Source organism: Strongylocentrotus purpuratus, unplaced genomic scaffold, assembly GCF_000002235.5.
Source record: "Strongylocentrotus purpuratus isolate Spur 01 unplaced genomic scaffold, Spur_5.0 spur5_scaffold_7, whole genome shotgun sequence".
NCBI classification, from domain to species: Eukaryota; Metazoa; Echinodermata; class Echinoidea; order Camarodonta; family Strongylocentrotidae; genus Strongylocentrotus; species Strongylocentrotus purpuratus.
In genome coordinates this window covers 14,443,747-14,732,104 of record NW_022145613.1, presented here as the reverse complement: position 1 = coordinate 14,732,104, position 288,358 = coordinate 14,443,747, and the positions used below count along the sequence as shown (strand labels likewise).

At 37.2% G+C, this 288,358-nt stretch overlaps 12 protein-coding genes and 2 long non-coding RNA genes across 16 annotated transcripts in view; 8 read left to right on the top strand and 6 right to left on the bottom strand.

Annotated features, from left to right (window-relative positions):
- The window catches only part of LOC100890303, a 3,824-nt gene extending 3,123 nt beyond the window's left edge, over positions 1–701 (top strand). Inside the window, exon 4 of the long non-coding RNA XR_970798.2 lies at positions 369–701. This is a non-coding gene — a long non-coding RNA (caveolin-1). The remainder of the gene's footprint in view (positions 1–368) is intronic.
- Positions 702–5,859: 5,158 nt separating this feature from the next.
- On the top strand, positions 5,860–11,291 carry LOC105440414 (caveolin-2-like). The gene is made up of 4 exons (XM_011670510.2): positions 5,860–6,081; positions 6,949–7,187; positions 8,273–8,365; positions 10,949–11,291. Exons 2-4 carry the CDS (start codon positions 6,987–6,989, stop codon positions 11,231–11,233), a joined length of 579 nt encoding a protein of 192 aa, XP_011668812.2. The 5' UTR covers positions 5,860–6,081; positions 6,949–6,986; the 3' UTR covers positions 11,234–11,291.
- A 9,309-nt stretch (positions 11,292–20,600) lies between these two features.
- Positions 20,601–51,404, top strand: ago1 (argonaute 1). 2 transcript variants are annotated; one of them, XM_030973675.1, is made up of 22 exons: positions 20,601–20,775; positions 23,176–23,590; positions 24,434–24,554; positions 25,160–25,344; positions 26,763–26,899; positions 27,847–27,981; positions 28,849–28,936; positions 29,779–29,862; positions 30,233–30,296; positions 31,022–31,093; positions 32,444–32,491; positions 33,167–33,289; positions 33,713–33,852; positions 34,364–34,548; positions 35,312–35,471; positions 36,002–36,092; positions 38,131–38,325; positions 38,965–39,099; positions 39,912–40,013; positions 40,855–41,069; positions 43,605–43,628; positions 47,522–51,404. In XM_030973675.1, the coding sequence occupies exons 1-22, from the start codon at positions 20,739–20,741 to the stop codon at positions 47,631–47,633; spliced, it is 2,868 nt and encodes a 955-aa protein (XP_030829535.1). In that variant the 5' UTR covers positions 20,601–20,738; the 3' UTR covers positions 47,634–51,404.
- A 6,153-nt stretch (positions 51,405–57,557) lies between these two features.
- On the bottom strand, positions 57,558–62,403 carry LOC593861 (60S ribosomal protein L19). The gene is made up of 5 exons (XM_793320.5): positions 62,297–62,403; positions 60,119–60,348; positions 59,703–59,823; positions 58,671–58,781; positions 57,558–58,073 (listed from the first exon to the last, which is right to left on the bottom strand). The coding sequence occupies exons 1-5, from the start codon at positions 62,299–62,301 to the stop codon at positions 57,944–57,946; spliced, it is 597 nt and encodes a 198-aa protein (XP_798413.1). The 5' UTR covers positions 62,302–62,403; the 3' UTR covers positions 57,558–57,943.
- Positions 62,404–62,632: 229 nt separating this feature from the next.
- Positions 62,633–67,614, top strand: LOC593867 (coiled-coil domain-containing protein 43). The gene is made up of 5 exons (XM_795695.5): positions 62,633–62,855; positions 63,542–63,632; positions 63,968–64,121; positions 64,797–64,879; positions 65,491–67,614. Exons 1-5 carry the CDS (start codon positions 62,682–62,684, stop codon positions 65,676–65,678), a joined length of 690 nt encoding a protein of 229 aa, XP_800788.3. The 5' UTR covers positions 62,633–62,681; the 3' UTR covers positions 65,679–67,614.
- Positions 67,615–71,127: 3,513 nt separating this feature from the next.
- LOC115919796 lies at positions 71,128–80,866 on the bottom strand. Its single transcript, XR_004062016.1, has 2 exons — positions 78,746–80,866; positions 71,128–75,964 (listed from the first exon to the last, which is right to left on the bottom strand). It is a non-coding gene; the product is annotated as an uncharacterized LOC115919796 (long non-coding RNA).
- Positions 80,867–87,396: 6,530 nt separating this feature from the next.
- Positions 87,397–99,025, bottom strand: LOC105438037 (centromere protein O-like). The gene is made up of 6 exons (XM_030974775.1): positions 98,915–99,025; positions 92,799–92,968; positions 91,818–91,983; positions 90,484–90,752; positions 89,482–89,644; positions 87,397–88,844 (listed from the first exon to the last, which is right to left on the bottom strand). The coding sequence occupies exons 1-6, from the start codon at positions 98,943–98,945 to the stop codon at positions 88,753–88,755; spliced, it is 891 nt and encodes a 296-aa protein (XP_030830635.1). The 5' UTR covers positions 98,946–99,025; the 3' UTR covers positions 87,397–88,752.
- Positions 99,026–99,210: 185 nt separating this feature from the next.
- Positions 99,211–102,308, top strand: LOC764855 (putative peptidyl-tRNA hydrolase PTRHD1). Its single transcript, XM_001201407.4, has 3 exons — positions 99,211–99,324; positions 100,237–100,338; positions 100,795–102,308. Exons 1-3 carry the CDS (start codon positions 99,238–99,240, stop codon positions 100,963–100,965), a joined length of 360 nt encoding a protein of 119 aa, XP_001201407.3. The 5' UTR covers positions 99,211–99,237; the 3' UTR covers positions 100,966–102,308.
- A 1,510-nt stretch (positions 102,309–103,818) lies between these two features.
- Positions 103,819–112,786, bottom strand: LOC581413 (ER membrane protein complex subunit 2). Its single transcript, XM_011674330.2, has 10 exons — positions 112,680–112,786; positions 111,121–111,234; positions 110,597–110,747; positions 110,027–110,084; positions 109,348–109,433; positions 108,911–108,970; positions 108,323–108,404; positions 107,509–107,619; positions 106,388–106,492; positions 103,819–105,140 (listed from the first exon to the last, which is right to left on the bottom strand). Exons 1-10 carry the CDS (start codon positions 112,702–112,704, stop codon positions 105,057–105,059), a joined length of 876 nt encoding a protein of 291 aa, XP_011672632.1. The 5' UTR covers positions 112,705–112,786; the 3' UTR covers positions 103,819–105,056.
- On the top strand, positions 112,682–129,491 carry LOC373273 (axonemal dynein light chain p33). The gene is given in 6 exon segments (NM_214515.2): positions 112,682–112,955; positions 125,364–125,512; positions 126,052–126,221; positions 126,749–126,927; positions 128,376–128,540; positions 129,007–129,491. Coding segments are annotated over 6 exon segments (783 nt in total). The 5' UTR covers positions 112,682–112,874; the 3' UTR covers positions 129,046–129,491.
- Positions 129,492–131,549: 2,058 nt separating this feature from the next.
- pabp (polyA-binding protein) lies at positions 131,550–142,366 on the bottom strand. Of its 2 annotated transcripts, none has more exons than XM_030973663.1 (12): positions 141,843–142,366; positions 140,843–141,036; positions 140,265–140,383; positions 139,728–139,959; positions 139,080–139,196; positions 137,822–137,938; positions 136,998–137,207; positions 136,226–136,378; positions 135,332–135,485; positions 134,635–134,753; positions 134,033–134,263; positions 131,550–133,162 (listed from the first exon to the last, which is right to left on the bottom strand). In XM_030973663.1, the coding sequence occupies exons 1-12, from the start codon at positions 142,033–142,035 to the stop codon at positions 133,079–133,081; spliced, it is 1,923 nt and encodes a 640-aa protein (XP_030829523.1). In that variant the 5' UTR covers positions 142,036–142,366; the 3' UTR covers positions 131,550–133,078.
- Positions 142,367–147,086: 4,720 nt separating this feature from the next.
- LOC100891456 lies at positions 147,087–217,804 on the top strand. Its single transcript, XM_003723836.3, has 5 exons — positions 147,087–147,211; positions 152,521–152,606; positions 211,374–213,886; positions 214,411–214,583; positions 215,131–217,804. The coding sequence occupies exons 1-5, from the start codon at positions 147,087–147,089 to the stop codon at positions 215,339–215,341; spliced, it is 3,108 nt and encodes a 1,035-aa protein (XP_003723884.3). The 3' UTR covers positions 215,342–217,804.
- Positions 217,805–220,581: 2,777 nt separating this feature from the next.
- On the top strand, positions 220,582–273,013 carry LOC593059 (DNA mismatch repair protein Msh6). Its single transcript, XM_030974086.1, has 30 exons — positions 220,582–221,212; positions 221,950–222,133; positions 222,450–222,661; positions 223,716–223,856; positions 224,629–224,741; positions 225,454–225,792; positions 226,137–226,228; positions 228,018–228,105; positions 228,668–228,727; positions 229,347–229,421; positions 231,486–231,621; positions 252,453–252,518; positions 253,119–253,270; positions 254,928–254,999; positions 255,692–255,935; positions 256,425–256,494; positions 256,946–257,075; positions 258,357–258,529; positions 259,017–259,115; positions 259,871–259,951; positions 263,650–263,745; positions 264,315–264,405; positions 265,698–265,853; positions 267,859–268,091; positions 268,663–268,795; positions 269,400–269,498; positions 270,243–270,459; positions 270,996–271,240; positions 271,993–272,127; positions 272,743–273,013. Exons 1-30 carry the CDS (start codon positions 221,044–221,046, stop codon positions 272,884–272,886), a joined length of 4,245 nt encoding a protein of 1,414 aa, XP_030829946.1. The 5' UTR covers positions 220,582–221,043; the 3' UTR covers positions 272,887–273,013.
- A 7,122-nt stretch (positions 273,014–280,135) lies between these two features.
- LOC105442336 lies at positions 280,136–286,857 on the bottom strand. The gene is made up of 4 exons (XM_030973698.1): positions 286,777–286,857; positions 282,063–284,569; positions 281,510–281,612; positions 280,136–280,440 (listed from the first exon to the last, which is right to left on the bottom strand). Exons 2-4 carry the CDS (start codon positions 284,514–284,516, stop codon positions 280,235–280,237), a joined length of 2,763 nt encoding a protein of 920 aa, XP_030829558.1. The 5' UTR covers positions 284,517–284,569; positions 286,777–286,857; the 3' UTR covers positions 280,136–280,234.
- Positions 286,858–288,358: the final 1,501 nt, after the last annotated feature.

Here is a 288,358-nt window from a genome sequence, read left to right as displayed (position 1 = left end):
AACAAAAATTATGTCAATGGCTCAATAGATAATCCCCATTCCTCCCTCAGAAAATGTAATATTTTGAACAAGTCATACAATAATTATGGTGCAATTTACGCTTCCTTGATATAAGCACCATTTTAAAACAATTTAGAGAAAAGTAAAGTTTGTTATTGATGTAAACCATCTTGCTTTATTTTTTCAAATATAATGCTTTGAACAATTGACACCGATTTCTGTGTGTCTTCGGGTTTCTTTGATATATTTTTGTTTGTAGACCTACTCTTTTTTTCTTTTTCTTATTTGCAATCAATTTTTTTTCTTCAGAATTACATTTTAATCCAATTTCGCTCCCCCCCCCCCACCCATTCCCTTAATTCACACAGTTTTTCGTGTACGCCAGCCTGTCGCTGATAATAGCCCCGCTCATGACCTTCATGTGGAGTATCGTCTTCGCTCTCAGCCACCTCCTCCTCATCTGGTTCATCCAGCCTGCGATCAAGAACACCTTCATCTGGTTCAGGGTGTTTAGCATGCTGGTATCGGCCTCAGTCCGCCTCTTCTTTGACCCCTGCTTCCAGTCGGCCGCCCTGATCCTCTCGGGCATCAAGGGCCGGTTTCAGCTGAACGACTCGCAGATCACTCTCAACTTGAAGACAAGCCAGGTCCAGCACGTCTGATTGCTTAAAGCCACACTGTCCTACGTGTAGCTACTTGCTCACTCTATATATAGAAAACAATGTCTAATCGGTGACAATTGGTCCCCCATGATCCCCTTTTTCTTATGTTATTTGAGAGCTGATTTGATGTGATAACAACATGTCAGTGTCCTTGCGGGAGGTCTAATCACCTCTGAACAAACTAGTGCAAACGGACTTTAAACACCATACACGCGATCCATGGGAGGGGCGGGGTGTGATAATAGAGCCTATCCACATTGGAAAAATGATGTGACAACAAATTATTTCATGGGGTAAAAACCAAGCCTACTCGGCACTCCTGTATAATTTATGGAGGGCCGGCAATATTTCCCTGACAAAATAATTACCTGCAAAATGTCTCTTTTTTAGGGGGAGGGGGCTCCTACTACTCATCCCCTCTCTCCCGTCTATCCTATTCTATTCTATTCTATCTTAGTTATCGTTGTTGAATGTATTCGCATGCACAGTATACGTATTCAAAGGATTTCGTTGATAATTTTATATTGCAGTCATGGGGTATACACATCGAGTTATAATCAAACAACATTGAACAAGATTGTCTTATAACTTGTTTAAAGTTTGAGGTTTTGATGAATATCTGTTCCACATTAATAATTTTACATATTATAAACAATTTAGATCAATACAAACTGAAGATAAACAAAACAATATGGGTAGATAACTTATTCATGAATTATGTAAGGTAAATGAGCAAAATGTTTATAAAGGGAAGTGAAGATATGATAGGCAATACAAAAACAATGTAAAAATGTGAATAGCATAAATACAAAGCAGAGCTTGCATGTTCGCCATTGTGCGCCATTTGACAATCGGTTTAGACTTATGTACTTAAGAATAATAGATATGTTTATAACAATATATAGTGTATATACCAACGTTTGATAAGGATATATTTATGCATAATTTATCAAAATTCCGATGAAAAAATTCAAATTCCATTGGGATTTTCAATACAAATTCTTGAAAGAAGGTATTGTGTTCTATTAAAATCGATTGTTTGCTGGTTTTCTGTGTTAATATTTATCAGCCTGGTTAACATCAAGCATGCTGTTTATTTGCATTGCTTGTATTCGTTAAGGTACTTATTTTGATACCATGTCACTGTTATTAAAACCAGTTGTTTACCAGATTTTTGTAATCGACGTCTGCATCCGTCTGAAAATGCATTTAGGTATATTATACAAGCTTTTTCGTATTTAACAAAAAATTGTAGTGGCGATTAGGAATTGACGGATAGATAAGCACAATGGGAAAGGAAAACAAAGATGTATTGATATTCTGCATTACATAATTAGTATTATTATGTAATACATTATATCCTTATACACCACTATGATCATGTCTAAAGTATTCGTAGTTTGTCTTCTTATTATCAGTTGGTATAAAGAACAGCATTTCGTCTTTTTTTCATTTTAATCTTAAAACGAACTTGTGATGAACTTCTGTTCTTCTGTTTTGTTTGAATCCCATTATTGTATCTATCAGAGAGAACTGCTGAAAGCCAGAAATAAAGGTTGTTATTCATCATCATTTATCACGGAGTTTACACCTTTCTGGCTTAAACAAACGGAAGAATTCTTTTAAAGCTTTGATTCAATCTTTTTTATTTCGTTTTACTATCGATTTATATACAGATTACCGTTTCTTTTTATTGAATTGTTGTTAAATAAAGTGCATGAAACAAATAAACTTAAGATTACATTGTAATTTGAATGTGTAACATCCTGTTCATTTCCAGGCTGAGGTCTAGCAACAACTTTATTCTATGAAATAAATTTAGGAAAAAAAATTGTTTTCGTTGGGGTCAATCTCGTAATCTGTGAAATAAATTTCAGTTGATTCCTCTATTTCACATATTTGCATACTACAATGTAGTAGCCTGTTCAGCATTATATGAAGTGATTACAAAGCAAATACCAGCAGAATTCATCAAAAAAAACCATGAAGCTTGTTTTTTGCAGGACTAGTTGAAAGACACATTAGAAAGAAAGAAAGAACACACTTTAAAGTCATACTGTACTGGAAGCACTAGCAATACATTTCTATTTGATTTGAAGTGGTTTTATTGATTAAAAAACAATGGTTGATTACAAGGATAAAGTAAATGAGTTCGATCAATCGTCGGTCAATGATTTAGGTGATTTTTATGCACGATTTGATGTTCATGATTTCAATGCAATCAAAGAAGTTTTACAAAGTAGGATGACTGTTGACCTATGTTTGTATCCGATACTATAGACTGAATGTAAATGAACAAGATGTTCGTAATATTTTTGCTAAGGTCAAAGTAAGCAAAGCAACTGGCCCAGGGGCGAATCTACGGGGGGGGGGGGGTAGGGGTTTTACCCCCCCCCCCCCCCCCCCCCCCCCCCCCCCCCCTTGGGCTGCCAAGTGAAAATGTGATGTGCATAGAAAAAACGCCATCATGTGTCCAGACCCACAGTATTAGTAGATGTTAGTAGATGCCAGGAAAACATCACTTATGGGGGTTCTAAATAGCAACAACAAAAAAAAAATCGCCTAGCGGCTGGTGGACGATGATCCGCCTCGTCATTGGGTCAACTACTCCCCTTGGCAAAAAGCTAGATTCGCCCCTGTGGCCCAGATGGAATTTCCAATAAAGCTCTAAAATTGTGCAATCAACAACTTGCCTACATTTTTACTTGTAATTTCAGTTTGATTATTGAGAATGGTGTCATTCCACAACTTTGGAAGTCTTCAGTTGCCTAGAAAGAATCTTGCTAAAATTACTTAGATGTCAAGTAAATATTTTTGATCAATCAATTTGCATATCAAAATATCAGAAGTGTTGAGGATGCAGTATATCTTCATAGCCTGTACAAACATCTTGAAAACCCAAAGTCCAATGTCAGGTCTTTGTTTAATAATTGTTCAAGTGTTTTCAATACAATTTTACAATATTTACTGATTAATAGAATTCTGAATTTAAATGTTCGACACAAACTTGCCATGATCATCCATTACTTTCTTGTTGATAGACAACAATGCCGGGTAAAGTGCAATACTATTTACATCCGGTGCTATTGTTCAATGACTAGGTGTACCACAAGGGTGCGTACTTTCTCCCATCATGTTTTCAATATACACAATACAAGAGAATGTAAGATTTCAGAATCCAACTGTGCAATAATCACAAACGCCGACGATACTGTCATTAGTGGATTTCTACTGAATGATGCTAGGTTTATTTTGAGCACGTCAAACAGCTTGTTGACTGATGTGATAGTCATCGTTTGGTCCTGAATGGAAACGAAACTAAGGAAATTATGTTTGACTTCCGGCATTTACCCTATAACTTCAATTACATGAATCTTTGATTATCCATGATCATTGTATTGAAACGGTTTCAGAATATGAATAGTTGGGAACAGTTGTTAACGAGAAGCTAAATTGGAATAGAAACTCAGAGATTGTAGCTATTAAAGCAATTAAGCCAAAGATTGTACTTTTAATAGTTCAGAATTGATAACAGCATTCTAGTTCTCTTCTACCAGTCGCTCATTCAAAGCACTCTATGTGTGTGTTTGGGAATCTTCGAAAGCAGAACACCAGCAAGCTAGAAAAACCAAGAAAAATTACCCAACGAGTGATCCAAGAAGACCTCCCCCTAATCAGTACGTTATATGAGAAACGCATGTTTCTATAGTTAACAATATCATGCGTGACCCCACTCATCCACTTCACTCCAAGCGCGTAGCCAGGATTTCATTTTAGGCGAGGGAGCGGTAGTGAGCACGCGAAGCGTGCGAATCACTTACAGAGCGAGAGTAGCGCGCTCCCTAGGGGGATGGGTGCAGGGAGGGGGGATATTCCCATTCTTTGACGTTTCATCAAATTATTAGAGAAAGAAGACGATTCGTTGGACCGTTCTCAACTCTTAATCGTTATCGAAATTCAGTTTCTTTTGACGTTTCATTAGAGAAAGAAGACGATTCGTTGTACCGTCCTCGATCGACTCTTATTCTTGTCTGAATTCAGGTCCCCCCCCCCCCTTTGAAGCTTTGACGTTTCATAAACTTATTAGAGAAAGAAGACGCTTCGTTTTACAGTTCTCGACTCAAAATCCTTGTCTGAATTCAATTTCCCCGCTCCCGCGCGAAGTGGAAGCTTTGACGTTTCATAAATTATTAAAGAAGACGATTCGTTGTACCGTTCTCGACTCTTAATCCTCATTTGAATTCAGTTCCCCCCCCCCTCCCACGCGAAGCGCGGGAGCTTTGACGTTTCATTAAATTATTAGAGAAAGAAGACGACTCGTTGTACCGTTCTCGACTCTTAATCCTTTTTCTTCCTACGTCCTCTTCCTTTCTTCTTTTTTTCTCTCTCTTTTTTTTTTTTGGCCGGCGTTTTTTTTTTGGGGGGGGGGGGCGACCGCCCCCACCGCCCCCCTGGCTACGCGCCTGCTTCACTCATGGTTAAATTGAAATCATGATGGCATTCGTCGGGCGTTCCAAAAATTTCTCGCTCTCCACATGTTCAACAATAACATAAAACGGTAATTGCAAACGGTAATATATGTTTGGAGGCATAATATGCAAGTGGTTTTTATTCTCTCTTCCCTTCATCTACATTCTTATTCTTTTTTGCTCTTCCTTCATTCCGTTTCGGTCTATCATCTTACTCTGCGATCTCCTCTTCCTTAGCATAGGCCTTTACTTTTGTCATAATGTATTCAAATTTGTTTGTAAATCGAATTGATGGTTTTTTTTTTTTAGCACATTCATGTATCTTTATGTTATTTATTATTATCTTCTGCCAGTGGAGGCCAAATATCTGTGTTTTTCAACGTGGACCAAAAATATGAATCTGATATGCATTAATATACTAATATAGAAATTAGGTATACCATTGCTCAAATAAAAATCATCAAGGAAATGAAAAAAATACAGGTAAATAAAAAGGACACGCGAGGAAAAGCTTGAAATGGAAGAAGAGGGAGAACAGACAACCCTGGATAAACATTGACGTTTACAGTCATATTTAATTTTAGACAATGATGAGATATATCATTTAAAACACGACACAAAAATATGGAAAAATAGAAGGAAATCAAACGTTGAATACAAAACATAAAATCCCCTCGGGCTCAAAGTCCAAACGCCATTCCCGTCGGCAGTGATGCCACATGATCGAAACAAGAGTGTATATATTCCAGTGCCACGCGATGGTATTGTTGATAATTATCATCAAGAGTTATGCCCTCATTTAATATATTACCGGAGACTTGAGATTCCAGATTTAATCACCGCGAGGATTTGAGTATATCTACCGACCTTGATCTGAAACATCATTTTTCGCAGACAATCTCACAAATAAATCGTATCGATATCGACCGAAGGAAGAGACGTCGTGTAGGGTAAGTTGAGACTTGATATTTGTGAAAAGACCGGTTTACTAACATATATTCAAATTTATGAATGTTTCTTTCCTGGGGTCCTTGTGAAGAGGTATCCCATTAACCTGTTATTAATTAATGAACTACTGTACTTGGAATCCAGTCTGCATACATTATTATGTTGCTATATTAGGCAAGCCTCGGACAAGCCTTCAGCCTTCAACCTTTGTTTCAAAAGTATGAATACAATTTGAATATGTTAGTAAACATTATTAGAGAACAGCCGCGAACGGTGTGTACCAACATGGTATTTCTTAACTACACCGAATTAATATACCCCCTCAAAATTGTTGGATCTCAAAGAAACTTTCCCAAAGAAGATTTCCCGTGCATGTGTAAAAATAGAGAAATGTATATTGACCTTCAATTTAAGAGCAGAAAGTGCTAATTTGAATGCTACAAATAAATTAGAGTGCTATTCTGCTATAAGTACACCACCGCGATGTCAGAATTCGTGTTGCGCCAAATCGAATGACCAAATAGCGAAAGAAGCACATTTTTCTTTAATTTGAATGAAACATACACACACTCTTAAATAACAAAAACTTCATAGATTTGAAAACTAGAAAAAGAAATATAAACCCGAGATATACCTGATAGCACTGAAACCGTCGAATTTGAACGCAAGACAAATTAATTTTAATGACAACTCGCGAATTTGGCCGGGAAATCCTATATTATCACCCGTAGTAGTAGTAGTAGTAATAGTAGCAGTAGTTTCATTATCATTATTATTATCATTATTATAGCGTCATTATTTTGCAATTGTATTATTATTATTATTATCATTATTATTAATATTAATATTATCATTATTTCTCCTTCCAGAAATCACAGAAGCAGAGAGGGAGGTAAGATAAGAGGAGATGGACAGGCCCAACAAATCATATCCTGGGGGCGGTTACCAAGGCCCCAACCCCGCACCTCATCATTATGGCTCAATGGAAGGGACGGGGCAGGTTAACAACCCTGATTGTACAGCAAGCACCAGTCCTGCTCAAATCATTCCAATCGAGGTTGAAGATGAACTCGGTGAGAACATCTACAAAATGTCTCCTCATGTTCCGGTAAACAAGTTTTCTTTTTTGCTCTCCTTCTTCTTCGTCTTCTTATTCTCTTTATTATTCTTATTCTCCTTCTTCTTTTTCTCCTTCTTCTTCTTCTCTTCTTATACTTCTTCTTGTTCTTTTTTCCTCATGCTCCCCCTCGTTATGTTTATTTTGTCCTTCTATATGATTTAAATATTCCCTAACTTCTTTTCCCCCCTTTTTTCCCTTTATTTTCTTATTCTTCTACTTCTTCTTCTCCCCTTTCTTCTTCTCCTTCTCCTCGTTTTCTTCCTGTGCTTGTTCTCCAACTTGTTCTCTTCCTTTCTCCCCTCCTTCTTCTCCTCATCCATCTCCTCTTTCTTTGCCTACTTGTCCTCTTCTTTAAGTTTGTATTCCTCTACTCCTTCTTCTTCTACTTCCTTCTTCTCCTCCTCCTCCTTCTCGCTTTAATCACTACTTGCATTTTCAAAATGTTTATCAAAATGAATTTTTTAGAGTTACATGTTCATAATGACAATAATTTGTCTATTTGGAGCTAGAGCTATATTGCCGTTGCTTTTCAGTATACTGAAATCAGCTGGGGCGTGAAATAACGATTATCGCTTGTTTCATTTATTACACAATGACGGAATTGGCAGAATTCCAAACACTGTTAAATCACGAGTTTGGGTTGTACCGGAAATGTTTTCTCTTAGAATGAGAAAACGAAAGTTAGGCTGCTTGTTCAAAGCTACAAATGAATTATACTTGATATTTTTTTGTTACAGAAAATGTTCAATAACCCCCAACATAATTGCAATGCTATTATTTCTCAAATTATAATGAGTTTAGTGTACATGTATATAAATGTGATGGCATTTTACACCATTTAAAAGGGATATGAAACCGATTCTGATGATTAAGTTCTTTTGTTTGTAAATACAAAGGGTTAATTACTCAAGTTGGGTTTTAAAATTTGCCCAAAGCTGATTGGACACATAATTAGGCCAGAGGAAAACAAATCACGCAATATTTCATTTGTGGCATTCCCCATGTTTTTTTAATTTTTCTCTCTCTCTCTCTGTCGGTGTATAACTGTGAACCATTTTATTTCCCTTCTGTAGATCTCGCATGATGATACCTTTAAGGAATCGAGTGCCATTCAGGGATTCGCCTTCATGAAAACAGTTAGCCGATTAATCTATGAATACACCCACGTGAGTAAACTTTCATCATGGCAAAGTCTCAGATTTTATCCCTTCTATAACATCAGATTCACTCTAAAATTATACGTTAAAGCGGCCACACTGTAGAAGCAATCCCGCAAAGTCCCAACTAGCACCATAGTTGTAGTAGGATGGTCCCGTAACTCGCTGCTTCCCTATAGCTGCGCTGTTGGTTCTCCCATCGAGTCCTCTGTCTATAAAGTTGATTTGATAATTCTTTTAATGTGGATGAGAATATATTTAATCAAATTTTTAAAGATCTATTAAGTCAAAAGAGTTTTAATTTTATTTATTTTATTTTCCATAATGTTTTTGGTTTACTTTTAATGCATTTTTGTTCAAGATTGGGAGAAAGGAGTCTGCTAATTGTTATTTTTGTTCAGATTTTCCAGAAACCTGAGATCACTTGATTTGTGACTGTAGAAAAGTTGTACCACTGTGGGAAAAATTGGTGGATAAGATTAACACTGGCAGTGATCACTGTTATAATCTGACTCTGTCAAAATTTAATTATTTGTTTGGGAAACAGTCAGGGGACAAACACGCCTCTTGTACAAATTTTCTCTGTTTAAATGTTTAAAATATTATATTTACCCCTGTAGGTTTCAGGGAAAAGAACTTATTTTCGAAGCTTTTGTTTCAATGGTAAAGTTCAAACAAAAAATAGAATATAAAATTGCCCAAAAGAAAAATATGTTGCATGTCCATTTTAAGAAATGGTCTATCAAGTCATGGACCTATTACGGATGGACATTCGACGTGATTCTTTCTTTGATCCAATGAGGACCACCGCCTTCTGATTATTTGCATCTTAATGAGAACATTTAACTGTTTTAACAATAACGACTGCGTAAGCATTTTTGGTCATAGACAAAGGAGCAGTTTCACTCTCTTGGGTTTTATTTGGATGGTGTGCTCTGTTAGAGTGTGTCTTAAATAAAAGGAATTACCAATGGGGAGCAGCAAAGTTGAAAAGCAGACGATTTCGGTGATATGAAATTTATTATTACTGGTTCGCACACTTTCGCACGCACCAATGACCTTATTAAAAGGCCATGATCTTTATCAGCCATGTGCGTTGAAATTCTGGAATATTATGAGGAAATTGGGGAAAACGGAAATTAAATCACAAACAATCCAAATATATCCTATCTATAAATATATCAACATGTTATTCAAAAATAACCCACAGTACACGGAACAACAATTTCCGATTATTAAAGCTAAACTTTAGTACTGGTAATGCGATTGCATTGTGAAAGAAAAGGTGTGAAAGGATCAGAAACAGTTGATCATGTAGCATGTAAGTATTGGTGTGCACTGCAAGGTTCTGGAGTCATCAAAATCATAATAAATTTGACCGAGTCTTGGTAAAGTAACAAACACTCACATAGAAAGCTATATATGGGACAACACACATCGTGTCGGGGATGGTACTACCTTGGTTTCCTTGTCTTTCTATGCTCATTACTCAGCCAGTATACATTTTCTTCCAAAATTGTTTGGCACATGTCATTTATTTGTAATCTTGAACATTCAGTGTAAGTTTCGTTTGATTCTGTGAGAATTAATTTTTTTTTTTTACCAGTACTGGAGTTTATCTTTAACCACAACTGCACATCGATTTCCCATATAGCGATTTATTATCTTCTGCGCATGTATATTAACATGTTTAAAATCACTTTCTTGATTCTGTCCCGGCTTATTGGCGGTGGACCTCATGAGATCAAAGTGAAGAAACATGTACGGAATGTTATTGAGATGACATTGACGGAGACAATCACAATGAATTCGTTAACAAAACGACGAATGTCCATTCGTAATCATCAGTTCAGTATCGCTCTAAATCGTGTCAAATCATCATGTATAGGCGTTGAGGAGAGGAAATATTTAAAAAAATGGTAGATTTGCACTGCTAAGTATCGGGGTTACAATTCGTAGACTTTCGTAGTCTACCACTTTGAAAATGTCGCCTTTTTAAATGTTTGGACATTTTCAGCACAGGAGTCATTTCGATTGAGTTTTTATACATACGATTATCGAAACAGGTTGTGTATATAACTAATTCGACATAACGTTTGTGCTGTTTATTATGCAATCACGCATGTACGATATCGATCTCCCATGATTCATCAAAGACCACGCCAATCGTTGACGCAGTCCTGCATTAGGGAAATAACGCATCATTTGAAATAGACACAATGGCGCCCTGTGTAAAAAGAATATTTTATCGACGGCTAAAACTGTCTTCTGGTGACGGTTTTTTAAAAGTACTTTCGTGCAACCTGACCAATTTCTGTTTATCTCTTTCCATCTTTCTTTCTCCTTCCCCTCCCCCTCTCTCTCTCCCTCTCTCTCTCTTTCTCTTTCTCGGACATTAATTAACTCTTCCCATTCTTAAAGGGCCACTCTAACCAAAACGGGCTAAAAAAAAGAGACATGTAGAATAATTTTTGACGGAGATTCCGAACATGACAATGATTTTTCTTAGAAATCATCAATAATTCTGGAATCTAGCTTTAAAAATGATGACTCATTCAAGTCTCTTCAAGTCTCTCTCTTGTTTTCTTACAGTTCGCCATTTATGCCACTCTGACCCTCATCATCGCTCCCATCATGTCTTTCGTCTGGGCCATCTTCTTCGCCATCGCACACATCTGTGTCATCTGGTTTAGTCAACCCGCGATCAAGATGCTGTACATCTTCCTAAGGGTCTGCCAACTTGTCTATGTTCCCTTCGTTCGATTTTTCCTGGATCCACTCTACAAGTCGCTCTCTTTGGTTTTCTCGAGTATTCGAGGACAGTTTAGACTGCATAGTTCGGATGTCACGTTGAATATGAAAACAATCCAGGTTTAACAGGGCTTCCACCTGTGGACGTGGGGTAAGAGTGGATGCTGCGGACCCCCCCCCCCCCTCCCCCTTCATTTGTTTTAAGGGACGCAGCACCCCCAGAAAGAGCGGCTGGTGCAACTGAGCTGATGGTGATGTAAGCGAGTTATTTAGTTAAAGGGTGGCTTAGAATCAATGTGATTGGTTTTTCTTTTAGAGATTTGTCAGTGAAAATCCGCAGGATGTGAAATGAAAAGTCAAAATAGAGGTTCTTTTTATAGAATGTATAACAATACATGTGTAACGTTAGATTCTTTTCGTAGAGTGAACATAATTAGGGTTATTTACGCAATCAACTAAAATCAAGTTTAAACACGATTAAAGGTATTACAAAGTTTTAGGAAATTTTGAAAAATGGGTGGATAGTGATTCTTTACAATTTTGATATATTTGGATGCCCCTGTGGATGTATTACAAATACCAGAAAGTTTAGCCCCTAAAACACTTCTGCTTTCGAGAAAAATTGAATATAAAGATTTACCGGTGCTCCCGGTAAATTTTGATAAATTTCAAATAGTTCCTACGGCCGTACAATGTTAGCTGCGACCATGGAAATCTCAGAGTATATAGTTGTGGTGTATAATTTCCGAACGGGAATAGCTAATCGGTCGATTTTAGTCAATAAACATCGTTTTATAGCTTAATTAATATCTTGACCTTGAGAGGGAGCTATTCAACATAAAGTGTTTATTATTTACAATTTCATAACTTAAGAGTCGATTTCGACCGCGACAACGATCACTGAATATTGTAGGATCATATATGCTTCCAATATGTTCATTTGAACCAAATTAATGACCCCATACTAAAACTTTGTATTACCTTTAAGAAAATTTAATACGGAGGCTGATTATCCAGTTTGATGACGGCTTAATTTACTAGCTAGAAAATAGACCGGTTTACTTACATATTCAAACTTATGGATGTTTCTTTCCTGGGGACCAAATGACGAGGTATTCTATTAAACCTGTTATTCATGAACGAACTACAATGTACTTGAAATCCAGTCCGCATATAATACTTGTTGCTATATCGGACAAGATTCGGACCAGCTTTCATGCAGGTTGTCAGGAAAAACCTTTGTTTAGAAAGTATGCATACATTTTGAAAATGTTAGTAAACTGGGAGATTGGGTCGACCTTCATAGCACTTAGTTTTAACGTAGCGAAGTCAAATCACAGATTTCTTGTTCCACGGACTTTTACGCATTGTTCCTTGTACTATATCATTATCATGGAAACGCTTTTGAATCACGCTCATGTTTCTCTGCATATAATCATTTGAATTATATAATAATAATAATAATAATAATAATAATAATAATAATAATAATAATAATAATAATAATAATAACAATCGAATGTGTATATTCAGTGGCGGATCCAGGTGGGAGGGGCCGGGGGGCCCGCCCCCCCCCCTGGGAAAAAATCATGTAAAAACACGTGATTTTTTAGCTTTTTGGGGGGGATAGGCCCTCCCCCCCCCCCCTGCTCAAGGGGGGGGGGCGCGATTTTCAAATTTTCGGGAGCAAAAAAAAAAAAAAAAAATTGGGCCCCCTCCTTTGAGAAATCCTGGATCCGCGCCTGTGTATATTCATGTATATCTATAGCACAAGGCCTTCGAGGCAAACTTGATTTGTTGGAAATATAGATAAAACTGGGATTATAAGAGCGGTGCAAAGTGAGTTGAGTTTGAGTTGAGGTTTTATTATCCAAACGTTCAAGTACAGTAATATAACATTAATAACAACAATAAATGTATGTTTAACAAATATCTCGAATGACTGATAGGGACCAGAAAATAGCATAAAATGCTAATCAACAATTTGTGTATATATGAATTATTGAATACAGGTACATCTTAAGCTACATACTATTCTATGTATCTAACATAATACATGTTTGTGTGAGTACAAAGCCTAAACTTGTATAAATAGACATTCCGTATAAGATAATACAGTAAAGTATCATAACTGTCTACTTATATAGAGTAAATGTTTATTGTATAATAAAAGGCAAGAAGCTTGAGCAAAAGGTGACCATGATTATTTGAATAATGCGAAGTATATGAGCGTTCAATAAGTCCATATAATATACGACGGAGCAGGTATTTGGTTACGTCGTCTCAATATTTCATCTTTCCAATTACAGGTGACATAATTTAAGTTTAGCTGCACCCACCATAGGTATAAGAGCACCCGTTAGAACTGGAGTACCTGAGACAGTCACTTTAAAAAAGGAGGTATATACGGAAATGTCAGGCTGGTATAAAATGCATGAAAATTGAATAAAATGATTTATTTTGCTCATGACATTATATAGTCATGCAGGTGTATTTTCAACAAGCCACAACTGCAATAAACACAAGAATTACTTACTGTTTGTCTATTTTTAAAAGTATCTTTACTTTACTACACATTCAAACACATTCAAATATGATTAGATCCAGTATTTTCAGTTTCATTGTTATTTCTTTAACGTAGAAAAATCAATTAAATCATGAAAATCAACTTCTAAACTGTCTCGATCGCAAAAAAACCTGTAAATATACTATTTGAATAACCCAAGATGGATGTCACTCACAAAATAGGCATCAGGAAAGTGGCACAACTGTTTCATTTAAAAAAGATTTGAACTCAGTTAAAAGTCAACCAGGAAAAAACATGTATACGTAACAAAACCATACGAAACATTCGTTAGCAAAATTAGAAATCACTGTAAAAAAAGAAACAGTTCGAAATTGGTTTTATCCTGTTAACGAGGTTACAGCTCAGTTGACCGAAGGCCCGTGAGACCGAGAACTATATTGTTTAATAGGAAGACAAATGATACGTCGCAGAAGCGGAAAATTCATTTTCATATTTCATTTAAATTTGAAATAGTAAAGAAATAATTACACAACATAATAATAATAATAATAATAATAAAAAAAAAAATTATTCCCATGGCTGACCTAAAAAGGTGACCTTACTCCCCCCCCCCCCCCCCAACGGAGCAAAATGTCAAATTTTCAACAACAAAAAAAGTGTCCTCTTACCCCCCCCCCCCTACTTATTCAGCGGCTGGCTGAGTCGATGCGAAATTTTCGGCCCGATTTAAAAATGTTAACCCCCCCCCCCCCCCCCCTTGAAAAAATCCTGCGTACGCGCCTGGGCAATGCCATACTTCGTATTAGAAACTCTTTATTGATATCAACTTCTTTATTTTAAACCAAAAAATCGTTGTACAACCGCAACACGCATATTTATTTGTTTCTATACTTCATCTTAATCACAACTACCTAATTATGCTTATTGTACGTGTAGTGCAATTGACTTGATAAAGTAACATCAAGTTTGTAACAAAATATGTAACAAAATATAATAGAGTATAATCATAACGGTACAATGAATGTAGAATAAAGAAAGACGAGGAGACCTTGGTAGAAGCACAGCTTGTTAAGTTAAGGCCCCCTCAGATGATATGAAAAGGATAACTGATTCATGAATACAACAACAAGGAATATATGGAATATATAAAGCTATTTACAAAATACACTCAGAAAACAGCTACCCAACGATGGTAAGCGCTTTAACCTATGGAAATATGATGAAAAGCCCCGTGAAGAAAAAATTCTCCTTTGCCAAATCAGCTACTAAGAAAATGGAATGCAATCATATTGAAACAAATATAATAGATATATATTTGACAGATCAGTCATATCCATTTTCAAATTACCTTGGATTAATTACATGTGTAGAATTAAATATTATTATCAAGAATGGTATCTCACAGCTTTGAAAATGTAGCTTGAAAAAGGAAAAGAGCTTGGAAAATAACACATTTTATTTTAGTTTAGGGCCTAGTATTATTTATATCAGTGCCCTCCCTTACGAAATACAGACCTGGAACACAATGACTGTCTTTAATACTGTATACATTCACTGAATTTAATAAATTGTCTAAATATCACTTAAATAATAATTGTTGATAGTCGAGTAACGGAAGGAAATCGTATTCACATTATTTGAATATAGTTCGCAACAGGTCTCAAATAAGAGATTACTAGGTCTGTAGCACGACCAGATACATGATCAGATGCACAATGAATAAAAACATGTAAAAACCTATCCCGGACTTGCTTTTAAACCGCTACCTTTTATGAACTATTATCTTAAAGCCCCACCGTCCAATACTTGTAGCTACTTGCTCCCTCTATAGAAAACAATGCATAATCGGTGACCAATGATCCCCCATGATCCTATTTTTGAAACGTTAATTGAGAGCTGAGTTGATGAGATAGCCACCTGTCATTGAGCCCCATTGAGCACGCTGTGTGGTCTAATCCCTCCTATAAACTAGTACAGATGGCCTTTAAAATAAACTGGGGTATCAAACTTGGCTTAGTTTCACTTTCACGTTGAGGTCCGAACTGTTCATCCTGAACTGTCCCTTGATGCCGGACAATATCAAGCCGATTGATCGGTAGATGGGATCGCAGAAGAGACGAATGGCGAGGGAAGTTCGGGATTGAGTTTTTATTTGCTTATTATGATTACTGAATTGAACTTTGAACATGAGATTTGTAGAATCATACACCTTTCAATTTCAATTTCAATTTCAATTTCAATTTCAATTTATTTCTGTTTCCAACAAAACATTACACATTTACAACAACTAAGGAACACATATTGGAAACAGAGGGGTCCACTAAAATACAATGCTGGTATATTGTGGACTCCTCAAAATGATAGTTAGGACTAATGAGTAATTAAATTAACAAATTCGTACCTACAGAAGTAACTAGAAATAGGAAGAAAAAAGGGAATGCCAACAGAGATGAGAACGGGACAAGATAGTCCTCTACATGACAAATATAAGACAAAAGGATGAGCTGCATGTGGGGTTGAGAAGAAGATGAGGAAGGAGAAATACGCATTAGACAGGAGATACACGAAGAGGGTACAATATATGATAAGAAATTATTTGTGATAAGAAACAATAATTAAGATACCATGAAATCAATAATTCACTTTATAATTGGTTTAGTTTTGTTTATTCATTAATTTTTATCAGTAAAACTCCTTTGATTTATGGATCGTCAAGTGTCAAATACTCCATCTCATAAAAAAGACCATAACTCCGTTTATAATAAGAAACAATAATTAAGATACCACGAAATCAATAACATTCACTTCATAATTGGATTAGTTTTGTTTATTTATTTAATCAAGGAATTACGGGAATTTCTATACAGAAATAAAGATTAAATTTTTTAACGTGCACAGTTTTGCTTTACAGGAGGTTGCGTACGTCGCTTGCCAGAATATCAAAAATCGTATAATTTGCGAGAGAGTGGAGCGAAAGAGTTGCCCGAATATGGATCATTTACAAATTCTTGGGGCTATATCCCCCCTTCGATTACTTTAACATGAAGAAAATACTTACGTGAGTGTATTTATAGATTACCCCGTTGACCTTTTTCATAAATGAGAACCCCGTGATGTCATTGGTCAAAGCTTTAATTGTTGCCCATATACATTTTGCATAATGTGTATACTGAAATCAAAATAGCCATTAGTTTCTATATGACGGCATATTAAGCAGCCCGAGACACTTTACCCCTTATACCTCTGTTCGACGAATCACAGGTTGCATCGCATAAGATTGGAATTTTATATGCAAATTATTCAAACTACTCAAGGCTGTATACCCTCTAGTGCAAGAAAACCTGAAATTGCTCTGTGACCACATGAAATTATAAATCAACAAATCAACAAGAAACAAAACATTTCAAACGAAAGAACTTTTTTAGGTTCGCTATTTGTTGTAAAGGAGCGACACATGAACGATTATGTTGTTGTCTATAAATTATATACCGTAACAATCATGTGGAGAGAGCCTGTAGATATCTTCAGTATCATGTTGGTCGACACCTTTTATTGGTACTTGCACCACAGTGCTTGTTTCCAATCCCGGTGGACCACTTTCTGGTTGTTTCTGCTCCGCCATAATCTTCTGCGATTGCTCTGCTTCTTCAGATTGCCTGTGGTCACCAAAATAAGAAAGAAGAGTCATATTCTAATCAATATTCATCATGATACATGTACATTCGTAATAAGCGCATAATTATTTTTAATTCTATAACATAATCTAGTCGGAAATGGAGTTTCCCTTCTGAAATTAAGATTTTCGTCTCTGCCTGAATAGTTTAGATTACAATGCCTATATGTTACCATTGTGAAATCGAGTGCCATTTCCAACTAGACTAATAAGTGAATTCAGTTGATTCAAAGTAATAGTTATTTTCTGGCAATTTTGTATTTAATGTCAACAAAACACTCACGTAATGAGTGTGTACACACCAGGCGCGTACGCAGGGGGGAGGGGGGGGGGGGGGGGTTGAACAACAAAAAAAATCGTACAAGACCAGCAGTCTATTACATGTCAGTTAAACATACTAATAATAGAAACATGCAAAAGGTCATGCATTGGTTTAAAACAGACAATCCAGAATGTGTATATATTATATAAGAACACTGATGAAAATAAAAAAGAAATTTAACAAACATATACTGTCAGTGTAATTATCCTTAAAAAATGTAACAGTTTTGAAATCGCCGGGAAGAATTCGTATGATTTAGGAGACAACAAGAAACCCAATCGTAAAAACAAATGCTCTGGTATTCTGCTAAAATGTGTGTTTAACCTACGGTACAAAATCGGGTTTAACAAAGGAAGTTTTTTTCTTCCTTTTTCCAGATTCCCTTTTGTTAAACGGGATTTTAGAAAAAGGGCCGGTTTTAACTGTAAATACGGATCAAAGATAGCTCATTAAGCCTTTGCAATTATGTATCTATACACGAAAAGGCATACTACAAAACACAAACACGCACTACACTACACTACACCTTACTGCACTACACAACACATACAAACATACGAAATCCATGAAACTAAAATTTAATGAATGAAACGATAAATTGAATTCCCAAAAATGAAAACGAAAGCCAAAACAGGCTCCTCGGCTATATTGTGTTAATTTGAATGCACGGTCCTCGAAATTCAAGACAGGAAATTCGAAATCGAAATGTTACGACTTCATTATACGACAGCGATTTTGTTTTTGGGGGCCCTTTAAATTAAATTGATTGGGCGGGTAACAAAAATCGAAATGCCCTGAACAGAAATGATTTTGCCGACGAATATTATTTGGATGCTCATAAATTAATTCGCGTGTCTCCCAAATAAATTCCATCGCCAGGATTGTACATTTTTAAAGACTATAGTACAATACAGACCAAAGAGTCGGCCTACTTAAGTGAAAATAATGTTGATACACTGTGAAAAAATTGGGCAATATTATTTCAACAATTTGCCCAACGTTGTGCCATAGTCAACCCAACCATCTATGGGGCAATATTTGCATAATTTTGTCGTATTTTGCCCAACAGCCAGGGGCGTACGCAGGGGGGGGGGGGGGGGGTTTGGGGTTCAACCCCCCCTTTGGTTTTTATTTTTTTATTTTATTTTTTTTATTATTTAAAAAAAAAAAAAAATTATACCCACATTTTTCACAGTGTACGATAATGCCATAAAGGTGCGCTGATAACATGACCAAGTCTTCTAGACCGTGTAAGATCTCTCACTGAGAGAGAGAGAGAGAGAGAGAGAGAGAGAGAGAGAGAGAGAGAGAGAGAGAGAGAGAGAGAGAATGAGAGAGAATGAGAGAGAAGGGAGATTGCTCGACTCAGGAAAATTTATAATACCAACATTTTCTACATTCGGATTTTCTCTATAGTTCAAAATATGGGTGCAATTTATTTTCTGACTGATCAGGCCCTGCCTTTTTACTAAGTTCCCTCATAATACCTCAAATGTTGTCTTTAATTTGTCATGTTTTACTTTAAGTATTCTGCGATGTTTTAAAATTATTTTTCTTGTAGTTGTCGAACATTATAATAATTATACACAATCATGTGCAATCATGTTTCTTCAATCGTTTTATGGTGTATACTTTATTCACATAATGATGTTTCTTCTTTTTCTATTTTTCCCGAAGGTTTTATGATTTGTGTTTATCTGACTATTTAGAAAGCATGCTTGTAAGTAAGCAGCCAGGGGACCGGCGGTTTTAAGTCCTCTCCGAGGAACTTGTTAATGAGGATAAACGGCAGTAGTACATCGACTTGGTATCGAAACCTTGACCACCCGGTTACGAAAATGCTTCTCTACCACTGAGCCTTATCGCGCCTTTTTATGATATGTCATAAAAATCAGATGTGGAAATTTGAAATAAACTAAACTGAAATTAAGAATCTCGACTTATCTGGGATTAAGCCCTTTCCCTTAGTAAAGCTGATTTTCAGATTACTGCAAAATGATTTACCTTTTTCCAGAATTAAATTCGACTTGTGATCATGGTTTAGTGAAGATGGTTTAATACCGTTGACTCTCTTGATACGAATTATCAGGCTTCAACTGTGCCAAAACGAAAGCGCGCGAGTGTATTCTCGTTGCCATATGGGGGGGGGGGGGGGGGGGGGGGTTTCCTCCAAAATACACACATAAAAAATACCAAATGTTGGTGGAAAGGAGCAATGTAGATAAAAATGACTTGCTCGAGGACATAACTGAACCCTACAAGGCCACAACCTTTGTATTTAATTCCAATGTATCTATTTTTTTTATCCCTGATATTTATACAGGGTACTTTATTCACATAATAATTATGTTTATTTATTATATTCGTCGATGTTTGGTAACAAAGCGAAATTCAATAAAAATATTGTGTATGAACTCATTTGAGTTATAAAACAAAATACAGAATATAAAAAGATTTACATATATGTATACAAATTATTTGGTATCCTACAAAAATGTTGACCTTTTTCGACAAAATATCGCTGCATATTCATAATTATATCAAATAAAATCTGTATGGTTTCGGAAGCTCATAAAGAAACAAACACAAAGAAAAGTAGAAACGATCTTGTCGAGCACTTATTTTGAACTTTCGAACATGAAGCAAGCTCCCCCCCCCCCCCCCCCATCTATCCTATTCTCTCTCTCTCTCTCTCTCTCTCTCTCTCTGTCTGTCTGTCTCTCTCTGTCTCTCTCTCTCCTCTCTCATTTCCCTTTATATCTTTCTCTCTCCCTCTGTCTCCTTCTCTTCATCATAAGTTCTGTCTTCTGGTTTGGAGTCATTAAAGAAAAAAGAAGGAAAAAAGACGCAGCAATCAATATTTCAGCGGCTGAAAGGCCACGGTGAATGCAACAAAAGCCAAAGTAGACATCACAGAAAACAAAGAAAATAGAGTTAGAATACGAGATACTACGACCTTTCAAGTTTTAACTTCCGGGTCGTGTAGCCGATAAACGGGACGTGCAAAAATGAAGCAGGAAGACCATCTGACATGCTGAAATAAACGTTCAACTACGGCCTATTTTGCCATTATTGAAATTTATATTGTATAATTTTTGAAAGAGGAAAGATGTATCAACCACCCTTTCCGCCAAATTTCCCATATGGTAAGACAGTACGAATATTTGACATTTGTTTAGACATCGTTATAGCCGGTTTGCGATGATACCGCTAACACAGAAATACCGTACGCGGTACTGTATAGGCCTAGTGTATGTGAATGCCATCAACATTGCATTGATTGGCGTTTCAACCGAACTACTGAGTGCAATGTAGACCTAAATGCAAAGGCGGCTAGCAGCAGAACATGCAAGCGAGGCAGGGAAAATGTTTTTTTTTATTAAAAAAGAATGGTGAACAAAAAAAAAGACAATAAGCAGAGCAGAGGAGGTAATGGAAAAATTTAGAGAGAAATTCAGATAGATTAAATTAGGCTTATTATTAATCAAGATCTAGATCTAGAAATAAGAAATTCCTGACTAAAAAAAAGTGAAATTGAAAAGAATGACACATGAAATTGAAGCTGATACTGAAAGAGATTTGTTCATGACTATTTTATATCAAGACATCATCATACATACTTGCTTTACTTTAATACCTGATGTTGTAGGTCTAAGTATATCCATTGATCCAGGATTCTTCCATGGTTATTACTATTTCAGTATTTGTGGAGGGAGGAGATTGTGTGCTAACAAAGTAACAAGTAACATGAGACAACAGACAATTGTGTGCTAACGTGTTTCATGTTGCATGATTGTGTGCTAACATATTTCATAAAGTTGCTGGATTGGACTGGGGGTTAAGGTCATCACCATGTTAGGGATAATTTTTAAATCCCCAATTAGGTCTAGTTGTATTTCATATATTATAAGAAATATTAATTAGTCTATCTTGGATCTAACTGTATATTGTATGACCAGTCACCAATGCAATACTAAAATACAGAGGCATTGATATAGGGCTTACTTTAATTAAACTTTTAAGTAATGAAAGAGATATCATTTTCAAAATATTTGTTTAAATGTGAAATGAACAAAAAGCTGATCTGTTCATTTAAATTAGTGGTGTAAGTGGGGTTACTCCAGGGAGCTCCCTGGAGTAAGTGTAACGTTAGATATCCAAACAGAAAATCAACTGTATGACTGTATGAGTATGATGAGTATGAAGGGGAGCCTAATGTCTGCACAAAAAACTTCACTTAAAAATGGCAAGAATTATTATTGTATTCCCCTTCAATTTAATTATGCTTTTTACATCTTATTTCTTAGAGTAAGTACCAAGTAGGCCTAATGTCACTTTCAAAAGGAAAGACACTGGTGCCATTTTGCCTTTGCAAAAGTAAAGATTTCCATGTCTGCTCACTCATCCATTTTATATTTGGTTTAGGATTTTAGTTGTGAAAGATAGTATTGTGACGCTTGTGGATAAAAAGGATTTTCACTAGATTCTTCTCTTTTTTTTAAAATGAATACAGATGTTTTATGTTGTTACATTTTTTTTATTAATCAGAAACATGCAGTTTATACACTTATGTAAAGACATGGGCTTAGGAGGAAAGCCCATTCATTTTGTAAAAGGCATATTTTGGGCTTTTTGGCATGTCAAATCTTTTTATCATCATCAGATCAGGTTGTGTCAAGGTGATACGTTTTGTAACAAATATAGAAACAAAGAAAATGGTTGTTTGAATATACTTAATGGTAGAATTTACAAAATAGGGAACCAAAAAAAACTTGATGAAAGGTTCTGACAATAGAGATGGTCTCCAGATGGGAGATGGCCCCAAAATAAAAATGGGCTGTACAATTCAACTAATTCAACTACCGCTATTTATTCACCCAATTGGTGATCTCTCTTCACTATAATGATGATGATGATATTCTTCATCATCATTTTCAACATATATTTTATTTTATTTTTGTCAAATTACTGCCCTCTTACATTTGATTATGTACGTCTCTCTTAAGTAAACATTTTCTGTCCCTGTCATTTTTCCACGTCTCCAAGGAACCTATTCTTTTAACATGATAAATTGATAATAGTTGTCAAACACATTTGATGATATGTAACTTTGTAGTCTGATTAATTTGTCAAACACTATAATCGTTTTTAAAAATTATGAAAGAATATGTCTTTTTAAGTATATTTTGTAATCTGTAATTGTTTCTGCATTTGAAATGTGAAAACCAATAAACTCGGACATCATAACCGTCATTCTTAGTTTACATGTATGAACAGAGATTATATTTTACCAAACGCATGCCAGTCCCTCTCCAACTGACAGCTCTGTGTTGATGAGACCTAAAAAGGGGAGGGAAAAAAAGATCATAATTCTCGTTTTAGGATACAGAGAATAATGCATCAGAAAAAGGATGCCAAATCTGTATTAAGGAAACACTTTGTAGATGTGACTTTTTGGCCAGAGGTTTTTCATACTTCTCTTAGAGTTAATCTAAGCTTGTTACCTTGTTCTCATTCTGTGCTTTTCCTTCTCCTTTGTTTTGTAGGGATGCCCAACTATCCGCCAAATCAACCTGGAATCCCAGGGCAGTTCCCACCCGGTGGTCCCCCCGGGGGTCCGCCCGGAGGTCCTCCACCTGGTGGCCCTCCCGGCGGCGGCCCACCAGGTGGTCCCCCTGGTGGCCCTCCAAGTGGCCCTCCAGGTGGCCCACCTGGTGGTCCCCCCTTCACCCCTCCTCCAAGCCAACAGCCCCCACCCCCTGGGGGGCCTCCGCAACCACCAGGTACCCCTCCCGTTGCTCCCACAGAGCTGGTAGCCATGCCCAGGAGGCCTGGCTTTGGTATAGACGGTCGTCCTATCGCCCTTCGTGCAAACCACTTCCAGGTGAAGATCCCGCCCCTGGATCTGTTCCATTATGAAGTTAACATCACTCCAGAGAAGTGTCCCAGGAGAATCAACAGGTTTGTAATATGATTTGTCTTTTACTGGTTTCATCATATCGAAAAGGTGAGGCAGAAGTCCATTTGAATACGAAGCTTCCAATAACTTCCATGTATCACGTTACATGAGCTTGACATTTAATTCTTTAACGGTACATATTTTATGTGCAAAAATAGGGTATGTGTAAAGATCTTTTATTGGAGGTAATTAGAAGAATTCATGTACGCCTTTATAAATTGAGGCTTTTGTAGTACCAGGTTTGGCGCTGTAAAATTCATCAGCATTAATAGACTCTCTGGAAAATCTTCTGAGAGTTCAAAGATTGGATAGACTTTTAAATGAATTTTAACTATGGCTTGACACTCTGGGTAGGGCCTCTTGAGATGCTATATCACAGAAGTGTAGGTACATGTAAGGAAATTATGAATTAGTTTCTTCCCTCGATATAAAAAGAAAATGGGATAATTTCAGTTGACATTTCAATGTATTTGTCAGCAGAGCCTACATTTTGCCCCACCTGTGTGTGACTTTTTAACATTTTCTTTTTGTACATATTAATCTGCATATCTGTCACTACCATCTTTGAATAATTTAATGTCCTATCAGAAGCCAAAATCAAGACACAAACATGTAATTTGTAGACATGTTAAATAAAACTGTAATTGCATTGTAGTTACATGTAATTTCAATTCATATCAATGGTCAAAAGTGCAGTACATTTTACCGGCAGTTGCTGTCCATATTGAATCTTCACATTTAGTTATTCTCTTAATATCTTTTCTTGATGAAACAAATATTTTTAACTCATTGGACCAAGAGAGATCAATGTTTATGTTTTAATCATCAACTCCATGTCTTTTCAGGGATGTGATAGACACACTAGTGACTGCCTACAAGGGGAGATATTTTCAGAACAATCTGCCCGTGTTTGACGGGAGGAAAAACATGTACTGTAAAGATGAGATTCCACTAGATCGGGAAAAGGTGAGATGAAAGACACATTTTTCTACAAGTATAATGAGAGAGAGAGAGAGAGAGAGAGAGAGAGAGAGAGAGAGAGGGGAAAGAAGAATTGTTGTGTTATGTGTGATTTCATCGGAAGACAAAATAAATGAGGAAATAAATATGCTACATTATAAGAGGAATCATGAATAAATTGAAATAGTTTCCTGCATTATTAAGAGCTTGAAGAATATTATCTTATAGACTATAGTCGTAGAACAGTTTTAATTTTGTAACATTTCTTAAATGACATTGAAATTAAAAAAGAAATACTTGTAAGCAGAGCTTATTGAAAGAAAGAATGATCAGTTTACCTACAAACGATAGATTTCTTTTATTGGACATAAAGCATCATGTAATATTATATTCATCATTATCTTTCATGTTATATTGATTTTATTTTGGTTGATTTTTTAATAACTTGATTGAATCAACTCATGTATTTGGCTTTTCATGCTCAAAATAATCATTTCATTTTTTACAATTCACTAAAGATTCTGGTTCTGCAGTAATACAAGCATTCTTTACACCCTTGTTAATCTGGTAAAATAATCCAATTATTTTTCCCTCTCTATTCAACCTCATAGCAAGTGGAACTCGAAGTGACCTTACCCGGTGAAGGGAAAGACAGGATATTTAAAGCTTCCATCAAGTTTGAAGGCAAGGTCAGTCTGTCCCTGCTAGAGGCTGCCTTGAAGGGGGAAGTGATGAACATCCCACATGAGGCTGTGCAAGCCCTGGACGTTATCATGAGACATCTACCTTCACTGAGGTATGTCGCAACAAAGATTTCTGTCAAGTCTATAAGAAATTGTTCAGTTCAGTTCAGTTCAGTTTATTTCAATTCCATGATGTTTTCGATAAGTTACAGCCAGCCTTACTTTATTCTACATAATTATATTCTTTTTTCATATTTAAAATCTGCAATGTTTTGTTTGTTATATATTTGTAAAAGTGCAAAAGAAAAAGAAAATCAAACAGAAATAAATAAATAAAATAAAATAAAATAAAATAAAAATCTTTTAAGACATTTTTAATGTTCCATGTAAAATATAATACATAAATTGGGATAACATATACATGTACAATGAATTAATACAAAACAGAATAAGGCACAGCTGTAAAAAAACAAAAAAACAAGAGAAGGTTTTGTCTGGACAGCTTCCTATCAAATTAGATTTGATAAATATAGTAAGAAACAAGTAGTAAGTAAAGCGAAATAAGGGAATAAGTGATTTGTTTAGAATATTGAATTATTAAATGAAATATGCATATTAAATGATATTAATATGTGGAAAACCTTGCCAACATTACTTGTTACTACATGTATATATAAGTGAATAAAGCACTTGATGCTAACAATTCACAATGACTCCCAAAATGAAGGAAATAAAAATTGAAATAAGAGCAGGACCCCTAAAAATCATTATAAAGCCTTTGAATAAATAAATAATTTTCTCATGGATTTATGTCCCAAATGGACAGTTACTGCAGAAAATGTTCTGAACCATCTGTAACCTTGGTTGTATAGTCAAAGCTGATTTATTGATCACTTGTATAGACATATCATCTGTGCATAAACACCACATTCATTGTTTTACTTTATTAATATATTCTCATAGAAATATGTGGGTCATTCCACGGGGTAGGGGCAATTTTTGTGACTTACCAGAAGTGAGAAAGTTGAGAAACTATGTCTCCTATCAACTGTAACAATGTTTACTCAAATTGAGTTTTGCATAAAAAAGCATAGCCTACTATCTTCAGAAGTGCTCAAGCTTCATAGAGTATCAATATTATAGACCCAAAGTTTATGTTATGTTATATGAAAATGATATCGATGTAATGCTGGTAAAAGAGAAATGAAGATTTTCACAAAGATTTTGAAGGAAAGCAACTAAGACAGGAATGATTCATTACATAAAAAACTTCACCAGATGATTTCACCTTCCATCAAACTGTAGTAGAAGATGTCATACCAACATTACATGTACATTGTCATATTTTTGCCCCAACCTCATGGAATGACCCATGTATGAAATGAGTCTCTACATAAAGGCCACTTTTACAAATCTCCCTTTAGTGGTCTTATATATATATATATATATATACAAGTTTCACTGTAATTCTTGAATGTTTTCACTGAATATCCTAGACTGAAATGTTTAGCCTCTGATTTTTCTCATCCAGGTACACCCCGGTTGGTCGATCCTTCTTCTCCCCTCCCGAGGAGTACTCACATCCCTTGGGTGGTGGTCGAGAGGTATGGTTTGGTTTCCATCAGAGCATCCGCCCATCCATGTGGAAAATGATGCTCAATATAGACGGTAAGTGCACCGAAAAAAAAGGCAGAAGTGATATATGTTAAGTTGGAAGGGGCTTTGCAGTGCATTGGTTCCCTCGCCTTGGGCAAGATATTATATTTGCTTGCAGAACGGCCAGATAGAATTCTATTTCCCCGTAATTCCCAAGCAAAACACAGATGACTTTTACTATGATGGCTTACAAAAAAAAACAGAAGTGCTCTGTAAAGTCAGAAGGGGCTTTGTTGCACATACAATGTGTCCCGCCGGGGACTTTCCTGATAAGAATCTGGTAATCTTATTTACCTCTAGATTATTAGGAAATTAGAACAATGGCAGCTTCCACTTGATAAAATAACTTGTTTCACAAGACAATAGTGATGTTCACATGACAGTCCATGAACTTTGAGTTTAGGTTGTGGTTTTAAATCTTGACGTTATCTTGTAGTTAGGGATCGTGTGGATGCACTCGTCTCAAAATGTTCAGTTAACTCAAGTTACAAACTACGACAGATCATAAGGTTAGCATGATCACTCCGAGCAGTGGGTGTACTCAATCAAAGTTAAGTGCCATGTGGATGTAAGTAACCTGGAGGTTACACTAGCTTGGAGTTTACTTTGAATACTTGTTGTTTCAGTCCCTTGTGAACCCTAGTCGTCATCAGTGGATCATTATAATTTCGCAAACTTAAAGCCCCACTGCACTACTTATAGTTACTTGCTCCCTCTATATAGCAAGCAATACCTAATAGGTGCCTGTTGGTCCCCCACGATCCTCTTTTTCTTATGTTAATTGAGAGCTAAATTTGATGAGATAACCACCTGTCAGTGACCTTGCAGGGAGGTCTAATCCCCCCTGGCCAAACTATTGCAGACAGGCTTTAAAGTATAAAACTGCCATTGTAGTTTAAAATGTCACCTTGCACACGTCTATTAAAAGATAACCACTATGAACTCTTTGTTTTGTGTAGTGTCTGCAACGGCCTTCTACAGCTGTCAATCGGTGATAGACTTCCTATGTGAGGTCCTGGACATCCAGGATCTATCGGATCAACGGCGCCCTCTATCAGACTCACATAGAGTGAAGTTCACCAAAGAGATCAAAGGTCAGTGCTCTGTTACATCTCGAAGGCCCGAATTCACAAAGGAGGTTTACACATAACCCATGGTTTAAAATTACCGCAAAATAAGCTTAGCTCAGTCAAGAGGTCCGATATTAGACGCGTGCAAGGCAACGTACGCTTATTTTGTGCTTATTTTAAACCATGGATTATGTAAATGAAGGTTTAAACCATGGGTTAAATCTAAACCTTCTTTGTGAATTCGGGCCTATAAGTTTATCCTTTTTACTATTTTTATTTGAGTTAAAAAGTAGGGAAATGTGATGATCCTTACAGTTTGAACAAGTTAGTTTAAAATTTCTGTAAAAGTATCACCTTGGTTTACGTTACAAAATTAATGACCACAGGGAGTCAGAAGAGGGATCAATTTCATGTTTTCTATACTTTCTTTAAGCGGGAATGCACTACTTGTAGCTCCTTGCGCCTTCTATATAGCAAATAATGCCTAAGCGATACCCGTTGGTCCCCATGATCCCCTTTTTCTTATGTAATTGAAAGATGATTTGATGACATAACCACCTGTCAGTGACCATGCAGGGAGGTCTAATCCCTCCTGGCCAAACTAGTGCAGATAGACTTTAACAGTTGTAGATTTTCACAAAAATATTGAAGAATGAGAGATACACAAATATCCTTTTGCTGTACACATGTTCACTTCAGAGATTTAACTAGCTGTAGGATTTTTTAAAAATATTTTAAAAATTTAAGTTTCATGATACAGAGCTTTGAGTGTCATGGCAAGTTTCAGTGATGTTCCTGCGAATGTCTGCCACATATTAATGTTGTTGATGAAAGAAAGATGAATGTAGAAATAAAAAATATTTCATTTTTGTCATTTATGTTGTCCTCTAGGACTGAAGATTGAGATCACTCACTGTGGAAACATGAAGAGAAAATACAGAGTGTGCAATGTGACCAAGAGATCTGCACAAACACAAACGTAAGTCAAGTCCTGCGAGTAATGTTGATGTAGCTATGGAAAGAAATCATGTGGTGTTCTCCGCAAAGAGATGCCATGTAATCAGAAAATGGAAATTGCATATTTAATGGAATTAACCTGTCATCCTTTCAATCTTATGGATTTTTTCTTGATTGGGAATTGTGAGTAATGTATTTAAATTGAATTTTAGAAACGTCTTACAAACTTAAGTAATCCTTGATTTTTTCAATTGGAAATTGGATGATTGTAAATGTAGATCTCCTGTTTAATCAAACCCAGGTAAAAGAAGAGACTTGTATAACAAATTTAAAAAAGACCCCACTATAGGAAAGGAAATGATTTTTTTTTAAATTAGGGTAAAACTGTAAATTGTAAGGTGTTTATTTTTGTGTGTATTGTTTTGCTTCATGTAATATTGCTCTCAATTGTGTAATTATGTTATGCATTTTTTAATGTGTTTTTTAACTGCAATTAATGGTTCAGTACAAATTGCTTTTGTGTTTGCAAGAGACCGATAGATGCATGTTAACTTACCTTACTTTATGAGTGAGATGGTAGCCATTTGTATCTCCTCATTCATTGAGTGGTATCTACCTTGAATAACTGAACTTTGAACCTGCCTACTGTCAAACCAGACACTCTCATGAGACTTGGTGAAGTTTATGAGAGGTCAACATTCACAGAGTTTCATGCACCAAATAATTGATCACTTTATCACAACATAGCACAAAACTGTCACAAAAATGGCTGTCATCAACTATTCGTGACAGTTCCTGATTTTAACGTCTAAAACCCAATGAAATACATGTATTAATTTTTGTCTGTAATTGTTTCTTGTCCAGGTTCCCATGGCAACTTGAGAATGGTCAAACAGTGGAATGCACAGTGGCCAAATACTTCAGAGAAAGACATAATCTCATCTTGCAGTAAGTAAACTCATATTATGAAGAATTAACAGTAACATTTTCTTGTTAATCACACAGGCCCATGTAACTTCCTTGTAAATGCCTCAGAAATTGAATAAAAGAGATATTTCATATCCAATGGCATTTCTAAAAAATTCATGATATCCTTACCTGTCAACTCTGTTTACCGGTAGTTCTTTCTTAATGCTTGTTCTTAAAATTTAGCAGCATACATTCTAGTGAAGTTTGAATTAAAGTCTGGAGATCAATTAAACCAATTTTACATCTTACACATTTTTGGGAATGGACTTGGAACGGATTTGGGCATGCAATCAACCTTTGTTTATGTAGAAATACCGTTAATTTCTGCTTTCTGATTGTTTGTTTGCAGATACCCTCATCTCCCCTGTCTGCAGGTTGGACAGGAGCAGCGCCACACCTACCTACCTCTGGAGGTATGTAACACCCCTCTTAAACAATGCATCATTCCAGTATCAATGTAGTTAACGGATTGTATAGATTATACCATTAAGTGAGTGTAGGGGTTTGGAGTTTTTTAGGGGTCCTTTTAAAAAAAAAAAACCTGCCAGAAGCAGCATCACACCTTTCTACATCTGGAGGTATGTAACACCCTCTTAAACAATGCTTCAGTCCAGTAACTCTGTGTTGAATGATTCATGTAGACTATTCCATTATTGTATTTTTGCAGGGGGGGGGGGGTTGGGGGGTTGAAGGGGCTTTAGTGATCTTGAATCAAGACATTGGTTAGATATTGGGGGTAAAGTGTACTTAACCCTTTACAATTTTCCTCCTACCTTTACACTATTTCATAAGGATTAATGTATTTCTTTACACTTTTAGATCCTTCAGCACAATAAGTATGATAATTTTGTGAAAGAAAATCATGTCTTTGGTAAAAAATAAAAAGTTGCCTTTACTGTTCTGGTGTTCTTAAAATGGTCTCAATGCAACTCTACATTTGTCCTCTGAAAGCTATTCTTATTGATCAAATGGAATCTCAAATGAGATTGATCAAGATAGGCACAGTGTCTGCTTATTATTAAAAAGTGGGAAGCTGTTGTCATCAAACCACTTTTCCTGTGTGCAGATTTGGTGCTTTAATCATTTCCTTATACTAATCTAAGTAATTTCTTTGAATTGTTTTTCTTTCTCTCTTCAGGTTTGCAATATCGTAGCTGGGCAGCGCTGCATTAAGAAACTCACTGACCTGCAGACGTCTACCATGATAAAGGTAAATACTTCATGTCTTTACAGAGACTTCTCTTTCATAGCGCTAGATAGAAGTCTGACAACAAATAATGCTGTTTAACTGATATTATGGCCCAATTGTGTATGCAATGTACCTGTAGCCAAAATCTAGTTATGTACATGTATGCCACCATGGCTGAGTGAGGAATATACTGCAGGTATTAGAACCTTCTGGCTTCTGACCGTCTTTCTTCAAATTCCAATCACAAATATCTTGATAATTAGACGGGCGATCGGTTTGTAAACGTCATGGGATTTCTGACTGACCTAAAGGTTTATAATCATGATTGCAGCATGAGCTAAATCCAGGATATTGTTCAGAATCTGAGGCAATGTTACCGAGTCACTTTAATGAAAAATCCTTCATGGTGCTGCAGAGATGCCAACTAGTACGGATTTCCCGTAATTTCTACGGGAAATCGGCCGATTACGGGCGGTACGATTTTCATACCATAAATTCCGGATTTTGCCGATTTTCAAAATTAGCACTTTAAGGTTTAGCACGTTTAAGGTTTAGCACGTACTTTTGACTATTGCAGCGCAGCCATCCTTGAATCCATGTATAGAAATCCCACAGGGCTTCCGATTGGACAATTTGTTATCTAGCACACCCCTTTCAGTGCATACATGTGCATACAACATGTGCTTCGCGAGCGGGGGCCGGGTGAAATACCTCTCCTGGCCGCGCCGCTACCGCCCGCCCATGCCCAGCGCCAGGCCTCGCTACGCTAGCACCGTGTACACTGTCGGATTTCTCACAGGCTGTCACATCGTTCGTCGATTTTCGTCGACAATCTGAACTCATGTTTGTTGGATTTAGATATCAATCATCATGTCTTCCACAACTAAGAAGCGTGGCAAGAAGTTACAGACTTTTAAAGAAGAATACAGTAAGAAATGGAAATGCATCGTGTAACACCAACTAATGAACAGGTAGACTATGTTACTTTTATTTAACTTGTTGTGCTATCGCGCTTGCCTGCGGGAGCTGCGCTTGCCAGCGTGCAGAAAAATTTGCGTCGCGCAGAAAATTACGGATTTTGTCTCCAAATTACGGATTTTTAGCCTTATGATTACGGATTTGTGCTCTGAAAGGTTGGCATCCCTGGTGCTGAAGATTATGTTATTATAATACACCTCCTTATTCCTCTGTTATTACCCTTGTTGTCTATACATTTGAAACAGAGTTTGTAGTAACTCATGGTGTCTTGTAGTGTTGTAGTTTTGAAGTGTGTAATGGATTTATCTCATACTCTGAGTTGTTATGAATATATTACCATGACAATATTATTCTGTAACATAATATTATTTCTTTTTCTTGTTGTTCTAACAGGCCACAGCCAGATCAGCCCCAGACAGAGAGAAAGAAATCAAAAGTCTGGTAAGACTTTCACAGTTCTACTACTATTTCTTTTTTTCCTGAATTTGATGGATATTGTTTTACAATGAACCTACAACTTCACGGTCGTATCAGGCTGACCTGAACTTGATAACTTGTGTTGTTTCTATTTGTGGAGGGTTCTCCTGGAGCTTGGGCCCTCAGTTTGTGAACTCACTAGTTTCTATGCAAGATTCAGCTGGAACACATACATGTACCTCAAGACGTTATTATTATGTGTTCTAAATGCAAACTAGATTCATTACCATATTAAATGATAATAATATTAATATCATGTTTGTTATAAGCCCAACTACTAGCAAATATACTCTACTGTTCTTAATACAATGTATTATATTATTTCTCTGGCTATCGCTGAGCCGCCATGATATTCCTAGTAAGAAATGTAAGACCAAAAAGCTAGTAACTTTGGAGTACAAGATTTAATCAATCCTTGTGTTTTTGCAAATTATTTGATATTTCCTGTTTTAGAGTTTCATACATACATATGTATTTCTTTCACTTTTTTCTTAACATTATTTTTGTTTTTTATGTCTTTTTTATTTTACACCAAAATACTTCAGGTTTCAGATCTTATGCCTAGACTTAAAGGGAACAAAATAGACCCAAATCCCTTTAAATTCTGAAATTGTACTTCATTTATTTTGTTTTGTGCAGGTACATAAAGCTGACTTCAACAATGACCAGTATGTAAGGCAGTTTGGCTTGAGTATTAGTAATGAGATGGTCACCATTGAAGGAAGAGTTCTACCTGCTCCGAAGATCCAATATGGAGGAAAGGTAAGGAAAACATGAACAACATAAACCAGGGATGCCAGTTTTCAGGCCATAATTTGGGTTTTTTGTAGCTCATCTAGATTATTTTCAGGCCCTCTGATCAATTCTATCTGAACTTGAGTCATCTAAAGTCATGAAGGCTTTTACATGGTTTTTACCTGAGCATAATCTGAAAAGTCAGAGAAATAGACAAGGGACTAAATAGTGGAAAATTTGAGTGTGCTTTAGGCTCTTTCTCCCATTTTGTATTCCTCACAATTCCAATAATCAAGTGCCTCACTTCTGAAGAGGCTTGCAGCAAGCAAAAGCTTAACACGTTATTTAGCTGGAAACCTTACTGATATTTTGAAAAGAAATTTATTGAAAGAAACCTGTTTAGTAAAATTATATATTCACTCATACTCACTGAAATTTATGTCTTTGCAGCTAAACAAGCCCCAGCAAGCCATCCCTAACCAGGGTGTGTGGGATATGAGAGGCAAACAGTTCCACTTTGGTGTTGAGATTGAAGTGTGGGCCATTGCCTGCTTTGCACCCCAGCATCAATGCAGGGAAGAAGCTCTCAGGTAAGTGCCTACCCATTCCCATTTTGATTTTGGTTTATTCAGGGCATGAATGTTGAATTTGGGCTCAACGTACTATAAGGCTATTTGCTTTTTTTTGTTGACCCCTCATTTTCATAATTTGTTTTGTCTAATTGCTCTGTATTGTTTTCTATTGATGATGCTTGGTTGTTTATATATAATACGTATGCTGTTTTTATGAAGAATGAAAATTAAGACAAAACTGAACTGAACTGAAATGTATTGCTTCCGAAAGGCCATGATACCGCTGTTATGGTGGTAATGTGTGAAGCAGTGTGCAAGTAAATAGGTCACAAATTGTTTCGGTGAAAAAGGGGATCCCCACACAGAGAATTGCAATTCATCTGAACTAATCGCAAGTCCTCCAACCTCCAAGCAATCTATTATCTCTTTGTTAAATACTTGTGAGTGATATCAATGATCAATCGCAAAGTTTATACGACAGGGCCCTGTTCATAACTTGATGCTTCTTTTGTCTGTGGTGTGTTTTTAGGAATTTCACACTCCAGCTTCAGAAGATCTCCAATGACGCCGGCATGCCTATCAAGTGGCAACCGTGCTTCTGCAAGTACGCCGTGGGCGCCGATCAGGTGGAACCCATGTTCAGGCACCTCAAGAAGATGTGGCCCAAACTCCAGCTCATCATCGTCGTTCTGCCGGGCAAGACACCCGTCTATGGTGAGTAGTGTGTGAAGCAAGTCAGAAGGGAATTGCCTTTTACAGCGAAACCTGTATATAAAGATGGCTCAAGGAAAACATGAAAATGTTGTCATTATATCCAGGTCGCTAAAGCATGTTTGACTGTACTTGTAAATGCGATAGTAATGCATTTTTAAAACCTTTTTAATGTACATTATCTTGTATAGTTTTTTACACTCCATTTTACATGCATTATATTGCTGATGCAATTTGTATCAATGTTGTGTTTTAATTTGCTGTCAAGCATGCACAAGTCAGTCTATGTACTGCCAGTCATGTTTCAATAAACCTTTTTGAATTAAATTGTCACCTGACCTTCGATCTCATGACCTTTGGATCACATGACCCTTGATTATTCATTTCTGGTTCAAATCACAGATACAATGCAAAAAATTATAATTTTGTTTTTAAGTTTACAACAAACAGTACTGATGATACTGGGAAGTTTGTTTCCTTTGGCTACTTATTCAGCAACTTTTACCAAGCTTTACCCTGAAAAGAAATGAGGGCCTGGGGAGCCATCGCAAATACATCAGGAGGGCAGATACTGCTCATGTTAGGTGCATCAAATTCCTATTATCTTGCTATTTACTATCTAAAATCCACTCAAATCAAAGAAATTTTACCTAAAAGTGTAAGGGTCGTACCAAAACTGCACATTGGATTTAACCCACCATCAAAACCTCCAAAAAATTGAATCATGGCATCCTTCCTGATAATATTCTTTCGGTCTTTTCCACAGCTGAAGTGAAGCGAGTTGGTGACACTCTGCTGGGTATAGCCACACAGTGTGTACAGGTCAAGAATGTGAACAGAACCACGGCACAAACCCTCTCCAATCTCTGCCTCAAGATCAACGTCAAGCTGGGAGGAGTCAACAACATCCTGGCCCCTAACATCAGGTAAGCGACAGAAGGAGCAACTCACAAATCTTCTCCAAAAGAGAGCAATATTTCAGATTGATTCCAAATAGCATTGGTATGATTTGGATTTTGATTAACAAGCATGTTTGTTTCATTTCCTTATATTGTTTCTAAGGTTTTGAGGGCTTATGAGATGCAAACCTGTTTTGAAAGCAAACTGACATTTAACTGGAAGTATGATCATTTCAAATATTGTTTAATTAATCTATTTGTTCATTCTAGCACTTTTTAATATATTTAATATCTTGGTAAATGAAAACTATTTCATATGCATGTAGATACTCCTGTTGAAAGTAGAGGTCTTAAAGTTTCACATGTCAGGTATTCAATTCTCAGAATCGTTATTAAGTTTAGCTAGTACATCTATAACTATATAGTTACTATTTCTTTTAAATTGTGTATACTTAATGAAATGAAAGTGTAGATGAGAATGGTTTGCATATTCAGCTCACTACTGGCAAACTCTTTGCTCTGCTTTCCCGATATTTCTCGTGAAAATGTCTGTCCAGGCCGCGCATCTTTGGAGCACCAGTCGTATTTATGGGAGCCGACATTACGCACCCGCCGGCAGGAGACAATTCAAAACCGTCTATCGCCGCTGTAAGTTATTGGTATATGGTATATTTTGTATGCATCATGCCCATTTTTGTTTGTTCCAATCCCATCCACGAACCTCCCATTTTATCTCAAAACTCAGACCCCGCATATTTAGCGAGCCTGTCATCTTTTGCGGAGCTGACGTTACGCATCCCCCAGCCGGTGATGATAAGAAACCTTCTATCGCGGCTGTAAGTCATCTGTGTGCGTTTATTTGAGTCTAACCTACTCCTTACACAGCTGCACATTGGGGACATATTCTTATTAACATCTCATCAATCTTTTATTTTGCTTGTTCTCTCTGTGTGTGGAGGGTGGGTGAATGTGTGGATGTGTTTATGAGAATGTCTTTGTTTTCTCTTTGTCTCATTGTGTGTTCATAAATATATCTCTCTCTCTCTCTCTCTCTCTCTCTCTCTCTTTCTCTTGTATACATATGCAGGTGTGTGCTCGTTTAAGTGTATGTCTCTCTTTTTGTCACTCTCTCGCTCTGTCCATCTGTCCCTGTTTCTTCTTACTCCCTGTGATGTGTGGGTATGTTTCTGTGCATGTTGTTTCTCTGTCTTTCTCTCTATCCTGCTGTTTTTAAGTGAATGTCTCTATCTCTATTTAATATCTGTGTTTGTGATTGTCTCTCTTTCACACACTTTCTCCCTCTGTCCATCTTTCTCTCTTTCCCTCCCTTTCTGATTTCTGCTGAGGCAGGGTTGTGTGTATGAGTGTTTGGGTGACTGTATTTCTCCATCTCTCATCGTGTTGATGTCTCTGTCTGTCTCTATCTTTTTCTTTCTGTATATACATATCTGTGTATGTACTTTTTCTCTAGGATTGTCTCTTATGTTGCTGTGTTTCTCTTTAAAACAATTTGGTTTAAAATATTTAAAATATTTTGTGTGTTGTCTATTTTTGTGTTTGTTGCTCTCTCATCGTGTATTCTCTTTCTCATGATCTAATATTCTCCTCTCTATCTCTCTATTTCTATTTTACTCTCTCTCTCTCTCTCTCTCTCTCTCTTACTCTCACTGACAGTCTCTTAATCCCCCCTTATGAGTTTGAATATGGATTTAAGTCTATTTTAACCCTTATCCACCCTCCCTTTCTCAGGGACCCAAACATACAACGCAGAAACACACTTACTTCAAAACTGCATTTTTTGGTTGTTGCTTATTTCATACTTTATTTTACTTTAAATCACAAAATTAGCCAATCATGCATTAATACAAAAGTAGATTTAGCAAAGTAATGACCACTACCATTGGCAGCAAGTGGAAGACCAAATCAGTGAATTCGCTAACGGCACAAAATTATTAGACGAGCATGGCTTTGTTAAGTGTTAAGATTTATCCTCTCTGTTTTATTTTATCTTTTTATTATTGTTTTGGGTCGGTGAGAAAATGAGCATGAATCAGTCCTGTTAACCTTTTGGAGCTCTGTAGATTTTATCTCAGAAAGTTCTTTTACTAAAATTCAGTTTGGATATGACAGGCAATACATAAACAGTATTGCAAGGATATAGATTGTTATACCCCTATAGTAATGATGTGTCTTACCCCGTTAGGATAAGAAGGAAAAAGCACAGCAGCAGCATAGATTTAGGATTACTGTCGATGCTCGTCATCCAATCAGAGCTGATCAATTTGACAAATTTTAGACAAATTGCTTTTTAGGTTTACCAATATTTTACATAGTCCAGGGGGTGTTTCACAAAGATCCTAAGTTGTACTTATCTCTAAGTTGAATTTAAAATCATGGAAAGCTGTGAAAATATTTTGTAAAAGTTATTTTAAAAGGCATAAAATGTTGATTTGAATCATTTATATTTTCTATTATTATAGGAGATTTCATGTTCTTGATGTGGAATTTATGAAAAGTCTAAAATACTTCAAATTTTGCTTTTTAATATATTTCATTTTAAGGCCACAAATGGCTCTCCATCATTTTTAAGTCCAACTTAGAGTTAAGTTCGACTTAGAATCTTTGTGAAACACCCCCCTGGCCATATAGCCACAAAGTTAAGCATTTTCCTCTCTGGACACAACAGGTTGTGGGAAGTATGGACGGCCATCCTAGCCGTTACTGCGCAAGTGTCCGCATTCAGACTCACCGTGTCGAGATCATCCAGGACCTGCAGGCCATGGTCAAGGAGCTGCTCGTTGAGTTCTACAAGTCGACCAGGTACAAGCCAGCCAGGATCATCATGTACAGGGATGGGGTCAGCGAAGGTCAATTCTTACAGGTGAGTATCGGACTAGACTGCCGCACTGCGCCATGCATAGGTCTGACTTTGCAACCAAAAAGCGAATTAAAACTTGACGTGATAAACCACCGTTAAAAAAATACAGCAGCATTACATTGCTTGTAAATGAAATGACAGGCAATAAGAGTTATTTCATTTCGCTACGGTTATCTAATAAATGAATGTCCATTTGTGTACATGCCGAATATTATTGTAATGGAAACCAAAAAAATTGCCTTTTCAGGCAGGTGGTCTTTGTTTGCAGGTTTATTTTACTAGAGTTTTCAGTGAGAAATGAAGTTCAAGAGATACAAATTTTTTTTTTTTTTTTTTTTTTTTGGGGGGGGGGGGGGGGGGGGGGTTAGTTAAAAATTGTCTTGTTATCTTTCCTTCTACACATGGGGGGGGGGGGGTTCTTTGATATATGCTCATTGAACAAATTACTCTAAGTCTGTGGAGGGCAATATCATTATTTAGAACTTCAAAGTGGGAGATAATGATGAAATGCTGTTAAGTTCATGTCAAAAACTTTCTATGAAATGTTACACATGTGACTATTAAAGAATGACTCAGTTGGGGTTTCTTTAGTAGGTTTGACTGTACTTGTCATTTTAAAATATAACGTCACTTTTATTTTAGGTTCTAGCCAATGAGATGAACGCTATCAGAGATGCCTGCAGGTCACTGGAGGAAGGTTACGAGCCTGGTATCACGTTCATTGTGGTGCAGAAGAGACATCATACCAGGCTCTTCTGTGCTGAGAGAAGAGAACAGGTAAGTGGAAAGATAAGGGATGGATGGATGGATTGAGGGAGGGATGGAAGAAAGGATAGGAATGATACAATGTTTAGTGACGTATACATCTAAATTGCAAATAGAAGAGAATAAGAAAGTGGAAAGGTTGAGGGATAGATAGATAGGTGGAATAATAGCATTAAGGGTTGATGATATAAGTCTTGAGTGAGTCAATATGATAATAATAGTAGGTTTTTGTATAGCGCTAATGTCTGTCAGACTTGCTCTGCGATTATTACCCCGGCTTTAGCAAGGCTGCCATTACGGTGCTCTAGCATTTCAAGGAATGAATCCCTGCCAGGTACCCGCCCATTTACTTCACCTGGGTCGAGTCTGGCAAATGTAGATTAATGACTTGCTAAAGGACATTAGTGCCTAGCTTTAGCTTCAGCACCCGTTAACAGTGCACAGTGCCTTTCAAGGAATAATCCTACCAGGTACCCATTTACCTCACCTGGGTTGAGTGTGGCAAATGTAGATTAATGTCTTACCAAAGGAAATCAGTGCCACGTTGGGACTCAAACCGTGGACCTGAGTGATGGTATTGCATTGTTCTTTACATAGAAATAAATCAAGGTATTATATCATGGATGAAAGATGGAAGATGGAAGGTAGATAAAAGAAAAGATCTCACTTCTCTATAATTCCTCCCCTTTCACTCTCTTTCTATATGTCTCTCCCCCAAACTCTTCCTCTTCCCCTCTCTCTCTCTCTCTCACTCTCTCTCTGTTTCTCTCTCTCTCTCTCTGTTTTTGTATGTCTCATTGTTGTTGTCTTTAATCTCTCTATAGATTGGAAGGAGTGGTAACATCCCAGCAGGTACTACAGTAGACAGCGGCATCACCCATCCTCTAGAATATGACTTCTACCTGTGCAGTCACGCTGGTATTCAGGTACGGCAGTCCCAGGGCCATGATAGTTTCGTCTACAATTCTAAACTATTTCTGGTTACAATAACAATATGGTGGAATTTTCAAGTGCAATTCTTTTCCTGTATTGTTCTGCATAGGAATATGTATAAAGTATGTGAAAGCTCATAAATTGTTTTCACCCTTTCAAGAACTAAACCTTCTCTTGAAGGGATCTTTTGAATATTTGATGTACCAAGTACTCATGATAATAGAGCTGCATGTAGTAAACTATTGTTCTTTAAAGGTAGCAGTTCGGCACATCGTGCACCAGAGAATATTTTGCACAATATACATAACATGGATTCAGAATTTTGTGTTGTTACAAGGAAAACTGCTTCTTTAAAGATAGAAATGACTTGAGGAATTTGAAACAGTATCTGATCCATCCCTGGATTGTTAAAGGTAAAGACCAGTATTGGAAACGCCCCAATTTCAAAAAATGAAATGGAAGCTCTTATTACCAATCATGTGAAAGAACATGTTTTGAATAATACATGATGATACAAATTTTGCCGGGAAACCGCCTACTAATTGATAAATTTGGTAAATTACTTTATCTATTGGTGTGTGAGAGATAAAAATGCATGTGTGCGTAGTCCCATGTACATCTTTCTGTGTACAGTGCTTGTAACTTTATGAAGACTGGGCCAAATTTTTTATTATTTTGATGATTCCAGAACCTTGCAGTACATCTATGCTAGATGATCAACCTTTTCTGATCGATTTCACAACGTTTCTTTCACAATGCAATCGCATGACCATAACTGGTCTGTATCTTTAAGAGATCTTGCAGAGTCCAACATTCTTTCTTTCTTCTCTCCAGGGCACCAGTCGTCCCTCTCACTACCACGTCCTCTGGGACGACAACGGTTTCAAGGCTGACGAACTCCAGTGTCTAACCTACCAGCTGTGCCACACCTACGTACGCTGCACCCGTAGCGTGTCCATCCCCGCCCCCGCCTACTACGCCCACCTGGTGGCCTTCCGTGCCAGATACCATCTGGTAGAGAAGGACCACGATAGATATGACCATGACAGGTAGGGTGCATAGTGCTGCTTCCATGCCGCATGTCAAACTCATGCATGCGATTTGGCTGCGTTGAGTTGATCACCTTCTGAATATCAATCTAGGCTTGTTGCTTTAATATCGTCAAACCCCAGCGAAATCAAATCAGTGTATCGAAGTGAAATCCATGGTAGTTTAATGATTTCAAACAAATATACAGGAAAAATGCAAAAGAAGAATCCAGAGCGTATCTTCATGAAAGCTATTGATTCATTTTATATGTAATTTTAGGCTAAGGCTATGGTTCATTGCTATATAGATAACCAAACCAAAAATTATTGAGTATAGCTCGATATCTGAAGTATAATTTGCTTTGGGATTACAAATGTACTTGTATGTTTAGCAAGTAGTTTTGATTTCAGAACAAGCAACCACCAAATTTCCAAGTCATATATTCAGATTTTCTTGTTGTTGTTTTGTATGGTTGTAATTAAATATAAGATTGATGAAATTTTACAATATATTGGAATTAAAGTCATCTTTAGAAGTTCATTTGGATTTCAGATACAAATTTTTCCCATTTAAAATCATAGCTTAGGTCCATACCTAAAGATCACAGTTATAGATGTTCAGAAGATGATCAATTTGCATGATATAATATGTCATGTTTAATTCAATTTTTGTTGATTTTGATTTGAATCATACCATTGTGCATGTGATTTCTATGAAAAATGTACTTTTAAAAAACAGAAAGCAAATTAAAGCTTGTGTAAGTGAGTAAAATGCTCCCATCAAAAGTAATAATTTTGAAAGAAACCACTGTCTATTATTGAGCAGCTAGCTATGAATCTCCATTACTCCCAAAACACCCTGCTCCTTGCTTCAGCATCAAGAAACAAGCATTAAGAGGAACGTAGGGGAGGAGGAGGGGGGGGGGGGTAGAGGGAGGGGCCCCTTGTCATTACCTATGTATTGTCAACATTTTCTGATTGGGCTAATCAAGAGTGCAGGTATGAAATCTGTGAAACTTTATGTGTGATTAAGATGTTATGGTATTTTTTAATTAATTTTAAAATCCTTAATGACTTTCTTGCATTTTCCCCTGTTTTGAATACTTACAAAAGTTCCCTTTTGCCATGATTGATGCTATACATCTTATTTCAGAATATCAGTGCCAAATAATATTCCCAGTTGAACATGAAAAAATAAATACCTATTAAAATCCTTCATAACTCTAAAGGAGTTATTCGATGGATGAAACAAAATCTATGTGACTAGTCAGTGGGGTACAATGTAGGCTGTTTGATATGTGGCTAAAATTTGAGAATATTTGCCAAAGGGGATTCCATGGTTGTCATTAGTAATTTGCATACTGAGCCACCCTTTTCACTGAAAGTACTCTTTATATTATCTGCATGATTTTCGGCTAACCGTTTTCCAAACTCCCAATCTGTTCATCATCTCCCATGTAAAAGGTATGTGTAAAAAAAAAAGCAGACCAATTAAGCAAACAACCCTGAAGCCACAAACTGCCCCCCCCCCCCCAAGCCTCTCTCTGATAAAGCCTCTATTTAGTTATAAATGCCAATTCCACTCCAAGAAATACTTGTCAGGTTGATCAAAGACAAGTGTGAGAAACTCTAGAAGTGGTAGAAAGCTCAAATGATGGATTCATAGAAAATTATGGATATTGCCTTGCATTGAGCAAGATACAAAGAGGAGGGTTTTAGGAACAGTCGTTGACTTACGATCTTTGCTCTGATTAAATAGTGGATAAGTATTTGATTGAAGCAAATAACTAAGCAGACGAGTTTTAGGTTTCAAATCTAATTGAAATGCATGTAGAATGACGGTGAAGTAATCTTTAAAGGGCAATCCAACCTCTCTCAAAAGTTGACTTGGGTGAATGCCCAAAAATCAGAGAAACAGATTGGTGAAATTTTGAATGAAATTGGACAAACAGTAAGAGAGTTATGAGGGGTTTTTAAAAGTTGTATAGTAATCACTATACATGTGGGAAATTTCAATTTGGTAAATTATCCATTTGACTGTGACATGTTTTGGGATAACTTTGGTATTAGAGTACATTTAAAAAAAAGGTCCTGCATAGTTGTAAATTTTGGATTAAAAATTAATTCATTTTTATGTTGAAACAAATGAAAAAGTTGTCTACATTTACGTCACATCAACATTACTAATTTACCAATTAAAAAAATACCCTTTTCCATTACAACTTTCAAAAATTTGTACCACTTATATTACTTTGTCCAATTTAATCCGGTTTCACCATTCTACTTCACTGATTTTTGTGCTCTCCTTCAGAGCAACTTGCTATTAAAGATGTTCATGTGTGGGTATATACCGGTAGTCGTTCATGAAGTAGGCAACTTGGCGACCGCTTCATAACACTGAGCCAACAGGTAGTATGCTGCCCTCTATATACCCACGCATGAGCAACTTTAAGGTTGGATTTCCTTTTAATGGGTTGATTTCCGAAATGACATAAAACTATTTCCCCCTCTCCCTTGATTTCATTTTGACTGAATTTTATGTTTTACTTCCTGCAGTGTCATATCCAGTGCAAACAGCAAGTGAGTGCATAAAATATTGCTTGTTTCCTCACGTTTGATCAATGGTGCTCCACCCTCTCATTTCAAACTAACCTTTCATTTTTTAAAGCTAATATTCATCTCATACATGTATATTCCGTACAGTTGGATTAATGCTTGTTTTTTCCATACCATTGCACTGTTATTTATGTTGATGTGTTTTCATATCATTTGCATCTTGGCTTGTTCTCATTTTATAACAACTCTAACCTTTCTCACAAGTATGATTTTTTTTGGACAATCTTTTGAAGCGTTGTGATTTTCAAAGGAGTGGGGGGATATAGAGCAGAGAGCAATATACATGTACATATAGCTCAGGACAATTTGTAGAGAGCTCTTTTAAAACACAGAAACATGCTCTGAAAAATATATAAATATATACCGGGTATACAGTTAACAACTCAATTATTCATACCCCTTGTAAATTTAATGTTTTTTGTGTTTTTCGTATCTAAAATCAAAGGTATACTGGCTGATTTAGGGCCTTTGTTGAATACTTTTAGATGTAAGCTTTAAAATGTCATATTCTCCAGACATTGAATCAGGAAAAATCATATCTTTACATACATAAACAATTGAAAAATTTGGTAGAGGTATGAATAATTTAGTTGTCAACTGTATATATGTAACGTGTTATAAGGATATTCTTGTATGGTTTTTAAGATCTGTTCAGGCGCTATCATCCTCTAATAATAGAAATTATGTCCCCTGGTACATGGGATAAAGAAATGTGTTTTACAACCATATATGTCGTGGACCAAAAGCATTTAGAATGTCCGATACAGAATGTTTTAAAATTGCCAGGTGGTGGAACATCAGGTTGTTGGACAAAAGAGCTTGGAATATAGATAAATCAAATAAAGAGATGAACCAAATAAGTATTTGTGTCATGAATATACTTTGAATTGTTTGGAAGGATAAAGAGACACAGGGTCTGCACAAATTTGGAGGAATATAGGGATGATCAAATTAAATAGAAGATACATGGGTCTGAAAAGGATTGACATGAAGAAGTCTTACACTACATGAAGAACTATTTAAACATAATTATCTCGATTAGATTTTAAACATGTCTTTTTTTACAAAGTTAATTGTGTTATTATTAATACATTCCCATTAGGTTACTTAGTAGTACTTCCAGTATTGGTAGCATTTTGTTACTTTTTGTTGGCTTTCTCATGCTTTGTAACCCCTTTCTCTTTCATAAACTTTATGAACAATTTTAAACAGTTTTCAAAAATGGTCCATTGATTCATTGTTGAATTAGGCAGTAATATTTCACATGTGTAACAATGCATTTGTAACAAAACAGTTGTACCAATGCATCACTAATTTATGAAAAAACTCATTATTATTCTTGACGCAATATATCAATTCCATTGTTGCATTGGCTACCTTTGGAAAGGGTTAAAGGAAAAAGAAAAGAAAAATGCAAGTTTATTTTGAAAAAGTTGTATTTTCTTCTTGAAACAGAGAGACATGTAGACTCGTCTTTCACCTATGCTTATGATGAGCCAGAAAGCCCAAATAGTTTGCATTTATTTCCTGAGCAGCCGAAAAAAAATTGATGAACTTAACATGTCCATTTACTAGAGCCCTTATTTACATGTACCTATGTGTTTGGAATAATATGTGTGGAATATTCATTACTACTTGATAACAGGTCAAGTTGTTGTCCTTTTCTCTTCTAAAACTTCCAAGGATTTCCTGTTGGCTTTTCCTATCTGATATTTACAGCCTTATTTCACTTACTTCATGTTGCTGTGTCTTATCATGTACTCATTGTTAGAGAAGTAGATGAGTAGAAATAGAGCTAGAACCATAGTACACTAATTGTAGAACATTTACAGTTACATTTGCATTTAATATATATTTTCTTTCTCTTGGTAGTATAGTTTATGGTGTTTGATGTGTAGACAGAAATATATATATATATATATATATATATAGGACGGGTTCTTTGAAATTTATTTATTTCTGGCAACGTACCATTACATGCAATGTGATGTTTGAAAACAGGAATTTGAATCTGTAAGTTCGTATTCTATATGAAGTTAAACCCATGCTGAGTTTAAGCTTTCTAACAAGGGTTTTCTCTTTATAAAAAAAGATTTCCCCTTTATTCACATCGAGTTTGGTGCTCTAGTTTAGGTTTAATTAATCCAGACCAAAGTATGTGTGTAGTATAGGGGGGGGGGGGGGGCATGATATTGTAGGGAGTGCAATTTTAGGATCGGTGGTGAGGTTAAAATCAGAAAGTGGCAATGTACAAGAAAGTAACCAATCTTGACTTCAATAGGCTTGTATGTTATTGAAGACCAACTCTTTTTTTATGGGATGAAAGTTAAATTTAAATGGGAATGACTGAATCGATGATCTTTATTGGAGAAATATGTGGTACTTTAATATTTACTATCATGTCTTATCATGGCTAGCTAACCATAGTAGTATGGTTAATGATCAGCATTCCCTGTAATGCGTATACTGGTACATGAAGGTGTGGGGTCAGGATGCTTGTGTATGAAATGGGACAATCTGTTAGGTTTTTCTGAACACATTTTCCAGCAACATAGACCAATCTGGCACATTCTCAGCAACATTTACCAATCTTATATATTCTCCAGCAACATTCATCGTTTGCTATATATTGCCAGAGATAGAGGGTCATGTTTAGTGTTACCATTGGAAATTTTAGTTTAGGTTAGCGTTAGCCTAAAGTATAGTGTTCGGTCCATTGTTGAAAGTAGGACTATGGTGACCAGGCCTTAAATTTCAATATTTTTAGGACAAGGCCACTTTTCTGTAGGGCACATTCCTATATTACAGCACAAATAGGAAGAATTGGAAAGGACACAACAAATCTCTAAGGCCAATGAGAGGGGCATCTAAGACCATGGCCTTGGTGGCCTTGGATTAATTAAAGCCCTGGGTGACGTTTGCTCACAGCATTATTTTGTTAAGAGGAACAGCGTTAAGGTTAGTAGTAAAATCAGGTTTTATTTAAAGTTTAGGTTTTATTCAGGGTTAGTTTTAGTCCCAGTTTGAAGTTAGGAATGTGGACAGTGTAGGCACTAGGCAATTTACTGCCAATTTTTTTTTCGCCAGAGTATGTATCATAGAATCTTTATTACAGGCTCTTTGATACATCTTCTTCTTTAATACTGTTTGCTACATGTTTATAATTCTTTGTTTTGAATCCATTGTGAAGTTGCTAGCTTAGTTCCTGTAGTTATACCATTGCTATTAGTCATTTTCAAGTAGAGTTGCAAAACCAGCATTTGGACATAAGATTTAGACATAATTTTTGTTTGAATGATTGTCATCCTATTTCCCCTTTTTGCTATTCAAAATAAACATGATCTATAGTATCTTTGTTTATCTCTCTGTCACAATGGAAATGGGATTTTGTTGCAAGTTCTGAGGACTTTCTAATGTTATAATTCTGGGGTCGTATTTTGGAAACTAAGGTACCGTCTATGTTAGTGAAAAGTATGTTTATTGTCATATTAACACATTGAAATGGCTCAGAATAACATTCATTATTTGTGCTTGCACAAACAACACTCTGAACTACATATACGCAATTGCAGTCAGCCATGCGCAAAAATTAACCAGTAACTTGCCTATAAGGCCTAAAAAAAAAGAAGATGTTGTATTGCTATTTAGGCGCCAAAACATGGGTCGGTCGTTTGAACTCTTGTTGTTTTTTTTTAACTTTTTTTTTCTCCTTCCCTCTTTGGGCTGATATTTCTCAGCTTTGAATGCCTTAATATTTTCTTTCTCTAAAAAATATAGTTTTCAGAGTACCACCCCTGTTTTCCATGCCACACCCAGTGATTACAACGATTGTTATTCCTCTTCTTTTGCTCAAACAGTGGGGGAGACGGAAGCCACCACGGACGTGACGGCTACGGACGCACCCCCAAGGAGATGTCTGCTGCCATCAAGGTTCATGACGATACACTCAAGGTCATGTACTTCGCTTAGGTGTCAAAGGTCAGAGGTCAGATGTCAGAGAGAGAATCCATGGTCAAGTTAAGAAATCAGAGAATAATAACCTAAGGAAAAGAGCAACATCTAGAAAGTTGGCCCGGAAATATCTGCACCGAAGAATTAGTGTGACATCAAGGTTGCCAGCAGTCATTCATTGCAACAAATCTAATGGGAAATCACAGAAAAGATCATGTAACGAAAAACGTACTGGCTCAGTTTTCTATCCGCTGTCTCCTTGAGCTTACATCTTAACCATTGGTAGCTTTGAAATTAATTTCAAGGAAACCAAACTTTCGGAAAGACATTTTTAGAGGATATGGCCATGTAGTAAAATGATTTCAGGCATTGAAAGTTCTTGTTGCTAGATCATTGAATTATCTTTTTTATATATTAGTCGGGGGAAAAAACATCATCTCAACAAACAGTTTCCATTGGTTTGCATTTTAACTTCCAATCATTGTGGGATTGTGTTTATTTTGAGAATGAGTTGAAATCATTGAGCTTATCAAGATACTAATTTCATTGTCACATAACAACTTTGTTAAAATGCGTGTTGATAATGGTTATAGTAATGATTATGTATTTAATGTAGATACTATTTCTCTCCTCGATCTATTTTTCATCACTCTCTCTTACCTTTAATAGAGTAGTTGTCCACATAAATGTGTGAACATCATACAATTAATGTCTTGTGGAATATCTATGAAGTGCTGAATTTGTGTTCAATGCAGTATATCAACCACTGACCAAAATGGACCAGAAATTTGCCAGATTGATGATTACTGTTACTCAAGAAATAACTATGAATCGGATTTGACAGTTTGGAATCTAAGGCGTTGTATAGTGTGTGATGGTTATATTAAACCCAAATCATTGAATGCTTTCATTATCCTAATAAGCACAAACTATTGTAATAAGACATTGAATAACAAACTTTTGATCTTCCAATGAAATTCTACGAGTAGAAGAAACATCAAATATGAGTTTAGAAAAAAAATGTTGATTAGCTTTCATCCAGTCAGTGGCCTTAGCAGCTGAACATCTGGGACCTGTTTCACAAAGCCTTTTTTCAATGACAAACTACATAAATCAGTGACAAATCTGCTGATGACCAATCAGAAGCAAGGATTTCACTAGCTTATAACAAAAAACTGTCATTTGTCACTGATGACAAGTTTTGTGAAACGCCCCCCAGATATAAAGTTGAGAATTTAAGAAGTTTAATTTCTTTTTGATTCTCATCTGACTACCGGTAAGGCTCAATACCCTTTTGTATATATAAACATGTTTGCCCCAAAGTGTCATAAATGGTATTTTTATTGTTTTTTCTTCAGCGTGGGACATTATTTGTGTAATTTTAATCGTGGAAATGTGTTTTTTATGTGAGAATGGTACTAGTACAGAACCTCTGTCAGATTAAGCAACATATATCTCCCGGTTGTAATCGTTGGTCAGAATAGCGAATTAAAAATGGTATCATGGATTGTAGTGTCAGGTTTTAAAAAAAAGAAATGTTTGAGATATGATACTTATATTCTGATCAATATTCATTAGAAATGCAGAAATGTATTGAATAATTAAGATCACATAGATTATTGTTTCCTGGCAGTCCGAAGTTTTATGTATAGAAGCAGATGGGATGAAGGTAACACTTTCTGTTTGCTGTATTGTCTTTTTGCAATATAGCAAATCCTCAATTTATGTCAATAATGGATGAATTTCATACCATGAAATTTATTCATGCTATGATGATTTATATTTTGATACAATACATGAAATGGCACAAACATTGAATAACATTAAAATGGAACTTGCCGAGCACAAATTACTGTAACTTTCTTTCAGTCGCATGTTTTAGAGAAGAAAAAAAGAGAAAAGTGTTTCCAACATGCATGACTTTTTCCAATTCAAGTACCTTTTTTTTCTTTACACATTGTTCGCCTCATTCTGTTAGCCTTCACAAGTATATTGAATATGGTTATTTTCACATTTTATGTCATGAGCTTGAATTATTCCATTTATACTCTTAAAGCATGAAAACGTGAGAACAAAAACAAGCTATGTGGACAGCTATCTTGAATCGGGTGTTTTCCAGGTATTTTTCTTTTAATAGATAATATAAATGTAAGACTTGTATCTAAATGTCTTCAATTGTATAATGTTCAATCTCCTCTTCAAATTTATACTTCTTTCCCACCCACTCATCTCCCTTTACTAGTGTAAGATGATAATGGATGGACTAGTTTGGAATGTAGTTTATTTAGTGCAAAATACAGTAATGTGTGTGACCATCTTGTTTGTTTTTTCTTCTTTTCCACAATTTGTGTGTTTTGAGCATTCATTCTGGTTGTAATCGGTAAAATGATACTGCCATGTGCTAAAATGTCGAAGTGATGATATCCAAAACAAAGTGATTCATATTATCCATCTATAAATTTCTCAGATATCCTATAGCTTTGAAAATAACTGCAGGATTAATATTGGTTAGAGTTTGCGTTTTCCACTAGATGATTTAGCTTGGTAATTAATGATGTAGGTGCTAGGTATTGGTAAAGATCTTGTTAGCTCAGACTCCAAATTTTACTATTTGCCTGTTTTCATAAATGCAGACCGAGTTAGACCTGGTTTAACATAGTCCCCTGTTTAGAGTGCGAAGTGTTGTCCTCTTTATTCTGGTAAAATTTCTGTAATTTTGTAACAAAATGATTATACAACATAATCAAGGTATGAAATGAAAATGAATATTTGATTTCATAATCACAAGTTTTTTGCTTGTTCATTTGGTTACAGAATTATGAATTAATTAAGAGGTTGACAATTGGCTTTCCAAGTCGGTGGACTAATTCCACCCACCTAGGCGGTTTGTCCAAGTTTATGGATATTGAACGTTGACTTTGTACCATGTGATTCTTCATGTACATTTTGTACTGACACAGTTCACCAAATCAATGCATTTACCAAAATGTATATAACATGCCGATCCTATTTGCACATCTGCTGTAACGAGAAGCATTATCAGATTTTGTATCGCTTCTACCAATCCACTTTTCCATTCATGTCACGACTACCAATGCACTTGTACATTTATTTAGGCAAGAACCGTACTGCTTTAGATCTAGCTGGCCGCTCTGTCCATTTCACAATTACAAAGAGCACAAATTTTTAATTTGCCATTGAAGGGTGAAGTTATGCATCGTTTTGTTTTGAAAAAGCAATATTTTATACCTTGATTTTAAGCTATTATATACTTAAGAACATTTCAAGCGTAGATATTCATGTTTTTTTTTTTTAGAACGCGCATTCACTGCTGTATAAAGTAGCAAGTATGTTACCATTTTAGGTTGCTCAAATCACTAAGAGATTCCTGGTTTGATTGGATAGCTTTGATCTTATTCTTCCTTATTCTCTCTGTTTAGTATAGTGTACATGTTAATTCAGAATCTGTAATTATGAGCAGTACATAACACAGAGTATTTTATACCATCTTTGTGTGTTTGAAATTGTGAGGTATACTGAAATATATGCAGTACATCACACAAGCGACGTAACTAACAAGAGAAATAATATTCTACTTCTGTTTTTCAGAGATTAGTAAGTATTGTAAGATCACAGGTAGCTACATGAAACTGCACAAAAAAAAAAGAATTGTACAATTGTAATCTACGCTGTTTTTTGATATGTAAATGGTAACTCACTTTCATGCTGTTGTAAATAGTCTTATTTTCTAATGGAATAAACACGGGATGTAATCATGTTGAAGTGGAATTTTGTTGACACCATTATATGCCTATTTGTAGTCACTCTAGTGAGGAGAAGGAAGCATAGAAGATAGAGAATATAGTTTTAGTAGAGTTGATTTATTATAAAGTGCTTTGATGCCTAACATCTTCATTGGATGAGTACCTTTATTTTAAATTATTTATCTAATGATCGATGATAGTTTGAGAGTGGAAAGTTTGAGAGACATAATATTTCCTAGTATAATGTATTTAGCAGGAGTAGAGGGGGTAGCTTGCCAAGCACATGTTACCCTAACTTTTTATTTTACATATACTCCTTGCTTTAATATGTGAGATTGCCCTGTTCTGATAGGAGCTTTGTTCCCACTGCTACAAAAGCCTTGTTGAAGAGATCGTTTTGAGGGGTCTACACTACGTTTTGTCTGAAGCATGTTCCTATTTCTGCATCCAAAGTGAGCCTAGCCGTAGTTGTAAGGGTTACATGTATGATCGTCTTTAACGAGAGCAGGCCTGCTGCTAGCTGTTAATCATGGTGGCTCATATGCTGTCACTGTTGGATCTACGACATGTGCTGAATTGCGAGATCTCTTCTTGCACCCGGCCAGGAAACCTGGCATGCAATCTGTAGAGATCTTGCAACTTGGGGATTATTCAGCGTTAAAATGAGGGCAGTGTTGGTCGCTTATGATCAGAGCCATCTATACACAGAGTTTGGCCAACCTAGTTTGAGTTGGACACAATATGGCAACTACTGCTTTGTTGGGCAAGCACAAAACAAAAGAATATACGCCATGTTGTTACCCAGTAAAATAAAGTTGGCCAAACTCTGTGTATAGATGGCTCTGCTTGTGATTAAAGGCAAAGTTATGGTTGGGTTGTGAAAATATGGTAGCTTGTGAAAATTGAATAACAAACCAAAACGTACAAAACGTGTTTCTCCGTATAGCAAGCTTAAGTGGGAACGCCCCTGATCAATCTGTCTGTAGATAGAATAACAATAGCCAATATTTTGATATGTACCAAAGAGTTATGTAATCAATCACAAGGTCTTTCTCCTGCATAACCTTTGACATACATTACAAGCAGCCATTCCATGAAAACGCTTAAAAGATGGAATCTGAAGAAGAAAAAACGGATTAAATGGTGCATTTATAATGTGGCATTAATTGTTAATAGTAGAGAAAGTTTGCTTTAGCTTTAACTCGTAGATACCAATGCGGTGTGTAGAGATTTTGAGGTATGATTTGCTGTACATTTATATTTGTGATATTGGTGCAAGATTTCATTTAACACCCTATTTAGAGGGCACCTGGTTCTAGTTACATTCACATCTACGGGTGTATTGATCCTCGATTTTGTTTTTGCTTAGATCGATTACCTCCCATTATACATTGTAGCTCACACGTTTGCTTACTCAGTGAGTTGTGCGTACCCATAGACCCTTGCTGCTAATTGTCTTCTTATAGCACAATGACGCTGCATAAGCACATCATAAATTTTTGCAGGGTTTTTATAAATTATGGATTGTACTATACTTGTGCCATTCGTGAGTGAGTCTTTATTTTTGAACCTGTGTGAGTTTTTTTTTATTGTTTATCTAATACTAGTATTCCATTTATAGTCGGAATGAATGTCCAGTTTTTGTGATATAATAACCCAGTAGGCACTGAAATTTCCCTGGATTAAATCGTATAAAATCAATGCTTAACATGTTGATATATTTTTCATATATGTAAGGAAATGAGAATCAAAGATGAATGGAATGGACAAGACCGATTGTTCTTTAAAAAATGTCAACTTTTTTTCCTCCTTCATTTTCCAGTAATGTATGGGGCAAGATTTAGAAGTGTGATCTTATGGAGAAGATTTTGAATTTGGTCGTACTAAAAGCGAGGAGGGTCGGAGAGAGCCAAAAAGAGACCAGGAAGAGACTGCAATCTACTATGAAAAATAAAAGCTACCAGATGTTATGACCCCTCTTTTCAATCATTCACTAGGAAATGCTCCTTCAGATTTTTAACTTTTAGGCCCCTGAAATTCGATTTTCCCAAACAATTTCTCATCAGAAGTACTAAGTAATCTCAATGAGCCTCGCATTTGTCTCTTGGCTCATTTTTGCTCTCTTTTTTTTTTTATAGCTTTCAGTTCAATCACGATGGAGCTTTATATAGCATGGGATATCCTTTTTTTAATTACACAGTGATCGTTGTTCAATACCTAGTTGGATATGGAGAAAAGCTTTTGCACGAGTCGGAAAAAGATTGTACGACTTTATCACACAATCAAGTACTTATTTGAATGATATCCTTTGAACCTTTTAGGAAAGCACAAAACAAAACAATTAAAGACGGACTTGAGGTGCTATGTGAACACAATATAATGTGCGTAATGTTATGAATTTTTTTAATATTTCATGTGGACACACACATTCCGAAAATAAAGGACTATCAAGTGTTGTGTGCCTACTCCAGCTATTCAGTGTGTATTAATAACTAATAGTGTAACTTTGAGATCGACGTTCAATTTGTATTAGAATTGGCATTGTAGAATTAGGATGGGAAAGAAAAAAAAATCAGTATTGAAGTGTTAATTGTGCTTTTTGAGTTGTACATACTTTTATTTATCTATTCTTTCTGAAATTTGTAATTATGTTATGAAACTCATGGGATTATGGAAGACTTTAAAAACAAACCCTGTAAAACATGTAAATATGATTTTTGTGTTATCTTTGAAACCCTGCTACATGATTTGCCTACTCAAATTGTCTAAAAAAAAATAGCAATCATGTAAACAAATGGTTACAGAATTTTGATTGAAAATACATGTATATGGACTTGTATGTTATTTTGTAAAAAAATACAATCAGACTTGTCTTAAGTTCATCAAGTATTGTGAAATTAGCCATCACTGATACATTATCTTGTGTATGATTAAACCAAAATCTAGATTGGAATGTTGTGGAATATTACTTTAATTGATACCCATTTTCATCTTTTTATATCACATTGCAACTTGTGATTTCATGGATGTGTTACTCTGTATATCAACAATCATATTTTCAATCATTCATGAGCATTTGTCTTGTGTGTGACTGACTGCTCATGGTTATGAAGTTTCAGCAGACTACTGGTATATATATTCTTCCTCTACAATGTATCAGAAGTTGTTGTGTGCCCAACTTAAGGGTGCCAACCAGCAATGTACATTTTTTAAAGAACACATTTTAGATTTTTCATCTTCATATATTTCAGTCTGTATTATGATGTATTATCATCTTAATTGTCAACACTAATTGGTTGAACTTCTTTTTTATTACTTCTGAAAAAAATCCTTTTATGAATTTGAATTATGTGTATGGAAACCTTGGTTCAAATTCATGTTTGCACCCTTTTACCAGATCTTTTATGCCCCTTCGTCATCCAAATTTCAACCATATTATGAACCATTGCTAGTCAAATCTTTCTTTATTCATCAGGTGGTGCTTGGCTCTGAAGTATTCCTAATGGCGCAGTTCTATATTTTATTAAAAACTGATGGGACGCATACATTTTCTGCCGACATTGAACACTAATTGAAATAAACTTCATAATTTGTGGTATCTTATAGAGAGCACAAGTTTTATGCAGCTGTGGTACATGTGGTAGATTAACGATACATGTATTGACTTTGGAGGTACATGTATTTGAATTTGGATATCCATTTTTACTTCAGCAAAGTTTGCATTAGCTGCTAAAAAAGATTCAGCTGAAATATTGCACACACTTGCTTGAAAAAAATGCTGCTTCACTGCACAAAACATGAAGATATACATGTAGAATACGGATGTTAGGTTTTACATGAAGGTATGTCATTTGTAAAGGATTATAATTTCATTTCTACTTAATTCCTCGCTTTTCATGTCTCACTCTGTACCACTATTACCTTTAAGCTTACAGCTCAACTTGTACATGGACAATTTCAACCTATATCGTCCCATTCCCATATAATACTGACCATAAGACATCTAAGGTTTTAGTTTATCCGATGAGTGTATCGGACTGATAGCTCTACTAGAGCTTGAATCAGACAAAATATCAAATGAAATGATACCTTTTGTCAATATTTTTGTTGCATGTTCACAATTCCAGAATACAATTCAATAATACCTGGTAATAATGGGACATACCTTTGACTTGCCATTATATTATGCTACCCTTTGAATTGTAATTGTGAAGAAAACAACTAATCATAGCACTTAACAATTCAATGCATCTGTTAATATTGGATCTTATTTCACTGTTGTCCGTTTTCCAATTTGCTTGTGAAAACATACCCATGATCAAAAAGTCTATTTTGAAACTCGCAAAGGGTCTGTTATAAAAGGACATATCAAAAAAATTAAAACTGAAGTTTAGTTAGTATGCTGTCAGGGATGTGTAAAGAAAAAAATTGTTTGAAATAAATGTAAAAGGTCTTGGTATTTCACTGTCACTCTCATCACACGCTGCCTTAGCACTCGCTCTTCTCAATGTTACATGCTCATTTGAATTAGTATAGATGTATATTTAGTCCCACTTGAGTACATGTATCAGCATTAGTTTGTCTTTAATATCTATGATCAGAAAACTTAGTAGTGTATGAATCAGAACCTCAAACTCATGTTAAATTTTTGTCCTCGCTCTCAAATTCAAGGTCAAGTTGTCATTGTTGTATTTGTTAATATCCTAGTCAAACTGACGAGACGAACACCAGACCATCAAAAGACCTGTCAAAATATTACATTACACCAAACGGTCGAGAATCGGTTTAGAGTTAGTTTTGGTTGATTGAAGGAGGTTCATTCAAATATGATGCGGTAAAGCTGCAGGTATATTTACATGTAGATGAATGGCATCTGCGCACAACAAAGGTCCTGCACGTTATTAAATGTGCTCGTGTTATAGATACAAAAATGTGAAGGGTATTACACTTTTTGTCGTCATTTTTATTAAAAAAATTAGCGGTTTTGCCACGTCATACATTGTATCACAAGGAGGGCCAAGGGTGTATTATCTAATCTTTTGTATATACCGGTAGGAATAAATTGAAACAAAGATTAAATATACCTTACAGATAATGGTCTTCTCCACTAGCTATACTAGTATATGAAATTGAGTGTCACCAGATACATGTCCAATATGTAGTAGCTGATGTCTTAACCTTCCACTTTTTCATGTAAATAAAGCAATACTAGGTCAAATGGAGAGAAAAATAAAAGGACAATAGGCTTTAAACATTTGGATTTCCTCCAAAAAATATTTTAGTACTAATTTTATGAAATTATACTTCTCTTCCACAATTTTAAGGCATTGTTGAATGAAATGCAGTCCTTCAGATATATTATGTTCATGTATACTCATGTGACAAGTTATGTTCTTGTTTAAGCTTGTAATTTAGAATCATTGTGGTATATTATTATTCTTCAAAGATTTCAATAAATATAAAGGGTCCCATCTGTAATTCCCAAGATTCAACCATATCTCATGTACCTAATATATGTCTCATTTTTCTGCAATAAAGAAAAATATGCTGTACTATGCATATCAAAAATGACTTGTGTTATGTCTTTGCTGTTGTGTGTATGCATTTGATATCCCCTGACCCACGGTACATGGAACCTATAGACCAGCCAGTATTCTCCCACCAGTACATGCAATCAACATGAATTAAAGAGACTAGATTTTTCAAAGGGGGTCTGGGTCTCATTTCATAAAACTTGTTATCAATAACAAGTAACGATAGCTGTTATAGGCTACTGAAATCGTGGCATTAGTTATTGATAACAAGTTTTATGAAACGGGGCCAAGCTGCAATCCAGGTTTGCTCTATCTCGCCAACTATCTTTTACTCATTCTTTCCAGCTTTCCGCATGACACAGACCAGGTTTAATTTCCATTTCACAGCCAAATTAACGTTTTCAAAAGGTCAGTTTTCAGGGGGATGCCTCTGAAAACTTCAAATATTGTGGGGTTGGGAATTAATATTTAGCGGGCCATTTATACTGAAGCCTTATGTCTGTAGACATTTATTTCATGATCTTACAGACCTTGATAGATTAAATATAGCATTATTAAAGTGTTGATACGTGTACTAGGTGTAGTGCAAATTCATATTGATAACTAGACACAAAGAAGTAAATGCAATCGGTTCAAAAAAGGACTTTGGGTGCAAGAGGCAATACCACACATTTATTCCCAGATCACAGAATCAATTTTGTGCACATAATATACAGGGCTATAATCATCAAACAAAAATGTAGCGTTAGTTTCCATAAATACATGTATATGTTATATCATTCCATATTTACTTATAGTAACAATGTTAGCTAGCTGCAAATTGTCCTTGTAAAGAGATCTTGAGTTCATTAAATAATAAAAATCATGATTTTCTTGATGGTGATATTTTCAATGAGCATATTAAGGACAGCTAGACTTTGGATGAATAGCTGATGGGGATTGACCCTGGATTAAACATGGAAACAAATTGCACATGGCTTTGTCTCCTTGCGGATTTTCGTTTTTTCCAAATCATTTACAAATCGTGTATCTATTTTGAGGGTGCCTCCTCGTCTTCACGGATGAAGCTCTTGAGTAACTCTTGGCGTTTCACGGCGAGACGTTCCTCACGGCGCTTGCGGGCCTCCTTAGTCCTTGTTCGCCTGGCCTCGGCCTGCTCGCTGTGGACAAAGAAGCAGAAAAAAAAAAAAGAGTCAGAAACAGGTTTCATACATGTTGTATGTATATGAACTGGAGATCATTTATACATTTCATTGCTGTTTATAAAACACTGTTTTCACACTACAAGGGTCCCCAGCACGTCATGAAAACAAAAGACAAAAAGTTTCTCAGATTTTTCCCTGTTGGGGTGGGGGGGGGGGGGGGGGGGGGGGGGGGGGGGGGGGAGTTCACTATTACTTTATTTAAACATATTTCCAGTTTGAAATGCCACTACAGGCCAAGCATCCAGGTTATGCTGTTCGGACCTCAGAAAAAAAAGACTGTCTTTCCACAAATGAAGAAAGGGAACTTTCTAGAATAGCTGAATACCCTGACTACAGAATATCAAATTTCAGAAAATTATCAACATTTGAGCACCACCTCCTTTTTGGATTCAACATTTGAATTAGTGTTATAGCACAAATAAAACATTATTTTCTGAAAAGGAAACTTCTACAAGTAAATTCTTTTACTATGAGGGAAGCCTTTAGCAGAAATGTGCATTCAATATATATATTTTTAAAACCTTGGGCAAATTTCTCATCATTTTGACTTACGCAAGCATCTTGCCACGTTGGTTCTCTGCCTTCTTCTTGTGGATGAACTCCATGAGAACACGCTTGTTCTTGAAGACATTACCCTTGACCTTCATGTACAGCTCGTGGTACCTGCAACAAAGACAACATTCAACTCATCAGCATGATTGCATTTGAAATACATATCAGATGTGTTGAGCTCTGGTTATATGCAATTTCATTGTGAAGAAAAGTTTCCAAGATGTATTCTGAGTGAATGAGTACATGTATGTACTAAATGCAAACAATCATGTACCATAAGGTTTAGAATCAGCAATTAGAGCAAAATTAACTATATCAATCAAAAGCACTCTTTCATGATATGAATAGTGAATACATGGGACTGCAAAAATGTGCAGCATCAGAATTGGGTCCAAAATCTCAAAATAATTCTAAATGAAATAGGAAGGCATGTCAAGAGCAGGTCTTTCCATGGAACATTGAAATCATTCATAATATTCTTTGACATGGCAATATCAAAGAATCAAAAGCTCACAGATCATTTTTCAACTTTACCAAAACTTAATTGTCTCAACACTTCATCTACATGTATATAAAATGGTACTTAACAAAAAGATAAAGCAATGACTTTTCTTCAATTTTATGTTAACACTTTTACAGGGAAAGGGTACTCATGCCAAAAATATGCAGTGAACTTTCAAACATTTAAGGGATAACCACAACAAATTAGGAGATTTCCTGAAAAGAATACCTTTTCTGCATGATTATGATTACAAACTCACAAGATACTTAGCACACTTCACAGCAAGACAGCCAAAAAAGCATATAAATTGGCAACCCTTCCTTAAAAGCCCATCACTTACAAGCTCCAAAGCCCCTCCTTGCCACCTCACCCCCCCCCCCCCATAAAAAAATGAATCTCTGGATCCCAAAAATTTGTCTTGTAAGGACATATGCACACAGACCCTGTAATGTCAATCTGGTCTCCTGTGACAAAAACTGTGTGGAGCCCAGACTTTTATTTCAAAGAAAGACCTTTTTAGTTCCACTTACAGATGCCTGTCGATCTTCTTGTTCTCCCTGTACTTCTTGAGTAGCCTCCTAAGGACTCGCATCCGCCTGATCCAGATCACTTTCGTTGGCATACGAGCATTGGCTGTACCCTTGCGCTTACCTGAATAGATAATGAACAAAGCATTTTTAAATCCAGAAGTAAATCATTTTGTGCTCTTTTATGTTTTTCACAAGGCTCATAGTAAACAACACAAATGTTTATTTTATTTGTAACATGTAATGCTTCCTTGCAGAAATTAGTCAACAATTGTAGAGATTTTATTATAACTGCTCTCTAAATTTGTGGTACATGTAATCAAACCTTCGGTCATAAACATTCTTTCCAACCTATAATCTTTAAACATCACAAAAGGCCTATGTAACGTGGTCAGTGGTTTGATCATACATTTACTTACCACGTCCACTGTGTCGACCTTTCCTACGAGCCTCGGCATTCTTGCGAACCCTGGCCCTGGAATGTACAGCAACTGGCTTGCGGATAATCAGACCATCCTTGATGAGCTTGCGGATGTTCTGCCTTGAGTTGGCGTTGGCGATCTCGTTGATTTCGTTGGGATCCAGCCAGACCTTGTTCTTGCCGCAGCTCATCACGCTTGCGGCTAAGCGCTTCTGCAACCGTAGGTTACTGTATTTTGAGAGAAGAGAAAAACATTGGTTACTAATAAGATCCATACTTTAATTCACATCATATAATCCTCTACTTTGACTAATGCAGGGGCGATAGTCAGTGAGAGTTGAACAAAAGTTTTTAGAACTCCTAGCGCTTTATATGCAAGCGTTCAAGCAAGTCATGATAAAACAGCACCTCATCTCCCATCGATCTCAGGGATTATCTATTTTTGGAGAAAAAATTACCCCCCCCCCCCCCCAAAAAAAATAAGGGAAAAAAATAATCAGAAAATCATCAGGCTTGCTAATGGAATGCCACCTTTGGGACCTTCTACATGTATTTAATGCATCAAAGTTCAGCCCACACCACACAAGACTTGTTTGAATTTAACATTAATTACTGGGTGCACTTACTTCCTGTGCAGAAAAAAGGGGAAATATTTTTATGTTTACTTTATGAAAATAGTGATTAGTTTAGTGGAAAAAGATAAGTATGGGAAGTGTTGTTGCATTCAAATTGGTAATACATATAATGCAAAGACAGACACATGGTTCTGGCCAGGATCAACATCGCTATCACCTGCAGAGGTCACTGTTTCTGTTATGTAAATCCTATATGTGCTCATGTAAACAGGATTCACATGAATTGTAAGCAAAGCTCCGCCGTTCTTGTAAAGAAATGCCTATTTTACCTTCATCTGTTCACTGCTCTCAAAGTGTGTTGCATCATAAAGAGGGGTCCCTCAAAAAAAAAAAAACGATTTGAAAGACTGAAATCGATACCTTTCAGTTTTCAGAGTGCAATGCTTCTCTTACTGTAGGGTACCTGGTCCAAGAATAAGGATTAACCGCATAAATTGCGTTCTAAAAAAGGAGGGGGGGATTTCGCAACGACTCAGCCAGCCGCTGAATAAGATACGGTAGTCTACGCTGGTTCATTTAACACGTTCGGCGGGAGGTTTTTTCAAAACCGGGAGATAGCGGGAGAGCAGCTGGAGGAAGGGCGTTTTGGCTAGAGTCTCCCGCTACGAGCTGGTGGGCCGGCAGGAGAATGAGCGTGGTGGTGTGATACTCCCTCCAAATGCAGGAGGGTTGACAGCCCCATTTAATCTCAATTTGCAGTAGGGGCGCTGGTCCGAGAATGTGGATCATCCGCATAAACGAGGATATCCTTGTATTTGCGGACAAAATACGACCTAAAAACATCTGCATTTTCGCAGACGTTTTTATTCTTTGGCGCTCTGCGGGTTAGGGGTTCCCGATTCGCGCCATGGCGAAGCGAGAGTAAGATTCTGCAAAATAAAATACCTTTTGTTCACTCTCTATTTTTATGCCCGGGTTGTCCGTTTTACGCATTGGCATTTCCAGTGCGTGTATCGGGCAACCTACACTTGGCCAAAAAAAAAAGGTCCGCAAAAATGGAGACGATCCTTATTTTTCTGCGTTTACGAAAAATGCAGACAATCCTTATTTTTCATGAATGACACGATTAGTCTGCCTTCATTTCATTCGTTTAAGCAGACAATCATCATTCTCGGAACCCCACCCCTTTCCAATTATATACTGAAGACTGAAGTACTCGGTAGCATGTAAATTAAGCACACTCCATGGGCATGGTTTGACACTTGCTGGTGCTGGCGGGCTGGGTAGGTAGCTAGCAAGCAACGCGACAGCGGCTCGCTCTCGCTCGCACAACCGAGCTTGGACTTCGCGCAGTGTAGTGCATGCTGCATACCCAAATTAGATCTATATTGACCGTGTATGTATACGGACTCCGATCCCGGCAGAATGACATGACATGACCCTTACAAACACTGTTATTTTGAGTAATTTCTGGAAATGCAACACTAAATAAAGATATTATAATAATAATTAGGCATTTCTTGAACATATAATGCAGTGTTATTGGGAATAAACTATTCAATAAAGCATTATTAGACCTATTTTCTTAACAATCTTGTTACCTCATTTTGGTCTACGTAGATCACACGAGGAAAAGAGAGAGGTGTATCACAGCTTGAAATGGGAGCTTAATCCGCGGAGCTATATTTTTTGTGGCTTAAAGACTCAGAGATAATAATAAATTTGATGGATATATATACCAAATTAGTTTTTATTATTACTAAAAAATATATCGTTTGTGGTATATTCCTCAAAAAAGGTTAATATACAATTTTTAACATATTGCGTATTTATTTTGGGAAAACTTTAAGTGATGAGGCACTTTGTTACAATTCGCTGCTACCAATATTGATACGATGGTCTCCAAAAATGCGTAGTGAGGCTAACCGTAAGTGATTACGACCAGCGAAACTTTACACCATCTGCTGAAATCTCGACTCAGGTGATATGGCAGAAGCTGCCGCTTGTCAAAGTTTTGGAGATTGGCTCTCCTTGAAACTTGAACAGCTTAACATTGATCAGGATGTTTTTGGAAGCTACATAAGCAGCATTGTCGAAACTGATGATTCGAATGAAGAAGAAAAGTCAGAAGCCTTGAATGGGATTCTCGGCGGAATATTGGTATGAAGTCCCATCCGTGGCAAATGATGTTGTAATGTTGTGATGTTGAATCAATGTTGTGACTGTGAGCAAGTGAGTGTGAAAATGTAAGTTAGACCGAAAGCTTCAGTCTCTATAATCGTCGGTTGTTCCACTGAGACTACGTCTGGCTCCACTAGACCTCCGGTTATAGAGACTGAACGATCGCCTATACCATCGTATGTTGAAGATATCACGGCTAGATTTTAGCCGCTAGGCCCCTCCCACAAACATGACAAACTTGCCACGGCCGTATTGTTATGCCCCCAAAATCCCCCAAAATGTCATTTTACCTCGTCCATATCCAATTTTAAATTAGGCCTAGGCTATAATACATCGGTTCCACTTACTAACTTGATTGAAATTATCCGTTTAATGGTCCCTTTTAAGGAAATTATGGGTCAACATCGACATCCATGTTGAAAATCTTGCAAGCCGTGTTAAACTCTCGCTGCCGTCAATCTCATCCCTTCTAGTCTACGCCGAAGGCAAAATGATTATGAAGGAAAAACTGTGCGCCATCTACACGTTCGTAATGGCGTTATCACAGCTGTGCAGCGATAGTGTCATGTCTGATCATATCTTATTAGCATTTTGAAGCTACTTTCATCTGTTTATGAATTTGCTTATTTCTATTTCTCTTGATTTTTGTTTTGGGGTGTGATTAGGAGGATGCCGTTGAAGAAACTTGCGAGGAAATCTTGCATAAATGGAAACAGATAAGCTGCTCTGCCTCTGAAGAAAAGCAAGTCAATGGAGGTAATCATATAATTACACATTTTTTATAACAACTTAGTTTTTAATCCTGCTTGTTTGAGATGAATACATTTCGAAGTAGGCTACAGTAGATATCATGTTTTTTTCTCTTTTCCACTTTTACCTTAGTCTTCCTTCTGTTTAATATACATATGGTCTTAAGATGTTATCACATCATCCTTATCAATCATCAAATGTTATCATCTTATCAAAAAGGTTCAGTGTGACTTCCTTTATCATCACCATCTGTTGTAAATATTATTCCATTCTGTTTCACACTGCAGAAAGTACTTGTACAGAAATGCTTAAATGATGAAATTTTTATGTTTTATCCTCAGATGCCCCCTCAACAGAGAATGGGGAAGACAAGATGGCGGCCATCATGGAGCGCCATGCTGCCACCCAGGTTCCCAAGGTAACCAGAACGCCAACAGACAGTAAACAGAAGGCTGCCCTCTTGGCCCGATTTGCTGAAGTTTCAGATGGCGAGGAATATCCTTTATGAAACACATTTTTTTTGTGTGTGTGATAGCAATGCTGGTGTGAACAGTTTCTGTTAACATTTTAGCATTGTTGGAATTTACAGATATAAGGTCTATTTGCAAAGTAATTGATTTTATCTTGATGAATGAATGACAGGTTTGTTACTTCAAGTAGCTGTATATTTGTATTCTTGCAAAGTAAGCATTCATTGTATGTTGGAATGGTGTAGGCTGAAAGTGAAGCCAATTTTATTAGCATAGACACCTATAACCAGTGGCCATTTACATTTTCAAAATCTTTTAAACTCATTCTTTCTAGGAAGTAAATAGCCCTGGCATCTTTATGAAGCATACTTTTAAAAAAAGAGAAAATAAAAAAAAGCAGAAACAAAAATGTAATGTTATGAAATGGGTCCATTATCTTCAACAAGTCCTTTTAGATGTTTAAAAAAATAAAATCATTTCACTTTTGATAAAGGAAATGCGTTTTTCATTTTGTATTTTTATTTTGTATTATTTTTGTGTGGACATTCTAGATGACTTTGTTTTACACTGTCGTATCATCTGGTGAAGAATGCTAACTAGGCAAAAGGGTTTAGTAGTGATAATATAGACATTTCTTTCATTTATTTGACTTTGCATGTCCTTGTTTGAAAGAAAAAATTCCTTGACTGCAGTGATGCACAGATGAAGATTATTATGAACCAGACTATGATGGAGGTAAAGGTGGCGGAGGAGGAGGAGCGGGAGGAGGCTTGGATGACTTCTGTATCCTTTCAAATCTACATAAAGGCCCATATTAGGCCTGTAAACGATCATTGGATCGGGGGTTGATCTTGAGCAGATCGGGTGAGATCGATAAAAACGATCGGAAAAAAATCTGCACATTTTAAAAAAAAAAATTTAATGCCGAAATATTCAAGTTTTGGGCTATCAAATGCCTTTAAAAAATGCATAACTGGGATTATTTCGTCGTTTGGAGTTGTTGTAGACCCGTTTGTTGATATTTAGTGCCTTTTCATGACTTTGAAATTAATAATATTGGTCCAAGAAGAGAGGCAAAACATGCGGGCCGCCATCTTGGATTATAATGTAGGCATGCATTACAAGTAGATACACTTTGCCTTTTGATTTTTTTGACAACCTCTTGTTCAGGAGATTTGTTCGATGGATTCCAAGATGCCTTTGGACACTTTTAATTCTTGCTGACAAGAGTGAATAGAGTAGGTCAGGTAAACTTCATTAGAGAGGTATAGGAGCTCAATAATACCTGTACAAGGGAGTATGATCCAACACAGTCTATAGAGATTTGCACAAGTCAAAATGAACCTTTGGCATTGTAAGGGTTAACTTGCCTTAACCCCATGTTCCTGAATCAGTATTATATAGCAACACCAACAAGGTGGATGTGGATAAACAGGAGAAGGAGAAGCGAGAGAAATCCAAGGTGGAGAGCGCAAAGAAGAAGGAGCAAGATAAGCAACAGAGAGAACAACAGAAGCAGAAGACACAAGATAGAAAAGACAAAGAGAAGAAGCGAACACAGAAGCAAGAAAGACGCAGGTAGCGTCCCTTACTTCGACAATCAGATATTTTGTTAATGCCATTTTTCATAGTATTTATTTTTTGACCATATATCTGATGCAGTTGCCCACATGCCCATTATCAAAGGATACGAGCCTTAAAGACATCAACCAATACCCATATTTGGATATGTTTGTCCTTATTTTGACAGTATCTTGTTAATTAAAATGACATTTTATGTTGATTATTGTGCATTTTATATTGAGACTTCTTCAGGGCAGTTGTCACATATGAAATGTTCTAGATCACAAAATGTTTATTTGATGTAAACATGTGCATATTTACTACTACATGTAATGTCTATTTATTCTTTTCTTTTTCATTACACATATACTCCTCAAATGAATTGTTGTAATATGGATGTTGGATGATGTTCATTCAATTAAAAAAAAAACTGATGATGGATATTCTGTACACACTACAACAGTTCTTGACTTGTGTTACACTTTACATCTGCTATGATCGTATAAAGCCCCCCCCCCCCCCCTTCATTTGCAACCGTGTTTACGCATGTATTTGTTGCAGTTGCACGTTGAAAAACATCTCATTCTATGCTTATTATTAGTGCTTCCATGTTATGAACCTATATCGTGAATGCTTAGGGCAGAATTCCATCAAATTGGTTTTCTTTTATAGAGAAAATTATGTTGATTGTCACATAAGAAAGAAATGTTTTTGAAGTGCAGATCTCTCTCTGAACAGTACATTACACAGCCAGCATTGTGTAGACGTTGACCAATGACCTGACGTCATTTTGATTTGTTTCGACAATTAATGTAGTTTACTTTCAGTAAATAAAGTTTATTCATTTTTAGAATACCATCTCAAGTTGATCTATTCCTGATATAAAGCAGACATGCCTTCTTTGATAGTCTCATCCTCTTGTAATTAAACTTATATTTTTCTGTCAGAAAATATGAACTAAGCATACTTATGAACGATGGTGCTACTTAGCCTTACAGTCGTTTGCTGTCATCTGTTGTAATTAGTCTAATATCACTGGTATATTTATGCAGAAGAACAGTGTTTTTTGTTTCAATGATTTTCTTTGACTAATCATTTGTTACAAGTGTGGGATACCATTCTCACTTCCAAACAAAAGTGATCCTAAAAGACGCTCAATGGGTTTCATGTATTGTTTGTGGTCAATTTCGCCAAAATGGTTATGAGGTTAGTAATGATATGTAATCGTTTTTGAAATCTCTGGACATTACCCAAGTAAACCCCAGGATAAAATTTAGGAGTGTGTTTGGAAAGTTTCCTGCCTTGATATAATGGAATCACAACTGACACGACGCGAAGTTTTTGCGATTGATCAAGTCTGCTGTCATGGAAACAGCTGTTGCTTATATCACAAACAAATTCTGGTTTTACTGTCTATTCAATACCAACTACATCATACATGTACATCAGAGCTACTGGAGCTTTGATAAGGCCAAATATCATGTAAAGAGAAATGTTCTGTCAATTTATATTCATAACGTCATAATTCAATGTATTTAGAATTTGGAAATGTATTGGACAACAAATGACAATCCTTGGATTTTTCCATGTCTGGAAAGTGGACAAATTGTCATTTTACTTTGGGTGATAAAAAACTGCCATTCCCTGCCATTTTCATGTTGAAGAGGAAAAAAAAAGAGTTACACATGGTTGGAAAGTGATTGAACTTTCGAAGTCGAGTATTGTTCTCTTATAAGAAAGCTATTTATTCAGTGCAATTGTATTGAGGTTTGATGGTTTATAGGGTATTATATCATGCTTTGTGTGCCAGGTTTGTTTACATTTCCTTTTCACATCCCATGTTTCTCTATTTTATTCTCCAAAATGAAAGGGGGAGGGGGGAATCATCAGTGATTGTCAGATTTATTCAAATTGTGAATTTTCCTTTTTCACATGAATTAAAACAAGGTGCAGAAAAGACTGTAACCAGTTCTTTAATCTTCTGAAAAGATTGATGAGAAAATGTTCTAAAAAATTTCTCAATATTTCTTTAGTTGAACAATAGTTGAACTGCTTTCAGTACTAGTCTTGATTCTTGGTCATCTGCCACGTCACCTATTTTACCAGACCAATCGTAACTGGCAGGTGAAAGCAGTTCAATTCTCACCTCAATCCCCAACGTTCTGGCCAACAACAGATTTATTATTATTATTTGTTTTATTGCAATATTCTGATCACAATGAGATACCTTAATGATTACTGGTAATACACCTATACTTCAAGTAGCGAGGGGTTATGAATATAAGCAGGGATACCAGTTAGAATTGATCCAAGGGCCTGAAAATCACCTAGAATGAGCTATTTTGTACACAAAAAAGCCTAAACTATGGTTTGAAAATAACTTGCCAGGGCCTGAATTCAGCCTATTGCCTGAAAACTGGCATCCCTGTATAAGGTTTGTTCGTTCGTGCAGTTATGAATACACTGTATAAGGTATTACATGGTTGCTGATGGGAAAATACCTTTTTCTGTTTACTCATCATACATTTTGCTAGAGGTAAAGGTAGTAATTTTGAGTACATGCTTACCTTGTTACATATCTTTTCTCAATTATTCAAGTGCCATCTTTTATTTATTATGTTTATGTAAATGTATATGCAAATTGATTGTCATAAATGTGGTATGTTCTGTTGACCTTTTATCACAATGGAATTAATACATTAGATGTCAGACTAATAGAGAGATACGTCTCCCCCCCCCCCCTTACAGTAATCATCAAATCATTTGGTTATTTGCATACTGAGTTGAGTCCACCTTTTTTATGCCTCCGCCACCGAAGGTGGTGCCGGAGGCATCATGTTTTCGGGTTGTCCGTCCGTACGTCCGTCCCGTTTGACCGTTATCACAATATCTCAAGAACCATTTAAGATTTAAACTTAAGACTCGGGAATAGTATTTATCACCATAGGAAGACGATCTGATTAGATTTTGGAGTACGTAGGTCAAAGGTCACAGAGGTCAACTTATGAAATTCCTTGTATTGAGTTTGTTAGCGCGATATCTCAAGAACCATTTGAGATTTAAACTTCAAACTTAAGGATAGTATTTATCACCATAGGAAGACGATCTGATTAGATTTTGGAGCACGTATGTCAAAGGTCAAGGGTCACAGAGGTCAACTTATGAAATTCCATACATTGAGATTGTTATCATGATATCTCAAGAACCACTGGAGATTTAAACTTCAAACTTAGTGATAGTGTGTATCACTATAGGAAAACAATCTGATTACATTTTGGAGCACGTAGGTCAAAGGTCAAGGGTCATAGAGGTCAACTTATGAAATTCCATACATTGAGATTGTTATCATGATATCTCAAGAACCACTGGAGATGTAAAAACTTCAAACTTAAGGATAGTATGTATCACCATAGGAAGACGATCTGATTAGATTTTGGAGCACGTAGGTCAAAGGTCAAGGGTCACAGAGGTCAACTTATGAAATTCCATACATTGAGATTGTTATCATAATATCTCAAGAACCACTGGAGATTTAAACTTCAAACTTAATGATAGTGTGTATCACCATAGGAAGACAATCTGATTAGATTTTGGAGCACGTAGGTCAAAGGTCAAGGGTCACAGAGGTCAACTTATGAAATTCCATACATTGAGATCGTTATCGCGATATCTCAAGAACCACTGGAGAATTTTCACTTCAAACTTAATGATAGTATGTATCACCATATCATAATATCTCAAGAACCACTGGAGATTTAAACTTCAAACTTAATGATAGTGTGTATCACCATAGGAAGACAATCTGATTAGATTTTGGAGCACGTAGGTCAAAGTTCAAGGGTCACAGAGGTCAACTTATGAAATTCCATACATTGAGATCGTTATCGCGATATCTCAAGAACCACTGGAGAATTTTCACTTCAAACTTAATGATAGTATGTATCACCATATAATATCTCAAGAACCACTGGAGATTTAAACTTCAAACTTAATGATAGTGTGTATCACCATAGGAAGACAATCTGATTAGATTTTGGAGCACGTAGGTCAAAGGTCAAGGGTCATAGAGGTCAACTTATGAAATTCCATACATTGAGATTGTTATCACGATATCTCAAGAACCACTGGAGATTTAAACTCCAAAATTGTTTAAATTGCTCTATGGCGGAGGCATCATTTTCGACTGCGCACAGTCAAAATTCCATCTAGTTTATGTCTGTTATTGAAAAAAGGGCTTCAGACTCCTTATTTTGTATTTGGGCATTACATGAATATTCTTTGTATGCATCAATATTTACTTATTTTTATCATTAACAAGACAAAGCCTTTGTACCAGGTATAGCCCCCCCCCCCCCCCCCCCCCTCATCATTTTGCAGGTACATGTATTTCATTGAATTTCCCTTCTTTGCATACAAGTTTAGTAATACATGTAGTATTTTGTAGACAATTCTTAAATGTCTTAATGTGTTGAAAATGCACCCTTCATGAATTACTTGAATCGTCACGGTAAGAGGAAGCCTTATCCCCTTTACTTTTATTTTCTACTTTGCGTAATGCATGTATAGTGCTCTTCTTTAGACATTTTTATTGCTAATATTGAATAAAAATTTGAATTTTCAGAACATTTGAATGTAATGATCTTCCATGAGAATAAAGCTGAAACACAACTTAGTTTTGTATTTTGTCAGTAATTTGACCATAGTGATTACTATTATGATAATAGTGAGGATGATAATGATAATGATGATGATGTTGATGATGGTGATGGTGATGTTGATGTTAATGATGTTGATGATAATGGCGATGATACTGATGATGTTGATGATAATGGCGATGATACTGATGATGTTGATGCTGACTAAAATAATGGTAATAGTGATATTGTAATTTTGTTGACCCGTCTTATAATAACATGTGTGCTGAACATGATAATATTCCTCTCATGCACAGTGCATATTCCATGATATAATGTCTCTATGTGCCTCCAAAGGTATTTGGGTATTATCAACATGGCTTTAGCTCTGGCAACCGTTTGCAATCACTGCATACAAGGAATAAATCCTACCAGTGTGGCAAATGTAAATTGTACTTGGAGATGCTGCTCACATCACTCGGTGATACAGACGTTTGGTTGTTCCACGGTCAATTCTATACACTTGCCAAACTCCTAAATTCAACCCTACATCTAACCTTGACCTTTAACCTAACCTAAATCCGATTGCAATCATAGTCCCAACCATGTATCTTTGACGAAATATAGCCAGGAGCAATAATCGAGGTAGCAAATGACTCGGTAGAGTCGGTACTAAGTGTTGACAGTGATGGAGAAAGATGGATGTTGATAAAGAATTTGAACAAAATGAAAAAAAAAAAAAAATTAACTACATGTATTCTTTTATTAACTACATGTATTCTTTTCTTAACTTGTACACAAGAAATCAACAAAAGAGCAAGGACACATGAACAATTTAGGGATAATAATAAATCAATATATGGTGCATTTATGCCAATACATGCTTTACATAATATATATATATATACAATACATACATGATTTATAATACATATCATACACATAATATACAAGCTCAATAAATTTTTAATTTTTACTGTACCAAATATCAATTACTTCTCTGAAAACTTACAAAGATTTCTTAGCCAAATTATTTCAAAATTCCAGACATTTCATGGCTATGTTAAAATGTCATAGTAGGTAGGTTAGCGAAAGGTTAGCAAGGTTATCATTTTAGGTGTGCTAAAACAAGAAGTACCATAGCACCAATACAAAATTTGGAATGAAATGCTATACAAAAATATCAAATGAGTTGAAGATTCATTTAATCACTGCTAGAAACCATTCCGGTATGTATCTTCCCATAACGTTAAGTATCAAATTTGATTTATTATCCTGCTACTGATGTTCCGTGTTATTCATCTCAAGCTTGACCATCATCACATTTTTTTTACAAATGGCACGGGAGAGCAGGAATGTTTTCCTACATGTATGACTGGAAGATCTGTCTCATATTCATAAAATCCTATAAATCCTAGTTGGCAACTAAACTGCTCTCTCGTTGTCAACTAGGCACTAAAGGGTATTCATAAAACCTTACTAAGTTTCAGTTGGCAACTACCGGTAGGCCCAATTCATAAAGCCTAGTTGGCAACTAAATGGTCTTTTAGTTGTCGAATAATTCTGAAATATTGGTACCAGCTGGAATAAGTATTCCATTCGAGGACATCCTACAGCTGAAATCAATTTTTGGTTTCAGCTGGAAAACACTTGGAAGACTGAAGAGGTAATAAAACATATGCAATGTAATTTTTTTTTTATAATAAATATGGTAGTGACTTTTTGTACCGCATTTTCAAAAGATGGCTAAAAGAGATATATTGATATCCAACTTATACCTAGCAATCCTGCTTTTGTATAAATCCTGATTTAGTATCTTTTTGTTTCTCTCTCTCGATTCCGCTCTCACTTGTCTCCATATATCTACCTGCTCCCTTGTTCTCTCCTCTGCCCCCTTTTCTTCCTACTTCTAATAACATCAACTTTTAACTTTTAAAATGTTATATGTTATAATCAAGGATTTATTCTGTGCAATGTGATTTGATTGATGTACTACATGTATGTAAGTTATATTTTGACATAATTATTGATAACTGGTATTTCTTGATTTGTATGCATTCTGTATATCTTATTTTGTGAAGTGAATGTTTTCATCCTCTCTAGGACTCGATCTCTGCAGAGGACTCAACAGAAATAGAAAAGCAAATCAGTGAAAGTTTTAAAAATAGTAAATACCATGTTGCCGTCATGTGTCTTATGGTCAGGTATTCTGCTCAGGGGATTTGTCACGGTACAAAAAAGGTGATACACATAAATTGTTTGCAGATCGCAAAACAGAAATTTTGAAAATTTCAAGAACTACCAGAAACGCTGAGCAACGAATGGGAGTTTTGAAAAATATCCAATTGGGTACAAGAAAAATCAATAGAATAGATGAATTTGTGTCGATTTAAGAAAAAGACACAATAGGGATTCAGAGAAATTACGATGATAAATCTACAAGAAAATCAGGGCGCAGGAAATCACAAGATCAGAAACGTGCGAATGGGAATGAAAATGAAGGAAATCTTCAAAGTAGTAACCATGGAGGTCAATCTTGGGGAAAATCAAGAGTGACGATAGAAGAAGAATGGAACAAAAAAGGGGGGGGGGGGTCACAAGAGGGGTGGTGTTTTCCAGAAGGCACCTAAGAGAAATCCGCTTGGACATGCAAAGATACCCAAAGATGAATACTATGGAATTTGTGGGATGGAAAATCAGTCAAGCAATTGTTGGTTTAATGCCGCTATTCAAGGCATATGTCACACCCCAATCATAAGAAATTTCTTTCAACACCATAATCAACCCCCAGAACCTACAGGCCATCATGAAAAGGATGCAGTGCATACCATGAACTATTCAGCCTACTTAATGTTAGGATAAATGTGACCGACGAGTCCATTCTAACGTTCGCCGTTATCCAGAATGCATACATAGCAGTTTGCTGTGCCTGCTCGTTTACGATGAGTCAGCAACATGATGCTGATGAATTTTTGTCTCATATAATTATTCCCTTTCTAGACCATTTTAATTTTTCACAACACTTAACAATAACCGCGAAACAGAGGAGGACATGTAATCACTCTTCAGAAAAAACAAGAGTCATCTAGATTTTGGAGAGCATCGATCCCCGAGAACCATCCATCAATTGTCACAAACATACAAGATTTAATAAACAGCACCGTTAAAGATAGGAGGAACGTAGAAGTCAAGTGTGAACTCGAACTCTGCAGAGGACTCAACAGAAAAAGAAGGAAGCAGAATACAAGAAAATGCTGGCAACCACTTCTCTCGTAGAAGAAGTTTCGAAGCTTGGCGGACTGTGAACATCACAAGCCTTTAAGCTGCATGTTCAATATCTTTTTTATCATAATAAACCGATCATACAGAAACCATAGTGAAGTAATGAGAAATCACTGAATACTTGCCGGAAAGAGAAAATCGAGGGAAGATCTCACAGCAAAGAATGTATCTCTCCTCATATTTTTCCACTTTATATATATGTGTGTGTATGTGTGTATTTGTAAGGCTTGTATGTTTTTTTTTGTTTGTTTCTGTTCTTCTACAAGTTTTCTTTAGGGCAAAATAAGTTTATGTAATTTCAAATCTTTATTTAGTCCAGAATCTGCATGGTCCTTTATAATTTCCCTACACACTTGATTCAAGCCGTCGAAGATGGCGTTATCAACAAACTCATAATTATGCTCACCAGCCCAGTCTGAGGACCGTACAGACAAAAACCTCACTTTAATTGCTCTCCGTTGAAATTTCAACGGAGAGCAATAAAACTGCGGACCGCCCACCATCATGCTTACGCTGCGCTGATTGGTTGATAAAGTGACAATCTCTTTAGACCGAAAAGAAACGAGTTTGTTTTGCACTTTGATCGATCGTGTTTTCAAAACACGCAGCAAGGACTACGACACTATTTTTGCTTGGTTACTAGCTGATTTGAAGGCTAATGGGGCTTCATGCGAGAGATATATCATCTATTGCCAGTCAAGAAAGGTGGTCAGTGACCTTTATGCCACATTTATTGACTTACTGCCATCACCACACCCCAAATACTTTGATATGTTCCACACCAATACGGAACACGATGTCCAGCAGAACATCATTGACAGTTTCAGCCATGCAGATGGATCTGTGAGGGTGTTGATTGTGCTACAATTGCATATGGCATGGGCGTTGATGTGAAAGGTGTGAACACTACGATGATCTTTGGACGTTGCACAGACCTTGACGACTACATACAGATGAGCGGTCACATCGGGAGAGATGGAAAACCTAGCGTGGCCATCACTATCCAATTTTCAGGTGATATTGCTGGAAGGGCTGTGTCGGCCAGCATGAAGGACTTCACCACAACTACTGTGGTGCGGATTTAGCTTGCAGTTTCTCCGTTAGTAAAGTTAACCAGATTGTTTGTGAGAGCACTATTCAATTAAGCATTGAAAGCTTCAGGTCCTGGTATGCCCTCCCAAGTCTGGAGATGGCTTCAGACGTGTGGGGTATTCTTTGTCCACATTGGAGAGATCATCAGTGTCAGACCAGTTGGTGGCCTTCAGAGACGAAACAGAATCCGACACAGATGAAGATTTTTCTGACAGTGACGAGTACCAAGAGGCTGTCTTGTCTGTTAGTGACAGTGACTGAACAATTTTTGCGGAATCCTAGACCACCCGAGCACCGGACAGCCTGACCCTGGACAATCCGACCCAATACCCTGGACAACAGTTTTAAAATACAACTTTGCAATTCTTGAATATAATTCCGCATATGGTGAAAAAGGTTATTACGTATTGACTTTTACCCCAGCTATACTGGGCGTCCTAATTTAATGATGACGCCATCATCGGCTGGTAGCAAGTAAGTAGGGAGAGGTAGCATTGATGTGGTGGAGATCAAAATTAAATAGGCCGGATTCTGGACTAATCTTTATTATGTTCATCACATTTTGTTTAATTAATTGGGGGTAGATATCTCAACAAACTCATTTATTTGGGTTTTTATAACTTCCGTTTTACCATTATTGTTTAATATTTTAATGTACTTATGTATATTCTAATGAAAGATTTTGCATGTTATTTACAGTACCTTTTGCAAATGTATGTGTTCTTGTGATGTGATTTTTATGGAAATGAATAAACTTAATTGAACAAATGTCTTCTCAATCCAAGAGAATAAAAATAAAGCATCTGTCACTTTGAAAACAAATTTTGTTTTAAATGATAAATGTTAGTTTCCCGCGACTCATAACATTACAAAAGCCCCGGTAGTGTTAATGGATGCTTCACTTGTCCTACAAGGAGACAGTCCATACAATATAGGTTTGACTGATGAGGTTGCACAGAAGCTTTTGCAACCGTCAGACGCAGACTCTGAAGCAAGGACGATCCATGCGTTGGAGCTCATCAGTTGTGCTGTGCTACTCATTTTACAAAGACAGTGTAAAGACCAGTTGCCTTGAGGGAAGTATTCGCAACCCTCAGAACCTATATTGACTTCCTGTCTCAACGCGTTCTTTATTATTCTAACACATCATCAACTTTCCAAATACAACTATTGATTTCTGGTGATATCAATCCAAATCCTGGACCTCGGACAGAAAATGAGCTAAAGTTTACATCAACTATAACTCTTATTTCTTATCACCGTGATGAACTTTTGAAATTGAATTGTGCCCCACAGGCTGTTTGTGATCAGGCCCAACAGATTTGATTGTTTTTGGATAAATTATGCCCCCCCCCCCTAAATTTTGTTAATTATAAGTCACTCCTAAATCAGTTGAGGCCGGCTCAGCAGTAAGCTATGATAGCTGCCAAGTTCAGCGGATGGCGCTTCATTCAATCTCGACAGGGATCCAGAGTGAGGCGATCCAAAAAGAAGTTAAAGGTCGTTTGCATAAGGACAGGATCAACGATGAGGTGATCATGGAGGTTCTAACGAGAGCTGTTGCCCATGAGAGTGAGCGTCAGCAGAAGTTGACAGGCAAAATACAAAAGATTAGCTCTGTCAACGAAGTGTCTATACAACAAGACAAAACGGAAAAAAGTCAAGAAGGACGAAAGTCTAAAGTCAAGAAATTCAAACCCACCATGCCAGACTGGGAGAAGATGCAAGCTGCTATACACTCCATCGTACAGTCTGAAATGCAAAATCATCCAGCCCATCCATGGAAAATGTTATAATATCTTTCAGGAAAATGAACCATAACATGTCCTTATATAGCTTTATTAAAGATCAAATTCTTGAGAACTCTCGGTATAGATTTCAAATGTTGGAGTGATTGTCAAAACTAGTTCTGGAGACAGAGAGGGATAGTCATGGCTATCCTCGTTCCTCTGCTCCTCCTCTTCCATCTCCTCCTCGGTGTCCTCCTCCGCAGTCCAATGAAGGACCCACTCCTCGTCCTCGTCTTCTTCACCACATATGACAGATAGACCTGTTAATCTAGTACCAATGAAAAATCGTGAATACTTATAATAATATGAATAATTTTTTGTTGGGATCAATTTTAGATCCAGCCGCAATACCTGGCAGAAATCGAGACTGGAGCACCCTATCTAGTCTGTTGTTGCAGACGTCTATTAGCCTCCTTTCGTAATAGGTCTCCAGCCTTGTGACAATGAAGTCGACCAGCTGGATCACATTATAGACCTTTATTCTTTAACAATAAAAGGACGATCTTGGTGGAGTTGGCACAGGACTCAAAGAAATGTTTTTGCTCTCCTATGAAAAATCTCCCCAAAGTCAACTTTTTTTTGGGGGGGGGGGGATGCACTGTCTATTAATACTAGATGGAACTTCGACTGCGCGCAGTCGAAATGATGCCTCCGTCATAGAGCAATTTACAAACCAAAACAGAAGAAATTTTTCAAATTCAAGTTCAATTGTAATCCATTAACAGGTTCTCAGAATATCGTGATTACAAGCAATTTCTCATATACATATATGACCCTTTGATCTTTGACCTCATGACCCTAACATCTACTCAGTTCATTGGCTCCACAAGATGTCCCGAGTTAAATAGTAATCCATCTGTCAGTTCTAATGAGAATGCGTTCACAAGCTATTTTTGCATACATAATGAGCCTTTGACCTTTGACCTCATGACCCAAGAATCCATCAATCTGTTCTAATGATAATGCGATCACAAGCTATTTTTGCATACATAATGAGCCGCATGACCTTTGACCTTGACCTCATGACCCCAAAATCTAATCAGTTCATCGGCTCTGCAAGTAACATACATGACCTAAGTTTGGCAGGAATCCATCAATCGGTTCTTGAGATAACGCGATCACAAGCTGTTTTTGCATACATAATGAGCCCTGTGACCTTTGACCTTTGACCTCGTGACCCCAAAATCTAATCAGTTCATCGGCTCTGCAAGATACATACATGACCAAAGTTTGGCAGGAATCCATCAATCGGTTCTTCAGATAACGCGATCACGAGCTGTTTTTGCATACATAATGAGCCCTGTGACCTTTGACCTTTGACCTCGTGACCCCCAAATCTAATCAGTTCATCGGCTCTGCAAGATACATACATGACCAAAGTTTGGCAGGAATCCATCAATCGGTTCTTCAGATAACGCGATCACGAGAACGGGACGTACGGACGTACGGACGGACGGACGGACAACCCGAAAACATAATGCCTCCGGCTACTTCGTAACGGAGGCATAAAAAACTCACAGCGCTGTGTAACAGGGAAACTGGTGATGATGAGAGTACAGGCACTCCAAGATGCATAGTCATGCTCATTGATTTGAGCAAATGCAGTAAATGTATCACCAGAATCCAAAGACGGACAATCACTCATAGGAAGTGCCAAGAGTCTATCCTTTATGTCACATATTCATTTATATTTTAGATGTCATTACAATGTAAAGTCCCCTAAATGGACTTGAGAGTTGAACATTAAAGGTATGTGCACAAACCATTGATGTTGCAGTTCTCGTAATAATTGTAATACAGATACTAGATGGATAGGGCTGATCATATGAAGTGTATATGCAATATTGTGGATTTTGTTATGGTCTAGTCCAAGTTGACTGAATTTTATGTTACATGTATGTATGTATGTATGGTATATTTACTTATTGTTTATCTGTCGAGGACGACATCTTTTCTGGTGGGGAAGAGTGTGATCAGGCCCGACAGATTTGATTGTTTTTGGATAAATTATGCTCCCCCCTCTAAATTTTGTTAATTATAAGTCACTCCTAAATCAGTTACTTATAATAGAATATATAGTTGGCCAAAAGTGGCATCTCTTATGATATCCCCCCCCCCCCTGCCTTGGAGAATGGAAGAGTCCTAGACATCTTAATTAATGAGGAGAAACAAAGGAACAGAGTGCTGGTGATGCCATGTGTCATTCTACATGCTGACACCAATTACACCACAAGCAACTGTTTTCTTCTCTTCATTTTATTATTCTAGGTACCCTGTTCCCTTGTTACATGTTGTTTCACAATGTGCTTTGCATCCTTTTGTCTTGGATCAAATCAAATCTCTTGGAATTGGAATACTTCAGAAACAGTCCAAACGTAGTCGTATAGTCATAGGGGAAAAAAGAGTGGTCGTCAAAGACTGAAACAACTACTAAGAATACCCAATCTCCCTGCCGCATCCAAGTATACGTCTTAGTGCTTAGAGACTTCGGTGGTAAGCGCTTTACAAGTAACGTTTTTATAATTCTTATTATTAGAAAGGAACACTACCAGCTAACAAAGCAGCAAAATTCAGGAAAAAAGGTTGATTGGAGAAACAAGCCTCCCGCTCAAAGAGAAAGGCAGAAAACTCGAGCCAAGAAATGGAAAAACATCTCGTAGAAGTGGTTGACTACAATCATCTTTGTACAGAGATGGATCCCGTAGAGGCTGCAAATACTGCCCAAGAAAAGCATCCAAGGCGTGTCTGGTCTGGATTATACTCCAACAGAGGAACAAGCAGAAAACTTTGAGGACCAGAAAAAGGAAATTGGGTGAGATAATTGAAAGTGAGAAGACGAAGAGAGCTGCTCAGGCATCAAAACGGGTTCTGGCAAATTTCCTGGAGAAGCCAGAACTGCTTGTTGGGGAGGAAATTGAATATCTGTTCATAAGTGCTCACAAGAAAATGTGGGTAAGAGGTCTAGTGATCGGTATCGAGACCAGAAAAGAAGATTCCATGAAAACTGTTCGAAATCGATTATGAAGACGAAGAGGAAATTCAATATTACAACTTGTTTAGTGATTTAAAAAAGAACGAACTGATTGTGAAGTAAAATCAGAGGCCGGAGTTACAAGACTTGTTAGCACTGCAAGCAAGGCCTTCCATTATCGAGGTTGCGACAAATCTGGCGTTGAGGATGTATTAACTTTAAACTATTTACAAAACGCGAAAGTCTTTCTTTGTGGTTCGCTTTCATTTATTTACAAGTTCAAGCGATCTGGTGGTTTAATAACTCATCCGCTTCTGGTTCTGGTTGATGACATAGTTGAGCTTTCTTCAGATGCTGGTTGCTCTGTAGCTTCTGCACTGTCATCTAGCTCGAAGTCACCCTGTGTTGAGAAATTAAGATCCTCCAAGACTGAAGAAGAAGTGAGGCCTGCCATCTTTAACACAGCTGTCATTTCTTCATAAAGAAGTGAACTGTAAAGGCCCTTCAAAGGAACACTACCGGCTAAGTCAGCAGCAAAATTCATTTTCGAGCCATGAAATGCAAAAACATCTTGAAGAAGTAGTTGCAGGTTTCCTACAATCACCACAATCTAATTTTACTTCTGAAATGTTAAATGTAATATTTGAGGATTTATTCAGTGTAATTTTGTATGATTATTTTGTACTACATTAACTTTATTTCAACCTAATGATTGATAATTGGTATTCTTTGTTTTTCATCTTGATTTGTATGTATTCTGTATATTTTGTTTTGTAAAGTGAATATATTTAGCCCTAGGATGCATGTTGGGCTGTATGTTCAATGATTGTTATCATAATAAATAAATTCTTAGTAGTAAATGTTATCTTCATCCAAGAGAAAACTTTGGGCTGTATTGGCTGCAATCATGTTGGTATTAAAGCACCAAGCGCATAAACACTTAAGGAACAATCAATATCCAATACCCTAAACCCTAACCCAGGGACATCAGGACGAGAAGCTCCACTGCCCATGGACTTGTATCTTTTTTGGACAATGTGTATGGCGCAGTAGAGAACAAGTCCCTTCTCCTTAGCGAGTTTATGTGTATGTCCCATGACAAAGGGTAAAAGCCCTCAGACTTCCTAAAGAGGACACAGCTCAAAATCAACAAGTTGGTGGAGATAGGAGAGTTTTTACCAGACTCGACAGACCAGAATCTTTTAGATAGGTTTAGGATGGGATGCCAGGATGAGTACATCCTCTCTGTAACAAATCTCCATCAACAAATTGTTGCGCCCCCTTTTCATAAATTAATAAGCCTCATTCAAGAGGCCGAAGCCACTCGTGATGCAAAATATACACAGAAGCGCACCGTAAAGAGCTACCCCCAGCAGCTTGGCGCGCCCAACCCATACCTCCCTTACCCATCCCCACCACCACCACCACCACCACCACCACCACCACCACCACCACCACCACCACCACCACCACCAACCCCTCCTACTCCAATGATGTATCAAGGGAACCCCCAAAAGGAGAACAGACCCCCTCAAAATAGGCAAGTTGTGAAGCTTGGCCTGCTGTGGACATCAGAAGAAAAGATTGAAAGGCACAGAAGCTTTTGCAACAGTCAGATGCAGGCTCGGAAGCAACGAAAATCCACGCGTTGGAGCTCATCAGTTGTGCTGTGTTTCTAATTCTACAGAGACAGTGTAAGGACCAGTTGCCTTGAGGAAAGTATTGGCAACCCTCAGAACCTAGCTATATTGACTTCCTGTCTCAACATGTTTCTTATTATTCTAACACATCATCAACTTTCCAAATACAACTATTGATTTCTGGTGATATCAATCCATCAATCCAAATCCTGGACCTCAGACAGAAAATGAGTTAAAGTCTGCATCAACCTACTTAACTCCTATTTCTTATCACCGTGATGAACTTTTGAAATTGAATTGTGCCCCACAGGCTGTTGTTTCACAATGTGCTTTGCATTGTTTGTTTTGGATCAAATCAAATCTCTTGGAATTTGAATACTAAAAGTGAGAAGAGAGCTGCTCAGGCATCAAAACTGGTTCTGGCAAATTTTCTGGAGAAGCCAGAACTGCTTGTTGGGAAGGAAATTGAATATCTGTTCATAATTGCTCACAAGAAAATGTGGGTAAGAGGTCTAGTGATCGCGGTATCAACACCAGAAAAGAAGATTCCATGAAAACTGTGTTCGAAATTGATTATGAAGACGAAGAGGAAATTCAATATTACAACTTGTTGCGCGATTTAAAAAAGAACGAGTTGATTGTGAAGTAAAATCAGAGGCTTGAGTTACAAGACTTGTTCGCACTGCAAGCAAGGCCTTCCATTATCGAGGTTGCGACAAATCTGGCGTTGGGGATGTATTTCATCATTCCTTGAGATTGCATGTGGTGTAACCAACAAGATGCTCAACTACATTGGCAATCGTGCCAATGTACTATTCAAAGGAGCTTTCTCCTTCTTCTATCATGTAGAGCACATGAAGAAATTCCTCTCCCTCTTGGACAACAAGAACAATCTACTTCTAGCAGTAGAGGGAGACGTAAATGAAAAACTTTACGTTGCAGAGTTGAAGGCATTGGGCCTATTTTACAGGGTGGCAATCAGGCCCTTATGGGATATTGTAAGAGGAAAAGACAGCATCTTTGCATTCCTACTTTTGAAGCTCTCCTTCGATCACTTCACAACAAGGCAGGACAGGTGGAAGCACGACCGTTTTGCAGCCTTTGGCGAGATGCATATTCTTCTGAACCGTCATTGTGCATCAGCCGTAACACCGGATGAGTGTCTCACCATCGATGAAACTCTCTATCCCATGAGGACATCCCTCGCCTTCAGGCAATACAACCCAAACAAGCCGGCCAAGTACGAACTGCTCTACAAATCCATCCATGCGTCACGCTACCTGTACACATTCCTTGCAGCCCTATTTCTATAAGCATAAATGGTCCTGCCAGATTGAATTTGGTAGTAAGTGGTCTTCAGGGATTGACCCAACAGATTGAGAAGTCATGAAGAGAATGTGGTCATTCTTGCGCAAATTTGCCTACATAGAGGAAGAGATGACCCCATTCCACAGGGTAGTTCTTCAGACAGATGCCCTCTACTACTTCATATAGAAGAAGATAGGCATCTTTCGCTGCCTTCTACGCCTTTGGGATCGAATATCCACAGCGAGGAAAATGAACCATGTTGTGTTACCAGCATTTCTTTGCTGGATTTATGCATGGTCAAGCTCTGCCATCAAAGGTACAGCGTTTTATAAACAACATATCGGTTTAAACCTGTCACATTATTGGCATCTATCTATATGGTGAAAAGAAGGAGATGCTACATAAAGAACATCCAACTAGAGAAAGCCATCAAAACAGAAGAAGGAGCTTTTAACAGACATTTGTAGATGCAAGGAAGAGCAGTTTCTCACCACTCTGCGACAGCAATACATCGCACTCTGCACAAATAGTAAAAAAAGCTAAGTGCTATGCAGCCTTCCTACAGAGAGATGTCAAAATGATCGGAGTATGCACTAGATTAAGACATCACCAATACAATGTCCCACAGGCAATAAATCAAATAATGAATGTGGTCAATGACATGGAAAAAAATGTGAAGAGCATGGAAGATGAACATGCAGCAGCAAAGAAAACAATGGTAGAAAAAAACAGAGAAGTGGCCAAACAAAACCATGCACTCAAAAAAGAAAATAAGAAACTCAAATCCCAGTTGGAAATGATAAAGATGGAAACAAGCTAGCATAGCCAATATCGAGAGGAGTCATGGCATTCTGGCTCAGTGGGTGCATACCTTCAGATGAAGTCTGGCTGAAGATCGGAGGTGATAAAGGAAGTGGTACCTTCAAGCTGATGGTTCAGCCAGCGAATGTAACTCGACCAAACAGCTTAGCGAACACGCGAGTAGTCCTCCTCTACCCTGGGGGGGGGGGGGGGGGAATCCGCATTCAATCTAGATGTTGAATTGACGTGGCATGATGGGCACATACCTTCAGATGAAGTCTGGCTGAAGATCGGAGGGGACAAAGGAGGTGGTACCTTCAAGTTGATGGTCCAACCAGCAAATGTGTCTTGACCAAACAGCTTAGCGAACATGCGAGTAGTCCTCCTCTACCTTGTGGGGGGGGGGGGGGGAGGGGGACTCCTCATTCAATCTTGACGTTGCGCTAAGCTGTTTCCATGCCCCAGGTCGAGGAGCTGTCTCCGTCAACTTTGAGGTTGGTAGACACTATGTAAAGTTCTATACAAAGAAGTACTCCGATACTGGTGATTCAAATTGTTACTCGATGTGCACAAAATCTTTATCAATATTTTATTTTCAGATTTAGAAACTAAATATCTATATTATTATGCTGGAACGGATGAGTAGCCAAGACACTCAACCTAAAAGGAAAGAAATCTTCCATCACAATAAGGAAGGTCGGCAACGTGGGAAAAGATTTAGAGACTGAAATCTACAAGATACCCGTCAGATCCGTAAAGAACCATTCACAGACTTATGTGATTACTGCAATAGGACTGCCGAGCATAAGTGATGATATAAAAGAGGTAGATGTTACTGACATTGCTGATAACTTTCTTTACAGGGGGAAGAAGATCAAGGTATTTGCATTTGGAGATTACGAGTATCTAAACCAAATGTATGCCTCACTGGTCCCAATTGTAAGCATTCAAAGGGATATGGTTGTTTATGAGCGTTTGTTGAGATTATTGAAATTTCCCGACGCTGTTCCCCAGCCTTGTTTTAAAGCACAACAATTTGCCTGTCCATTCATTATAATATTCAAATTGAATTGAGATTGATGCACAGACTAGATAATTTTGCAGAGGAAAGTATGATTACAGAATGAGGATTATCAGTAATAATTTTAAAGTATAAATCTCACAGAAAATGATTTAGAATTGATAATTGACCTTTCCTTGATTTTGTTGACCTTGTATTTCAAAATTCATCCAGGTCACCACTGCTGCTTATATTGCAACATCAGCAGGAAGGAATTGGTGACCCTACCCATGCAAATACCAGCAACTCGTCCCCGTACGCTGCAGACCCTGCATTCTTCCTTGGAGGTGTTTAAACAGCAAGGCATTTTCTCACCACTCTGCACGTATAGCAAAGCAGGCTAAGTGCTCTGCAGTCTTCCTACAGAGAGCTGTCAAAGGATACAATGAAGGAATCTGCTCTTGTGGGGACTTTGTCGTATCAAGATGTAGTAGATCTAGAAGGCCAGATCTACAAAAACATCCAGGGACCTGGCCTTACTCCTCTTCAAAGGAATGCTGTTGACTTGCTCAACAAGTAACAAGTTAGAAGAAGATTGTGTGTCACCAAACATCACAGAAAAGAACTTTATGAGAAATTATAGGCTAGGATATGAAGAGCTTTCAACTGAAATATAGAGGAAAGCCTTAGAACACAGTTTGCAGTGAAAGAAGTATACAACTGGCTAGACGTTCACAACCCGTGTAGCAAAGCAGGTTAAGTCCACTGCAGCCTCCCTACAGACTCAGAGAGCGGTCAAAGGATATAACGAAAGACTCTTCTCCTATGGGGCACTAATAAATACTGTGACGTATCAAGTTGTAGGAAACATTTAAAAGACAACAAGATGGGCCTCGACCGTTAATCGTTGAACAACAGGCATCTTCGGTTTTTCACAAGCGGAACTTTTCAACATGTGATGGGTGATCTAAAAAATATCTCACAGACATCACAAAGTAGAGCAATTGCAGCTGTTACTGATGCAATTTCAGTAAGATTCAGTGAATTTCTTAATTTCTGACGTGTTGATCTCTAGCAACGAAAAAGACCCAGTTCGTTGAAATAGCTACCATGCCAAATACTTTGGGCTGTATAGATTGCACCCATGTTGGTATCAAAGCACCAAGCGCAAACAAACATGGGTACGACAGCTCAGGCAAGCACAAATGTAGGCTTTTAGAGCAGCAAGAGATGCTGGGAAATCAGCCTATTTCACAAGGAATGACTTCCATAAAGTACTACGTCAATACTAGTGAGCTTAAGAAGGAAGAAATGTCAGAAAAAATATCAGATACGCTAAACAACTGTTCTAACACCTCACATACTGGCTGTAAGAATCCAAGAGTCAGCTTTCATGTCATTCCCAACCCAGCCAAGAGACCTGAGATTTGTTGGATGGATTTCTGCCTTGAAAGTTGATAAATACGACTTGAAAAAGTTCAGCCGCAGTAACGTAGTGTGCAGCGAACATTTCGTTGAGGAGGATTTCATAATAGACCTCCAAGCAAAACTGTTGGACACGAACGAGAAGACGAGACTGAAGGAAGATGCTGTGCCTTCAGTTTTTGAGCACATGCCTGTACCCAAACGTAGGAAATCAACAGAGAATAGAAAGTAATTAATACTTTTTCTGTTTTCATTTGAAATGCAGAGTTTATTGCTCTCTAGCTCTGAGCATGATACGCCAAATACCACTTACATCCAGCCATACCTGGTATCAGTCGGAATGGAGAAGAAGCCCAGTCAGTATTTCCTGGTGCTGCATAAGACGGTGGTAGCAGCTGGGGCAAATTTGGTAGAAGGGTTTGACCGCCTTTTCAAGGCCCATTACATGTACATGTTCAACGTTGAATATGCCTTGGTGCTTGAACCATTTTATCACTTTGTAGCTGTGTACCTCTATGATATTTTCCCACCATCCCAAGTTAGGGCTTCTGTTAGGTCACTATCATGCACCCTCAAAAACATGACTGAAACAAAGACATAAGAGCTGCTGCTAGTGTAGAGTACAGTAGATTGCTTTACAGTGCATATCAAAACTTTCCAAATAAAACTGGTTAGTCCTGAGTAGTCCAACCCTAGATACTTTGGTAAATCATTTTATTGTATTCTAAACAAAGATATTGAAAAAAGTAATGAGATAAAAAAAACACAAACCCTAAACAAAAGATCACTTTGACCAACTTTCGTTGGAAGTTTGATTTTAATCATTAGTAGAGTCATTCCAAGGCAAAAAAGGGCCTAACCTCAAAAAAACTGCAACAAAAGCTTTTTCAACGGTTTCTAGTAGTATATGACGTCAGCAATAACATACTAAAAATCTAAGAAAATCTAACTTCCGAAAAACCGTTTTTTTTCAAAATGGCGTCCAAAATGGAAGAGGTAGAGGCAAGGCCAGGGGTAGATGCAAGGGCAAAGGGAAGGCCAGTTCGAATTGCCAATTTAATTCATGTTGCCTAATGATTTTTTTTCTGACAATTCTTTCATTATGTAAATTTTGATATAAGAATCTCTGTTTAGAGAGCGCGATTTCCCGACTTTAATACTGAGCTGTCATTCATTATAATAAAATAGTTAAAGGTTCTATGAAATGCTGCAAAGATGTGAATTTATTTGTTAATATGTTGTTTTCTGAATATAATCCCATCCAAAATAACCGTGAAAAGAATCCCACTTCAAGTTCACAAGCTATTCAAAATTGAGGATTTTCAGCCAAATATGCCCGCCCCCCAAAAAATCTCCCCAAACAGAGTCGGAGTATCACGTGACCCTCTGAGGTCAGCAAAAGAACCAGCTTGTTGTTCGCGAACTGTTTCGAGTTACATAATATACGAGAAACGTGCATAGCTCCATTGGTTTCACATGTACTTCGAACTACTTGTCAAAATTTTGTTTGCCCTTCTCGATTGTTTCACTTTATTTTATTGAGCAATCAGCAGAATGCAAACGAGGTGCATTGTTGCTGGATGTTTAAATACCACTAAAGATGCAAGTCTACACAAATTTCCCAAAGACGTTACGTTGAGGAAAATTTGGACTTTGAAAGTTAAACTGACCAGAGGACAATGGACAGGACATACGGACACAAGTGTGATATGTTGCGCCTACTTCGAAAAATCAGATTTCGAAGAAGGTTTGTGGGCACAATTTGGATCAAAATTCCAGAAAAGATTGAAGCCAGACGCGATTCCAAGGAACATTAGATGTGATAATGACGAATCCAAGAGTAAAAGTCAAAGAAAGCAGCATCGGCCAGCAGCGGAAAAACGAAAAAGAATGAGGGTAAGATCGATGTACTTCATCTACTCCATCTCTTCTGTCACCTATACTTTTTGTACATGCATGGATGGTTACAGGGTGAGAGAGAGACTGAGTGAGAAGAGACAAGAGCAGCGAGATCTAGAGCAGTGTTCGTTAGTTTTAATAAATTTGTTACACTGGTGGCAGAACAGTGGGATTGGGACTTTAACATGGATATCAATTCGGTGATAGCTGGGCCAATATGAGCGACGACTTTGTAAAGTTTTATTGAACATCATGGCTACCATGAGAAAGAAACTAAGAATCCAAACTTGAATTAAAAGAATGTTACAATTCATCTGCGCACCTTCAAGTGCGGGTATTGCGACCGGTATCATTGATATGGAGTCAAATTACTGAGGCTATAAGGCAGTATGATGGCTAGAATGTTTGAGCGTGATTAGTTTCTTTGTGGTCGCGATTTCAACTTCGTGCTAATACGTTCTGCCCTGGTCATCAATGTACAAAAAAGTACTTTCAAAGAATGATATAAATTGCTGAGTAGGTACTTTTCTTTCCTTTCTTTCTTCTACTTTTATTTCTTTTTATTCAATTTTTTTCTCTCATTTCTATTCTTGTGTGTGTGTGTGTGTTGTGTAAGTGCGTGCTTGTATCACGCAAGTTTTTAAGATGATTTACTGGTATGTTCCCTATCTTCTTCTTGTCCATTACATGGCCCCAAGTACTAGCAGAATTCTGCTGCCTAGACCTAGGGGTCCTATCCATTATCTTGTATATTGTCACTGTTATTTGTTTCATGAAGGTTGAATAAAAGATTTAAATTTGCAAAAAGAGAAAAGCTTTGAACAAAGAGCTATGGAAATTAGCCTGAAAAGGTGTCATCTTCACATTCCCCCATTTCAACTAAAGTCTGCTATACCCAAGTGCATGTAATTCCATTCTCAAGATGGCAACTACATCCTCCCTAGTGCAGTACCAGCTGGTAAGATTCTTAGTAAGGTTTTATGAATAACAATAATAGTAATAATAATAAACTATTCTTATATAACGCACATCACAAAAATAAATTTAAGTTCCTATTTAAGTACCAATTTAGTTGGGAACTTAGTTAGATGGCAACTCGACATAAAAGACTGCCAGTGCTGCACAAACAATTATGTAAATAAACTACTGTATTCAGAATAATGAACTAATGATGTTCAACCATGGAAGCTAGGGATTTCAGTTTGCTACAAGGGCCTCGGTGGCAACAAGCATAGTAAGGTTATATCACTTTTATGAATGTGGTATCTGTTGTATGGCTTCTGATATCCGATGTTGAGAGAAGATTTCTTTGATGTTCCTGATCTGCGCTTTGGACAAGCCTCCTGCATAATGAGAGAATCAAGCAAATGAAAAAACATGGTGAATCAATACATTCAACTAATGTTATACACATACACACATGAAAAACATGGCTTTTATCCTCCCTTATCACCCGTAGGATGCCACAAGACTATAATTCACTCACATTGGAACCTCCCCCCCACCACCAAAAAAAAATTTCCGCTGTAATCGAACCTGAATGTTGAGGTGGTAAAAAAAACATGACGCCTTATCCAGGTTATCTCTTCTCAGCCTTGTTAACTCCAAGAACCCTGCATTCTTGTTTAAGGACGAATGGAAGTATTAAAAGTATAGACCAGTTTTGGACACGCCCCATCTCAAAAAATGAAATGGAAGCTCTTATTACCAATCATGTGAAAGAATATGTTTTGACTAATACGTGATGATACAAATTTTGCTGGGAAACCGCCTACTAATTGATATATTAGGTAAATGCTCATATCTATCCGGCCTGGATAGATATCGCATAGTCCCGTATACATCTTTCTGTGTACAGTGCTTGTAACTTTACCAAGACTGGGCCAAATTTCATATCATTTTGACCATGCTGGGTGGTCTAATCCCTCCTGGCAAAACTAGTGCAGATGGGGGCTTTAAGTTGTTTGACCTGAAACTCACCGTGTGTATGGACGGTAACACCAGTGGGTCTATTTCCTTTGAGGTCATCATAGAAAAGCTGAACATCAAAACAAGTCTGTCCGGAACTCGATAAGGTCAGATCAATGTTGTTGAAAGCATTGCTAGATGTGATCTCCCCTCGGATAAATTTCTGGCACTCCTCCTAAAAATAAAACGGTAAATATTTTGCTTAAACATATTTGTGGCTTACACCCAGTAAATAAGAACGATTGATCGATCTGTGATTGCAAAACAAGTCAGAAAAAATCTTGGAGCCAGCTGGACTGGGTGTAAGCCACAAACAATTTTAACAATTGAAATTTCTCACAGGAAGCATTTACTTTTATAAAAGATATAATATTTGTTGGGGTCGAGCATTTTAAGCTACCTGGAATACTGCACGTACAAACAATGAAATAGAGAGGCACAATATTGGACGAAACACAGTCTGTTAATAATCTAAATATTTTCTGTAAATCCCTTGCTATTAAGTCTGATTCGTGTCTGCTCTTTTTATGAACATCTGTTAAAAAAAGACTGCGGGTAAATAACCGTTACCCCGGCCAACAATTCCATGAAACTATAACCCTGGAGCTGTAATGTGCATACATGAAATTTCACAACTACAATACTGAACATTTAAAAAAAAATTATGATTGTCAATGGCAACCACAAAAGGAATTTTCTGCAGGAAAGTTTTCCAAATGGAAGAAAAAATGAAGCCATCAAAACAATAACTGATCTTGAACTTATCATCATCATGATCTCACTTTTACTCCAGGCTTTACTTTGTCAAGATATAAGGTTAGGGTATGCTTATCATTGGGTTTTAGGGGAGGTTTTGGCAAGTGTTGGGTCCAGAGTTTGAAATTAGGCATTTAGAAGTTTTGTTAGGTTTAGAAATTAACCATGGAAGCATTATAACACATACATGAACAGCATATAAATCTGTCATAAATGCGGCTTCCAAAAGTGACCTTAAAAACATATCAATTCACTCACTGTTGCTTCCTCCACTTGATGCCTTCTTGAAACGAATGCATTGAGACTGTCGCCGACCACCTGCACGAAGGCCTGCATGTCTGTGTTGAGGTGCTTCGTCTCAAAGTCCTTGATCGGTAGGAAATAGGGCAGGTTATGCTTGACGAGGTGTAGACTCTTGGCAGAGTTGAGGGATATGACTGCGTAATACGGCTGGAAGTACTGCCCCCGGTCGAAGGTGTCCCATCTCACCCGCACGCTGTTGCCGTCTGTCTTGTGAATTGTGCAGCCTGGATGGGACATGGTTACATGAACATCAACAATTTTGCATTAAAGTGACTCAGGAACATTGCCCCAGATTCTGAAACAAATCCTGGATTTAGCTCACGCTGCAATCATAATTATAAACCCTTAGGTCAGTCAGGAATCCTGTGACTTTTACAAGCACATCGCCTGTCTGATTATCAAGATATTTATGATTGGGAATCCAAATTTAAAAAAAATATATTTTAACAATTTTTATAACACTACAGTCTATTGGGGAAAATGAGTATTTTTTGAGGCACTTCATGGTCATTTTGAAACAATTTTTTTTTTAGGGCTTCAATATTACACCATATCACAGACACTGATAGCATGTAGGCCATGCATCTTAGATTTAACATTGTTAAACGAAAGCTGGATGTGTCAATTTTGTATGCACCAAGAGATAATTAGATGAAGTGGTTACACAGTTCCTAATTCACAGAGAGTTTGATTTTATGTTTCATGATACATATAATATGAGCAGTTTTAAAATTGCAAATTTAATGTGGTGTACAAAATAACGCCCTCTTTCTCTTGCTGTATACTATTATCTTTGCAAAGCATGAAAACAAATAACAATTCTGAGCAATTCAATATTATCTGCCTTTATTTCATCATCCACTGTTGCATACAAATAATCCAGTAAGCTTCAAGAGTTCCAACTCTGAATCAAATCCCTTTTCTCTTATGCACTCTTTTACAGCACAGAGGTGGTATTCTGAAAACTGTTTTATCTCTTATTTTAGTGATAAAATCTTACTATTGAGACAAATTTGAGTAGCACACCTTAACTTGTGTTTGCCCAAATGGCTTTACAAACTATCAACTTACACAGCCACCCATGCAAAGTCATTGACAAATGCCTTGTCATAATTTGAATTTGTCATGATAAATAATATATTTCTCAGGAGAATATTATGTTTCCCCATCTCCCTTTGTTTATAAAAGCAGTGTAGACTACGTGTTACAATTTCAACATTTCAGTTGCAATACTCCTTGTAAATATTTGTACGGCACATTCTGATTACCGGTATAAGCTCTTTTCTCACCTGTGAGTCTATAGGACACAGACAGTTCCCTCTGTTTAAGCTTGGTGGCTTCGGTCACAGCACCTTTGAGAGTCTTTTTGTCCATTCTCTTCATGGTTTCTTTGACGGCCATCACCAAGGCTTTCTTGTCTTCAGAATCTGTGTTCTGCAAGATCGGGCCCAGAACCTGCACAAACAGAGGAAAAAAGAAAAATAATAAAAATAATAATAATCCTTTAAAGTCCACTCCAAATTTTATTAAGTTAAACCGAAAATAAAATTATTTTAGCCCAATTGATCGTGAGTCTGGCAGCCACTGAGCAACGTTGCTCTATCCCTTGTTGAAATGGATTATCATAGCACTTTTATTTCCAAACATGTGGTGATGAAATATTGACTACCGGTACACAAAAACAATCTAGTGCTGGTTCATGTTTCCTGGTGGTACTCACGCTTCAAACAGATTAATCTAATTCTTAATCATTAATGGCCCAGGTTCTTAAGATGCCAAACTTTAAGCCAAGTTTAATTTAGACCCTATGATATCTCAAGAATACGATTTAGGTTGCCAATCTAAGAAGTGCTGAAAGTCAACCTCTACATCACCACAGATCAGAATGTATCCAAGTTGTAAGAAACTAAGCCTTCTCCAATTAACAAATTAGCTTCGGAAGGAAAATTCAAGTAAAATTCAAGCCATATTACCCGGGGTGATAGTGAGCACTGAAAAAAAAAAATAGGTTGTTATTTTTTTCTCAACCCCCCCCCCCCCCCCCCCCCCTTGACTAAAAAAAAAAAGCATTTGGGGGAACAATGGCATCTAACAACATTTCCCCCTTTTTAGTATGAAAATGGGGGTAATAATGAGGAAAAAATGGAAAAATCTCGGAAAATCCAGAGAATAGGGGTAAAATTGGGGTAAAAATCACGAGAAAAAATTCGGGGAAAAATAAATAAATCAGGTAATTATCAGGCCTGTGTTTAACGTGGGCATTCATGTACCTTGTTTGGTGAGTTTGCAATCTGGACCTTGAGGAGATCCCTCCTCTCTTGGAGCTGGTGCACCGCTTTCTGAAGGTCCCTCAGCATCCTCTCCTGCTTGGCCCTGGTCTTGGAGCCATGTCTCAGGTCCTGGGCTTGCTGCTCCAACTTCTGGAGATGATGCAAAGTTCCTGGAATCACCAAGAGGAGGTGTGAAGGTTTACATTAATTTTCAAATAAAGGTTTGAAGAATTAGAAAGATTTTTGTTGTCTCTCTTCTGTTTTTCTTTAATTATTTACCCCCTTACTGTCTATGATAGTCATAGTGAAAGCAAAATTTAATTTAGTATTTGATACCAGTGACATTTTTCACAGACACAAATAATTAGGCAAATAACTCTAGAAAATGTCAAGACTACTAAGTCCTTCCTTGATCCTTGGGTCCAGAAATATATTTAAACCAAAGAAATACTTCAAACTTTCAAAGTTCAAACAGTTTGAGATTTTTTTTAATATTTTTTTTAAAGGGCCACTCTAACCCAACTAACATAGCCTTTTAAAACATGAATAAACCTCTACTTATTAATATTGTAGCCTCTGATTTTTCAGAAAATCTCTAAATTGACCTCCAAAATGATAATAGCCATCCATTTTTCACAGTTCTCGCGCTTGCTGGGTTACGCCCCTCGAAAAAAGGTAATATGGTCACGTGGCTTGATGACGCTTTTGACATCATTGCGGGGATGTCCGATTTGATAATTTCATAATTAGGAATGATGAAATTGCCAGAAAGGCAGAAACGTACTGGGATTATCAAGTGCACGTTATTTTTCAGATAAATCTCTTTTTTTTCTTCAATTAATATTAGTTTGCCTTTTAAAAGACATTTTAATGCCTAAATCACCCTTCTTTTCACCGAAGAGGCGCCTGCAGTGACGTCAAATGCGTCATCACCGAAACTGGGTTTTTTATGCACGTTCTGAGTCAATGACATCATTTTTAATGCTAGATTCCAGAATTATTGATGATTTCTAAGAAAAATCATTGTCATGTTCGGAATCTCCGTCAAAAATTATTGTTCATGTTTTTTTTCTTCATTTTTTTAGCCCAGTTTGGTTAGAATGGACCTTTAAATAAAGTTTCAAATTTATATTCAAATCAAGTCACAAGCTAGATCTATTCAGGCAAATTGCTTTAGGTCTAGATCTAGGCCTATAAGTTAAACGTCTTTGACTTCAACTTCAAGAAGAGTTCGAATAAATTATAAGCCAGATATAAAGCACATCATTATCCACGCCTTTTTCTGGATTAGACAAGGCCAAGGTAACACTAACAAGCTAGCTCAAGAGACTCAACAACTCGAGCCCAACATCATCATAGCTCTGTCCGCCGGGGGCTGCTGCGGCCTTCGCGCTTCGCCAGGGTGTGGAGCTGTCCAGCATGCATCCAAAGGGGGTCCAGACAACTCGCCACAAAGACAACCCGCCCCAAGACAACCCGCCACAATACCCTGGACATCCCGCCACAATACCCTGGACAACCCGCCACAATACCCTGGACAACTCGCCACAGCCTTTTCGGACAACTCGCCACACTTTTTCCCATCATGATTTCTAGATCTAAAATGAAATGAAATTGTCATTTTTCATGATTTTCGTGCTTTTATAAACACAGTCATTACAAAGAATAAAGAATAAAGTTGATTTCCCTAATTGTAACAATAATATATATTGAAATGAAATTGTCATTTTTCATGATTTTCGTGCTTTTATAAACACAGTCATACTCGCCACACTTTTTCCCATCATGATTTCTAGATCTAAAATGAAATGAAATGGTCATTTTTCATGATTTTCGTGCTTTTATAAACACAGTCATGACAAAGAATAAAGAATAAAGTTGATTTCCCTAATTGTAACAATAATATATATTGAAATGAAATTGTCGTTTTTCATGATTTTCGTGCTTTTATAAACACAGTCATACTCGCCACACTTTTTCCCATCATGATTTCTAGATCTAAAATGAAATGAAATGGTCATTTTTCATGATTTTCGTGCTTTTATAAACACAGTCATTACAAAGAATAAAGAATAAAGTTGATTTCCCTAATTGTAACAATAATATATATTGAAATGAATTGTCATTTTTCATGATTTTCGTGCTTTTATAAACACAGTCATTACAAAGAATAAAGTTGATTTCCCTTGTAACAATAATATACTTTTGATCTAGAGGTCTATAACAGCTGCATTTTTCTGTCCCAGAATTTTTTTAATGGTAGGATACTGGAAGCACTGGCGTACTGATAGGGGGGGGGGGCAGTTGACCCGCGAAATAAAATTGGAATGTGGTTTATTTCTAGATTTTCTGGGTTACTTTCGTGATATAAATAATTTAATATTGCTATATTTCTGTCTATGTGGCAAGGGTTTATTGCAAAGGTCCATGTCATGTAAATTTAAATTTAATTATGAAATACATTCTCATGAAACTCGTAATGCTGGTAATTTTCATTTTCCTAAAATTCTGTACAAATTAATGTTTTAAAGGGCCAGTTTTATGGAAAAATATCCCGTTTAATATGAAAAACTCTAAATAAATTAGTATTTTTAAACGATTGTATAAATCCCATATTCTATCATTGTATTCCAGTCAAAATAAATGACATTACGTTTAAGTTAATGCACTTCTCCTTCCTTTTTTTCTTCTTCTTGGTGTTCAGGCTCCCTCTGCTTTCTCTTTCCTTTTTTTCTTTTCTCAACAATACAGTATATACTTGCTAAGGGATTGACGCTAATAAGGCTAATTGCCCTTTTTGTTAATCCCACATTTTTCTTGTAATCAATCTTTTATCTGATAAGATAAAATTTCATTTGACTCTATGGACCCCCTTCAGGGGTATGATAGCACCACATATTTACAACACAATACAGAAAAATATATAAAACAAGGTAAGATATGATAATAAAATACATAGACATGATATATACATTTTTATATTTCTAAAACACAATAAACATGAGCTAAAGACTAAGTATACCCTACATACAATTTAAAGTTATAAGTCTAAAATATCACGTGGATTGGTTTGTCTACCACTACGAGTAGGCCTATTACACTTTTAGTAACAAAAATAGGACCACGCCTTTTAGCATTATGATCCAACAAAAAGAATTGTATTATAACTGTTATGAATTTTACGAGTTTTCTTAATTGCTTAACGCTAGATATACCATGTTTGTATGTTTTAATATTTTTTTAATGAAGAATGATATCAAATGAATTGAATTGAATGGAACGTTCCATATCCTCTCGACTTCTATCCTGAGGTCTTCATACTTGAGACGTCTCTTTCTTTGACGGCGATGTTGATGTCATGGGGAACGATGACCTCGATGATATTTACTTTGTTGTTGTCCCTGAAGACAATGTCTGGATTCTTGCAGTTATTATTAGTACTTTTTATTATTGTTGTCGTCATCATCATCACCGTCGTCGTTAAATTGTAATCATCATCATCATTATTATTATTATTATTATTATTATTATTAGTAGTAGTAGTAGTAGTAGTAGTAGTAGTAGTAGTGAAGTAGTAGTAGTATTAGTATAGTAGCAGTATAGTAGAGTAGTACTACTACTACTCTATATATATATATGAAATATATATATTTCAGTGGGGAATATATTTGTTGTCACTGCCAGGATTACCAAAGAGGCCGGGACGAGCATTCCTGACATCGCAACCAGTTTGGCGCGCCGGAAGCACTTTGGGATTGGGTTGGGTCACTTGGGTGGGGGGTGGGGAATATTCCAGGGGGCTCACCCTCCAGGGGCAGTGGCGTAATGCGCAAAAACGTTTTTGGGGCAGAAGAAAAATCTGCATCGCCACCACTCTTACACGTAACATGCAGGCCCCTGGCGGAACGTTTTTTGAAGTGGAGTATCAACAATCTGATAGAGCGTATAGCGAGCAAAGTGAGTTGAGCGCAAATTGACGTGGAGTGGGGTCCAGGGGTCAAGGGGTGGAGCCCCCAGAAGCTCATGGGTTCTATGTATGTATACTTACGGTCCGATGAGCATCCATGGGCCCACGTTAGGGCCCTTAGTGGGGTCCAGAGGACGGAGCCCCTGTAAGCTCAGGGGATTTAGGCATTTAATTACGCCAAGATGAGCATATTTTGAAACATCATTTGTGAAACTAGCAGGCCACTCGTTCTTTCTTCCTCTTTCTCTTTAACATACTTTTTCAAAAAGTGCAGGCCCTGACATAAAGGCTTCAAAATAAGCATATTTGTTGGTTGCCTGATTGTAATTTTTCCAACAAACGCATAAAAAGGTATAATTATAAAAAAATGAGAATAAATCCCTGAAAATCATGTCATTTCAGCAACAATTGTAAATCACTGGTATCGAATTAGAAATAAACCACTTTGTATTTTTATTTGGGGAGCAACTGCCCCCCCCCCCCCATCAGTGTTCAGGAGGGGCTCATGTCTTCTCACCCCTATAATAAAAAATACACGCACGCTTTCCCATCCTCTCACAATAAATGTCAAGGATACATAATTATGCGCGTATCGCTATTATAAAATCCTCCATTGATGAATATAGGGGCATGCAGAATGTTTAGGAAATTTTAAATCCAGTTCACTTTCCTAATTTTCTTTGAATGGAATATCATTTTAATTTGATTCAATTTAGGTTTTATTATTTTTGTATGTTCTTTTTGGTTACTAAAAAGTAATCAATTATACTGCTTTATTGCTGATTTTTTGATTTTTTGATTTTTTTTTTTGGGGGGGGAGTGGAAATTCGTTTTGACCCCCACCCCCCCCCCCCCCCCCCACACACACACAAACTTTTTCGTTGGGAGGAGGGCGATTCCCCTGCCCCCACTTCTGGCGCCTATGATCGCAAGAATGGCTGGATTTCTGAAAAAGGGGCACCTACAAAGGGACACATCAACAATAATAACAAACATTTTTAGATATTTGTATAAAGGCCTACGCCTTCGTCAAGATTGTGAATACATTACCACGAACGACATCAATATTTGTTTATTTCTTTACGTGGAACAACATATTGTTTAAGCAACGTACTTCGCAATTTGGTTTGATGGACTGAATATCGATTTTCGAGCAAGCGAGCTAAAAGTATAAGGTCCCGTTTGAAAACACATGATGAATATTAAAGACAATCTAATGTCTGAAGAATGACTGAAAAGTTCTTTTATGTAATTATGAATAACATTATAATTAAAACATCTGAGAAAGAAAAGTAGGCACTTATCAGAAGGGAAAAGGACATGTACAAAATGATAAGGGGGCACTTTAGGGGAACCTGAAAAAGTGGAGGCACAGTGCCCCCTCCCCAACCAAGAATGCCGCCTCTGACTGTGGGCAAAAGTGCGAAACTAACCCAGAAAATCTAGAAATAAACCACATTTCAATTTTATTTCGCGGGTCAACTGCCCCCTCCCCCATCAGTACGCCAGTGCTTCCAGTAGGCCTATCCTTCCATGAATTCCTACCATTAAAAATTATCAGAAGGGAAAAGGACATGTACAAAGGATAAGGGTGCACTTTAGGGGAACCTGGAAAAGTGGGGGCCAGTGTCCCCCCCCCCCCCCCCCCCAACCAAGAATGCCGTAACTCGTAGTCGTACTGGCTTGGGTTCGTCCAAAATAGATTCTTGTTGCAAGCGCAAGGAAAATCATCTTTATTCTTTAGAACAGCTCTCAAAATACTCACAATTTCCATGTTTCCTGTCATAACTGTGTTTATAAAAGCACGAAAATCATGAAAAATGACAATTTCATCTAAGATGAGGGATTTTAGATCTAGAAATCATGAGGGGAAAAAAGTGTGGCGAGTTGTCCGAAAAGGCTGTGGCGAGTTGTCCAGGGTATTGTGGCGGGTTGTCCAGGGTATTGTGGCGGGATGTCCAGGGTATTGTGGCGGGTTGTCTTGGGGCGGGTTGTCTTTGTGGCGAGTTGTCCAGGATTCATCCAAAGATAAAAGAAGCTACATCCACAAAACCACAGTCCACACCACACACACAGCACAGACGACAGTGATTCTAATTCTAATTTTTCACCGATGCAAAAACAAAATATACTGTAAAGGCCTACTCACCTCTCGATAACCTTTCTGTTAGAACTTCCATAGCTGATAATAATAGCAAATATATAGATCTAGGTCAGTTTAGAATGTAACAGTTGACAGTTTTGTCGCAGAATTCATTCGTAGTGACCGCCGCTGATATATGATAATAATATCAAAGATGACTATATTTTTTAATCTATAGAATACTTTAAGATAATAAAAAGTAAGATAATAAAACAAAATATTGAGTAATATTTTATTTTAGTATTCTATATTAAGTTGTAAAGTTTAAGTTGTATTACCAAACCTAATTAAGAAAAATTTACTTGACCAAGCTTCATTAAAATAAAAAAATGGCAGCCTCCATGGTCCAATATGTCGTTGTAAGAGGCGACCTTTTACATGCTTTGAAATGGCCGACAGGTGCTGTTATCGCGCAGGTGATTGTTATATAGTACTTCTAGTATCCAAATGACGATTCGATATATTTTCATTGATGATTCATTCATGAAATAAATAATTTGTGACAAGAGTAACTTTAATGTTGTCCCACATACAGCAACTCGTGTGAGTGCTTAGGCGCTACACTGCAAAAAGGGAAGAGAAGAGCCGAGAAGAGAGCGAGTCGACTGATCGTACATGTATTGCGTGTTTTTGTTTGTTTGATTGTTTAATGTTTATTTTTTTTGTTAATATTGATTGTTGTTTTCATAATGTTATTTCTTTCTTTCTTTGTTTAACCTTTTCTTTGAGGTTGAATCTTCTTTTTTTTAAATTTAAATTAATAATTAAAATTTTTAAATGATCTTTCATTTCTGATATTATAATCATATTCGTCATTTGTCTATCATTCTTATTTTAAACCAAAAAGTTATTTTGTTTGGAGATATGTTCTAATGAGACTACTTCTAGCTTCAGCAAATCCCTCTCCTAGACATGTGGAGAAGCAATTGAAAATAAATCCTAAAACGTGAAATAAATTCCATTATTTCTCCAGATTTTGGTAGGCTCTTTGAATGTAATAAACAAGAAAAAAGTCAAATCTGAATGATAAATCCCATTATTTTGACAGCTATACTGGAAATGAAGAAAAGGGTCTACATTCTCTATTGTAATCCTTGCATTAAATGTATTTTAACAGATTTGTATACAAAGATTGAAAAGATAAAAATCGGAGGAGAATATAACTCCAAATAAGGAAAAGTGTTAAAAGTAATTCAACTAATTGAATAATATATAACTATGTATTTGACTTTTCCTTATTAGATGGCCATAACATACACCGATACTGCGAATGGTAGAAATTTCATTAATAAATGGTTAAGTTGGTTATTTTTCTCATTTGAATTTAGGCATGCCATGCTTGTACTGCTGTGATACATCTTTTCAAGGAGGATGAAAATGTTGTAAAATATACATCAGATCTGGACAACATGCACAAAGTTGTTCTTGAGGTAAACAGAGTATTCACAAGATCTTTACTTGTTTGATTGCATCACTAAAGGAAGCAGAGATTGACGATGTGAAATACCCATATTTTAACAACATAACTTATTTCACTCTAATAGAATGAAGAAGAGGATTAACAGTAACAATGTACATTGTCTTTGAATAGTTAATTATGAGAAATAACTTGGGACAAACTATATCACTGGTAAGTCTGCTAGTGGGAGTTCTGTCACTAAATATTCACCTAAAGCTCAGAAACCTGCAGAGACAAAGAATTAATTAAATTCATCATTTCAAGATGATAATTAGTCAACAATGTATGGTACAAAATACAAGTCCAATATTATCAATACCATTACTACTATACTACAACAAACAAAAAAACAATGTAAAGTACATTGTGATTGTACTATACAAGTAATTCCTTAATTGTATTTTCTTTCTTTATTTCTTTGTTTTAGGCAAAGAATGAAGCGGATGTTAGGACTTTATCAGAGAAGTTGAAAGAAAATAACATTGATCACAAACTGTGGATTGAACAACCCGAGGATTATGCCACCTGCCTTGCAGTGAAACCGTATCCAAAGGAGGAGGTCCAGAAGTTTTTCAAGAAATTTAAGCTCTTTAAATGATATCAACTGGCTTGTGTATAAAATCTACCATGGACTTCTGCTATTAAAAGGACTACTGACAGTGACAGGGATGAAAGTTTTCAAGCTTTTGTATGTCCACGTTCAGGCCCCGTAACACCTCAGCCTCAAGGCTTTGTCAAGCATTGTATTGTATAGAAAATATGGGGTTCCAATGGTGACCCGACATTTGCTTCAGTGGCATTTTCTCTCGGCCTCATCTCATTAAAGATGTAGGTTTTACTTCAGTTACATCAGTTACAATTAAGGTTAGGGATTGTGGTTCAGGGCTAAAGTTAGGAATTTGTCCGTGGAGTAATTGGAGATGAAGAGTTGATCTCTAAGCATACATGTAGATGTGCTTCACATCATTGTACACTGTCCCTCTCTCAGTTTAGAATTCCTGCTTGTGCAATTCTACAAGCATCATTGAATCAATGATCCACAATGATTTACTGTGTCTGGTTCTAACTCCTAAAAGGATGCTGCTTAGATGAATGGGAAATACACCATTGAGTCAGGAGAAACTTTATTTCAAGTAATATTTTCTTAAGCATTCATCGAAGGCTACAAGACTAGACAGTAGTTTAAAAGTCATTGTTATGTGCTAAAACATGCATTTTGTTTGATATTGCCTGTTGTACATATACTTTGAATTGATTTTGAATCATGTGCTGTCATTTAAATGTTCATTTTAGTAGGTTATTTAATGACAGTCTGCCCAAAATAGGGTACATTTTGAAGGGGGGGAAGTAAAAGAAAACATAAATGAATCAGTGAATGATCTAAATCATTTGTTAAAGTTAAGAGTACAAAATTTGTGAATTTTTCAAAGTTTGTAAAGATCGTTTCTCAAATTGATAACTCTTTGACACCTTCTAAACAATTCTCATTAATTCCATTTTTTTCAGAAAACCCATCTTGGGCTCCTGAACTACATGTACTCATTGATCCGTTGGAAATATGTTCTAAAAATGTCATGAAATGAATATATATCTACTTTCTTATCAAATTCATAAATTGGAATACCTTTGTCAATTTTATGTTCAATGCAAAAGTGGGTAGCTGTAAAGGGAATTGATCAACTTGTGTAGTGAAGGTCATAACTTTTTTAAAAATACATGAAAATCATTCTTATCCTAGATCAAGCTTTTCTCAAATTCGACTGACCCATTTTTCTGTTGTTTTATTTGGTTTTGTTCTGCATTCATTTTGAATTTATTTATGATCTGGATTAACTCATGAGGGACTTAGTGTATAAATAATACCACATGCAAATTGTAAAAGAAAATATCTACACTGTATTTCATTTGTAAATTATGAGGAAATAAAGAAAAAAATCAATACAAAACTTTAAACAGTGATGATTTGAAATACATTTTAATGACTATAATTGAAACTACAATTTCTCATATAATATGGAAATATTTTATGTCATATTACTGAGACAAGGCATACATGGGAACAATACACTATATACATTACTCACATCAACTTTTCCTACAACACTTCATGAGGATTTTCTGAACTAAATCAATGACCCTGTGTTCAGAAATGAGTGAATACCATACAGGTTTACTAAACAACCAGAAACTTTAGTGAACGATTGCAGCAATGAACTTTCCTGAACTGCAATAATGCAATGTTGTGGTTCATCTGAGCATATCAGCAGAAATAAAATTGACCTATAGGCTATACCCAACCAGGGGGGTGTTTCACAAAGAGCCTAAGTCAAACTTAACTCTAAGTTGGACTTAAAAAATTATGGAGAGCCATTTGTAGCCTTGAAATAAAATATATTTTAGTATTTTAGACTTTCCATAAATTCCACATCAGGAACATGAAATCTCCTTGATAATAGAAAATATGAATGATTTGAATCAACATGTTATGCCTTTTAAAATAACTTAACTTATACAAACAATTTTCATAGATGCTAATGGCTTTCCATGATTGTTAAGTCCAACTTAGGATCTTTGTGAAACACCTTTGGCACTGACAGCAGTCCAATACATATAGGACAATTTTAACTGATTTACATATCACAATGAGATGAGTGCCATTTGCATAATTCAGTATGCATCTCGGCCTAGAATTTGTGAAGTAATTAGCAGCATGAAGCATTCCCGAATATACATCACTTGCAAAATTTATAAAAGTTTCTGGTCTTTTTAGCAGACTAAAAAATCATGGCATTATGGCTGCACACGTACAACACACATGAACATATTACGCATTCTTCCTTTTCGATGCACTTGTCCAGTAAGATAATAGGGACTTTTAGATTTAAACGAGAACGTGGACCGCCACGTGTGACATCCTTTTAAGGCAATGTGACGTCCTTTTAAGGCACTGCTGGGCACGGCCCAGTGCCTTAACACATTGTCACACGCGGCAGTCCATGCTCTCGTCGTGTAAATCTAAAAGTCCCTAATGATAGCATGACGAATCATATGTGTATATACTATTGTCCAAAAGTACTTGTCCAATAAAATTAATTATGAAATGACATTTGATCCTTGACATTGTATCTACATGAGCACATTGGAAATGATGTTGGGCTTGGGCAAAACGCTACCCTCGTACTGGTCTTAATTCCTGTATACATGCATGTGAATACAAGCAATTAAATACAAAATTATATGAAGCATAAAAGATATTCAAATACATCAAATGCTTTGGAAAGAAATTGCAGAGAATTTTTGTTCACAAAGCTAAACTACATTTAGTAGTTTTACCATACGTGGCCCAAAAGGTCAATTGTATGCTTTGGAAAGTCTGAAAGAGAATGTTCACCTCTCTCGCTGTCTCTCCCTCTCTCTCTCATTCAAGTAAAATAGACAAAAGAGGATGTGATCATATTTTTCTCTAATACTTCAGTAAGTATTAATTTTATTTTTCTAACTATCTTATAAATTACATATATATCATTTGGCAATGACGTTGTGCAATAGTTCAAAAGAAGTGAAATAGTGCTAACTGTGCTATACTGTAGTACATTTGTTAATTATTCAGGGATATTTTACTTCCATGTGTACACAAGGTTTCATATTGCACCCAAGATCAACTTAATTCAATTAAAGAACATTTCCAAGGAAGGGACTGACTTTGATTTTAACAAAGGGTACCGGTACTCAATATAATTATATCTTAAATATTTTCAACACATCTACAACTTTATAATAATATGAACAATTAAATTTATGCACTGTAGAAATCAATAAGGGAAAGTGAGACAAAGGGAGTCTACATATTGGAGTATACATATTGAGCTCTTATTTTGTAGCATCAAACTGGCAGTGCAGCCTTGTTCAATGCATTTTATATAAATTGAAAATAGCTTTTGAACTCTTTGATATTCCAGAATATGAGCTTCTCTGACATAACATCGGGCCCGTTGCATAAAACTTAGCATTGATGGTAACTTTGCCATGAAAGGCAACTTCCATGGAAACTGTGATTTGACTGGTTGTTGATTGATGTTGCCATGGTAGTTGATGTTGCCATGGTAGTAATATTGATGGCAAAGTTACCATCAGTGGTAAGTTTATGCAACAGACCCTGTTCGTAAATATCCTTGCACTTGGATTCATGCATCTTGGCAAGTCAAAGGTATTTTGGTCATTCATTGTCCCATATTTTACCAAGAATATATAGGAAAATAAACAAACATGAAATTCTTCGTTATTCGGTCTGATCCAAGCTCTTGAGTTGAAGGAATCTTCTGAAAACTCTAGTGAGGTCCTTTAACATATGGGACCAGGAATCTGCGGTTTGCCCTGATCTGATCTGATCTGCCTGCACATGCTTTCATCTTTCTGGTATTCTACCGTATCCCTTTATTACTAATCAGATCTATTCAGACGATCAGCACAGCCACATTGTTCATCCTCTTGGTCATGGTACCTTTCACATATGAACAAACAAGCAGAGCACAGTGTGAATGTGCTTACAGTGTCTTTTGCATGTACAAGTTCACGATATATTGACCCTCCTCAGAAAGGGCTCCTCCCTCGTATAGCACCTTGGTCGAATGTCTCCGAGATGACATGTCAAACTTGCTGTGGAGTACCAAAATGTTTCAAAAAATGTTCCTATGGTGCGGGGGCGATCTGTAAACAGTCCAGCATCGTTTCCAAATGTTTCATTTTGCTCCCAGTGTCCTTTCCTTGTGCAACCTGTCAGACAGTGTGTGAGAGAGAGAAAGAGAGAGAGAGAGAGAGAGAGAGAGAGAGAGAGAGAGAAGGAGAGATAATGGGATAGAAGAGGGAATGAATATATGCAGTGAAGAAGCAAAGGATGTGTATAGAAAGGAACAGAAAAGGGGAAAAAAAAGTGAGAATGTGGTAATGAAGAAAAAACGAGAGAGAAAAGGATTTTATAAAACATATCAAATGGCTTTGGTCACAGAAATCCTTATGAAAAAGTTGCCCATATTTTTAAAGACAAAAGTTGGATAGATGGAAGTTTCACTTTAGTCGTATCCATCTTATTGAGTAGGCCTCTATTGCAATTCATGGAAGTTGCCAGCAGAGCTTTTGAGAAATAATAAAAAATGTCTAAGTTTATCTGAAAACTAAAAGTGATTATAATTGTTAAAAGCTACCTAGCTGCAATATATTCTATCAAAATATCATCTTATTTTTACATTCTTGCTTTACCATTGCATTAACTCGCTATGGTCAAGATTTCAATGACATTTATGAAGACATACAAAAGTTATAGAATGATTTTTTTAAATAAAATGTTCACATCATCTAAACTTATGCTTTCTCAAAAAAAGATTAGGACCTGCTTATTACTGTTTCATACTCAAAACAACAAAGATAAACAGAAGTCTGCCCTACAGTTCAGACACAAAATTACTTCCAATTTGTATCAGTATAGTAATATAACTTTAAAATTCTACCGTGAATTCAGAAACTTGTGAATACATGGAAATATCATGTTTTTCAAACAGTCCACACTTGCTGAAAGTTTCATAAAAGACTCCTCACTAAAATATTTCACAGAGACTACCGACTGACATTTTTATCTTTTAAATAGTGTTTGTGTAAATTGTGTGCACTAAGCCCATTTTAAATTCCAAAACTTGGTGTGCCAAGTTGAAATCAAGGAGCCCATGATCATTGGACTCCTGTTATTGTTGAGCCCACGCTCCCATGGATCGACCAACAATACTGAATTTTTGCAATTCAATTCAATTCAAAATCATTTTAATTTTGTACATAAAATAAAAATAACAGAATGTAAATTCCTAAATAATTACATTTCAACAAGAAAAGGAGGACAACAAAAAGTATACACTTGAAAATAGGAACCCTCCAGATTAATACATTGTGTGTTCCTTCCCTCTGATATCCAAATACATGATCAAATACATGTAAGTATCTGATTGTTCAGTATTCACATCCATACATCATACCTTGTATTTATAAGCAATCTGCTGAGCTGCCCATGAGGCGTATTTCATGTTGTCTTTCTTTATCTTCCCTGAGGCCTTAGGTGAAGAGGCAATATTTGTAGCAGCCTGAATGAATCAATGAAAATATCAATGATTAGTAATATAGGAAGGAAATAAATAAATAATTAATGGATATATAGAGTTATGCTGATTGTTATGCGTGTTTGGACGAAATATTAATGTATCACTAAAGGTAAGTACATGAGAAAATGTGAAAATTCATTTTATTTTATTTATATGGAAAAATAATGAATTATAATTGAATGTACAGCAACAATGGTGTTTTATTGACATTTGATCAACACTCAGTCATCACATATGTCCAATACCAAGTTATCGATTCAGTTTATCTAATATCAAACTGGTCAAACATCACTTGATCAAAACTCAATTCTTCTAGTATCCAACACGTCTATTATCATTTACCATATTTATTTTTGGTATACTTAGCAAAGTTTAACTGTCTACTAAACATTTGGATATCAGACTAATCCATTAATAGACACAAAATGCATTACATTGACTGAAAAAATAGCCTAAATGTGTATTAGATACAGTGGCAAAACACATGACATGAAAGTGTTTCCTACACATGAAAGTGTTTTTTTAAGAACAGGATTAAGAGAACCCTACCATCTCTTTTAATAATTTCTACTCAGAGGGAAAGAAGGAGCAATATTTCTTTCCTTTTATTCTTCTTCTTCTAAACAGGGGCTGCAGCTATTACAGCCCCATTAAAGACACCAGCCACTAGCCATGTCTGTCTGTCCATGATGCTTATTTTTTTTCATTCGAGGAAGAGGAACCAAAATGAAGCTTTTGTAGACAGATGGATCTTTCTATATAACTGGTCACTACTAGCAGGGACACCATGGTAGCAAGGAAGGAAGTGATAGCAACTATGATTTCAAGCAACAAAATGAAGAGAAAGAGAAATAGAAATTCTTACCATAAACATGCCATGTGTGTACTGAATATGAAATGGTTAGAGGAGAATTATAAAGAAAGGAGAAGGGGAGGGGGGGGGGGGGATATTAACTATAATTTCAAGCAACAACAAAAAGAGAAATAGCCATTCTTACCATAAACATGCCATAGAGAGCCCTCATGTTGTTGCCATTCAATTTGACAGCATGAGCAAAGTACTTTCTAGCAATCTCCATACATTCTGTTCCTCCTTGTGTGTACTGAATCTAAAACGGTTAGAAGAGAAGAGTTAATAAAGGGACAATAATATCAAAGACAGTAACCACATGAAAAATATTCTTATAGACAATGGGAATATTGTTTTGGTGAATTATCTATCGCATCAAACTTTAATCCACTGCCTCCCGAACCCAGTAGTCCCTTCATGTGAAGGTGTCGTGGTCTAGTGGATACCTTATAGGACAGTGGATCACTTGGTTCACGGTCCAAGTCCCCCTGTGGCACTAATGTCCTTTGGCAAGACAATCATCTACATTTGCCACACTTCACCCAGGTGATGTAAATGGATAGCTGGCAGGAACTTATTCCTTCAAATGCTAGAGCGCCACAATGGCAGCGGTGCTAAAGCCGGGGTAATCATTGTGAAGCGCCAAGAGTGTCAAGTCTGACAGGCATGAGCGCTTTACCAGAACCCACTATTATTGTTATCATTATAATGAGAGGGTTCACTAGTCAGTGGGTTAGCACTTTTCATTGATTTTTACACTTCACTGAACACATCAAATAAATTATTATGTAACAAGGAAGTTGTGCTGCAGAATACTCTTTACCCATACCAGTAATTTCCATTTGCATCACAAATCCCATTCCAGTTTATACAGGCAAGTTTGCAAGTGGAATAAGTTTACAGCATGATAATGACTGTACTACTTCACAACAAATCAATAAGTGGAAAATTCAGGTGCTTACCTCTGCATATTTCTGATGGTACAAATGGTTGTGTGGATTGGACATGATGAGCTCTTCAAAGCAAAATATGGCTTTATTGTAACTGTACAATACACATGAGAAGGAGTGGGGTGCAAATGGATACAGGGAAAGAGAGAAACAAGGGGAGAAATGATGAGATGATTAATAAGGCAAAGTAGAATATAAATATTGAAATCACATAACAAGTTTAAGAATAAGGCTTATCCAAATCAAAATTTAAACATGAAACAGTCTCTTCAAATAGCTCATAACTGCATAAATATAGCATAAATATAACATATTTAACTAAATATTAAGATGTAGAATTATTACTGTAACATTCAAACTTACACACATTTTTATGGATAGTCATTTTCACAGCAAAAAATCTTTGAAAATTTAAAAAAATTAGTGTTGTGTCAATTGTGATTCAATTTGTTTGCGGCAAGAAACTTACAAAAAATCTGAATGACTAGCAAAATTCATGGACATTTATGCACTTGAAAGTATATCTGGGTTTACAGAATTAAATAACATATACATTTACTTTTATCTAACAGGAATGAAAATGGTAACATATATGCTTACTTTTGTTCTGAAATATACAAATCTGCTAACTCCATCCAAGCTTCATGATCACTCATAAACCTGCAAAATGAGAAGAAAAATATAGTAAGACTTAACATATTCAAGTGTGTGGGTAATTTGGATCCAAGGTAAATCCATTTTCTTTGTCATCAATAACATTTTAGGATAAATTTTAGTTGAAGCACAAACTAAATGAAATAGTAGACCTAGGTTAAATAATGCACATTGCCATGCTACACTATGGTATATCACATTACAGAGAAAATGAAAGTTTAAAAGATCAATAAGTTGCATTCATCAAGATGTGTGATTCTTGAATTGGGGGTGAAAGTAATATATGATAATGAAATCAAATCAAGTCTAATTTTGGATCAACTCTTCTAAATGGTTTGATTACAAAAATATAACATTAGACTGTTCCGTTTAGAATGACTTACTTTTGTAGGTATGCATTTAATTCCTTGATAGCTTCACCCAATCGATTCTGCCCTTTCAAAAGTGCAATCAGTCTTTTCCTCACCATCTGTTGACATCAGAGAGAAAATGTGCACACAAGTTACAAACTTAAGGTACCACCAACTGTTTTTATTAAACATCTTTCCAGCTCCAAGTAAGCAAATAAACTAATGCACAGCATTAAGATGTATTGCAGAAATTTTGAAAGACAACTTTCCCTTTTGTTGCATCACACTAAATGACTTAAATTACATTTTTTTTCTTCAAAATGTATGACTCATGGGCCTCTTTTCTTTTTAGAGAACCTATAGTGATCTCATATTTCAAGCATTCATAACTCTCTTATCATTGGTCCGATATATTTCAAACTATCGTCATTTATTTTTCTGAGTTCATGCAAATAAACTTATTACCGGTACAAAAGGTTTAATTGCCCTTTAACGCAAAACAAAACTGAACAACTTTCTGCCCTAGCGTACCGTTTATTGCACAACGTCATCTCATGGTTAACTTACTAACAAAACCTAATTCGAGAACCAACAGCACAGCTAGAGAAGCAGCAAGATTTAAGACCAAAATGCTACAGCTGATCTGCAATGGGGCTAGAGGGGATTTTGTGGCAGTGATTCTAGTACAGTATAGTTTTATGGTTTTACTCACAGCATTTGCTGGATCCTCCTTTAATAGTATTTCATAGTGCTCTTCTGCTGCTTCATACCTGCATAAGACAAGAACATTTAGACAGAGAATATATATTGACAACAGCTGACTGTTTTACATCAAAAAGGTACATCAATTCACGCTGTACTAGTACAATCCACAGAAGACCTGCTGTTTCCAAAAACATGATCAGTCGGCTTTGAGTCATAAAAATGGATCGGATGATTGTATTTTGTATTCACTCCATAAAGATTTTGAGACAAAACATACTTTTTCTTTTACCTATCTGTGTGATATAAGAGACAGATATATGAGGCACACTATGATGATTTTTTTAATTTTTTTTATTCATTTGCGTTTAATTTAATTTTTTTATTTATATTCATATTAATTCATCAATATTTTTTTATTTTCATTTTTATTAATTATTCATTCATCTATCTTATTTTATTTCACTACAATTTTTTTGGGGGGTTATTATTAACATTTTTAAAATTAACTTATTCATTTTATCATATTCTTTTTTGTAGGGCGGGGTTCAGTTTACAATTCTAGCAATACTGTACTCACTCTCCAAGGCTCTCAAGCTGTAGACCTTCTAACCTCTTGCCCCTGATACTGCTGGGAAAGTTATGCTCCACTGTATCAATAATATCTGTTGCTAGGTCCTGGTCCCCACAATCCAGTGCTGCTATGCAGACTTGTTCATATATAGTCCATACTGCAGACACAATAGTAAATTATATGAGACTTAACACTTTATGCAGAGGAATATATATTACTAGTTTTGGAATACAATAAATATATATTTATATATATATCAGATTCCCCATTCCACACCTACCTCCATCTCAAATAACCATATTTCTAACATTGGTGAATCACATAAAAATCAAAGGGATATTAGCTTGGGGAGGTGGAGATGCTATGAAAAAAGAAAAACATCTTGAGAGTTAGTGCATTAACTGATAATAATCTTACCCCAATTGCACACTTTGGCTTATACAGTCTGATAAAAAGGGCCTGTTTTGCCACACAGATAATGAGCAACACATCACAAAGAAGGATCAAACTAAACAAGGAATGAATCTTACCTTCATCCCCAAGTCTCCTCCGATAGTTTTCCAGCAAATACTGTCCCAGTTCAACAGTCTCAATGCTGTTCCTTGTGTTTTCCTCTCGCCACTTCTTTAGTTTATCTCTTGCCTCTGTAAAATTATAAACAATGTCAAATTTATCTAAAGATTAATATATTTTTCAGATCTTCATTACGGTAGATTAGATAACTTCACACAGGCACGCGCCCGGCCGCAACCCACTATCGGTATACACTTGTATTGTGCAGCGGTTTGCTGTTAAACCTGTGAAAAAGTGTATAGAGTAAAGGAGGGGGTAATTGACCAGCTCCAGTTTTCGGCTGATTGGTTGGATGCATGGCAAAATCCCTTTTAAATACATCGCATAATAGCATAACATATATCCCACACATACCATACCATGCTAGTGTCACTAAAGAACCACATTTGCAATGAAAAATATATCCTAAAATATCACATTTTAGCGATGTAATCTGCGGTCCCGCTACCCAAATCTGAAAAATAGAGTATCTTACCCGTGTCTGTAAGAAATATGGGTACCATAAAATGCGCTTTATTTCAAGTATTTTTCAGATTTAGAGCCCAATTTTGTGCTAGTCGCAAGCTCAAAAGTATCTCATCGCATGTATTAAATCAATGCTGCTGGACACCGCAACGCACACACAATATCTCTGTCTAATTCAGATTCCAATTTCGGATCACCGCGGTACTAGTTTTCGGCCTGGCGAGATCCAGCATGGGATACCTGCTCCTCCCGCTAGAGCTATAGATCAGCGCGGAAACGCACGGCACGCGCGCTTCCTATTGACTTTGTACACGCGGCCGAAAAATAGTTCGCTAGGCCAATGACTGCCTCCGAAAGGGTGAAAATTGAAATGAATATTGTCATGGCAATTCGTGATTTTTTTCTGGGATTCTTTTTTTGTTTAAATATTAATAATATTTGCTTCATGATTTGAACAAGAAATGATAATAAATAGGAAGTAAAGGATCCAAAAATAGGATTTTGTCTTGAGTGGCCGAAAACCCCCTCCTTTACTCTACTTATATCATCGTTTGTCTGAAAAATACTCCAAAAATAACAAGAAAATTGACACGAAACAGGTAATAAACATAACAAATTTAACTCATGATCTTTATTTCGACATTTAATGAATATTTACTTCATTTTGGGTATGTTTTAGTAGGGTATCTCCACGCCCGAGTTATGAGTCAAATTTTGGATACATTTCTGGACAAGCGACCGAAAATCATCCGCAGCGGCGAGGCAGAGGTAATCCGTGGGTCTCTATCGGCGGGGCCGGGCACGGGCGACAAAGGGGTTCCGTTCTCACGCCCCTACGTGCCCAACAATGACTGAGCCAATTTCTCGTCGCACATCGCTTCACTAACCATCGATTCAGACGCTTTTCTGATATGAAAAACAACCAATATGTATGAAAACACTAGCCCAAAATAAAATTCACACCATTCCTCACTTAAATTTACTGATAAAGTCTCATCAAATTACATTGTCGAATAGAAAACTACTATTTAAAAAAAATATTTAGTCATACCTTGCCAGTCCATGGAAGTCGCCATCTTGAGAAATGATGCATGATGGGAAGAGCTCGCTCTGCACCCTGGGAAATGTTTCCATGGGTTCCCCTGACAACAATCCTTATCCTCATCCGCGACTTTTATTAAAATTCTCTTAAAACCTACGGTTTAATCGCATTTATCTTGCATTTTGATCCTTACAACTCGACATAATGATCCCACCAAACGCATCCCTGGTCAAATATGACAACCCAGTTCTTGTCAGCAGAAATACGGAGAAGAAAACACCTCGGGTAAGTTGTGGAGTTGAAAGATTAATTGTAAAGTTCTGCAGCGCTGTGCTCGAGCGCATCGCGGACAGAAGAGAAGGGGGGAGTTCGGCGGACATGCCCGTCAGCTCAGCTGAGCTAGCTGCTTGCAAATCAAGCATTGCTAGCATTGTCATTGATAATGATGACCTGATAAAGCAGTTAATATCAATAGACTTCTATTTCTACTTCTAATTCTACACGTAGGTCTAGATCTAGACCTATGACTATAGACTATATGACAAATTGACAATATGTCTAATTTGAAAACTAAATCAATGAGAGTCATGCAGGCAGTTGACCCAAACTTGTGTGTTGATGCATGATTGTCAATAACAACAGCAATTTGTTTTTGAAGAAGATTAGCGATATTCATAATCATAACATTAACAAATTAAATGTTCTATAAATATCTCTACCAGTAACAGTGAGACTTAGTCTATAAGACTAGCATTTAAAGTAGCAAGAGTAAGACTAATAATGTAAGAGTAAGACTTGTGTTGGACAAAAGGACATGATGTATTCATGATGGTTATTATTAATATTATTGCTACAGTATGAGTCAAAATAAACTAACCCCCCTAACGCGTGTAACGTTTGCAATACGTTAATTATATATTTAACGTTTGTAGGCGTTACCCGTTAGACGTTAGCGTTACCCGTTAGTTTTGTTAGTTTTGTTAGTTTTGTTAGTTTTGTTAGATGATGTTCTAAAATTGACCGAACGAAGGAACGATATATGCGCTTCAAGAAAATGATGCCTAAAATATCTGAAACATCGTAATTATCATCTCAAAATACGAGCACGAGTATGTTCAAAATTAAATACGATGAAACAATGCCAAACTAATTTGAAACATCCTTATTATCGTCTCAAAATTAGGGAATGAAGTTACGATATGTGCTTCGAGATAATGATGCCTAAAATATCTGAAACATCGTAATTATCTTCTAAAATTGACCGAAAGGAGGAACGATATATGCGCTTCAATAAAACGATGCCTAAAATATCTGAAACATCGTACTTATCATCTCAAAATACGAGCACGAGTATATTCAAAATTATTTACGATAAAACAATGCCAAACTAATCTGAAACATCCTAATTATCTTCTCAAAATTAGCGAACGAAGTTACGATATGTGCTTCGAGAAAATGATGCCTAAAATATCTGTAACATCGTAATTATCTTCTAAAATTGACTGAACGAAGGAACAATATGCACTTCAAGAAAATGATGCCTAAAATATCTGAAACATCGTAATTATCATCTGAAGATACGAGTATATTCCAAAGTATTTACGATAAAACAAAGCCAAACTAATCTGAACATCCTAATAATCTTCTCAAAATTTAGTAGCGAACGAAGTAACGATATGCGCTTCGAGAAATTGATGCCTAAAATGTCTGAAACCATGCCCCAAACGTCGAGTCTACCCTTTATCCTATTAAGTCCCTGCTTACTCGGGCTTCAGGACATCACTTTCACAGGTCATTCCTTTACCTCTCCTCCAAGTAAATCTAATTATCTCTAATCCTCTTAACTAGCGAGGGACAATTATCTATTACGTAATCACCTTGACTACAATACCTTTAATCACGAGTGTGCCAGATTAACTGCGTTTGTCTCAGTGTGTGTGTGTACTAGAACTTGTACTATAAATTGAAAAGGATATAGATCGCGGGAGAGAGAGAAGCGGAAACAATAGAATATCGCTGATGTTACAGGCTTTTATAACAAAAAGTAAGCCGACAGACCGAAAGAAATGAATGAAGAAAATGAAAACCAATATCACTGGCACTTGAAAAAATGAAAGAGACATTAAATCGCGGGAGAGAAAGAAGCGAAAACAATCAAATATTGATGATGTTACAGGCTTTCATGGCAAAAAGTAAGCCTACGCAACGACAGAAATGATTGAAGAAAATGAATGCCAATATCATCGGCGCTTGAGAAAATAAAACAATTAATGAGTTGCGGGAGAGAGACAGAAGCGAATTCAATTAAATATCGCTGATGTTATAGGCTTTTATGACAAGTTAGTAAACGGAACGAAACAAATTATTGAAGCAAATGAATGCCAATATCACCCCGGCGCTTGACAAAGTAAAAGAGAGATAGATCGCAGGGGAGGGAGAAGCTAAATCAATTATACATCGCTGATGTTACAGGCTTTCGACGGAACGACCAAAATGATTGAAGAAAATGAATGCCAATATCACCAGGCGCTTGACAAAATAGATCGCAGAGAAGAGAGAAGCGAAATCAATTATATATCACTGATGTTACAGGCTTTTACGACAAAAAGTAAGTCGACGGAACGAAAAAAAAATGATTGAAGAAAATGAATACCAATATCACGGTTATCACCAGGCGCTTGAGAAAATAAAAGAGAGATACATGTAGATCGAAGGGGAGAGAAGCGAATCAATTATATATCGCCGATGTTACAGGCTTTTATGGCAAAGAGTAAGTCGACGGAACGAAAGAAATGTATGAAGAAAATGAATGCCAATATCATCGGCGCTTGAGAAGGAAAAAAAAAAAAGATATAGATCGCGGGAGAGAAATAAGCGAAAACAAATAAATATCGCTGATCTTACAGGCTTGCATGACAAAGAGTAAGCCTACGGAATGAAAGAAATGAATGAAGAAAATGAATTCCAATATCACCAGGCGTAAGTCGACGGAACGAAACCAATGATTGAAGAAAATGAATGCCAATATCACCAGGCGCTTGACAAAATAGATCGCAGAGAAGAGAGAAGCGAAATCAATTATATATCACTGATGTTACAGGCTTTTACGACAAAAAGTAAGTCGACGGAAAATAAAAAAATTGATTGAAGAAAATGAATACCAATATCACGGTTATCACCAGGCGCTTGAGAAAATAAAAGAGAGATAGATCGAAGGGGAGAGAAGCGAATCAATTATATATCGCCGATGTATACAGGCTTTTATGGCAAAGAGTAAGCCTACGCAGTGACAAAAATGATTGAAAAAAATGAATACCAATATCACAGAACTACACGTGCACTACACTGTGAAGATCACTCCCTGGCCCTTGACTCATGAATATAACTGTCAGATCCTGAATAGGGGCTATGATAGGATTAAGGCGATTAGCAGGTAATCCCTTATAAGGGATTACGAACAACCCTGTAAATGTGATGTCCCTACTTTTTAAGGGGATGTTTGAGTCATGCATCGTAATTATCATCTAAAAAAACAAGCACGCATAAAATTATATTCAAAGTGATTTACGATAGAACAATGCCATATCAATCTGAATTTCTGAAACATTGTAATTATCTTCTAAAATTTACCGAAGTCTGGATATGCGCTTCAAGAAAATGATGCCTATAGTATCTGAAATACTTATCAACTCAAAATACGAGCATGGAATTTTAAAAAAAAAATCGACAAAATAATGTCAAACTTATCTTAAATTAAGCTGATATGATAACTTATGCAGACGGACGATAACTGACTTCAAATCCAGGTACTATTCCATCAATAAGGTCAAAATAATGAAGCAATTATGTCATCATGAGCGCGAGATTTTGCAAACGTAAGACACGTGAAAAAGCATTGTAGTCATCCCGATTTATCATTGAACGGTTGCTCGCCCTAAATCAAAGCCATTTTATTCGATGCCAATTATGCCCATTGTTAGCTCAAAATTGTTGAGTTTTTACAGGGCTACGGTCTCGCAAGGTGAACATCAGAAGCAAAATCTCATTTTCTGCCAATTTCATAGCAGGACAAAGAGGAAGAAAAACGCGATGAATAGTATAAAAGATAGGGATCCAATTTATCCGGATAGCTACTGCTTTATAAATTTGTTCCCCCTGCTTTTGATTAACCTGCCACACATTTATAATCCCATATAGGAGAACAATGCAATGCATGTATCTGAGCAGCGTCTCTACTGCTACCATCGCATGTCAATCATGAACAGTGGCCTAGCTCTTTTGTTCCATTTTGCAGTACATAATAATTAGTAGCCCCCTGCTGCCAATGACGAGAAACACCTCTATTTTCTCCATGCCTTTAAATATTTAATTTGTAGTGTGTCTTTTTTTATCTTTTGCATCCAGGACATGGCACAGAAAACATGCCTTCAGGAACGGTTGCATGAATTTATTTTTACAGAAATATGAATGTTGTTGATTTATGTTCATTATTTTGTTATTGGTTGCTATTTTTGGTACTAACAACGTCGTTTATAATACTAATTTAACAGTTTTCAAACATTCAACGTTTTATTTTGACATCGTTTTTTTTCTTCTTGCCCTGCATTAGAGTAATATGTTGAACATCACTTATGTTTCACTATGACTTGTTTTCTTTGAAACTCTTTACTATCTAGTCTTTCCGACTTTATTTTAAAATCTTTTGTTGTTTTTCATTATTGACTTTCTTAAGAAATAACTAATTTGTATTACTCGCTTTCTACATTTTCATTCTTATAAAATCATGTTTCGTTCCCCATTAACATATCTTAAAGCGGTAGTTCAGTTTTGGGGTGTATGGGGAAGGATTTGGACTATTCTCAGGACTTGGTGTCTAGTTTTTCTTTGCAACTCGTTACTAATTCAGTCTTTCCAACATTATTTTAATATTTAAGATATTTTGTTTTTCACTATTGATTTCCTAAAAAAATGACTACTTTGTATTACAACCCCCCCCCCCCCCCCCCCCCCCCCCCCCCACCCCTTACAGTAAATGCACCTGACCTCATCGAGTCCTCAGAAGAGACGTATTTTTGGTTCTTGGAATTCAATTTAATTCCTTCCGATTCTTCAATTTGTCATTTGGTCATAACGCGATCTGACAATTGACATACTTGAATTACTTGATTGATAAAATTGTTTAGTAGGATGACCAAGTACTTACTTTATGCACTTGCCAACATCAGGCACATCATTTTGTGTATAAAGTGCCTCATCACTTTCTACCAACCTGTATCGTAGATTGATCCGTGAGACTAGGTAGTAAATGTTGGAAAGAGGAAGACATGATATATGAAATAATAAAGGGAAAAAGATGGCCACGAGGAGAATGCCTTTTTATCTTCTAATTAGATCATTACGTGGCTGGAGAACCATCTCTGTGCAATACAATCTGAATTACCGGGAGCTTCGAACGTGCTCTTGATATTGCATAGCAGTGAGCCAGTTTTGTTTGTTTATTTATTTAAATACGGTGATTAAAAAAAACATGCTTTCAGCTTAGCATAGCTATTTTTAGCATGGAAGTCCCTACATGGTATATTAAAGTACATAAAAGTTACCAAGAAGTAGGTCCTAGCAGTCTTCAAGTTCCAAGTCCCTGGTCCTAGGGTGGAAACCTAAATCAATGGAAACTTCCTCCCTGCCTGTGTACTCTTACATTGCGTAAAATGCACTTTCTCTGTCATCAAGCATGGTTTGTAGTAGGTCCATGCATCAAGTCTCTCAGCAAGAAATTGAGATTAGAATCCAGTCGTTGACTGATATACTTATGTCAGCAAGATAAGAGATAAATTTGTTTCTCTGGGGACTTGGTGGTTGAAGGCTGGTGGAATGTGACAGCTATAGGGCCACGCGAGCGCGAGCACATACTAGTAAATCAAGTTTAGGGGTGAATATAGTAGCGATCTTTTGTTTTTCTTCCAGTCTCTCTCTACTCCGCCCCCTTTATCTCTTCACTATCTTCCCTCCTTCTTTCACTCTCCCTCCCCATCTCTCTCTCTCTCTTCTTTCTCTCTATATACCCCGTCTCCCCTCATCTCTTCCTCTCCCTCTCTCTCCCGTCCTTTCAACTTTTCTCATATTCATTCCTTTCCTTAAAATCTCACAGCATGCGCGTCATTTTCTCTGACACAACAGCCATATTTGTCCATATTAATACAAGTTCATAACCCAAACAACTTTGAAATCATCTTTTTATGAAGTTATGCGATAAAGGTTATAATTGAAGAGGTGAAAATTGGGCTCTTCTTAAAACTACAAAAGGCGGCACTCATCAGGAATGAAAAAGCACTTACGATAATGGGAAATGGGCATTAGTTGAAAGAAAAGGGGCACCAATCATATTTTGATAGGGGCATTTTCCGGAGGTGAAGGGGGCCCTTATCTGAAGTAAAAATGATTAACTTCTCGTACCTGAAAAGGGGCATTTACGAGAAGGGAAGTGCTTTTTTTATAAATTGAGGTAGCTATTATTATAAGGGGCATTTATGAAATTATAAGGTGCGCTTGTCCGAGTTAAAAGGGGGTAGTTATTAAAAGGGGAAGGGTCACTTCTACAACAAAGGAAAGAGGGCACTTGTCAAAGTAAAAGGGGCACTTTGTGGGTACTTGAAAAACGGGGGGGGGGGCACTGTACCGCTAGCTAAACGTAACACAAAAACAGTTTGCCATTCATTCTATTCATTCTCAGCTTGCTACTCTTTCTCTTTTTTTAATGGAGGTATAGTTTTCAATAGAAAAAGGAGCATTTGTGAAAATACCAGGAGCGCTTATCCGAGTTAAAAAGGGGTAGTTATTAAAGGGGAAGGGGCACTTTTCTATGGAAAAGGGGCCCTTTTGAGGTACTTGAAAATGTGGGGGGGGGGGCACTGTACCGCTAGCTAAAAGTAACACAAATACAGTTGGCCATTCACTTATTCTATTCATTTCCGGCCTGCTACTGCTCCCTATAGCCAGTGGCTTAGATCCTTACGTAATACCTATTGTTCAAGGGGGATCCCCTTGAACATAGGATCCCCCTGAACAATAGACATTAGGCCTTGTAGCTAGGACAACGCCCTTTGCCCCCGCCGAGTGTCAATAGCAGGCCACATTCAGAGTAAGCTTTTTTTGTATGTGACAGGAAGTTTGCTATTAAGCCTTGACCGTAGCTCTCCATACAAGCATTACTATAGTGTTGGAATATATTCCGACGGCTATTGATACGAATATACATACAGGAACATAATTTGAAATTGTATATGCGTACAACTGCTTGTCTTTACATTTTCATTTCATAGGGAAAATAGAGGGGACTGATGAAATGATACATTTAGATAGAAAGGGAGAGAGGATATACAGTACGAGAGATGATGAAAATAGAGGAAAGCAGTGTCGCCGGGATGCGTTATTTTTTTATGCGGCACAGATTGGGGCTTTTTTTTAAAAAGGGGTCTTGATTTACAGACTAATACTGGTCGTGTGCGTACTAAACAGTAAAGGTAGTAGAGGTCTGTTTTTAATACTGTTACATTTAATCCACTACCGCATGGAAAATCATTACATCAACAATTAAAATCAAATTGGAAAACTGAAGAGGAGGCAGCACGTCAATAAGGAGAACATCACAATAATGAGTCAATAAAACTAACTTAAACGAAGAGGAGTGTTATCTAAACACATAGTTCGCGATGGATATACAAACTTCTTCGACTAGTCTCACCTAAGTGCAGACACTATTCAGAAGGGAAAGAACGTACTTCCCATAGGTTTAACACGCGCCATACCCCAATCTGTGCCGCATAAAAAAAATAACGCCGCCGGGATAGGGGGGGGGGGGGGGAAGCAAAAAAAGAAAATAGGCAACATTTGTGGTTACCTCTTTATTTTTAATTTTTTTTGGGGGGGGGGGGGCAGGGCTCGGGGCCAATTAGATACATATATATATATATACATCTAGCTAGGTTTACGAAAGGTCCTTGGTTTACGGTCAGCTGGGATGACGATCGTAGTCTGTAAATTTACAGCAGAAAAATCGGTGTTGTGACAAAATTAATATAGAAATTAAAATTGGAATTTACATTGCATGTACCTTAAAGTGAAGATAGGGATGTAAGTTTGTATACCTAGTGTTTTTTTATTTTTACTTTTCCCTTTTGTTGATTTATTTTTATTCAATACATCATTGTAATTATTTTTTCCCATTTCCTATAAATTACCTTCTATCTTTACGTCTCCCGATTTCTTTTTTTCTTGAAATCGATTTTTTTTTCCCTTCTCTTTTCCATCACCTACTTCATCTGCACCCACTAATTTTGTTATTCCATCTCTTATAAATGATGATTTAAAAAAAAAAAATGTTTTATTAAAAAATTCTCAATAATTTATAAATAATAAAACCTAACTTTTATAATATCTATTTTTCGGAATTTCATTGAAATTGGGGTGGGTGTGCATCTAAAACAAAAGAGAGAAGGTCATAGATCATTAGAGAGTGGGAGGGAGAAAAACTGAGTGAGAGAGGAATTGGAGAGAAAAAGGATGCAAGAAATGATGGATGTTGAAAGATGAGGTGTTGAAATTATAATTTTATCTTTTTGTAAATATATATGAGAAGTTAAAATATTTCTTAAATCCTTTTTAAATGGTCCGTATGTTCCAATACACATGGCATAGCTCTTTAACAACGACATTAAATAATCACAGATTTATTATGACATTTCCCCCCCCCCCCCCCCAAGTATGTCCCGAGTGGCGCTCTCAGAACAAAGGCGCGTAACAAAGTTAAATACATGAATATACGCGGTGTTTTGGAACTTTGGTGTTGATTGACATGACGCCTCATTTTAGATAGACAATCAGCCTATACAGTGCGTCCCAGAAAACACGAAACCGAGAATTGCCAATGTTTTATCATAACTTAATCACAATTAACATTAATAAATGAAACATATTTGTAGATCAGTGTAGGTCCACGATTAGAGAGAGAGAGATAACAAAACAAAAATTGGGGGGGGGGGGGGGGGACAAACATCCATAGAGAGAGAGAGGAAGATAAGAAAGGAGACATTGGTGATTCGAGATAGATTATCAAGAGAGAGAGAGATTAAAGGTGTAGTACCCAAATTACTGCCCACCTACCTGACCCATGCCCTGACCAGGGCAAGGAAGTGGTTGAATTGTTATGTTCCTTCTAATGATGTCGCTTGAATCCACATTGTCTTTGAAGAAATGATTCACCTACCTGAATAAATGTATACTGCGTCACTTCATCATCAGCCCATCACATCATCATCACCATCATCATGTTAGTATCAACATCATCATTATTTTTAAATGCGCAAATCTGATTTGTTGAATGAAACGCTTACAAAAAAGATATTAAAATAAAGCGTCTTTACTTACAATCGATTGCAACTATTTGTGCTACTTGGCCCAGCTCTATTATCATCACCATCGCTTTTCTTTATCATCATCGCGGCGAATATGCCAACTGTCACATATTCATGAGCTAGAAAAAATATTTATCTCCGTAACATACAACTGCTTTTCAGGACTAATAGTTTGTATTGGATATTGCTACATTGATAGCAAACTATTCATAATTGCATGCATATCATTATATTGGTATTGTATATGGGATATAATGTACAAACTGTACATCCAAATGAAGACTAAAGGATGACGAGGATGGTGTGCGATTCTGGTGAGGAACCAAAGGAGAAGAGGGCATAGACTGTAAAATTTATACAGAACTTGGTGGAAACAGGTAGGTAATTGATATTGTTCTCGAAGTATTCATCATAAAAATACATTCACTACTAATCGTAGTCGTAAATATTGGCTTGATTGAGGCAGTGAGGGATCTTAGCCTTGGTTATCACACCCCTAGGAATCACGGGCGGTTCGTGGCTTGACGTTTCTTGGTTGGAGTGGCAGGTAGTGTCTTGGTGCAGGGGGAGGATAATGATTAATTGTCTGCAAGAGGTAACTTGTGGAAACACTTACGTATGATTGGGCGGGCGGGGGGATTGGGGTAGCAGTAGTGTCTCAGGATAATGATCAATTATATGCTACCGGTAGCTTGTGAAAAAAACTTACTTACTTTATTGATTGCAAGACAATAAAGCCATAAACACCCTCGTATATATATATATATATATATATACATATTTTACAGATAAGAGAAATTAAAAACGAAAAACAAACATGTGGGTTATAAAGGGCCATAGATCATTGTGGAAGTAGACTACCGGTACTAGTATTCCTCACTTCATACCTAATTTATGCATAGTTTTATAAGTTAAAAACAAAACGGGATTTTAAATCAGAACAAAGCATGCATAAAAAAGTAGTAGAGCCTACAAACACCAGTCATTTTTCAGAAAATCCGTTGTGAAAAACAAGGAAAGAACTCGAAATAGCATTAATTATTTTTGAGACTGAATATCATCATAATAATCAAGTGACAAAGAAACAAGATAAAATGAACACCAGCAAGCTAAACTGAAAACACGAGCAATGCTCGAAATGCGTCTGAAAAGCATGCAGGGCAACAAAATAAAAACATGTCAAACTATAACTGCAACAACAATTATAACAACACCAACAACAGCGAGGCCGTAGCGCTGACGGTCTACACCGCCATAGATCTCCCGTTCCGCCCACGTCAATTTGCCTATTACGCTCGGCTAGCTCCTCCCCTTCTCTAAAGCAGTCGCTATGCGGAAGTAGCGTTCCGCTAGCTACTGTGCGACGTGCTGGTAAAAAAAAGTGTGACATAAAAAGACAGATATTGGAGGCATTTCCGCTGAAATATTAACCAGGTTTTGAGGGATATATCTCGGGAATGAAGCAATTGTAAGTCATGAAAATTGACATATATCATTTGGATGGACATTTCTGAATTTTTGTGTTTAAAAATAGTGAATTCACAGGAAAATCGCTAAGTTAAAAAGATCGTTCTTCGTGATTGTATTCGACCACGTTGTGAGCAAGTTTCCCACGCTGCTATACACTGCTCTCTAAATATTCTTTGATATTGCCGACTTGTTGTAGCTTCTTGTAAAGAGACGTACGTCTCTGCGAAATTTACCAGACCCTGTTTGCTTTCAACTGTAATGTTTGGGACATTCCTGGCGCACTCGAAAAATTCCATACCCGTTAATGAACTTCCTAACGGGTATGGGACATTTAACGGCAAGGGGACATTTAACGGCAAGGGGACATTTAACGGCAAGGGGACATTTAACGGCAAGGGGACATTTAACGGCAAGGAGACATTTAACGGCAAGGGGACATTTAACGGCAAGGGGACATTTAACGGCAACTACAGAACCGACCCGTTAGTAACGCGTTATTTATAACGTTAGCGTTAAACGCGTTAAATCGTATAGTTTATTTTGACTCATACTGTATTAGAGGTCTACTCAGGTCTATAGTACTTGTACGTTTTAGTATCAATCGCCGCCCAAGTAGGCCTATTGGATTATTATTTAATAATTTTGTTCAAATCAATCTGAAGGCGAAAAAGAAATCTTCCATCCATTCTTCCCTTGAAATTCTTTGTTTTTCTTTTTTTCTTGTTTCTTCTTTTTTCTTCTAGATCTAGTACTATTTTTTCTTTTTCCTCTTTACTCTTTAGACTTGATCTATAGACTAGTCTATTCTTCTTCCTTTTCTTCTTCATCTTCATCTTGTTGTTGTTCTTCTTTTTAATTTCTTCTTCTTCTCCTTCTGAAGACCTTCCCCTTCTTTCTTCTATTGATTTTGTCTTCCTCTTCATCTTTATATTCTTTTTTCAACTGAGTTATCATATTAAACATAGATCTAGACTATTTCTATTTCTAGATTTCTAAATCGAAAATGAAATGAGAAATGATACATGCATTGCCACATCATGATGTACATGTATGAGATCACTTAAGGAGGTTAGCATTGTAAGCCTGATGGCCTAAAAATTATTTTAAAAATTGTTTGGACTTGACTAGGTTTTCTTTCTTCTCCTACTTTGCCTTCTACTCCTACTTTGCCTTCTACTTCCTCCTCACCTTCTTATTTATCTCTTCTCCTTATTTCCTTTGTGGTTCTTACCTTCCCTCTGTTATTTGAGATCTTCTCTAATATTGCAGATTCATCGACTTATTTTTTTAACCCTCTTTCACATTCTTGATTTGTTCCCTTCTTTCTTTCTTCCTTTTTTCTTTTCCTCTCTTGTTATAGTCTACCTGAACAAATTTATAATTTAGATCAAGATTGACCCTTTAATTATAACAGGTCTTAACAGTTAATCCAAAGCCCTTGTTGGAGTTCATCGCTAACTTTCAACTTCATGCCATCATTTTTGTTCATAGACTATATTCCTGTCCACGGATGGAATATAAACCTACAAAAAAGTTGTTGGTCTTAATCTAACATTTCACTTTCTGTATACATATTTTCTCTTTCTCTCATACTCTTACAGTACTTCCTTTCCTTCATAAAAATTACTCCTCTCTTCTTCATCCTTTTGACACACTTGTTTGCACACACAAGCACCAGAATCTTCATGATTTTATCTTCTTCTTTTTTTCCTATATAGTTTTGCTAGGTCTGTTATGCTCAGCCAGCTATATGTGTGTCATTTAAAAACAAAAATTAATCTCTCCCTTTGTTATTGTTGTCCCTTTTTTGCAGGCAAGAGCTCTCAAAACGTCACCTCAGCAGCCCACCAATGCTGGCCCTGTACCCAACCCTCCTCCCAAGGGAGGTAGCAAACTTCCACCCGTAGAATCACAGAAAGCTCAGCAGACAGATGAAATACTCAACTCCATTTTGCCACCTAGGTGAGATAATATTTATATTCAAAATATGTTTTATATTTCATAATATGGGGGGTACTCCAACAAGTTTGGCACCACTTTATTTTAGTTTTTTTGGAATTCATATAATTGAGGCAATTATTTTATTTTGGAAAGTGGAGAAGATGCTATTCAGAATTAAGTTCTAGTTAAGTAGCATTTGTATACTTAGCTGATTATTACGTAATTAGATATTTCATTGAGAATAATCACAGGAGTTTATTTTGATTAACAAATTTATGTTGGGTCTTTGGTTATTCAGATACATGATGGAATAAAAAATGCCCTTGGTAAAAACATTTCAGCAAATGTACCTGTGCTGTGGGCAGGTAAATTCAAATGTTGCTACTGTTTCTATAGCAGCAAATCTAAATGAATTCGGAATAAATTAGATACACTGTGAATATTTAAATATATTAATTAATTAAGAACAAAACAGAATTCAAGTCAAAAAATGTTTTTCACATTTTTATTTACCAGGGAAACAAATTTGTAATATACTCATGTCATTGTTATCCACACAGGGAATGGACAGAGTCTGGTCAGCTGTGGGTTCAGCAGGTGTCCAGTACCCCGGCCACTCGGTTGGACGTGGTCAACCTACAGGAGCAGCTGGACATGAGGCTGCAGCAGAGACAGGCCAGGGAGACTGGTATTTGCCCTGTCAGGAGAGAGCTTTATTCACAGTGCTTCGGTAAGTGTTTGAATACAAGTCAAAATTCATAGGAAATATGCTGGCTTGATACTCTACATACATTCTGTAAATATCCTCTATGTAAATTTATTTTACTTACTTTGTGAGCCCTATGTGGCTTACAAAATATATGTGGGACTCACACACACACAAAAATTAATTTGTCGATCATCATGATTATAATTTGTCATGTTTATTACACAAGTACTTATAAATCAAATAAAAATGCATACATATGCTCTTTCCACAAAAAAGTACACATGTTCATACTGAATGAATTTGTACCTTAACATTTTTTTTTTCTCCAAACAAAAATTAGTTTAGCCTAGTAATTAGCTTCTTGACCATGGATTTCATGAATTTTATTTTCATGTCCTTTTTCTTCATATATTCTTCTTTCTTGTGTGTATATATATTTCTGTCGTCCATTTTCAGATAAGTTTTATAACATTCAACATTTCCACAATTATACTAATTATTTCTCCTCTCCAATTTCAATCATGTTTGTCTTTTTGTTTATTTGCTAGATGAGTTGATCCGTCAGGTGACCATCGAGTGTGCCGAGCGCGGCCTTCTCCTTCTCAGGGTCCGAGACGAGATCAGGATGACCATAGCTGCTTACCAGACCCTCTATGAAAGCAGTGTAGCCTTCGGTATGCGCAAGGCACTGCAGGCTGAGCAGGGCAAGTCAGATATGGAGAAGAAGGTAATTAAAGGCTGTTACAAGGGATCACCATCTGCTCATGCAGAGCCAGAAGGATATGATTTGTATAAAATAACAAAGGGTTAATACCCTTCTAGCTCTTAACAGGCAATATTCCACTTCAAGTTTTAAGTTTTATTTGTTCCACATTTTACAAAAAATGTAGACATACATATAAAATAAAAAATTATACAATACATGTAGTATATATCAGCACATCTCAATGATTCTCAATTCATATCATAGATTAAGTAGAATGTGAGGAACTTATTAAAAAGCAGCATTTGTATATTGTAGGTTCCTGGTAAAATAAGCTTGATATGAAAACCTCGTAATATATTCTTTAAATCTGTAATAATGTCTGCTAAAGGACAGAATGATATTAAGCATTATTACCCGTATCAGACATCTGAGCTGGTCATTTACAAAACCGTATTGCCCTAGTTTTCACTAGCAGTGGAAACGGAGGGGTATATTCTTTGTATTTTCCTTGGTCTCCCTGCTCGTATAGACTATGCGTGTAGAGACGAGTGAAAATATACCTTTTTATTTTCCACGGTCTCGCATCCGGGCATCTTGTATTGACCGCGCCGTATTTTTTCATTTTCATTGCGCATCTATTATGCGTACGAGAACCGGCGCACTTTGCGCGCACTCTATTGTGACGTAATAATCACACCAAATGCACACTGTTTGCAGTATATCGAAAATTTTGTCAAGCACTGGATATTTGACAAAGTTTGTTCAGTTCTTTGAGATTGTCATGGTGGATTTCTGTATTTGCTCTAGATGTCTGATTTGGATAACAATACAAATATTGACTGGCTTTACTTTCGGGGGACATCAGAAATATTGACCGCGCTAAGACCATATTGCCCTCGTCTTTCGACTCGGGGCAATATTATCTGAGCTTGGTCAATATTTATGATATACCCCTCAAGGCCAGTCAATATTATATAAATATATCCTAGATTTGAATTACTGTGCCATTAATAAAATTTCGCAGTCTTCATACAAATCCCATGAAAAGAATTCAGACCTACTGACTGTCAACAGAAATGGGCCTTGAAGGGAGTAACTTATAGTATGTGTATTTTATACTGTTATCATTACCCTACACCTATTCTAAAACTCAATCACAACCAAAGCCCTTATTGATATATTTTACAAAATTATTAATATTATTATTATTATTATCACTAATACCGCGCTTTTCCCATAAGGCCCAAAATGCTGACAGTAAATGAAAATGAAAGTTACATAAATACATGTAATAAGAAAAACAGCACACATTTACAAACTGCCCACCAAAAATATGTTTTTAAGGCCTTTCTGAAAGTAATAACAACAACAAAGCATAGAGCAAATTTTATTGCAGATATTGGATCACTGCACCCACTTGTGCAGACATAAACTTTTATTTGGATGTGTCATTTTGATGTATTAAATAGATCACAGACCTTGGGCAAGAGAAGCGAGAGCTTGAGCGACAGGTCAACGAACTCAAGGCCAAGTGCGAGGCCATCGAGAAGAGAGAGGCCGAGAGGAGACAAGTCGAGGAGAAGAAACACGCAGAAGAGATCCAGTTCCTTAAGAGGACTAACCAACAGCTTAAGGTATAGATTAACTATTTATTTATTCATCTATCTGCCGTATTTATATGTTTATTGATGAATCCGTTAATCAATTTATGTTGAATTCTCTATGAAAGACCGGCCATTTATTGATGTGGTCCTGGCAGAAGAGAACTAACACAAATGTTGTGATGTAGTAACAAAATTATAAAAAGATGATTTAGAGAACTTATAACCTATCATTGACACAGTTTGTACACGCTTGGACTGAATTGTCCTGGGTAGTATATTCAAGGATAGGTCCAAACATGAAATGTGTGTTTCTTTGTTATTGTTTTTTTTTTCTTCTTCTTCTTCTTTTGGGGGTTTTTACTAGTTATATTTGTGAGAAAGACTTAATAATGTTGTTTTTTTTTAATTTAAAAAAAAAATTAAAAAAATTAATGTAATTGTTCCCCTCTCAATATCTTGTTAATAATCAACTTTCCTTTATTTTCATCCACCACAGACACAACTTGAAGGTATAATTGCTCCAAACAAGAAGTAGGGTGACGGGCGATTCCTATAGTGGACTCTTCACTGTATACTTGTACAAAGTGATATAGGTAGAACTACATATTCTTGAATCCGACCTTGTATATAATTATACATATATATTTGTGGAGTAGAGTTAGTAAATATTGAATTAAAAAGAATATGCACTACCCTGCAATCAATATCAAATAATGAGGATGTCTTGTACTCTGATATTTATTATTTCTGGAAGAGATTACTTGTGAATCGTTTATTTTTTTCATTGATGAGCATTCTTAGAAAAGATGTTGTTTCAGGTTTTAGAGGCAGACTTTTCACTTTTCTACTTTCTGATTCTCAATTTCCTCTCTGTAGCTGAATAAGTTTGTAATACTCATCTTCACAATTTTTCATTACTTCTTCTTTCGTATGTCAGGCAGTTTCTGAATCACATGTAAAAGCACATCGGTTTGTTTGAAATGAAGAGGTGAATTTCCTTCACAGGAATTAGTACATTACAATGAAAATGTAGCAAAACTTATTTGTGTGTGATTTTTCAAATTAAATGATATGGGGGATGTTTCACAAAGATCCTAAGTTGGACTTAACAATTATGGAAAGCTGTTAGCATCTTTGAAAATATTTTGTAAAAGTTATTTTAAAAGGCATAAAATGTTGATTCAAATCATTCATATTTTCTATTATCAAGGATATTTCATGTTCTTGATGGCGAATTTGTGAAATACCCCTATGATGTATTAAAACCGTCCAGGCATTCACTTTGTTACTGATGTATATATAGGAATACAATTTTTAAATTGCCCACCTTAAGTGTTCCTTTCTATCTTGTTCCATGTCTTCTTCCTTCAAAAAGTTCTATTTGTATTACATACATGCAGTAAATGAACTGTCAATATTTTGTATACAGTATATTTTCAATAGCATGGTTATGCAATGACTATTCATTGCACTTGAATATCATTTAATTTTTTTTTTACGGGGTTGTGGAGAGGATCTAATGTTGCAGGTGTACAACATTATTGGACATATTTTCCCAGCTAAAAGCTCCAGTATTAACAAAGTTGTAACTTTTGTCACGTTATCTTTTGAAATTGTCTGTAAGAATTATATCAAAGACAATTTTTTCATTTTAAAAAGATTTAATGTTCAACAAAAGTGCTGGCAAATGTTTGTATCAGTAATAATAATAAAATTGAAATAAAAAAAAACATATAAATGAGAGATTTGAAAGTTCCACCCATCCTGGGTTTGTATACATGTACCTGAATTTTAAAATGTAGTACAACATGCTATTAATTCTTCAATTTCATTTATCTAGATCTGAAATGATCTCGTCTCAAAACTGTGGTATTGAATGTTTGTCAACTGTACTGCTCTGTTCAAGTATACTGAATCACAAAGTGCAGTGGTATCTATGTATCATATCCACCAGGGGGGTGTTTCACAAAACTTGTCATCAGTGACAAATGACAGTTTTTGTTACAAGCTACTAAAATCCATGCTTCTGATTGGTTATTCTGATTTTTCACTGATTTTTGTCATTTGTCATTGAAAAAAAGCTTTGTGAAACGGGTCCCAGTTGTAATGTATGTGATAATTATTTGAGATCTATATTTAACTATTTGTAGATTTGTACAAGTATTCCATTTCAACTTGATTCCTGCCAGATATCCATGTAACCTCACTTTACGACTATGCATTCCTCATCTTTAATTCTTCAATATACATGTATCATCACACCTTGATCTTGATGCCTACCTATAAAGGGAAAGTGTACTTCTTTGTATCAATAAATTTGTAAATTACCGCTTTAAATGTTTGTTCTGTTATCCTTCATTGTTCAAGCGTCTGAAGTACCTACTTATCTCACTTTGTTTTAGTGAACCTAAATTCTTCTTGTAGGCGAGGACTTTAATTGGCACAGAATAGTTGCAATTAAACAAAGACCTCAATACAAGTACATGATTCTCATCAGTTGATAATTGAGATGTGTTTTGTGTTTATGCAAAAGGCCAAAGTTACAATCTCTCTCTCCCTCTCTCTTTCTCACACAAACACACCCTGTCTCTCTAGCTCTCTATCTCACTTTCAATACATCTCATCTATCTATAAAAGGGTCACCAGTTCATCTTGGATCTTTTGGGGTTGCCCCTAACGATATGTTGACTTTATATATGATTAGTCTATGTCAACATGTTCCATTGTATTGTACTATTTTTTATATCGTTGAATAAATGAACTGAATCTATCTCTCCATCACACACACCCTTCCTCTCTCCGTCCATCTCATTCCACCCCTGTATTTCTTTCTTTCAACAAAATTTAGGAAAACTGATCATTAATGAACTAGATGGACCAAGAATAACATTTTTTCATTGATTACATGCTTTTCACCAACACTCTTTTCTTTTTCACTCCACTAAGTTCTTTCTTCCACTCTCAAAAGCATATGCCAAGGATTCAATTACATCATTTTCAGTAAACTGGATCACAAGAAAAAACACAAGCAACCTGTTATAGAGTAAGAACCAAAGTTTATTTTGTAGTTTTTAATGAAACACATGACTGGATATCTCTTCCATGACTGATATCTTGTAAATACCAAAGTTTGCCCAGTATTAGTGTTCATTTATCATTTTTTCGCATGTGTTTTTTTAGATTTTTATGTTTCAGTCAACTTTTTTTTTCTGGTGATATATTATCTATTGGATTTCAGGTAATGCCACAAGGATATTCAGAATGAAATAACAATTTTCTGTATTTTCTAGCCACATATTATTGTAAATGTTATTACTCTATCAACTTTGGGCAACTGTCTAAAGCATGCAAAAAAGAAATAACACAAACAATAAAGAGAAATAACAGCAGGAAAAAAAACAGGAAAAAAAGTAAAACTTATGTACATGAAAGGAAAAACACAAGCTCATTAAGAAAGGCACTTCATCCAAACTATATTCAAAAGTGATAATAATCTAACAATCAGTGAAGGAAAAGAAAATTGATGTCCAATCGTATATACTGTAAACATGCAAGTCAAAATTTCTCAATTTTCTTTTGAAAGATAATGAACTAAATAAAATCTAAATGTGTTTTTCAATAGAACAAAATTACTACAAGATATTATTTCATTGTATTAAGGTGTAACATACTGAAGGGTACATTGTAAATTAAGTGCTATTTCTGACCACAAATAAATGAAATAAATTATAAAAGGTCGCAATACATAAAACACGAAGACGATACACATCAACCAGACATAAGTTGACTTTTTTCAAGTTTTGCTTTTTTTTTTTCTTTTTCATTTTTTTTTCTTCAAGTTCACAATGTGAACTAAAAAAAATCTTTTATTACAAGGTTGCATTTTACAAACCCCCTTTTCACATTTGTGTTTTCAGAGTTTTTCATTTTTTTTTCATTTTTTATTTTTAGGGCGACATTTTTTGCGTTTGTTAGTTTCATTCAAAATTTGACAAGTACTATGACTTTTTTCTATTTTTTTTTCATTGTTTCAAAGAGAATATAAAGACCCGTTTTTAATTTTTATGTAAATCTGTACTTTCATAAGTACATTCTTTTTTTGCATTTTTTTTTTTATTACAAGAATGTTGATCACTGCTTTTGTATTCTACAATCAATTGGCGGGTAGGGTCCTACAAGTTTTGTGCCAACTGGTTTAGGATTGCAATGGGGTTACAAGAGTCGGTGAATCTGAAATCTAAACCACTTCGACAATGCAGCTGTCTGCGAGATGCATAGCCAGACAATTTTACATGTATTTAAAATAAGTTGTTTTGCAGTACATGCGCTAGCACTGTCAAAAGCAATTGCTATCGGCATATTATATTATCTTCCGAATGAATTAAGTGGACCACAACTTTAGAGTTGTGTTTGCCGTGAAGTTAATGAAGATCATACAAGTCATTTTTTCTTTGCTGAGAATTTTTACTAACGTGGGTTGGGATTATTCAGAGAGCGGCGATGTATTGATCTTTACTGAAGAGGGGGGGGGGGGGGGGTGGTCTCTGCAGATGAGGTGCGATAATGGTCTACTGGGCAGGGACTGCGGCTGGGCCAGGGGGCTTGGTGCCTTCCTTCTGGTGGTTCATCAATACCTGGACAGCCTCCTCAACCTGTATTTGTGTGAGAAAGAAAGAGAGAGAGAGAGAGAGAGAGAGAGAGAGAGAGAGAGAGGGGAGGGGGAGGGAGAGAGAGGGGGAGGGGGAGAGAGGGGGAGGGGGAGAGAGGGGGAGAGAGAGAGAGGGGGGAGAGAGAGAAAGAGAGAGAGAGAGAGAAAGAGAGAGAGAGAGAGCGAAAGAGATGTTCAGTACACTATCCGCTGGACAAGTGGCCATGACTTTAATGGTAGGTGGTTGTACTTTCGTCTACCAGCTCATAAGGGCTGGCCGAGACCTTGCAACCTAGGCTGTATGTCTTACAAGACTTCACTTGTGATAACAATGAGTGGGGGTCCACATCTGCAACATTTCTTTACTGACTAGCATTCACAGTAAATGCAGTTTCAGCTAGGAAAAATTAAAACTATCAATCTATCATGACCACACCTCCTCGTACATTTACTGTTGTTACTGACTTTATAGTAGACATTATTTTCTCTTTGACCATGAGGAATAATAGCGATCTCATACTCACCTACAATTACTTCAATATCACAGTAACGATGAATATAATATAACCCTTGCAGGCTTGCACCTATTAGACGATGTTACATCCAAAGGACTTTCAACAGTTGTGTCTATCTCAAATTTTCACCAACATGTAAGCATCTTCACATTTGATTGTTATATTGATGTACTTTTTGTTTGGATAATAAACTTCAAACTCAGACATCAGCATCATAGCCAGGGAAATATAATGTAGTAAATGGTTCAAGGATTGGGTTAAAGTTCAGAAGCATATGGTCACTGTCTACTTAATGATCATTTACATCATCGCGACTATAACATGGTCAAGGTCATTGAACACACACACACGCAACATACCTTCTTCTCCAGTGCTTCCTGTACCTCCAACATGTGAAGCAGCTCAGAGTTGTCAATCTCCAGCAGCATGCCGGTGATCTTTCCGGCCAGGTCCTTGTGGGTCTCCGAGATGATGGAGAAGAGACGCTCACCCAGCATCTGCTTCTGCTCCTGGGGCAGGGCGGAGGCCAACATAGCAGAGGTCAGGGGCTCCTGACCGGGCACGTGGAGGGCCTGCACTGGCACGTTCTCCTGCAAGCAAAGAGTAATGGAATCATTATAAGCATACAAATAATTGTGATACCATGTAAAAGTCTAATTGACACAACCTCAATTTTAATGTATTATGGCTAGGGTCTAGGATTGCTCCTCTTATTCTATCCCTAACTTGATGGACCTTTTTCAGAGATTTCACATAATTCAGCATGATATCAAATTCTTGACCAGTACACAATTATGTCATTTGCATGATGAATTACCAATCTCGTCTCACAATTTCTTATCACCAGCTTTTGAAGAGTCATTGAAACCAAGCCTATCGCGACTAGGAATCTAATAATAGGGACTTATCCTAGTCAATTGATAATTATACAGATCGTAAATGCAAGAAAAATAAAACATACCGCTGGCATTTGTCCTGGCATGCCCTGCCTTGGTACAGCAAACTTCGGGTACTGCTTGGCTGCTGAAAGCTGGGCTCCAGCGCCAAGACGCATCTGCTGCTGGGTTGGGGCTCCCATACCTGGAGAAAAATTACACAGATGTTCATTGTTATCAAGCGTTTGAGCAGGAAACTGTGTTTTATATCCCTTCTATGCCACCAAGTTGTTTGTTATTTCAATTCTTATACATACTCTTCTTTTTTTAAAAGAGCTGAAACTGACTTTCATTGCTTTGCTATCAAAGGAACCGAATTTATGATTGCTTTAATGTTCACGGAGCAAAATGTAAGCTATTATAGTAAAACTATTCTGTTCTAAACTTCAGCACAGGGGTTAATGAAAGGAAGTATGACCTACTTCAGGTAAGAGATGATAAAATGACTTGTTGAGATGGAACAGATAGTAAATACTAGGTGATAGGGTGTCTCATTGAGAGTTTTAAAGCCTGTCTGTACTAGTTTGGCCAGGGGGATTAGACCTCCCTGCAAGGTTACTGACAGGTGGTTATCTCATCAAATCAGCTCTCAATTAACATAAGAAAAAGAGGATCATGGGGAACTGACAGGCACCGATTAGGAATTGTTTGCTATATAGAGGGTGCAAGTAGCTATTAGTAGTACAGTGGGGCTTAAGAGAACGATGAAGAATGAAGGCTTACCTCCGACACGCTGACCAGCTGGTGCAGCCTGGACTGGCACACGCGTTGCTGGCATGGGCTGACGGACCTGTCCTGTGGCTGTTCCTGCCCTCGGGGCACCGAACTGACGACCTGCAGCTCCTGGGATGGTCTGGAAGTTAGGTTGAGCAGCTGAAGGGGAAACACAGTCCATTGTGTGAATTAAGTCAATTCTATTGAAATCTATTATTGTCATGGAACATTCAAATACCCATAAACCATTGATTGATTATTTGAATAGTAATAGGTAAGAATATATTTCCTACTCTAGGTTTATAAACAAATTTGCTTACCATTTCAAACAACTGTAACCTAGAAATTATTATGAATAGTTGATTGTAGTCAACATAGGAATAGTCATGTATTATACAGTTTGGAACCATCTAAGTCACCACAGTAAATAAATCTGGCTGAAAATAAAATAAAGGAAAGCACTAGACACAGCTTTGGGTATACGGGAATGGCTAACATAAAGCACCAAAATTTGGTCAAAAGTGAACTATTTTCTAGTCATACTATATCAAAAAATAAGAGCATTTGGAGAGCAACCCTTTTGATGGGACATAGCTATTATGAATGATACATGTATATTCTTCAACATGGGAATACAAAGTTTTAAAATGGGAAGCTCAAAGCTAACATGTTTAGTTTATCCCAGAGCATGTTAGGGAAAAACATATTTTAACAATTTTGAGGGCTACTTTTCAAGCTTACTTGCATGAAAATAACACTCTTTAATTTGTTTTGCATTGAACTTTAAGCAAATTTTTTTTGGTTCTTTTATGACTTTCGGGGGCACTTTTTGCAATTTTGGGGCTAATTTGCTGCGAGCCCCCGTGTATTTTTCCCCAGAGCATGTGGTTTCTCCTTACTTGTCCTAGCCTGCTGAGGCTGTTGACTCCATCTTGGATGTCTGACCTGAGCTAACTGACCGGCAGGGAAGATGTTCCTCTGAGCTTGGGGCATGGCTGCATAGTGGTAGGCCATGGTTGGGTACACTGGGTTCACCGGCTGCTGGCTTGCCTGTTGCTACAATAATAATTTAAAAGAAGGTTTTCGGATGAAATGGATGTGTGCTAAAAGCACTGCTGGAAGGAAATTCATGTTCATGGCAAAAGAAAGTAACATCTCTGTAAAAGTATATTTCACATATTATGTCAAGACCGGACCTTACAGCCAAGTCATATGTAAAGTCAAAGGTATGTGCACAAATTGTATTTCTTTAACCTACTCCAAGTTTGTGAAAATGAATAAATCCCAACACTGTCTTTTTGCTAATTCACTACAGTTACTTGCTAACAAAACAGCCAATGTTTGTAATCCAAAATTTGTGTTTTTCCAGTTCTCTCTCTATAATTCAAAACACACTTCCTCTCCTAACATGTTCGATGAACATCTTTCTCTTCAGAGCTTAGTAGAAGTATTACTCGCATACTCCTAGGTAAAAATATATTTATTCTGAAAGATTTGTGTGTGTTTGTGATTACCAGATAGGGCAGAATAATCAGAAAATATTTCAAAAGTGAAAATACTTTTTTTGGAGGTCTTATTCCAATTCCACTAGTTTCATAATGCAAAAGATATATGAAATGAACCCCCCCCCCCCCCCAAATCTGACTATCTGAAAACAAAATCAAAATGCACTTACGCCTACTCGGACTTGTGGAGCGACGCGCTGCATGTACTGCGATGCCAGCTGTGCCCGGCGTTCGTCTTTCCGTTGAGCGAGGGCGACGTAGAGAGGTTTGGCCACCAGGATGCGACCGTTCATCTCCGTCACAGCTTTCGTAGCCTCCTCCGGGGACGAGAAGCAGACGAACCCAAAGCCCTTGGAGTTGGCCTTGTCGTCGCTCATGACCTGTGTAACAGAAAGAACATATTTTTGTTTCATGAGGTACCTTCTCAAACTTGGAAATTCTTATTCCACTACATGCGATTGGCATCACAAGATAGATCACTTGTGTTTATTTGTTCATAATTCATATCAAATAGTATCAGTTGTGCCGTTACACCAGAGTGAACATGTAGTCCAGTAATTCTGCTACATTGTTCCATAAAACAGATCACAACATTTACTAACACCCAACAAGATCTTGTATTTCATGCAAAGGACTGATGAAGAATAGTTACTCCCCAACCCTCATGAAGGAAACATTTATAGTTACATTTTAACTTTTAATAACTAACAATATTCAAAGCTTTGCCATCCCTCAAATTTACACATTTCAAAATTTGATATGTAAACCTCATCTTCTTAGAAACAGCTAATACCCAGGGTTTTTTTTTTTTAATCAATATGGCCTGCAATAGAAATATTCGCCTCTTTGGATAATGCATGCATAAATTAAAGCAACCTTATGAGAAGATTTCAAGACTGACTTCTCTGTAATTAGCATATTGTATCAAAATGGCTAATAGGAGTAGGAAATGCTTGCATGCATCTGAAAGTTTAAGAGAGAATTGAAAGACTACCTTAGCGCTGGTGATGGTACCATATCTGCTGAACTCCTTGCGAAGTCTCTCATCGTCGATCTCATCATCCAAGTTCTTGATGTACAGGTTGACTCCCTGGTAGCGGGTGCTTCGTTCCTGTTCGTAGTAGGTGACAATGAAATAGAGAACGGTAATCTCAATCACAAAGTTTCACAACAGAAAGATATTCATTCTCAGGATATTCATAATCTGAAATAGTTTGGAGGTACTGATTGAGAATCATTCTTAAGGTTGCTCATGCGTGGGTATAAAGAGGGCAGCACACTGAGCCAACAGGTCTTACGCTCCAGTGCGTACTAGTTTCCCTTTATGCGTAATACCTGTTGGCTCAGTGCTCGCCAAGTTGCCTACTTCACGACTAGATAATAGCGCTGCGACGAGTAGTCGAATGCTTGAGTACCCGCACTGTTGACAACTAAAATCGTACTCGAATATTCGGCCGCCAAAAAAAAAAAAGAATTCCCAGTCACCTGGCACTATCCAGGCCAACGCTTACCTGTGCCAGGGAGAGCGGCGGCCGCTGGCATGCTACTGTCGGTAAAAATGTTTCCCAACTCAAGCACTGTCAAACTCACCACTCAGAAACTGGTACCAATTGTCCGGATTTCTGTTTGGACTCGGAGGAAAATGGATTATTCTGCCATCTTTGGTTTTTAAAACAGCATTGTTTACTGTTATTATTATTAAATCGGCGCCTTCAACTGCAACTCGAAGTAAAATTGCATGCGTTTTCGGCGACGGACCTGGAATACTGCTCCAGTGGTATGGTGGTGGCAAAAAAAATCAAAAAATCAAAAAATTCAAAAAATTATAAAAAAACATGGCGTCCGAATATTCGAGTATTCGCTTGTAAACCTGGGAGTGATCTCGGGTACCTCATTACACTGTTGTGCACAGCCTTACTAGATATCCACGCATGAACATCTTTAAATAAAGCAAGAGATGTTATCTGTGAATACATGTAAAAGTCAAAGGGGAAAGATCAATAGCTGCTGACCTCTAGAGCCAAAATTTATATTTGTTCAATCAAGGAGGGAATTGCAGGGATATCTTGTAAACTAATTTGCTACATAAAAGCTACTTCCTTTCTAATAAAATGCTATTGCCAATCTAGTGAAAGCACAAATACACATTCCCCAAATATCAATTTTGCCTATTTGTATTTTATTGAGCTATGAAGAAGCCAAACAGCTGGAGGGGTTGGCACTCTTTCAATTCACCACATCAAGCTACAAACCTGCTTCAGTGCCTCAAATCTGGCTTTGAGTTCTGCTGCCCTCTCTGCCTTCTTCTGAGCACGACCTGCATACAAGGTCCTGCCATTCACCTCAGAGCCGTTGATGGTCTTGACAAACTGTAGAGAGGAGAGAAAGAAGGCAAATATTCCTATATTAGACTCTTCATATTGCTTAAGATGGAACGAAGAATGCTCTCCAGGGTAATAACTCGGACAAGGAATCCACGTTCAAAATAAATGTTAAATCAAACATCTTTAGATGAATGACCATCTTGCTCACTATGGGTCATTTCCCCCAAGATCGATAGACTATAGACTCGGCAAGAAATAATTGTAGGTAAGTCTATTTCTTGTTTAAGATATAAATGTGAATTCTCCTTCTCTACATTTTCCATGGACAAGGCACAATCATTAACCAAGGGGAGCACTAGAAGAAGAGGAAGGACTAGGGAGGGAGCAAAGGATAGGGAGAGAAAGAGGAAAGAGAGAGAGAGAAAGAGGGAAGAGAGAGAGAAAGAGGGAAGAGAGAGAGAGAAAGAGGGAAGAGAGAGAGAGAAAGAGGGAAGAGAGAGATAGAGAAAGAGGGAAGAGAAAGAGGGAAGAGAGAGTGGGGGAGGGTGGAGGGTGGAGGAAAGGGAGAAGACTCACATCGTTAGCAGCCTCATGATCCTCAAAGCTGATGAATCCGAACCCTTTGCTCTTGGAATCATCAAACATGATCTTAGCTGAGAGGATAGAGCCATACTGGCCACCAAACTCTGCCAGTTTGCCATCATCCACATCCTCAGCCAGGTTCTTGATGAACACGTTGGTGAACTGCTTCTGATGATCACCCATCTGCATTAGACGCTCTTTGCGAGGGATGAAATAACCTACATACCTGTACAAAAAAAGAAAAGTATAGAGTGTACCGACAGGAGTAGAAAAAATGTTTGGCATTTTAGCTTTATTTGGCATTATGGATACTGAATTTTTTCATGTGGACATGTGGTTCTGAGTGTTAAAGTGTGTAATGTGATATTTTGTGATATGATGCAGAAAAAAAACCCAGCTAAATCTAAAAATGTAATGAAATATCACCCAATTATTAGACAATAATTAATTAAAATCAATAATTATAATGATTATATTACACTCAAATATGCATTGAATACTTATGTGTCTATTTATCTACCAAATACTTACACTTTCTTTCCGTTCAGCAACATACCATTGACCTTTTCAATGGCTTTGTTGGCTGCCTCTTGGGTTTCAAAATGGACAAATCCGTAACCTTTGTTGACCCCATTCTCATCTGTCACAACCTGAAGACATAGAAAAAGTAAAAGAAGAAAAAAGGAAATGTCTTTTAATAGAACCATCACAATGTAAGGAAAGACTGTAGTGTAAGGGCCTGTGTCTCATGCTGCCTACTAATCACACATTACTGACTGATCCTAACACACAAAAAAGTTCTTACAAATCAATTTGATCTTCAAACCACTAAAAGTCAAGTTTTATGCCATGGGAGCTATCAAAATTGTTTTTCTTCACAAAATACATGAGCATAGAAATCATTTTATCCACTTCTAATTTAGAAAGCAAAATTTTTAAAAGAAATTACAAATATTCTTCTTTCCATAGAGATACTGACATGTCTACACTCTACAGTGACATTTGGAAGATAGATTATTGGTTTTTACTTTAATTTTCCTCTATTGGACGTTTAAGAAAGCATTTCCATATTTTATTTTTTTCAAAACTGATAACTGTTGGATAATTACCTTACAGGACAAGATGTGTCCGAAGGCAGAGAAAGTGTCATACATGGCCTTGTTGTCAATAGATTTGTCCAAGTTCTTAATGAAGACGTTACCAACTCCAGATTTCCTGAGTGAGGGATCACGTTGAGACCACATGATACGAATGGGACGCCCTTTCAGTGTGTCGAAGTTCATAGTGTCTAAGGCACGCTCAGCTAAAAGAGTAAAAAAAAAAAAAATGGTAGGGATTAGTGGGGGAGGATTCATTTCATATATCTTTTGTATTGTACAACTGAACTAATGGAATTGGAATAAGACCTCAAAAAAAAGTCTTTTCACTTAAATAATATGCCCTTTCCGGTAATCACAAACAAACCCACACACAAAGGTAACACAGAAATTATTGCAAGTTAACGACTGTAAATGTAATGTCAGATCCTCATTAAATTTATGCAAGACATTCACATTAAGAATATGAGTTGATGATGAACATTAGTCGCTAACTTCATGCGGCACGTGCGCAGGCGGCAACGAAACCTGTTGGTATGCACTTGAAATTGTGCAGCTGTTTGCCGTAAAACCAGAAAGAAAAATCTATGTTCTAGACCTAATCGTCCCTATTTTCACGAAGTGACGGTAGTGAAGAAAATCTCATACAATTTGCGTGACGATTTTCCTCACTACCGTCACTTCGTGAATAGGGCATAATGTCTGTTTTAGGAAAAGTACCGTACTCAAAAACAGATTTTAAAATTGAAATGAAACACTGACTGACGATAAGGACGAGTCAGCAAGTGAAATATAATGTCCAACATTTTGCAAGTAGATTCTAACTTATTAGATCTAGAGTAGAGAGTAGAGTCTACGCACAATCATGATCAACATTCAACATGATCAATGACAGCATAAATCAATTGTTGCATTTCATTAGACAATATTACATTGAGAGTAAGAATATCTGACTCTGGATGAGGCCCTGCCCCCCCCCCCCCCCCAACATTTTAATTCCCTTTCTTCTCACCATCTGCTGGTTGTTGGAAATTGACATAGGCGTAGCCCAATGAACGACGTGTGATCATGTCGCGACAGACTCGGATGGACAAAATCGGTCCGGCCGTTGAAAACTTCTCAAAAAGCAGGGCTTCTGTAACGTCTGCGTGAAGATCACCGACGTACAGCGAATTCATAGGGTAATTCTGTCCTGGTTGTTGCATCTTGGATGATTTTCAGAGTCAGCGATGGCAGCAAATGTGTAGAATAGTCCTGTTACTTTTCAAACCTCACGAATATCACAATGAAGTGCACGTTTGTTGAATGGACAATATGGCGAGAACCGACGTGAAATAGACGATGGAAGAACGAGAAATTTACGGCAAGATACAACAGATCTTCAGAGACAAAGGATCTAAAAACAATATTTTTATATAATTTCACAGTTTTGTATTTTTTTTGTATTTTTTAATTTTTTTTTAACGCAAAAAATGACAAACTGTACGGAGACAGCTCTTTTGCCCTCTTCTACAATCTGTGTAGACATGCGAGAGAGAACGAAATATAGAATGCTGCGCATGATCGATAACGGCCATTTAATTATCGTTCCGCGCGGAAGAAAATATAGTTCCATATCATATCGAATAGTCATCCGAACAAAAAATAATATGCCGGAAGCATGATTCATTAATTTTGATTATAACAAGAATGGTTTATATTTTTGTCAATTCGATCAACCATTTTAAAGGTATTTGTCCATTCAAATCTCACGAGCCCAAGTAATGCGGTTCAAGGGCGTGTGATGCGGATATTTGCTCACTCCATTCACGCGGCATATTCTGTATTCGCTTCTACTACGTAAGTCACCATGCTTGAGTATCAGCGAAACTTCGTTGACTCATTCTCAAAAAATTATGTCGCAATCGCTTTACAACTTCATTGATGGCCATGTGAGGCAAAAGGCACTTCGCACAATGTCTATTGTACACGAGTTTATGTTTCATTCAGTTTTATCTTGATTTTGAATACGATAGACCCCCTATTCAAGATTTCATTTAATTGCTGTATAGTTTAATTGCTTATCATTTGATCTAATTTTGTACAACTTAATCCGATATTCTTGCGTTATTACAAATATTGTAATAAGTAGATAAGATAGAGCAGGAGAGAGACTCACTCGCTGCCAAAATAATCGGGGGTATACTGAATGAAAAAAATAACATTCACGTATTTACTTATCTGTTTGTTAATTCAAAGCGTGCGTACTGCACTTCAAGTGCAGTACGCACGATTTGAAATTAAAAAAATATATATTTCTAATATATAGGCCTACTCCCGGGGCCTACTTTAAAAAACCGTGATATATAAGCCGCACGCACTTGCGCAATCAGCTCAAAAACTGGCTTATTGATCATACGAAACCATGTGAAACTTAGCTGTGCGCAGCAACTTTTAGCCAATCACGGCTCGGTATTTTGATGCGCACACTAGCATATCGACGACGAAACTAAGTGAAACTAATTGATATGTTTACAAAATTATCTTCTCTCTTAATTATACGGTCGCGGGTCGCCATGTAAGCAGGCACGTAGCCACTGGGGCACGGGGGGGGGGGCACATGCCCCCCCCCCCCAAAAAAAAATCCAAGATCGGTTGAACTTTTTTTAGACCCCTTTGTTTTACCTCGATCGATTACATGTATGTAGGTGCCCCCTCAAACATCAATCTCTGGCTACGTGCCTGCATGTAAGAAGCTCATTCCTAATGTCTTGGATAATGTCTGTCAATCATACATTTTTCGCAAGGACGCGAGTCAATATTGCAAAGAAGTCCAAAATATAGTGCAATCAATAAAGCCCTAATTCGAATCATGTTGAAAGATAGGATACACATTGACATGTATCTTCTTCTCTATTTTCTTCTATTTTTTCTGCCTTCATTGACAACCCTGTCAAAGAGAGAGGGAGAGGGGCCAGGGAAAAGATGGAGGAAAAAAGCGGGAGAGATGATAAAAGAGAGAGAGGGGGAAGAGAGAGAGAGAGAGACCGAGAGAGATGGGGTTGTGATAATATGGGAAACATTTTAAGTAGAGACCTTTTTTATGCCTCCGCCACCGAAGGTGGTGCCGGAGGCATCATGTTTTCGGGTTGTCCGTCCGTACGTCCGTACGTCCGTCCCGTTTGACCGTTATCACAATATCTCAAGAACCATTTAAGATTTAAACTTAAGACTCGGGAATAGTATTTATCACCATAGGAAGACGATCTGATTAGATTTTGGAGTACGTAGGTCAAAGGTCACAGGTCACAGAGGTCAACTTATGAAATTCCTTGTATTGAGTTTGTTAGCGCGATATCTCAAGAACCATTTGAGATTTAAACTTCAAACTTAAGGATAGTATGTATCACCATAGGAAGACGATCTGATTAGATTGTGGAGCACGTATGTCAAAGGTCAAGGGTCACAGAGGTCAACTTATGAAATTCCATACATTGAGATTGTTATTATGATATCTCAAGAACCACTGGAGATTTAAACTTCAAACTTAGTGATAGTGTGTATCACTATAGGAAAACAATCTGATTACATTTTGGAGCACGTAGGTCAAAGGTCAAGGGTCAAAGAGGTCAACTTATGAAATTCCATACATTGAGATTGTTATCATGATATCTCAAGAACCACTGGAGATGTAAAAACTTCAAACTTAAGGATAGTATGTATTACCATAGGAAGACGATCTGATTAGATTTTGGAGCACGTAGGTCAAAGGTCAAGGGTCACAGAGGTCAACTTATGAAATTCCATACATTGAGATTGTTATCATAATATCTCAAGAACCACTGGAGATTTAAACTTCAAACTTAATGATAGTGTGTATCACCATAGGAAGACAATCTGATTAGATTCTGGAGCACGTAGGTTAAAGGTCAAGGGTCACAGAGGTCAACTTATGAAATTCCATACATTGAGATCGTTATCGCGATATCTCAACAACCACTGGAGAATTTTCACTTCAAACTTAATGATAGTATGTATCACCATATCATAATATCTCAAGAACCACTGGAGATTTAAACTTCAAACTTAATGATAGTGTGTATCATACATTGAGATTGTTATCATGATATCTCAAGAACCACTGGAGATTTAAACTCCAAACTTGTTTAAATTGCTCTATGGCGGAGGCATCACTTTCGACTGCGCGCAGTCAAAATTCCATCTAGTTTTATATATTTTTTTTTTAATTCAATTATTCTCGTAGATTCATGCTCTGATGATGACAGCCTGATCGATTTCAGAGTTGCTGAAAAGGTTCTAATGGTAAGTGGCATTTCCAAGTTTAAGGAAAAAATCCACATGTAAATGTTTAATTGCATATAAAATCATATCTTACAAAATGGCACTTTCTTAAAGTTGTTTACTTTACTTTATTGACTTTAATCCAGCGATGCTAATTTAGGACTATACCTGTTCACCGATCGCAGGTGTCTTACTAGTGGTTATAATATAAGCCTACATTATCCTCGTCACTTCAAATTAAAATAGTTGAATAAGTGGAAAAGGACAAAAATGAGTGCAAACTTGCGATATCAGCTTATACAGGCTCATGGACAAGGTCATGGTTTTTAGATCAGTACTTACCTGTCAATTCTTACATGACTATTTCGCTTTATATTCTGGGGAAAAGGTGTAATTCTACAGTGTTAGATGCTACACTGTAAAAAAGAATTTGTTCATTGGTAATTTTTACGTATTTTTTCCATGTAGAATTTACTTGAAAACATTAGTTTAGCCACTTACGCACTAAATTTAAGTCTTGCTAACTCAAACTTTCAATTTAGTAGAACATACGTGGAATATTTAAGTAACATCAAATACATAAGAACTTTAAGTAATTTCAGCTTGTATTAATTTAGTAATTTTAACTCAAAATCAGAAATTATACGTATTACTCAAACAATTTATGTTGATTATTCTTATCTTTTTAAAGTAAGGACCGATGCAGTGCGTAATAGAAATATTTACATAATTTATGAATATTCATTAAGACCAAATTAAACTCTTTTTAAAATAAAACAATTCTTTTTTGTGGTTGAATGAAAATTTAAGGACTTTAAAACATTTACTAATTCATTTAACATGGCTAAGCAAAGACAAGACAATTTTTAATTGTTACCCAGTTCAAAACAAATAAAAACTTGATATTTCAGGAAATTGTCAACCAACTTTCCTTTTAAGATGCTACGATCAAGTATATGTATAAAATTTGGAGCCTTTCAATATGTGTCGAATTGAAGCGTATGTAATAGTTTGTGATGGTGGTAGATATATATATATACGGTTAAATCTTAAATAGAAGTAGTGAATGATTAGTGGATGTTACTTGTTAGATTAGATGGGTACCAAATCGTGCAATATGTAATTCTATCATAGCTTTTTTTTAATTATCTAAAATGATTACAATACTTAAATTATATACGTTAATGTAACTCGATTTAACTGAGTAAAAATTTATTCAGCAAAATAAGTAATTTCTACTTAAGATGCCGTAGGTAATATTTACTTAATAAAAATAAGGCAATTCTTTTCCTCAATTTTATTGAGTTATTTCGACTATTATTTTTTTACAGTGTATACTTGTTGTAGGTTTATGTCTAAAAGACATTAAAAGGTATCTAACAATATGATTATTAAACCTCAGAATTCATAGTGTCAGTCTTTATCATGTTTATGTGTTAACTTGGGATTCAAATAATTAAAATATAGAGATTCTCATTAATGCAACCTTCATGACATTTATCGTGGAAGATATTTTTCCAATAAAACTTGTGTTATGAACAGAAGAAACACCCCCGCAACAATAATTGTCATCATCAATTATATATTACTGTTTGGTATATATTTCCTCATTCATTTCATTTCTCTACTTCAGTCTTAATGTCAGAGAGGACAGCGACGAGTCAGTGAACCTTGAAAATTTGCCCGTATTTGGTTGCCTAATAGGAGGAGGAGGCCCGGCCCCACTTAGGTTTTTTAGGGTACACATATGCATGTTCCCTCCCTTTGAAAACACCCCCCCCCCCCCAAGTCCGGTGTGTAAAGTCAATACGGGCTGATTTTTGTTTGTGTATTATGAGCAGGACTTTGTAGCGTGAAAAGTACCCCTTTTTTGGATTTTGGGAACATGGATGCTGTCTTTCCTTCCCGGAGTGGGGGGGGGGGGGGGGAGGAGGAGGAGGAGCCGAGGAAGAGGAGGAAGACGGCGAGCAGGACGATGGTTGGCCACAATGTCGTCCAAGATCCTGGCGATGAGGAGGCTCATGGCGAGCTTTGGTGGATGAGGATAGAGAATGAGCCAGAGGAGGATGAGTACATTGACAGCGATGAGTATCAAAGCAGGTTAGATATGGACTTTAAGGAGGGTGCAGTATAGGCAGGGGCGTCTCCAAGGGGGGGGGGGGTGGGGGTGCGACACCCCACCACCTGTCAGGATATTGTCGGTAAAACTGCGCTGCCGTCGGGAAAAAAGAGAAAAGGGGGAGGGAAAAGGAAAGGGAAGGGAAAGAAGGAAAAAAAAGGAAAAGAAAAGAATGGAAAGAAAGGAGAGAAAGGAAGGAAAAGAAAAGAGAAGAAAGAAAGAGGGGAAAAAAGAAAAAGAGAGAGGAGAAGAAAGAAAGGAAAAGAAATGAAAGGGGGGAAAAAGAGAAAAGGGAAACAAAAGATACGGGGGGTGAAAGAGAGGAGAGAAAGGGGTGGTAAGAGCCTGAGAGAGGAGGAGTGGGAGTAAAAGAGAGATGGGGGTTGTTGGGTGGAGTCGTCTCGTCGAGAGAGCAAGAAAGACACGCATACACGTAAATATGTTGCTGTGTCGAGTCAGCTGTGTCGGTATTCTTGCTCGATCCTCGTGTACTATATCAATTCAGAAGTTTGAAGTCGGTGAGATAGATAATGTCGGTCGGCTGACAATTTATTTTCCCCTACGAACTGTGACCTTTATCCGCTGTGACGACTTCGAGAGTGACTACAACTATAATACTTGTATTTTCTCGAAGTTTCACTTTCCTATAATATCAGCTAAAGAAATCAGAGGTTTAAAATTTTCGGGAAAATTAAAAACAAGGATTAAGAGTCAACAACGGTACAACGAATCGTCTTCCTTTCTCTAATATTTTGATGAAAACGCCAAAGCTTCCGCGCTTCGCGCAAGAGGCGGGAAACTGAATGAATTAGGGTTAAGAGTCGCGAACGGTATAACGAGTCGTCTTCTTTCTATAATAATTCAATGGAACGTCACAGCTTCCGCGCTTCGCGCGGGAGAGGAAACTGAATTCAGACAAGGACTGATAGTCAGGAACAGTACAACGAATCGTCTTCCTTCTATGATAATTAAATGAAACGTCAAAGCTTCCGCACTTCGCGCGGGTAGGGGGGAAACTGAATTCAGACCAGGATTAAAAGTTGTGAACTGTACAACGAATCGTTTTCTTTTTCTAATGATTCAATAAAACGTCTAAGCTTTCGCGCTTTGCGCGGGAAGGGGGAAACTGGATTCAGTGAGACAAGGATTAAGAAACAAGAACGGTACAACGAATCGTCTTCTATCTCTTATAATTTAAGGAAACGTCTAAGCTTCGCGCAGGAGGGGGAAAATTGAATTTAGATAAGGATTAAGAGTCGCGAACGGGACAACGAGTCGTCTTCTTTCTACAATAATTCAATGAAATGTCAAAGCTTCAAAGCTTCAAATCTTCGCGCGGATAGGAGGAAACTGAATTTAGAACAGGATTAAAAGTTGTGAACGGTACAACGAATCGTCTTCTTTCTATAATGATTAAATGAAATGTCAAAGCTTCCGTGCTTCGCACGGATAGGAGGATAGTAGTCAATTTCATTCATGTTATAAATATAAATTACCTTGAACAAATAATGTATATGTTTGTTAATTTGTTAATTTAATGTTTGCAAATGAAAATCAATAAAATCCCTGTGGAGGGGAAAAAGCATGAGAAAAAAAGTAGTCGCCCCCCCCCCCCCCCCTTTCCCTACTTTTCTCTCTCTCTCTCTCTCTCTCTCTCTCATTCTCTCTCTCTTATTTTTATTTGTTGGCCTTCCGCTATCCATTACGTATTGTTTAACAGTATAATTATATATTGTGTTAACATTTTATTCATGATTTGAACGTTGGCTCAAGCTGTGCCTATGACGACCCCTTTTTTTATGTATGCTTAATTTTTATGTGACTATACATGTTGACAAATTATATATGTGTAATGATTTATATGAAAATAAGATTTAACTTGGCCCATTTTCAAAGGGGGAGACATGGACCGGCGAGAGACGGAGTGAGGGCTAGTGAGAAAGACGACTTAACAATATTTAATGAAGATCATGAATTTGTTATTATGTCGTATCAATAAATTCACTTGCGCGTCAGTCGCTAGAAGTCAGCAGCTGGTTTGGCTATTATCTTCATCTTTATAGCTGGATGCGCATAGTTGCAGCCAAGTTTCATCATCACAAGGCCGTCGAGATATGGCGTGAATGCAATGATCAATGAAGAATGTTATTTTCCACAAAGTGGCGCCTCATTGAATTCCACACGCCAATTTACCAGTCTTGTACTTGGAATTTGGTCTTCGAGGAGCAGTGAGAGAATTATTGGAGCTTGCACGCATTTTATGTTGAAAATCTTCAACCAAATGTACCCAGAGATATTTTCTTTGAATTTCTAATGCTCTGCACTTCTGACGCTGTCGGTCTTTATGTATATCCCTTTTCCTATGATCCCACCCTCCTCCCCCCCCCCCCTCTCTCTCTCTCTCTCTCTCTATTTACCTTTCTATCTGTATATTTCGCTCTCTTTCTCTCTCGCTCTCTATTTCCCTTTCTCTCTCTTTCTATATCTCTTCTCTTCTCTAACTATATCATTCTATCTATCTCCGACGCTTTCTCTCCCTTTCTCTCTGTCCCAGCTTACATCATTCTCTCTCTCTCTCTCTCCCTCTCTCTCTAGTTCTCTTCTGTCTCCGTCTCTTAGCGTATCTTTTGATTTTTCTTCCTTTCTAGAACTTAATGATAGAAATACGTCGAACTATAGTATTCACCGAGATAATGAAAAGAAGGTGACAGTTTTATTTCATCATCATCATCATCATCAGTTGTCAACCCTCGCACTAAACTTCCCATTGAGTATGCCCTATATACCCGGTATCAAAACACCAACATTTATTGTACAAAAAAAAGGTTTCATGGAAATGCTTTCCCAGTTTCCTGTCATTTGCACTTTCAAAGAAAGTAGGAACTAAGGCTACTGTCAAATGCAATCAAAAACCAATAAGAAATTGATGACATCCGACTCTTCATTACAAAACGGAAGAATGTCTTCCATATTAATAAAAGAAGACTTCTTGTGGGCTCCAAATCGTTTAATGTTATTAAAGCAAAGGCGACAGCAGGCTTTTACAAATTCTCGGTACCAAAAATACATCTTCCATGTTCATCGTCAAGTGGGGATAATGGACCCTAACAAGCGGAAATCAAGAAAACACTTTCTATGGACTTTTACCATGATCATTGAAATGGGTCCTTTTGTTAGCCTTGGAAGAAGAAAGAAGAGAAAAGGTCACGCATCACCACTCCCCCTCCAATATCTGTCGCCCGTGAAGTCAACAAAATGATTTCCGAAGCAACCACTGAAATACGATGAAATTCGGTTATCTACTCGTCTAAATAATTCTAATAAAGACAGGCGGGGCGCAGTAAGATGGGACTTTCATGGAAACGTAAATGACTCATCCAATCATTTAGATGAAATTCATTTGCAATTTCGTACAGCTGATTTGATTCATGAAGGAGGAAGTAGCATACCTAGAAATCCCTTTCATATGTTATTGAAATCTCTAATAAGTTACCTGAAGATACAAGTTAAACATTAACTCAATTGTGGTAACCCCCCCCCCCCCCTATAATAAAAATTCTATATTATTTTTTGCGTGAATACTATAAACTGTTAAGAAAAAGTGAGACATAACTCAAGGACACGGGCAGAGCCACATATTTTTTACACGTCGTTTAAGAGTTTAAAATGCATGACAAGCAATAAAAGAAAGATGGAAGAGAGGAAGAAAGAAACTAAAGAAAAAAGAAAAAGGAAAAAGGAAAGAAAGACAGAAATAGAGAAATAAATAAATAAAGTGAGAAAGAAATAGAGAGAAGGAGAGAGAGGGAGACGGAAAAAGGGAAGGAAAATGGGGATTTTCTTGAACTGTTATTTGTCAAAAAATCTCAATGAAGCCAACCCCCCCCCCCCCCCATCCGAAAAAGCGTTAAGTGTCAGTCATTATTGAAAACAACTTACTGTGCGTGTATATGGAAAAGTATTTTAAGATCAATTTGCTAAACTTGTTTGTCCTTTGCAAATGTATACACAGTCTAAACTTACAGCATTGGAAAATGACGGCTTGAAACTTTCAAAAGCTTTGCAATCATAACAAGTTAAGATCATTCAGGATAATGGTAAATTTACCCCGAAACAGCCTTGTCTTTTAAACACAAGTTATAATTCTAACTTTGGAATAGAAACGGGGCTTATGGTTACATTTCTTCAAATGAAATCTTTTTTGTTCAATCAAACTTAAAATTCAATGAATGCGACTCCAAACGTGATTTCTCCAGTTCAGAAATGAAATGTATAAACAAAATCTCTCATAATTTGAAAAGAACAAACTCAATCAAATTAATAATGCATCATATTTCTGTGTAAAAGGAAATTGAATTTTCTCGAAAGAAATTATTGCTCCTAACAGATTTTGAAAAAGATACTTTTCAATTCTACCTGGTGATTGGTTTCGGTAGTCAATTTCGGGAAAATAGGAAAGTTGATGACAATATTATGACTATTTGATGCTTCAATCAGAATTTCGCTTCGACACGCTTCAAAAAGAAAATAACGGATAAAACGTTTCATTTTTCACAATGCTTCATTGATAACCATGTCATGCATTACTGTCTTCACAACGCAAGTACGTTGACTTATGACGGTACGTGCTTTGATTGGTCGGGGATAATTGTATCACATGACTACAGAATACGGGAATGAGCCAATAGGATCGTTATACTGTATGTGACCCTACTCTCTGTATCTTCCGCGCCGTGGGCTCGCGAGCCAGGCGGGCGCTGCGATTGTATCAGACAGGAAGTTTACATGAAGTGAGGGAACAGCGAACGGGATTTGCCTCACGCGCCTCTCCGTGACTAAGTCATCAGGGGGAGTCTAGGAATATTACTGTATCGTCTGCTAGTGCTGTATTCGTGTTTTTGCATACAATCTTCGAACATATCCGCGGGGGAAATCGAGTGCACTGGGTGCTCTTCGGATAGCATTTAAAGCCTTCTGATTGGCAAAATATGAGCGTTTTATGATAAGCATCGCTTCATCTTCTGTTACCAAGAAAGGATTCAAAGACGACCTCGCGTTTCCTGCAATTTTGTAGAATCATATCCTGATAGAAGCCTCCTTTTTGCGACATGAGGAAAGTAAAATGACAATAGTCCTAGTGGAATTGTCAAGGATCATAATCGGGATGAGTGAAGTCACCAAAGAAATAATTATTAGGATGCCATTAAATTGTGACGATCTACAAGAGGAGAAATAGCTGTTAACAAAAAATTGTGAGTTTATTCCAACTTGTGATTTGATTTTCTAAGAGGATTGTGAACATGGCTCATTTGATCGCACTCTTGCTGGCGGCATGTACCGTGACTGTTGCTGGAGCAAACGGAGCTTTTGGTTCTGGTAAGTAGAATTCGTCTAAGAATCAAAATTAATGTTTAAATTAACTGAAAGGCCAACTTACTAGTTCCTTCAAATGTTTTACAAAGGCCTGATTTGTATTAAAACAAACGAGCAAATTATTCTTGACAGCTTGAAAAGTTGCCAAAGATAGCAAGCAAGATGGGTGCCATCCATAGAGGCAGTGACGGATTTCAGGAAGAAGAACACCGGCCGGTTCCTCCTAATCTTAAAAGTCACTGTGGCATACCTTAAGTACAATGTACCCCTCCACATTGTCTTCATGTGCCTCCTTCATATTTTAAACACAGTTTTGTGAATATTGTGCCTCCTCCATTCACCAAATCCTGGATCCGACCCTAAAAAGAGGTGCTATTTCGAAGTGAATTTTTATATTTCCAAAGTGTTCGGGGGGGGGGGGGAGTGAGATTTTGTGTTCAGATACATTTATACAATAGAACTTTAATTCGGATGTACAGATGGCCTATTTTATTCGTCCTTTTTGTAACAACATCATCCGTTTTTACAAGTAAAAATGCACGAAAACAGCGTAAGTTAGGTGCCCCTTCTTGAAGACGATAAAACACTTGATGAGACATTCATCTCTTTCATCGTAGCAAGGTTAAAGTATAGTATCTGAAAGTATACGCATGAGGCACAGCTGTTTGATTCTCAATCTGTAACGTATTCCTTGCATTATAATCATCTGCCATGTGCAGCCCTATACGACTGTAACTATCTTCTATACATTAAAAGTATCTTGTAACATTATAACTTGTTTCAACTATTATTATGCAACATTCGGATACGAATGAGAAAATTATTGTAAGTATCGCCATGTTACTTGACATGTCTGAATGATAAAAAGCAATCTTTGTTTCAATATGCATGGTATAAAGATTTAAAAAGACGAATGGACATAACGACGATTTTGACACACTATGGCAGTTATCATTTTCGAGGCAAGAAATTTACAATTCTCCGGATAAGCGTGCTACGTTGCTGGCGAAGATCAAAGTCTCTTTACTAATTAAATTATCGAAAATCTAATTGCTCCTGGTGTGATTTCAATCTGTCAGTACATAGCTGTAGTATAGTGTAGTGTAGCCCAGGTTTCCTTCTCCTCCTTCTTCTTCTTCTTCTCCTTCTTGCTTCCTCTTATTCTTCTTCTTCTTCTTCCTCCTCTTTTCCCTCTTTTTCTTCTTCTTCTTAATAAGAATAATATTCTTCTTTTTCTTCTCCTCCTTCTTCTTCTTCTCCTCCTTATTCTCCTTCTTCTTCTCCTTCTTCTTCTCCTTCTTCTTCATCTTCTAGTTTTTCCATCCTTCTTTTTCTTCTTCTTTTGTTATTGTTGCCATGTGGTCTTTTCAACCAGACGTAGTCTCAGTGGGGCATCACTCCAAGGAGAAATGGACTGATTATTCGGTCTGTAGCACATACTCATTACTGTATCATTCTGTCAAGAATACGTTGCTATGAGAGACGTACCTCGGACAATCCTCTTTTATTTCAAGCCATGAATTAATGTTAGTTTTACTGGAATATCGCCCACACAACTTCCTATCATCATTAACTTGTGATAATTTGTTTTTTATTAAGTTGGTATTGCTGTTTTAAGACTTCAAAACTTGCCCAAGGCTAAGAATATTAATGTCAACAACGCGTCACAAATTTATTCATGTCATGAAGCCAAATTGCATGATCATAATTAAACAGGTGCACAGAATAGTGTTGCACTGTTTGCGTTCTGAATAACACAGTGCTCGTAATATTAGTGTTAGGTGTTCACATGGTACCATTTATATGAGCTTCGAGCTTTCCAAAGATTTAATTAATCCACTCTATTAATACACGGAAGTGGAAATCCTTTTTGGGAGTCTTTGTTAGAGATCACTACTTTTAGAGTTGACTCAACTCAAAATATAGTTAAATTCACTGCCCATTAGTGGTTCTATTGCGAGTTTTGAGAGTTATTATTCTAGTTTGAACATGGATCTTCACCCTAGAAGTATTGATCCCTTAATCTGACCCCCCCCCCCCCCCACGCCCCCAGTGGATTTCCACTCTTGTAATTTAGAAAATAGATGTGAACTTAATGCAATGTGATAGAGAGAAATGCATGACCAATAAAGCATGGAGATACTGTGTTGCACTGTTGGTTTCTTGCCTTGATTATCATTGCGTTATTAAAATACATTCGGTATTGACGCGGTATCAATTCATGCATATCAATAAGTTTAGGCTTGATGAAACGGCTTGTCATTCTCTCTGTAAGGCATTGGCGGTAGAAAATTCAAATAAAGTCTCACCTGATGCTGTGAACTGTGTATTTTCCGACGCCATCCCTGTTATCGCATTCATTTTGGTTATCACCACCATAATGCTCGATACACTATAGGCGCCATTTGGTAACGTATAGGACCGCGTTAACAACTGGCGCCGCCTTTGACTCGCCAAAATGAGGGTGACATCGCACCCCCAAAATAGTGAGTGTGAAATGAACAGTACTAACTACTGGCGCTTGCACTCTTATATTCAAACATTGATTAACATAGGTAATAACGCAACTGAAATGACGCCTCATGTGCAACAGACACAACCAAAATGCAGACGGTGTCAGGAAAAAAAAAAAAACTTCGACCCTCTCCCCCCGCTGCTCCTATCTTTTATCATCATGGTTAATGAGTCAATCTTTGCCGAGTGGAAATCTCCCAGTTATTATATCGCTTAATTCGTCTCTGTTCTTTATTGTTGTTCAGTTCTATTCTCCTTATATACAATTAAAATTCATCCTTCTCTGATTTGATAAAACGAATTTCATTCACCTTTTCTGTAATATTTTTGTTGCCCAACTGCAATCACTATACAGTCCAGTCTGCATTTGACCAATATGAGAATCCCGCACTGCCCCCCCCCCTTTAATTCCTCGTCAATTCCACCTGTCCGGTTTATCGGCGTTACACACGGAATAGTTCTTGGCGCTCTTGGGAATCGAGACGGACTCGACTCGGAGGAAAGGAAGAGCGTGTACCACCATGACATTACGTGGGTGAGGTGTGATGAGAGGGACTTCCCCTAAAAACAAGAGGTGCAGCTGAGGGGATACACGAGGGGACACAATAGCCCTTTCGTTCGTTTTATAATAAGAAGCGTTGGCATGGGTAACCGAGATGGGTAACAGTGATTTGATATTGACACCAGTCTGGGGAACTTCATAATAAAAATAAAAAAACGAATGTTTGTTATTATTTTTTAAACTATTGTGCTAAGCTTTTTTTTCCTGATTGGAAGAGGGCGTCACTTTTCCTAAGCCTGACCGCCAGAGATATCCAATTTAAAGAAATGTATTCTAATTCATTCTATTTGTTTGCAAATCCATATACATTATGGCTTGTCCTACCTAACAACACAATTATTCGTAACAGGTGAATGAAATAATTTGTAACGAGGCACTTAACAATATTTGTGCATTCATTTGATTAAATTACGAAGATGTCCAATTCCCGGCTGGCCAATGTCTAGTACTGAAAAACAATAATTATTTCTTCAAAGTGTTGACATATCGTTTATGGTAACATGATGTGCCAGTTCCTAATCCCATTCACCTATCATCGACTTTGCACATCATAACCACATTTGAGTTAAGATTTCCAACAACCACTAAGACAAAGAGATGAGAGTGCATTTTGGTTTTCGAAAAGTTTATCATAACAACCGTTGTCTCCTTTAGCGTGTCTTGTCGTTCTTATGGTTTATATCATCAATAGGCGTTTGCTGTATGTCCTTTATTATTCAACATAGCTCACAAGATAATTGATTTAATCTTCGGCTTCCATATTTCTTGGTGGTGGACCGAAATATTGTCCCTATTTTTAGTAATGAAATTACTGAAATATAAATATATTACGACATGGACGAGAATAATTACAATACTTTCAACACGACTGAATAATTTACATTCATAACCTAGTGAATGGACAGAAATTAAAAATGATCTTTTTCTTTAACTCATTATTAATCTTCTCCCTTTTGTTCTCATTCTTCTTCCCTTTCTCCTATTGTTACCCCTCAAAACGTCAGTCATTAATTGGTATTGCGCGATTGTTTCTTTTTTAAGACAAGGTTCAATCTTAAAGAGGTTAGATATTTAGGGCTTACTCTCAGTGACATTTTCACTTCCTAAACTGCTTAAGTTTTAAGGGGCAACACCACTGAAGGAGGGGTACACATTCATAAAGCAAAGTGTCATCTTAAATATTGTTCAGAAGTCATTACAATTTTGGTAGGTATACACATACAATTTAACCGTTTCAATCGCTTGTAAGTGCATATACAGTCAAACCTGCTTTAGTGACCACCTGTCTACAAAGAACAACTGTCTACAGCAAGCACATTTTTTGTTTCCCTTGAAAATGGTTTCTCATTGAAAGTCTTAAAGTCTTAAGGAACCTGTCCAATGACCACTTTTTATGTGTTTCCCTCGGGCGGTCGCTGTAGACAGGTTTGACTGTACTATGTTTTCTTAATTGTATTGTCAAAGTGCAGTTATTGTAAATAGGTCGTCACTTAGGTAAGAAGTCTCGTGAAAGATTTGGTCGTCAACTTCATGATTTTGCGGAAGAAAATAATAGATAAATGAATAAACAAATATTGCTTAAATTATTGTCCGTGATGGATACTTACAGAGATGTCATTTCCAATCGTTTATCATGACCCATATATAACCAAAAATAAATTGAACTCCCTGACATAAAACATATATATTATTCATGAATGGGTATCGAGTAAGGAGTTTGGAAGTTTACTGTCAAGATTAATAATATCCTAAGAATACCCCCCAAAAAGACATCCTTGATGACGTCAAATATCAGTGGCTTTTGGTGATTAAATCCAGCTTGAGGGGGTAGGGGAGACTCCACCCCCCCCCCCCCACCTGACGTATCTTATTTTGTGTAAGATATAGTATAGTCGGGGCAGGGGTGACAATTCTTAACACTTGGGTATAATAGGCCTATATGTTCGGTACATTTGAGACATTGTCAGTGGCGTATTTTCGCCGTATATTATTTAATAAGCACTCCCTCCTCCCCGTCAGCGCCCCCGTCTACGCCGCAACCCTTTGAAACATCGCCTTCTGTTATGAATGAACTTGATGAGACAACACATTCATTTCGATCGTTTTTTCGGGCATCCTTTTCCGAACCGAATGGCATACAGAATTGATGTTTGACACGACTGCCTCTAATAATCATTGACATAGATCTTAAAGACATAAGTGAATGAGGTACAACAGTTGCCCAAAGTGGGGCTGAGAATGTGTTTCTTATTACAATGGATATTCCATTAAAGAGAATATGATTTTGTAATGGAAGGGGGCGTAATTTGGTAAAGCTGCAAGCGAGAAAGGCTCGAAATGGGGAGTTTTCTGTAAGGGAAAGGGCACAATATTGTGACGTCATTTATGAAACGGAATTTCATGTTGACAATATATTTGTTTCCTCGGTGAACAACAAAATAGCGTGTCAACTGCCAACACTCTTTCTAGTACATTGGATATAATGGACACATATCAGAACTATTTTCTCATTACCACATTAAACTCACACCTGCTATGTCACTGTGACGGATTGGCAACATGACTATGTTTGTTATGATATTATTGCATCACTGTAGGTCGAAAATTCTCTGACATCCCCTCCAAAGTATTATTCCTTTTCAGGTGCCTTTAGGGTCTAAAGCTGTTGCCAGGGCACATTTAGGAGTTAAAACTTGTTATTTAATGTGTTTTTAAGGTATGCCACAGAAGGCACAATGATCCGTCAGTCTGTATTCCATTAATTCAGTTAAAGCAGACCCCGGTTTATTAAATTAACAAAAATCAGACTAATTTCCTTTGTCCAACCCATTTTTTAACAAAACCCTGAACTCAGCGCCGAAATCAATTTTTAGTACGACACGGGCCAGTGAGTTTTCCGGGGGATATTGCCCCGTGACCCCCTCCCCCCTGATCTACTATTTATCTACATTCATCTGATATTAATTATAATTTTAAACGTCTGTGCCTAATTCCTCAAAGATACACATGCTTTTATGAGTTATGACAGGATCCGCGGTAAGTGAACCTTCTGCGTGAGACATGAAAATATAAAAAGGGGGATATCTGAAAATAACTTCACACCTTATCCTGGCCATGTCAATGTCATATGACTGTGGTAGGGGATCGGGAAAAAATAGCCGCCTCTTGATCTCAATGACCTTCCGTTGTTTGAGCGACGTTTGTGATTTTTTCTTTTGGAAACAGCTCAGGAAAGAAAGACCAGGCCTCATATACTGTGCCTATGCCCACATCAAGTATTTGGGTATGGATTATGGTGGAAGGTTAAGACTTTTTTTGCAGACACCATAGAGTAATAGAAGGGGAACTTGAGGAGTTGGCAGGGGATATCCAAAAATAGATGGGACCTTTTTAATTACAGTGCAGTTCTATACCCCCCCCCCTCATTCTCCTTGTACAAACTCCTCACACACAAAGAGCTGTTTGACATTTGAACAGAAACAAATTAATTTGAATGAAGTACTATACACCTGAACCTATATTATTGCCGAATTCATCCATTTCTTTCATTGGGATTAATTTTACATCGGGACCTACCGGTTGACCGACACTCTGGAGTTGTCCCGTATGGCGACTGTTCTGAAGGCCCAAGTGATCATACCAAAAATGAAGTGTCGGGAAATATGTAGCCTCTTCACATAATATGATTTCATACTTATTATAGAGCTGGCCGAAATTTCTTTGATTCACCATGGTATGGGGTGAGGGGGCTCGTGGGTTGTAGCCCTTTTGCGTTGCCTTTCATAACTATGTGATGTGACTTGAAGAAAAAAAAAGAACATACAACACTATGATATATAACTAAGTCCTTCGAATTTAGGGACACTTGCTTGACATAGTCACATTCAAAGTTTTCAATCTTAATATATTCTAACTTTAAACAGGCTAAAAATGTCATTGTACTACCTTTCTGGCACATACTTAAATAATCAGATGGGATAAGATCTTTTCACTCTTTTGGAGCAGGTTGCTATGAAGTTGACCACAAAATCGCGACTGTTACGTGAAAGCTAAGATCGAGGGCAACCCGGCGATTAAAATGAGGAAGTAATAAATTGGGATTTCCTTGTGCTGTTAGTTCAATCGTTGACTGAGTGGAGACCCCATTGAACCAAAGTTACATTCATGAACAACTTTCCTGCAATTATGGACAAATCTGTGTTTAGGTGTCTTTCGGTAAAAAAATTAAGTGGAGTCTAATAGTGTCTAATAAGCTGACATTATACCCTTGATTATTTCCCTCTGTAAGTTACAACAATAATTACCTACTTACATGTATATAACCATAAGTAAACCTAACCCTAACACAAACCCTTAACTTAGCTCTAACCTTAAATCTAAATTCCAATGGAAACCCTAACTCTATAACGCTATATCTTTGAAGAAATAAAGCCTTGAGTAAAATGTAGCTGGAGCAAATTTGGGGTCGCCTGTCAAGACGTATGGACTTGACGTTCAATCATAATGTGTCTTCCATGAAACGGCACCCACCTACTCCTCGATCAAGATGCCTAGATCAAACGGGGTCCGCAAATTGGTTCCAAGGTGAGTTCAAGTTTAAAACAGGTGAATCAGGTCATATCCACTACACCGGAAGAGCATGGCTGTGACCTAGTTCACCTGTTCATTAAAAAAGGGATAAAAGTCACGCCGCATTATGATCTAAAAAGTTTTTGGTAATGCTGGACTTTTTTTTTGCGTATTACAATTTTTCATTTAAACTGACTTATCGATAATTTTAAAGTTTCGTAATGATGCGTAATGATGCTCTTTAAAAAAAACGATACCGCTGATTCCTTTTTTTTTCTTCGTTTGTTAGTTGTGTTAGGGATATCCTTTTTATTCTTTATGCTTCTTCATTTCATCAAGGAAATAATAGAAATACATTCTAGGCGTTTTACAAGTACATAAGTCAGAATCAAAAACGATATCTGTTATGTATTTCATCACTCCATATAATTCGAAAGAGGCATCATTTTCAAGGGAAGAATATTGATTTGAAACTTAGGTCAGATATAATCGTGTAGAATCATATCTACACATGTACATTTCATGAATGAATTTTCCATTTAAACCTTTGACACAAAATATGACCTGTCGTTCTCTTTATAAGGAAAACTTGGGCTAAACTTCTGTGCAATGTTCTGAAAGTAATGGGTTGGGAAATATGTAGCCCCTAGACATCAAATTAGATCATACTTACAGAGCTGACCAAAGTTTCATTGATTCACCATGGGGATAGGTGGCTATGTGCGGGGGTCAACTAAAGGGGGTTGTTTCGTATAAAATGTATATTTCCTTTGAGACAGAAGGGGTACCTGTCATTTTCGTTTTAAAAAGGGCGATCTCAATGCGGATAGACGTGGGTACAAAGGATATAGGCCTGTAAAGGGTATATAGGCCTATTATTTTGTGACATGAGCACATTCTGGTTTGCATTTAAAACAATTCCATACTCCTCAAATCTACAGTTCGTGTGACACGTTTGATTAAGTGAAATACTTAGATTTTGAAGAGGAAGAAGAGACAATGTTAACCATTTCCAGTTCTATGCAAATATACTTAAATCAGCGTTCCCCACTTTGAAGTTCTGTGAAACATGTCCATTTCTCCCGATGTCGTGTTCTAAAATGTATTTATTTCATTTTCAATAAACAAGTGAACTACTGAACTCACACTGCAATCATATACAAGATAAATCGAAAAACAATTTGACTTGATATGCCTATATTGTCAACGCCTTTTATACGAGCAAATTGTAATTTCGAGTGACAGTTCTCATGCTGTTTGTGCACAAAGATACGTTTGAAGTATTCTTATTGCCCTATGCGGTGTCTGACCTGACTCCTTTTAGGTGGATAATGTAACCTCATTCATAGTAATTTTTGGGAAAAAAGCATAATGCATGGACATCGCCACCGACTTCCTCACACCTTCCCCTTCAATATGCGAGTGACCCAGTCTGTTATTCAATTACTAATGAGGTTATTCAGCTAGAGGAGCGAATTCATCATTCAGTGACCACTTGTGCAATTGCCGATTTAACTATTCAGTCAGCTGACCTCAAGGATGCGATTGGGAGACACCGGGGATGGGTTCGGCCACAGAAGAGGCCCTAGTGATCACATGTGGTGGATGTTGACAATGGCATATCTACAGGTAAGGACACCCCCCCCCCCCCGTATGGTTCAAAAGGGAGAAAGAAAAGGAGAGAACAGAAGATAGGATATGTTTTTTTGTTTTTGTTTTAATAGATTTTACTTTTTCTTAGATAAAATTATCATTCTGAGGGGTCCAAAATTTAGAAGCTCTGCTTTTGAGCAGATCTATCCATTTCCACAGACTATAGATCAAGTTTCATGTGCAATTATTCTACTCTTTCTTTTTTCAAAGGTATTAATTTTTGTTGGGTTTTCCTTTATTCCGAATGTATTAATGTTTTGTTTACATTTTGCACAGTATCTTATAATGAAGAAGATAAAAAAAGCAAAAAACATGAAAAAGATGATGCTACCCCCAAACACTCGCTCTATCGGTCGACTAGTTCTCTCGCATTTGACGGTTGATGCCCAAATCCCCCATGAACGCCATTACCCCCTCCATCAATGATTTGGCCCATGCTATGTCGCTGGATGAAACTAGTGACGATAAACGACTATGGTCATTTTGACCTTAAAAAAAAAAATTTTGTGGTGAAACATTGTACTTTGATACGTTTTGCCATGCATGCAATGTGAAAACGAATTAAAACGAAGGGAAGAATGCCACTCACGCATCTCAAATATAATTTGTATCAACCGAATTGTAACAACACAGGATGTAGGAGGAGACAGTCGAGAATAAAATCGTGAATCGGAAATAAGATTAAGAAAACAGTAAAAACTATATAACGCAATCATCCTCAAAACGAGTCTAATGCAATGTGATGAAATAAGAGAATTAGACTATAAAAGTCTGACGTAGGTCTATTTCATTAATGACATTTGATGACCTTTTGAAGTCTGTATGGTTGTGCTAATTAATCCTCATGGTTGATTGAGAGCAAAAGAATATCTGATTGCGTGATTATAACTTTAAAAGATTAAGATATAATTACCCCTCACAGCTTTCAACAATTGCACTTGACGTTATAGATCACTAGGAAATTATAGTGTAGATATGTTAAGTGAATTAATATACATCCGGCGTATCAAACGACAAAGTATGAAACACGGCTTATCATATGGAATAGATGATTAGACAAATATGTTTGTTTTGTTAGGGCTTTTATTACGTCATTCTTGTTATGACGCTGCACAGTAAAAACGCTGTTTAAAAAAGTGATGTTCACTTACAGTTGTACACTATCTTAAACAACAGTTGAACAAATTGTAAACAATGTTGCTCGAAACGAAAGTAATTTTGTTAAACATTCGTTGTTTAAAATTTAATGACTGCTATATTTACTATACGAGAGCTTTTAGACAGTGTTGTTTACATATGACGTCATGTGTCTCGTGCCTGTAAAGTGCGCGCTGGCTAAAAGCTTTATTTCACATTGTTATGTTTAGAAACAGGTTCCTTGAAACTAACATGCAATTGAAATTAACATGCCACTTAGAAATGCAGTGCAGCTGTTCAGGCACAGCTCATTGTTATTCATATTAGATGCATACACACAATGCAAGTATATGCAAGGGTCTTCTGTTGACTACACAGATTGATACATATGTAAAAGCACATGGACATTGAGTCTGGATTAAACTACCAAAGCAACCACACGTGTTTCTGCAGGCTCCATTTTGTTTGTCTCTATACTTACATTTATTTAGCTTAATAGTTTTTACTTTCCAACCCACAACACAACACACATCATGGCCGACCAAGCTACCGACGCGCTTCTAAGTGACTGGGGATTCAATGTCTTAATTGAAATCACTTTTCTATTAACCAATTTGAAGTTTTTAACTTATAGCGTAAGTTCACAGTTACAATTTTCAGTATCTGTACGCAAATGTCAGAATAAAGGTAGACTTAAAATCGTCGCGTCATGCAGTGCGGCACTGATCGCGCACTCGGTTATAACGTGTGCTAAATTCCTTGCCATATAGATTGCATGTATCCCTATATATGCAGTTTATACGTGCGTGCATGCGCGCTCATGCAAAATGGGCACTGTTTTGGCGCTAATTCATGAATTGCAGAATTACCCTACCATATTGTAGTCTTGTAGTCTTCATATACCTATATAGAGACCCAGAAGTAGTGGTGCACTTATTCAGAGTATCAAACCCAAATTATACCCCATTATACAACCCTTTTGTTGTAAACAACCCCCACTGAACAACAGCTCCTTTTTAAACAACTTTCTGTAAACAACCCAGTTGGTGTAAACAACCCCCACTGAACAACAGCTCCTTCTTAAACAACTTTCTTTGAACAACCCAGTTGGTGTAAACAATCCCCACTGAACAACAGCTCCTTTTTAAACAACTTTCTTTAAACAACCCAGTTGGTGTAAACAACCCCCACTGAACAACAGCTCCTTTTTAAACAACTTTCTTTAAAGAACCCAGTTGGTGTAAACAACCCCCACTGAACAACAGCTCCTTTTTAAACAACTTTCTTTAAACAACCCAGTTGGTGTAAACAATCCCCACTGAACAACAGCTCCTTTTTAAACAACTTTCTTTAAACAACCCAGTTGGTGTTAACAACCCCCACTGAACAACAGCTCCTTTTTAAACAACCGTCTTTAAGCAACACCAGTTGTTTAAATTGTGATTTTAAACAAGTTGTTCAAAATGTTGATCAACTAAGTGTTTAAACTTTAAACAACTCGAGTTGCTTAACATTTTAAACAACTCTTAGATCAGGTCACCCGTTAATCAAGAGTTGTTTAAACTTTTAAACAACTTGTTCACAAAAATTTTAACTGTGTGTGGTTTCCCCCTCTCTCTTTACTATCCTAGCCAACTTTTCGGTGGTACGGGGAGTGGGGAGGGGCTCATGCGTAGGCCTACTGTGAACGGTATATTTTCTGAAAGATGCCATAAAACCTACGTGAAAATGGGGTATCACCTTCACTGCTCCCATCTTAATTATTCATATTCCTAACTATGAAAATTATAATAATTGGGTCTTATTTACGCAAGTTATCCAAAAATGAGTATAAATACTGCTCTTCCCGTGGGCCCTGCGATTGTTAGCATCCCCAGCAATTACGGGATACTCATTTACACCTTGGTGGAGAGTGGCAAATGTGGAGTAATGTCTTGCCAAAGGACATTTAGCGCCGGACTGGGATTCGAACCCTCAGCCCTTGTAATGAGAGAGAGTGAACGACTAAGCCACGACACCCCATGTTGTCTAATACTGAAGGTCTGATTACAGACCCTATAATTAACAGACTTTAATAACTTGTTCATTAGGGTATGTAACTTCGGCCTTGATCGGGTGACGACCTACGGCCATGTAAAATATATTGGCAAAGTTAATTGCTTCTATTTCATGTCTCTGGAAATTATAGGGGAGATGTTATTCAAGTTTATACGAGGAATGACAGCCATTCATTAATTCAACTCAATCTACAAATTTAGAAACCGTGGCGGTATTAGGTGCTTTAATTTACTGCAATCATGACTCTCCGTTAATATTCCATGCCTAAATTAAATTATATTTCAACTATTTAATTGTGAAAGAGAAAAATTACATCCACCTGTTCACAGGGGTAAATTACATTAGACTAAACATGTTAGTTAAAGCGCTTAAAATATTGGAACAGGTTTCATTTACACAATATCAGTACTTTTTCGCATTATTATAATATATATTAATGTATAAAACAACATTTCATTACAATGGAAATGGTTGATCTAGTTCCAAGCCAGAAACCGCTATCATTCTAATCGAAATGAATAAATTGCATGTCATGATAGTGTAATCTCGTTTCCCCCGCACTTAAATTAATACGACCATGAATGTAATAAGTTGAACGCAATTATACTGCCCGACATTTTCGTTGTACAGGTGTAAATGAGACTCCCATGTGTCCAATTAGTCAAATCTCTTGTTTGCGTTCCCCGTCAAGAAAATGGGCCACGAGATCAAAATCACAAATTAAACAGCGAATATGAGGCTATTCATATTGTTTGGAAATTTATCTAGACCCTATTTCCTCCCCATAATTAATTGGGATTTGTGAGGAGCGGAAATACATCATTTACTCGATCCGTTTACATCCAAAATGCGATACTTTTCATCCCTCGAATGATTTAATGTCAGTTAAAATATAATCTTGTTATTGTCTCTGTTTCAAGGGCCTTGGTTATCAAAACATCATGGAGATTGGAGTTGTATACTTGAAAAACGATGATGGAACAACAATGATGAGTAAATTCTAAAGGACGTTTAGATCAGAATAAGTGCAAATGTCTTTTCGATTTGTAGTTTTTTGATCCATTCATTGTGTTTTCTGTCTGGCGTTCATTGTTCTCTGTTGATGCTGATGGTAATCATAAAGAGGAAATAAGTGTTGTTTTGATTTTATTTATTTCAATTATGATTGACTCTCTTTTTCTTCATTTCCATGTTTACTAATTAATCATTGCACAACTTTAAACCATGTAAAATGTATTATATTATTGAAAGTCGAATTGTATATCTGCTTTCTTGTTTTAATTACTGTTCTGTTGGAAATGAAGAAAAAAATAAACTGAAACTGAAACTGAATTATAGACGACAAGGGAAAGAATATGTTATAAATATGGTTATTACAAGCGAACATAGATATTACATCAAACATCAGTGTTGGCAAGATGTGCACAGATTAATATCTTATATTGATTGCTTATAATTTCATCGAAGGATTGCTAATATACATCCCTTCGTTTCTTCTCATTCCTTGTTAGTTTCCACATTGTGTTCAATATTTTTACTTTCCTTTTCTTTTACTCTTTGTGTCTTGTCTTTACATTCCCTTTCGTCGGTTCCATGCGATTGTTCAATGTATGTTGAATTCCTATTCAATCTTTTACCATTATCTATCGTCGGAAATGTTACACTATCAGGTTTTAATTCTTACATATCCTCGTGTTTCCGCTCTAGATTTGGCACAATTCAACTTCTGCGGCTTTTAATTCTCCTATTCATTAAATTATTTCTGCTCTTTACCATTCACACGTTATAATGACATGGTAAATGCCTGTCTCGCCGACTGATTAGCCAATGAGAGGTCTGATTATAAAGGTAAACTCTTAGGGGCAAGACAATCGCGGTTTTCATAACCAGCTAAATGATTCCACGAACTGAAGCATTGTGCGCTCTTCCTTGTCTTATACGCCATTTGTAAAATCGTAACATAGTGCGGCGCAATGAATTATAAATAATGACGTGTTGTGAAACTCTAGTTTTATATAGTTATATATAGTCAGTAAGATGGTAAGATGTTATATATGATATATACATACAAAGCAATAATCGGAAAAGTCTCAAGCTTTCTTGGTGATTTTAACGATCGTTTCATGGCTTATAGCAAACATAACGCATTATGGAATATCATAATGGAATATGATGATGATGATCTTTCGAGGGCTTCATGAATATAGGGGAAAGTGGGGCATAACGGACCCGGGGGGCAAAATGGAACTTTGAAATTAGCATGTGTTAAAAAAGGTCGCCCTCTATGCAAATTCTTTGAAGAAGAGAAGATGCCAAAATAATTTCAGCACTGAATTTTCATCCGGTTACATCGAGGCACATCGGAGTAAGATCCCATCCAAAAAATTACAGCCTCATGATCTTAAGTAAGGGGATGTTCATATGGCTGAAATTTGGTAATTTTGGTATCGATTCTAATCAAATATTTGTATATATTAATCATAAAGATATCAACGTTAGACTCGCCTGTTTGCATGCCAACTATGCTTCAGGTATTTTCTACGCAAACTTTTATTAAAAAATATGTCATTGGGGCAAAATGGACCATATAGGTACGGGACAAAATGGAACAGGGTTCCGTTTTGCCCCAATTGAAAATAACATATCTTGTGAAAGCTTGACTTAGGCAAGTGCCAAGGGTTTACGGCTTCAAATAAAAATGTAAAAAAGTAAACCACTCCAATGTTATGGTGTCCCTGTTGGTCCTAAAGACTGAATGGTTGAGTGAATGTGCGTGTGCACTTGTGTGTATGCATATATGTATTTTTATCATTATATTTGGATTTTCTTGTTGTATTTTTATAAGTTAAACGTTCTCCACTCTTTATTTCCAAATATCATTCATTGTTTAGCCAGTAGGTGCTTTAATTATGGCGACATTATAGCACAGAGACAACAAATGCATAAAGGGAATAAAAATCAACACTACTAATTTTGTTTTGTCTTGTAAAATAATTCACAAAAATAAACAAAATACTGTTTTCGCCCTTTTTATAGGGGCCTGTTTACCAATGTTTCATGTTCCATTCTGAAAGTAGTTGGTTCATAAAACAAATCGATAGTTGTTCTAGTTTCCCAGCCAGTTTTAGATGTATAAGTTAGCTGAATTTAATGTGCCTAGCAGTTGGTTTACGTGACTAGTGGTTGTATCAGAACGAAAATGTGACCCAGATTCCAGTCTAAGAAATTGAGAGTGTAGTGCACATTTTACAAGTCTACATTTTCTACTTTTAATCCAGGCTTTATTACGATTACCTTTCCAGTTTTGCCCCATAAATGTTTGAAACTACTATAGGCTTTCATTATGCAGCTCTGCCCACCAAGTTTGCTTAAAGTTACTTTAGGTACATTACTCAATATATACGTTAGAGTTCTGATGGGGCAATACGGATCCGTAGATCCATTTTGCCCCAGGGGGGAGTGCCATTATGCCCCAGGGATGGGGCAAGTTGGATTTTTCTTTTGTAAAATTCGTTTCGAGTTTTTCGGCAATTTTACCGTGGTTTTTGTCGGTTTTTCGTTGACATAATAAAGTGCATACAACATCTATCTGAAACTTTTATTTTTACTGTTTTTGCGTCGTTGATGACGTCATATTGCAAGTTTGAAATTAAGTGTTCCATTATGCCCCACTTTCCCCTAACCCATAATGTGACAATTATGATTATGGGTTATGATTATACGATTCACGTCATAACATGAAACAAATATATGACCTCACGTTGAGTAATGACGAGGAGAGTTTATAGAAAGATAAGGCTATACTTATCTTCAACTCCTCTCCCTCATATTATGACGAGACAGGATTCACCAATCTTTGGTGCCATGGCAACGTACCGCGATGCTTTCACCTGTACACGGATCTCAGATGCGCCTAACACGAATCACAATTTCCGAAGTGTCAATTTAGTTGGCCCAGGTCGGCGGAATTTTTTGAGGTGGGTTTAAAAAAAGGTGACGTGAGGGTTAAGGTGTAATTTTCTTTCATTTTTTGCCGAGTCATTTAACATGTCCATAATTGAGAACGCAAGGCCTAGTCGGCGGTATTAGGTATACGCGGTGGGAGGCCAGCGCAATGATGCGATCTTATCAGCAGTCGGGTCATCTTTAATAAATGCATTTAGGGTTGATGAGAACTTGTCTGCTCGAGACGTCTAACATTAAGGAGATCTTTCGCGAGGGTATAACCAAATAACATTAAATCTATCAATATCATAGCGATTACAAAATATCCTAAATTTAAACATACCGGTAAATTATTAAAGACAGGATATATACCAAATTACGATTACGACAAATGCTTTGTGATTAAACAACCGTATAAGGATCTTGTAGTTTACTCTCTTTCAGTGGTGTGATTGTTTTCTCGTGGTTCTTCTTGTAAACGCATGTCATTTTTATTGTGAATGATATTTTAACCAGAGCCCTTAGATCAATTAAACACTCTGGATCCTTTAAAACCTCAATAGGCATTAGAGTACTTATGAAATCCAATGGTACTTTACAATAGTAGTGTATGCCAGTGGAGACTGATGTGAGGTCGTGTACTAATTGTACAACGACGCATTCCTTACGTACAATCTAGCCTTTTACATAATTATATTCCTATGACATGATAAACAATCACAAACCCCACATGAAAAGAAATCATCGTCTAATATTTGCAGAAGCGATGAATTAAATAAACAACATATTATCATTTGAAGTTTCAAATTCTTATTTCACCTGTCGAATTTGTGAGGGAATCGCACCCCTTGTTCTTCTTCATAAGATGTGGAGTTCTTTTGAATTTGAACTTTATAATGAACGGCACTCTCAACCTCAGCCATCCTAAATTCACGGATATGTTTGCACAGACCAAGAATCTCCTTGCACAGACATAATCCGTGAATAGCTCTTGCCAGTGAAGATCTCCGGTTTTTTTTTAAAAAAAAGAAGGTATAAACACCTAGGGAATAAGAACAAGGAATTCAATCTAAACTCCTTTGGGAATCTTTCCGAAGCATGCAGGTTCTTGACAAACTTAATCTGATATAACCTTAGGGTCTATCCACTCAGTATATCGGTTGCTTTTCAATTATAAGCATGTCCTGAGTTTGTATAAACTGACCTTAGATAAAACTGCATGGATGTAAAAACGCGAAAGATATTTGAGTCATAACGTTGGGTTCAGGGCTCCGTCATAATTGTAAATGGTTGTGATAGATATCACTCTAAACTCTATACAATATGTCTATGATGACTTTTCTTCTAAACTGATATAAAAAGAATAAGTTTACAACCTATTTTTCATTTTTAACAGAACTCGATCTTCCCTTTAATTGTCAATCCGTTTAAGATGGACGCCCGGAGAATCGGTAAAATGGTCATAACATTTCAAACACGAAATTAATTAAGCGTCGTCTGCATAGTGAAGCGGGTCAACTCGTCGCCGGTCATGCAGACATGTCATTATAAATAGACGTATAGATGTATTATGTAAGTAATGCCAAATTATATATATTATGTAACTCTTATGAAGAGTAGCCCCTTTCAGTTTTTCCAGTGGTAAAGAAGTTAATAACATTATTTATCTGGTATATTTGTGCAGCCCTGATTGGTCGCCATGCTATTATACATAGCTCAAGTTCTATAAGGTTTTGTTAAGGGGTGCAACGAATATACTAAGACTGAATACGTGTGTACAAAACAGTACATCTATTCCATTCAGAGCTGAATAAATGAAGTTAAATGGACTGAAATACCTTGAAAAGAAAACCATTCATAAAATCTGGCCACGTTATATGTCAGCTTAATAATCTTGAATGTAGTGGCCCCCGTCAGATCAATCTAGGCTTAGAACAATGTAGAAAGGATTTTTAAGTCAATGGCATTTGAAAAGATTCCTTTATCCGAAAACTGAACAGTGATCACAATATATTTGTTCCTTGAAATCTTATTGTAATATTTTCCATTAGTCCACATGCAATGACCCTGTATGGGCTTGCTCAATGGCGTTGCTACAGGGGTGCGGGGAAGGTGCCCCCAATCGAATGGCAGAAAAATAAGTAAGAGAATGAGAAAAAAACTAGTTGAGAGGGGAAGAGGTACAAGAGGAGAAGATAGACGATAGAACCCCTTCCACACCCTACCATAATCATTAGGCTTAATTAGCATTGCATCCACATAATTATTAAGACCGATGCTGGGTTGGCCCTCCACTCTCCCCCCCCCCCCCCCCATCCCATTGGCTAGTAACGTGACCTATTATTGTCTGGACTTGACTCACTGAAAGGCCGATAGACTATTGTCTATGTCAGGCCATCAGGCAGGGTCCTTCTTATGAAGAAGATGGCGAAGGATGATTCAGTGAGTGAGGATCTTCAATGACACATGTTTGTTTCTTCAGCTCTTGGCCTTGTTTTATCCTCTCAAGATGACTGATATAAGATGACATGATACTCTCCGTAGGTGTAATGGGGGAACAGACATATAATGGCGTAGCGTGGATCCTGACATGAAGGGGGGGGGGGTGGGCTAGCATTCTTCAACTTTTGAGGAGGGTGCAGAAGGGAATTGTATCATCTTCTGTTCACTTTTGCCATCCCCTCACCCTTCCTCTCATGTTTGTATTTGTATTTTTTATTTTATTTTGATGTTTTCTTATGTCGCCATTGGAGTGGAGGGGGGGGGGGGCATATTTCCCCCGCACCCATACAGCTAAATCACTGCAGACATATTCACACCATAGACAGGTACAGACAGGCAGAATCCTGGGAGCGTTGTGGTATATTATTCAATTTCAAGTGGCTTGTTTCAATGTTTGATAAATGACTACAAGGATTAAATTCAATTCAGTTGTCATTTCACCGTGCATTATGATACAAGGGGTGTGGTATGGCACGATAACTGAACTATAAATGCAGCACAAAATATATATATATCTAAGATTTTGATACCAATATAATAATTAAATGATTTTCTTTTGTGCAAAGATTGAATAAATACTCTGACTAGTGCATAAGGATCCATGGAGGTTCATTAACATGCTTTCCCACCCCTTTTTTGTTCTTTAAGAGAAAGGGGGCCAATTTCAACCCCCTTTCCATCTTTCTGAGGCATTGAGGGGTGCAAATTATCCAGGGGTGCGGGGTTATACCCCTTGGGACGATCCCGTGTGTTGTTACCCATTTTTCTGACGAGAAATAGAAACATGACAAATTTCCGCACAGCTTTCTCCCGAAGAACGGGAGAACCATCTTTGTTTAAAACATCGACCCGATTGGGGAAAACCTGGTCGAAATGTGTGCTGCGTCCTCCTTGGTTGGTATGTGATGAATCAGTCAGAAGAAATAGAAATCTTATCAGGAAATTACCCAACATTCATACTTTACACGTGCTTACGGATGCTTTCGATGGATCTGCCACAATTTTGGACAAAAAAATAATGTGAGACATGAGAAACACATGATTGTGAAAGAGATTAGATTATCATGTTTTCAGTTGCCTTTGGGGATCTACAATATTGCTCCCGGGGCAATTCGGAGACTCTGTTACGTACAAAGTGTACTTGGGTTAATGCACCCCCCCCCCCCCCCTCCCCACCCCATCGCACTGGATCCACCACTTTCATTTCCAAATCTTTCAGCAGACGGTCAACTAAGCACGTTTGCGAAACATAATCAATACAATGTGACGTAACATCAATATGAAACATGAATTATAGCATGGCATGCAGTGCGTGTCATAACACTGCGTGGCGCATTTAGATCGATTTAAGCACATTTATAGATCACAATTGAAATTAATGAAGGCCACAGTGCAGAATCAGGAGACCCTGTACTATTATTAATTTATTATTAGTTTAAGGACAAAGTATAGGCAGTTGTATATTTTTGATAACAATGGCGGCTAGGGACTTTAGCGAAACTGAAATTAGGCAAGACACTTTTCTGCTGAAGTAAATAATTCGAGTCAATTATGAAACGGGTGCAGACAACCTAAATGTTTTTAGGAAACAAGAAAGAAATAGAATGGATACAATTATGAGACAAGTATAAAGATCAAAACTGTTTTAAGATGTGTAATTGTAAATGAAAGTTCGATAGGTCCGGGGTGGGGCATTTTCTTGCAGAAGAAGACAATTCGGGTTAATCAAGAGACGAGCGCAAAGATCTAAACACTATTTTAAGGGGAGTAAGGTTATCTTTGATGAAGATTCGATAGAGGATTGGGGCAAATATATTGAAGGTATTATTAATCACGATCTAATTATTAGTGTGACCTCAATCGGGCTAATTAGCTGTATTCATACGGACCCAGTGATTGTATGGATAGCAGAGGACATACTACGGGGTGGTTAAGGCCTTGGTTCTCGCTAGGTCTGGCACCTGAAAACACGTTTCTTTAAACCTAATAATTTTTTATTTATTCATCTACTTGCCTAGTCAGTCCTATATATCTGGTCTGGAATAGCTGCAATTTCTTTTGAGTAATAAGTAAACATGAGTGGAAAAAAATAAATATTTGTAATGTTTTTGTTTTTCCCCCCTCATTTATGGTTAACTCCTGTCAAAATCTTTAGGTATCGCAGTTCAAGTAGATGCCTTTTAAAAATTGTTTTTTATAAATCAAAAATTGACGAATAGTATTATACTGTATTTTCTTACTACTTGAGTCTTGCCATGTTTCTACAAGACCTTTAAGGTTTTAAATTTAGGAGTTTATAGGGATCTATGTATGCTGCAGAGAACATGAGCGTGAGTACGTCTGTTTAGCAGCAAGGCATATCTCTCTCGAATCTGGGGCATGTCTTGTTTAGTACTTTAGTAGCAATGCATATCTCTTTTGAATCGAGGACATGTAATGTTTCATTATGAAGTGCTTCCCATGTACTCATCCTAGCTTTCAACACCGTTTCCTTCCCCCATGTGTGCTGGCAAAGCGCGAGTGAGAATATTTTCCAGACTTTCCGCTGTGGGAATCCCGTCTGCACCCCTTGTAGATCTCCTGTACCCCCTTTTGGATCCCCTGTACCCCTTTAGATCCCGTCTGCACCGCTTTAGATCCCCATGTACACTCCACGTGATCCTAAGCATCCTTTTACAAAGCTATGTTTTTCAAAGCATTCCGAATATCGAGGTTTTAACGTGTTGAAGAACTTGATATATGTTTGTGTAAAACTGGATAAAATGAATATCCCAGCTTTTCGCAATTACATTACAAAAAAAAAAATAACCAACAAAAATCACGATCACAAAGACTCTAAAAAATTAACCTCAGACATAATCATGTCAATAGTCATGTGTGTCACTTTTAAAAAGCTTAAACAGACTAGCATTGCAATGATATTGCATAATCGGAATGTGGATTCCATAGAAAATAGGCATACGTATAATACTATTGAAATTGCCCTTGATTTGAGTTGATTTTAGAAAGATCTTTGTGATTATGTGACACAAAACATAACGGTCACATTAAGAAACAATGCCATATTGCGTACTTATTCTGTATGCTATTTTCCAATTTGCATAAGAAAAGGATAATCCAATAGAATCTTGTCACTAGCGAAAATGCTAAAAAAAATTGGTGAGGCAAAATACTGGGACAGATACTAATGTAGACAATGAAAATAACATTCATTTCATGTTGTAACTCTATCAAGTTTAGAGTATGGTTCCACACCAAAATTTAAATGTTTTTGCCTTAAAATTGCTAATAAAAAAAAAAATCATTTTGGGATAAAAAAAAATGCCAGCAAAACATGAATAGTTCTAAAAACGAAACAAAGTTTTAAAGTAAAATAAGATTTCCATGTCAAGTTCATCTAACAAATGTTTCAAGTTTGGGTGAAATACAAATGCAGAAATCCCCCCCCCCCAAAAAAAAAAAAAAAAAAAAAAAAAAATCTGCATTTCATAATTGTTTGCTTTAAATCCAGATAATTACTAAGTCATTACTTTGAATAATCCTTGCTATAGAAATTTCATGATTTAATAAGTATTTTCGCATTCTGGGCTTTTTTTTAAGGTCAATTTTTTCCTTTCACTGAATGACCTGTTATTGTTTCATTCTTTCTCAAGATGGTGGTTGCCATGGTTTGTGGTTTGTCTGAAGATGGCCGAAATTATTTTGACCTCGATTTCAGCTTTCTCTCATAATACAATATGACTTAATCTAATGACTAACTGAGCGAACTTTGTGTCAGTAATAATCCCACTCAGAAGAAATTACTTTGAATAATCCTTGCTTTATAGAAACTTCATGATTTAATAAGTATTTTCGCATTCTGTGCTTTTTGTTAAGGTCAATTTTTTCCTTTCACTTAATGACCTGTTATTGTTTCATTTTTCTCAAGATGGTGGTTACCATGGTTTGTGGTTTGTCCGAAGATGGCCGAAATTATTTTGACCTCGACTTCAGCTTTCTCTCATAACACGATATGACTTAATCTAATGACTAACTGAGCGAACTTCGTGTCAGTAATAATCCCATCTAGAAAACGCAAGCCATTCATCTCTTTCACAAAGCTCAGACAGTTGGATTTATCTTGGCAACGTGAGTTTCGATTGTAAAATTCCTTAGAACAAGCTCACTCAGACGACCATGGGCGGATTTAGAAAGGGGGAGGGATCACATTTTTGTTCTCAACTATTATGAGAGAAATAGTCTAAAATAACGTCTGATGAAAATTATCACACTTTCAAGGCCATCGTAAAGGTCGCATAAACATCTGACAAACAAAATAAATGAATGAATACATAAATGAATAAAAGAATGAATAAATTAATAGATAAATGGATCAATTAACAAACAATTAATTTAATTAATTGGAAAATGAATAAATGAATATATAAATAGCTAAATAAATAAGTAAGTAAATCAATCAATCAATTAAAACAATTTTATAAAAATAGATTTACCAATAAACTTTAACATTTAGCGCACGTTCTGGCCGGATGGCCGCATGTGTTTTTGTAGGGGCACAAGTCTTTCACTCCCCCGATCCACCCCTGGGCGCCAATGCAATTAGCATGATAGACTGTATAGTGTAGACAAGGAATGATAGTCCCTTCGCAAGCATTACGTAATTTTGTGTTAAAGTAACCTTGCAACGTATTATTAGCCCAGTTCCAGAAAATATGCTGGAAATAATACACGCGACTGACGACAATTAACTATCTACCCATAGGAAAGAGTGTTGCGGAACATTTTTCCACCCACTGGCTTATTCCTTTTTCTTGACCATTGACCCTGATTATTGATAATCTAAGGAGTCTCATTTGATCAAACATTCAGTGTGAACGCGAAAATATGTTTTTAACGTCATAATTAGCGACTATTGATATCGATGTGTTGAAAATCAGTCTATGAGTCAGAAATCAGTACGTTACACAACACTGGACGAAATGATAGTTTAAACTGAAGAAACGGTTACGATAATCAAATTATCTCATGAACATAGGGCATTTTGATTAACAGGTGCTACCAGCATGCAAAACAGCCTACACTAATTTTGACATTCAAAACATTTTCGATCATTTTGCTTCCATGATGAAATTCAATGTCTGTGAAAAATTAAGTTATTAATAATTAGGTCATACACAGTCATCTTTGAACATTTCGTCCCCATAAAATTTCTATTTTTGTCTAGATTCCAGAGGTCATCTTTCACAGTGTTATCACGAACCGAAACATGGCAAATATAAATTCAAAATTACACTAGGAGCTGGGGTTACAACTTAATCCTATTCTCTTTCTGATGACTCACGCATGTCCTTCTGGCTCTGAAAAGACAGTGTTTAAAAAATCTATATCCCGCCCAATAAAAAGACAAAGGTGTGAACGTTATTATTTTATTATCATGACGATATCATAAAAGGCACAAATAATATTTATCCAAGGTGACATTTTGTTACACAAGTGTATCAATCATGGGGCTTCGGGGAGTGTGTGAAGTAATAGAATGGTTGGCGAAATGCCAGGATGTCTAAGGAAGCAAAATACACTCAGACAATGGTTGGATCTCGTTCAATAAATCAAACAGTGTTTTAACTATAAACAACCGGAGCATGTGCTCAAATGATGACACAAGTCACGAGCTTATATTTTCCTGTTATTCTGTTCCTTAAGTTATTATTATTTTGATCTCTTTCTCTTTCTTTTTTAAAACATATCCTATTATTTCTTATATACCGGGCAGCAATAGCATGTATACACATTATGTATTTTCCACGGAGCTAGAACATGCTATCAGTATAATAAGCAAGTCGAATCTATAAACCCCTGATGGAAGTGATCATTCGTAAAGTGAAGCTGCTTAAATTCTGCATTTTCAACACTTTCTCAATATGTCAACAGCTGATTGTTTCATTTCTTGTCTGAAAATAATAAAATGCCCATCACTCCCCTTAAATCGGAATAGACTTTAAAACATTATACAGCAGACTAAATATAGCGTTATGATATTTACAGAATAGAATCCTCAACTCATTTGGAATTCCTTTGATGTTAAGATTGTGATTATCATTGCGACCGTATATAATGAAAATAAAGAGATTCAATTTATCGACATCATCTTTATGTTTTTATAATGATTCGTATAAGTAAATAAGTAAGGTATATTTGGTTTTGCTGCTGGCAAGGAAATAATGAAACTGTAACTCCATGATACATATAATGCTAATGGATGCAGGTACCCTAGATGAGAAATGAATAGATCATCAGATGATCAATATTGACAGTGTGCAAGCCACTTTTCAGGCAGGTAATATTAAGGTCAGACCAGCCGTCTGGCGCAATGTCCAAATGAGAAAGTAATGAGTCGGTAGGGACATAGAGGAGTTCACGTTTGCTTTCAAATTCATTTTGACATCTACGGTCTGGGTAATGATTAAATTTAATTCGTCTTTGTCAGAGATAGTTATTTTCTACAAAGAAAATAAGGCAGGGTAATAAGATAATGTTTGGTGACATAGACATGCCTATGGCATGTTAATTTGTGAGAAATCTCCAGGGCATCTCTTAATATTAAAGACAAAACGATGAGTAATTTAATTCTTTCATAACCATATGTAAACTACCCTTTGCGTACGTGGTCAGTCAATATTATCAATGTGCATAGACTGTGATACTAATATTGCAAAGCTGTAAAAGTCGTCGGTCACAATATGATTCACTGTGGATTGTTGTATCTCATAGCGTTTCGCAGACAGAAATCATCGCCCTTTGCCATTATAATTGGCAGGAATACTCGATTTTCTTTTTATGTCATTCACGTCAAGAATGAATGTACATCTGCGAGGTTGAGAGCACCTTTTTTAAAATAAATGAAATGAGTCTGTAAAGCATGTATATAAGGTGTAAATAATCTGGTTGTAATATTAATTAGTTAATCACTTTCATTTAGTAATTTTATTAGCATAACAACTCAATCAGCTTCCATAATCATGTCTGATTGGTGCACGTCTGTAAAAAAACCCACTTACACACATTACACACATGTAACGCGGTTAGACATGACGTAAAAAAACCCTTCTAGCTGTTCTCGATATATTGTAAACAACTTGGTTATAATATATAAGCAAATCGTGTTTTCGCGGAAAATGCGATGACCTCGTAATCACATGTCGCTTCAAAATTTGTCTACTGCCCTGTCATCAAATTAACCAAACACCTTGCGCTCTAAAACATCCATATAAATCTTTCATTCCAACAGGAAATTGGAAATATCAGATCACTGCCCTCGTGCAGAAAGAATTGACATAATTCTGAACTTTAACAGGATAATCAATTATTGGCCACTCAAGAAGTTTATTGCTGCAGGTATTGAAAACGATACACCTTCTTTCAATTATCAGGACGATTTAATTGCCACGGGTTATCCTGTGTGATAATTATCTCGGAAATTGTTGGAAATGGGGGGACAACGGTCTCACAAAAGAGCCGATTAAATGATTAGGGTCAGCAAACATCTTCAGGTGCGAGGATGGTGATGATGAGGGGGTCATCTTCTGAGAAACATTAGAAGTTGATGAGGTTAGAGACAACAAGGCATAACTAAAAAAATTAGTGCGAGTGGTGAAAATCGAGAGTCTTTTTTTTCTCTCTCTCTTTTATTGTTTACACATCTTGTTTCTGTGTTTTTAAATCATTCTGATCGATTTTTAAAAACGTTTTTCGTATTAAAATATTCCTGCGTATAATCATTCTTTTCCCTAGTCCTCTCTCTCTCTCTCTCTCTCCCTCTCTCTCTGTCTTCTAGCTTCTTATTATTTTTCCCCTTTTTTTTTCCTTGTTGGTTATTGATAACTTAATTTCTCTCTAATACCATGTAATGATCAATCTTGTGATTTTCGTACAAAGGCGAAACATACCACATAGGAATTTACGAAATACATTTGGTCCTCGTGTGCATTAAATTTGTTTCTTTTGTAAGTGAGACATATAAAAGGCATTAATTATTGTATTTAAAAAAAGCAGCGATCTACCTTTTTGTCTTAGTCTCGACGCTTTTACAATCGGAATTATTTCCAAGCAACCGAATTCAAAATAATGTCTATTGTTTTCTTCTCATCTCGAATTTTCTTCACTATAACATATAATTTAACCTTCCATTTGCAACCACAAAGCCAGATGCTTCATAGTGGTAACATCCTCTTTGGTTCTACCCGTTATCTCGATATAAACATAGGACAAAGTCACTAATGAAGATATGAATATTGATAGATGTATATACCTTTTGTCTGATCTAATGCCGCGTCGCAGATGTAATTTCGATCAACCTTGCACGGTGTATCTATTCATAATTTGTTGGCTAGGAAACACACATGCTACCTTCCATCGTATGGCAGTGTTTATTTTCTTCTTTTCTTATTGAGAGAGAGAAGGAGAGAGAGAGAGAGAGAGAGAGGAGGAAAATGACCTTTCGTGCTTTTAGTATCATCTATCAGTCAGTAAATTGCTTTATGTCATGCGCTGATGAGATTATGTTGCAGGATCTTAGTGTGTTAAAAAATATCACAAAAGAAGAGAGAAAGAAAAAAAAAGCGCCATTGGTGAAACGAATGACCTTTTTACTACTGCATGTCGCTATGTAAAAGTATATGATAAGTAGTGTTGACTTTGTGCGGTAATCATTTACACGTTTCTGGTACCTTTAATGGCGAGCAGTTCGGGCAGTTTGAGTGTTCATGGCGCCTTAAACATCTCTTGAAATAAAAATATTCTCTAGACTAACATTTCGCCATTTTTGGAATGAACCCCACCCCTCCCTCAGTACTCCTAATTATGCAATCCAATTTATTTCTGCAGCTGGGGATGACCAATATGACCAAGAGATTAACAAGTGGACATTTGCTGCCCTTTATCTTTATTTATCTGTAGCCGTGTAATAAGGACAGGCCCCGGGAAGGCGTGAAGAAAATGGAATTAAAACACTTTCATTGAAAGGCCGACGTGTGATCATCAGAAAGGATGTTTAGCAGGTGGACGCCTTGGGGGAAGGATTCGCTTCAATCGGCTTGTCGCGTTGATCCGGGCAGTATATCGCGGTCCGAAATTAGGGGGGGGGGGGGGGGGGAGTTGGGGCCTTTGAGCAATTTTTGTCTGTGCAGTGCTGAGCGGTGTTTTTTGCGATCCTGAATTCTCTGATTAAAGATAAACTTGAGTTCAGGTAAAAAAAATAAAATGAATTCTCACAGAATCTAACGAAACTTACACTGAATGTTCAAGATTACAAATAAATGTCATATGCCAAACAATTTTGGAAGAAAATGTATACTGGCTGAATAATGAGCATAGGAAGACTAAGGAAATCAGGGTAGTACTAACACCGACACCATGTGTGTTGTCCCATATACATCTTTCTGTGTAAGTGATTGTTACTTTACCAAGACTCTGCCAAATTTAAGATGATTTTGATGACTCCAGAACCTTGCATTACACACCATTACTTACATGCTATATGATCAACTTTTCTGATCCATTCCACACCTTTTCTATCACAATGCAATCGCATTACCAGAACTCAAGTTTATCTTTAAACACACACACAAATGTGAAAGAAGTAACAACTTTTTTTAAAAGCATTCTTTACATTTTCGGGTTACCATTCAATATAACATTCGCTCACAGCACCCAGCACACCCTATACACAGTGCCCCGGCTCACAGTTTTAGGTTGGGGGTAGGCGGTAATAATCTGTGCGAATTCATGGGAGAATACTTTTTTGAAAATACGTTACCTCACGATTAATTCCCAACGCCTAAGCATTGTCGGCTTTTTCATTCTGAACTTCATCAAAGCTTAATATCTTATTAAATAGTCATTTTACTTTAGCATCACACCCACGTTTGATGCAAGTCTTGCATCCGCGGTTTCATTAAACAAAAACCTAATGGAAAAAAGCTTTTTGCACCGAGGGTTTTCCTGAAATTCTGAATTAAGCTTGAAATTACCCCGCTTTTATTCAAGAGGTGTTAAAAGCGACGCCTCATTAGAGGTAACATTATATTACATCATGCCGAGAGCGTAATTACAGGAAACAAGCAGAGGATCTGTGGTGGAAACAGGCAAGGTTTTTTCAAACAAGGGAAGGAACTAAGAGGAGGGACATGAGGAAAATGTGTCGAAGGGAAACAGGGAAGGTCCGAATAATTTAATTTGAAAGAATTGCCTTGATGGTACGACGTAAGATTATGACATGATTATGAAAGTTCATCAGTTTGTTAATCGATTGAGCTTACAATGCAGATATTAAGGAGAAGTCATGTTGATTTTCGACAAGAATATATGGAATTAGGTATCAAATGGTATGATTTTAAATATAAATCATAAGTATAATATGTTTACACGTCTTTATTGTTGTTCATTTGTTCTCTTACTATTGTATGACGTAAATTTATGGGGAATATGTCATTCTATTTTGTAATCTGAATAAACCATCGAAGTACACACAAAAGCAACAACTAAATCTTCGAACACTTCAAAACACCTTGGTCTACTTGAACACGAAGTCACAAAATGCAGAACATATTGCAATGTCAATAAAATTAAATCAATGTGTCACTGTTGATTAGTTGTAGGTCAATAAAATTTAGAAACTACAATGGCTATGACAGACGCTTTCAAACAACTGTGTTAAAACTTTAATCAACCACAATTATATTATGATTGGCCCGATTTCTTTCGTAAATTTGTCGTCACCGTTGTAGGTAGGGCCCATGGGTTGGGATAGGACAGTGCAAGGTTTGTATAATTAAATCAATTAATTGAAGATATGTTTTGAACTACGTGGATTCTAAGAAGAGGTTCAGGGAGATGGTCATCATCATCCTCAACGTATACTCTGAGTATTTTAAGGTAAGGTGAGAACATCGAAAGGGCATTGTCATCTGTCACCGTTTCAGTTATAGGGTCCATGCTAGTGGCTATAGGATAGGACATAGCAAGGTGTATTATAATCAATTAAGTAAGAAGTGCTTTTAATTAGGCGAAATCTAAGAGAGGTGCTCACCATCATCCTCAACGCATACTCTGAGCATTTTAATGTAAGATGAGGACATCGATAGGGCATTATCACCTGCTCTTGAGAAACAGAAGGGCGTTACTATATTCATGATTGGTGCAAAAACGGCTATATTGTCGGCAACTCGTAACTTATGTATAGCGATATTAATCTTGAAGATTACTCTTTTGATTTTTTTTTAAAATGTTAGTTTATTTTATCAAAGAACGCAAAAACATTGGGGTTATCGTTCCTTCTTATTTTAAGAAATTCTTAAGATCAAGTAGATTTTAATTGGAACATAATAAACAATTTTGGTTCTCATACAAATCACAAAAATTAGTTAAAGTCCTTAGGATACACATAAAGCATTATGTAATGTACATGACTCACACAACCTTTTATTAATTATAATGCTCTCAAACATGTACTTTTTAAACACTAAATAACGTTTATTTCTATATCTTTTATTCTATATTTCATCTTCAAAGTATATAATGAAAATCTTGAAGCCAACATGACTCATAGTGGAAAATGGAAATTTGTTCATGACCTGTCAGAATTTCGCGTGTCATGGTTTGGTTATTCTTAGTTGCGGTAAACTCATGAGTACTTTCGTAATCTATATGTAATCAAATTGTGAACAATCAGTTATCAACTTCAAATTGAGATAACGAATAATGGTATAATAAACGGAAGTTTCCCCCAAAAGAAAAAAAATCACTCTTTTCTTTGTCCCTCCCTTTCATTCTAATCTGACATTTTATTTCAATTCGTGTAAAGGTACTAAGCGATATGAACCATCATTTGAATTATTTAAATAATTTGTGTAGTAATTCTGCAAATAATTTTTAACTATAAGGTCGTTTCCCGAGGCCCCTGCAGATTTTTTTTAATTGAAACAGGTTGGTTTAGTTTTTATTGATAATTGTTATGGGACTCAATTTTAGATCAACGCGAACATAAAGTATAATTATAGAATCGAGTTGGAACCCATGGTTTGTACACGAACATAAATTAATCTATAAATCGCTTCTAAATGTGTGTGCGTAGTTTCAACCACTTTGTACCCCCGCACGTTTTACTTAGCAAATTGGGTTAACCTATAATGGTAATATGCGTGTGGCTATGTCTTAAAACGGTTGATGATTACACAAATTACGTCAACACGCTATTAAGTTTCAACACGAATATGAATTATTAACATATTACGTGTAGCAATTTTGTGGGTAATTTCCAAACTTAATTTTATTTCCGCGGCACATGCACACTGTAGTCTTTAATGTTAGTCTATAATGATAATGTGAGTTGTACTTAATCAGCAAAGTGCAACATCCTCATGCTATCGACTTTGAACTCAAATATGAATTATCTAGATATTGCTTATATACTTTCTTAGGAGAGGGAAGCACATAGCACCCCTGCACATTTTTACGAAGCATATTGGGCTAGTTATTGATAATACTTTGAGTGAGACTTGTCTGTAAATAGTTGATGATACGAAAATATTAACACGCTATTGAGTGAAAATAAATTGAATACATGATTCGTCTAGTAATTTTGTGGGCAGATTCCAATCATGATTTAATTTCCCATAAGCCCGGCCTGCCCACGCGTCAAAGGCTCTCGAAAGTCGTAAGATGACAGTGGGGGTTGTTCATGAAAGAATAGGGCTAAAATTAGCGCGACTAGGTGTCAACTAGAATGTAGCCAACAAGGCAAGTTTTTGGGAACCACGGGCATAACAGGTGGAACGGATATCTTTATGAAAAGGCACGTGTATGACACGCACGATGAGTATATTGAATGAACAATATAATGATAAAATGTTTTTAGGATAATGGGGAAAAATCGTTAGAAAAAGAAAGTAGACAAAGGCCCTTTAATGGTGGGTCGGGAAGGGTGGGGGCAAACCCAATCTGTCATAAGTTTACACTTGACTGCGCAATATATACCCAAACATATATATTAAAAAGAAATGTTTCCCCTGATTGTTTTGTCTCGCACCCAAAAATTGATATTCGTGAACAATAAAGACTGCTACACAGCATAAGTTTGTATGGCATTTACACTAAAAAAAAAATAATAAAAAAAAAACTCAGTAGGGGAAATAAAAGTTATCTAACTGCCTGTCAACAGCTGAAGTGTCATATCTGAAAACGATGTTCGTTGGTATACTCAAATTGGGTCAATCAAATCATGCCATGTATGATGTATTAAATCTGTAAGTTCAATAAAAACCCAATTGAAGCATATTGGATTGAGAAATGCTTCCACAAATCAAGGGAAATACGATCAAGTGAGAACAGGTTGAGTTCACAACAAAGCCCATGTGAATGGATCGTGTAAAACACCAGTCCTTTTAAGTAAATGTGAAAATAGTGGAATACTGATATTATATTTCGTTCTATTCAATAAAGAATACTGCAAAATAAAACAAAAGTGAGCGATCTTAGACTTTTAATGTACGTTTATTCAAATATTTAAAAAAATGAAGATAAAAACACATAAATTATATAATCGACAACTATTATTAGAAAATTGGTTGAGTTCCACAATGTAGGTGCGAAAAAAACATCAGGGCGTAATATACATTTAAATAAATGGGAATTGAATTATAATCCACATTTATTCTCTTCTCATTATCGGTACAATGTGGTAAACATAGAGATTGGTGCACTAAATAATTATTTTAAAAAACAGAAGGAGGCGAAATCCCGAAAAGCAAGTCTGTAATCCATGATGAAATTCCAGTCATTTCGAAATGCCAATAAAGGCCTTTTTTATTTTGATAACTCACTGACGAAATCATATGTTGCATAATTATGAAAAATATGTTAATGAACGAAACAATAGAATCTTATGCAGTGGGAAATGATTTTTTAAGTCCTGGCTATATTTAGTGCTGTTACAGATTACTGAATTAAATTTCAGTTATATTGGACAGCAATTTTTTTGGCCAGGGAGGGCTCTGACATTTGCCATAGTATAGAGGCCACGTGAGGCGCGGCATAATCCGAGATCAACTGTCATAATTTTTTTCCTGTCCAGTTTACTTGACCGTTTCTATTTTTGTGTCCGTGATGAAAGATACATTCAGTCAGACAAACAAGTTTCTGTAAACAGGGAGAGAGATGGTTAGCGGCGTAGCTCGGGTCCAGATACTGATAGGGGCGCTGATATCATGTTGGGGGGGGGGGGTGTGGACCTAATGGGTGGATTAAATGTAAATGAAAAATGCCATCGATTAGGGGGGATGTATTTGAGGAGGTGAGGATGTCCTATATCTTCTCTTCAAGTTCCTAATTTCCTTCTCCTTTTCTACATCCCTTTCGCCTATAGTTCCCACTTAAAAAAAAAACATTTGGTAGGTGTGCATGCCCCGTTCCTTGCCCCATATAGCTACGCTTTGTATGGAACTAATTTTCATGAACTAATTTACGTCATAAACTATCCACTTGGGTGATTACCGGAATACACAAACATCTACCTACATGTTGCTATCGGCGCTTCCTAAATATCCTGATCAAGCTTTCTCTGTAAAGTGCAGCGCAGCGATCCGATATAAACCATGGTCCAGCGACAATAGCCTATTTTCGTATAATGCAACCAAATTCAATGCACACAATTTTGTTAAGTGCCATGTTACCAATGAATTTAATTAACCTGTTTCATGAATAAATGATTTCAATGATGGCGCGAATTGCATACATTACTTGTCGTTAGGTAGATCAAGCCATAATGTTTGTCCTACCTAGCAACAATTACTGTATGCAATTCGCATTCTGACTTTTAAAATAAAATTATTCATGAATAGGTAAATGAAATAATTAGCGAAAGGGCACTTAACAAATATATATGCATTACATTTTATTACTTTACGAAAATGGCCTTTATCTTAGAGCTTTCATCCAAAATAGCATTGTATAGGGTTGGGGTCACAAAACGATTTTAGGTAAGTTTTAGGGTTAGGGTTATTGGGTAAAAGGTGTAGTGTTTGGTCCAGGGTTAAAGCTAGTAATTGATTACTGCAGGATACCGGCTACAGAGCAATCGTAGCCGGAGCTTGAGTCTTACAACTGAAGGCGCTCATTTAGAAAAGGGGGAGGGGTGTGTATGTGTGTGTGTGGGTGGGGGGTGGGGGTCTGGTCAAGGTTCCATACAGCCCTTTCTCATCCGTTTTAGGACCCGGTCTCAGGTGCCGGTGATGATGATTCATTTGTTTTTCTTGGCACAGGTTTGTAGGGTAGGGTAAGTGAGAGGCAAAGGGATAACACTTCGATGTTTGCTTCTCTTTCTCCCGGTGGCTACATCCCTCAGTGTTTTCCTTCTTCCACCTCCCTTTTGCACTCCAGTTAATATATTCGCCCCTACATCATTTCTTCGACCAAATGTTTACTCTATACCATTTACCTGATTGATGTTTCTGATGGCAAAATAAATCTGAAGAAGGCCTGCTTTTGCTTCATTGTCTTTTCCTGTCTCATAATCCATTTCATGTCATCTCGCATTCCAACTATTATTCTTTTATATCACAGTTTCGTTTTTTTTTTTATCGATTTCGTCCAAACCTTTCCACTCTGTCCAGCAATCAAATAGCCCTGCAGGAAATAGTATCACTACTTAAAGATTTAAACAAATGCCACAACAATCATGTATCAATGAAACGAAAATCTAGTTTATATGCATTCCTCTGACTATGATAATTAATGATCCAAAGGCTTATATGGCGGATTTTCTCGTGAGATTATTCACCCCATATATACTGACCTCATATAAACCACTGTAATTGATTGCCACTTCATACGGGTACAAACAGGACACAAGGGAGCAATAAATATTTCCAATCACAGATATTATCATTCCCAAACTGTTCTTCAATTATTATCCATTTCAAAATTCACAAAGGCAAAATACCATTGCAAGCATCACGTTTTTTTACTTGCCAATTGACCGGAAATAGTTCGTTTATCGAATTTAATTTGACAAACGTGAAATTTGTGCGTTGAATTGATGGAACTCAGTGGGTTTATTCATGGCATGAGATTGTCATTGCTAAAGACCATTACATGGGTACAATCAAGACGATTGCTCCAAAGACTACAGGTAATGAATATATAATTATCTCATATTTACCAAAACTTTAATACAGGCCTGTATTTGTGTCAATGGTAAAAATACAAGATTTGCTTGTACATAATTAATTTCGGTCTTTGAATAATCGAAATAGAAGTCGCGAAAAGGAAAGCGGCCATGATTCTTTTTTTTTTACATGATAACATTTCTCCTACTGTTATGAATAAGGTACCTAAAAAAAGGAGGAGATTGTAGCCTAGATTAAGACACAAAGGCAAAAATTGCATTTATGACTTATCAGAAAATCCTAAGTACATTGTATAAGCATTTATGAGATTAGTTTCGTGCATTAATAATTGCAAAAATTGCACAATCACAAACCAAAAGAGACATCCTTTTCTCACTTTTGCCGGACTCTTCCAATAACTGAACAACTCCTTTAAATGTTCATTTATCGTAGAGGTCAAGTTTAACCGTTTTCAGTGACAAACGTCATAGCGTTATATGAGAGTATTAACATTGCCGAAGGGTTCATCTAGAACGGGATAGAAACTGTTTAATTCACAGCTGCTGCTACATCCGAAATGTGAAAAGCTAAGGTCCGATTTAAGGTAGGGTCAGACAGTTGTGATTCTCTTAATGGATGCAAAGGAGAATGAACTCAGAGATATCAAAATTATTTATGTAGATTATAATTGTAATATCCTGATTGTGGTTTTGATTGTCCAAAATCTTTCCTGAAATAGATCAAATCAAAAGTTTACGATCGAACTTCTGTCATTACGCATGTCAAGGGATTTCCCCTATAGTTTATTTTTAATTTCAATCTTTCCTTTGCCTTGTTTACTACTTTGTGTTTCTTTGGTGATGCTTTACGTATGAATTGATAATTACAATTCATGTTAGAAAACTAATTTCCATTTTTTTTTCTAAAGCTGGCGGGCCTTTTAAAAACTTCTTGTTTAACATAGAAAAGAACTACATTCCGATTATTAGATTGTAATTCATCATGCCTGTTCCTTAGAACAATTAGAGCAATCTTTTTTTCAACTTTGCTTTCTTCCATAAATCGATGAGTCCCGAACTACTTAAAAGAAAAAGGATCTCTTATGGATAACGAAAATGATCTACTTCGTTATTTCATAATTACACACCCCCCCCTCTCTCTCTCTCTCACTCTCCCCCTTTCCCTTTTTCATAAAATGATATACAATAATTTTCTCATCGAAAATTGATTTTTCTTCCCTCTCTATCTGTCAATGAAGTTACGGTACATGCATAGGAGTGGCGGATTTGTAGGAACAAAATTGGCCAGAACCCCCTTATACAAGTAATGTCGCGTACATAAGTACACAAAATGAAATTGAGCTAGTCTTTTATTCTCATTCATTTTCCCCCATTTTCCTTAAGAGTTACACCCCCGTCCTTGCTATAAAATACAAAATCTGGATACACCCCTAATGTATTGAATGGTATCCAATGGGGACTTTTAAGGTGCATCTTTTAAAGTCAAGGCCACAGCTAATCAACATGAACGTTTCTTTTCCGTATTGTTTCAATATCTAGACCCACCCCTTGCCAGACGATTTTGACAAGTAGCACTCGACGCCCGATACGATATTCCTCCCTGCCCCTCGGAAACAACTTATTATTGGCCGCCAAAAGATAGAATCTTTTATACCCAGTATGTTGCCTGAGTTTGTTTACAGGTATACAGACTATAATTACTGTGAGACATTGATCGAGTAAATGAGAATGGATCCGTCCAGTCCAGGAGCCTTTTTTTTTGGGGGGGGCGGTTGGGGGTTGGGGGAGAGTTCATAAGGCTACGGGGGGGGGGGGCTAAAAGGTGCAGCAAAGGAAGTCTGAGATTATTTGCTCGCAAACCTATAGCATGGGGGAAAGAGGTTTAGATACTAGTATTACATTCACCGTATCTAAATAGTTGAAATATTGAATACTGCGCTTAAATGAATATCAGTCACCTTATCTGACAATTTCATTCATTTTTTAAATTCATATAATTATGCGGTTTAATTTCTCTACAATATGATTCATAGCTTTTAGAAATTGAACCTTGTGTGGTGACACCTTTTCCCTTATACATGAGCAATGGAATGTCACGTATTTCGGCTTATACCGCATGATACCTGTTGGAAAAGATATTAATCAAATATTCGTCATAGTCCCTGGATCGCGTGATTAAAAGAGATAATTATGACTTGTTTTTGTGGTACATTTTGGGTCTTATCCAAAACACATACATCATAAACAACTCATTTTATTTAGAAATTCATTTCATAAAACCTTGTAACTCGTATGCTTTAGGGATTAAAATGTTTTTTTAAATGTTGTTTTCTTTTTTTCTAGTTTTATATACAGATCACCTTTGCCAGGTATAAATCAGCTTATCTTCATGACATCATCATTAGCTGCTGTTTGTTGATACTTTGGATAGTTTTTAAAAAGATGTTTTGTTTGAATTATGCGTTAATGGCAAGGTCATTATATAATTTGAATAACATTGTTTTATTCATTTGAAAGCATAGTAAGTTTCTTTATTGATTTTGCAGTTTTGGAATTAGATTTTAAGTGAAGATTTTTTTTTTATAATTTGAAGGTGTATTTAAAGATATGAATGTGTGTTCAAAAATTGCAATTGGAAAACATCTGATTTGTTAGACTATTATGTAAATTATGAAACTCTCTGATGTTATAGCAACTTCAAAATATATTTAAATATTCGTTTAGTATTCAAATACAAAACGAGCGGTGATTTCTTGAATTTTGATCGTGAGTGTCCCATTATTCTTTAATTTTGCATTTTTGTGCAACATACAGTGAACGAGTGCAATTCAAGAGTTCTGGTAGACATGGTAGAAGTGATGTACTTTTGAATAGAAATTATATCTTCAAGAAAAAGATCACCAAATTTGGGAATGATAGTGGGAGCCTAAAGACGATAGTTGCAAATCTGCGCCAATTTTAGCTACCTCGGCATGTCTCATGATCCTGAATGCGTATTAAACTACTTCTCACGAATCCGTGCATTCACAAGATACTTGCATGTCGCAATGCAAGGTGTATATATACATACTTTGAAACCATCGGTAGCTTGTCTGCTATTGCGACGGGGGTGATTCTTGTTCTGCTTGTAAATCAAAGCAACTCGATTTCACCTTGACTTTTTGGATTCAGTGATCCCCTTCCTTCATGCCCCCATCATGCTAGATATCAGATTAATCCCTTCAATTTACACACGATATTAAACCGCGGAAATGTTACGGTCACGCTTCACTTTACCGGTTTGACTTTGGAGATTTGCAGAATCTCCTAAGCATTACACTTTCTGAGCCCATGGGTGGCAAACAACCGATGAATAAACCCTTATCATTTTACACAATTAACTTGAACCTTTAAACTAAATTTATTTAGCGAGCGATTTAAAAAAGGTAAAATCAAAAGAAATATTATTATGGTTAGTTGTCTCAAAATAAAGATATGCCGAAATACTTTTTTTCATCTTCATTCTTTTAAATTTTACATAACGTTTGTTTAATGTGTTTAATGTTCATGTGTCTTTAAATAGGGCACCTTAGTCGAGCAGAACTTCTAACTGAAAGTTCTACCCTGTAGAACAATACGACAAATATTTGAAATAGTGAAAATAACATTGAAAAAATAAAATAAATTTCTATGATAAACAAGAAAAAACAATATTTGAAGAAATTACCCGTCTCAGTTTTTTATCTAGGCCTTGTAAATCTTTTAATCTAAAAAACAAAAGAATATCTTTACAAACTATTCATAGTATAATATGAAGGTTTTTAAAGCCATAACATGAGAATTTATCAATAAAGAACTTTCGAAGAGAACGTTAGCTCATGAACTCTACATGGTATTGTCACGAGATAACCTTGTACCTTCCAAGAAGATAAAATGTGTTTCCTGAAACCTTTTTTCAGTGGTGTTTCTATTTAAGAAGTTGAGGAAAGAAATCAGGGGATTATTACGTGTCATCAGGGGGATTTTAATCCTTGACACGCAGACTAAGATATGAAGGTGAGTAAAGCAGGAGTCCCCCTCCCCCCACTCCTCACACACATTTTGGGGATATTTTTTTTTAACAAAAAGCCTGTCACGAATCTTTGCAAAGGTCTACCCAAGTGAAAAATTGTGCGCAAAGCCAAAACCCAGCTTATGAAACTAAGTTACACAAAGGAATTATATTTATTAATAGATTCTTTTTCCCAGATGTTTGGTTTATTGATTGATTAATTCATTTATTTCATTCATTCAATTTTTCATTATTTCATTTATTAATTCAGTTATTTACAAATGAATTCCTGCTTTACTTACCTTCATCTTCTTTGGGGCAAATGTGCAGAGACCTGTTTGGCAAACACTCTCAAATTTAACCTACTAGAAAACTAGAGTCTAAGAAAAGTATTAGGGAGGGGGCTGCATTACCCAACCCACCCCTCCTTTTGGCTACGCTGATGGATTTGAACCTTTTTAGAGATTCACTGTGATATTTTGGAGGAGATAATCGCTACGTCGCTCAAAAATCAAGGACATTTTGTTTGCCTATTCATATATTTATTTTCTTACTTATAATGCTTATTATTACGGAGCCCCGGTAGTGACATGGAGAAATTTTTTTTTTCTCGTTTTCCTGAGATAAATTCTCGTTTTCCTGAGATAATTTTTCGTTTTCCTGAGATAAATTCTCGTTTTCCTGAGATAATATTTCGTTTTCCTGAGATAATTCCCGTTTTCCTGAGATAAATTCTCGTTTTCCTGAGATAAATTCTCGTTTTCCTGAGATAATATTTCGTTTTCCTGAGATAATTCCCGTTTTCCTGAGATCAATTCTCGTTTTCCTGAGATAAATTCTCGTTTTCCTGAGATAATTTTTCGTTTTCCTGAGATAAATTCTCGTTTTCCTGAGATAATATTTCGTTTTCCTGAGATAATTCCCGTTTTCCTGAGATAAATTCTCGTTTTCCTGAGATAATTTTTCGTTTTCCTGAGATAAATTCTCGTTTTCCTGAGATAATATTTCGTTTTCCTGAGATAATTCCCGTTTTCCTGAGATAAATTCTCGTTTTCCTGAGATAATTTTTTGTTTTCCTGAGATAAATTCTCGTTTTCCTGAGATAATTTTCGTTTTCCTGAGATAGATATTCTCGTTTTTCCTGAGATAATATTTCGTTTTCCTGAGATAATTCCGTTTTCCTGAGATAAATTCTCGTTTTCCTGAGATAATATTTCGTTTTCCTGAGATAAATTCTCGTTTTCCTGAGATAAATTCTCGTTTTCCTGAGATAATTTTTCGTTTTCCTGAGATAAATTCTCGTTTTCCTGAGATAATTTTTCGTTTTCCTGAGATAAATTCTCGTTTTCCTGAGATAATATTTCGTTTTCCTGAGATAATTCCCGTTTTCCTGAGATAAATTCTCGTTTTCCTGAGATAATTTTTCGTTTTCCTGAGATAAATTCTCGTTTTCCTGAGATAATATTTCGTTTTCCTGAGATAATTCCCGTTTTCCTGAGATAAATTCTCGTTTTCCTGAGATAATATTTCGTTTTCCTGAGATAAATTCTCGTTTTCCTGAGATAATATTTCGTTTTCCTGAGATAATTCCCGACCAATACATGTTGCATAACTTTCGAAACCCCAGACATCGTTTGTTATATGATCACAGATTTCCCGATTTTCTTGATCGATTTTAATTTGTTTAAAACTTGAACATTTCATAGCTTTCTTATTTCATATCCGATTTTCCTCAAACTTTTATTAATCACTTTGTCTTATTTGTCTCCTTTTATTAAAATATAGATATTTTTAGGGTGGCCTTCCCCTTTAAGGCCCTTTTGGAATTGATAATTATCTTCATAAATATATCGAATTTCGACAATTGAATGTTGAGACCTACAAGGTGATGTGAATAACTGAATACCAGGCGCGGATCCAGGGGGGCCGAGCGGGCCTTGCCCCCCCCCCCCCCCCCCGCAAAAAAAAAAAAAAAAAGAGAGAGAAGAAAGGAAAAGAAGGGAGAGAAAAAAGAGAGAAAGGGAAAGAAAGAAGAGGAAGAAGAAAAGAAAAGGGGGAAGAAGGAGATTGGGGAAGGCGAAAGGGCCTTGCCTCCCAGGCTGTTGACCCCCCCCCCCCCCCCCCCCCCCAATCAAAAAAATAAGAGAGAAGGAAGGAAAGGGAAAGAAAAAAGGAAAAGAGGAGATACTGGCGTACTGATAGGGGGGCTTGGGGGAAATCAAATTCAAACGTGGTTTATTTCTAATTCCACAGCGGTGGATTACAAATAATGCTGAAATGACATAATTTCCGAGATTTTTCCTCACTTTTTAGTTGATTCCTACTTGTCAGGGCCCGAGGTACGGCGGGGATAGGGAGCCCCGAGCCCCCCCCCCCCTACTTTTTTGAAAAAGTATATTAAAGAGAAATAAAATAGAATGAGAGCAAGAAAGAAAGAATAGTTAACTGCCAGTGTTGAAAAATAATGAGGCATCAAAATATGCTCATCTGACCGTGATTAATGCCCAAAACCCCTAAGCTTCCAGGGGCTCTGCCCCCTGGATTTCACCTAGGGCCCTACGGCGGGCCCTTAGATGCTCATCTGACGGTAATTTAATGCCTAAAACCCCTGGACCCCACGCCAAATAGTGACGTGCCAGCCTCACAAAATAATAAAGTATAAAAAAAATGCTCATCTGGCCTTAATTAAACGCCTAAAACCCCTGAGCTTCCGGGGCCGGCTCCGCCGCCTCGACCCCCCCCCCCCAGGGGCCTTAAGACGGCCCCTGATTCAGACAAGGATTAAGAGTATAGAGAACGATACAACGCATCGTCTTCTTTCTCTAATAATATAATGAAACGTCAAAGCTTCGCGCAGGAGGGGAGGGGGGGGACTGAATTCAGACAAGGATTAAGAATCGAGAACGGTACAACGAATCGTCTTCTTTCTCTCATAATCTTATGAAACGTCAAAGCTTCCGCGCTTCGCGCGGGAGGGTGGGAACCTGAATTCAGACGAGGATTCAGAGGCGAGAACGGTAATATGAATCTTTAATGATTTAATGAAAGGTAAAAGCTTCCGCGCTTCGCGCGGGATGGAGGGGGAACTAAATTCCGATGAGGATTATTTTCGAGAACGGTACAACGAATCGTCTATTTTCTCTAATGATTTAATGAAACGTAAAAGGAGGGGGAGGAGGGGGTTGGGGGAAAATCTAAATTCAGACGAGGATTATTTTCGAAAACGGTACAACGAATCGTCTTCTTTCTCTAATAATTTAATAAATCGTAAAATTTTCCGCGCTTCGCGCGGGAAGGGGAAAACTAAATTCAGACGAGAATTATTTTCGAAAACGGTACAACGAATCGTCTTTTTTCTCTAATACTTTAATGAAACGTCAAAGCTTCCGCGTTTCGCGGAGGAGGGAGGGGGAAAATCGCCCCTCCCTGCACCGACCCCCCCCCCCCCGCATTACGTCACTGTTGGTCACCATTACGTACCAATATTTGGCTCGCAAAATTTCAAATTTGGGCCCCCCCCCTAAGAAATCCTGGATCCGCGCCTGCTGAATACCCCCTAAAACTGGATTTAGGCCATAGGCTGACGGCCGTCGGCCTCGTGGGCTGTCCCCTATTGTAATCGGGCAGTCTGTTAATAAAGTGTTCTTGAATCAAGATAGATTTATCATCCAAATTGGTATTGTACCTAAATTTGTACGAGTAAGACTAGTGTCTTTTATTTGTTAATTGCGCTCTTCACTCGCTCGCAATTTACAGTAAATATATATGACATCGTACTCAGGGGGGGGGGGGGCATTCAGATGCCAAAACGTTATAAAATTAGAAGAAAATTGTATTTTTTCAATTCATTTTAACTGTTCATTTTACAACGGAAATTATCTCAGGAAAACGAAATATTATCTCAGGAAAACGAGAATTTATCTCAGGAAAACGAAATATTATCTCAGGAAAACGAGAATTTATCTCAGGAAAACGAAATATTATCTCAGGAAAACGAGAATTTATCTCAGGAAAACGGGAATTATCTCAGGAAAACGAAATATAATCTCAGGAAAACGAGAATTTATCTCAGGAAAACGAAAAATTATCTCAGGAAAACGAGAATTTATCTCAGGAAAACGGGAATTATCTCAGGAAAACGATATATTATCTCAGGAAAACGAGAATTTATCTCAGGAAAACGAAAAATTATCTCAGGAAAACGAAATATTATTTTAGGAAAACGAGAATTTATCTCAGGAAAACGAAATATTATCTCAGGAAAACGAGAATTTATCTCAGGAAAACGAAAAATTATCTCAGGAAAACGAGAATTTATCTCAGGAAAACGAGAATTTATCTCAGGAAAACGAGAATTTATCTCAGGAAAACGAAATATTATCTCAGGAAAACGAGAATTTATCTCAGGAAAACGGGAATTATCTCAGGAAAACGAAATATTATCTCAGGAAAACGAGAATTTATCTCAGGAAAACGAAAAATTATCTCAGGAAAACGAGAATTTATCTCATGAAAACGGGAATTATCTCAGGAAAACGAAATATTATCTCAGGAAAACGAGAATTTATCTCAGGAAAACGAAAATTTATCTCAGGAAAACGAGAAATTATCTCAGGAAAACGGGAATTATCTCAGGAAAACGAAAAATTATCTCAGGAAAACGAGAATTTATCTCAGGAAAACGAGAATTTATCTCAGGAAAACGAGAATTTATCTCAGGAAAACGGGAATTATCTCAGGAAAACGAGAATTTATCTCAGGAAAACGAAAAATTATCTCAGGAAAACGAGAATTTATCTCAGGAAAACGAGAATTTTTTTTTCTTCTCCATGTCACTTCCGGGGCTCCGTATATTATTGACTTATTTACATTTTTTTTTTTTTTTTTTTTTTTTTTGGGGGGGGGGGGGGGTAAATACCTGTCAAGACCTTCAGAGACTTGTACCGAGAAATTTCCAAGTATACCAATAAGATTATAGAGAACAAGAGTTGGGATGGGGCTATATAACTCCTCCCACCCATCCTCACCCTAAGCTGGTGGATTTGAACGTCTTTAGAGATTTACTGAGATATTTTGGAGGATAATCTTTACGTCGCTTAGAAACCGCAAGGAAATTTGTTGAGGCCGTATGAGCCTTGTCGTAGATTTAGACATTTCCATTTCTTTCGAATCATGGTAAATCTGTTGGCTTCTTGTCAAAGAAAACCACGTCTGTGAGTGATATGAAAAAGTCCTAAGTCTGGCAGTTGCACTTTTTTCCATCTCTGTTGCACTTTTACCTAATGGCTGCAGGCATTATGTATCCGTGTCTATAACGTGATGATTTCCTTGGATGACTTAGTATGCCTTGAATTAATAATTCGACTAACATTGTTTGTAGTACATGTTATATAGAAAGCATGCCATTTGCTACGTTATATTTTCGTGTTCGTTGTTGAAAACAAGACTTGAATACATTTAAAGTTAATATCATATCTTGAAAGTGATTGTGACTTTACTTTGAACCTCAAATTTACGATGCAATCATTTTATTTTATTTTCATAATTTGAACAAATTCCTCACATCATTACCCTATAAAACGTCTCCTTATATTCGTACTTGGATTGTAACTTTGCGTTATAAGCTCAAAAGACGTTGAGTAAAGTACAGTGCACTGCTCCAATTTCAACTCGACCTTACACTATTACTAGTAATTAGGTTCAATGTCTAGCCAATATCCACTACAACTTGTAACCTCATTCGAAACGTTACGTTCACTGCTGAAATAAATGCCCTAAAATTGTCCCAATTTTAAGACATTACAGAGGTGCGGACAAAAATTGGTCTGAGGAGGAAAATGAGGTCAAGAAAATTGAAAGCAGGTATACTCTGACGCAACCACTCCCTTATTTAATAATTTATCTAAGGTCAATCATTTCAGGTGAGCAGAGCTGTATGAATACATTTTATTATGCGCCATTTTGTTCAGAGATCAATTGCTATCAAATTTACTCATATCGTTGAGCAATGTATTTAACAGGGATTGTAAACTTTAAACATCGTATTCTAACAGACCATACAATTTAAAACGTTAATTTTTATTTTGAATTTGATTTTATGTTGTCAAGACTTTTTTTTCAAAAGAACTTCTTATACATAGAGTAGAAGTAGCATCAGTAGAAGCAGTAGTAGCATCAGTAGAAGCAGTAGTAGCATCATCAGCAGTAGTATATATTAGTGGTAATAGTAGTAGAGAGACGAGGGGACAGAGAGATGATATTGGAAATGTATTTTTAATTTATGTCAAATATTTCATTGATTACAATTAATAGTAAGTATGAATTAGCTTTTAATCGTCGTTTTATTTGCCATGTTGGTCTGATCATGGACCTACTACAAAGAGGGTCCAAGGTCTAATCCAAGCTATAGAAGAGAAGACCTAAATTCATCGGACATACTTAGATCTAAGTTTCAATCTGCAAAGCGTACAACACACCTTCGATTCGATATTACTTAGCACATAATTACCCCGAAGTTCAGATCCTCTAAATTTCTATGAAGAAAGTTGATAAGGACGGCGAAATAAACATGACATTTAAAGCTGGACGCTTTATAAAGCATGATCATTTCCCCCACGGCTTCCAAATCCTAAATATAATCGGCTATATTTTGTTTACGTGACTCAGAGTGAGATGAAATGAAATTTGACATTGAATCTCCTTCCTGGTTCCACTCCACATCACACACCTCAAAGAAATTCCCAAGATCGACCGAAGGTGAAGGATGGGAAATACAGAGAGAGAGAGGGGGGGGGGGGGAGAGCGAGAGAGAGTGAGAGGGAGAATGGGAGAGAGAGTGGGAGAGTGGGGAGAGAGTGGGAGATAGAGCGAGGAGGCGGAGAGAGAGAGAGAGAGAGAGAGGGGGTGGGAGAGAGGGGAAGACCTCATCACACACCTTATGATCGAATCAACCTCCAAAATTGTTCACGAGATCAAAGAAAGGTGAAGGATATGAAACAGAGAGAGAGGGGGGAAGGTGAGGAAGAGAGAGAGAGAGAGAGGGGGGGTGGGGGGAGGTGAGGAAGAGAGAGAGAGAGAGAGAGAAAGAGAATCATCACACACCTTACGGTCGGAGAAACCCCGAGATCATTCACAAAAAGGTGCAGGATTTGAAGCCAAAAGAAAGAGGAGATAGAGTGGGAGAGAGAGAGAGAGAGAGAGGGGGGAGGGGGCAGGATGTGGAAGTAGGGATAGTTTTAAAGGAGATGCACGTTTGGAAAGGGATTGAATGAGGGGAGAGGAATATCTAGATATCTCGAGGGATCAATGAGCTGAAAGAGATAAATAGAGAGAGAGAGAGAGAGAGAGAGAGAGAGGGGGGGGGGTCTTCAAAACGAGAGAATGTCTGAAACTGAGCAATATAGCTTTGGATTAACTTTTTTTTTGTAGCTAGACGAAGGTATTGGTATCATCATATGAAAATATAGTAGATGAGTGAAACATCTTGAAGAGTGGGGGTTACTGCAGTAAATATTTCTGTATCACAACTAGAGGCATTGACCTCAGGATCGAGCGGATAATACAAGGGATTAGACCTTAATCTTAGGTTAAGATTTTAATGGAAAAGGAAGCAGCTCAAAAATGAGGGAAGGGTAGATATTGTGCATCTTTTGATTTATGTACAAGAAACGCGATAACGTCAAAAAGGGCCAATAATTAACTCGACAGTACATAACAGTTTTGTCACAAGAAAATGACATTCTGCTTTGCATATATCATATTTTTAAGGAAGAAAAGGCTTTTCTTGATTTAAAGATTGACAATGCATGATTCATGGATTAAAGTTTACTAATAAATATATATTTCATGAAACGCTTCTCCCATTACTTACGGGTCAAATTGTTTCATGGTTGTAAACATGAAATGCTTGCTGCAAAAATGTACCATGACTAGGCCTATATTCCGTCAAATGATTATAAGTCAGTCAGAAATTTATCAATCATACTTTATCATCTATTATAGTGTTTGTATTTTTATAAATGTTCTTATTATAGCTAGTGCTTTAAATTCTTTACATTGCTCATTGAAGCGGTGGTAGTGTTCACCACAATATTTAATTTTTAGTGATTTGGTACACATTTTGTTATTGCAAAATACTATTTTTCCCCCTCTTATTTACCCTTCCACAGGGTTCCTTTATCAATTATCAACATAATAATGTTTACAAAAGAACGATACATGCACTATTCCATGACTTGTCATATAGATATTCAAACAATAGAATACTACAAAGTAACCTCAAATATAATATAAATCAAAGAAACATTTTATTTAATTGAATAACTAATACTTTTACTAAACTTAACGCAAAATCAGCTTAATTTGAAACGGAAATGAAATATAATGGAACGCAATGTAGACAAGGGTTAATACAACTGCACTTATCATCTGCGTGTATACAAGTCGCCAATTGACTAGTGATTGGAACAAGTGTTTAAGTAGGTCAGAATTACTCCTCGACAACCCCTTGTTCAAGATCAAATCCCACTTTAAAAAACACAGACATGAATATTGTTGGTTAAGATAATGCTCCGGGAAGTCAGAATCAATCATTGTGGATGTATTGCTTTAATCCGTTACCCCCAACTTTTATTTTAACAACATGGCGAAACAGTGATCGACAAAATTATACAAGTAAAAACACAGGTGTATGCGAATATGATTTTCTCAACGAAGTATTGGAAGATATTTTACACCTTTATATTATTGTTTAGATGAATAATAAATGATATAATGTTTCAATTATTATTCAATTAAACCATTTGCAACCATGTGACCTAAATGAATTATTTAATCGGTATTATAACCCGTTGTCAATGGAACTTATTTGTATTTTATATATTTATAAATAACAATTTATCAATTTATTTATGTATATATTTATGTATTTATTTATGTATCTATTTATTCATGTATTTATTATTCAATGTTTTTCATAATAAAGAATCATGCATTAGGCAGTTGCCTGCAGTTGAACTACAATTATAATCTAAAATATTTATATGTGTGGAATCCCATTCAAACAATAAGTTAAACTCTTAATCGTTTTCTGTTTATATTTTCGCTTGGTTCCCTCAATATCATAACATTGTTACAGGAAATTGCAAACAAGAATCACCTAGGCTATACCTTGTTATAGGCCTAATTTCTTCTCACCAAAGTCAAAATGCAACTCATTATATTAATTTAATTTTCTTTTTAATCATCTATCGCTTTGGCTCCCGTTTCTCTTATTCGTTTTGCGGTAACACTGCGACAAACGAACATCTCTTACACGAAACCGAAATTAAACTAATGAATAAATCTTTGTTTTTATTTTTCGCTTGTTTCCTTTGATCTCGTCAGAATGCCGCAGAAAACTGATATAATGTTCCTGTATAACGGTGTTCCATCTAAAGCACAAAATTAAGCCCCTAACTCCTTATTTTTCTGTTTCTTTCTTTCTTTCTTTTTTTTGGTTAATCTTTATCGGGGATTTTTCGCATGTATCTCTCACAACCCCGTTGCAGAAAACTGCGAGGGCTTCATACGCTGATGAAGACATCGACAGGGCGGCACCAGCATTTTTAACCACGTGTTGATTAAATGGATTTCCGACCCCAGAGCTCATGATCCGTAGTTTTGAACATACCCGGGTCTCTCCAAAAAAAAGAAAGAAAAAAAGCCGTGTCTGATCGTGACCTGGTATACAGTCTTGTAGAAAGATTTAGTGTTTTCGACATGGAGTCTTTTTTTTTTAATCCATCTTCATATGGAAGGAAGGGGCGTTTTTCCAGGGTACACCTGGACATATATTATTTTAAAACCCACATATTACCTTAATTTCATGTTATGTCTTCAGTAATACAGTTTTTGTGTAAATGTTATTGGTGCAAATGGTACAGAATTTAATGTCTCTAACTTGCCTGAAAATCCAAACAATGTTCAAAAACCAAATTTAATAGCTAGTGACATATACGGTTATACATGGCGATCCGTTTAATCTTTAGAAAACAGACGCCTTTTAAAATAAATATATACAAAATAATTGTGTAAAGTTTTGACACTACAACTCGAAAACAATTTCCATAAATTAAATATATTTAATCAACAACCTCTCTGATCTCTTATAAACCACTAAACTCGATTTCGGCCAACTAAAATCAAATTTATTTATTTATTTTCAATGGGGAGTAGGATTACCAAATTGTCTAAGCTTTGAAACGCGGAATGTAATATTTTACATTTCATCTGAAAATTGGACAAAAATGAAAATGGTGTACTCATCTTAACTGCGGTAGAACTCGACCGAGCACCGTGTTCTCATAATTGATGGGTTCAATTACACCACTGTCATATCGCTGTCCACTTAATTAAAACACAACTGTGTATTACACGCGGCAGGTGCGGTAATAACCGTGTCACACACACGCACACGCCCTTGCCCGCGTATATACCCTGTATATTGGTACCAAAAATCTATGAAAATGAGTAGTACATATTGTAGCTATTTTTAGGACATTTTTTAAATCCTATAATATCCCTTATTTACCCGTGCATTCGTCAGTGCGCCTGTCCAGCACAGGTATGGAGGGGCAAAATAAAAGGCATAAATGATGTATCATGAACAAACATGGGCGTGTGCTGCCCTAAATTTGTAATATTCGGGCGTCGCTATTTTTAAAGGGGTGTCCAACCAGATTTGATGATACCTTCGCCCGATTTACCATTATTGCTATTTGTCTCTTTATGAACAGAATGTATGCTATATGTAGATAGTAAATTTAAAAAGAAAGAAAGATAGAAAACAAACAAACAACCATCAACAACAACAAAAATACAACGCCCTCTGCATACGATGCGTCATTTCAGTTGCGTTATTACTTGCGCTAATCGAGTTTGCGTAGGAATTTAATGCATACACGAGTAATTCATTCACTTTTTGTACGTTATCACTCTCACATGTTGCGTGAAAGACCGCGTCAATCACTGACGCAATCCTACGTCAGGCAATTGACGCCTCGTGTGCAACGTGCACGTCATTACTGTCAGAAGTGTCTATACCATTTTGACTATCACTGAAATTACTTTCTGCTTAAGTGGAAGGGATGATACCCTCTCGCATTATCATTATGCCACGAGACAACATGTTATAATCCTTTGCCCCCTCTCCCTACCATCCTCCAGACCAGCTTCATCCCACCATAGCTATTAGGTTATTAAGTCAAAGGTTCATACCATTGATTGCAAGTCTGTTCAACCGCAACATTTGGGTTAGCAGTTCATGCACGACCAATCAGGGATATGAATTACAATCTAACACTACTGTCTGTAAACTGTTAAAGAGAAGTTTCAGTTCTGGTGAAAGACGAAGAATAATTTGTTAGCTTTATCATTCTTTAAATCCCGTCTGTACTAGTTTGGCCAGGAGGGATCAGACCACCCAGCGCGGTCACTGACAGGTAGATATCTTATCAAATCAGCTCTCAATTGACATACGAAAAAGAGGATCATGTGAGACCAATGGGCAACGCTTAGGCATTGTTTTCTATATAGAGGGAGCAAGTAGCTACAAGTAGTACAATAGGTCTTTAATGTCCCTTTAGAAGAAGACCGTATTAATTTAGAATGTACTCTGAAGATTTGATATTCACATGTCCTCATCACTGACCTTTCTTGACCTTATATACATCGTTATGCGTACCCATTTCAATAATGTAGGCCTATGCTCTTTAACCAGTTAATTTGGGTGTTGCCATGGTAACATATATATAGTCTCAGAGGATTATAATTTTGTCACTTCCGTGCAATATCATTAGCGTCTTCGTGATTTAACTGGGTCAATTTCTTCATCAGTCTTCGTGAGGGCCTTCAGTATTGCTTTCGCAACCAAGGTATTTTTATAGGCATATGGCGAAGAAAGTAATATAAAATCAATGACAAATCATTCGTGGATAACGTCATGTTATTAGAATAAGTGAAAATGTAGTGCTACATGCAGTGAATGAAGTAGATAGTGGGTGATATACTCCTAACGATTAATACTACAATTCTATTGAATCTATAATATTGATAACAACATAGATCATGCTCCCGTTTGGCATATCCAGAAAATAATTATTAGGGAGTGACATTCATGTACATTGACTGTGGCACATCGGCGCTAGTAGGCGCTAATGAAATATCCTAGGAACTTTCATACACGATGAGGCACACTGCTACTCCTACAAGTATTTATTTTTATTTTCTGCTCCTGGGCCTTAAAGGGGGCGTAAGCGGTGTCCGCCCAATGCTTGATACGACCAATCTTGGATACGCCACTGGCTAAGGCGTATAATCATGATCATCTCATACAGTTATGATATAAACAAGAAGAGGACTTTGTGAGTCGATGGACGGGTAGTGTGAATCTTCAGCAATAAATGAACTAAATTTGTACGAAGTGGGGGGGGGGGGCTGGAGGATATGTGTGGTGAGTTTTATATTTCGTCTAATTTATTTTGATTTTTAAAATTTCCTAGCACTATAAAGCTGCAAAAATAGTATTTGTGAACTTGCTTCGCTCGCTCTAAATTTTTTTGAAAGTTGGTGTTTGAATAAAATAATGCAACGACCTTTAAACCCGTGAAAAGAGTCTTCGTCTAAAATGTTATAAAATTGAAATTTGTCTCTTAGTCTTCTAAGCCAATCCACAAACAAAGTGTACCTTCATTCTCCAATGATGTTTGGGGTATCGTTTTCACCTCTTTGGTATTCGTCAATCTCTACAGAAAGCCAGGTGACGCCGCGCTTTGGCTATCAGCGTTTAACTCAAGACTTATTTAATCCGACCCAAGTCAAATGAAGTTCGACATTTTCAGTGAAAGTGAAGCGCTGAGGTTTACATTATATTTGGCTGTCATGGCGTCATTACTTTAATGAGCCTCTCCATAACCTGGTGTCAATCGCATGTCGTGGCTAATTAACCATGTTAACTCCAGGGATGGAGGTAAAAGGAATAATACTTGTCAGGGTTCTAGAGTAATGATCTAGATCTAGATTCTGCAAATCATGCACCAGCTTGAAGATTGAAAACCACTTTTGCTGCATTACTTCAGCCATTCTTTTTTCAAACATTTCATTGATTGGACTAAATCAATCGCATCATTTAAATATGCAATGAATACATGCCACATCGTCCTGCACAAGAGTTGAGTAGCCGCTTAACCTCCAATATTTTGATATGAATATGCACACAAATATAAGAAAGAGGGATCTTCTAGTATTCTACGGAGATTTGTGAGAGGGTGGAAGAGGGAGCGAGAGATAGATAGTGAAAGAGAGAGAGAGGAGGAGGAAATAAGAAAGAAAATGGAAAGAAAGACAAATAAAGTTAGACTGACTGAAGAATAGATATACAGATTAACCGATAAAGAGAGGATCATACTAAATACTTGGTGCAGTATATTATGAGGACCAAACAAATTCACGTATTAAGAATGAGAAAAAACATTCAATGGAAAAAGACGCAAGAAAACTTGGAATGAGATTATTGTTATTAACATTCTGAGGATTAGCGAATATCTCTTTGACTGGAGACTGAAACGCTTGAAGGCTCAGAGTAGCTCCTGCTTCGACTGATAAACTATTCGCACCAATTAGACTTTAATACTCGGCTTGCTCAGCTGCTGTTCTAGAAAGACGGACCTGTCATTATGTAGACTCGAGTCGTCTCTTCATCATGCAGACCCCCGTATGCCTTCCTCAAAGCCTACGACACCCCTCACAACAACGAACTTGAACTTTGTTAAACTCGTACAAGTTAGATTAAAGGATTCAGGATTAAGTCTGTCGAAATCTTAAATCTGTATCTCAATATTGAGAACGCTGTTATGGAGAATAATTGAGGATCAATTTGCACAATCCTCGTACAATCTCCTTGAACTTCTGTGTCTTTTTATTGAACGTTTAAAGACTAGGGTACAAGATCGTTTAGAATGAGATGAATCTCTTTTGTCCAGTAAAAGTTACGGTATGATAAAATTGACTTTTATTATTCACAAGTATACTATTCATATTTTCCTAATCTATGTACATCTAAATAAAAAGAACTGTTGTGGATTTAAAAAAAAATACAATTAGATAATATCTAATAGAAATGACAAGATTAGCCAACCATGCAAATATGTATAGAAGCTAACAAGACTTAAAACACAAATAAAAAAGTGCACATCCAATTAGCAAGAAACATAAAAAATAAAAACAATAATTGATGTTTCTCATATTTTTCCTCTTCAGCGATATTTCCATGTTTATGATTAAGTATTTGATACATTTCGTCCTTTCTGCATTTAGTTACAAACTATCTTGAAACTAACCACATCCAAAACTAGGGAAATTCAAAGTAATCTAATTATAAATGATTTCTAAATGGAACATGATCTCGGTAATTTCTAGATGAATGCTCTTCCCATGTTCAAAGCAATAGTGGTTATGTTGTGAAATTCACACACATACACACGCGCACACACATACATACATACCCACAATCTTATAGCCTTACCGTTTAAGTTAACTACACAGTTTTCTAAATTGTGAATTAAAAATTGGTCTTTCATGAAGGTATTTCTTTACTTTCCAAACCAACATGACCATAGGAAATGTAGTGCCTAAATTGGTGATATGAAAAGCTTTAAACCAAAAGTTGGGCAAATATTCTTGGCTTGAGGAAAAATATTTTAGTTTTCTAATTAAGTGGGTATTTAGACGCCGTATCAAAGCTTTATCTATAAATAGTTTTGTTTAAATAGTGTATATTTTGGTTCGCTTAATAACGAGGGTACTTATAAGTATTTAAGCTTCATCTATAAATACTATTTTTAAAGAGTGTACATTTTGGTTCGCTCAATAACGAGGGTACTTATAAGTATTTAAGCTTTATCTATAAATACTGTTTTTTTTTAATTAAAGAGTGTACATTTTTGTTTACTATAGGAACAAACTTCGCCTTTTGTGTGTCTGAATTTGATTTATCAAATTTGATCTTTAAGATATGCCACTAATTTAATTATGACAAAGAATATAGATGCATCAAACAAAATCACATCGCTCTTTTTCTCATTTACAAAAATGTATATTTAATCATTCATGTAGGTCTCTAATGTCATGATAACAATCAACACTAACGATTTGGTATCGCCCTCACATCCAAGCCAATTAGACAGAGTTATTAATTACAACTTTGCCAAAATAATGTCCAAGTTGCCAAGATTTGCATCTATTTTAGTCAGCATAAAAGGTGAATTTTGGCAAGAGGTAGAAGTGCAAATTAATATCCCGTGATAAATCTGTGATTAGTGGGCAATATCAAGATGATTTATGAAAAGATAATTCCGATTGAACAAGACTGTAGTGTTAAACATTTGTAGAAATCAAAGGAAGGTTAAAAAAGAAAATACTTAACATACGAATAAAGTATGACTGCATTGTTTTCACAAAGTGAGGAGATTGGTATTTTATATATAGACCCACAATTACGCTTCTTACTAGAGAAAGCTGAAGGAAAGCACTAAAATGAAATGTTGCATTCTGTGCTACTTCTTAAGATATGTGATCTCGAAGAGATTTAAAAAAAAATACAGATATATGAACAAAGGCATGGTAAAAATTGGCAATTCTTTGGTCATGATGATGTCATTATATATTGTAGATTTACAAATTGACACTATTTTTTCCCAGATGTAGTGTTTATTTGAAGAAGAAAAAATATTGGTTGGACAGACAGTATCCATGATAAGAAAAATAGGAAATGCATACATGTAAGTTCAACATAAAAATATGTATACGTCTATGTTTGTGTATTATAAGTGTATAAGCCTTATCCCTCGAAATCATGGCCAATAATAATTTGAGGAGTACAGATCTGTACCAAATATTCAAAGCCATTGATAATATTCCGATAATTGTAAACTTGGTATTAGAAGTTTCATTTCATCAATAAAATTAATACCCCTTTAAGATTCAATTTTAATAGAGACATCGAACTCTTATACGAGACGTATACCCTGTTGCGAGATCAGTTTTCTACATTTATTTTTTGTCATTATCTTTTTCATCAATGTTGTGATTGCCAAATCATGGCCAATAATAACTGGCCTCATTTATCTAGTCATCTTTTAGATTACGGTCTGCAGAATGCTTCATGGGTTGCAATCTTTCGTACAATTGAAACTGATTGCTCAAGAGAATTGCCCCCAATCTGCGGGGGCGATTCAATAAAGATGTTGCCAAATATTATATTCATGTGCCTCTTGATGTACTTTCTACAATCTTGATTGCGAGCCCAACTTTTGATGAGTGAGATAATAATTTATCAACAGTGCAAATATAAATAGATTTCGGTCTGTTGACCTGGTTGTGTCACTCATAATTCGAGTCCGGCTGGAATTAACATCATTACTAAACACGGTCGCTTAGGTTTAGACAATGCCTCTCCAATTATGAAAGATTACTCAGGTAACAATGTGGTCATCTTTACCCAGGGTAGCCTCATCATTACTAACACTGTTTTTCCTGAGGACCTTCGAATTAGCATCACCTCCAGTACTGCCAGGTAGCAAATTGATTATCTGCGTTGATATAATTGGTAAAACACCTTGTCCAATGTACAAACAATCAACAAGCAAAGACCGAACCCATGCAAATCCTCTCGTATGAGTCAAGAGCCTTTACCAATATACCACATTGCTATTTGTATATAGATTTTGTTAATATTGTTTTTTGTATTTTATTAAGAAACTCACTTTACGTGTTACATTAACATTTTTGTTTTACAAAACATAACTATAATAATGAATATGAAAATATGGCTCGAAAAACACATTTAGATAATAATCAAAAAGTATACAAATATATATGCATTATTTCAAATGAGATTCAAATGTTCAGAAAATGGTCAATGGAAATTCATATCGTATCTAGTGGGGTGAAACTTTACATAATTCGCAGATTAGGTTTGGATATAATATCTAATCTGATTAAAAAAACAATTAAATAACGTATAGTACGTATACAATAATGTATACATTTAACATTGTTAGAGAGAAAGATATGTATAATAGGAATAGTAAGATCAAATAATTAAGTTTGTTATTAATTACATCAAATTTATGCTTTTAACTCCGTAGTTTATAGTCGTACAAATAAGAGTTTCACCTTTATAATTTTTTACCTATAATCGACAGTATGCTGGCGCGTATCTTTAAACATCATACTTGGCAAATGATTATGTTAACATTCTCCACGCCTATGATACACTGTCCTTGAAAGGGGCTGTCCATTTCCCATGATGAATTAATCTAAGTTCTAGATTGATAAACAAGCGACATGACACATAGTGCCCTGGAGGTTTTAGAGTGTTGTTTCTGTGACGATTCGTCATATTTTCCGAGTTTACTTAATCAGTAAAACTCGATTATTACGTCGATTTATTTTTTATCGTTCTATCAGATCTTGTTCATGTAATAAGATTTCCGCATAAATTATGTATCTAATCGATTAGACAATATTTGATAACAAGTTTTACCTGGAGATGAATCTAAACAAAACTATAACAAAAAAAGGCAATATAATTTGGTTAACAATAAAAGCAACAGTACAATTAAAACCTATAATTAGTTTGTCACTTTAAGTTACAAAATTCCACTCGTAATTGCATGTTCTTATACATACTAGCTTGTTCACATGGAGCATGGATGGTGGAAGGTATACGTTTAGAATACGCATTACCACCCCTCCCCATAAAAGAAAAATAAACTAAAGTCGAGTAACAATTTCTAACTATTCATTATACATTCTTCAGTTTAGGAGCATTTCATTAATTTTCTGCATGTTCCTCGTATACCGCCATTCTGCTTTGGTGAACATTATAGCATGGTAAATTGTGTGGTTGTTTGTGTGATTTGCTGCTCGAATTCGTAAGGAAGGGGAAGCCCGCCTGTAGCTCGCTTGACCGAAAACAGGGCTCCATTTTCTGATTGGCGGAAACTGATCAAAATCATAGTCAAGGCCATAACTTTAAGATAGTGCTCCATAAAAAGTAGAGCAGGAGTAGCAGGGGATAGACAGTAATGCTATCATACTGTATGAAAATGGCGGCACTAAAAAGGAAGGGGCATCTCCCCCTCCCCTCATCTTATAGTCGGCTCCTATATTATTTTTATTTTGCTAGTTATCTCCCCCCATCCCTCTTTTCTCAAAGCTTGATCGTTCGATAAACATAAAGTGGCCTTATTCAGCTTTAAATCTCAAAACCTATTCTAGTATTTTTGAAATTGAGCTGAATCGATTTGTAAGAGTTTTTAATGTCCTATAATCGAAAGTGAACTATTGCGCTTTTGTGATGAACCCACATCATTTCATTTAGTTATTTATGAACTTTTATTGTATGCACATTTTGATGTTTTTACAGAGAGTGACAATATACGAACTTAAATAAAAATGTATAATTTTTGTAGTTTTATCGCGTAGCTTTCATCACAATAGCCATAAAGTCTTCAGTATATTACAGTGTTGTCAAAGCAGCAGAACAAAAAAAAAACATGTGTTGTACCACATTTTTAAGAGTAAACTGTACGCTACTCCCCGGGGCTACTCCATGCTTGTAAGCGCATTGACCCAATTAAGTGTGTGGACCTATCTTACAAAGGGCATATCGAAAGGCCGTTTCATGTATCAAGTTGTAGTTTGTGTGATCTGGAGCTAGATAAGACAGTGTAAGAATTAAAACCTCAGGTGAAAGAAAGGAAGTCTGTCATCAGCAAGGAGCGAGAATGTCCTCTTGTCATTTCTCGTTTGTGAAACCTTACGACTTCCCAGGGTATCCGATAATTACCTGTGGAAAACACGTGCATATGAGTAGGTGTAGGACTTTTATGAACCCCGGTTCTCCTGCTTCGGCGGCTGGTTTCCGATCTTTCCCGAGCTCTGACACGCTCAATACTCGTGAGTTGGTGCAAATTACTACTTGCAATGACTTGACATGCCGAACTATCGCAAGGTTCCGAGAAGTCGGCAGCTAATTCGGCAAAGTTTTCATAACTTCAAAGCTGTCTCTATTTTCATGATCTTCGTTACTTTCCACAATTAAGTTGTTTCCACGACGAAAAATGGAATACTCACCGTTTTCTCCACATGGCTTCACTTTTTTTGCGTATTTTTCACTGAAAATAAATAATGTACAACGAAGAGGAGTTTGATTCGTCACTTTATCAATGATATTTGCCTTCTTGAAATGACTCCAAATTGTTGTATCAGCATGAAATCATGTAAAGGAATTATGTTTGATTCGTCACAACTAATTTTTGAAATCAAGTTTTAAATTTCATTGGAAAGTTCTAAGATTCACTATTTCAGGCACCCTTGCTTTCTCGCAGTGAATGGCATCGACTGTCGTTAAATGAAATTCTTAATGAAAAGCTTGTAAATCGTCCTCTCAGGAAGTAATCATTCTGAAAGGATGACCAATAAAAGTAAAAAGCACCATACAACATTATGAATATTATGTCTACCATTATGTTACAAAGGGTATAATGATTTTCCCCTTCTTTTCAATCTCTTATGCAGGTTTTCCAGCCAACATTGCCGGAACCTGCACGCCAGAACAGACATGCAATGGCCAATGTCCCTGGACAGAAAGAAGCCAAGGACGCCCTCCTCTCTGCTTCTGTGACCAAGATTGTCAATTCTTCAACGATTGCTGCAAAGACCACTCCCAATGCAGTCGCTACAGGACATTCGTCAGTAGCGCACAACCACAACCTTCATCAATAACAAACACCTCTGCAACTTACAGTTGTGTCAGCTTACAGAACTTTGTGGATAAGAAGGAGTGGCAGATCATCAGCGCTGGAAGACCGGTCGAGAAGATGCGACTTGGATATTACATCATCGCAACGTGTCCTACATACATATCTTCGGACATCGATCGGAACTACCGCAAAATGTGCGAAGATGAAAACCGAGATACAATATTGAACACCCCTGTGTATGACCACCAGGGACTGACTTATAAGAACATGTTTTGCGCGCTCTGTAATGGTTTGAGTATTCAGAATATTAAATCTTGGAACGTGGAGTTCTCTAATTGCAACTCATCATTCAACAGTACTGGCCTATGGACGGTAAATTCTAATGGGGGCCCTTCGGGTGGTTTTGCAGAATGGGTGACACTTGCAACAAAACACTGCATCGTTAGCACGACTGAGCCAGTCGAAGCCAAACCCCTCCGTAGGTGCTTCCCAAATTTAGTTTCAGATTGTCCGAGTAACTTCTATGATCAACGAATCCGAACGCTTTGCCAGAGGTATCAGTCCGTCATAGCAGCAAATGGCATATACTACAGAAACAAGTACTGCGCCCAGTGTAACCTTGGTGTCGAGGTCCGGTGCAACATTGTGAGGTACGATCCATCTCGCATCAGGTTCTACTCCCTAAGGATTGTGGCTGATTTCTCGAAAGGAGACTATTACGTCATTAATCATGAAGGTGAAAGGTCATTGGGATTTCCACCTTGTCCGAACCAGGATCAGATCTTTGACATCTTTCTTGAGAAATGCCGTGTAGTGAACTGTGCTAAAGGATACCTTACGCCCTTCGGTGACTGCATCAAGATTCCTTCGACGATCCCGACATCTTGTGGACCATTCAAGAACAGGAAGAGCGTCCGTATCGACACACAGCTTTCTAATAAGTTTGACTTCAACTCCAATGAGTGCTCTGATATGATAGACTGGTGGCTTACATGTGTTGCAGAGGTTCGGAGGGTGCGCTTGTCTTTCAATTCGAATGATCTTGTTGGGGAATGCTCCGTTGATAACATATACAGAGTAGCGAATATATCAATCACCGCAAGGAATAATAGCGACCCAAGGGTGTCGGCTTCGCTGATGAGTCTCATTGAAACATTCAATTCACAGCTAGAATTGCAGTCAATGCCATGTCACACGCTAAACATAGATTTCCAGCAGGGGTGTTTGTCTCTTCATCGGGACCTCATCGGTGAGGGGAAGTGCCGAGACGTGACTATGAACTCTTCCCGATCAGTCCAATTCAATGTTACTGGAAACCAGACGCAGATGGCGACGAATCTCAACGTTAACTATCAGGGGAAGATTCTTCAGAACTTGATATATGTGACGAGTTTCACAGAAATAGGCACCCAGGTACATACGAGACAGCGAGTTATGGCATGTAACCGTTTGGCATTGGATCATGTGCCTTGCCCCGTGGACTCGGCTCCTTATAGTGATTTTATCGTAGTGCCTATGAAGAATGGGAAGGAACGACTAAAATACCTGCCAACGGAAAAGGTCATCAAGGCTAATCAATACGAGATTACAGCCAATGGAACGGTCTTAGTGTGCCATGGTGTCCTCGGGAACATCTCAGCATCCATTGCCGAGGATAGGATACCTATCTTCAGTTTCTCATCGGCAGAAATCATGGTGAGCTGCTTCGGGTTAGGACTATCTCTCATTAGCATGCTCATTACCTTCACCACCTATTTGGTCTTTCCTTCCATGAGAAACCTTCCCGGCAAGACCGTCATGTCACTAATCGTCGCTCTCTTCGTAGGTCAAGGACTGTTCCTGTTTGGGGTCGGAGAGACACGGAACGACACCATCTGCACTGTCATAGCCATCGTACTGCACTACGCCTGGCTCAGTGCCTTCACCTGGACAAACGTCCTCGCATTCCACCTGTCTCAGAGCCTAGGTACCAGAGCAGGCTCTATGCGGAAGCGTTTCGCGATGGGCTCCCAAATCTCTAAAACATTCCTTTTGTACTGCGCCTATGGCTGGGGCGCCCCTCTCATCGTCGTTCTAATTAGTGTCGCTGTTGATCTCTGGAGCAATGCGAATTTCCATTATGGGACCAAAGCGAGTTGTTGGATTACTGGAGGTCTTGCAAACCTCTTGGCCTTCGGCGCACCCGTTGGTTTGACGTTGCTGGTCAACGTTGCTATGTTCACCAACATTGTAATTGGGTTCCTGTCAAGAAGAACACCGTCTAGCGGCCTGGACGACGAGAGACGGAGGAGAAGAAAAAGCAGGAGAGACACCATGGTTTCGTTTAAGGTTTGTGATTCATCTGGTTTTCAATTTTGTAGTTATCTCCTCGTATCTCCTGTTGTCTTTGTATTTTCACGTCAGCCAAGTGATAGAGAGGTCAGATGCCCCCTGGTTTACTTATTAAAATTTATGTCGGAAATATTCCTAAATTTAGTAAACTAGTTTGGAACTTGCTAAAAGGAGTCGGCAAACATCACAGAAAGACAAACAAAAGTGAAAAAGATGAAAAGATGGATGGTGGGAGGGGTAGACGAAGAATCAGAAGTTTGATGGGGAGGGAGGCAGGGTCACCAACATTGTTGCCAAATGTTCATGACGAAACGCTTGGCTTAACTTAAGTGCCTCTTTAGTTCTCGGCCACCAACACAATTTTAGTTTAAATGTTTGTTTATTTTGTTTGTTTGTTTTTGCTTCTTTTTTGTTGAAGTTGTTGTTTCTGTTTTGTTTAATGATCAATCACGAATTCTTATTAATTTCTTTTATGTGAAAAACCTTCTAATTGACAATATTACTATACTTTGCTTTCATAGATCGCCTTATTAATGGGTTTCACCTGGCTTTTCGCCTACATCGCCGCCTGGGCAGCTATCACCGTTCTCTGGTATGTCTTCATTTTATTAAACAGTCTTCAAGGAGTCTACATCCTTACAGCATTCACCTGCAATAGAGGCACCTGTAAACTCTGGAGCACAAAAGTAAACAGGTATTGTGAAAGAAGTATTATAAAAGAAGCTCATCTTAAGCCTCTCGTCGATATAAGACAGACATATTTTTTTCTAAGGGGCGATGGCACTTTTCCGAAAAATAATAATCGCACAAGTATAAGAAAAATAGTAATTTGCCCTTGATCAAAAGAGGGAATATGAATTATATTTTATATATCAAGAATCAATGGTTGCTGCTTTAGTGTACTTGGCAGACTTTAATGGTGGCGCTATTCTTACATCAAATAGGATCATTAGTTTCCAGCATTCCGTTGTCTTTTATAAATAAATACACAACAACAGTGTAAAACTTATAAATCGACTTAAGCCTAAACTCTATCCTTCTTTCTTTATTCCTCTCTCCAACTGTGTGTGCATGTATTGTGTGTTTTTCTCTCTCTACTCGTCGTCCTTGCCTAAACTCAGATGAATAACTTTTCAGTGTAATCCAAAAATTATGGCAGCTATCTATTTCTCTTCCTCTTGTCATCTCCATGTCCTTCTCTATATCCATCCTCCTCTGTCCATCCCCACCCCTCATCCTAGATTCCGAGAGAGATGTTCCAAGATGGCCACACGTACTACCCACAACTCGAGTGGTCATCACCGGTGCATACGAGATGAAGGGAGTCGAGATGAGCTGAGCGGTGACATCTGTCATGCGGAAGAAGCTATGGAAGAAAGCAAAGGTCATGAGGATGCAGATCATAACGCGGACATTGATCCAGTTCCTGAATTATCGATCACACCGGTATGAAACTCGACAGGCTTGATCTGCCTTTAATTCATAGATCGAGTGGCGTTGCAGATTAATGGCGATGAACCACCAATATGACTGTTGCCCAAACCCAGGGACGATCGACTCGCTGGTCAGGTCACAGCTATAGTGAGGGGAAAAGTTTTGTGAGGTGTCATCTGCTTAGGGTCCAACACCCGTACAATTTCTTTGTATACCAATGTCAGGTATATTAACATTCACCTTGAGATAGACATCCCCGAGTTAATGGTGAAAAAAGGGCGAGTGGCGCTGGAAGTGTACTCAATATCGGCTGCAGTCGTCACATGATGATGGTGACGATGGAGAGAATGGTGATCGATGATGACGAGAATGATGACAATGATGATACACGAACTAGTTCATGATCCTTATGAAGGGGTATAGAAAGAACAGGATTGGAATACTCTGAAGACTAACTTTACATAGCGGTGTCATCAAAACTCGCAGCTTATAAAGGACAACAGATCTGCTATCTGAAAGATAAAAAGCAATACGACTCTTTGGTAAAAATATAAAGAACCTGTATCACAAGAGCTGATAACGACAGTTAAGAGTAAGACCCTGAATCATTATAAAGGATATACAGTTATGAAATAATGATGAAGATCATTTTGTAGATCTTGTGTTCCAGAGGGGCTTTTGAAGACTCGGTCGAGTTGTCAACATCAAGTACAAGGAGAAAATGAAATAAGCTCTTCAGACATTGCAAGATACACTGAGATGAAGCTCAAATCGAAACTGAATTTAAAATGAAGATGAAGTTATATATTTTAATGAGATGATGAAAAAAGAAAGTAACGGACGCCTTTTAGTATAGCGTCCATGAAAATGGAGAGAATCTTCTAGACAAAAATTATCGTCGTGTGAATTATTTCCGTCACTTTAGGCTTATTCCTGGGTTAAGAACTATCGGTATACGTAGTTTGCTATCGAATTCATTCAAAATATGGCGACTTCAGTCTCGATCAGTCTAATTTCCTTTTAAAACAGTATTTGAATAGTTAACCACTATTGGAAACTTAATTGCTCGTAATATTACGGGGGAAAGACAACTGGAGGGGTGTACGCCGACTAAAAACTGTGCCAAGTGGATGCTACAAAAGTCAGTTTCTGCTTTCACCCAAATTAAATTAATGTAATATGTTTATGGTGTGATATAATCCATAGTATCTAGTGGCTCTCCATAAAGATTGAGATAAAACCAAACAAACAAATGTGAAATGTGACGAAAAATTTATTCGGGTGTCCGACATAATGGGACGTATTATTTGCCGACAGGTTTAAATTACAGAATACTTGATGTTTGAAACTTATTATGTTCTACAAGGTTTTCAGTCTCTACAAATTGAGGTTAAGCAAAGGGTGTTGGTGTACTCAGAATTTGTTATTAATTTTGTTTGAATGGGGATGGTCACACCAGCCCTTGAAACCACTTTCTCTTCTCAATCTGTCCTTCGGCAACGTCCCCGATTAGATGCCATAATTCCCTCCAATTATGATAGTGCTGCTGAGAATACACTTTATATATTTGTTGACAATATAATGACCTTTAATCAATATGACTACAAAAGTGTGCTCGTGCAACTAAGCAGCTGAAATTCTTCACTTATAATTATATTTCAGATACATGTATATGACACAAATTTCACATGTTATAATTATGTTAGAAAAGGCTAACCAAATAACCTTGAACCGGTTTTTAAAGCAGCCCAAACCGAAGTCATGTTATCAGTCAAAAACGATTGGAAACATTAAGTTTTTATACCGCTAGGTCTCAATAATACACATCGAGCAGTAATTCGTCAACATTTGAATTAACTTTATGGATATAAATTTATTCTATTGAAATTGTGGAATTATTCTAAGCATTAAAATCATCACGAATAGATCAACTGTATTTGGATGGTGTGTATACACTTTTTCGAGTCTTATAGTCCAGTGTTGTAGAGCCTTGATGATCGGCCTTGGCGCCAAATTTCGCCAAATTTCGCCATGCCTTGGCCCTGGTCTTGGATGCTTTAGCCTTGGTCTTGAGGGTTCAAGCCTTGGTCTTAGCATTGGTCTTGATCTTGTTGAGGGTTTATGCATTGACTACGACACTGTTATAGTCGCGGTCTTATTTATATAACTAGATTACTAGTTAGAAAACTGTTTGCTTTTTTATTTGCCTTTAATAAAGGTACTGCCTACCTTTGCTTATAATGTTATACAAGGGCAGATGAAGCTGAATATAATAATTATGAACGTCATTCAAATAAATTCACCTGTATATGTGGTTGTATATATTGATTTATAGGATTATTATGTAAATATTAAAAAGATAATTAAGAGAAAGATATTTCGTGATGATTTAAATTGTATTCGCTTATCTGAATGTCTAAGTGTGATTTATGAAGCTACTCATACCAAAGGAAAGGAATAAATCCCACCAACTAGAGAGAATCCTTTATGTTTTTATCTCATTTTTCTTTTCTTTTGAGTTTGAGTGTTATTGTATTGATGGGTACACGTGCATTCGTATTTGTTTGTTTTACTAACTAGCTCTTTCGGACACCCCCTTTCCATGCCTCCCCTTCACGCGCACCGCCTTGGCGTCACAATCATGTCCCCCTCAAAATCGAATAGCAAAGTAGGATTATTAAAAGGGAAGAGAGTGGGTGTGTGTGAGAGAGAGAAAGAGAGAGCGGGAGGGGAGGGCAAAGAGATAGAAAGAGAGAGGACAGGGAGGGATACAGAGATACAAATTGAGTGATCACTACCCCCCCCCCCCCAACTGAGCGAAATATTGGTCGGCGCGATTTACAAGTTTCACCCCCCACTCCCTGGATCCACCACTAGGTCACCCCCCCCCCCCTTAGCAGAAAGCTAGATCCGCCCCTGGGACCGTCTTCTTTTTTTAAACATAAAAAAGGGTAAAATTCACGTGTCTTTTATATGTTTTTTGGACAGGGGAGGGGGCCCCCGGCCCCCGCCCCCAACTGGATCCGCTACTTGTCGGAAGGACCACATTCTTGTTCCGAAAAATCTCCTGTATAAAGGGGTAATTTTCGCGCGACAAAATAAAAACTGGCTCGAGAATCTTTTAAAAAAGGGGTGTATTTGACTTTTCCCCCGGAGATTTCTTTAAAAAGGAGGTGTTTTTTTTTTTTTTTTTTTTTTTTTTTATCTCTCTCGTTGTCTTTGGAATCCTGAGAAATTTCAAAGGGGGGGTTTTACATCATCTTAGATAGAGAGGGAGTACATTGAGCAATGTTTCGGATTTAGGGGGGTCTCCAAGGCATGAAGAGCCCGCAAAAAGCCCGCGAAAAGGGGGTCGAGTAATGTTGGCAGTCAAAGGGAGGAAACAAGCGTACGCGTACCCTAAATAACGATGAGTGGGCGGAGAGGGGGGGGGGGGGGGGGAGGAATATATACTTATCATTGTAGCGGAAAAGAATAACCTAGTGGTGGGGGTGGGGGTGGAGGTGGTGGGTGGTGGTGGTGGTGGTGGTGGTGGTGGTGGTGGTGGTGGTGGTGGTCAGGCGCGGATCCAGGGAGCGGAGCCCCCGGAAGCTCAGGGGTTTGGGGCAATACTCTCTCTAAAAAAATCGAGTGATCACGGATGTCACTCCTCTGGAGAGTGAAAATGTAGTGAATATAGAGTGAACATTAACTCTTTTCTTCTTAGAGAGCACTTTAAAATCAATCGATTTTCACTCCTAAACAAGTGATCACGGACGTCACTCCCAAGAAAATGAAAATAGAGTGAAAATTAACTTTTTTTAAAAGAGAGTAAAATAACGGTCAGATACAGGCGCGTACACAGGGGGAGGGTTTGGGGGGTTAAACCCCCCCCTTTGGTATTTTTTGTTTGTGTAAACCGCCCCTAAATTTCCCTAAAACCCTCTTACCCCCCCCCCCCCCCCGCTTATTCAGCGGCTGGCTGAGTCGTTGCGAAATTTTCGGCCCGATTTATAAATGTTAACCCCCCCCCCCCTTGAAAAAATCCTGCGTACGCGCCTGGTCAGATAAGTATAATTTTGTGACACTGGCAGGACCCAAATTGGTATTGGGTCCAGGGGCCGGAGCCCCCAGAAGCTTACGGGTTTTATACATTAGATTATTGTCAGATGAGCATATTTTGATACCTTATTTGTGACACTGGCAGGAAACAAATTGGTGTTGGGTCCAGGGGCGGAGCCCTCAGAAGCTCAAAGGTTTATGGTCAGATGAGCATAATTTTATTCGTTATTTGTGACACTAGCAGGTCACGAATTGGCGTGGGGTCCAGGGGGCGGAGCCCCCGGAAGCTCAGGGGTTTTGGGCAATAAATAACCGTCAGATGAGCATATCTGTATACCTTAATTGTGACACTGGCAGGCCACGAATTGGCGTGGAGTCCAGGAGGCGGAGCCCCCGGAGGCTCAGGGGTGTTATGCATTAAATTATCGTCACATGAGCATAATTTTTATACCTTATTATTGTGACACTGGCAGTTCACGAATTGGCGTGGGGTCCAGGAGGCGAAGCCCCCGGAGGCTCAGGGTGTTAGGCAATAGATAACGGTCAGATGAGCATCCAGGGTCCCGCCTTAGGGCCCTAGGTGGGGTCCAGGGGGCAGAGCCACCGGAAATAAGGGGTTTTAGGCATTTAATTACGGTCAGATGAGCATATTTTTATACCTTTTTTTCCTTCTTTTTTCTTCTTTCTTTTTTTTTGCCAGGGGGGGGGGGGGTCCCAGGGCCCCCTCGATCCGCCATTGGTGGTGGTGATGGTGGTGGTGGGGGTGATGATGATGATAATGTTGACGATGATGAGGAAGTTGGTTGTGATGCTGGTGTTGCTGCTGATAAATAAATGAAGGTAATGCCAGTGATGATGATAATGATGATTATGATTGTGGTAACAAAATTGGTTGTTTATTTGTGTAGGCCTAGCTAGGACGCACACGAAATTGGCAAATTTACCTGTTGACTACTGAATTATCTAATTCCCATAGACTTAACACTGAGACCACCAGGTTCCAGTAAGCAATGGGTTAAAGACTAAAAGATGTTTTTTAAAGAAACTTGAAACTTTATACTTAATTTTTAAACATTTTTTGAATAAATAATTGAAACAGGGTGAGTCCATCCATTGAGGCTGTGCATGGGCACCAAGTGTGTGTGTGGGGGGGGGGGGGGGGCATTAATTGGTCTTACTCGGTGTATAATTCTTTTTTTTTACTGTAAACAAGGCAACCACTTTAAAGAGGGGGCGTCCTTCCTCTTTCCTATCTCCAATTTTCCCTCGAGCTCCTCATTTCTTTTCTATTTTTCTATTTTTTCACCCATTCGATTGGGGAGGCAAAATATTTTGTTTTTATTATATTTAGATGTTTTTATAGGACAAACTCCACAACAATTAAATACTTGAGTCAGTTAGGTGACATTTTGAAAAAAGTTTGATAAAAGTTTGCCCAGGGTTTGCCCAGGGTAATGTTCCTGCACTTACTGCGCATGATCTTGGTAGAAATTGGCTCGCCCTAGCTCTCCGTGTTTACGTTTTTAATAATTTCGCGCGGAAACCATCGAACACACGTGTTCGGATTAGAACTGCACTTGCGCTAATAACGTACGCAGTGTGTATACATTATCAGCTGTGCATATATCGACGTACAGTACCCTACTGTGTAGTCTAGTGAGCGGTGTTTTCGAATCGAAATGGCGACTTTATTTTCATACTTTTCCAAGCTACCCGGCAAAAAGACCGAGAAAACATCGCCAAAAGCAGGTGACAAGGCAGAGACAGATAAATCGGTTTCACCGAAAGAAAATGCCAAAGAAAAACTGTCGACAAGTCCACCATCGAAGTCAAAATCTGAGATTACAAGTGAGTAAAGTTACGTTTTGTTGGGAAGCAGTGCAGCAAGTCACTCACTGACTGGAGTCATGTTGACGGTGCAGTGCAGTGACACCTTCAGGTGCAGGCTTCAGTGCATGGACACCTGCACTAGATTACTCGAGGCAGAAGCAGAAATTGTAGCCTTAATTTCAACAAATAAGTGAAGCCGAAATCATGTTGAATTGAAATTGAAGCTAATCAACAGGTCCAGGAAATGTTATTTCAAATATTGGTGCCAACAATGCAAAAAAGGTCATTAATTTTTAAAAACACAGAAAAGGGATAAAAATGAAAGAAGATGGAAAGAACATTATTTGAAGAAAGGAAGACGATGTTGAAATATATTTTTTGAAATTCATGAATATTCCTGATGTAGGCCTAGGCTACTATTAATGTTCTTGAGGAAATTTTACGTTATTAATTTATAATAGGGTCTAGACCTAGTATAATAAAGTCAAAGAAGGCCTTCGCCTTGATATTTGACAAACAAGTGGTTAGGTCTACAATTACTTACAGACAAAAGCTCATGTTTCCATTATTTGTAAATTGTAAGTGATGCCTTGCCAGTTATACAGTCCAGACCATCAAAATATGAATTTATGATTGAAAAAAGATGGGTAGGCCTAGTAAATAGTGGTGTGAAACCCAACATGGAGAATTTCAAGAGTTCAGAATTTTCTTTCAATTTTGTTCTTATTGTGTCGTTTCACCCCTCCTCACTCCAGATGGCCATCAGACATTCGCCCCAGGGGATCTGGTGTGGGCCAGACTGGAAGGCTACCCATGGTGGCCCAGCCTTGTCTGCAACCACCCAACCCTAGAGAAATGCACCAAGAAGGAAGGCAGGAAAGGCCTCGTTCATGTCCAGTTCTTCGATGACCCACCAAGTCGTGCTTGGATCAGTGATAAGTAAGCACCAAACCATTTACTACCTTTATGCTCACAGGAGGTATTTGCTGTTGAAAAAGTGAGACTTCCCCCAAAATGATATTTGTTTATTTAACTAGAGCTCTTATGTTGCTTTCCAGTTCTAGCCAACTTGCTCACTGCTCCTGTCCAATTTTGACAATTTTCCTGTTTTTGTGCAACCTAGTGACATGAAGGTACACTTAGCCCGTCAAAAATTGCTTTGCCCTGGTAGACCAGTGGCTTATTTCACAAGAAGGCCCAAAAGGTAAACGATAGTAAAAATTAAAAACACTGTGATCCCATTCTATCTTGAAAGATTTATAGAGGGCTACAACGGGAGCCGAGCCAAGGAGTGCCAATTTGGATGTAAGTTCCATACCACCAAACCAGACGTCAGGAGAGGGATGGACCAGGCCGATGAGGCGCTGAAGAAGGACCGGGAGGAGAGGATGGAGCTTGTTGTATGCCAGGTACCATCGGAAGATGAGGAAGACGAGGAGGAGGAGGAAGACGAGATGGAGGTTGAAGGTAAGGACTAATTTGAAGGTTTAACAAAAAGTGAAGTTGCATTTTAAGCCTAGTACACTCGCCAAGTGAGGTGAAAATGTAGTAAATGACTTAAACCTGATATCAAGCCTCTTAAGCTTTTTAAGCCAGGTTTCCCATGATCATGGAAAAGCCTGAAAAGTCATGGAAAAATGTGTTTTTGTGGAAAGTCATGGAAATTGTGAGGGTGTCACGTGAGTGACTTGAAAAAAATTGTTTTAACTGCAAACTTATCAGAAACCACAACAGAACACAATTGTATAGAGGTCTAATGAAGTTTTAATCTTCAGCCTTCAAATCGTGGCATTCAAGATGAACAGAACATAAACAATTTACAATTACATAACTTTAATACTGGGTAGCTTCCATCTGGTGAGTCCCTCACAGCTCCGGGTAGCTTTGCCAGTCTCTAGACTGGGTAGACATCCCGTCGACTTGGCAGCTCAGCTCTGTAATGTCTCTCTCGCTGACTCCCCGCTTCTTGATCACGGATAATTAACGTGTAGGCGAGCCGAAGTGAAATCTAGTTTGTGCATAACATCTGCACCCTACCACTAACTTGAAGGGTTCTGCTGATTTTTCCTAAGCAACCTCCCTTTTCCCACTTTCCTTGCCCAAGTCCTTAACATCAAACCATCCAAGGTATGCAAGATATTTCTGTTTTCATACCAACAGGTTGACGGATTACAATTAACAAAAGGAAACATTCAATAGGCAGCTAGAAGCATGCAATAACAAAAACCAGATTGACTCTGTGTCATAAATGCAAATTTATGCAATAATGCATCATAAGCTTGAGTAGTACATTTTCTTCCAGTTCTTAAACAAAGGAATTCCTTTCTCGTCCGGAAAAAATTCCTTTCATGACAGAGGGGAGTCTGTGGCCATCTCAAACATGATATAATATCTATCACTGGATGGTATTCGTATCAGTATGCCACTTTGATGCCTCAGCCCATACCAAAATGTACTGGTATATTATTGATGCACTCTCGTAAGTTATATTTTTTTCTTTGCATGCTTGCATTTAAAACAGAAGAGGCAAGTGAAGGCAGTGCTAGTGAGGAGGACATCACCATTAGGAGACGAAAGCCAAGAGCTGCTGCCAAAAATGCCATGAGCACCCAAAAGAAGAAACGAAGGAGAATCAGGGTTGCTTCGGACAGTGAAAGCTCAGGTATACATGTGTTTTGATGACAAGAAATTCAGTTGAAAGGAAGGAAGTAATTGTGTTTTGTCACTGGACAAAAAGAGAAAGCCTCATCAATACTTGGACTTGTCAATTTCAGGCAGAGTTTATGCTTTTTTTTCTTCCCCATAACTCTTTTTAAATTTTATTAATTTTAATATTTTCTACAGCTCTATGCCCATATGCATGCTGGATTGCTGTGATAAGCTGCCTCAAACAAAACATTTCTGCAGTATATGAAATATAATCACATATAATACTGATTTTCAACAGAATACTGAGATTATTCATATGAAAGTTGGCAGCATTTGTAATAAGGATTGGGGGGGGGGGGAGGGAGTTGTGTCTGGGTATTTGCAGGTAAAAGTTATAAATGTTAAGCTTTGTGTTTTCCCAGGGACTTTGCAAAAAGTGATACATCATGTTGCATTAAATCCTGAAATTATTTGTCATTTATGACTTTGTCCACATGGTTTTGTGTAAAGATGCAAGGAAGCTTTCACGCACAATCATTCTACTTCTGTCCAGACGCAATTTATGGTTCCAATCAGTGGCAGATCCAAGGGGGGGGGGGATGTGTAAAAAACACCCCCACTGTGCGAATTATATGCCGGCTGTTTCGCCGCTAAATATTTTCTCACGAATTGGGCCCCCTTCCCTGCCGCCGGCTGGATCCGCCCCTGGTTCCAATCATAAGGACATGACTGTTTTGAACTAGGATAAATACACTTGATTACCTTTGAACTTTGACTTGTTTCAGGGGATGAGTTCAAGCCTGACAGTGATGATGAATCTGAAGGAGCTGTGAGCAGCGGACTGGATGAAGATGAAATCTCTGCATCAGAGACAGAATCCGACCCAGAAACCCCAAAGGTTCGTTTTCTTATAATATCCATTTCCTTTTTAAAGAAATACTGATTTTCAACAAAATACTGAACTTATTCTTGTGAAAATTGGCAGCTGTGTAACAAGGATTCTAATAGGTCATTATAGTTAGAAATTAACTGTGAAGTTAGATTTTCCTTTGTTGAAGGAATTTGTATTTTTACAAATCTGTATGCCAGTACCCTTTGTATTGAGCATTGATTTAAAGGGTCAAGTCTTAGCTGAATTTGGCTTATATCTAGTTGATTGAATCCAATAAAAGAAATTATTTAGGTGGCCTGTCAGGTAATGCTCATTTAGAGCCACACTCACACGAACATTGTTTACATGAATATTTAGGTACCCTTTTTGGAGAGGATTTTCAAAGTTTGATACAAATAAGCTGTTTAATTTCTCTTGAAATGAAGTTGTTCAGTTTTGGGGAATAGAATGCTGCATGTATGATGTGAACTTTGGCAATATAAATGGGAAAGATAATATCTCTAAAGGGTATATTATTGAGAGGTTTCATCCTGAATTTTGTTTTCTTGTGTCTTATTATTATACAACCTCCCCTACTTCAAGTTACCCGAATTAGAAAATTGAATGTAGAAAAAATGTAAAAATTCCCTTGCAGTTTTAAATATACATCTGTAGATATGGAAGCATATTGGAAGAAAGCTCCATTGTGAATTTAGCTTCTTTCTATCTTCATTTCTAGAAAGCTAAGAAACGAAAGAGGGGTTCCACCTCCACTGTCACGCCTTCCACCAACAAGTCTGCGAAGAAGCCTCGCAGCGTCCTGACCCCGTTTTCTATGGACCACTCAGACTCCGCTACCCCACCCTCGAAGAAGACTTTTGGTACACCCTCCGGCCAATCTTCCATGGACCGCCCAGACTCCGCTACCCCACCCTCGAAGAAGACTTTTGGTACTCCCTCCGCCCAATCTTCCATGGACCGCCCAGACTCCGCTACCCCAACCTCGAGGAAGACTTTTGGTACACCCTCCGTCAGCTCCACTACCAAATCAAGGCTCTCTGCATTCCAGTCTCCAGCTGTGAGTTTATTGTGTTTTTTTAATTCAAAGTCGAAATCAAAAGTCGGTTTCTAAGTTAAAGTCAAAGTCAAAATCAAATTTAAATACAAATACAGACTCACAATTGAAAAGATATTCATATACATACTAATATTTTAAATTAAAATTTGATTTAAAAATCAAATAAGAAAAATAATACAAATCATAACCTGAACCCAAACCCAAATTAAGATTTAGATACAGCAAGATTTTCAATAGAATAGAAAATGCTTAAGAAATATATTTATTTCTTGAACAAATTAATTGCCAGCTTCATATTGAAAAAAAAATACTCATTTAATACTGATTGTTTATTTCTGATGCAGCCTTCATCTCCATCTCCATCCCCTGCCGCGGATTCAGAAGAAACACGCTTTCCCCACCAGAGGCAGGAGTGGCTTAAACCAGGCAAAAGGAAGTAAGTTGATCCTCCAAAATAATATTGTAAGACGGAAAAGGGCATTAGTAGGTGAATTTCTATATATCACAAAGCTATTAGGACTTGTTGCTATTTGCATGCGACTGTATGGAAGCAAGGAGAGTCGCAAGACCTCAAACCGGATTCATTTACCAATGCTCCGAGAACGGGCATTTACACTGCAAAAATCAGTGAAATTTCTGTTGGTGTTAAAAAAAACACTCTCCAGAGGTGGATTTTTTTTAATTCAGTTTTTTTGGTCGTGTTTGCTGGTAGCATGGACCTATTACGGATGGACATTCAACGTGATTCTTTCTTTGATCCAATGATAGTCACCGCCTTCTGATTATGTGCATCTTAATGAGAACATTCAGCTGTTTTAAAAATAACGACTGCGTAAGCATTTTCGGTCATTGACAAAGGAGCAGTTTCCCTCTCTTGGGTTTTGTTTGGATGGTGTGCTCTGTAAGAGTGTGTCTTAACTAAAAACATCCCCAAAGGGGAGCAGCAAAGTTGAAAAGTAGACGACTTTGGTGATATGAAATTTATTACAACTGATTTGCACACTTTCGCACACACCCATGACCTTATAAAACAATTAGAAGGCCATGATCTTTATAATCCCTGTGCATTGTAACTCTGGAATATCATGAGGAAATAGGGGGAAACCGTTTTTTAATCACAACCTATCCAAATATAACCTCTATCTGGTAATATCAACATGTTTTTCAAAATAAAATACAGTACACGGAACAACAATTTCCGATTATAAGCCAGAACTGCACATCGATTTTCCATGATTTAGGCAAGTTATTATCTTCTGCGCATGTAGATTAACATTTGTAAAATCACTATCTTGATTCTGTCTTGGCTTTTTGGCGGTGACCATCATGAGATCAAAGTGAAGAAACACGTATGGAATGTTCTTGAGACGACATTGACAGAGACAATCACAATGAATTCGTTAAGAAAACGATAAATGTCCATCCGTAATAGGTCCATGCTGGTAGCGACTGCTGACGAAACAACGGAATGTGAGAAAAAACAATGTATTTTGCTTGCAGTGTAAATGCAGCTTATTTGTGATGTCTTCACAATCCCTGAGTGAACTTTACAGCTTATTTGAAACAGGTGGAAATGTCTCAAGTCTTTGTAGATATCAGTGAAGGTATTTCCTGCCGTGTCAATTTCAATGTTCCATCCTTTTGTTCTAGGGGGTAAATTGAAAGATTGAAACAGGTGGGAATGTCTTGAGTAATTGTAGATATCAGTGATGGTATTTCCTGCCGTGTACATTTCAACCTTCCATCCTTTTGTTCTAGAGAGTAAATTCAGGCTCCAGGAGAATTCCTCATGTGTTCATTTCTAGCAATTATCATTCTCTGATGTACCTTACAGGACTTGAAATCAACCATAACTGTGTAAACAAGTTGGAATGTAACCCTCTGACTCAGATTCTCCTCACACTGTCTCGTATGATCTCTTGCCAACATTTTAATTTGGCAACTGGTTTGAATCTAGAAAGTTCCATAAAGCTGTAGAAATTTGAAAAGGATTGATGGGGACAAAAGCATAATAATGAAAACAAATGATTAAAAATTTTATCCTGTGGAATAGCAAATCTATGATATTTTTACATTTAAATATTAAGCAAGAGATGGGTTTTGATGATTTTTACATACAGTGGATGCTTTTCAGGATTTATTAAGTCAAGAAGAACGTTATGCATGGTTTATATTGATTGGAATGAAATTCAAACTGATTTGTTTTCTATGTTTGTATATTTTAGAGACATCAAAGGTAGACCAGAGCAGGACCCAGAATATGATTCAAGTACTCTCTTTGTACCAAAGTCTTTCATGGACAAAACGACTCCTGTAAGTTTCCATTTTCCGCTGAATGAGATTATTTTTGAAATCAACCATTTTGAAATATTCTAATTTCACAGAGTATATTCATGAAAGCGTTTTTCTGAAATTAGAGCTCCTTCATGCCATTTCATTTTTTCTTCTGGTATTCACTTTGCATTTTAATATATATATTTAGGAATCTGTAGGCCAGCTTTTACACAGGCATATATATATATATAAATAAATATAACACAGGCATTCTAAAACAAGCTACAGGTTGCTGGCAAATTTTATATTTGTATTAAAGCAGAAAGAGAGTAGGAGAGAGTAATAGAGAGAGAGAGAGAGAAAGGGGGAGTGAGATTGGGGAGTGGTAGAAAGAGAAGGGGAGTGAGATGGGGAGGAAGAGAGAAGGGGGTGAGATGTTTTTTTTTTTGGGGGGGGGGGGGAGAGAGAAATATTTCACCTGTTTTTTATTGGCTTACTGTATGACCTTATCGCTATAGATTTTGTCATAGCTCTGAATTTGGTATACCTTTGAAAGAAATATTTCATGATGTAACTTTTGTTTTAATTCATTTTCATGCAGGCTATGAGACAATGGTGGGAAATGAAATCCAAGTATTACAATGCTGTCCTCTTCTTTAAGGTAAGCAAAAAGAAATACAACATTATTACATTTTGTCCTGTTTTTCAAATTTGAGTTTTGTATTAAAAGGAAAGTGAAATGATAAAGAGAAGAAATAACCTTTTAGTTTTTAATTTTGGAGCTCTTTGGACCTAACTTTATAACATTTTTTTTTTAAAGATGTGTTTATGGCTTTATGCTCCAATTGTTCAAGACAAGTTTAAAGATTATTTAGAATAGATATGATTTACATTTTGATCTAAGTTGATCCATTGTCAATGGAAACCGAAAGATCCCTGTATTAAACTTTGATAAAGTGCCTCAATGCAAATTATTTCATTCACTTGATACTAATAATTGTATCTATAGTCAGAATGCAAATTGCATATGTTACGTGTTACTAGGTAGGACAAGCCATATTGTTTGTCCTACCTAGCAACAACTAATGTATGTAATTCACATTCTGACTATTGAGATCTAGATATTCTTAACGGGCGAATGAAATAGTTAGTAACAAGGCACTTAACAAAGCTTTGTGCATTAGATTTGATTACATTATGAAAAGGGCATAGGTTACTACGCCCTGTGTCTATTGCAGTGAAGAGGTGTATTTTTTTCCCACTTTTTTTTCTCTGTGCAGATGGGTAAGTTCTATGAGCTGTATCACATGGATGCTGAGGTAGCAGTCAAGGAGCTTGGGCTTATCTTCATGAAGGTGAATAAAACTTTTAAACAATAACAGCAAAACTTTAGTATGAAGATTACAAGGTTGCTGGTCCTTATTAATGAGACTTTAATATTCATGGTGTTCACCGGTTTAATATGTAACATCCTTAATTCATTCCCCCTCTCAAATGTTATCACATCTCAACCATCAGACTTTCAATGCAGGGAGTTTAAGTCAATTTGGTATAATATTTTTGATGATCCCTTCCAAGTAGGATTTTGATAACACATTATATAGTAACCTTATATCCATTAACCCATTGTCTATTGGAACCTAGTGAATCCTGTATTAAAGCCTATGGGAGTGTGAGAATTCAGTAGTTAACAGATACTTTGTAAGGGCTAGTATTGTGTCTGATGTCACCAAAGTCTTCTGTTAAAGGGATAGTTGAGTTCTGTTTTCAGTCCGCAAATGCCTTCAAAGTGCATTGTTATTGCTCTTATTCTTATCTATGACATTTATAGTGCCCTTTTAGAACCTAAAATTGCTATAAAGGTAATTTTAGACCTCAAAATGTGTGAAATTTAGCCAATATGATCATACTAATTTAGCTCCACTTTCAAAAACACATGGTGACTGTTATTTAATTGTTTAATGAAAAATAACAATACATGGGCTGGCTAATTGTGGGTAATATAAGCAACACGAAAATGCCAACAAAAAAGCCAACATCGGCATTGGCTTAAATACGACATAAAAGGCGTTATTTCGTTTTTTTCAACAGTTTTTTCAAATTTTTCAAAATATCTTATATTTGTGGTGGTACACAAGTATTATAAAGCATTATATTTCATCCGTCTCTGAACCGATTTTGATCAAACAAAGATGATTTTGTCATTTAACAGGGAATAATTTCCAGCCAAAAATTTGCATAGCAAATCTGCTACACAAAATAATTTTTGCATAGCAGTTGGATGAACTTGTATAGCAATTTTTTTTTCATGTTATAAATTACAGTGCAAAAACAATGACGTCACAACATCTGGTCATGAATGCATACTTACTACATTTTATGTACATTGATTCTGGTGTAATCTCCCAGCACTTTCTTCATACTCGATCCATTCCCTTTTCTGGTCTAAATCCTTAATCCAACCTTCCACAGTAACTACACGAATTGACACCATGTTTTGAAAATGACAAAAATATCGGTCCAACAATAAATCCAGAGACGAGTCGAGTCTTAAATCGAAATAAATCCAGTAACTTTGAATCGTATCGAGGGTAAACAACAACACGTAGTATTAGCTCGCACATGAGCGCGATTCAGCCTGCCCTGGATATATAATTAGTTCACCACGTGCGTGCATTGTTGTCTGCATCGCAACAACACTCACGGCTAAAAGGTGACCGTAGACACTCATCGCCGATAGTGCGCTATGTAGGTGTGTGTAGCTTCACGGTTAGAAAGTGACTGTAGTACGCTTAGCGCTCAGTGCTGGCCAGCCTGGCCTAGCCAAACCTGCCTGGGATATATGGATCGGATATCGGAGCGTCGAGGGTGTATGTAGTTTGTGGATTGGCGGTCTGTGTATATGAATGTACGTTTCGCTTGCATCGCAGCAATTGCGATTCATGAAAAAAGATGCGTCGCAAATGGCTGAAAATACATCGCGAATTGCGATGCGATACCGGGAAAATTATTCCCTGTTTAAATATTATGTTCTTTCAAATTTGACATTCAGTTTTTCATTATCGCACAAAAAAATTATTTTGTGTAGCGCCCAGGCGCGTAGCCAGAGTTTGATGTTTGGGGGGGCACATACATGTAATCGATCGAGGTCAAAAAAAGGGGTCTACAAAATTTCAACCGATCCTGGAAATTTTAGGGGGGGCACGTGCCCCCCCGTGCCCCCCCCGTGGCTACGCGCCTGGTAGCGCCCTCTGCAACAGAACTCAACTATCCCTTTACACATTGTAAAACATCACACTAAACTGTTCAGAATTTGGTTCCCAACTAAAACCAAACTTAAATGGTTTGCTACATAATACGTTCGACTTCTAACAGAGAATCACCCAATAATTGCCTTCCTCCTCCATTTTTTTTTAAAGGGAGAGAACGCTCATTGCGGCTTCCCTGAGATAGCCTTCAGTAGGTACAGTGAGACGCTGATCCAGAAGGGATACCGCATCGCTAGGGTAGAACAGACAGAGACTCCTGATATGATGCAAGAACGGGTCAAACACTGTAAGTACATGTAGATAATAAAGCTCTACTTTTATTATGTATACTTTTAATGAGGATGATTATCATGATAAAAATACATGTTCGATTTGTATGGAATAGTATTTATATATTTTCCAAATCACAATAAAAATGCAATACAACAAAATAGAAAAGGAGATATAAAATCAAGAATATGGTGAATGGCATAATAGCCCTGTCAGCTTGGTTAGTATGACAAAACTGTCTACATTTGATTTGTATGGTATGGCATTTACATGTATATATTTTCCAAATCACAATAAAAAAGCAATAACACCACAATAGAAAAGTAGATATAAGATCAAGAATATATAGTGAGCGGCCAGATAGCACACTCAGCTTGGTTAGTATGACAAAACTGTATATATTTGATTTGTATGGTATGGCATTTACATGTATATATTTTCCAATTCACAATAAAAAAGCAATAACACCACAATAGAAAAGTAGATATAAAATCAAGAATATATAGTGAGCGGCCAGATAGCACACTCAGCTTGGTTAATATGACAAAACTGTCTACATTTGATTTGTATGGTATGGCATTTACATGTATATATTTTCCAAATCACAATAAAAATGCAATACAACAAAATAGAAAAGCAGATATAAAATCAAGAATATAGTGAATGGCCGGATTGCCCACTCGGCTTGGTTAGTATGACAAAACTGTTTACATTTGATTTTGTATGGTATAGTATTTACATTTATATATTTTCCAATTCACAATAAAAAAGCAATAACACCACAATAGAAAAGTAGATATAAAATCAAGAATATATAGTGAGCGGCCAGATAGCACACTCAGCTTGGTTAGTATGACAAAACTGTATATATTTGATTTGTATGGTATGGCATTTACATGTATATATTTTCCAATACACAATAAAAAAGCAATAACACCACGATAGAAAAGTAGATATAAAATCAAGAATATATAGTGAGTGGCCAGATAGCACACTCAGCTTGGTTAGTATGACATAATTGTTCTTCTTTGGGGTCCAGAAAATCCAAAGAAAAGTAGGAAATTCATTGTATTGACATGACCCTCTGTATAAAAACATTCTTTGGCAACACTCACTCTTAGGTGTTGGTAGCAATACATTTCCTTGAGATTTTAAAAAGTATGAGTAATCACAATATTTGTGAAAGACAAGGAGAAATGAGGAAGATAAAGCATGAGAAGGGAGGAAAGACAGAAAATAGAATTGATATGCAAAATACATGACTGATCATCTAGATTATAGGTGCATAACTCCACCTAAAAATACTGGCTATTATGAAGATGGATCTAAAGGATCGTTGAGCGATATCTTTCTGTTCTAGAATGACATAAAAACACTTTGCCACAAAGAAGTTACAAAACCACAACAAAATATAATTATGCATTATAGCTTTTTATAACACAGAAATGATTTTCATAATTTGGCAATGTTATTATGCACTGTGTATACTGGTAGTCATTTTAAACTACATGCCAAATTTTTAGAAGATTTCATACCAGGAAAGGGTTGATGAAGTTTTAATAAAAATTTGTACATAGCCCATCATGGTTGACAGATTTCGTCGCTGTTTTCACGAAGTGACGGTAGTGAAAAAAAATTGCATTCACTTTGCGTTACGATTTTCCTCACTACCGTCACTTCGTGAAAACAAGGACGATTTGTGCAAGAAAGCATTTTTACCTAATTATTTCTGCTATTAAGTTTCATGTCCAGAACATTTGTAGAAGATCAACTTTTATGAAAGAGCTTTAAAGGGATGCACAAAAATAGATGCAAAATAGTAAAAAGGAGAAGATAGAAGTGGAAAAGAGAGATAAAACACAGAGATGACTTTAAAAAAAAATCTCTAATATTTATTAAAAATGCACACCATTAACCAGTACTGAACTACAGTACAAAGTGTTAAAAGAAAAACGAAATCATACTCTATTACTCTATTCTTTTCCGGAAGTCTAAATCCAACAACTTTTAAACACCAACAACATTGGAAGAGATGAACACAAATGTGGTCACTAAAGTCATGTTCTGAATGATTTGCATAATGCTACACATCATGCTCCAGCACTTCCTTTGCATTAAATGACAAGCATGGATCTTTAATTCCTGCTATCATGCTACCTTGCAGTCTTGCCAACTCCTTTACTTTGCGATAGTACATATGTGCTATGCAAACAGTAATGAAAACTAAAATAAAGATGACTGTACTTAGTGCATGGGTCACTTTCCGGCAAGAATTTTTCTTTTGATTTGCAGGACAATTTGCCGGTGCTGTGACAAAGTTGGAAGATGAAGAAGTTATGTTATCTATGGTTATGCTATCTAGGGTTGATGCTAGATGTTGTGTCACAGACATTACTTCAGGACAGGGATCTGCTATGTCAGAGACACTGTCACTCATTGGATTCCATCCCCAGTCTGTACAGTCACACTTGTCTTTCATCCCAGTTAAGAAAGAAAAGCAGCAATAAACTACACCATCTGACCTAGCTAGGATTATCCGATCTAACTTTCCATCACTTTCTCTCAGAGTTTGCCACAGAGGTAATCTCATGTTATTTTGATAGCATACAATCTGCCCTGACAGAGTGTCTACTAAAGCTGTACATCGCAGAGAAACCCACTCCCCATTGTTAAAATCGTTGGTCAATTCACACCATGCCTTTCCAGGAAGAATATCAACACGTAAACCAATTCTATGAAGGGCTGGTAACATGATACCATTCTTGTATTCAGCGAGAATGTATGTACCCGCATCATTTCTTGAAACTGGGTTGATTGTCAAATGAAGGGAGCAGCTATCACTTCCATTCTCAACATTTATCTTCTGATTCGCCGGCATTGACAAAGATGCTGGATTCTCAGAGCTGTACATTGGGTCTCGAGGGCCATATTGTAATGTTATTTTTGTTTTGTTACAAGAATATGAGAAATCAAGTTTTGCTGTTTCTCCTTCTCGTGATTCTATCTTCACAAGAGGCTACTGTTACCAGAATCAATAAAATGGCGAAAATGCTCATCTTACATCCATAAGGGTCAGCAAACGAGAAGCAGAGATGGCTGAAACTCGGGGAAGTCATCATTATACGTCAATCAGGAAAGTGTCTGTACGATAGGAGATGACGATTTTACATGTGCATGTATAGTAAAGGATGCAGTGTCTTAAATGTTGTCTTTTCGTCGCAGGAAATAGTATATTCAAAGTTGTTGGTGGAAGAAGAGCTCTGTCATCAAAATCTTGTTTTCAGTTCAAAGAGTGGGCTGAAGGAAGATAAGAGTAAAAAAAAAGTATTTTGATGCTGCTCCTCCATTATATTTAACCTTCACAATACACAAGCACATCTCTAAACTATATTTTCTCTTTACAAAAATGTTTAAAAGTAATTGAATTAGGGCCTTTATTAAATACATTTAAATGCAAGCAGTAATATGTCACATTCTTAAGACACATGAATCAGGACAAATAAATGTTTTACATTCTTGAAAAAATTACAAAATTTGGTAATAAAGGATATGAATAATTTAGGTAGAATACCCCAAAGAAAAGTGAAAAATAAGATGTACTGTAATTAAGGTTGTATAAACCGCCCTCGTGTATTAACCGCATCCCTCTTTTTAGGTGGTCTGTCAACGACAGACTACCTATTGTTTTTGTTCAAATTTTCTTTCTTCTTTATTCTTTATTTTTATTTCCTACACTTTTTTGTTAACAGGATAACTCAAGATCCGTTCAGTCAATTTCTTTCAATTTAGGCAAAGTCATAGGTCCTTGTCATGAGACGTGACAGGAACATTTTCAAAGTCATCAAGTCTTCATGACGTCATCCAGGCGCCATTTTGTGTTTTTTCGGTACTTTTTACTCAGGATCATATCTTCATAACGGAAAGGCATTTCTCATTCATATTCAGCACGATCAAGGTCAATATCCGTCGGGTCAATTTCCGGTCAAAAAACGCGCGTGCATGTGTACGTCCGCGCATGAGCGCGCACGCAAAATTTCAAAATGCTCCAAATCATCTCAAAGTCATTTTGGATACGTTTCAGGCGATTTTAAGCATTTCATAAAAATCATGCAAAACACGCATTTTTGCGCGTTTTCGTTGTAGCAGCCAAACGCAAAATAATTCCTCCTAGATTTTTTTTAAAACACAGAATTCCTCATGTTTTCCCGAACAATTTGATACCATGTTTATATTTTTAAGACCATTAATAACGGAATGAGTGTCCGTTTAAAATAAATGTCCGTACGCGCAAGATCTTGTAATATATAGCATATATGGGCAAAAACATGCCTGTACGAAATACATTATAGCTCTTTAGGAAGTCCACAGACCCCCAATTTGGTTTTCATATTTGGATAGAATATGAGTTGGAAATAGGATTTCAGGTCTCATTTGGCCATTATATATATCGTGACATCATCATAATGGCCTTAGAACTCAAAAAACGAATTTGCATATTATGACGTCAGCAAATTTATGGAAAATTGATTGTTTCTCTGTCAATATTGATTAATTTACTTCCAAACTTAGATATGTTGTCGTTGAGACAATTCTCTACAAGATTAGTGCCCATTGTTTTTCATTTTGATGAGGTCATCATGGTGAAAATTTCAATTAAAGGCGACATGACAGAATTTTCTTAATTTGCGTGTTATCTCTATGGAAGGTGAATTTCGTTCACATCATGAATCTACATTACATTAATCTTTGAGCACTTTCTCGCTTATTTGAGCTCTATTTTATCCCAAATTTTGGTATGTTATAGCTGAGACCATGGGCTAAAAAAACTAAAAACTTTTAGTTTGTTGATCAGAAGTTGAGATCATGTCCAAATTTTCACTTGAATGTTGAACTCGCGACTATGCCAAGGCCGTTTGTCAGGTTTGCATGTTAAGTCTATGAGAAATATTTTGGTACATTGGTTAAAGCCCAAGTCCACTCCATTTTTCTAAAATTATAGCTTGTTGTAAATGAATCAAAGGTTAAATATGCCAAATATCATGGGTGTACTTCAATCAAGTGATTTTTAAGAGTGATATTTGTTTCGGTTATTTCGAGCAAAACATTTACATCGCTGTACGGATGTGACATGTGCTTCTCACAATGAAAATGCGAGCAGTACATATTCTGACAATAATCTATTTTCGTAATGTAACCAAATTTAATGCATACGTCTTTGTGAAGTGCCTATATACAAACTATTTCATTCACCTGCTAAGAATGATAGTATTTTATTATTCATATCAGGTGAATTAAATAGTTTGTATCGAGGCACCTCAATAAGACGTATGTATTAAATTTGGTTACATTACGAATCTGTGTTGTGAGGACCCAACGTCACAAAAAAATGCATTGTGGGGAAAACCGACTTGATCATTGACTTGTTTTTTACTCCTTAAAAAAAAAAAGTCTGAGCACCATTTTTCAAAATCAAGTTATACATGTATATGGGCTTTTTAGATTTGTGTCTATCTAATCAGCTCAACTTTTCAGTGGAGTGAAATTTTACTATAAAGCACTTGCCTCCCATTCAATCGACCCAGGCTTGAAGGTTTGATTCCCAGTCGGTCAAAAAAAAATTGTGGTTCCATTTTACATATGACTTGATCACCTTCTTCGATTGTCATAACATATACAATCACAAACAACTCAATAGCATGCCTAATTTTGCATGATATTTCTCTGGGAGAGGAATGTCAATATTTTGTGTACAACCCTATGGGAAATCGGATTCCTTGTCATGGAATAAACCTATATTAGGTTAATCTCCCAAGTCTAAAACAATATCAAATCATCCAATTTCTACGATGCTAGTCTCCTTTCCAGACATTTATACTTTTTCCAGCTTTTCAGTTCAGGTATATGCAATGTTTAACCCTCTCTCTCACGGACAGCTTACAAACTTCTCTCTTCTCGATAGAGTAAATATTCAATTCTCTTTATGCTGGAAATATTTAATGCATCGTTCTCCATTGTATTTCTCTCTCCCTTCTCTTCTCTTCTTTCTCTTCTCTTCTCTCTTGCTTTGTTTCTCTTCCCTCTCTTGTTTTGCCCCCTCTTATTCTCTTGCTGTCTCTGTATATCTCTCTCTCTCTCTTTTGATCTGTCTTTCTCTACTCTTTTACCCACCCCCCCCCCCCCCTCTCTCTCTCTTTGTGCCTCACTCTACTTCTTTCGCCTTAATTGCCTCCCTCATATTCTCTTGCTCTGTCTCTCTCTCTGCCTCTGCCCTTCCTGCCTCTGGTTCTCGTTCTCCCTCTACGATGTCTTGTATTGTTCCTTAATTTTCTATAGCTCTACCCTTTGCCCTTTCTATTCTTATTTCACCCCTACAATGTTTACCATGGACAGAAACATGAATTGAAATACATTAGTAAACAGTGCTTTGGGATACCTCGTGAATCCCAACTTTGTTCATGATTGGATAGAGTATGAGTCGGAGATATGATTTCATGTCCTATTTGGCAATTAAGTATATCATGACATCATCATAATTGTATTGGAACTCAAAATACGCATTTGCATTTTATGACGTCATCCTATTTGTGCAAAAGGGATTGTACATGTAACTCTGTAAACATTTATCAATTGTCATCCAAATTTTGATATGTTGTAGCTTTTAAGATGATTGTCTACAAGATCAGTTGCCACCATTTTTGTCTCGCCTGCGTAGCAAAAAGGGAGACATAGGCGCCGCTTTTCCGGTGACGGCGGCGTCAACATCAAAAACTTAACCTAAGGTTAAGTTTTTGAATTTTTGATATAATTTTTAAAGTATAAGTTCTTAGTCAATGAAACTTTGACTATAGGGTAATCAAGTATCCCCAATCATGTGAGTAGAATTTCAGATCACAAAGTCAAGGTCAAAGGTCATTTCAGGTCAACAGACTTGGACTATGTTGTAGCATCATCATCGAAAACTTAACCTAGGGTTAAGTTTTTGAATTTTTGATATAATTTTGAAAGCATAAGTTCTTAGTCAATGAAACTTGGACTATAGGGTTATCAAGTCTCCCCAATCATGTGAGTAGAATTTCAGGTCACTAAGTTAAGGTCAAAGGTCATTTAAGGTCAACAAACTTAGACTTTGTTGTGGCATCAGCATCAAGATTTTCAAAATGCTTCTTCGTTATTTTTCAACCGATTTTGATTCTGATTGTTTCATATGATAGGGCTAGGAGGGGGATTTAAAATTTCTACACAGAATCGTGTAATTCATTATCTATGCTAATTTATGCAAATTTATTCAAAATCACAAAAAGGCTTCTTCTTCATTTCTTGATCGATTTTGATTTGGTTTGCCTTATCTGGTAGAGCTAAACTTGGAACACTAAACTTCTACACAGAATTGTGAGATTTTGCTCCATTGATTATTTATGGTACTTTATGCAAATGAAATGAAATTATGTCCCTTCCAGGGCATCAAATTTTTATTTTTTGACCAGTTCAAAAGTGTACCACATACAATTTACGATATTTGTTGTTGCGAGATGTGGATGAGCGCTACGTCATTGACGTTCTGGTTTATCATATTGAATTGCGTTATGCAGGCGAGACCGCCAGAGCGTTTCCCTTGTTTGTTGCTTTCTTTAGCATACAACCTTTTTTTTTTGTCGGGTGGTAGCCCTCCCCCCCCCCCCCCCCCCTTGATCCGCAACTGCCCACAACTGTAACTGTTTGATTTACATCTCTTGAGTGTCTGAGATGAATTAAGCGCTGATAATATTTTGTGCAACCACTCAATTCACGAGTCATCTTAGATCCCTGTTCGAAAAGGTCAATCTGCTCCGGTCGAGATTGTTCAGAGATCGTGTACATCTAGTTGGTCTAGTAGGGATCGCGTTTGGATTGTATGTAGATCAGAATGATCTAGAAGAGATCGAAGTTGTGGTCGACTATACGTCGTGCAGGAGTTGTGAATGGTCGAATGTGGGTCGTCAATGGTCGAATAGCTGTCGGGAAAGGCTTGTGTTTAGGCATGTCGGGATTGGTCAGAAAAAAATGGGTGATCGGGCTTGATTGGGCTTGGTCGGGTTGGTTTGATCGGCAGTGGGAACCCCCCATAACAAAACCTTTACTCTTCAGGGAAAAAACATAGCTGATCGCATTCTCGTGATCGCATTTCTCAAGAACCGATTGATGGATTCCCTTCAAACTTAGGTCATTTATGTATCTTGCAGAGCTAATGAACTGATTAGATTTTCGGGGTCATGAGGTCAAAGATCATAAGGCTCATTATGTATGCAAAAATAGCTTGTGGTCACATTATCATGAGAACCAAACGACAGATTAACATCAAACTCAAGACATGTATATGTATCTTGCAGAACCAATGAACTGATTAGATTTAGGGTCATGAGGTCAAAGGTCATGTGGTTCAATATGTATCCATACAAATACCTTGTGAATGCATTATTATTAGAACAGACAGATGGATTACAATCAAACTTGAATTTATTGCCTCCGTTTTGGTTTGTAAAATTGCTCTATGGCGGAGGCATCATTTTGAACTGTGTGCAGTCGAAGTTCAATCTAGTTGATTATAACAGGGAAACAATTGTAACTCATTTATTTTTAAAATACTAAAATATGACAGTTGGCAAATCTGTTTTATAACTGCAAAAACCTTCACCCCAGAAGAGCATAAGCATTTGCAATTTCCATTCTGGCGATGGTAGTACAATGGATAATAGCAGGTGAATAAAATATTTCATCACAACACACAACTGGGAATGAGGAAGCATTCATAAATTTGAATACAATTTCGCATAGTGCATCAAGTTATCAAGAAAAATGATGATGTCCATGCCGGTGGGTAATCTTGTAGATTAATGGACAAGAATACAATAAATCTCTCATAATAATTCAACTACCGGTATATTACATTTTAGCTTACTTACCATGATTGACTTTGTGTTCAGATTTGAAGGAGTATTGTGTAAAAAAAAGAAGAAAAGCATTCCTGATTACGCCCATAACATTCATGTCTGATGACTCATCTTTATTCGTCACGATGGTGGGTGTAAATAACTCTATTGTACAAAGTCAGTAATAATGGCATATTTTGTTATTGTGCACCTAGCATAGCTTACATTCTAGGCTGACTAAATTGTTTTGATATATTAATAGTTTTTGTGACAGCGGCCCACTTGCTCAGCCCTTTTATCTTTTTTTCACAATTACTCTCTTCCCTACCCCCCCCCCCCCCTCCCTCTCTCTCTCTCTCTCTCTATCATTCGGGTTGTCCGTCCCGTTCTTGTGATTGCAATATCACGATATCTCAAGAACCACATGAGATATGAACTTCAAAGTTAATGTTAGTATGTATCACCATAGGAAGACAAGCTGAATAGCTTTTGGAGTAATTAGGGCAAAGGACACAGAGGTCAACCGCTTCACGATTGATACATGTCTGCCCTAAACAGTTACTCGACCGAACTCGCTCACTTCTCGACTGCTTCTCAATCACATCCCAATCACATCCCGAGCACTTCTCGACCGCACTCGATCCTTCCGGTCACTACTCAACCAAGGACACAATTACGTGCTGATCTAATCACATTTTTTCGTACAGGTATATTGATACTAATGAAGTTAATCGCTTCTAGAATTGGTAGTAACATGTGACTGCGACAGGCAGGCGCGGATCCAGGATTTCTTAGAGGGCGGGGGGGGGGGGGCCAAATTTGAAATTATGCAAGCCAAATATTGGTACGTAATGGTGACACCGGCAGTGGCAAAAACTTTTTAGGGGGGGGGGGGGGGGGGAGGGGGTAGACAAATTAAATCCCCATCACCCAACTTCCTTGCAGGCCCCGCTGAACTTTTCTCGACGGGGGGGTCAAGGGGTGGAGCCCCAAGAAGGTCAGGGGGAATAGGCATTTAATTACTGTCAGATGAGCATATTTTGTATCTTATTTGTGACACTGGCAGGACACAAATTGGTGTGGGGTCCAGGGGGTGGAGCCCCCAGAAGCTCAGGGGTTTTATACATTAAATTACTGTCAGATGAGCATATTTTGATACCTTATTTGTGACACTGGCAGGTCACAAATTGGCGTGGGGTCCAGGGGGCGGAGCCCCCGTAGGCTCAGGTGTTTTAAGCAATAAATTACCGTCAGATTAGCATCCAGCCGTCTGCCTTCAGGGCCCTAGGTGGGGTCCAGGGGGGAGGGTTTTATAGGCATTTAATCAAGGTTAGATGAGCAAATTTTTTGCCTTGGAAATTGGAAAACTTACGTTGTCAGATATTTCGTTTAGTGGCTTGGGGGGAGGGGGAGGGACATGGGTATTTAGGCATTTAATCAGGTTAGATGAGCATATTTTGATACCTTGATTGTGGCACTGGTAGGTCATTAATTGGTGTGGGGTCCAGGGGGCGGAGCTGAGGGGTTTTAGGCATCAAATTACCGTCAGATGAGCATCCAGGTGCCTGACTTTGGGCCCTAGGTGAAATCCAGGGGCCAAGCTCTCGGAAGCTCAGGGGTTTTAAGGCATCTACTGACGGTCAGATGAAACGTTTTTAATTTTTTAAAAATTATCATTTTGGGGGCCCTCGGAAATCGGAAAATTGCGTCGTCAGATATTTCGTTCAGTGGCTTGGGAGGGGGGGGGGGGGGGGGGAGGAAAACTTTTTTGTTGCTTTCTTTAGCATACAACCTTTTTTTATTGTCGGGGGGTCAGCCCCCCTCCCCCCTGGATCCGCAACTGCCCACAACTGTAACTGTTCGATTTACATCTCTTGAGTGTCTGAGATGAACTGAACGCTGATCAAAAATGGGTATTGTACCATCAGCTGGCGATAATATTTTGTGTAACCGCCCAATTCACGAGTCATCTTAGATCCCTGTTCGAAAATGTCGATCTGCTCCGGTCGAGATTGTTCAGAGATCGTGTACATCTAGTTGGTCTAGTAGGGATCGCGTTGGGATTGTATGTAGATCGGAATGATCTAGAAGAGATCAAAGTTGTGGTCGACTATACGTCGTGCAGGAGTTGTGAATGGTCGAATGTGGGTCGTCAATGGTCGAATAGCGGTCTGGAAGAGCTTGTGTTTAGGCATGTCGGGATTGGTTGGAGAAAAATGGGTGATCGGGCTTGATTGGGCTTGGTCGGGTTGGTTTGATCGGCAATGGGAACCCCCCATAACAAAACCTTAACTTTTCAGGGAAAAAACATAGCTGATCGCATTCTCCTGATTGCGTTTCTCAAGAACCGATTGATGGATTCCCTCCAAACTTAAGTCATTTATGTATCTTGCAGAGCTAATGAACTGATTAGATTTTCGGGGTCATGAGGTCAAAGATCATAGGGCTCATTATGTATGCAAAAATAGCTTGTGGTCACATTATCATAAGAACCAACAGACAGATTAACATCAAACTCAAGACATGTATATGTATCTTGCAGAGCCAATGAACTGATTAGATTTTCGGGGTCATGAGGTCAAAGATCATAGGGCTCATTATGTATGCAAAAATAGCTTGTGGTCACATTATCATGAGAACCAACAGACAGATTAACATCAAACTCAAGACATGTATATGTTTCTTGCAGAACCAATGAACTGATTAGATTTAGGGTCATGAGGTCAAAGGTCATGTGGTTCAATATGTATCCATACAAATACCTTGTGAATGCATTATTATTAGAACAGACAGATGGATTACAATCAAACTTGAATTTATTGCCTCCGTTTTGGTTTGTAAAATTGCTCTATGGCGGAGGCATCATTTTGAACTGTGTGCAGTCGAAGTTCAATCTAGTTGATTATAACAGGGAAACAATTGTAACTCATTTATTTTTAAAATACTAAAATATGACAGTTGGCAAATCTGTTTTATAACTGCAAAAACCTTCACCCCAGAAGAGCATAAGCATTTGCAATTTCCATTCTGGCGATGGTAGTACAATGGATAATAGCAGGTGAATAAAATATTTCATCACAACACACAACTGGGAATGAGGAAGCATTCATAAATTTGAATACAATTTCGCATAGTGCATCAAGTTATCAAGAAAAATGATGATGTCCATGCCGGTGGGTAATCTTGTAGATTAATGGACAAGAATACAATAAATCTCTCATAATAATTCAACTACCGGTATATTACATTTTAGCTTACTTACCATGATTGACTTTGTGTTCAGATTTGAAGGAGTATTGTGTAAAAAAAAGAAGAAAAGCATTCCTGATTACGCCCATAACATTCATGTCTGATGACTCATCTTTATTCGTCACGATGGTGGGTGTAAATAACTCTATTGTACAAAGTCAGTAATAATGGCATATTTTGTTATTGTGCACCTAGCATAGCTTACATTCTAGGCTGACTAAATTGTTTTGATATATTAATAGTTTTTGTGACAGCGGCCCACTTGCTCAGCCCTTTTATCTTTTTTTCACAATTACTCTCTTCCCTACCCCCCCCCCCCCCTCCCTCTCTCTCTCTCTCTCTCTATCATTCGGGTTGTCCGTCCCGTTCTTGTGATTGCAATATCACGATATCTCAAGAACCACATGAGATATGAACTTCAAAGTTAATGTTAGTATGTATCACCATAGGAAGACAAGCTGAATAGCTTTTGGAGTAATTAGGGCAAAGGACACAGAGGTCAACCGCTTCACGATTGATACATGTCTGCCCTAAACAGTTACTCGACCGAACTCGCTCACTTCTCGACTGCTTCTCAATCACATCCCAATCACATCCCGAGCACTTCTCGACCGCACTCGATCCTTCCGGTCACTACTCAACCAAGGACACAATTACGTGCTGATCTAATCACATTTTTTTCGTACAGGTATATTGATACTAATGAAGTTAATCGCTTCTAGAATTGGTAGTAACATGTGACTGCGACAGGCAGGCGCGGATCCAGGATTTCTTAGAGGGCGGGGGGGGGGGCCAAATTTGAAATTATGCAAGCCAAATATTGGTACGTAATGGTGACACCGGCAGTGGCAAAAACTTTTTAGGGCGGCGGGGGGGGGGGGGGGGGGGAGGGGGTAGACAAATTAAATCCCCATCACCCAACTTCCTTGCAGGCCCCGCTGAACTTTTCTCGACGGGGGGGGGGGGGTCAAGGGGTGGAGCCCCAAGAAGGTCAGGGGGAATAGGCATTTAATTACTGTCAGATGAGCATATTTTGTATCTTATTTGTGACACTGGCAGGACACAAATTGGTGTGGGGTCCAGGGGGTGGTGGAGCCCCAGAAGCTCAGGGGTTTTATACATTAAATTACTGTCAGATGAGCATATTTTGATACCTTATTTGTGACACTGGCAGGTCACAAATTGGCGTGGGGTCCAGGGGGCGGAGCCCCCGTAGGCTCAGGTGTTTTAAGCAATAAATTACCGTCAGATTAGCATCCAGCCGTCTGCCTTCAGGGCCCTAGGTGGGGTCCAGGGGGGAGGGTTTTATAGGCATTTAATCAAGGTTAGATGAGCAAATTTTTTGCCTTGGAAATTGGAAAACTTACGTTGTCAGATATTTCGTTTAGTGGCTTGGGGGGAGGGGGAGGGACATGGGTATTTAGGCATTTAATCAGGTTAGATGAGCATATTTTGATACCTTGATTGTGGCACTGGTAGGTCATTAATTGGTGTGGGGTCCAGGGGGCGGAGCTGAGGGGTTTTAGGCATCAAATTACCGTCAGATGAGCATCCAGGTGCCTGACTTTGGGCCCTAGGTGAAATCCAGGGGCCAAGCTCTCGGAAGCTCAGGGGTTTTAAGGCATCTACTGACGGTCAGATGAAACGTTTTTAATTTTTTAAAAATTATCATTTTGGGGGCCCTGGGAAATCGGAAAATTGCGTCGTCAGATATTTCGTTCAGTGGCTTGGGAGGGGGGGGGGGGGGAGGAAAAACTTTTTTGTTGCTTTCTTTAGCATACAACCTTTTTTTATTGTCGGGGGGTCAGCCCCCCTCCCCCCTGGATCCGCAACTGCCCACAACTGTAACTGTTCGATTTACATCTCTTGAGTGTCTGAGATGAACTGAACGCTGATCAAAAATGGGTATTGTACCATCAGCTGGCGATAATATTTTGTGTAACCGCCCAATTCACGAGTCATCTTAGATCCCTGTTCGAAAATGTCGATCTGCTCCGGTCGAGATTGTTCAGAGATCGTGTACATCTAGTTGGTCTAGTAGGGATCGCGTTGGGATTGTATGTAGATCGGAATGATCTAGAAGAGATCAAAGTTGTGGTCGACTATACGTCGTGCAGGAGTTGTGAATGGTCGAATGTGGGTCGTCAATGGTCGAATAGCGGTCTGGAAGAGCTTGTGTTTAGGCATGTCGGGATTGGTTGGAGAAAAATGGGTGATCGGGCTTGATTGGGCTTGGTCGGGTTGGTTTGATCGGCAATGGGAACCCCCCATAACAAAACCTTAACTTTTCAGGGAAAAAAACATAGCTGATCGCATTCTCCTGATTGCGTTTCTCAAGAACCGATTGATGGATTCCCTCCAAACTTAAGTCATTTATGTATCTTGCAGAGCTAATGAACTGATTAGATTTTCGGGGTCATGAGGTCAAAGATCATAGGGCTCATTATGTATGCAAAAATAGCTTGTGGTCACATTATCATAAGAACCAACAGACAGATTAACATCAAACTCAAGACATGTATATGTATCTTGCAGAGCCAATGAACTGATTAGATTTTCGGGGTCATGAGGTCAAAGATCATAGGGCTCATTATGTATGCAAAAATAGCTTGTGGTCACATTATCATGAGAACCAACAGACAGATTAACATCAAACTCAAGACATGTATATGTTTCTTGCAGAACCAATGAACTGATTAGATTTAGGGTCATGAGGTCAAAGGTCATGTGGTTCAATATGTATCCATACAAATACCTTGTGAATGCATTATTATTAGAACAGACAGATGGATTACAATCAAACTTGAATTTATTGCCTCCGTTTTGGTTTGTAAAATTGCTCTATGGCGGAGGCATCATTTTGAACTGTGTGCAGTCGAAGTTCAATCTAGTTGATTATAACAGGGAAACAATTGTAACTCATTTATTTTTAAAATACTAAAATATGACAGTTGGCAAATCTGTTTTATAACTGCAAAAACCTTCACCCCAGAAGAGCATAAGCATTTGCAATTTCCATTCTGGCGATGGTAGTACAATGGATAATAGCAGGTGAATAAAATATTTCATCACAACACACAACTGGGAATGAGGAAGCATTCATAAATTTGAATACAATTTCGCATAGTGCATCAAGTTATCAAGAAAAATGATGATGTCCATGCCGGTGGGTAATCTTGTAGATTAATGGACAAGAATACAATAAATCTCTCATAATAATTCAACTACCGGTATATTACATTTTAGCTTACTTACCATGATTGACTTTGTGTTCAGATTTGAAGGAGTATTGTGTAAAAAAAAGAAGAAAAGCATTCCTGATTACGCCCATAACATTCATGTCTGATGACTCATCTTTATTCGTCACGATGGTGGGTGTAAATAACTCTATTGTACAAAGTCAGTAATAATGGCATATTTTGTTATTGTGCACCTAGCATAGCTTACATTCTAGGCTGACTAAATTGTTTTGATATATTAATAGTTTTTGTGACAGCGGCCCACTTGCTCAGCCTTTTATCTTTTTTTCACAATTTACTCTCTTCCCTACCCCCCCCCCCCCCCCCCCCCCTCCCTCTCTCTCTCTCTCTCTCTATCATTCGGGTTGTCCGTCCCGTTTTGTGATTGCAATATCACGATATCTCAAGAACCACATGAGATATGAACTTCAAAGTTAATGTTAGTATGTATCACCATAGGAAGACAAGCTGAATAGCTTTTGGAGTAATTAGGGCAAAGGACACAGAGGTCAACCGCTTCACGATTGATACATGTCTGCCCTAAACAGTTACTCGACCGAACTCGCTCACTTCTCGACTGCTTCTCAATCACATCCCAATCACATCCCAATCACATCCCGAGCACTTCTCGACCGCACTCGATCCTTCCGGTCACTACTCAACCAAGGACACAATTACGTGCTGATCTAATCACATTTTTTTCGTACAGGTATATTGATACTAATGAAGTTAATCGCTTCTAGAATTGGTAGTAACATGTGACTGCGACAGGCAGGCGCGGATCCAGGATTTCTTAGAGGGCGGGGGGGGGGGCCAAATTTGAAATTATGCAAGCCAAATATTGGTACGTAATGGTGACACGGCAGTGGCAAAAACTTTTTAGGGCGGGGGGGGGGGGGGGGGGGGGGGGGGGGAGGGGGTAGACAAATTAAATCCCCATCACCCAACTTCCTTGCAGGCCCCGCTGAACTTTTCTCGACGGGGGGGTCAAGGGGTGGAGCCCCAGAAGCTCAGGGGTTTTATACATTAAATTACTGTCAGATGAGCATATTTGATACCTTATTTGTGACACTGGCAGGTCACAAATTGGCGTGGGGTCCAGGGGGCGGAGCCCCCGTAGGCTCAGGTGTTTTAAGCAATAAATTACCGTCAGATTAGCATCCAGCCGTCTGCCTTCAGGGCCCTAGGTGGGGTCCAGGGGGGAGGGTTTTATAGGCATTTAATCAAGGTTAGATGAGCAAATTTTTTGCCTTGGAAATTGGAAAACTTACGTTGTCAGATATTTCGTTTAGTGGCTTGGGGGGAGGGGGAGGGACATGGGTATTTAGGCATTTAATCAGGTTAGATGAGCATATTTTGATACCTTGATTGTGGCACTGGTAGGTCATTAATTGGTGTGGGTCCAGGGGGCGGAGCTGAGGGGTTTTAGGCATCAAATTACCGTCAGATGAGCATCCAGGTGCCTGACTTTGGGCCCTAGGTGAAATCCAGGGGCCAAGCTCTCGGAAGCTCAGGGGTTTTAAGGCATCTACTGACGGTCAGATGAAACGTTTTTAATTTTTTAAAAATTATCATTTTGGGGGCCCTCGGAAATCGGAAAATTGCGTCGTCAGATATTTCGTTCAGTGGCTTGGGAGGGGGGGGGGGGGGGGAGGAAAACTTTTTTGTTGCTTTCTTTAGCATACAACCTTTTTTTATTGTCGGGGGGTCAGCCCCCCTCCCCCCTGGATCCGCAACTGCCCACAACTGTAACTGTTCGATTTACATCTCTTGAGTGTCTGAGATGAACTGAACGCTGATCAAAAATGGGTATTGTACCATCAGCTGGCGATAATATTTTGTGTAACCGCCCAATTCACGAGTCATCTTAGATCCCTGTTCGAAAATGTCGATCTGCTCCGGTCGAGATTGTTCAGAGATCGTGTACATCTAGTTGGTCTAGTAGGGATCGCGTTGGGATTGTATGTAGATCGGAATGATCTAGAAGAGATCAAAGTTGTGGTCGACTATACGTCGTGCAGGAGTTGTGAATGGTCGAATGTGGGTCGTCAATGGTCGAATAGCGGTCTGGAAGAGCTTGTGTTTAGGCATGTCGGGATTGGTTGGAGAAAAATGGGTGATCGGGCTTGATTGGGCTTGGTCGGGTTGGTTTGATCGGCAATGGGAACCCCCCATAACAAAACCTTAACTTTTCAGGGAAAAAAACATAGCTGATCGCATTCTCCTGATTGCGTTTCTCAAGAACCGATTGATGGATTCCCTCCAAACTTAAGTCATTTATGTATCTTGCCAGTGAAAAAAATACACGGGGGCTCAGGGCGAATTAGCCCCGAAATGCCCAAAAGAGCCCTGAAAATCAGAAAAGAGCCCCCATAAATTTGCATAGAGTTCAATGCAAAACAAGTTTAAGAATGTTATATTCATGCGGGCAAGCTTGAAAAGTAGCCCCCGAAAAATAAATATTAATTTTTTCCCTGTATCTTGCAGAGCTAATGAACTGATTAGATTTTCGGGGTCATGAGGTCAAAGATCATAGGGCTCATTATGTATGCAAAAATAGCTTGTGGTCACATTATCATAAGAACCAACAGACAGATTAACATCAAACTCAAGACATGTATATGTATCTTGCAGAGCCAATGAACTGATTAGATTTTCGGGGTCATGAGGTCAAAGATCATAGGGCTCATTATGTATGCAAAAATAGCTTGTGGTCACATTATCATGAGAACCAACAGACAGATTAACATTAAACTCAAGACATGTATATGTATCTTGCAGAGCCAATGAACTGATTAGATTTAGGGTCATGAGGTCAAAGGTCATGTGGTTCAATATGTATGCATATAAATACCTTGTGGATGCATTATTATTAGAACAGACAGATGGATTTCAATCAAACTTGAATTTTTTGCCTCCGTTTTGGTTTGTAAAATTGCTCTATGGCGGAGGCATCATTTTGAACTGTGTGCAGTCGAAGTTCAATCTAGTTAATTATAACAGGGAAACAATTGTAACTCATTTATTTTTAAAATACTAAAATATGACAGTTGACAAATGTGTTTCGTTTATGCAAAAACCTTCACCCCAGAAGAGCATAAGCATTTGCAATTTCCATTCTGGCGATGGTAGTACAAAGGATAATAGCAGGTGAATAAAATATTTCATCACAACACACAACTGGGAATGAGGAAGCATTCATAAATTTGAATACAATTTTGCATAGTGCATCAAGTTATCAAGAAAAATGATGATGACATTTCACAAAATCTTTTACGAACTTTGAAAAATTGATACTATTCATAATTATTGATTTAAAATAGTGTATCAAAATTCACATTTTTCATTATTAACTGGAAAAAATTACTCATATTAGTGCAACCACACAAAAACTATATATGAAAATGTGGTTAACTTCCTTGCCTTGTAATAAAATGGTATAGTCCAATGGGGGTAACCCTGGGAGGGGATGCTACGCTTTGGGTTGACTTGTTGGAGTGGACTTGCCATTTAAGAACCACTAGAGATATGGGGTTCAAATTTGGGGATATTATGTATCATCATTAGTACATTTTAGTGAACTACTCGAAGGAGCTAAAACAAGTTATTCCCAATCTGAACAGAGAAGCTTGTACCGAGCCGTAGACCACACGCCTTGAGGTCACTTCCGAGAAGAGGGAGGGGGGGTCGCGGAAGTATTGGCGTCAGCAATAAAACCGGTAAGGTTCGCGCCATTACACCGCATGCTCTCAGCTCGCCTCATTATTTCTATGGTCTTCACGAGAGATGGTCAGATTTGTGAACAAAAAGAGTCTGGTTTTCGAGAGTTTGGGTTTCACCCGCATTTGAGTGTAGTGGACGATGTCATCAAATTCCTGCCGTATGTTCTTCCCAGAGAATTTTGGGACGTACATTTTGGTAATTTATACGTCTGCATTTAATTCGTCCAATTCGCGGCATTCTTGCGAATTTGGACGCCTATAATCGCTTATATAAGAAATATATGTGTTGTCTGAATGTAAAACTAGAGCAAGCGGTCTGTTTATAGGAAGGGGAGACAAAAGGTTATGATATTGGAGGATTGTTTATTGCCGTATCTATACAATTATTATACGAGCGTGACTTGTCCATAAGCTGTGGATACAATCAGTATTGCCCAGGGAGTTAAGTCGTTTGGGCTCACCACTTTTTCGGTTGGGGTGTGGGGGGGGGGGTGAGCAGGATCCTGTCCGTTGAAGCTGAGTTTGCCTGGCTTATGCCGTATGTAACGCTCAGGGTGTCCGGCTGGAAGTCATCTTCGCTCACCCATGCCTCTTGTCTGTGCAAAACCAGCAAGAGATGGGGAAGTCCCGTTCGCTTGGCCAGGCGAATGGAAGCATTGTTACGGCTAGTCAAAAGATATTACTTTGTCGCCCGGCCGGGCCTCCTATTGGTTCCTTACAGATCGCTCTCGACATATAATGCTCGAAGTATTTGATTTGCATTCATTGTTGTTTGTTATATTTTCATTATAATTACTTTGCTGACCAGCTTGATTGTAATCAGCTCTCAATAAAGACCATGGTCAATCGCACATATACTTACAAATTTGTTTGATTTGATTTGATTTTTGATTTTGATTTATTTATTTCTGTTTGATTTTCTTTTTCTTTTGCATTTTTACAAATATATAACAAACAAATATTGCAAATGTACACATGACAAAAGAATATATGTAGAATAAAGTAAGGCTGGGTGTAACTAATCGAGAACATCAAACAGGAGGGTTGACAAAATAAGCAAAGCTTGATAGTATGACTACCCTCAAAGGATACATAATTATACAAATATGGAGGAACAAAATATTGGTAAAAGGGGGAAAAGACAGAAAAAAAGAAGAGAAAAGAAAGAGGGGATGAACATCAATATTCACAGACTTATGTGGTAGTTGGATTTCAAATTGATATATAAAGATTTTAAATAAGAAAAGAAATGCAAATGTTGACTTCTTCTTTCGTCTCAGAGTGGGAATAATAGATATTCTGATTAGATTTTTTGGTAAATAACTCAATGGTCAATTTTTAAAAAATTAGAGGTATTACCCTTGTTATCTCAAGAATTTCTTGATGCATGAGCTTCAAACATGGGGACAGTATTACTATATGAAAATGATCCAATTACATTTGGGGGCTAGTACTAGTTAGGTATGATCAGAGCCATCAGCTGACATTTGAATATAAGCTTTTTTGTTTTCATTGTCATATGTCAAATATAATTCCATCCATTTCCTATACTTAATTTAAAGTGGAAGCATATAGGAGATGCAGTCACATTTGTCTTGTTATTTTCTAAACTACAAAAATATCTCATGTGAATATAGAAAACAAATTTAGAAGGTGTCTTAGTAACACGTTCATTAAACAGGAATTAAAAACTCTACCTAACTTTTAATTTGTTTTACATCCTTCTAACAGTGAGCAGAGCCCCTACCAAATTTGACAAAGTTGTCAAGAGAGAAATATGCAGGATTTCTACCCAAGGTAGGTTATTTTGCTCTGGTAAAGTTATTGTTTCTTTCTTTAAATGTCAAAATTGTCTTTAATCTTTCTCTGCCTTTTTGTAATATTGTCTCCCTTGTTCTCACCTGTCTGTGTTTAATCATCCATTGTTTTTGTGTCCCTACCTATATCTGCACCATTGTCTTTGCTCTTAATTGAATTCAACATCTTGCTTTTCTTTGTACATGATACGTTATTACTCCATGTGGTTTTCTCCCCATGATTATCTAAAGTGACATTAATTTCCATTTTACTTGCAGTTGCAAGAAAGTCTTTTTCTATTTTCCCTACTATCTATTTATTTTGTATTCTTTTATAACTTGTATAGATTTTTTTATAATTTTTATTTGTTCTTTGTAAATAATTTGTAATTAATATTGGACAATTCTTGTAATGTATTTTTTTGTATAGACATGTTGAAAATCAGCGTTACGGCTGAATGCTGTTTTTTTTTTTAAATCACCATATTGTAATAAATATATTTTTTAAATCACTGCTTGAGCTTTTATATTCATACCCTATTATCATCACATTATGCTTTTGCGCTCTCTCTCTCTCTTTACTTCTTTCTTTCTCCTATAGCCACAAGAACCTTTAGCTTTATAGATGGTGATACGTGTGAAGCACAGAGCAGCTATCTTCTTGCAGTCACTGAAAGGCCTTGTGAAGGGAGCTCCGGTGGGGAGAGTGTCTACGGTGTGTGCATTGTTGAAACATCAATTGGCAAATTCTATGTGAGTAACATTGTGAAAAAGCTTTTTCAGTTTTTGAATGATATTCATGGATATTTTAGTCCAAAGTATATATACGTACACTGTAGTTGCGTACTGAATGTTATTTATTTCTTTGATAGTGGTCACTGTCTATCTAAGGCGTTTGATACCATTGACCATGGTATCCTCCTCAGGAAACTAGAGCATTATGGAATACGTGGTGTAGCATTGTCTTGGTTCCAAAGCTATTTGTTTGACAGGACTCAATTTGTTGTGGTGGATGGTAGTAGTTCCCAACTTGCTTCTATTAAATATGGTGTACCTCAGGGTTCTGTTCTTGGTCCCCTGTTGTTTTTAATTTATATAAATGATATAATACACTCGTCAACATTATTCTCATACTCCCTGTTTGCTGATGATACCAGCTTGCTGCTGGTTGATAAGAAGGCTGAAGATTTATTACTAATTGCAAATCAAGAGATTCAGAAACTGTATGCATGGTATTGTTGTAATAAGTTATTGTTGAATGTTCAAAAGACCAAATGTGTTATTTTTCGCTCAAAGGGTAAAAAGCTTCCAGATGGTATTACTTTTCTTAATGTTGGAGGCCATGATGTTGCGCTTAGTGAAAATGTTCAGTTCTTAGGGTTAACTATGGATGAACATTTATCTTGGAAGAATCATTTAGACGTTGTATGCACTAAGTTGTCTCGAAGTGTAGGTGTCATTTTTAGATTGAAATTTATTTTACCTGAAAGAGTGCTGATAACATTATATAATAGTATTATTCTTCCTTATTTGACATATTGTAATGTTGCTTGGGGAAACACTTTTAAGTCATATCTTGATAAGTTAAGAGTATTGCAGAAGAAGGCAATAAGGCTTATTACTAATTCTAATTATAGACATCCAAGTTCTCCATTGTTCCTTCGATTAAGAATGTTACCACTAAGTGGACTTGTGTCAATCAATTGCGTATTGTTTATGTATAAACTTCAGTTTATGCCTCATGAATGTACGTTAAAAGATTTATTCCGTACAAACTCACAAATTCATAATTATAATACACGTCAAAGGGGTCTTATTCATCAGCCTTTTGCAAGAACAAATATCACTCTGACCTCTTTCCATATCTCTTGCATCAAAGAATGGAACAGTTTGCCTGATGATATAAAATATAGTACAACTCTTTCTAGGTTTAGAAGGTTATCTAAAACGTATCTACTTGGAAGACTGACATAATTCTACTTTGTATCTTAATAATTTCTCATTCTCAAATGCTTATAGACCACTAAGGACTGTGTGTGTGTGCGTGGGTGCGCGCGTGTGTGTGAATATTTTTTTGTGTTCTATATTCTGTAGCTTAGTTTGTTTCCATCCCTTGTATAAACATTATATTCTTTTTATTCACCTTGCCATATCGTTAATGTATGTATTTTGTTGACTATAGGGCCCCGCTCACAAGCTTAGCTTCTACAGGGGTCCTAAAACCATTCACTTAATGATGTACTATTACCAGTCTCTTTTTCATGTAAAAGATTATATCATGTTTTGTGTGGTTTTGAATAAATGAACTTGAGTAGTTGAGTAACTTGAGTAACTTGAGTAGTTGAGTAACTTGAGTAACTGTGTAATTTTTTGCTGTATTTCTCTCGTATATCTTCTCACTGAATTACAGATTGGCCAATTCCAAGATGATCGTCACAGTTCTAGGTTTAGGACGCTCATTGCTCACTATCCCCCTGCACAGGTAAGCCTAATTCATTGACAAGAAATTTTGGTTTTTCTGTCTTCTTTTTTTCCCTTCAAATACGTAATTAGTTGATAGTAACCCTGTGCTAGAATTCTGACTTTCTCTGGTTCTGTAGGAAGATATAAAATGAATTATTAAATGAACTATTAAATGTAATTCTTGCTTCATGACTGAGGTATTGCCATTCTTGTCAAAGATTTTCTCTGTAGACTTGACAATGGGGATGCTTTTAACACATTGAAGGTACCTATGGAGAGGAAGCATTGACGATCAATGTGTATGTTATTCTTCATATCACCACTGCCAATAACTTCACTCTTTGAATCTGTTGAGGTCTTGTCTGAATGCGGCAAGCTCCTCTCAATTAAGGCCCAATAGTTCATGTTCAACAACCATGATCTTCGTTCTCAAAGATACTTTCCAGTCTAGTTCAGAGTTCTGTTTGAAATGCTAGCATCCACTCTTGATGTTATGTTTTCTATCTCTTTCACTTAACTTATTCCTTGACAACTCTTTGAATTTTGGTCAGGTTTTGTTTGAATGTGGCAAGCTCCTTTCAAAAGCTCAATAGCTCTTGTTCAACAACCTTGATCTCCTTTCTCAAAGACACTCTCCTGTTTGGTGCAGAGTTTTGTATTCAATCTCTTTCACTTACCCAATTGCTTTGCAACTCTTTGAATTTTGGTCAGGTTTTGTTTGAGCGTGGCAAGCTGCTTCCGAAGACCCAGCAACTCCTGTCGAACAACCTGGTCTCTGTTCTCAAAGACTCTCTCCTGCCTGGATCAGAGTTCTGGGATGCCTCCAAGACGCTCAAGGCACTCATGGAGAAGGGCTACTTCGAGGACAGCGAGAGAGACAAGGATGGACAGGAGAATGGTGAGAAGAGAGGATTGAGCTGCTGGCCAGATGAACTGAAGGAGATGCTGTCGGATGGTAAGAATATTAAGCTTTTCAGTTTGTGCCCAGCAGAACGACATGAGTAGTTGTGTAGCCAACAATTGTATATTTATTAAAATACATTCCACTAGTGTTGCCATTATTTGATAACACCTACCCGACACATTTTGGTCTGTACATCGTATAATTATTAGTAGCATATTACTCCAGCAATCAAAAATTTTAACTGAAAGAGATTTGACAAAAATTAGTGTTTGTTCCTTCTGCCAGGCGCACTATTTTATATGATTTACAGTCAACCATGTTTGTGTATCCCGCTCAAGAGAAACAGGAAAGAAAAGCTAGTCTTTATGAGCAAGCTGTGTTCCTTTAATACAGGCTACAGTTAGTAACAGTGCTAAAGAAAAAACAAATTTGGTCTTTATGGCCAGGTGGATTTTTCAAGATTTGACTGTAAAGGAATTACTATATGCCATGCAATTGCTTTTCACTCTACTTCTTATTTTCCATTGATGATCTTTACAGCCGACTCTCTTGGTCTAACTCCCAAAGATGGGTGTGAGATGGCTCTGTCTGCTCTTGGGGCATGTACATGGTAAGAGATAACCTTTAGTTATAGAAATTCAAGATTCTAGAAAAAAATAAGTTGGAATAGGCTTTGTCTGAAGGTCTCCTGGTAATTATGGAAAAGAATCTTTGTCAAATCTTTATTCAAAATCGCTTTTGATATGTGCTAACGAGGAACTAGACCTTTGAAGTAGACTGTCAGGTGGCTTCTCTCAGTACATGTAGGGCCAATTACAAATGCACAGTATTTCCTATTGAAATGGTCTTTCTAGACAGGTGGTCTCTGAAGTAAAGAAAAGTGGTCTTTATAGGCAGTTCATTTCAATTCAGTTGGCAGTTGTTTATGCACACAGGTTCTTTTGAGACATGTTTCAGTGAAGACCACTGGCTAGGGGAAACCAAAAATGTGGTCTTTGGAAACGTGTAGTCTTTCTAAACAGGTGGTTGTTAAAAGAAGGTTTGACTTTCTTCCCTGACAGGTACCTCAAGAAATGCTGTCTAGAGCAGGAGCTACTGTCCATGAGAAACTTTGAGGTGTACAAACCCCTGGATGTTGAGGCTAGCAAACCCTCCTCGCCCCTCCCATCCTTCACATCAAAACAACACATGGTGAGACATTGTTGGTCTTGGGTTTTAACTATGATTAATTATATACTAAATATACAGAAAACTTTCATTGGTTGGGGTAATCATAACATGTAGTTTAAAGGGATTGTGTAACTTTGTCTCAGATTCTGAAACAAAATCCTGGATTTAGCTCATGCTGCAATGATGATTAACCTTTAGGTCAGTCAGGAACCCCATGACCCTTACAAGCCAATCGCCTGTCTAATTATCAAGATATTTATAATTGGAAATCTAAATCAAATTTTGCGTTTTCCTAACAGTTTTCATAACACTACCGTCTATCGGGTAAAATGTGTATGGTAAAGCCGGTCTCTCAAAGATTTTTACTTTTTTTGCAGCACTTTGTGATCATTTTGAAGGACAATTTTTTAGGGTTTCAATATTACACCCTGTTACAGACACTAATAACACGTAGGGCCATGCATCTCAGATTTAACATTGTTAAACAATGCCTTTAATCTACTTTCAACCTTATAATTTACTGGTAGGAGGAAAGCTTTTCGTTCAATCTTTTGCGCTTTCTCAAGCCAAGTGATTATTCTTACAGTTTCTTGCTGTCTGCTGCCTTGAGATCCCTGGGTGGCAATGAATAGCCAGAGTCCCTATTCAGTGAAAGACTAATCCTTTTTATTCAAATGGATTCTTTCACCTCTCTTGACCAGAAGTGTGTTTCAATGTTAATAATATGGGCATCATCCCATCCAATGTTGTGTCCAGTATTAAGGGCTTGTTGTATTGTATTGCAGGTGTCATGGAAAGATAAAAAGACAAATGTGTGGGTACTAGAAAAGATTGGAACAGACTTGACCATCAGAAGGGGAATCATGGAAAGAAAACTTAACTATTTTGGGCACATTGTTAGGAGGTCTGAAGGTATTGAGAAGCAAATACTGCAAGGAGCAGTCAAAGGAAAACGGGGTAGAGGTCGTCCACCAATATCTTGGACTGATGATATCAACAAAGTGTCTGGACAAGAAATGAAAGGTGCAACACAAATGGCAGGTGAAAGAGTTGCATGGCGTGCTCTCGTGAAGGCCACAGCAGCGCTTTACAGCGCCACCTGAAGTTGATGATGATGATGTATTGTATTATAACTGTTTAGAATTGTGCCATTATGATTTCTTGTCAAAGATATACATTTATGTTTTAAACTTCGAAATCTCCCATGCAATCCGTACAAGCTACTTTGTGAAGAAAATAAATATTACCTGGTATTCTTATTCTAAATCAGCCAGTGTGGGATTTTGGAAATTTTGTTTCTAGGTCCTAGACAGTATCACACTGAGTAACCTGGACATACTAGAGAATAGCAGTACAGGGACTAGAGAGGGCACCCTACTTGAGACTCTGGATCGCTGCCGGACGCCATTCGGAAAGAGGCTCTTCAAACAGTGGCTCTGCACCCCTCTGTGCAATCCAAAGTCTATTAATGACAGGTCAGTTTAAATCCCTTGCTTGAATTTTTTTTCTTTCCTTTTATCAAGGTTGATTTTGTAATATATCTCTAAAAGAATTTGGTATTGGATCAAATGTAGCAGATATTTCTGTTTGATGTTTGTATATTATGATGTTTGTATATTATGTATGGTGAATTATGGAAAATGTAGGAAGAGTATGTAAATGCAGATTTCTTCATAGATCGATTTCTTTAAAGCCTTGACTGTTGTCATGCTATTCCACAGAATATGCTTAGAACATGGTGTCTGTTTGGAGCCAGAAGGGTGTTAATTGATATTCATTGGTTTGAAAGAGACGTAACAATGTTCTCCCCCCCCCCCCCCCCCATTGAAATCTTAATATTAGAGGTTTGCATGTGGAATGTGGTTCACTATAGTGATGAATTGAGCACATCTAAATGGCATACAATGCCTTTGAATGTAAAGTCATGTTTTTTATGTCACTCTTCTCAACCTGTCATTCCAGACTGGATGCCATTGCAGATCTCCATAGCAACCCGGACATCGTAGCAGAGGTTGTGGAACTTATCAAGAAGCTGCCTGACCTTGAGAGATTGCTCAGCAAGTAAGTACCGTACTGTAAAAGCTGTCCATGTTTGTCCTCCCAAGAGTACTCACACTCTGTTAACAGGCACACACATTTGCCCTGCAAATATCTTGGTCTATATTAAGTTACGAGTCATCTATAAAAATAGGTATTTCTAAGAAAATCCACACATCAAATAAGACCGGAAAGTTAGAACACCAAGTGGAATAAACGTTGCTATTTTCAAAATTGAAAACCTTGTACAATGTATTGCAAAAGATCACATGATACCTTTACAGAAGTATATCAGGGGAGGAGACTATCCTTGACACTGCATAATAGACTATTTTTGTAATGTAATCAAACTTAATGTATAAATATTTGTTAAGTGCCAAGTTACAAATTTTTTAATTCACTTGTTTAATACAAATAATTGTACTTCAATATTCAGAGTGTGAATTGTTGCTAGGTGGGACAAACATTATGGCTTGTCCTATCTAACAACACTGAATGTATGTAATTCAGATTCTGACTATTTAAATACTATTATTTTTAACAGATGAATGAAAAATTGTAACGAGCAGGGAAAAAAATATTTACAAATTTTAAGGGGCTTCTGTTCAAGCTTGCTTGCATGAAAATAACACTCTTTAATTTGTTTTGCATTGAACTCTATGCAGATTTTGGGGGGCTCTTTTATGACTTTCGGGGGCTAATTCGCCCCAAGCCCTTGTGTATTTTTTTCTCTGGTAATGAGGCACTTAACAAAGATTTGGTTTGATTTGATATTGCAGGATCCATACGCTTGGTTCTTCAAAGAGAAACTCAGATCATCCAGACAGCAGAGCCATCTTCTTTGAAGATGCTGTTTACAGGTGAGAATCCTTCCTTGCTACCCTTTCTTGTACAGATAAAACTTGTAATTTTCCTTCTCTTCTTGTTCTTATCTTTATCCCATGTGTGTCCTCCTAAATGTAACACAATCATTTTTTGCCCACACTTACCTGTAAGTCATTTATTCTTTGTGTATTAACCAATCCTTCAACTAGTGTTAATCCTCTTCATGTCCATTGATTTAATAATTTAATGGCCCAATGTGTGTGTGTGTGTGTGTGTGTGTGTGTGTGTGTGTGTGTGCAGTGGATTTTGAGAAAGCTTTCGACTCTGTATCTCATAGATATTTATTTCAAATATTGAAATTGTTCGGTTTTGGAGATTCATTTTGCTCTTGGGTAAAATTATTGTATAAAGGGATAAGTAGTTGTGTTATGAACGGTGGTCACTCCACGGGGTATTTTGAAATAGAAAGGGGAGTAAGGCAAGGGGATCCATTATCGCCATATTTGTTTTTGGTTGCCATCGAAATTTTGGCGCATGCAGTAAGGAGGGACAACGGTATTAAAGGGATTACATTTGGAAAATCTGAAATTAGGCAAGTGTTATATGCAGATGATATGACAATATTTTTGAAGGATATTGATTCGGTTAGAAGGTTGCAATATATTTTTGAATCATTTGAAAAAATTAGTGGTCTTAAAGTGAATAAAACAAAGACACATTTTATGTGGATGGGTGAGGATGAGAACAAACCTGATGGGCCTTTATTTGGAAATTTGGTTAAGGAAATACATATTTTAGGGGTTAGTTATTCATTAGATCAAAGTTTAAAAGATAATTTGAATTATAAAGAAATTCTAAGTAAAATAAAAAAATTGCTTGTATGGTGGAAACAAAGAGATTTAACTATTATGGGTAAAATACATTTGCTAAAAACTTATGCGCTTTCAAAATTAAATTATATTTCATCTCTCGTTATTGTCCCTCATTGGGTATATAAAGAAGTTGCAAAAATTTCATTTGAATTCATATGGAGGGGGAAAGATAGAATTAAACGGGCAATAATGTATCAGGATTATGACTTTGGAGGATTAAGAATGATTAATTTTGAAATGTCCGTTAAAATACAGCGCATAATGTGGATAAAACGTCTTTTATATGGAGAGAAAAGTTTGGGATGGAAATTATTTTTTGATCATTGCTTACAGTTTGTGGGTGGTAGATTTATTTTTTTATGTGATTATGATTTAAACAAGATTAAACTCGTTTTAGATATTCCACCATACTATATGGAAATGTTGCAAGCATGGCAAGAGACAAGTAATTTAAGATATTTGGAGGGTTATATTAATCCAATTATTTTTAATAATCAGAATATATGTATAAATGGAAAAAGTATATTTGATAGATACTTGTTTGAAAGAGGGATTGTTCAACTGAATCATTTGGTTGAGAAAGGTCATGTTAAGCCTGTTAAATATTTTATGAATCTCGGTATGAAAGGTAATAATTTGCTTATGATTATTGATATTTATGATGCGATACCCAGGTTATGGAAGGATGATTCAGGGTTAATAGAATTCCTCGAGGTTGATTTGATAAGCTTTAATACTTATTTCCATATTTCTAGTAAAAAAATACAGTTTGTGGATGTGGGTTCAAGAACAATCTATGATTATTTCATCAAAGCACTGCAACGAACGTATGATTTGCAGGTAAGGGATGGGCAAAATGATTATGATTTTATAGATAAAGAATTAAAAGAAATATTTGTTAGACCAAGAATTACTATACTCATTAGAAAACAACGTGAATTTCAATTTAAATTATTGCATGGAGCCATATACACTAATGAGCATCTTCATAGATTTGGTTTTGTTGGTGATAATTTATGTTCGTTTTGTAAGCAGGAAATAGAAACATACAAACATTTATTTTTATCTTGTGGGAGCGTTCAAAGGTTATGGCAGGCTTTAATACAACTTTTTGAGTTAGATGAAATTAAAGATTTAGAATGGCGAGATATATTTGTTGGGTTGGTAGGTAGTTCATATAGAATAAAAATGTGTAATACTATCATTTTCATGGTGAAGTATGTTACATTTATGTCAAGATCGGGGGGGCGAGTACTAACTTTAGAAAAGATGAAAAAAAGCATTTTTAAGTATAGGGATGAGGAAAAGAAAATAGCAATTAAAATGGGAAAGCTAGGATCACATTTTTTAAAGTGGGAGCAGCTTAAGATTAATTAAGATTTGCTTTCTTCTCCACCGTGAGCTTGTTAAAAGCGTAACTCGATTTTGCGGCCTGGATAACTTATTTAGTATATTTTTCTTAAGTTGAGAATGTTGGCAGACATCCACTGAGTGAGTACTGTGTGTGTGTGTGGAGGGGGGGGGGTGGGTGGGTGGGTGGGTGAGTATGTGTGTGAGTGGGTGAGTATGTTTGTGTGATAGAGGGTGAGTATGTCTGTGTGATGTAGGGGGCAGGGAGGGGGCAGGATTGTTTCAGTAAAATTATCTCCAGATTTGTTTTTTTTGTAATATATAAGTAAATAACATTTACAATTGACATATTATGTTTTGGTACTTATACGTTTACTTTGTTGCTAAGTTATATTATACTGCAAATAAGTTTGTGTTTAATTATGTTTATGTAAAAGCATCAATATTGAACACGTTTATTTTTATTCAATTGTATGTCATGGTTTGTATTACACATCTGGAGAAATAAAACAAAATTGTTTAAAAAAAAAAAAAAAGTGTGTGTGTATTGGGTTTTTACAGACGTGTATCAATCAGATATGATTAATTACGTCTGGGGACCGACTTTTAAATGTCACCATCCGAAAGATGTGACTCAGTTTCGAACCTGCGTCCTCGGCTGAAACAGTTTGTAACTTCCAATGTTAGCTGGATGACAGGCTTACGCCACAACGCCCAATGGCCCAAGATGTATTCCCTCCAGTATCCAAAGTAAAAACCTCTGCCAGTGTTTGATCCCAGGTTTTCTGTAGTCAGCCTTTTGGGTTTTGGCCAGCAACTCAGAGATTCTACACTTTCTTTTAATAGCGTATTGCTATCCTCATATTGTAATCATCATTTTGAGTATTCTTCTTTACTTCTATGACCCTTGATCGTTTAACTCTTGTACCTGGCAAACTCTTGCTCTCTTCTCCATTTGTAAATTCTCTCTCTCTCTCTCTCTCTCTCTCTCTCTACGTGCCATATCCTGAGACGTTGGCAACCATGGAGTGCCACAACTCTCTGTCCCATATTCTATGAAGTAATTCATTCTCCCCAAGATCAATTCCATTTTCAGAAATCCCACTCCTTAAGCTACTCATCCACAGAATCCTCCTTCTACCCCTACTCCTCCTCCCCTCCATTCTTCCAGTCAGTGCAAGATTTTCCAAACCATATCAATTATCATTTGAATTTGCAAGAGGAAGTATTTTACATACATTACGGTACTCGGTAGATAGCCGGTGAGGCTTGGTGATAGATGACACATGTTGATGTTGATAAAAACTTGCTGGGTTCAGTTCCCAAGAGTGGGCATGTAGACCGTTGTTATGGATTTCTTTCTATCTCAATTCAATTCAAACAAATAACACAACAGAACAGAAGTATCAAAATGTGGGAGGACACACAACGGCCTATCAAAGGCTTGTCCCTAAACTATATAAGCAATGAAATATAAATTAAGTGGTATTCATCTTTTCTTTCTCGTCCAGCAAACGGAAGATCAGTGATTTCCTCACAGCTCTGGATGGCTTTGAGAGTGGTCTCAAAATTGTCAAACTCTTCAAGAAATCTGTTCCAGATTTCAAGTAAGTTAGAACTTTTCTTTTAAATTGTTATATGTATATATATATACATTGTATAGGAAATGCATTTGAAAAAGTTGGACCTACTTTTTGTTTTCTTTGCTATTTTTTTATTCTGTTGAACTTGTCTGGTTAGACCTAAGAATGAAAAGGATAAATTGGAAGTCAACAAAAAAATAATTCATACTTTTTTCTTCTTTTTTGGAGCAAGGAGGGCATTGACTCATATAGATAAATACAGAGTTACCAATAATGTCCTTTTAGTTCTGAACAGATGTTTTTGTTTATATTCATTGCACTTGTAACCTACCTATAACATACACATTTATGAATAAAAAATATAAATTGAGTTTGCTCTTTCAGAACCACCAGTGCTTTCTACAAGGATATGTCATAAATATCATTTCTACAAGGATATTTCATACACAATGGAATATAACTTATAAAAAAAGCCACAAATATATATTATATTTCCTACATGTATACTGCAAGATAATGTTATGTGTTTCAAATGCATGTATGTACCTTCTGTAACTTTTGATATTTGTGTCTTCTTTGACCTTTGAACCTAGGTCATCATTACTGAAGGCTTGTATATCTCTGAAGTCCACTGGATGTAGAGGCAAATACCCTGACTATGCTGACACCTTAGAGTTCTTTGAGGTTTGTTCAATCTCTTGTTGCTACTGTATGTCAAATATTTTCTTTTATGTATCTCTTATAAATGCCCATAGTATTGGTCACTTTTATGCTCTGACTGTGTTAAAGTGACTCGGTAATATTGCCTCAGATTCCAAAACAAAAATCCTGGATTTAGTTCATGCTGCAATCATAATTATAAACCTTTAGGCCAGTCAGGAATCCCATGACTTTTACAAGCAGATCGCCTGTCTGATTATCAAAATATTTTTGATTGGATATCGAAATTTCAAAAATCGTTCTCCCAACCGTTTTTTATACCAGTTTTTTATAACGGATTTTATAACACTACAGTCTATTGGGGAAAATGAGTACCGGTATGGTAAAACCGGTCACTCAAAAATACTTTACTTTTTTGAGGCACTTTATAATCATTTTGAAGCGCAATTTTTTGACAACACGTAGGGCCATGCACCTCAGATTTAACATTGTTAAACGATGCCTTTAAAGCAAATGTTATGGATAACAAGCATTGTTGTTAACAAGTTGCCTACTGGAAGGGGGTAGCTCCTGTATCAAGCTAAAGGCAAGAAGAAAATTCAGAAGTCAGTAAGTTAAAGTTGTGTAAGGATGGTATTGGGGAAAGGGTGGCATTGATTGCTATAAATTAACAGACCCAAGCCATGCAGGGCAATTGTTTTGATGGTTCATATTTTCCTCAACATCATGTTTATCTTGAAAACACAATTTTAGGCCTTTTCATATTTGTTGTAAAGAAGAACAGGTAGCGATTCTATCTATATTGGGTGTGGAAGTAATCGTATCGTCATTAAATGAACCATTGGCCAAACATATTCAATTCTATTTTCAATTAATTCATTTCCATATTCAATTATAACTGCAATAACAAACACACATACCAGTTTAAAGTATAGATGAACTTCAAAAGTAATACGCACAACACAAATGTTGCTTTGGAATAGAATGATCAAAATGAAGTGGAACGGGAAGAAACAAAGGCCAAGAAAATGTTTGTTGCAATATTCTTATAAGTTTCAAATGATTATTATTGGTACGAGTGTTTCTTTCTTAAGCCTGTTTGTTCTAATTTGGCTAGGAGGGATTAGACCACCCAGGGTTGGTCACTGACAGGTGGCTATCTCATCAACTCGGCTCTCAATTAACATAAGAAAAAGAGGATCATGGAGGACCAATGGTCACCTATTAGGCATTGTTTTCTATATAGAGGGAGCAGGTAGCTAAAAGTAGTACAGTTGGGCTTTAAATTGCAAATATTGTTTTATTTGTTATTTCAGACTGCATTTGATCAGAAGAAAGCCAAGGAAAAAGGAGCCATCATCCCATGCAAGGGTGTCATTCCAGAGTATGATAACGCCATCTCTGACATCGCTGATACCAAAGACAGACTACAGGAATACCTGGACAAACAGAAGAAAAGACTTGGCTGTAGGGTAAGTAACAAGTCCTGTTTACAATAATAATAATAAAAACGGTGCTTATAAAGCGCTTACCACTAAAGTTTCCAAGCGCTATACACCCGATGCAGCGAACTGCCTAATAAATAAAATATGGATCACCCATGCAAGGGTGTCATCCCAGAGTATGACAATGCCATCTATGATATGGCCGATACTAAAGACAGACATTTAATGGGTGTGATCCCAGAGTAAGATTACACCATCTGTTACATGGCCGATACATATGACACACTTTAGGACTACTTGGAAAAAACACAGAAGACAGTATTAATGCCTCAGTCACACCTTTGCTTATTCGGCTTGCGTATTGCTACGTACTTATGGCAAGCCGTTTTAACATTTATTGTATCCCCCGGCAGTATGCTGGTGGGGTACTTTGGATTCAGCAGCGTTACGCCGCCGCCGCGTCATATTCTTGTGTGCGCTCTCACTGCCACATTTCTTGATGGATTTCTTTCAAATTTTGTATGGAGGTGTATCCTGGTATAATCTACATACCTATAACTTTTGGTGATGCTGCCCCCAGTGTTCCGTCTTCTATAGGGTACAAGGCCATATTTCTGTGGATGGTTTGTGTGCGCTCTATAGGCCACATTTTTAAAGGGATTTTGTTCAAATTTTGAACGAAGGTGTATCTTGGTATAGTCTACAAGCCTATAGATTTTAGTGATGCTGCCTCAAATGTTCCGTCTTTTATAGGGTCAAGGGTCATATTTTGATAGATGTCTTGTGTGCACTCTAGTGTGCGCTCTAACTGCCACATTTCTTGACGGATTTCTTTCAAATTTTCTATAAATATGCATCATAATCTGATCTACACACCTATTGTTTTGGTGATGCTGCTCCTAGTCTTGACAATAGTCTGAGCCACTTGCGGCAATCTCTACGTCATCCTTTTGTTTCACAAAGAGGAGAGGGAATCTTTGTCCCTCCTTCCACATAAGGATAACACAAAATCGCTGCCACTGCCGGGGGATACATTCGCATTGCGCGGCAATAGAGATTGCGATATTTCTAGTTCCTATTTCTTGATATCAAGGAATGATATTCTGTTGTAAACTGTAAAGCAATGGTAATTCTTGATATCAAGACGTTGATTTCTTGATATCAAGAATTCAAAGGTGTGACTGAGGCATAAGCTGCAGGTATGTATTAAAGATAAACTTGAGTTCTGGTAAAAAAAAAGAAAATGAATTCTCACAGAAGCTAACGAAACTTACACTGAATGTTTAAGATTACAAATAAATGTCATGTGCCAAGCAATTTTGGAAGAAAATGTATACTAGCTGAGTAATGAGCATAGAAAGATAAGGAAATCAGGGTAGTACTAGCCCCGACACCATGTGTGTTGTCCCATATACATCTTTCTGTGTAAGTGATTGTTACTTTACCAAGACTCTGCCAAATTAATGATGATTTTAAAGACCCCAGAACCTTGCATTACACACCATTACTTACATGCCATATGATCAACTTTTCTGATCCATTCCACACCTTTTCTTTCACAATGCAATCGCATTACCAGAACTCAAGTTTATCTTTAAGCCGTGTACGCAAAAGTCTTGGTGGACCACCTAAAAAGAGTGCGATGGCGCAATTAAAAAACAATTATAAGGGTGTCATTCCAGAGAATGATTATGCCATCTCTGATATGGCTGACACCACGATCAGACTAGAATAGTACTGAGAGATGCAGAAGAGACTAGGTTGCAGGGTAAGTATTAGGTCCTGTTTACATCCGATGCAGCGAACTGCCTAATAAATAAAATGTGATCGCACAATTAAAGCGATTGTAAGAGAGTGATACCAGAGTATGATAAAGCAATCAGTGGTATGGCCGATATGTATTCAACTCTGCTTTGTATTAACAAATACACAGGATCTTCTGTATTAGAATGTCTTTGTATATTGCAAGGTTTGAAAACGAAATCTTGAGTAGCTCAATCACCCTCATGCACCACGTTTTTTCATTTTGAAGAACATCGTCTACTGGGGTACCGCCAAGAACCGGTTCCAGATGGAGATTCCGGAATCTGCCCTCTCTCGTCACATCCCTGAAGAGTACGAGCTCACATCCTCCAAGAAGGGCTTCAAACGCTACTGGTCTCCCACGATCCAGAATCTGCTGGCCGATACGATGAATGCGGAGGATAGGCGTGATGCTGCCCTCAAGGACTCCATGAGGAGAGTCTTCCATAAGTTTGATGAGCAGTAAGTTGATGTAACTTTGTCGTATCAGTAGATTCATGTAAACCTATGAAACTGAGACACGCCTTTTGGTGACATTTCACCAAAAGATTTGTAATTTGAATTTCCATCAAGTAGACCATACATTGCGAGGTCATGTGACATCTCGGTATCTTATGTCTAGCCAAAAAATTAACCGAAAAGTACATTTAGCTTTTCCTAACTTGCTTTTAAACACTGCTAGTTTGTCTGTAAGGCCTTTTTCTAGATCGTGCTCATGTTGAAGAAAGCTGATAAACAAATTAAAATTTTAAAGGAGGGGAAACTGAACTTGAAATTGAGACCTTTTTACAAACACGCTGTATGCCTTTCTGCGAAATAAGGTTACACTTTTTCTAATTAGACACCAAGCTATGTATCTAGGAACTTGATTTTCCCATGCCCAGAAGGTGTACAGTGATTCAAAAATTTGCTCCTGTCTGGTAATCGGGTTTGAGATTTCGGGTTAGGGTCATTGCTGAAAACTATGTTGTGAAGCGGATTAACGTGTCTCGGTTTCTTGATCTTATGCTCTTCATCCTTCTGCCCATATTAGCTACAAGTCATGGGATGCTGCCATCCAGTGCCTGTCTGTTCTAGATGTCTTAATGTGCCTTGCTGAGTACAGCCAGAGTGGAGAGGGCAACATGTGTAGGCCAGACATAGTCCTTCCCTCTGAGAATGAACAGGTAAAACACCCCTTCTCTTGTAATGACGTCTCCCCTTCCATTACATAGAGTATGTATGGCAGATTCATAAGTCTACCTGCAGTATTTGCTAAAATAGGGATTTGCACACACTTCTGAAGTTGAGTTTATTTTAACATCTTTTATCTCATATTGAAATGCATGTTTAGATCAGTTATTGTTCTTCCCTCTGAGGATGAGCAGGTAAATCACCCCTTCTCTTACAATGAAGTCTCCCCATCCTGTACATAGCAGATACAAAGTCTTGCTGCACTGTTTGACTACATAGTAGGGGTGGCAACATGTGTAGACTAGACATTCTCTTAGAATAAGAAAGTAAAACACCCCTTCTTTTATAATGAACCCTACCCTCAACTATCTGCATAATAGGGATACACATGTAGTGGACACTAAATGTGAAAAATTTATCAGAAGTTTGATCTATTATGTTAATATCAGAATGCTAGAGCAGTCTTTTCCTGAAGACCATATTACTTTGTACTTTGATGTGTATTAAAATTAAAACCAACAATTGATAGCAAACATGTGCATTGGAGTTTAAATCCACCTTGATTATTTATATTTACATTGATATTTTTCTTTGCAGCCCTACATCGCTATCGTAGAGGGACGTCATCCTTGTATTGCTCATACCTTTGCCGGGGGAGACTACATCCCAAATGATACATTCATCGGTATCGTAAATGTAAGAATACCTACTTGAGATGAGTCACTAGAAAAGTGTTGTACAATGGCATCTTGCCAGTATACTTTGGTCACAAACCTTTTATTCAGAAAGACCAGGGGAGTGTCTCACAAAGATCCTAAGTCAAACTTAACTCTAAGTTGGACTTAAAAATTATGGAGACCCATCTGTAGCCTTATAAAAAAATATATTCAAAGGTGAAATTTCAAATATTTTGGACTTTTTAGTAATTCCACATCAAGAACATGAAATCTCCTTGATAATAGAAAATATAAATATTTAATCAACATTTTCTGTCTTTTAAAATAATTTGTAAAAAATATTTTCATAGGTGCTAACGGTTCTTCATAATTGTTGAAGGTAAAGATCAGTTTTGGAAACGCCCCCCTCTCAAAAAATTAAAAATGGAAGCTCTTATTACCAATCCTGTGAAAGAATATGTTTTGACTAAATACACGATGATACAAATAAATAAGGTGTGATTGATATCAACCCTTCGTAAGACAGGGCCCAGGTTGAAAATAATTTCTTAAAGTTTTTTAGCACCATATGGCAGCTTGGCTAAAATCAGGTTAATAGTGCAACTTTGGAGGGATCTTGAGCATCCAACATGGTAGATACATGCACTTATGTTTTATGTATATACCTTGTAACCATGTGAACAAAGAATTTCCATTTATGTGGACAATAAAACAAATCAAATCTAATCAATCAATATAAATACATGTATTATTCTTCTTCCAGGATAATGAGATGGATGAAGGAGAAGAAAACCATGGCAACAGCAGCTGCATCCTGGTGACGGGTCCCAACATGGGAGGCAAGTCCACACTGATGAGACAGGCCGGTCTGATCATCGTCATGGCACAGCTGGGATGCTACGTCCCTGCAGAGGGCTGCAGACTCACACCGGTCGACCGGGTCTTCACGAGGCTCGGGGCGAGGGATAACATACTCTCAGGTGTGTTGATGTAAAACATTCACAACTTCCTGGTTGTTGGTCTGATTCCATTCAAACTTTTACCATGTTGCCTCTCCAATTGTTCGCTCACAGCAGCCTGCAGGTTGTATTTCCCTTAAAGGGATTGGGCATCTTTATCTCAGATTCTGAAACAAAATCCTGGATTAATCTCATGCTGTAATGATAATTAGAAACCTTTGGGTCAATCAGGAACCCCATGAATTTTACAAGCCGATCGCCTGATTATCAAGATATTTATGATAGGAAATCGAAATTTCAAAAACCGTTTTCCTCACGTTTTTTATTAATTATAACACTACAGTCTATTGAGGAAAATGAGTAAGGTATGGTAAAACCGGTCACTCAAAGATTTTTACTTTTTTGAGGCACTTCATGATCATTTTGAAGCGGATTTTTGTAACGGCACCATATTACTCCATATCACAGACACTGGTAACATGTAGGGTCGTGCATCTCAGATTTAACATTGTTAAACGATGCCTTTAAAAGTTATATTATTATGTCCCCTTTCTCAGGTGAGAGCACATTCTTCGTCGAGCTCAGCGAGACGGCAAGCATCCTCAAACACGCCTCCAAGCACTCCCTCGTTCTGGTGGACGAGCTCGGGCGGGGCACGGCAACCTACGACGGCACCGCCATAGCAACGGCAGTCGTGAAGGAGCTGTCAGAGGTGGTCGGATGCAGGACGCTCTTCTCAACCCACTACCACTCCCTGGTGGAGGAATTCTCACATGACCCTAACATCAGGCTGGGTCACATGGTAGGTCATGTGATTAATGATCACCTGATATTTTCTTTGCTGATCATCTCAATATAGATATGGAGATCTGTCTGAATTACCCTAATTTTTTTTAAAGAACCTTGTAAAAAGGATTGAGAGGATTTTGAAGTTCATTTATGATATATCGCAATGTTAACTGTGAAGAAGATCAGTATTTTGTACTGTCCGACAAACCGTAATCCATAAGATTTGGTAATGAAATAGAGGCCAAATGAGCTTGCAAATGAGTTTGCAATATAACCCTTAGCACTTGGTTTTGTTTTTAGTCAGACAGTCATGCTCATCTGTCTGAATTGTTTCTTATCTCTTCTTCCTGTGTGTCTTTTATGATTGTATTAGTTTGTTTGGGAAAACCTGTATCAATTTGTTTGTGTGACAGACTTGTACATTTTCATTTGTTTTGTCTTGTACATACAATTGTATGTACAGTCAAACCTGCTTTAATGACCACCCAACTATAAAGACTGCATTTTTTTTTTCTCTTCAAAATAAATTCACATTGAAGCCTGTATATATTGACAACCTGCCTATAAAGACTAATTTCCTTGTCTCCCTTGAGTGGCCTTTATGTACAGGTTTCACTGTATTTTCCTTTCCGATTCCTTGTTTTTCTCTTCAGCAACTTATTGGTTTGTTTGTGTGATGTTTAGTCTGCCTGATGTCGTAGCATCTATGCTTATCTTTTTGTGATTTGTACCTCTCATCATTGTGTCCTTCATTTGTCGTGATAGGCTTGTATGGTTGAGAACGAGAATGAAGAAGACCCTTCGCAAGAAACCATCACATTCCTCTACAAGTTTGTGGGTGGGGCTTGTCCCAAGAGCTACGGTTTCAACGCCGCCAGATTAGCCGATATACCAGACGAGGTGGGTCTTTCAAAGTAGCCACAAAGTACCATAAATAGCAGAGGAAAATATCGAGAAACAAAATCGAACATTTCTTTGTAGCCCAAATTTATTGAACAAATCTTATCAGTTCATTAGGAAAGTTGTTTTGATAATCATTATTTCTTGGCAAAGAGTACAGTCAACTGAATTACGGTAATTTGGAAATGTTATTGAACTTCATTGATATTTCAAGATTATTTCAAAACTTACCAATATTTTTTTTAGGGGTTTTTAAATTATTATTACTTTAAATTCAATTATTTTTTTCCAGCAAAGAAATCTCATTATTAATAATAAAACTTGATATAACATGTAATATCAAGTGAAGATATGAGGTCATCTTATATTGGGATATTAAAATATTTTATGGTCTGCTTCCAATCAAATTTTGCTTGGAAGGGAGTTATCTTGAGTCGTTCCATAGTCTTCATTATAACCAGGTTCCTTTGTTTTTTAGCTTTAATTTTAGCTTTAATAAAATTGGAAATCTAAATTATTAAATTCTCTTTGTAGAACATTAGCATGCTTTAAAAACAAATTAAAATACAAATTTAGTCTGTTCAATCAATATGCTTATTCTTTTCCCCATCTTAGATCATCCTCGTTGCTCGTCAAAAAGCCAAGCACTTTGAAGAATCGGCCGAGAGAATGAAATTTTTCCGGTCTGTCCACAAGATGTGTGGAGCATCGTCCGGGCTGGATGTCTGCAAGCTGAAGCAGATCGTGGCAAGAGTGTAAGATGCAAGTCTGGGATCTGTACAGATCCTCTAAGGCTTTAAAGCCCCACTGCACAATTCATAGCTATTTGCTCCCTCTATATAGCTAACAATGCCCAATTGGTGACCATTGGTCCCCCATAATCTCCTTTTTCTTATGTTAATTGGGAGCTGATTTGATGAGATAACCACCTGTCAGTGACCTTGCAGGGAGGCCTAATCCCCCTGGCCAAACTAGTGCAGACGGGCTTTAAGGGACAATGTTGACCCCATTGGAGATGATTACAACCTTTTGCCTAAAAATGTGGGTTTATACTTGACTCAAAGAATTAAATTGCAAGTTTAAAGAATATCGACCGTGATTGTTTGAAAATTAAAACCTTTCTCATATCAGATAATGTGGGTTTAAACGCAACTCCTAGGATTAAATGCGAGGAGATAAAAAATTGACAGTAATTAGTTGAAAATCAAATTGACTTCATATTTGTTGTTGTTAGTGTTGATGAGTTTAATCAAAATCTGTTATGCTAGAAACACCTGGGCCCAGTCTTATGAAGAGTTAATATTAATCGCAACTTTGTTCATTAGAAATAGGGGACTGCAAATTTGAGTTTGATTAGAGGACTTGCGATTGATTTGGATCAATTGCAACTCTTTATAAGACGGGAGCTTGGTCTCACTGGTTGTTTCTACTGTTCTCTAGCCCTTTATATATTACAAGGTGTCATTCAAAACAAGGTAATTTCCTTGTTCTATTAAAATGAGTTGGTTGTAACAAGGTTCTGTATGTTGGATACGTAGGATTACATTGCATCAGCCCTCGATATAAATAAAGCAAAGTGAAGAGAGTTCTGTTTTGTTTTGTCTGAGAAATTGATTATTTAATAACAATTCCTCTCTTTAATTTGTGATGACTATCATTAAAGTGTATAGTTTTATACAGTACTATGTTGTATTTTTTTATTTTCCCACAAAATTTTGATAATAACTAAGACATTTTCTACGTATTTGCTACTTATTTTCAGAGAACTTTCTTTTTTCAAATGGTTGAAAAAAATAAGTTTGGTAATTTTTGAAAAGAAACTGTTTGCTCAATGATGACAAATATTTTTCTGTTCTCATATCATTTAATGTCAGTTTGCAAACTACCGTCCCATAAAGTGCCAAATTTACTCTGTGTTTGATACAAAATGGTGCTCATTCTGCAGTGTAAATATTACCAATAAATGATAAAGCCTGGAACAAGTTGGGATGCAACCCATTGTGAAATCCATGTTGGAATGTAACTTGTCTTACCCCTAACAGGTTATGGGGCCCCAGATATTTGCCAAAGGGGACAACAACAGATTTTTCACTGCCAAATAAGCTGCTGTTCCCCATTGTAAATATATTTCTGTAATAGCACAACATTGATAACTAGTAGTCAAAACATTTCTTCAAGTATAAATAGTTACTAATGTGGTAATGGTACTATTAACTAGACTAATATTGTTCATTGTTTTCTACTTTATTAAAGTATGTGTCCTATGAAAGGAACAATCAGTGTATAAAGGTACATGGTGCTAATTCTGCATTTGAAATGTAAAATGTTGCTAATACTGCATTAATTATAAAAGTAGATGATTGATAAAGGTGTGTTTTGCAACTTTAAACAAAATAGTTTTGAAGGATTATCAGAATTTCAAGATAACATCAAGTGTATGATTTACAGCTCAGCTTCAAGAAACAATCACAAATTTGCTCCTGGCTTTATGTACTCAGAGATATACAAGAAACCTTGTATTGCAATTAGAATAATTAGTTGTAGAATTATTAGGGCTCGGTATAGTGTTGGGTCTAGGGTCAAAGTTCAGAATTTGAGAGTGTCAGAAAGCGACTGCAGAGCAGCCGTCACTGGTACATACCATTTGTACAGAGCCAGAAGGGCATTAACTCGCAGAGTAATGCCTTCTGGCTCCGAACAGTTGAATCGTCTTGTTTGGAGCCAGGGCCGTTTCATAAGCCTTGTTATCAATAACAAATTGTAATAACCGTTAAAAGCTACTGAAATTACAACATGTTACTTGCCTAGAGCAAATTTGGCATGGAATAGTACAGTAATAATGACTGCTTTGAGAGATATAGTTGTTTTTATACGCTCAAGGGGAGGTTACAATCATGCCATTGCCCGAGGCCTGCCGAAGGCAATAGCAAGATTGAACTATTTTCCCAGTAACTGGAATTTTGCTTGGATTTTACTTATTTACTCTAGAACTATTACATAGGTTTGGCATTTTTCGTTTATTTACGGGAATGGCTAAAACAAGGACTGCAATTTTGACCAATCAGATGGCTGGATTTCTTAAGTGAGGTATATAATGATGTCTTCACAACCCTCAACCCTTGAGGTTGAAGTTTACAGCTTATTTTGAAACGGGTGGGAATGTCTGGAGTAATTGTAGATATCAGCAATGGTATTTCCTGCCGTGTCTATTTCAACTTTCCATCCTTTTGTTCTAGGGAGTAAATTCAGGCTCCAAGAGAATTCCTCATCTGTTCATTTCTAGCAATTATCATTCTTTGATGTACCTTACAGGACATGAAATAAACAATTATGGTGTAAACAAGTTACAAGGTAACACAACGACAACGGTTTGTATCAATGTATCATTTTTTTCATATTGGTTGTAGCCAACTACTCGAGTTACATTCCACAATCTTGCATTGAATTGAATTTTGTTGATATGTCAATTTCCAATCGTTGGACATAAATGCATTTTCTTCTTAAGGCCATTTATTACATTTTCTATTTGCTGAAGTTGTCATTGTTTTGTATTCTATCCATGTGAATTGTGACGGTATAATTTAGAATAGAATTACAATCTAAGATCAAAGAGATAAGATGGAGAAATAAGCATGCCCTTCAGAATTGATACCCAGTGGACATGTTGGTCTTTGCTCATCATTTAATGAATGTGTATTATGTTATCCAACAGTATTTGTAATAAAAAACTGCTCTTTTGTAAAAGATTTTGTTACAGTGACCATTTTATATTTAGATTCAAATTTTATATTCCTCTCTTGACTTTCCATCTTTTTGGAATGAATGAAGATGGAATAGTTGATTATACAAATAGAAAATAAAGAGTGACTTTGGAAGAATGAACTGATGAGAATAGATGGTAGAATGGAGCGAAAGGAGAGTGATAGAAGAATAAAGATGTGTTAGAAGATGGATTTTAAGGGTGAAAGGGATGAACATATGATCGATTATTGTTTTACCCGACTGCCATTAGAAACAACCAAGGGACCGACTGCTTTAAGTCCTCTCCAAGGGACTTTGAGAGGATCAATGCCTTACCAACGGGCACAAAAACATTTACTTGGTAATGAACCCGGGACCTCCCGGTTACAAGACCAGTGTTCTACCACTGAGCCATCGAGCCTCCTCATATCACAGGGACACGTCAAAAGTAAAAAGGCCAGAAACCTTTGCATTGCAAGGATGCAATTTTAACAAATATTCGAAAAAAGTTTCTGATTTTATTCAAAGTAGGGTATCAAAGAATTAAAAGGATAAATAGATCAACACAACTTTTCAGAGAGAGGAATGAGAGATTGAAATTTGTATCAGAGCACTAAAAAGCTGAACGGGTGGGTCATGTTATAAGCCTTCCAATGCTAATAATGCATGAATCCAACACGTGTGTGTGTGTGTGTTTGGAAAGGATGTAAAAAAAGGGAATTGGAGGCAGAAAAGGGTCATGGCTGTTTCTGAATTGAAAGTTGATTTGCTATAAGAATTCTGATAGCCCCTTTCACATTCTTTTTTTTTAAAATCAGTATTTTCTCGCAATGTTACTTGGTTCCTCGATAATAGATAACATGTATTGTATTCTTCAATACCGTACCACATCTAAAATAATTGGTCAAATAATCAGCTTTGTTTTTCTGTGCTTTTTTTTTTATTCATTCACGTGACAACTTCCACAACTACATACATGTACATAACTTTTTTAGTATTAATTTTAAAATAATGTCAGTGTTTTTACCATAATAAGCAATTTTGCACTTTTTTTATACACTGTACTGCAATTTTTTTCTTTTCAGTAGTAAACAAAGACCGAATGTCAAAAGGCACAAAAGCAATATTAATACTAATATTACATATTCCTATAGTCGTGATATCCACCACGCAATGACAATGTGCTCATCAAGGCTCTCTATTGTTACCCTGCTCTAGCCTGATTTAATCCTATTTTGAGATCAGGGCCCCATAAAACTTGTAATCGATAATAGTTGTCACGTTTCTGTAATGAATTTGCCAACAGCCAATCAAATGCAACGATTTCAATAGCTTATAACAGCTTTTGCATTTTGAAAGTGATAACAAGTTTTTATGAAACGTGCTACAGATTTGACATACATACTTATACTGATCTATATTTTGCCAGCAGAACAGCAGCTAAGACACTTTTAACCAACATTTGTTTTTATCATGAAGTGATATATATTTATAAGTGGTTTACCAACTTCAATATCTACTGGTATTTATATTCCTAAAAATTGCGCTTAAATTTGCACATATCTTGCCGTTTGAGTGTCCATTAGTAAATGCTCGTCAATAAAATATTAAGTGAAAATAACAATAAATGCTGTTAAACCTGAACAATAAAATTGTTGGTGTTCTGTCAATAAAGCGTTAAGGACACATTATTTCATGGTGTAACTGATATCGCATCGAAGGACTAAAATTCACGGCACTCAGAGATAATTATTGAGGTTTGTCCTACAAAAATCAGTGGCCGCGCGAGCGATTTCAACGAGACAAAAGTTGTCAAGGGATGCTCATTAGCTTAAATCGTCGAGCTTTGACCTACAACAATGATTTCCAATGCCTTTGAAACACAAACAACAGAGGAACAATTTTGGAACAATTTGTACATATCATTATCGTTATCAGTGCCTCTTAGGCAGCACTAAACTACCAATGAACGGTTCAAATATGATTTTCCCTAAGAAGATCTCTTCCAAAGTGTTACTGTGATATATTAAGTCACCCACATAGGATTGTATGTGAACAGAAAAGTGGTAACACCAATCAAAATCACAAGAACACCATAAATTGTACAACTATATAAATATAGATGTGACATACCAGTAAAATAATATAGATAACATATCAATATCAAGGTAGAACTAAGTTTTTGACAGATACTAGTATAGCTTTTAATCATGCCCTTTTGCCCATGCAAAACTATATCTAGCTAACTTCTCCAGGATTGTATTAAATTTCCATGCAGAGTATCTGGATATGAGTGTTTAATGCAAATACACTGTATTGTACAATCAGAGACTGCTGTAGTGATGATTATAGAGTGCTTGATAAAATCTTGGCTTGAGGTGTACTTGTCATTCAATTATTTAATATCAAATCACTGGTTTAAGAAGATGAAACCATTTTCAATATAACTTTCAAACCTTTACTGCTCATTGAAATAATCTAGTGCATATATAATACATTGTATAAGATTTAGTCGTCATTTAAAATTAAATCATGATTAAAAAGAAAGCATATCTTGTGAGATTTCGAGAGGAAAGATGAAAACCGTAGTAGGTTTCATCATTCTTCCATGAAACAAATTTTCTGAAAAATATCTTTCAAAACACATTTATACGATCATTCTACGTAAGCTAAAAATAAGATTCAGTCACGACGTTTAGGACCATATTCTTAAAAGTATCAGTGTTACCTTTGAAGTCTCTACAATCTCATACTATACTACTTCGTTTTCGCCTCCTAATACCTTTTAAATCCAGACCTTCTATATTGTGTTACTCAGTACGGGAGCCTATTCACAAAACAGCTATGCTTTTTATTTAGGCTCCCCACATTTTACATTGTTCTAACTAGGCGATTATATATACATCATATTGCTCCGGTTGTCTCATTTTCGCTCGCCGGACGTATATAGCAGACGGCAATCGGCGGATTAGACGACACTTGGTAGTGAATTTGTATGTGAGATTGCTTTGCTAATTATAAAATACAATTAAGAACTTTTTCCATATCTTTACACTGTCATTGATATCTGATAATTAAACAGTTATTAAAATAAACCTACTAAACTACATAATACAATGAAATACTTGACTTAAAGTAGGGGAGTTTGATGTGGTGCACAATTACACCCCTCTGTAAATAATCGAATAGTCCATGGCGATCATGAATATTCATGTTTTTGCTTACCTCGGCAAAATGCTTGCCTATACTAAATGGAAAAATTACGGTGGGGTTCGCTGAAATGGACATAATGAACCGATCAGAACTGATCTATGATAATTCATGCTTGTTATCCTTCGTGTGTTTGACCTATAATCTTACAATCGCTTGGCAAATTGCGTCCAAAGTTCGACTTGTTTCACATGTGTTATATAGGCAATGGCGAGCTAGCGACCTATTTTGATCAAATTACAGTGGGTGAACTTTCAAAAGTCAATGAGACATGAGGGTTCCAATGAAAGAGCTAGTGTCAACGTACGCCGGAGTGGATGTGCTTTTCGTTTAAACAAAAAATAATTTAAAAAAAAAAAAAATTAAACGATTTTTGGGGTAAAAAACAGTAGGCTAACATGTAAGGCTGCTGGACTCTGACGATAGGGGGCGTTGTCCAATGAGACTATTCGCAGCCATATGATTTCGAAATTTCCTACTTATTTTCCGTACATTATATTTGATTTGAAATCTTTAATTATTTTGTTTTTCTTGTGTGAAATCTACTTAATATTAATCTATTAATAATATACGCCTATATAATAAAAAAAAAAATTAAAAAAGAAGAATATGAACTGTTTTTCTATGTAAAATGTGGACCAAATAAAACTTCAAACTTCAACTTCAAGATAGGCGAATTGTCATATCAAACTGTACTGTACATAATATTATTACTGGGCCTGGCTTGATGCGTATATGTATCTTTTCCTGTACTTAGCCTACACTTGCGCAGCCAGATTTGCACTGACAGTAGCCAATGATTCGTCCCATTTTTAATTTGCTATGAAAATTAACATACTTTCACTATAAAACATAAAGATAACATAGTTTTCAGAATACCACTCCAGAGATCAGGGCCCCGTCTTACAAAGAGTTACGATCGATCCAAATCAATCGTAAGTCCTCCAATCAATCGCAAGTTTGCAGTCTCCTATCTCTTATGTACATAGTTACGATTGATATCAATCGCAAATAACTTACGATTGATATCAACTCTTTGTAAGACGGGGCCCAGTTCTTGATATTGTTAGTCACTATGGGACATCACTTCCTCCCCTTCAATCCACCCCTCCTTTTCTTGCTTCTTTGAGCTCTCTCCATTATCTTCCTTCTGCCGTTAATCGATCACCATATCAACCCTCGGATCATCGTCATCATCCCTTCTGTTTTGGCGAACAGACCGACTGTTGTCATCGGTTCCGAGGGTGCTTTCCGTGAAGTTGGTGGATCTCCTCGAAGATGGCTCGTCGGCAACGCAGACTAGAGCCTTGCAGAGGTTCCACACCCGCTGGTTGGCGGTGAAAGCAAGAAAGATGTACACACCTGCTCAAGAAAGAACATGGAAAGTAAAGTAGGGTCACATTGTCATCCAATGCTTTCATGCACACAAATCAGTAATACAGTAAACCATGCTTGTAGAGAGACCATCATTGGAACATGTAATGAACCTGTTCGTAAATACCACTTTTCTTGTGTCCCTTGGGTGGTTATACACATGCTTCACAGGCCCGTAGTCACGGGGGGGGGGGGGGGGCATGGGGAGCACGTGCCCCCCCCCCCCCAAAAAAAAAAATAAAAAATAAAAAATAAATAAATAAATAAATAAAAAATAAATAAATAAATAAATATAAATAAATAAATAAATAAATAAATAAATAAATAAAAAATAATTTTTTTAGACCCTTCCCCAGGACGTCGATCAATTACATGTATTTGCCCCCCCCCCCCAAACATCAAACTCAGGCTACTATTTCTGTACCGAGTTCGGATGCATGAGATGCCTAAAATGTCATTCTTTTATCAAAGCATTCATAAGTAACAGCAAAATCAATCCATCTCATTATTTTGCTCTATAAGATTTAAATAAAAGTACAGTCATTGTGGCCACCTCTCTGTAAAGGTCACCCATCTATAATTATGCAATGGCCACTTGTTCTGTTCTCTTCAGTGATCTTTATAAAAATGTTTGATTGTGGGACATTACTCTGACCAGGGGGGGGGGGGGGGGGGCGTTTCACAAAACTTGTCATCAGTGACAAATAGTTTTTTTTATAAGCTACTGAAATCCTCGCTTCTGATTGGTTATCAGCAGATTTGTCACTGATTTTTTTTTAAGAAGGCTTTGTGAAACGGGTCCCAGGTATGTCTAACCTCCCTGTTTTAAGGTTGTGATTGCATCTCCTCTCCATGCTTTACCACTGTTTGAACAAAATCATTTCTCTTTAGAGACTAATAAAAAAAGTAAAAATGGATGGTATAACAACCAAATTTAAGGAGATTTGTATCAAATAATCATATAATTTACACAGGTGACGAATGCACCAAGAGGCCTTCCTATCGGCCGCATGGCGAATTGCTCGCCAGAGCATGTGTTGTAGAACCGCTAGCTTACCTTGGAGTCCATTGAGCACAATGAAGAGATACCAGAGGGCGCTAATCCCACAGAAAGGGATAATGAAAGCCGTAGCCCACGTAAACCCCATCAGCGTCGACACCTGGAAGTCAAACAAGTCGGACAGGTCATAGTCTAATTAGTTTATGAGCTTATAATCTAGATTCATAAGCAGAATGCTTGATGACATAAAACTGTGAATTGCTCTAATCATTAAAAACTGACATTTTGCGGTGTGAAGGTTTGTAAGTTCAATACAAATGTTCATTGCCTTTCGTTAAGTTTTTTCTTGATAAATGTACATCATTCGCTATTCACAAGGAGGCTGTATGACCTTTTTTTTTATTGTCAATGGCAGTATACAGTCTTCTAACTGGTAGCTGATAAATGCTTCCTTCACGTAAAATAGATATTGCCTCCCTCATACTAATCTTAGCTCATTTTTAAAGAACTGATATTGCTTTAATTGCAAAGTGCTAGTTCTGAGCATAGCTGTTGTTTAGAGTAAATATGTCTGTCAAATACTTTGGATAGAATACAATGTACGTTGTACCTTGATATAAATCTTCAGCAGGTCAAATCTCTCCTGGAAACTCGGACGCATGTTCTTCCTCCCCACCTTCTTAGCGTTCTGATGTCCCTTCCAGATGCCAATAGCAGTGTAGGAGAAGAAAATGACATTGATTGCAAGCAGTACAGCCATTGGGACACCAAATGCCAGAAGCCTCATCAAATCATCACCAACCCAGCAAAGGTCACCATAAGTGTAATCCAGAACCTGCGAATCAGTGATGACATCAATGCAGACACAAGGAATGACCACACACAGAGACACACCTGGGACATACACCAGGTATCTGACGAGCGACTTCAAGCTCGTCTGCGCAAACGTGAAACTCTGGTTATAACCGAACGTGTGGTGTAAATCAAACGCAAGTGAGTTGGTTATGGCAAATACAGCTATCCAGCAGAAATGGGTGGTCGCAGAGACGACTTTACAGAGCTTGGGAATAGGGGATGCATATGAACCGACGACTGTCAGGAGCTGAGCCAGGAACAGGAAAATGCAAAACATAAACAAGAGTTTGTTGTTGGTCAATTTGCGAAGAGATGGAAACATGATGAATGTGGAGAGTGTTACTGTTAGGGAAATGAGGGAGAGAGTCACGCACACGGTACTGAGAATGCTCTGTGTGTCTGAGTACAGCAGAAATTCTTCAGGTGTAGTCACGTTTAGAATTCCGCTCCTCTCTGATAAAAACGAACACACTAGAACGTTGCCTGTGTCACCTATCCTGAATTCAGATTCAGTGAAGTTCCTACTGGACTCTAAGTGGACCAGGATTGTATCATCCCCAATGTGGACCTGATGGAACTCAGAAGCATTCATGGTGATTATTGGACAGGGAAGATTCCCTAATCTGGGATCAGTGGCATTTCCTGTTGGGTCAGAACAAATCTGAACTATCTCTTGTAGAGAAATTGTACCGTTTTCTTGTGACCTTTGAAACTCTGCTGTTCTTCTCACTTCTACAGATTTGTATCTTTGTGTTGCATGAAATCCCCTGAATGTCAGATATGTTGTCTGATCAATACTGACCATAGAGACATCCTTTCCATAGTCCACATTGGTCCATCCATATTGGCAAGGCCTATCCTCATCACTGCACAACACTTTGAACTGCAAAACTGATGCTCCACATGTATGAACTCTTGAGGAACTGGTAACCATCTTGCTCATCTTGGAATACGACATCTTGACATGGATTTCAACTTTCAATGTCTCATTCACATCTTGTGCGATGCACTGATCCACATCAGGGTTGGCACGGACTAGAAAAACATCATCCAAAGACAGTTCAAGGATATCTGCAAGGCACTTCATCATACCTTGCGCTTCCTGAAAGGAAACGCATTCTCTGTTTTTGATGTTGAAACCACTCAATTCAATGCCAACACGGTTCCCAACACACCTGACATTCCAGGTACACTCACCATCTTGAAGAGACAGACCAGTCGCACATGATAGAGAACGACAGATGCCAGCCAGGCTGTCAAAGACAGCTCCTACTTGACATTCCACAGTTTCCTGCTTTACAACGTCTCGATTAGCTTTGAACTGAATACCATTATTCCCTTTGAAGTCTACCAGGACCGTGAGTGGGAAACCTGCAGGTGGCACAGCATCTCCCACTTCTACACTTATACAAGGTATGAACTCTGAATAGCTAAGATCTGGAAGATTACATGCGACACAGTATCCATTAGCAAAAACTGATTGTGTTTCAGGAGGCTGCAGAGGTGCTATGAACCCTGCACAAGCTTCAGCAATACCATTATCTACAAAGTCTTCTGGACACTTGCTTATCACGTCGACAGCGCACGGTCGATACGCAGGGGTACGGGAAATTTTATTGGCATCATCAATTGTATGATTGCACATTCCACTTCTGATTCTGTCAAGCATTTCATCAATATCCAATGGCAGGATCTTATCATCACTGCAATGAAAATCAACTGGCCAAGATGTGAGGTTGGCAGGTTGAACACCATGACAGATAGCACAATACACATTTCTGAATGTCACCTGGGTTCCAAGAGACACCGGAACAAAGATGAGTGGGTCACTGAAATCAGTAGTGTTCTCGCATCTGGCCTGGGAATCTGAACCGTCCCACGCTGGTGGGCATCGCGAGACGAACAGATAATTCTCCTTCCTGGTTGAAAAACATGAATACATGTCGGGACGTACTGAAGCAGGCATGTCAAATTTTTCCTCCTCAGGACCGAAAGGGTCAGAGAAACCAGGAGGGTCAAAGATACCAAATCCATCTCCACCATCACCACCCCCTCCGGTCTGGCATGCTGATTGATAGTCCCAGCAGCAATCTGCAAAGCGCTCACAGGCATCATCACAGCTACACCTGGAGATTTCACCATACCAGTTTGCCGCACCACACCCTATGTATGCACACATTTGAAACTCTCTGCAGATTGTGATGGTCATGTTCGTATTATTGGCCTGGATATATTCAATAATTCCTCTTGTCTGTTCCGCGACTGCAATATGAAGAATGAGATGGAAAAAAGGGCCATGACAGCTATAACCTCTGAATTACTTGAATAACACAATGACGGGCTTGTTCACATATGCTGCTGTTAACCATGGCGGTTTTCCGCAGGGTATTTTAAGCGTACTTTATTTGTTATTCTTCTTTATATACCTCATACATAGATTGTCATTCACTGATTGGTCAAGACTATATCACATGTCAAGGAGCATTTCGATCTATCAAGTATCATTACGTCAGAGGGGTTAATAGCTACTATCAAACCCTGGGATAGGACCCCTAACCCCTCCCGCGACTTAGTTGCGCACACAATTTTTTTGAGTTGCTAGGCTACCGCAATCGCGCGGTTACGCGCAGCGCGTAGGAATTCAATACTCTTGCCTTGGACTTGATGTTGGATTTTTCTTATTTGGGTTAGTAAATTCCTCGATCTCGTTTCCTGTTTTTAGAGCTAGATCTAGACCAACAGCTAGACCTAATCATGAATCAATAAAAAGGATGAGGTATATAAAACAAATATGGACTGCTCTGTAATCGGATGATGGTGGGAACTACCACTCCCTCGGTGGTGTTCACACCGGCCCTTCTATTACCCCCTCGGCTTCGCCTCGGGTGTGATAGAAGGGCCGGTGTAAACACCACCTTGGGAGTGATATTTCCCACCATCATCCTCATGAGCAGTCAATATTTGTATAATGTAACACATAGATAAGTGATTACGCGTAAGAACTTCGACTGCTGTACAAAGCTAACTTTTTTCATCCCAACTTTCTTTCAAGTCCCCAAAAGCCATGATGGTTTACGGCAGCATATATGAACGAGCCCCACCCCTTTATTCACTACGGATAGACCTTACGCTAAAGCATTGTATATGAGACACTCTGTACGTGTGACAACTGTGGTAGTCAACTGCCGTGTTCCATTAGTTGGTCAGAATAAAGAGTTAAATAGTTAAAGAACAGTGGAGTCTAGCTTACAAAGAACAACCATATCAAACCATCACCAAAACGAGGCAATATCTTTCAGTCCCGATTCATAGTACTATTGTATTTTGGCAAGGCATTGATATAGATTTGCCACTCCATACCCAGGAGAGAAATGGGGACCTGGTAGGATGGCGAAAGCATTTGTGTTAGAACTTCTTGTATGCCCTCAAGGTGACCATATGGTAGGAATACTCCCCAGGGAGTGGAGATGGTGCACATTGTACGTGAATGAATCCGATGACGGGTAATAATATCTGTAAATCGCTTAGAGACGGCATTTAGTATTAAATGCTATAGAAATCCAGATTATTATTATTACTATTATCAATAACTCTGAATAAGAAGATTCCCTCATAAAAAGCTGATTCAATTGGTCCAAATGAGTGGTACCTGGGTTCCACTGTTTTTAACAATGTGTTCTTCAGATGTACCAATAGGAACAGAATCAAAGGTGAATCAAGATGATTGGGATTTAAAAATGCACTCTTAAACAAGGAATAGTTCCCTGGTAATTTATTCAGTTGTGGACACATGGTTTCCTCACTCCGAGGGTACTCTAAGACGAATATGATTGAAAAATTACTGTAGACTTCATGTTAATGATGTAAAATGTTAATTATCACACAAAATAATCCTGGGTAAACCTATATTGTGCACAGGATCATTTTGTAAAATGCAAAATAAGCCAAGCCAACATTTGGTTTTTATCCATTGGAGATTAAATTTTACTCACCATCATGTTAACTGCTTAAATATCTTTTTCCCGTAGGCGAATTATTTATACCACCAATACATGATGGGTTTATGGGTTTAACCCTGATCTAGATGGTCATGGGGGGGGGGGGGTCCCGGGTGCTCAAGTTTGATTTGGACAGGGGTGTGTGGCTGAAGTAATTCAAACCCATTCGCGCTATTATTGGTCATTTTGGTTAAAAAGGGAAGAAGGTTGGATAAAACAGTGAAAAATGTTCAATTATTTTGTATCTGGAATTTACACTTTAGCGAGAACGTGTGTCAAGTGTTATTTCTGAACAAAAGAGTATTTATAGAATAATTTGTAGGGACTTTCCTACACAAAATCATACCCTATGCTCAGGGACTTATTTGTTGGCACATCTTTGTATACTATAGTAGTGGGGGCACCTCCCCCCACGGTTAGGGCATTTTACTAAGGTAAGCCCCATACAGTAACAAAAATAAAGGTACTTACGCTGACTACAATTCACTCCTTCGTATCCTAGATGGCAAACACATTTATATCCAGCGTCATGATCGAAGCAATCGCTATTAATGCTGCAAGGGTTCGAAGCACAATTTATCCCTGAAAAGACATGTGGTAAAGCAGGATATGTATCTACATTGCAAAATATGATAACTAGATATGATTGACAGCACACAATTGTCAGAGGGCTGAGAAAAAGTAGAGTACTGGTCACGCGATTACATTATGAAAAAAATATCTTAAAGCAATATGCCATTTTCGTAATTTAACTATAATGAATGCAAAGGGTAGGTGAAGGGAATTGTAGACCCTTAAGCACATTTTCATAATTTACATAATTATGAAAAATGTTACACAGAAAGTTTCGTATTCTCTTCAGTAACTTCTTCTCTTTATAGTTAACAAAATTATGGTCATGATGTAACTGATTAATAAGATAACAATGATTAATGACGGCTTCACCAAAGGTCTCTCATTACCTACATGTGTACGTAATAAGGGACAGTTACAAATCAAGACATTTTAAATACAATTTGAATGAAAATTAGATTGTTATAGTTAGTTCAAACACTTTTTGAAAGAGATACACGCAGCCAATGAACTTAATTACTGTAATTTTGAAACGGTTTTAAAACAATGTGGCACAAAATATTTAACTGCATGTTATTTTACAATGCCATTGATTTCATCAATTTGCTTCTCTGCTTCTTCTTCTGCCTCTTCTTCTTCCACTTCTTTTTCGTCTTCCTCTTCTTCTTTCTTCCCTTCTTCACCTTCTCCTACTTCCTACTATCATTATTATATTAATTCATTTAATCTTTATTCTATTTTTCTTTTCTTCTCAAATTCACTTTCCGGCCTTGTACGTCTCTAGAATCTCGTACTATACTACTCTGTTTAAATACCTTTTAAATTCAGACCTACTATATTGTGTTGTTCAGTTCGGGAGCCTATTCACATCCAAACTATGCTTTTTATTTATGCTCCCCACATTTTACATTGTTTTTACCTTGCCTGTCTGATCTACATATTTCGAAATTGCGCACTTAGTTTCCGTACATTATACTTGATTTGAAATCTTTTATTTTTAAATATTTTTTTCTTGTGTGAAATCTACTCTTATAGTGTATACAAAAAAATTAAAAAAGAATTTAAACTGTTTTTTATGTAAAATGTGGAATAAATAAACTTCAATTAATCAACCAGCATTGGGTCATTGATTGTCCTCGGCATACTCGACATGCACAACAAACGACCCCCATCTTGGACCTGGTGTCCCCCATTGCCTACACACATTTCTGATCAGACACCATTCATAATGTGCATTGCAACACCTATTCACAACACACAATGGCCATAGGTTTTTCTGTAATGGTTGGCACACTTAAACTTCCTTTTCAAACTATTTTTTTAAGAGCCACCCCTAAATATCTGCATACACCACAACATTCAGTGAAAATGGTGTTTTTACATCAGAGCAAAATTTTACGATAAAAAGTGCTTCCCTTGGTCAATTTTGCCAATTTTCTCGGAGAAAGAACGCATTGTAGTCTTCGAAATGAATTGGATA

Excerpts from the sequence above, each read along its gene's own strand:
- LOC105440414 (XM_011670510.2), top strand. The coding sequence starts at position 6,987 with ATGGACAGGCCCAACAAATCATATCCTGGGGGCGGTTACCAAGGCCCC. Across the intron at positions 7,188-8,272 it reads AAATGTCTCCTCATGTTCCG|ATCTCGCATGATGATACCTT; the intron begins GTAAACAAGTTT and ends TCCCTTCTGTAG. Across the intron at positions 8,366-10,948 it reads TAATCTATGAATACACCCAC|TTCGCCATTTATGCCACTCT; the intron begins GTGAGTAAACTT and ends GTTTTCTTACAG.
- ago1 (XM_030973675.1), top strand. The coding sequence starts at position 20,739 with ATGTATCAACCACCCTTTCCGCCAAATTTCCCATATG. Across the intron at positions 35,472-36,001 it reads ATCCTGGCCCCTAACATCAG|GCCGCGCATCTTTGGAGCAC; the intron begins GTAAGCGACAGA and ends ATGTCTGTCCAG. Across the intron at positions 40,014-40,854 it reads GCAGTCACGCTGGTATTCAG|GGCACCAGTCGTCCCTCTCA; the intron begins GTACGGCAGTCC and ends TCTTCTCTCCAG.
- LOC593861 (XM_793320.5), bottom strand. Across the intron at positions 59,824-60,118 it reads AGGTCGACACAGTGGACGTG|GTAAGCGCAAGGGTACAGCC; the intron begins GTAAGTAAATGT and ends TTATCTATTCAG. Across the intron at positions 58,782-59,702 it reads AAGAAGATCGACAGGCATCT|GTACCACGAGCTGTACATGA; the intron begins GTAAGTGGAACT and ends TCTTTGTTGCAG.
- LOC593867 (XM_795695.5), top strand. The coding sequence starts at position 62,682 with ATGGCAGAAGCTGCCGCTTGTCAAAGTTTTGGAGATTGGCTCTCCTTG. Across the intron at positions 64,122-64,796 it reads GAAGTTTCAGATGGCGAGGA|AGATGAAGATTATTATGAAC; the intron begins ATATCCTTTATG and ends GCAGTGATGCAC. Across the intron at positions 64,880-65,490 it reads AGGAGGCTTGGATGACTTCT|TATTATATAGCAACACCAAC; the intron begins GTATCCTTTCAA and ends TTCCTGAATCAG.
- LOC105438037 (XM_030974775.1), bottom strand. The coding sequence starts at position 98,945 with ATGGAAGTTCTAACAGAAAGGTTATCGAGAG. Across the intron at positions 89,645-90,483 it reads ATCAAGTGGAGGAAGCAACA|GAGGAGTGCCAGAAATTTAT; the intron begins GTGAGTGAATTG and ends TTTTATTTTTAG. Across the intron at positions 88,845-89,481 it reads TGTTACCGTCCATACACACG|GAGGCTTGTCCAAAGCGCAG; the intron begins GTGAGTTTCAGG and ends CTCATTATGCAG.
- LOC764855 (XM_001201407.4), top strand. The coding sequence starts at position 99,238 with ATGGCAGCCTCCATGGTCCAATATGTCGTTGTAAGAGGCGACCTTTTA. Across the intron at positions 99,325-100,236 it reads CAGGTGCTGTTATCGCGCAG|GCATGCCATGCTTGTACTGC; the intron begins GTGATTGTTATA and ends ATTTGAATTTAG. Across the intron at positions 100,339-100,794 it reads TGCACAAAGTTGTTCTTGAG|GCAAAGAATGAAGCGGATGT; the intron begins GTAAACAGAGTA and ends TCTTTGTTTTAG.
- LOC581413 (XM_011674330.2), bottom strand. The coding sequence starts at position 112,704 with ATGGCGACTTCCATGGACTGGCAAG. Across the intron at positions 108,971-109,347 it reads TTAAATGCATACCTACAAAA|GTTTATGAGTGATCATGAAG; the intron begins GTAAGTCATTCT and ends CTCATTTTGCAG. Across the intron at positions 108,405-108,910 it reads TTGTATATTTCAGAACAAAA|TTACAATAAAGCCATATTTT; the intron begins GTAAGCATATAT and ends TGTATTGTACAG.
- pabp (XM_030973663.1), bottom strand. The coding sequence starts at position 142,035 with ATGCAACAACCAGGACAGAATTACCCTATGAATTCGCTGTACGTCGGT. Across the intron at positions 139,960-140,264 it reads TTGCTGAACGGAAAGAAAGT|GTATGTAGGTTATTTCATCC; the intron begins GTAAGTATTTGG and ends TTTTTTGTACAG. Across the intron at positions 135,486-136,225 it reads AACAGCCTCAGCAGGCTAGG|TCAGCTGCTCAACCTAACTT; the intron begins ACAAGTAAGGAG and ends TGTGTTTCCCCT.
- LOC100891456 (XM_003723836.3), top strand. The coding sequence starts at position 147,087 with ATGGTTGGCCACAATGTCGTCCAAGATCCTGGCGATGAGGAGGCTCAT. Across the intron at positions 152,607-211,373 it reads AAACGGAGCTTTTGGTTCTG|GTTTTCCAGCCAACATTGCC; the intron begins GTAAGTAGAATT and ends TCTCTTATGCAG. Across the intron at positions 214,584-215,130 it reads TGGAGCACAAAAGTAAACAG|ATTCCGAGAGAGATGTTCCA; the intron begins GTATTGTGAAAG and ends CCCTCATCCTAG.
- LOC593059 (XM_030974086.1), top strand. The coding sequence starts at position 221,044 with ATGGCGACTTTATTTTCATACTTTTCCAAGCTACCCGGCAAAAAGACC. Across the intron at positions 226,229-228,017 it reads CTTAAACCAGGCAAAAGGAA|AGACATCAAAGGTAGACCAG; the intron begins GTAAGTTGATCC and ends TGTATATTTTAG. Across the intron at positions 259,952-263,649 it reads TTTGAAGATGCTGTTTACAG|CAAACGGAAGATCAGTGATT; the intron begins GTGAGAATCCTT and ends TTTCTCGTCCAG.
- LOC105442336 (XM_030973698.1), bottom strand. The coding sequence starts at position 284,516 with ATGACCATCACAATCTGCAGAGAGTTTCAAATGTGTGCATACATAGGG. Across the intron at positions 281,613-282,062 it reads TGCTGAAGATTTATATCAAG|GTGTCGACGCTGATGGGGTT; the intron begins GTACAACGTACA and ends TTTGACTTCCAG. Across the intron at positions 280,441-281,509 it reads TGTGCTCAATGGACTCCAAG|GTGTGTACATCTTTCTTGCT; the intron begins GTAAGCTAGCGG and ends TTTCTTGAGCAG.